This window comes from Leucopleurus acutus, assembly GCF_964270905.1.
Source record: "Leucopleurus acutus genome assembly, chromosome: 2".
Lineage (NCBI taxonomy): Eukaryota > Metazoa > Chordata > Mammalia > Artiodactyla > Delphinidae > Leucopleurus > Leucopleurus acutus.
Genome location: NC_139143.1, coordinates 92,699,562 through 92,987,919, shown reverse-complemented (window position 1 = coordinate 92,987,919; position 288,358 = coordinate 92,699,562). Strand labels below are relative to the sequence as shown.

Here is a 288,358-nt window from a genome sequence, read left to right as displayed (position 1 = left end):
CTGAATGGGACAAAAATTAAGTCTGTGATACATGAATGCTTGGCCTTTAGGAAAAACTTCTGTTATCCTGTTAACAAATCTTGACTCTTAACTCCTTTTTTTGCTGTTGTTATTAAAAATCTGTTCCCAGGCTCTGCTCCACCCAGCAAGGGTAGGCTGTCACTTGTGGGGGGAATCCCAGAGCTTGCGCTTCAATGTCAGCCCCAAATCGTTCACTTCCCCACTTCACTTGCCTATCTACCTGAGAATCCCTTTCCACCTCCCCTCCCAAGTGAGAAGCCAGATGAGGAGAGGGGAAGGTGTCTGTGAGGTCAGGTCTGTGTCAATAGTTCCCACACCAGGAGAGGAACTTTGCCCTCAGTCCCTGTGCTCTTCTGACTGGCTTCCTGATCCCCTAAGCATCTTGTCTCATTTATTTTCTTTTTGTCTTCAAGAATGCTAAGTTCCTATTTGTTGCAGGAATAACTAGTGTGTGTGTGGTTATGATTGTTCTGACTCCTCTCTTCCTTGTTCTCTTAGGCTTGTGTGTCTCCTCCACTCTTTCTGTGACACTTTGTGCTTTTCCTCTTCACTCCCTCAGACCACTTTTGTACAGACTGAGAGGGGATCAGACGACTCTCAGGATTCTGTTGACTCCCATTCTTTCCCCAGTAACAACTCTGACTCACTGAGCTGCACCAGAATCTTCCATTTCTTTCTTTGGCCATCTAATTTTTAAGTTTGTGGCATGAATTTGTAACCACATCATTGCTTATTTGGTATGGGTGAGTTGTTTTGTTATTGTAGTTTTTTCTGGTTTTTCACAGTTTTTGCAGAGGAAGAGTCTGTGCGCTTGCTTTTTTAAAGTTCTCTCCTTCCCTTATTATTATTTTTTTGGAAGATCTTTATGATCATTTGAGCTCCATTTGATCTAACCAAAGTGTTGGCCAAGATTTTGGGGCACAAACTAAAAAATCCCTGAGTCTCCCCCAAGGTGTTGCAAGGCAATGTGGTTAGTGGAAAGGATATAGTCTGGATTTTAATCTCAGGTATTTAAGGTACTTAACTTCATCCAGCCTCATTTCTTCACCTATAAAGTGGCTAACTTGATGCCTGTCAAATAATGAATACTCAGGAAATGTTAGTCCCTCTTTCACTTCCTTCTTTTCTTCTAAACTTTCTCAGTGTCAGGACTGACCAGACACAGAGGTAGTGGAAACCAGCTTTGTTTGTTTGTTTATTCTAGGGATGAAGGATGCAGGGTTTAGTGTAAAGATTGATGTGAAACCAGACTAATCGATGGGGGGGGCGGGGAAAGCCACTTGTTTCCTGTCTGTTAAAGAGCCCTGAGAGTAACACATACCTAGGAGCACTCTGAGATCAAGCAGACTCCATTCTCCTTCCAAGAAAATGAGCCGAGTCAAAGGCATGTGAGAGATAAGACAAAGCCTTTGATTGTGGGGATTCCGAAAGGAGCATTGATGGATCCAGCTGAGGCCAGTCAGCTCTTTGATTTGTTTTAAGTTCTCTAAGCATTTATTCTCTTTCTCTCATGCAAGGCCTTACACACATTCACACAAATATGCATATGTTTTTACATGTATATACACATTCACACACCACTGTGCACACACATACGAGCACTCACACACACAGGCACACAGATAGACATACACATTCAACTCACTTTCACATATGTGCAGACACAGACTCACACATACACATACTCACATGCACACACATGTTCTCCCTCACTCATTCATGCACACATTCCTGTCAAACTCTTTTCCCTATTAAAAGAAAAAATAAATCACTCCTACTCTTAGGCATCAAGAAACAATATCTCCTCAGTCACAGTAATACTCTGAAATGTTATCCTATTTATCACAGTGGCTTGGAAACTAGCCAACTCAATTAAAATGTTGGGACATCCAACTCCAGGGTCTAAAGAAACCAGCCTGGGTGAGAGCAGGAGAGTAACTTATTGCATTCATCCTTCTTACCAAATGACTAAATTTACAGTCTGCTAAATAGATTTGAATCAACACAAAGCCAAACCCCAAATTTTCTATTTGAGTTTTATAAATCTCAGGTATGACCTTTACCACAGGTAATAGAAGCTAAGTTCATTAAAAACACGTGTTAACCTAATTAGGCGACTGAGCTAAGTACCCATTCTATGTCGGAGGATGGGTGAATGTGCAGGCAAATGAGGTGGCTGGTTTAATTTCCCTGGGATCGCTGCTGGTGGTGATTTATTTTAGAAAGCCACAGCTTTAATTGTGAATAGCATATGATTTATCACATGTGCCTCATATGCTTAACCAAAGTATTATTAAGCTCGAAGAGCCCTAAAGTTCCCGTGAGCTAAATCAGCAGTAAGTCTGTGTCACTGGGCAGACAATAGACACCGCCTTCTTACCTTGTCATGTCTTCCACTTCATTTAGATGCTCTTTATGGCAGCACCATCCTTTTTGAGTGCACTCTGGGAATCTCAGGAAGGATGTTGTTAAATCTAATATACACATAAATCTAATAAATACACAGCCGTCCTGGCTGAGCCAACCCAGGTTGCAGAAATGGTGGGCTGGTGACCTCTGTGGCATCTATTTGCATGGGCTGATGGTGGGAGGAGTTTTGAAGGGCCAGAGGTAGTAGGGTAGTAGAGAAAATGAAGGAAAGGGGCACTTTCTGTCCCTGCCACAGTCTCCTTACCTTGGCCAGCTCCTGCCAACACTGCAGGCTAATTGTGCTGGAGATCTGATCGCCTATGGAGAGAGGGGTTAGGACAGAAAGCCAAAGGACCAGCTTTAACGAAAGTTCTGGTGAAATTCTGGGCACAACTGAGACTGTGGCAGCCAAGCACAGCCAAGCTGGGAGAGAGGGGTCATTGCCCCTGTTTCTGTAACCACAACATACCAGAGGGGTCTGGCAGGGGCTGTAAAGCTGCAGGGAGCAGCTACAGTGGTGACCCTCAAGGCAAAAGGCCTGGTCTCACAAGGGTCACCAGCAGCAGCAGAAGCCAGCAACCTCCCTCGAGGGCTTCTGCACCATGGGCTCCCAAGCCCATGAGAAGATCAAGCAAAAGAACTCAAGGACACTCTTTCTGACTACCTGTGAGTTGTCCCTGGAGACTCACAGAAACACCTGGAGGAAACTTCAAATGGCTGTTGGAATGAAATCCTTCATTCTTCTAGAGAAATTCCAATGTCAATGTCAATGTCACTTCTTTTGTTCCATCCACTGAGAGAAACATGAGACACTCAGACATACAATAGACAAATTATCCAAACCTTTATGCTGATACTGTCAGGTGTCTCCCAGTGACCAAGTCCTGGTAAATGGAGTGCAAGTTGGAAAAATACGTGCTACTTTCAGGCCTGGGCCAAAATAATCCCCCACTTGCTATACCCTGTCTCTTTTTCCATCTCTCAGCTGAATGGAGAGGATTCCAAAGACCAAGATAGAGGAGGGCACACAAAGTGGTTCACAAAATGGAAGGAACCCAGCCCCTGAATTTCTCCACAAAGAAAGCTACCAAACCACAAATATTCACACTGGTAGAACACAGGCAAAAAATAAACTTTTACTGTGCTAAGCCACTGAGATTTGGGGATTGTTTATTATAAAAGCTAATGTTGCTTTCCTTACCTACTATACCAGAAAAGTATTATTATCCCTGATCTACAAATGAGGAAATTGAAATTCATAGGGGTTAAGTCAGGGGTTCTCAACCAGCAGTGATTTTTGACTCCCAGGGGAGTCGAGATAGAGCTAGAGCTCTCCTATTGGTTCTGTTTCTCTAGGAAACCCTGACTAACACAGCTAACATTTCTGCATTTTTAACGAAGGTAAGACATATATACGTATATACACACGCAAGAGATTGCTAGAGTAAAATTCATGTTCTTCTCTTCCTCCTGAGAACACATCTGGGATACATTCTCCAGCCTGCCCTGCAGTTAGATGTGGTCATATGACGCAGTCTAGCCAATGGAACATGAGCAGAAGTGATGTGCACTACTTCTAGGCCATGCCATGGAAAACTCCTATACATACATGCTTCTAGCTGGTTGGGATGGAGACAGCCACATGTTGAAGACAATGCAATTTCTTCAGACTGAGCTCTGCATAACTGCTTGGAGGAGAGTCACCCCAAGAATCTGTTCACCTGCTCCGGATTGTTATGTGAACAAGAAATATAATTCTACTGTGTACATTAGGGGCCTATTTGTTATACTAGCTAACATATTGCTCTGCAACTTGTTTTTTTCACTTAAAAATATATCTCAGACATTTTTCCATGTCAGTACATACACTGTAATTTCTTAGAAGCCGTGCTTTATTTCCCACAAAGTTACTTTTTGAAATTGAGAGATAGCTCATATTTGAGAAGTACAGTTCCCAAAAAGTTTCCATTAAATGATCAGGGCATCTTAGAATCAAGGGAATACCACAAATCTTACTTTTTAGGGATTAACAAAATAATACAAATTTATTGTTGCTGTTAAAAATCCAAATAGCACTGCAGGATTTTAAAGAAAAAGGGAAAGACTCTGGTATAGCTGAAATGTTCAGACAGAACAGCTCTTCACTTGAAGTTCAAGTTGAGATAGTTTTGCTAATGAAGGGGCAGAATACCCACAATTGAAAGTGCTAGGGCTTGAAGAAATCTGAGATCCCCAATGCATATAAGTAGGGAAAGCACTGGTTTAAGTAGTCCAGTCATACACAGGTTTAATTCTGGAAACTACTCAGAATATATTCAACAATTGCAATTAAAAATTTAAAAAAATATTTTATCAGGGTGCTATCCAAATAAAATAAACTTGAAAAAATATCATAGAGCATTTCTATGAAGGATTTAAGTGTCAAGGCATGAGACAGAGATATAAAATCAATCAATTTTGTGTACCATCTCCAAAAAGATTGAGAATCCCTATTTTTAAGGCCATATTTCATTCATGTTCAAGAAGAGCTACTAAATTCTTTATCTTCTTATCTCCTGTCAAATTTTCCAAGTTCAATAAACTCTTTTAAATTACAAAGCACATTTAGTAACATATGAGAAATAGAATGCTGGGCCTAGATTCGTGGGTCAGAAGACATTGCTCTCCTTAAAGGCTTTGGAAATATTATGCACATCAAAAGGGATTTTTGCAGGACTAACTCCATAAAACATTAAACATGAAAAATTAAGCAAGATCACTGAAGTAAAACTTGACCTATTAAAATTAATTTTCTTTATAAAATGCATTTGCTGTTTTCTCTCCAAGGCAGGGAGGGGTTTGTGACCACTATACAACTCTGTTTTGCCTCTTTTGATGGTTTCTGAGGTCCCCGGAATCCCTAAATTATTCTCTCTGAAATATGTTCTCTTTGGTAGAGCAGAACTTTTCTCTCACAGAAAGAATTGGTGGTTTAAGAATGCCTTTTTTGGTTACAGAACAAAATATTCATCAAACCTTGCCTCCAGATCTCCCTACATCTATTTATAAAAACTTGCCATCAAAAGTCTTACAATGACAAATAATGTTCCCAGGTGATGGTAAAAAATCTGATTGACATTATAATTTTTATATTCCCAGTCCAGTTCTTCAAATCCCACAAATCTTTATGTTTGTACGAAAATGATCCCTGAAATTTTCTTCCTCCTCAATTACTAGTTATGCCATGAACATATCATATTCAACTAGAATTCACTGTAGAGAGTAGTTTAAAATGTAGCTCACAAGATTTGATAAATTCCAGAAGCTCTACACCTAATGTCAGTTCTGATAAGTGAAGAAAATGTAGGTTCTTTGGAAGAAAATGTGGTTTGTAAAGCTGGTTGAACCAACAGCTTCAAAATAAGAGAGCTGGCCTGCAACTCACTATTAATAGGCAACATTTATACCCTCAAATCATGTGGTTTACTCTGTTGGTGAGTAATGAAAACCATTTGGTTTTTCTGTCCAAGAAATAACAAGTCTTGTTCAAAGAAACTAGTTTTATTTAAAGCTTTGAGATTTGGGGGAGCTTTTTCCTTGGTTGAAAAAGAATAGTCAGCATTAAAACACTCTTACTTCTTTCTTTACTATAAAAAGCAGAAAACTACTTATTCTCTCAGAGTCCTCTGTGGAACTTGTATTTATTGGAGACTAGATAAGAAATTATCATCACTTCACCAATGTCTAACTTGCTTTTTAAATTTTTTACCTCAGTTATTTAACAAACATATATATATATATATATAGTGTTTACTTTATGATAAGCAATGTTCCAAGCAATTTACATATATTAACTCCATTAATCCTCATGTTACTTATATAAGATTTTCCTCATTATTTCTTCTTTCCCCCAAATTTAAGATAACAGAGAGTTATTGCTATAGATAGAACTCATATTTCAATTTAAGTCTTTTTGTCCTTTAGGATTACCCCAAGCAGATAGAAATGAAGAAAAATAGAGAGTTAACCTTTAAAATATGATTTGGGGATCAATATCAGTAGATATATAACAAACAGAAAAGTGTCAAAAAGGTAAATATTAAACTCTGATAGAGCTTATAGTTTGGGAAATTTGTATAAAAACAGGCTAACTTCCAACCATATAAGCTAACCAGCTTATGTTTATTGTATTTAAAAAATCAGGAACTTTTGTCCATAAGCCATAAAATGTAATGCTACAGATCGTATGCTAGAGTTAACAGAGTGTAGTTAATACAATTTTTACAATGCTTACTTAAGCATTTAGAGAAATATCACTGTGTCGTAGAATGTTATCCTACACGATAGAAGACCAAGGTCCCGCATTCAGTTCTCCATATGTGTCTTGAGTTGTATCATTTACAACACCTCCCTTAATGAAAATTGAGTGGCCAAATGAATTCCTGAAGTCCCTCCTGTGTGAGCCAAGATCTTCTTGCTCATTTCATGTCCCAGCTTACCTTCATTCAGCACAGTAGTCCCCAACTATCATTTACAGAACGCCAGATTTACACAAAAATAAAGCCTACTCAGAAAGCATGTTTCAGAAATGCTTCATATTATGTGGCCTTCCCGGAGATACACAACGTACCAAAGACTCTGAGAAGACCTGCAGTAAATGAACTTGTTGGATTTGCTTAACCAAACCCTAGTGTTCTGAGAACATAGCTGGAACCACTGGTTTATCCAGTGAATTCTGGGCAGCCTGCATCAATGTATGAGGACAAGCACATTGCAGAGAACAGAGTTAGAATCGGCATGTGGGGGCAGGCCAGGGTATTGTTTCTTGGGAGGTTCCTTTGGTGGTGGTGTCCCCTTTTGTTTCTTAGGTGCAGATGTTTGGGTTAATTATACTTCTTAGTCCGTGACCTGTGATATTGGGATTTATAATAAGAAATACTTTCTCTCTCTCTCTCTCTCTCTCTCTCTCTCTCTCTCTCTCTCTCCCTCTCACTCTCTGTGTATATGTATATATATATGGTCTTCTCCCCTTTCCTGGCACAGAGCTCCTAAAACCCTTGGAATCTCCTAAGTGACAAGTGATAGAGTTGTCTTTTGTTAATAAGCCTCTTTCTACCACCTGAGTTTATGTTAATAAGGTGACTTTTGGAAAGACCCTAACTTTGGGGCTGGTTGCCAGGGAAACCAACCTTGTGATTAGAAGGTTGGTAGTTTCACCCTGTCCCCCTCTAAGGAAGGTACAGGGACGGGATGTTGTGTTAACCACTAAAGGCCAATGATTTAATCAACCATGCCTATGTAATGAAACCTCCATAAAAATCCAAAAGGACCAGACTCAGAGAGCTTCCCAGTTGATAAACGAGGAGGTACTGGGAGAGTGGAATGCCCAAAGAGCTTCCATCATCCTTTCCCCCACACCTTGCCCTATGCATCTCTTCTGTCTGGCTGTACTTGAATTATATTCTTTTATACTAAATGGGTAATCTAATAAGTAAAATGTTTTCCTGAGTTCTGTGAGCTGCTCTAGCAAATTAATTGAACCTGAGGAGGGGATTGTCGAAACCTCCAATTTATAGCCAGTCAGAAGCACAGATAATAACCTGGACTTACAACTGGCATATGAAGTTGGAGAGGTGGGCAGGGAGGAGCAGTCTTGTAGGACTGAGCCATAATCTGTGGGATCTGACATTACCTCCAGGTAGATAATGTCGTAACTGAACTGAATTGTAGTACACCCAGCTGGTGGCCAGAGAATCTGAGAATGCTTGGTGTGGGAGAAAGCCCCACAAATTTGATGTCCAGAAATGAAGTATTGAGTGTAATGTGAGAATAAAAGAGTACATAGGGGGCTTCCCTGGTGGCGCAGTGGTTGAGAGTCCACCTGCCGATGCAGGGGACACGGGTTTGTGCCCCGGTCCGGGAAGATCCCACATGCCGCGGAGCAGCTGGCCCGTGAGCCATGGCCGCTAAGCCTGCACGTCCGGAGCCTGTGCTCCGCAACGGGAGAGGCCACAACAGTGAGAGGCCCGCGTACCGCAAAAAAAAAAAAGAGTACATAGGAAGAATTTTCTTTTACATGACCCATTTCACAATGGTCAAAGTAAAACCCCTCCCTGCTATTATTAAAAAATTCATCCCTATTTTAAAATTTACCTTAGATTTATTTTAATTGGTCATGGTAAGATACACAGACACAAAAATAACTATCATGAAGCAAGAAGTTTTTGTACTCACAGATCCCTAAAAACAGATCCCTGCATGCCATGCCATGCAGGGCCATACAGGAAGAACCAGAGTAAGTCAGCAGGCAAAGGGAGCAAGAGGACAAGGTGGGCAAGAGCCATTATTGTGGTTTTCATGGGAAGGCGAGGCAAGGTTGGGTGAGCAGGCTTAGGACTGGCTAGTTTGAATAATTTCTGCAGACTCGGGTTTGAGGGCTGTCTCTTGTAGTCTGGTACCTGGCCCTGGGGTGATTAGGGCAGGTAGACAGTGGTCCTGTGTGTAAGAGCCCTATGAGAACCTGAAAAAGGGGGTGGTTTAGAGTTTGGGCTCAAATTGGTTGATTTGCATATGAAAGGTACACTCCCTGCACTGGCTGGTACTTTGTTTGCTCTCTCTAGGAATTAGCTAGTCCTAGGGTCAGCAAGACCCCAGATATCAAAACATCAGAATAAAAATCATGCTTAATACAATCCCTAATTTTCACTTCTCACTCCCTTCCCCCCCATTACAAACTTTTTCTAAAGTATTTGATATATATCCTTGGAATTATAAATATCCTTGTAAAATATGAAGTGAGTTTATGTTCTTCATTCAACACTATGTTTTAAAGAGTCATCTATGTTGCATTATAATCATCTAGTTTTAGTTTGTAGCATTTTAGCTGCAGTATCATATTTCTTAGGCTGCAATTGGCTTACTGATCTCTTAATGGAGGAGTCTTGATTGCTTCCAACTCCCCTCCAGGAACAATGCTTTAATGTTTCCTTACATGAGAATTTCTCTGGAGAGCAATTACTGTGTTGAAGGACAAGTGGAACATTTAATTTCACTAAGTACTGCAACTTTGCTCTTCAGAGTGGCGGTGCCAGCTTATACCGAAGACACATGACCTGGGAATCCTCATTTCCCCATGTGCACTGACATGGCTGTTTCATGTCATCGAAGAGCATCAGTGTGGGGACTTCCCTGGTGGCACAGTGGTTAAGAATCTGCCTGCCAATGCAGGGGACGTGGGTTCGGGCCCTGGTCCGGGAAGATCCCACATGCCGTGGAGCAACTAAGCCCGTGGGTCACAACTACTGAGCCTACATACCACAGCTACTGAAGCCCATGCACCTAGAGCCCGTGCTCCACAACAAGAGAGGCCACTGCAATGAGAAGCCCACGTACCACAACGAAGAGTGGCCCCCACTCGCCACAACTAGACAAAGCCCACGTGCAGCAATGAAGATCCAACACAGCCAAAAAAAAAAAAGATAAAAGGAATTAAACTCTGATAAATGCTAAAAAAAAAAAAAAAAAGAGCATCAGTGTGGTTCCAGTTTTAAATTACTGCACCAGTCATAGACAAGCAAGGACAAGATGAGCTGCCCTGCATTCAGTTCTCCTCTTAGACTGTTTCAATTACTCTCAGTGCCAAGAGATTAGATTGTGAACACCAAATTTAACTTCCTGTAGCATCACCTCAGGCTCAAAAGGCTCAGTGGGGTCTCAAGCTGGCTCTGATTTGTTGACATAAACTCCAACAATGGCTTCACCTATGAGTGACAGAGTTTATTAATGAAGGAACCAAGAAGAATGAGGGACCTTATTTTAAAGACAATATAGCATCTTCTTGGGTTAGACAGAAAAACAGTTCAATGAAATTATTACAAAACCAAAGAATAAGAAGGCAGCATAAGGGACTTCCCTGGTGGTCCAATGGGTAAGACTCTGTGCTCCCAATGCAGGGAGCCCATGTTTGATCCCGGGTCAGGGAACTAGATCCTGCATGCATGTGCAAATGAGTCCACATGCCGCAACTAAGAGTCCACATGCCGCAACTAAGAATCCACATGCCACAACTAAAAAGAAAGATCCCACATGCCATAACTAAAGATCCTGCATGCTGCAACTAAGACCCGGTGCAGAAGGAAGGAAGGGAGGGAGGAAGGGAGGAAGGAAGGAAGGAAGAAATATTAAAAAAAAAAAAGAAGAAGAAGAAGCCAACATAAAAGGCCTATGCATGGAATCTTCTGACTTTAGGAGTCAGATTTTCTCAAGAAGTCAAGGAAGAAGAAGAGTGGTTTAAAAAACATGCCTCGTTCTCACACTCAGGGCAGTGGAAGATTGAAAATGAAAATAAAGGCTAATTAAACTATAGAAAGAGACAGATTTCCTTTTGAAAAAACACATAAAACATTGACCAACTTAAACTGGTTTTGCCTTCTTAAATAGGTTGTTGATTAATCAAACCTGGACTTATTTTACAGAAACAGCACTGGGCATAAGCAAGAGGGAACCCAGGTCTCCAGGATGATCTCTGAACCAAGAATTTTCAATCTAGGGAACTCAAAGAATAGAACTGGAGATCTTTAAGAAGTCCTTCCACAAGGAAAATCTGGCTTCCAGCAGCCTGAGTAGTTCCTAGGGACTAATTCAAGACTAGCCCATTGGCATCCAAGCTTGAAATTCCTCTAACCTCTTAAATTTAACCCCGGGCCTGGATACAGGAGACAGATTCAAGAGCCTTGCCTCCCATCTCCTTGTCAGTCGACCTCGCAATAAAGCTCTTTCTTTTCTCAAACTTTGGCTTCTGTGTGGGTTAGGTAGCATGCCTTTGCTCAGTAATACAATGAAGAAAATCTGGAATCTCAGAAGATCAGATGGACTGACATAAAGAGAATGATGGAAATGGGGCAGGGAGGCGGGGAGCAGGGATTTCTACATGTTACTAGGTCAGAAAGTGTGGCTGGCACTCAGTGAAATCTAACAGAAGAGATAAGATGAGAGAGAAGACTGGAAAGGCTTTGCCAGAAGTAGCTGGGACCTGGGAAACTCTTGAGAAGTGCCCTGTGTAGTGGGCACTCTGTAGTGAGGACAATTGGGGGAACTATCTTGTAGACTGGGACCACTGGACCAAAGAGCTAGGGAAATCTGGACCAATTTAAGGGAGGAATGCCAGGAATTCACATAAAACACTTGAGTTTCAGGATGATGCAGTCACTTGGGGAGGAGATGAGATGGGGCCTGTGTCCTGAGGGAATGCACATATTGACTTACAGAATTATTTATGGGAACTAGAGGAGAGTGAGACACGCTAATGACAGAGATCAGGCCTAGCATTGGATGCTGGCCTGATGGGAGACTCTCCTGGCTGGGATGATCTGACAGAAAGGTGAGGATGGTCATGATTTGTGTAATCAAAGATTACATGATTTGAGCACACTTGGACCACATTAATTTCCTATCTTTCTCTCTAGGAGATTTCAAAGACAAATGAAGATAACTATCTTTTTTAAATGTCTGACAGAAAGCAAAGAAAAAGAAAAAAAGACAGCATTTAACACCAGCAGGCACTGCAAACCCTAGATAGTTAGAGAACAAAATAGAGCACTTAGGATACAGGTTAAACTGTTAGGAACTCACTGAGCCTTCCTGAGAGGAGTAGGAGAATAGTAAAGCAAATGAAATGCCAACAGTAGACCATACCTCTATAAAACTTGTAGCAGAAAGAAATGTTGGAATATCTAAAAGCTGGGAGAGACGGGCCTGAGAGCTAGGCATTAGGGGCTTTCCACCGCCAAGGCAGTGGAAGGCCCCATGTGCCACAGAGCGCAGTGATGAAGCCCTGGGCCAGTCTCAGGTGGTTGGGGGTCTTCAATGGGCCCTGGACCATGGGCTTCAGAAAGTCAACCACAGCTTCAGTTCATTAATCTGCTAAAGGCTGAAACAAATGTGGAGATGAAGGAAAAATCTTTCCTACCACAGTGCCTAGAACTCAAATGTTAATTAACCCCACCAACACGCAGGCCCAAGAGCTCCCCTCAGCACTCAAAGGCTCTCCATCACAGTGTTGTTGAACCCAAGTTCATGTGCCCAAGGCAGAGTGAGGCCAAACAAATGGAAACGTTGGAGTTTGGAGCAGAGAAAGGCTTATTGCAAGGGCCAAGCAAGGGGTATGGGTGGTTCATGCTCAAAAGACCCAAACTCCCTTAATGGGCTTCAGGGAAGACGTTTTTATAGGCAAAATTTGGGGTGAGGGCTGCAGGGTGTGTGACCTTCCTCTGATTGGTTGGTGTTGAGGTAACAGAGTGGTGGTCCAGGAATCTCAATCATCAGCCTTCTGGGTCCAAAGAGCCTTAGGTGCATGTGCTAGTGCTCAGCCTGAAATTACCATCCTCTACCTGGTGGGGGCCTTCATTCCTGTAAAAGAACTCAGAGATATGAAGAAAATTTTTCTGCACATCCCTGAGGAGGAACCAGGACCTTGCCCCATCACTGCACTATTGTTTCTTTCTGTGTTCCTTCACTCTCCTAATTCGTAACTATTTGAATCTGCCCTTTGGAAATAAGGGAAGGTCTAGGGGGCTGAAAGACTTTTTTCCTACAAACAAGAAATGGGGGACATGGAAAGGCTCTTATGCCCAGGAGGGCCCAGAGGGTCCTGCTCAGTCTCAACAGTGCCCAGCAATATTCCAGCAATTCACCATCCCTCTTTGTATTGATCACCATACAAAGCTGACCCCAGCTCACCTGTAAACACCCAGACCCTCATGTTCCTGTGGTTCTTACATTCCCTTCCCTCAGGCTTCCCTAAATCTTCCCCTGTATCCTCTGCCACTCCAGCTGCCTTCAGCCAATAACCCCAGATCCTCTCCCTCTTCTCTGAGCAGCTGGGTCACCCTCCTGCCACGGTGGATACCTGGCTCTCCCTTCAGGATACAGCCTCCCCTGAAACCTTCCCACTGGGCCTAGGGGAGGGGGAGGAGTTCTCCTCATTCATTATGGCTATTTTCTCCACCTCCTCCCAAAAGCCCCCAGCACCTTTTCCTCTCATGCCTGAATAAACTACCCAGGGGCTCCTCATACTCACTCCCTTCATTCCTTGAAGAGTTCAGTACTGGGCTCACTGTCTTTCTCTCCACCACTCCTCCCATCATTATCCTCCCAATACCCTGGCCTCTCAGCTCCTTGACTCCTCTCCTGCAATGACCTTGTCCTGCCAAACCTCAGCCACCCACTCACATGGCTATATTCCTTGTCATTACCAATAACCACACCCCTCCATGCTTGTAATTGCAAGCATTCTCATCCTGTGCTCACCACTTCCTACTTCCTGTTTTTCCACATCATTCACTCTAATCCAACTCCAGAGAGAATTACCAAGATCATGAAAGATCACTACAGATCCCATAGACTTTTAAAAAAATAAGAGAATATTATGAACAACTATGTGCCAATTAATTTGACCACTCAGTTGAAATGGAAAACTTTTAAAGAGATAAGATAAAAATGATGCAAGAAAAATAGGAAAATATCTATATCAAAGAAAAGTAACCCCTAATTAAAATCCTTCCCAAAATGAGAAGTCTAGGTCAAATGGAGAATTCTTTCAAGTATTTAAGGAGGAAATAATGCCAAATCTACACAAACTCTTCCAGAAGAAAAGAGGAAAACTCAATTGCCATCTCATTTTATGAGGCCAAACGTTACCTTGATGTCGAAAAACAGGAAAAGACAAAATTAAACTATAGATTAATATCCCTCATGAATATAAAGGTAAAAATTCTCAACAAAATATTAACAAATCTAATTAAACAATTTTTTGAAAGGATAATACACTGCAACCAAGCGGAACTTATCCCAGGAATGCAAAATTGGTTTCATATTCAAAAAGCAAACAATGTAATTTACCACGTTAGAATTAAAAAACTCATATGATCATCTCAATAGATACGAAGAGTGCATTTGGCAAAATTCAACAACCATCCATGATTTAAAAAAACAAAAAGCACACTCAACAAGCTGGGAATAGAAGAAAACTTCCCCAACCTGATAAAGAACATCTATGAAAAACCTACAGCTAACATCCTACTCAAGGGTGAAAGACTGAATGCTTCCTTTCAAATATCAGGAACAAGACAAAGATCCATTCTTTTCTATTCAACATTGTACTAGAATTCCAAACCAGTGCAATAAAAGAAAAATAATGGAAGTATATAGATTAGAAAGGAAGAAATAAAATTACTTTTACTTACAGATGACATGTTCATGTACATGGAAAATCCTAAGGCATCTACCAAAAAGTTTCCAGAACTAATGAGTTTAGCAGTGTCACAGGATATAATAAATATTTGAAAATCAACTATTTCTATAAATAGCAATGAACAACTGGATATTGGAATCTTAAAATGCCATTTACAACAGTATCAAGAGTATAAGATACAAATGGATAAAATTAACGAAATTTACACTGAAATTTATCTGTACACTGAACTATAAAACATTGCTGGGAGAAATTAAAGATCTAAATAAAGAGAATTACCATGTCTGTGGATCAGAATATTCTTGAGGTGCCACATCTTCTCAAATTGATCTATAGATTCAACACAATCTGAATTTTAAGTAAGCTTTTTGGTAGAAATTGACAAGTTGATTCTAAAATTTATATACAAATGCAAAGAGCCTATAAGAGCCAAAGAAGTTTTGAAAAAGGAACAAAGTTGGAGGACATGAGCTACCCAATTTCAAGACTCACAGTGATCAAGAAAATGTGCTACTGACATTAGGGTAGACACAGAATGATTAGAATATAACAGGATCTAGAAATAGAATTTCAGCCAACTTGGCAAGGTAATTCGATGGGGAAAGGACAGTCTTTTCAACAAGTGGTGCTGGAACTAATGGATATACATATGGAAGGGAAAATGAACATTGACTCTTCATCACACCATACCAAAAAAAAAAAAAAAATTAACTTGAACTGGATCACAGGCCTAAATGTAAACTTTTAAACAATGAAATGTCTAAAGATAACCACAGAAGAAAATTTTTCTCGACCTTAGTGTAAGCAAAGATTTGTTAGGAAACAAAAGGCACTAGTCATAAAAAAATTAATAAATTGGACTTGATCAAATTTAAAACTTCAGCTCCTCAAGACTCCACTAAGAAAACAAAAAGATGAGCACTGTCTAGAGTAAGAGGATTCCAAAGGTAAAGTTTACTAAGGCCATAGGCTTAGGAAGATTTCCCATCCAATGGAAGAAGATTCTATTTGATAGCTTCCTGGTGTGTTTTACGCTGGCTTTGTTAAATTTGGATTTTACTGAAGATTGACCACTACTTCTCTACAAAGGTATAATGGCATTCAGCAGCAATAATCTGATTCTTGCCCACTCCCCAAACTGGATTTTACACAGCTGGGTAATGAAGCTCAGTGAGGATGACCCCTGAGCTCACTTGCTTGTCTCAGAAATCAGAAATGGAGCCCTTGACCTAAGTGTGGGTCGGTAGGTATGTGTGTGTTCACTTTTGTTTTTTCTTTTTTTATAAAAGCAATGTATGTTCATTATTAATCAGAAAATGCAAATTATCCAAAACTTATTGATTGCAAGTGACAGAAACTCAGTTTAAATAGCTTAATCAAAAGATTGTTGGACCACCTAATCAGTTCATCCTGAAGCATAATGACCCTAAGAACAGCTGGATCCAAAGCTCCAGTGACAGGTCCAGGTTCATCTCTCCACCATCAGCTCTACATCCTTCATTTGGTTGAGGAGCTGTATTTGTACCTACTACCCACTGCCTTCTTCAGGAAACCAGTGAGGATAGCCACCCTGAAGTCACACCTTTCCATTTAGCAACTCAAGAGGGAAAAGGCAAGCACCTTTCCAAAACTGTGCACAATCGGGCCAAGAAAAATTAATGATTGATCCTGCCTGATTCAAATACCTTCGCCCCTTTCTGCCAGGGGTATGCAAAAAAGACCAACTACTAATGCAATCTTCATGTTAAGTGAATAGAATGTATATGCCCATTGCCTCTCCCTCCTTATAGAGTACTGTATTGCACTGTCAAGCCTAAACTAGTCTTCATTTGGTCATTTGCTCTTTCATTTGTTCAATAAGCAGCCTGCACTGTGCCATGCCCTGCACTGAGTGCTGAGGATACAAGATTAGACACAGTCCCTGCCATAAGCTGCTGAACTAGAGGACCCTTCTACAGTTAAAGGAACTTCTACCATTAGAGGCACTTCCATGGGACCACCAGTATGGAAATGAATCCTAAAGAAAAAATATGCACATGTACAAATTCTTCCAAGAACCTCAAATTACACTCACCTTTCTCTTGGCTCACAACTATAGATTGGGCTCTAGAGAATCTGAGGGAGAATCACAATCAAATTAACTGATCTCTCCACTTCCACACAGTTATGTGAGTTTGGGTATTTAGTTTTTCTAAGGTATTACTACTCTGGCTTCTAAAGTTATTCAACACATTTGAAAAACTAATTCCAGCAGGAGTTGCTTGTTAACTAGTATGGACATGTGGGGAGGAATGGTTGTTGCAGTCAAGCAGAGCAGGAACTGGGGACACTACAATCATCCCGGAAAATTTCTATTGTATATTTATAAACTTGTCTTTTCTATAATTAGATTGTGTTCAGGAATACAACAAAGACCCCTCGTTCTTCAATTCATAAATACTTTTAACCTCCCTGGGTAGTAAGATATTTAAAAAGCTGTATTTGAAATGCAGCTCCAAGTTGTAATGTATCTATCACAGCATGCTGTACAATTCTGCATTTATGTCTTTTGTGTGGATGAAGTTGTATGGATAACAATGAAGAGAATCTTAGTGCCAACTAATTGTGTCTATAACTCAACCTTTTCTCCAGCCTTGTAAATTAAGTATGGAACTATTAAAGCTAGTATGGAGCCAACGTTTTCTGCATTTTTCAAAAGAGGTATGATCCTCAACATAGGTACACAGAAGATACAAGCACAAATATAAATATATCCACATTTATATACAATTTATACAAAAGACAAATTGAGGGTCATTTATTTACTTTGCAAATGGAATACTCAGCGCAGAATTCCTTAATAACATTAAAGATTGCATTAACTTGGTGCTAAAATTAAATTGAAAATAACAAATTCAATTTTCATGTAGTATCTGAGGCATACATCTGTGTGTAAAGACAGACATACTAGTAAAGATTTGACAATGACATTTTTTTTTCCCTGGGAATGGTCCATTCAGAGGGCCACCTGAGCCCCAATCTCCTTTCCAATTCTGTGATGAGCCCATACATTTGCTGATTGCCCTTCAGGTCTTGGATCCAAATTAACATTTGGTTGGTGGCAGTTGTAGGGGAAAAACGTAGCACAGCAGATTGGAAATTTACGAACCTCCTGGAAAAGCTGTTTGCTAAGCTCGTGTCAAATCTGCCTCAGAAGGCTGTGGCAGCTGCAAAATCAAGGCGCCCCAGGGTACAGATGGTGCTCCTGTCACATGGCCAATGGTTGGCTGGATCCCTCGCATCGCAGAGCCCTTCTACCAAGGGAGCTGGGCCCTGCTTGTAAGGCACCTGCACCCCACTCCAGCCACCACCACTGCCACACAGGGCTGCAGTCTTAACACAGGCACCATGGCAGACTAAGGTAAGGGCTTATTCTGCTCCTACGTTTATCACAGCACACTATGGCATAGGCTTGGAAGGAGCATGCTCTCCCAGAAACATCTAGAATACTTAGAAAACTCTTAGTTACTACCCAAAATAGATAACTCCCTCCAGCAATGCAAATCCTTCCCCATCCCACTCAGAAGGTATCAACACTCTAATGTGGCATCTCTGGCCCCTGCTAATCTGGGTCCATCTGCCTCCATAAGCCTGCACAGAACGTCACCTTTCAACAAGTCCTTCTGGCTTCTCCACACAGCTCTGGTTATCCCTCTGCACTGAGTCTTGTCAGTACTTACAGGCTCCCAATTTATTCACTGTCATTGATTCACTTATTCATTCCATAAATATTCATAGAGCACCTACTACGTGCTGGGTGCTGGGGATGAAATTGTTAGAAAGACCTGAACTGGTAAACAAGACAAACAAGGTCCTACATTTAAGACTTTCCATTTAGTCAGGAGGATCAGCAAATAGGCACATAAGTGATAAGCTAGAGAAGTCAAGATGTTACAGGAAGATTACTAAGTAGACTTGTGAGTCAGAGTCTTCATGGAAGAACTGATGCCTCACTGAAACCTAGTGGGTGTTGGGCAGGTCCAGGGTAGCATGGTGAGGGTGGGCTCAGTAGGAACCCATGCAGAGAGGCCTGAGGGACACCAGGGACCATATCCTAGAGAAATGAAATAAGTGCAGAGAGGAGGTGGGACTATAATCATTTGTGCCTCTTTATTTCACTTTTTTTTTTTTTGCAGTACACGGGCCTCTCACTGCCGTGGCCTCTCCCGTTGCGGAGCACAGGCTCCGGACGCGCAGGCTCAGCGGCCATGGCTCACGGGCCCAGCCGCTCCGCGGCATGTGGGATCTTCCCGGACCGGGGCACGAACCCGTGTCCCCTGCATCGGCAGGCGGACTCTCAACCACTGCACCACCAGGGAAGCCCTATTTCACTTTTTATGTGCTTTTAAGTTCATGTCTGTCTTCTATCTCATGTACTATTGTCTTCTCTGAAATACCCAATTATTAAGACAGAGCTTAGTAAGCACAGGCAGTGCAATGCTCCATAAAGTGTTATCAAATGGATTACAACTCTTCACAAATGTGCTAAGGAAGAGAGATCTTTCTGTAGCTCCCATATGCTGTCTGTCAGGCTTCCTGTCACTAAGAGACTCAGCCTGGGCACTGGGTGCAGAAGGGATTTCTTAGTGCTTAGAGAACAATGACCAAATGGTACCCACATCCTTTTTTTTCTGGAATAAGTACATCTGGTGAATAATAAATGACATCCCATCTCCCAGACTTTGAGAGGTAGCAATAACTCACATCCCAGTGCAACAGAAGGGAGGAAGAGGAAAAGAGCAGATTTGAGACATTTTATAATTGATCGATGGACATTTCTCAGGCTTCAGCTTTCTGGGCCTCTGGGAAGGATTCAATACCTGAAACCATGCCATCCTTTTCAAAGTATGCTTCTCTCTTGGCTTCTGAAACACAACACTCTTATGCTCCCCTTCTTGCTACTCCTTCTCAGTTGTCTTGGTAGGTTCATTTTCCACTCGGCCTTTAGGTTCTGGGAGGACTCAAGGAATATTCCAGGCCCCTTTTCTTGTCTCACTCAATGCTCTCTTCCTTGTGGCACAATATATTAAAATGATGAAAGTGAAAAACTTACAACCAAGAATACTCTACCTGGCAATGCTCTCATTCAGATTTGATGGAGAAATCAAAAGTTCTACAGACAAACAAAAGCTAAAAGAGTTCAGCACCACCAGACCAGCTTTACAAGAAAAGTTAAATGGATTTCTCTAAGCAAAAAAAAGCCACAACTAGAAACATGAAAATTACAAAAGGAAAAAGCTCACTGGTAAAGGCAAATATAAAGTAAAGGTAGTAAGTCATCCAAGCACAAAGCTAGTAGGAAGATTAAAAGACAAAAGTAGTAAAATCATCTATATCCACATATAAGAGATGCACAAAACAATTAGTTGTAAAACATGTCAAAAACTAACATGAGAGTAAAAATGCAGTGTTAAAATGAAAATGTGTTTGAAATTAAGAGATTGGCAACTTAAATCATATATGTATACATATATATAAACTCATGGTAACCACAAACCAAAAATCTATAATAGATAAACACATAAAAGAGAAAGGAATCCAAACATAACATTAAAGATGGTTATCAAATCACAAGAGAACAAAAGAAGAAAGGAACAAAAAGCCTACAAAAACAACCCCAAAACAATTAACAAAATGGCAATAAAAACATACATATCAATAATTACTTTAAATGTAAATGGACTAAATGCTCCAGTCAAAACATATACAGTGGCTGAGTGGATACAAAACCAAGATCTGTATATAAGCTGCCAGCAAGAGACTCTCTTCAGATCTAAAGACACACACAGACTGAAAGTGAGAAGATGGAAAAAGATATTCCATGCAAATGGAAATCAAAGCTGGGGTAGCAATACATATTTCAGACAACAGACTTTAAAATATTGTTACAAGAGACAAGGACACTACATAATGATCAAGGGATCAATCCAGGAAGATAACAATTGTAAATATATATGCATGCACCCAACATAGGGGCACACAAGTACCTAAAGCAAATATTAAAACATAAAGGGGGCTTCCCTGGTGGCTCAGTGGTTGAGAGTCCTCCTGCCGATGCAGGGGTCACGGGTTCATGCCCCGGTCTGGGAGGAACCCACATGCCGCAGAGCAGCTGGGCCCGTGAGCCATGGCCGCTGAGCCTGCGTGTCCAGAGCCTGTGCTCCGCAGCGGGAGAGGCCACAGCAGTGAGAGGCCCGCGTGCCACACACACACAAAAAAAACATAAAGGGGAGGGATTTCCCTGGTGGCACAGTGGTTAAGAATCCACCTGCCAATGCTGGGGACATGGGTTTGAGCCCTGGTCCGGGAAGATCCCACATGCTGCAGAGCAACTAAGCCCCTGCATCACAACTACTGGGTTTGTGCTCTTAGCCTGTGAATCACAACTACTGAGCCTGTGTGCCACAACTACTGAAGCCCATGCAGCTAGACCCCATGGTCCTCAACAAGAGAAGCCTGCAATGAGAAGGCTGTGCACCACAATGAAGAGCAGCCCCCACTCGCTGCAACTAGAGAAAGCCCACATGCAGCAACGAAGATCCAATGCAGCCAAAAATAAATAAATAAATAAATTTATTTTTTTTAAAAAGACATAAAGGGGAGGGACTTCCCTGGTGGTCCAGTGGTTAGGACTTGGTGCTTCCACTGCAGGGGGTGTGGGTCCCTGGTTGGGGAACTAAGATCCCACATGCCATGTGGCATGGCCAAAAGAACAAAAAAGACATAAAGGGGAGAAATTGACAGTAACACAATAATAGTAGGGGGCTTTAACACCCTGTTTACATCAGTGGACAGGTCATCCAGAGAAAATCAATAAGGAAACACAGGTCTTAAATGACACATTAGACTAAATGGACTTAAGAGAAATATAGAGAACATTTCATCCAAAACCAGCAGAATAAACATTGTTTTCAAGTGTATGTGGAACATTCTCCAAGAATTCTACATGCAAGGCCACAGAACAAACATCAGTAAATTTAAGAAAACTGAAATCATATCAAGCATCTTTTCCAACCACAACGCTATGAGACTAAACAACAACTACAAGAGAAACTGCAAAAAAAAAAAAAAAAATCAACACATGAAGCCAAACAATATGCTACTAAACAACAACTGGATCACTGAAGAAATCAAAGAGGAAATCAAAATGTACATGGAGACAAATGAAAGTGAAAACACAATGATCCAAAACCTATGGGATGCAGCAAAAGCAGTCCTAAGAGGGAAGTTTATAGTGATACAACCTTACCTAAGGAAACAAGGAAAATCTCAAACAACCTAACCCTACACCTAAAGGAGCTAGAAAAAGAACAAACAAAACCCAAAGTTAGTAGAAGGAAAGAAATCATAAAGATCAGAGTAGAAATAAATGAAAGAGAGACTAAAAAAATTAAAAAGGTAAATGAAACTAAGAGTTGGTTCTTTGAAAAGAAACAAAATTGAAAAAACTTTAGCCAGACTCATCAAGGAAAAAAGGCCCAAATCAATAAAAGTCAGAAAGGAAAAAGAAGTTACAACTGACTCCACAGACATACAAAGGATCATAAGGAACTACTACAAAGAACTATATGCCAATAAAATGGACAACCTAGAAGAAATGGACAAATTCATAGAAATGTACAATCTTTCAAGAATGAACCAGTAAGAAATAGAAAATATGAACAGACCAAGTACCAGTAATGAAATGAATGAAACTGAATCAGTATTTTATTTAAAACTCCCAACAAACAAGTCCAGGACCAGATGGCTTCATAGGTGAATTCTACAAATACCTAAAGAGTTAACACCTATCCTTCTCAAACTATTCCAAAAACTTGCAGAGGAAGGAATGCTTCCAAACTCATTCAATGAGGCCAGCATCACTCTGATACCAAAACCAGACAAAGACATCACAGAGAAAAGTACAGGCCAATGTCACTAAACATAGATGCAAAAATCCTCAACAAAATACTAGCAAGTCAATTTCAACAATACATTGAAAGGACCATACACTCTGATCAAGTGGGATTTATCCCAGGGATGCAAGTGTGCTTCGATATCTGCAAATCAGTCAATGTGATATACCACACTAACAAACTGAAGAATAAAAACGATATGATCATCTCAATAGTTGCAGAAAAAGCTTTTGACAAAATTCAACAACGATTTATTATAAAAACTCTCCAGAAAGTGGGTATAGATGAAACATACTTCAAATAAAGGCCATATATGATAAGCCCACAGCTAACATCATGCTCAATACTGAAAAACTGAAAGCATTTCCTCTAAGATCAGGAACAAGACGAGACTGCTCATTCTCACCACTTCTATTCAACATATTAATGGAAATTCTAGCCACAGAAATCAGATAAGAAAAAGAAATAAAAGGAATCCAAAATGGAAAAGAAGAAGTAAAACTGTCACTGTTTGCAGATAATATGGTATTATACATAGAAAATCCTAAAAATGCAACCAAAAAATTACTAAAACTCATCAACAAATTTGGTAAAAGTTGCAGGATACAAGACTGATATACAGAAACCTGCATTTCTATACACTAACAACAAACTGTCAGAAAGAGAAATTAAAGAAACAATCACATTTACAATTACATCAAAAAGAATAAAATACCTAGGAATAAACTTACCTAAGGAGGTAAAAGATCTGTACTCAGAAAACTAAGACACTGAGAGAAATTGAAGATGACCCAAACAGATGGAAAGATATACCATGCTCTTGGGCTGGAATAATTGTTATTGTTAAAATAACCATATTACCCAAGGCAATCTACAGAGTGAATGCAATCCCTATCAAAATAACAATGGTATTTTTCACAGAACTAGAATAAATTTTAAATTTTGTATGGAAACACAAAAGACCCCGAATAGTCAAAACAATCTTGAGAAAGAAGAACAGAGCTGGAGGAATCACGCTCCCTGACTTCAGATTATACTACAAAGCTTCAATAATCAAAATGATATGGTACTGGCACAAAAACAGACACATAGATCAATGGAACAGAATAGAGAGCCCAAAACAAACCCATGCACTTATGGTCAATCTGCAACAAAGGAGGCAAGAATATACAATGGAGGAAAGACAGTCTGTTCAATAAGTGGTGCTGGGAAAACTGGACAGCTACGTGTGAAAGAATGAAATTAGAACATTTTCTCACACCATATAAGAAAAAACTCAAAATGGATTAAAGACTTAAATGTAATACCAAAAGCATAAAACTCCTAGAATAAAACATAGGTAGAACACTCTTTGTCATATATTGCAGATATATTTCTTTGGCTCTGTCTCCTAAGGCAAAGGAAACAAAAGCAAAAATATACAAATGGAACCTGATTAAACTTAAACGTTTACAAAGCAATCCATTGACAAAATGAAAATATAACCTACTGAATGGGAGAAAATACTTGCAAATGATATGACCTAGAAGGCATTAATATCCAAAATATATCAAGTCATTCAACTCAATACTGAAAAAAACCCCAACCCAATTTGTCCAAAGAAGACATACAGACGGCCAACAAGTCCATGAAAAGACGCTCAACATCATTAATCATAGAAATGCAAATCAAAACCACAATGAGATCACCTCACACTTGTCAGAATGGCTATCATCAAAAAGACCACAAAAAGCAACTGTTGGTGAGGATATGGAGAAAAGGGAACCCTTGTACACTGGTGGGGATATAAATTGGTACAGCTGCTGTGGGAAAACAGTGTGGAGGTTCCTCACAAAACTAAAAATGGAACTACCATATGATCCAGCAATTCTGCATCTGGATATATATCTGAGGAAAACAAAAACATTAATTCAAAAAGATATATGCACCCCAATGTTCATAAAAACATTATTTAATGATAGCCAAGATAAGGAGGCAACCTAAGTGTCCATCCATAGATGAATGGGTAAACAGTTGGTGTGGGTGTGTGGGTGTGTGTGTATACACAATGGAATACTACTCAGCCATAAAAAAGAAAATTTGCCATTTGCAACAACATGGATTGACTTGGAGGGTATTGTGGTTATGAAATAAGTCAGAAAGACAACTGCTGTATGATATCACTTATATGTGGAATCTAAAAAGTAAAACAAACCAGTGAATATAACAAAAAATTGTACTCAGATACAGAGAACAAATTAGTGGCTACCAGTGAGGAGAGGGGAGGAGAGGCAAGCTAGGGCTAGGGGATTAAGAGGTACAAACTACTATGCATAAAATAAATAAGCTACAAGAACATACTGTACAGCACAGAGAATATAGCCAATATTTTATAAATGGAGTATAATCTTTAAAAATTGTGAATCACTATGTTGACACCTGAAGCTTATATAATATGGTAAATCAACTATACCTCAATTTTTTAAAATGTTCTATTCCTAGGAAATGTCTTTGCCACCGTGTCTTCAATGGTTAACACTTACTGATTACTCCCATTCTCTGACTCCAGCTGAAATAGGCTGTTTGTCACTTTTCAGCTGCTTTGTAGCATCCAAACTCCTTTCTATTCGTGGAGAATTCCCCTTCTTATAAGTCTTGGGAGGAAGCAGAGCGGCAATCTGCCAGAGAAGCTGGAGATGTCAGGTAATAAGTCTTCCCCAGCTTACTGAGTAGCTAGGGCTGAGGCCAGTGACCCAGGCTCAGCCAATCAGAGGTTCATTCAGGGACTCAGTCCAGATCTTTCCAGGCGACAAAAGTGAGGATGACACTGTGGCAGCAGCCTCCCAGGACCAGCTCTGGAGTACCAGGATACAAGATGCAACGTGCTATGTCAATAGCAGCTGCAGTGGCAATAACAATATCTTCCCCTCACCTGCCTGCTGGTGATATGTTGGACCAGGTTCTGGACATTGAGCCTTCTTTTGATTCTTTCTGCCCAATTTACAAGCCTGGCTCTGAAGGCCTCCTGCTGATTCTGTGAGCTACCCAATATCTATTCAGTATATCACTTTTCCACTTAAATAAGCCAGAATTGGTTTCCATTCTGATGGTGGCCTGTCCATCACCCTACTCAGATGAAAGTTTCCAACTGGCTCTGTTCTGTCCCACCTTGGTCAAGGATCAAGGCTTTCTAGTTACCAGATATCAGTGGTTTTGAGGTGTGGTCCCCAGACACCTGAAAGTTGCTGAGACAATTTCAGGAGGTCTTCAAGGTAAAAGTTATTTTCAAAAAATTAGAGATATTATTTGTCTTTTTCATGGTGTTACATTTTCACTGATACATAAGCAATGATTGAAACAGCCAGTGCCTTGGCACAAATCAAGGCAATGGCACCAAACTGCAGTAGAAGCATTGTTTTTACCATCATGCCCTCACAGAAAAAACAAAGCCAGATTCACTTAAGAATATCCTTTTTGAATAAAATACTTAGGAGTAAACTTAACCAAAGAGATGGAAGACCTATATGCTAAAAACTATAAAAAAAAATGGTAAAGGAAATTGAGGATGATTCAAAGACATAGAAAGATATCCCATGCTCTTGGATTGGAAGAATTAATATTGTTAAAATGGCCATACTACCAAAGCAATCTACAGATTTAATGCAATCCCTATCAAATTACCCATGACATTTTTCACAGAACTAGAACAAATAATCCTAAAATTTATATGGAACCATAAAAGACCCAGAATTGCCAAAGCAATCCTGAGGAAAAAGAACAAAGCTGGAGGCATAACCCTTCCAGACTTCAGACCATACTACAAAGCTGCAGTAATCAAAACATCAAGGAATCCAAATTGGAAAAGAAGAAGTAAAGCTGTCACTGTTTGCAGATGACATGATACTATACATAGAGAATCCTAAAGATGCTACCAGACAACTACTAGAGCTAATCAATGAATTTGGTAAAGTAACAGTATACAAAATTACTGCACAGAAATCTCTGGCATTCCTATACACTAATGATGAAAATCTGAAAGTGAAATCAAGAAAACACTCCCATTTACCACTGCAACAAAAAGAATAAAATATCTAGGAATAAACCTACCTAAGGAGACAAAAGACCTGTATGCAGAAAATTATAAAACACTGATGAAAGAAATTAAAGATGATACAAATAGATGGAGAGATATACCATATTCTTGTATTGGAAGAATCAACATTGTGAAAATGACTCTACTACCCAAAGCAATCTACAGATTCAATGCAATCCTTATCAAACTACCACTGGCATTTTTCACAGAACTAGAACAAAAAATTTCACAATTTGTATGGAAACACAAAAGACCCCGAATAGCCAAAATAAGATTAAGAACGAAAAATGGAGCTGGAGGAATCAAGCTCCCTGACTTCAGACTATACTACAAAGCTACAGTAATCAAGACAGTATGGTACTGGCACAAAAAACAGAAATATAGATCAATGGAACAGGATAGAAAGCCCAGAGATAAACCCACGCACATATGGTCACCTTATCTTTGATAAAGGAGGCAAGAATATACAGTGGAGAAAAGACAGCCTCTTCAATAAGTGGTGCTGGGAAAACTGGACAGCTACATGTAAAAGTATGAGATTAGAACACTCCCTAACACCATACACAAAAATAAGCTCAAAATGGATTAAAGACCTAAAGGTAAGGCCAGAAACTATCAAACTCTTAGAGGAAAACATAGGCAGAACACTCTATGACATAAATCACAGCAAGATCCTTTTTGACCCACCTCCTAGAGAAATGGAAATATAAACAAATGGGACCTAGTGAAACTTAAAAGCTTTTGCACAGCAAAGGAAACCATAAAGAAGACCAAAAGACAACCCTCAGAATGGGAGAAAATATTTGCAAATGAAGCAACTGACAAAAGATTAATCTCCAAAATATACAAGCAGCTCATGCTGCTCAATAACAAAAAAGCAAACAACCCAGGCTTCCCTGGTGGCGCAGTGGTTGAGAGTCCACCTGCTGATGCAGGGGACACGGGTTCGTGCCCCGGTCCGGGAAGATCCCACATGCTGTGGAGCAGCTGCGCCCGTGAGCCATGGCCACTGAGCCTGAGTGTCCGGAGCCTGTTCTCCACAGCAGGAGAGGCCACAACAGTGAGAGGCCCGCGTACCACAAAAAAACAAACAAACAAAAACAAACAACCCAATCCAAAAATGGGCAGAAGACCTAAATAGACATTTCTCCAAAGAAGGTATACAGATTGCCAACAAACCCATGAAAGGATGCTCAACATCACTAATCATTAGAGAAATGCAAATCAAAACTACAATGAGGTATCACCTCACACCAGTCAGAATGGCCATCATCAAAAAATCTACAAACAATAAATGCTGGAGAGGGTGTGGAGAAAAGCGGAACCCTCTTTCACTGTTGGTGGGATTGTAAAGTGATACAGCCACTATAGAGAATAGTATGGAGGTTCCTTAAAAAACTAAAAATAGAACTACCATACGACCCAGCAATCCCACTACTGGGCATATACCCTGAGAAAACCATAATTCAAAAAGAGTCATGTACCAAAATGTTCATTGCAGCTCTATTTACAATAGCCAGGACATGGAAGCAACCTAAGTGTCCATCAACAGATGAATGGATATAGAAAATGTGGCACATATATACAATGGAATATTACTCAGCCATAAAAAGAAATGAAATTGAGCTATCTGTAGTGAGGTGGGTGGACCTAGGGTCTGTCATACAGAGTGAAGTAAGTCAGAAAGAGAAAAACAAATACGCTAACACATATATATGGAATCTAAGAGAAAAAAAAAAAGGTTATGAAGAACCTAGGGGTAAGACGGGAGTAAAGACACAGACCCACTAGAGAATGGACTTGAGGATATGGGGAGGGGGAAGGGTAAGTTGTGACAAAGCGAGAGAGTGGCATGGACATGTATACACTACTAAACATAAAATAGATAGCTAGTGGGAAGCAGCTGCATAGCACAGGAAGATCAGCTCGGTGCTTTGTGACCACCTAGAGGGGTGGGATAGGGAGGGTGGGAGGTAGGGAGATGCAAGAGGGAAGAGATATGGGAACATATGTATATGTATAACTGATTCAGTTGGTTATAAAGCAGAAACTAACACACCATTGTAAAGCAATTCTACTCCAATAAAGATGTTAAAAGAAAATCATGGTATTGGCACAAAAAACATATAGATCAATGGAACAGAATACAGAGCACATGAACAAACCCACACACCTGTGGTCAATTAATCTATGAAAAAAGAGGTAAGTATATACAATGGAGAGGGACAGGGATCAAGATGGTGGAGTAAGAAGACAAAGAGCTCACCTCCCCCTACAAACACATCAAAAATACATCTACATGGGGAACAATTTTCACTGAAAACCAACTGGAAACCGACAGAAGATATCCTCTCAAACCAAAGCTGCAAGAAGGATATCCACATAACCAGGTAGGATGGGGGGAAAAGGCATCAGAATGGGACTGGCACCCCTGGGAGGCATCTGTAAAGGAAAGAAGGTTCACATGGGCAGAACTTCACCCTGGGAACCCCCTTGCCTGCTGGGAAATCCACTGGGCCAGATAGAGGGCCTAGACTTTACTCATCAGGAGTGCGCAAGTGCTGGCTTGTTAACAATCAGTGCACTGGTGGCTGCCACCCTGCCATACTTCCCAATCCAAGGGGGTGAATACCTCAGACCACTCCCTCCACACTGCAGCCTAGCACAAGATCAGGGCAGATTCGGTCTAGCTGCTCAGAGACAGACTGGGATGTGCCAGGGTGTGATTCAGTCCAAACCACAGAGACCATAGTCAGTGCACACACAGGGGCAGCAGATCAAACTGGGAAGACACTGTCAACACATGCACCAGGCGGTGCCACATATATGCACAGCAGCCAAGCACTGAATCTTAGGCAAACGGTTCCTGGGAGGGGACTTGATCTAGCTGTGCAGAGACAGCCTGGAGGGCCTGGAGTGTGGTCAAGGGGGACCCACGGAGCCAATTGTCAGTGCTCACGCAGCAGGGGCAGCCATGGAGCCCATTGTCAAAGTGCGCGGGGCAGGGGAATTCCAGCCATAGTGGGCTGCTTTGGTGCATGCACTGGGTGGCACGACAGATCTGCACAGCAGCTGGGCACTGAGGCTCAGGCAGGCAGGCCCTGGGCAGGAGTACTCAGTGGTTCATTTCCCTGGGGGAGTGCTATAGCTCCATCCACTCTACACCACATCTTGGAGCCAAAACTGGTGCATACAGGTTCTGGGCGAGATCTGGCACAGAGGCAGCCCAGGTCCCAGGCAGCAGCACAGCCACTTCAATTCCTGCAACCACAGCACCCTGGCCCCCAGCCCCTGCCTATTCCACACCACAGCCTAGCACAAGGTCTGGGTTGAACACAAGGGAGAAAGGCACACGACTTGGGCTGCTTTGGGACAGAACTGCAGACACCTGCCTGGGCAGCACAGAGGTTTACTATGACCACGTGGGCATCACTTGATCCAGCAGTCACCAGCTTTGGGGCAGGGCACACACTCCAGTGCAACAAAGTCTGATAAAACTCAACCATCAGGACTTCTACTCCAACAACTGAAGATCAGATCCCACCCCTGACAGGGTGGTGATAACCATAGCACAAGGAAAAGGCCCTGCCCGACATCAGGTGCATGCTCTGAACACCCCAACACCAATCACAATCCCTGTCAAGGGGACAATGGCCAGCACACTCTGAGGAAAGACATGGCTAGAATCCATACTGAAACCAGCCTTCACACCAAAGATATTGGACTTATAGTCTACACAGGGACACTCCCCTAAAAACACCCCTTCAAGACCATAGCAGATGTCACTCTCTCCTAAATTCATAGGTGTAGAAAGTTAACTAAAATGAAAAAGCAGAGTAACTATTCCCAATTAAAAATACAAAATAAATCCCCTAAAAGAGCAAATAATGAAACAGACCTCACCAGTCTACCAGAACCTGAGTTCAAAAAGGAGGTAATGGAAATGCTAAAGGAATTAAGAAGACTTTATCGATAGAAATGCAGATCACTGTAATAAGGAACTAGAAATTATAAAGATGAACCAATCTAGAAGCAATGAATAGCAGACTGAATGACACAGAAAAATAAGTGATCTGGAAAGTAGAATAATAGAAATCACCCCACTGGGAGAGCAAACAGAAAGAAAAATAAAAAAAAGAAAGAAAGGAATACACGAGATATATGGGATAATATAAAGCATGTCTACCTATGCATAATAGGGGTTCCAGTAGGAGAATAGAGAAAAAAAGAGACCAAAAATGTATTTGAAGAAATTATGGCTGAAAACTTCCCAAACCTGGGGAAGGAAATAGATATCCACGTACAGGAAGCACAGAGGGTACCAAACAAGATGAACCCAAACAGACCCACACCAAGACATATAATTAAGATGTAAAGAATTAAAGATAAGATTCTAAAGGCAGCAAGGGGAAAACAAAGAGTCATGTACAAGGGAACCACATAAGGCTATCAGATAATTTCTCTGAAGGAACATTGCAGGCCAGAAGGGAGTGGGATGATATATTCAAAGTCCTGAAAGGGAAAAACCTGCAACCTAGGATACTCTGTCAAGCAAGATAATTATTTAGAAGAAGGAGAGAGAGAGAATTTCTCAGACATGCAGAAACCAAAAGAATCAGCAATACTAAACTTACCCTGAAAAATACACTAAAAAAAAAAAACCTGAAAGTTTTTCTCTAAACAGAAAAAAAAGCAAGAATCTATAGGAGAGGGAAAATAAAAATAGGAAAGGGAAACATATATAAGGATTGAAGATCACTAAAATAAGCCAGGACATAGATTAAGAAACAATCAAAAAATTTTTGTAAAAGCGATTATAATTCTAATTAACAGTAAAGTGATAAACATGAAGATGTAAAATAAGACAATAAAATCACAAAATATGGGGGAGGGGAGTAAAAATATGTAGATCTTTTAGAATCTGTCTGAACTTGTATGACTATCAGTCTAAAGCAAGTACATATAGTAGTGAATCAACATACTTGAAAACCAGGGTAACCACGAATCAAAAGCATACAATAGATTCACAAAAACAAAAAAGAAAGGAATCAAGCATACTTCAAAAGAAAACCATCAAACCACAAAAGGAAAAGCAAAAAAGAAATACTGAACACAGAAAAACTACAAAGTCAACTGGAAAACAAGGTTTAAAATGGTAATAAGTACATACCTATCAATAATTACTTTAAATGTCAATGGATGAAATACTCTGGGACTTCCCTTGTGGTTGAGAATCCACCTGCCAATGCAGGGGACACGGGTTCGAGCCCTGGTCTGGGAAGATCCCACATGCCATGGATCAGCTAAGCCTGGGAGCCACAACTACTGAGCCTGCGCTCTAGAACCCACAAACCACAATTACTGAGCCCACATGCTACAGCTACTGAAGCCCGCACACCTAGAGCCCATGCTCTGCAACAAAGACAAGCCACTGCAATGAGAAGCCCGCGTACCACAACGAAGAGTAGCCCCTGCTCGCCACAACTAGAAAAAGCCCGCACGCAGCAATGAAGACCCAACACAGCCCAAAATAAATAAATACATAAATAAATTTATTTAAAAAAAAAAAAGAAATACTCCGATCAAAAGACCATGGAGTGGCAGATTGGGTTAAAAAAACAAGAACCTACAATATGTTGCCTACAATAGACTCACTTTGGGGTGAAAGATGCACACTGAAGATGCCTGACTCTAACGGATCTGTGCCAATGGATCTGCACTGGTGGCTTTGAACACAGCACCTGAGGGACACACAGGTTGACTGTCTGCATCCCATGGTTGAGGTGAGGCTGAGGGCAGTGCCAACAACTGTGTACTTTCAGTCCACCCAACAGGTGACAGGTGACACCAGAGCACACTTCCCAGTGGACAGCTCCTGAGGAGGAATACTCGGTGGCTCCTCTCCCAGTGGAAGTGCTCCAGTCCCACCTACCTCACACTGCAGCTCAGGAACAGATCAGGGGTTTCTACCCCAACAACTAGGGAGCAGACCCTGGCCCTGACAGGGCTGTGACAACCACAGAGCAAAGAGGAGGCCCCACTCAACATCCAGTGTAGGCATTGGTCACCACAGCACCACAGCACCCTATCAACGGGATAATGGCCAGTGCACACTGAGGAAAGACATGGCAGGCATCCATAATAAAAACAGCCTTCACACCAAAAATATTAGACTCATGGAGACTACACAGGGATGCTCCCACATAAAATCAGCCTTTCAAGACCACAGTAGATAATTGTTTCTCCTGAATTCATAGAGCCTGAGAAATACAAGTAAAATGAAGAAGCAGAGGAATCACTCTCAATTAAAAGATCAAGAGGGGCTTCCCTGGTGGCACAGTGGTTGAGAGTCCGCCTGCCGATGCAGGGGACACAGGTTTGTGCCCCGGTCCGGGAGGATCCCACATGCCGCAGAGCGGCTGGGCCCATGAGCCATGGCCTCTGAGCCTGCGTGTCCGGAGCCTGTGCTCCACAACGGGAGAGGCCACAACAGTGAGAGGCCCACGTACCGCCAAAAAAAAAAAAAAAAAAAAAAGATCAAGAGAATTCCCCTGAAAGAACAAACAATGAAACAGACCTCTCCAATCTACTAGACCCCAAGTTCAAAAAGGAGGTAATAAAAATACAGAAGGAATTTTAAAAGGCTATCAATAGAAATGTAGATCACTGTAAAAAGGAACTAGAAACTATAAAGAAGAGCCAATTAAAATTAGAAAACCCATTTGCTGAGACAAAAGCTGAGCTAAAGGCAATAGACAGCAGGGAATTTCCTGGTGGTTCAGTGGTTAGAACTCCATGCTTACACTGTAGGGGGCACAGGTTTGATCCTTGGTCAGGGAACTAAGATCCTACAAGCCATGCAGCCAAAAAAAAAAAAAAAAAGGGCAATGAATAATGCAGAAGAATGAATGAGTGATCTGGAACGTAGAATAATGGAAATCACCCAATCAGAACAGCAGACAGAAAGACAAATAAAAAAAAAAATGAAAGCAACGTATGAGACCTACGGGATACTATAAAGTGTGCCAACCTATGCATAATAGGCATACCAGAAGGAGAAGAAAGAGAAAAGACGATTTGAAAATGTATCTGAAGAAATTATGGGGAGTTCCCTGGTGGTGTAGTGGTAAGGATCCTGGGGTTTCACTGCTGCAGCCTGGGTTCATTCCCTTATTGGGGAACTGAGATCCCACAAGCTGCACAGCGGTATGGCCAAAAAAGAAAGAAAGAAAGCAGAAATTATGGCTGAAAACTTTCCAAACCTAAAGGAGAAAAGAGAGATCCAGGTACAGGAAGCACAGAGGGTCCCAAACAAGTGAACCCAAACTGACCTACACCAAGACATTATAACTAAAATGGCAAAAATTAAAGAGAGGATTCTAAAGGCAGCAAGAGAAAAACAAAGAGTTAATTACAAGGGAACTCCCATAAAGCTATGAGCTGATTTCTCTACAGAAACGTTGCAGGCCAGAAGGGAGTGGCAAAGTATATTCAAAGTCCTGAAAGGAAAAACCTGCAACCTAGGATACTCTACCCAGCAAGATTATCATTTAGAATGGAAGGAGAGATAAAGAATTTCTCAGATACACAAAAACTTTAAAAATACAGCAATACTAAACCTATCCAAAAAGAAATATTGAAAGATCTTCTCTAAATAGAAAAGAAGCAAGAATCTATAGGAAACAGAAATCACATCTGGAAAGTAAATCACTTAACCCAGTACTCAGATTTAAAAAAAAATTTTTTTTTTGTTAAAGTGATAACAAATGAACAACAAAAGGATAAACATGAAGATGTAAAAGAGGACAACAAAATCATAAAATGTTGGGGGGAAGTAAGAAAATGTAGATTTTTCTTTTTAGAATGTGTTTGAGCCTACATGACTACCAGTCTAAAGCAAGTACATATAGTAATGGGTTAACATATTTGAAAAACAGGGTAACCACAAGTCAAAAGCACAAAATAGATTCACAAAAAGAAAGAAAACACAAGCATAATACAAAAGAAAACCATCAAACCACAAAAGGAAAAATGAAAAGAAAAGGAACAAAGAAACACAATCAACTGGAAAACAAGGTTTAAAATGGCAATAAATACATATCTATCAATAATTACCTTAAATGTCAATGGACTAAATGCTCCAGTCAAAAGACAGGGTGGCAGATTGGGTAACAAAACAAGAGCCTACAATATGCTGCCTACAAGAGACCAACTTGTAGGCAAAGGATACTCATAGATTGAAAGTGAGGGGATGGAAAAAGATATTTCGTGCAAATGGAAATGACAAGAAAGCAGGGTTAGTAATACTTGTATCAGACAAAATAGACTTTAAAACAAAGGCCATAAAGAAAGATAAAGGACACTATATAATGATAAAAGGATCAACACAAGAAGAGGCTATTATACTCATTAACATATATGTACACAATACAGGAGCACCTAAGTATATAAGAAAATATTAATAGAAATAAAGGGAGAAATTGGGAATACAATAATAGTAGGAGACTCCAACACCTCACTGACATCAGTGAACAGATCTTCCAGACAGAAGATAAGGCAACAGAGATCCTAAATGATACAATATAACAGTTAGAATTAATTGATATATTTTCCAAAGAAGAAAACAGAATACACATTCTTTTCAAGTTCACATGGAACATTCTCTAGGATAGACCACAAAATAGGACACAAAACAAGCATCAACAAATTTAAGAGGATAGAAGTTATTTCAAGCATCTTTTCTGACCACAACAGTGTGAAACTAGAAATCAACCACAAAAAGAGAAATGAGAAAAAAACAATTACATGGAGACTAAACAACATGCTACTAAAAACCCAATGGATCAACGATTAAATCAAAGAGGAAATTTAAAAATACTTTGAGACAAATGACAATGAAAACATAACCATACAAAATCTATGAAATGCAGCAGAAGCAGTCCTTAGAGGGAATTGCACAGCTATACAGGCTTTCCTCAAAAAAACAAGAAAAATCTCAAACAACCTAACTTACCACCTAAAAGAATTAGAAAAAGAAGAAACAAAACCTAAAGTCAGCAGAAGGAAAGAAATAATAAAGATCAGAGAGGAAATAGAGATTAAAAAACAATAAAATCAATAAAACCAAGAGCTGGTCTTTGAAAGGGAAAAAAAATTGACAAACCTCTGGCCAGGCTCACCAAGAAGAAAAGAGGGAGGACCCATATAAACAAAATAAGAAGTAAAAGAGGAGAAACAACTGATACCGCAGACATTCAAAAAATCATGAGAGAATATTATAAACAATTATATGTCAACAAACTGAACAATTTAGAAATGGACAAGTTTCTAGAAACATACAGCCTGCCAAAACTGAATCAAGAACAAATAACTCAAACAAACCAATCACTAGAAGTGAAATAGAATCTGTAATTTAAAACAAAACAAAACAACAACAACAAAGACCTCTGCAAACAAAAGTCCAGGACCAGAGGGATTCATTGGGGAATTCTACCAAACTTACAAAGAAAAACTTATACCTATCCTTCTCAAACTCTTCCAAGCTTTTCCAAAAGATTGAAGAGGAGGAAACATTCTCAAAGTCATTCTATGAAGTCACCATCACCCTGACACCAAAACCAGACAAGACATTACCAAAAAAGAAAATTAAAGGCCAATATCTTTGAATATAGAAGCAAAAATCCTCAACAAAATATTAGCAAACCAAATCTAACAACACATAAAAAAGATCATACACCATGATCAAGTTGGATTCATCCCAGGGTCACAAGGATGGTTCAGCATACACAAATTAATCAATGTGATACACCACATTAACAAAAGAAAAGACAAAAAACACATGATCATCTCAATAGGTACAGAAAAAGCTTCTGACAAAATTCAACATCCATTCATAATAACTCTTACCACAGTGGGCATAAAGGGAACATATATCAACATAATAAACCATTCACGACAAACCCACAGTCAACATAATACTCAATGGTGAAAAGCTGAAAGCCTTCCCACTAAAATCTGGAACAAGACAAGGACTCCCACTCTCATCACTTCTATTAAACATAGTATTGGAAGTCCTAGCCACAAAAGACAAGAAATAAAAGGTATCTAAATTGGAAGGGAAGAGGTAAAACTGTCACTATTTGCAAATGACATGATACTCTAATAGAAAGAAACCTAAAGATTCCACACAAAAACTATTAGAAATAATAAATTCATCAAGGTATCAGGATACAAGATTAATACACAGAAATCTGTTGCATTTCCTTACAGTAACGATGAAGTATCAGAAAGAGAAAGTAAAAAACAAAAACAAAATGCTGTTTAAAATCAGTCCAAAAAAAATTAGGACTAAACTTAATTAAGGAGGTGAAAGACCTATACTGAAAACTACAAAAACCTGATAAAGGAAAATGAACATGATTCAAAGACAAGGAAAGATATGCCATCCTCTTGGATTGGAAGAATTAATATTGTTAAAATAGCCATACTACCCAAAGTAATCTATAGATTTAATGGCATCCCTGTCAAAATACCTGTGACATGTTTCACAGAACTGGAACAAATAATCCTAAAATTTGTTTGTAATCACAAGACCCAAAACTACTAAAGCAATCCTAAGGAAAAAGAAGAAAGCTGGAAGCATAGCAATCCCAGACCTCAGACAATAATACAAAGCTACAGTAATCAAAACAGAGTGGTATTGGCACAAAAACAGAGAAATAGATCAATGGAACAGAACAGAGAGCCTAGAAATAAACTCATACACCTATGGTCAATTAATCTTTGACAAAGAAGGCAAGAATATATAGTAGATATATAGTAGAGAAAAGACAATCTCTTCAAGTGCTGTTGGGAAAGCTGGACAGCTACATGTAAAGAAATGAAATTAGAACACTCCTCACACCACATACAAAACTAAACTCAAAATGGTTTAAAGAGCTAAATATAAGATGTGACACAATTAAACTCCTAGAAGGGAACATAAGCAAAACATAGGCAAAACATTCAGACATAAATTGTAACAATATTTTCTTAGATCAGTCTCCCAAGGCAAAAGAAATAAAAGCAAAAATAAACAACTGGAGGGAATTCTCTGGTGGTCCAGTGGTTAGGACTCTGTGCTCTCACTGCTGAGGACCTGGGTTTCATCCCTGGCTGGGGAACTAAAATCCCACAAGCTGCACAGTGTGGCCAAAAATAAATAAATAAAATTGACCCACTTTAAAAAAAAATGGGGACCTAATCAAACTTAGAAACTTTTGCACAGCAAAGGAAACCATCAACAAAATGAAAAGACAACCTACAGACTGAGAGGAAATATTTGCAAATGATGCAAATGACAAGGGATTAATTTCCAAAATATACAAACAGTTCATACAACTCAATAACAACAACAAAATCAAATCAACCCAATCAAAAAATGGGCAGAAGACCTAAATATACACTTCTCCAAAGAAGACATACAGATGGCCAACAGGCACATGAAAAGATGCTCAACATCTCTATTAGAGAAATGCAAATCAAATCTACAGCAAGGTATTACCTCACACTAATCAGAATGGCTATCATTAGTAAGTCTACAAGTAAAAAACGCTGGAGAGGTTATGGAGAAAAGGAAACCTTCCTACACTGTTGGGGGCAGTGTAAATTGATGCAGCCACTATGGAAAACAGTATTGAGTTTTCTTAAACTAAAAATAGAGCTACCACATGATCCAGCAATCCCACTCTTGGACATGTATCCAGAAAAGAAACCCTAATTCCAAAAGATACATGCACGCCAATGTTTATAGCGGCACTATTTACAATAACCAAGACATGGAAACAACCCAAATGCCCATCAACAGAAAATTGGTTCAAGAAGATGTGGTATATATACAATGGAATATTACTCTACCATAAAAAAGAATGAAATGCTGCCATTTGCAGCAACATGGATGGACCTAGAGAATATCATACTAAGTGGAGTAAGTCATAGAAAGACAAATATATGATATTACTTATATGTGGAATCTAAAAAAATAATACAAATGAATCTACATACAAAACAAACTCACAGATAGAAAACAAACTTATGGTTACCAAAGGGGGAAAGGGAGGAGGAGGAGAGATAAATTAGGAGTATGGAGTTAACAGGTACATACTACTATACATAAAATAGAAAAGCAACAAGGATTTACTGTGTAACACAGGGAACTATAGTTACTATCTTGTAATAATAACCTGTAATGGAAAATCTGAAAATATATGTAACTGAATCACTTTGCTGTACACCTGAAACTAACAATATTGTAAGTTACCTATACTTCAATTAAAAAATCAAATTAGGGCTTCCCTAGTGGCGCAGTGGTTGAGAGTCCGCCTGCCGATGCAGGGGACATGGGTTCATGCCCCGGTCCGGGAGGATCCCACATGTCGTGGAGCGGCTGGGCCCGTGAGCCATGGCCGCTGAGCCTGCGCGTCCGGAGCCTGTGCTCCGCAACGGGAGAGACCACAGCAGTGAGAGGCCCGAGTACCGCAAAAAAAAAAAAATCAAAAAAAAAATAAAATTAAAGGAATGTCTTGTTTGAAAGAGTAAGAAGTAATTAAATCTTGACCCTGAAATACACACTTCTTAAAATTCTATTTGTCAAAATGGGAAGTATCCAAAAAGCACTTCTGCTGCTTCCTGAAGTGAGAAGGTTGTCTCCAGGCAAAGCACTTGTGTGGTTATTGAGTTGCAAGCTGAACTAGCCACTTTTTCATGGAATCATTTTTATTTGAAAGACTGACTGATTGACAAGCCATAATTATTCAGAATTGAGTAGACGGAAGACAAATTTTTGAAAATGAACAAGTGAAACTGTCCTTTCAATGAAAACAGAATTTGTAGTCTGACAAAATTTTCACTCTCAAGCAAATTAGAATTTTGGCAAACTTGTTTCCTCAACCTTGTGTTAGAAAAGTCTTAAGTATCAGGTCTTAAGCTATCAAATGAAATTGGTTGTAATGGAATGAACATGATTTTTTGATACTGTAAAATGAAATGTACCAACATTTAGAAAATCTGCACAATTCACAAAACCAATATTTTCCAAGTGGCCAATTCATGCTGCTAAAAAGTCATTCATGAGTAAAAGATCTACTCAACGTGCAAGATAATAGATTTTCATGTAACTGAGTATGAAAGTTCATTGACATAGATTCAGATTCCACGTGACAACTAAACCTGTGCTTGTCAAAGTCCTTTCAATGAACCTTCTTGAAGATAAGCATTTTTGCAAAGTATCAGCTTAACTGTCTATGAATGACAAAAGACTTAAAAAGGCAAGGTTAAAAATCTGCTTACAACGTTTTTGACAAGAAGCTCGACCAACTTGCTGTGACATATATTTTAAGATAACAACTAGAATTATGACTGACAACATAGCAGGACATATCCAAATTTCAGAAACTTTAAATAATTTCTAGAATGTCTATATTAAAAACGTTTACCCATACAGTATAATCTGAGGAGGCTTATCACTCACTTCACAATGCTTCCTGTGTAATTTAACATGCCAAGTAATCCTTGTTTACTATTTCTCTCTGAAATGCCTTAGGGACCCTCTGAAGCGTCCCAAAGTTAGCTCGAGGTCAAAAGAACTTTAATTAGAATTTGATAGGATGTGTGTCAATTATCTGAGTTTCAAAATACTTGGTCAAATAGGATCATAGGTCATTGTGAATATTTATTCACTTTACCAAAGTGACAAAAGACTTCAAAAGCAAATACAGATTACTTAAAAGCAAGGAAATTCGCACAATGTTATAAAAAGCAGCATTCCAAGAAACCTTTGTTCTTTTAACAGAAAGAAACCAAATCTAGTCCTGCAGCTGCCTAGTTTTGATTTTTTTTAAAATCCATTTACTTGATTTATTTAATCTGATCCCAGCTTGACCACGCATAAAACTCATTTTTCAGGGCTCGCTCTCTTTTTTTCAAAACTTCCATAATTTTCTGTATCCATATTAGTTTTTCCCTTATCTTTCCATCCAGAAACAGCAAGCTCTAGGATACAAATTATCCTTTTTTTCCTTTGACAAAAATGTAACTTCATTTTTCACACTTTCTTTTACTAAAAACACACATCTTACCTTCCTGGCATACTGAAATGTTTCCCTTATTTTTAGTAGCTTTAAGTACATTTATTATAATTTTTAACCCATAAAAGCCTTAATCTCTAGCAAACACCAAGAAGCAAGAAATTGTGAACTTTCTGTCATACTAGCATTTCCTGACTAGAACTTATGAACATATTCCATAACCTCTATTTGAAAAGACCTAGATATTCAATGAAGTCCCATCATTTAACTTAGCAAAACTCAAGTTACCAAATGTCTGGAGAAAGTATTTTAGATAGACATACCCAAAACATAATTATTCCTAAAAGAGTTCACCTGAAAACTCTTATCTCATTTACTTTTATAACTTATGAAAAGCATACCAAGTTAATTTTTTTCTGACAAACTCTAACAGAAGTAACTTACCGGCCTTCAGGAAACCTAGGTACAATAAAAGTAAGACATGTCTGTATTGATTAAACCAACAAGTTTAAGCTAGCTTTAATATCAGATATTAATTTAATATTGAATATTTCCTAGATCACGTGAACTTAATTGGTTCTAGCCAGTTGCTTTTATATTTAGAAGTATTTAACTTGTAAGTACTTACTTCTAGGCCAGTTACACAGAGTTCATTTACAAGTTAATTTTTAAATAAAGACAGAACCAGAGATCTCAGTTTTTCCACTGGAGGTTTTTTTTTTGTTTTTTTTTTTTTTTTTGCGGTAAGCGGGCCTCTCACTTGTGGCCTCTCTCGTTGCGGAGCACAGGCTCCGGACGCGCAGGCTCAGCGGCCATGGCCCACGGGCCCAGCCGCTCCGCGGCATGTGGGTTTTAAAAGGACTCCTTTCTTTCTCAGTCTCAGGGGCTATGGAAGATCAGATCAGTTCCTGAGAGCCCAGGCAGAACATTTTAAAGGCATGGGGAAGGAAATGCAAGTTCCTCCCAGAAAACAAGCTTCCTCTAACTGTATATGCAAAAACCAGCCATCATGGCCATTTTCAGGGATTATTTTTCCCCCAGTTTCCAAAAATCCAATTCAGTTTAAACAAATAACAAATAATACATATCATTTACACATACACCCAAGATAAAAGTCAAACCAATTACAAAAGGCTCACTTTGATACTATAGCAGAGCCATTAGGGCCCATTGTTCTCCAGATCTCAGGGAGTACTGAGGTCAAACAGAGTTACAATTAAAAAATTATTTTTCTTTTATGGGAGCATAGCTGAAGATCTCCCACTTTTGCAAAATACATCCTAGGGGAATTACAAGCTGGAACAGAGCTGTGATTACCCATACTTAATTATTCATAGCCGGTGTTGTCAAATACCAAGAAAACAAACTAATGCAATGCAAAATGGTGTCTCAGGGTCACAGTTCCCTAGCCCCAGAAAGGGAGATTTCCAACCAATGCCCCAACAAAGATGAAGCCAAATAACCAAGCCTTAGTCCAAAAGTGAAAATCCCAACCAATGCTCTGTCACAGGCAAAGCTAACGCAATAGGGAAGAATACCCTGGTGTCATCACACAGGAGCTCCGTTACTTACCAAAGACAACTCAACCAGCCAAATCCAGTGCCTTGTTTCCTTTACCACAAAAATCAAAAGCACCATAGGTCAATGACAGCCAGTTGGCAGCAAGCACTCAGGGCTATCCTTGAGACAAAGTTGCCCAGGTAGCTGCTGGACAGGACCTGGGAACCACCAGCAGCCATGGGCCAATGTGCCACAGGCAAGATGTCCCCTCTGGACTGCGGTCCCATACTGGGTGTCAAAATTGTTACCAAACCAAACTTGGGTTTACTGCTCGCCTGTGCACAGTAAAGCCAATCTACTGACACCAGGTTGTGGTGAAGGAAAGTGTAGTGCTTATTGTAAGGCACCAGACAAGGAGTCTTGGACAGCTAGTGCTCAGAAAGCTTGAACTCCCCAGTGGGTTTCAGCAAAGCATTTTTAAAGGCAAGGCAAGGGAGGGGAGTTGCAGGGTATATGATAAGCTCGTCCACAATTCTCTGATTAGTTGATGGTGAGGTAAATTTAAAAGGTGATAAGTTGTGGCAGATATTTCCTGGTTCCAGCCAGATTCCAGAGGGGATGTGTTCATTTCTTCCATTTGGTGCAGGGTCCTAGTGTCTGCAAAGCAATTCAGGAAATGTGCATCAGATACTATCCTTTACGTACTTCAGAGAAGAGCTAAAGCAGAGGATATGGGGAGAGGGGTCTGTCTCGGGAAGGCCCCAGAGGGTCTCGCTAGGTTACAAGACAAGACAAAATCTTTCTCTCTCTAACAAAGATCTTTGGTCCCTCTACTCCCTCCTCTCCCATCGAAGTTGATTTTTCACCTTCTGATTACCCTTCCTCCAACCCTGGTCCTAACTAGTCTTTCAGGGCAGAAAACCTCACTCTGCATGCACTCACCAGACATTTTTGTCTGGCCCTTAACCCTGCTGCATCTTTGAGTCTTTGCTTGTACGTGGGGTGGGCTAGAGAAGAGAAACCATCCCTTTGGGTACCCGAAGCAGAAGATAGGAAAATGAATGGAAAATAGATTAACATTTCATATAATTCTTACCTACACTTGCAATCCAGAACCCTGACTGTTGAGTTGGTTTATGGACCCTCCTCTGAGCCCCTGAGCAATATATCCGGCTGCCTGTTCCATACACAGCTCCTTCTACCAGGAACATTCCCCTCATTCGAAGCTTGACTATCTCCTGCTTTTTACTCAAGTCCTGCTGAACTTTTTTTTTTGGCCACAACAAAGATCAGCTTTCGGGATCTTACTTCCCCGACCAGGGATTGAACCCTGGCCCACGGCAGTGGAAGCACAGAGTCTTAACAACAGGACCACCAGGGAATTCCCAAGTCCTGCTGAACTTAAATGTTAATTTCTCAAAGAAACTTTCTTTTAAGTTCCAGTCTAATTTAGGTCACCTCCCCGCATAGCCCTCCATTCTTTCCCTTCACAGCATTTATCATAATTTTAATCTTTATCTGTGTTTGCTTATTTATCATTTGTCTGTCTCATAAGACTGTGGTCACCAGGAAGTAAGGAACCATGTCTGTTCTGCTTAGTTCTATATACCCAATTAAGTGCTTGATATTAATTGATTTAATAAATTAATGAGGATAGGACTATACCTATAACTCTTTTTAGACCTTCTTTCTATTGTAATCATATAAACCTATAAATTTCCCTCTAAGCCCTGCTTTAGCTGCATGCCACAAATTTTGATATGTTACATTTCTGTTACTTCAGTTAAAGTATTTTCTAACTTCACTCAGTTTCTTTAGTGATATGTAGTTTAGAAGCATGTAGCTTACCTCATATCTTGAGTTTTCCTAAATATCGTATTATTGATTTCTAATATAATTACATGGTGGTCAGAGAACATACTCTATATGATTTCAATTATTTTTCACTTACTGAGACTTGTGTTTTGGCCTCATATTTTCTATCTTGGTGAACATTCTGTGCTCATCTGAAAAGAATGTGCATTCCGCAATTGTAAGGTGTAGTGTTGTAATATCAGTTAAGTCCAAGTGGTTGATAGTATTCAGATCATTTGTATCTTTACTGATTTTTTTATTGTTTTCTAGTGGTTTTATCAATTGTTGAGGTTTATGCTTCATGTATTTTGTTATTAGGCACAGAAGCATCTACAGCAATTATGTTTTTAGTGAGTTGATCTTATTATGAAATGTCCCTCCTGTCTCTGCTAATACTTTTCCTCTTGAAGTCTGTATCTGATATGTTCTAATTTCTTAAACTGAAGTAAAATAGCTCATTTAAACTCCAACTTTCTTATTCCTTGTTCACATTTTTATCTCTTATTCTCCAATCTCAGTGCAAAGCTGAAAAAAATTAGAAAAGAGGCATGAACTAAAAAGACTCTTCCTTCTAATGCAGGAAGGAGAAGTGTAACTAAAAGGTTGGCCCATTCCCCACTTACATCCCTGATGCAGCAGTGCAGCCTCTCCTAGCTCTCCATGCTTTGCTCTCAAACTTCCTCCCTTGAATCATGAAAAGCAGCCCTACCCATTTCTAACATTTTTATGCTTTTGACTTTATTAAACTTAGGGCTTTCAATAATGTATGAAAAGAAAATCATTTCATGGCTAAAAAAGCAGGATTGGCAGACAAACTTTTCTGACCAGAGCCTCTGACCGTGAACACAATTGATGCAACTTTAACAAGTGTTTCAGTCCAGTGTAGATTCAGAGGAGAATTTTGTGGCACTCTGAGGAAATCAAGTGCAAGGTTAACTGTGATTTTTCTTCATGTGAACTTTTCAGAACATCTCTATTCCTGTTATAGGAACAGCTGGCAATATAGATCTTTAGACTGTAACCCAGAGGGTTCACAGGGGTTTCCCTGAACATAAATGTTACTAAATTTAGGGGATTTTATTTTTTCAGTAAATTGCTATGATCTGATTGCAGGAAGAACCTATTGCTAGTCTTAGGTTGTTTTCAGTCTTCTTAGAGGTCTCCAATGGATGTCTAAGATCATTAAAAATAAATCAAAACCAATTTCCACATGGCATGGACTTTAGACATCATATCCTATTCTTGTAGGAGCCTCCACGAATGTTTGACTGGCAGCTACCTAGGTGATGGAATTTGAGAGGGCCACAGAAACCCTATCCCAGGAGCAGATGGTCCACCATCAGTTACTCTTTTGAGACATTTTCTTCAGAAGGTTCGTGTTACAGTTCACCTGCCACGTTTGCACGGGTAACATTAAGATTTACTAACACATTGGAACATACTTGTTCATCTGATCAATTGGTGGTTCACTAGGCTTCAGTTCCCATCACACTGTTTAAAAAAAAAAGGGGACAAGCTTAAATCTCTAAACTGTCAATCCAAAGACTGTCTACTACTGTGGTGTCTTGTCATCTGCACTCCTTTAAGGCTAACATAGCTGAAAACCAAGCACAGACCAGCACTGACAAACTTCAGCGTCTATTGAATTGACTAACCCCCTATAGGCATGTTATGGAAAGACTAGGGCATTTTTCAGGAAAGATTGTGACCCCCCAAAATTATAATAAAGATATTTGGGGAAATCTGTTGGATTCGTAGAACACTGAGCATTGAACCTCTACCAGGTTTCCCTTGCTGACGTTCCCTCCCTGACTGATGCCTAGTTTGAAGATGCTGTAACTCCCTTCACACATTTCCTCGCAGAAGGAAGCCAATTCTACTCATGCCCTTCCCCGCTCCATCGCTCATTGTTTATCGGTCTATGACTAGCGTCAGACTCTAGCATGGCCTGGAAGTAGGGGGCAGAGGGATGGGGCGTAATTACAGTTGACCCTTGAATAACAGGGATTTGAACTGCATGGGTCCACTTACATGCAGATTTTTTTCAACAGTAAATACCACAGTGCTATAAGTTAGTGGTGGGTTGAATCCACAGTTTATAAGAAGGAACTGTCTATATGGAGGGCCAACAATAAATTCTACTGGGATTTTCAACTATGCAGGGGGTCAGGCCCCTTACCCCTGGGCTGTTCAAGGCTCAACTGTACTTAAAGTTAAATCTTCATCATCCAAAGAATTTCGGAGAAGCAGAATCAGATGGAGATGAGCATGTAGAGCTTTTATTGGGAAGTGCTCCGGGGACCATGCCTGTGGAATAGAAGGGACAGAAGCAAAGCTGGGCAGAGAGGTTGAGCTGGGTGCACTGCCAGCCAAGGCTTTAGCCAGCCCCGTTGCAAGCTTGGGAGCTGGGATGGCCATTTGGAATTGTTCAAGCTGGGGCCGAGGGTCCAACTTTGACCTTGGCTGTGGCCGCTCCAGGAAGGAGGCGTGACCCAGGGCAGTGCTGTTTTGTTCAGCCTTAAGTGGGCTGCCAGCTGAGGGCCCACTGCCGGCAACACTCCCAGCAGCTGAGGAAGTAAGTCCTTCATTCCTAAGAGGGGAGCGGGTGCTGCATTCCAGTGTTTGCCACGAGTGCATCATTTTACATCATTATTTAATCAGGAGTACGCTCACCAGAAATCAGGAACCAGCGTTCCAGCTCCAGCCACTGTGAGTGGTCCTATGGCCACGTCAATTGTTGATTTGAAACCTGGATTCAACACTGCCTTGTGCAAAATGAAACTCCATGGAATAATGGAGGAAAGAATGCAAAAGCTTAGGGATATAGAAATGCTATAGAAGATGTATCATGTGTGACCTGCCCATACATCTATTCTATCCTCAGGAGGGCCCAGAAGACAAAAAGACATTGGTGAGTAGAGCACCAGCATCTCCCAAAAGCAATTTCATGACTGATTTCCATAAATCAATGATGCAATTGGATGCAGTTGAAATGGGATCCTTGATGTTAATGGAAAAGGAAAGATACCAGAGTAGAAGGAGTTGATTTCAAGCACTTAACTACCAAAAGCAGGATAATCATGGTAGTTACAATAGACTGCAGGGCTGGAGTGGTAATCAAGGGTCTGACCTGATTTGGTGGGGACTAATTGATTACGTTGCCTACCGACATCAACTCTCTCTGTTCTCTCTAATGAAGACTGCATTTTCATCCTCCTTTCGGCTCTGTGTGGTTATATGACTAGCTCGTGGACAGTGAGATGTATGAAGAAAGAAGAGAGGTAAGCCATCTCCAGGGTGTGTCTTTTATCTATTTATTTATTTTTAAATAAATTTATTTATTTTTGGCTGCGTTGGGTCTTCATTGCTGCATGCAGGCTTTCTCTAGTTGCAGTGAGCTGAGGCTACTCTTTGTTGCAGTGCATGGGCTTCTCATTATGGTGGCTTCTCTTTGTTGCAGAGCACGGGCTCTAGGCGCGCAGGCTCAGTAGTTGTGGCATGCGGGCTTTGTTGCTCTGTGGCATGTGGGATCTTCCCGGGCCAGGGATCGAACCCATGTCTCCTTCACTGGCAGGCAATTCTTAACCACTGCGCCACCAGGGAAGCCCAAGGGTGTGTCTTTTCAAAGGGGCAGGGAGGCTGCCATGTTCACTCCCTCCACCCTATGGCATGAAAAATGGACTGGGGAGCAGCACCCGAGGCAGGGTGGAGCAACAAGATAGAGTTTAGGTCTCTGGACAACCTCTTAAAGCAGAGCTGCCGAACCAGCCCTAGACTGCCTGCCTTCAGACAGTGACATGAGAAATGGATCACTTCTATCTTAGTCACTGTTGTTTGGGGTCTCTCTTACACCCAGAAAAATCGGTATCCTATGTTGTCTAGATGTGGGTACCTAAAAGCATGGCACTGATTTAGCAGATGGCAGGAAAGGATCATTGCATGCTGGAAAACCGGGGATGTTTGTTATGCCACGGCAAGACGTTTGGTCAAATTGTCACCTACAACACGTTGGGAGGTGTGAACCCAGCCTGTGGTTCAGAAGAAATCGTTGAGGGAAAAAATCAGAATATTGGCATATTTGGGGTACTCTTTGTCCCTTTTAGAATAATCTAGGGGAAACCTAGGCAGTTTGCAGTGACGGGTGGAAGGCAGTACAACTCTGCCTGCAGCCTGTGCTTGAAGTTGCCTGAGAGTCTGAGAATGTGGGGCTTTTGTGAGTCAAAAACAAAGCTCACTGATTCGAGTCACTGAAGTGAAGCATTTCTAAATTAAGAGATAGCCTTGTAGCAGGAAACAGGTCTGGGACATGGCCCTAACTTTTCTCAAGCATCTCCCTTCAAGATCTCTCTCCAAGACAAGAGAACCACCCAATGGCCCAGAATGTAGGGGCATTGATTTCCCCTACAAACCAGGTGTTTCCAATGGCCTCAAGATAACTGCCATTAAACAGGGCATGGGCTTAGGAATGAATTGAGCATGAAGGTCAGTAGGCAAATGGCCAGAGCTTTCCGACTTAAAAATCGATGTCTAGACAAGAGAGGTGGACGTTGGTACTTGTACCTGCAACTAACCAGAAGCAAATAGACAGAAGGCCAAAGACAACACAAGCCTGACCTGAAAATTCTCGTGACCGGTCCAACTTCAGGTCTGTGACTGTTCAACCTCTAAAGCAGAGGTCCGCACACCTTTTTTTTTTTTTTTTTAAATATTTATGTATTTATTTATGGCTGCATTGGGCCTTCATTGCGGCATGCGGGCTTCCCTCTAGTCCACACACCTTTTATGTAAAGGACCAGCTGGTAACTACTTTTAGGCTTTGTGGGCTCTGTGGCCCTGATTCCACTTCCTATGTTTGCAGAATCTGCCGCAGCACGGATCGTGGTGAGAGGCAGGGCACCTCCCCCCAACAAACCAGATGCCAATTCCCCCCTCACCCTGGTAGCCAGAGTGTGGGCAGGTCGCCTAAGTGTAGCCCAACTCTGGGAAAGTGACACAAAGAGGCAGGGCAGTTAGAACCCCCTCAGGTAACTCAGTGGTGCTCCCCACATCCAGGGGCAGTAGTGCCAGCAGCCTGAGAGGACAGCAGGTCCTAAACTGACCACCCTAGTGTTGTGACCCTGGTGGGGTCAGAGGTTCTGACCTCTGATTCCTGCTCATTTTCTAAGCCTAATCTCCTCAGCTTTCTGGTCAATTCTTGAGAAATTTAGTATCTTTCCAGTAAATTGCCTTTTTCTGCTCAAGCTAATCAGTCTTTTTGTTGTTTAAAGCTAAGAAGCCTGACTGTTACAGTTAAGGATGTCAATTCTGCAGTCATCAGCACAAAGTAGCAGTAAATATATGAGATGGTTTGAAATTGCCTAGGGAGAGCACATAGAAGAGAAGTGAGCTAGAGATGGGCCCACGGGAACGGAAGCACGTAGGGAGGGAAAGTGATCTGTACAAGGGGAGTGATATAGTGAGTGGAGCAGCGGCAAATTAAGAGATTGTGTGCAAAGAGGTGGAGTTCCAGGTTCAATACTTGGAACTGGAGTTCTACATGTAAATAAGGCCAAAGAGGGTCGGTGACATTCACAGAGGCCACCAGGGCCTGTGAGCCAGGAAGTCACTGACCCGGCCACAGAGGTCACAGAAGATGGAAATGTTGATGCATTTTCACTGAGCAAGCATTTTTCAGAGCAAACTCCTTTAATCCAATTTAATTAATGCATTTTCCCTATTGTGCAGTTAAATGGTTTCCAAGTTTTTCCATTTTTCATTTTTACAGTCTTGAAATTCATTGGCAGCAATTCTTTCCCACTTACATTTTACATCAAAGTTGATTCGTCAGGCTTCCCTCGTGACGCAGTGGTTAAGAATCCACCTGCCAATGCAGGGGACATAGGTTCGAGCCCTGGTCCAGGAAGATCCCACATGCCGCGGAGCCACTAAGCCCGTGCGCGACAACTACTGAGCCTGCGCTCTAGAGCCCGCGAGCCACAACTACTGAGCCCGTGTGCCACAACTACTCAAGCCCGCATGCCTAGAGCCTGTGCTCCACAGCAAGAGAAGCCACCACAATGAGAAGCCCACGCACCCGCTCGCCACAACTAGAGAAAGCCCATGCGCAGCAACAAAGACACAATGCAGCCAAAAATAAACAAATAAAATAAATAAATAAATTTTTTTTAAAAAAGTTGATTCATCATCAACTTCTGATCCATATATTCTACCCATTAGAGCATCTGCAATTGTGAATTTTCTTTTGTGACCATTTTTTCTAATCAAATTCTATAAACTTGGCCAAGTAGACTTGTTGTCCTGTGAATTTTCAGTCAGTGACAAATTCTATCAAGTGTACCATTGTCAGTTGTATTTAATGACTTTTGGAATAAATTGTGTACACCCTGAGAACTTGTTTTTATTTCTTGGCTAACCCACGAGAAAATTATGAGCAGTGTTATGATGCAGAGAGAAGCAGAGGGACAGGAGAAGGAAGGCGGGGAGACAGAGAGACAGAGTGAGCCCCAGAGGGGAAAGGAGGCATAGGCAGGGACGGCTCCCTGTCTCTAAGGCTGCTGCCCAGCAGTTCAGGCCTCTGACTCCTGAGCACATGTAGACTGCAATTGGGGGGGGCTGAGTCACTTGTTGGGCCAGGGAGCTGTGCCCTGCATGCCAGCAGGGACCCTCCAGAGCCCTCTAGCCTCTGACACAGCACCCAGCGATGCCCCGAGGCTAGCAGCTCCACCAGTCTGGACCTCAGAGCCAGGACAGTGCAGAGGAGAGCGATGGACTTGAAGTCTGTGAGAAATAAACCACTACCGGCTTAACATAAGCCACTGGAATGTGGGGGTTATTTATTACCGAAGCATAACCTGCCTAGCTTGATTATCTATAGCTGTGTGGCTTGTGGCACGGCATTTAACCTCCCTGATTCTCAATTTTCTCACGTAGAAAATAGAGAAAATAAAACTTACTTGCTGGGTTGTTGTAAGGATTAAAAATATTGAATTTGAAGTGCCCAGTGTATAGTAGACACTCAATAAATAAAACCTTTTTTAAAAATTTAATTTATTTTTGGCTGCGTCGGGTCTTCGTTGCTGCGCGCGGGCTTTCTCTAGATGCGCCGAGTGGGAACTACTCTTCGTTGCGGTGTGCGGGCTTCTCATTGCAGTGGCTTCTCTTGTTGCGGAGCACGGGCTGTAGGCGCACAGGCTTCAGTAGTTGTGGCTCACAGGCTCTAGAGCGCAGGCTCAGTAGTTGTGGCGCGCGGGCTTAGTTGCTCTGTGGCATGTGGGATCCTCCTGGACCAGGGCTTGAACCCGTGACTCCTGCATTGGCAGGCGGACTCCTAACCACTGCACCACCAGGGAGGCCCAATAAAAGCTTTTTAAAATTATTAATAGTATAGCTTAGTATGAATTTCACTCTGGTTTAATTTGGAAATCAGCTGCCTTGTTTTCACTTCTTTTCCTGAATGCCTGAGGATTCAGCCCACTCTAGCGGCAGGAAGGAATGATCCAGCTCTTTCTTCACCCGAGGAAAAGGGAACAAATTTTTGGATGCCACAGCCTTGAGCTCTGGTTTTCTGGACCATCAAGGCCTACTGTGCAGGAAGGGGGGTCAGAGCTCTTAGTGGGTGGCTCAGGTGAAAGGATAAAGGGCTGGAGGCAGAGGATGGGTTACTGGGTGAGGCGCTTGTACAAGACAGGATTCCTGGATTCCGACCCTCAGAGACCTCCTCGGCATCTCCTTTCTTGCTGGAGGAGCCAGGGGAGCAGATCAAGAGAAAGATTCTGTGAGTGCCAGGAGCCTCCTTACGTCAGAGACAGGCCAGTGCTTCCCCCAAAGAGACCCTTCCCCTGGCTGCACCCAGGGGATTCGGCCTGCAGTAGGGACCACAGCTCTGCCTGAAGCTCATAAGTCACCTGTCCTGCAGGAGGGACATGATGCCTGATCCTCCCTGTGATGGCCTCCAGGCCCCCGCCTCCTATCAGTGCCCAGAGCCCACCCTGGACATCCAGTGAGCGATGGTAGGAGGTGAGGGGCTCCCTGTCCTCCATGCCCTTCCTTCCCTCTCCACTTGCTTCTTCCAAACTCCCTCTCAAGGCATTCAGGGACTTTAAGAGCAGAAAGACAGCTGGGTGTGAAGGAATTATAGGTTTAATTTGTTTAGCAAATGCTTTTGCTACTCCTGGAACAAACAGGAGCTTGTGCCTTGATAATTAATCAGAGATTATTGCATGTTTTAAATGATCAGGACCGAACCTGTAAGCTTTTCCTGTATTGATAAACCTGTAGACCCCATTCTAAGCACATTAACAGACAGAAAAACCTAACCGCCTGTCGCTAACATCTGTCCAAATGTCTGGTCGCCCCTCCCTGGGCTCCAGCAGTGCGGCCTATCTGCAGCGCCCCTAGCGGCCTCCGAGCCATTGAGCCTCTGCGGCGCTGCGGTAGTTCTCTCAGCAGTGTCCACTAGAGGGCGCCAGTGCTCTTCAGAAGAAGGAAGCCGACTCCAGGCTTCGCTGAGGAGGCCCGGAGTTGTCATGAGGATACAGCCGGCTCCCACGGCCACACAGCCACATTGCTTCAAAAATCTTACGTTTACCCAGGTATTTTTTAGACTGAAACCATTTTACATCCCCTGTGGCAGTCCCTCACAGATAATAGTTAAAATAATAATCATGATGTTGATGATGTTTTGTGATGGTCCCTTGCCCAGAGAGTTTTCTGGCCCAGAAGAATCATGCTTTTTGGCTGTTCCTGATAAGATAATCCCTTATATATATATATATATATATATATATATATATATATATATATATATATATATAGTGGTATGCGGGCCTCTCACTGTTGTGGCCTCTCCCGTTGCGGAGCACAGGCTCCGGACGCGCAGGCTCAGCGGCCATGGCTCACGGGCCCAGCCGCTCCGCGGCATGTGGGATCTTCCCGGACCAGGGCACGAACCCGCGTCCCCTGCATCCGCAGGCGGACTCTCAACCACTGCGCCACCAGAGAAGCCCTCTTTATATCTTGTATTTGCATACCTGTCTAACTTTTAAAGTGCTCTTCAGAAATATCTCATTTACCAAGTTCTTTTTTTCTTCTTTTTTTTCTTTTTTTGGCCAGGCCATAAGGTTTGTGGGATCTTAGTTCCCCAAACATTGAACCAGCGCCCTTGGCAGTGAAAGCGCAGAGTCCTAACCACTAGACTGCCAGGGAATTCCCCAGAACACCTCATTTAGACTTCACAAATCTTTTGTTTCCCTCTTAAAAAATTCGCAGATTTGCAGAGATCATTATTACTGTTGTTGGAAAGACACCCCTGGCTAGTAAACAGCACCTGAACTTGGGCTCTCCATCTCCAATCCCTGACCTTTGCCTCCCCCAATCCTTTGCTTACCCACTTGCTGTGCCTAACGCACACCTTCTCTTTGACATTTTCTGTCAGATAGACATTTACACCTGGGTGAGCACGGACGAGAGTACCGGACCCTTTCCCCACAGCAAGGGGGCGAGAGCGGGTGTAGAAATGGAGCAGTGCGGTGTCACGCTCTTCAGACTGGCATCTGGAGGTGCGGGTTCTGGTCCTCATCCTGCCTGCACCTGGGCGACCCTGGGCACCACATTAACCCCGGTTCCTGAACTGTAAACTGAGGAGGTAGCCTTGGAACCGGGCAGGGGGAGCTGTGGGCTCCTGCGCATGGAAGCCTCTTTTTGTCCCCCCTTTCTTGTAGGCAAGACTCTCTAGCCTCCGCGACCTTCCCTCAGTTCCAAAGGGCGGATTCAAACAGTTGCTAGTCAAGAGAGGAGCATCCAGGAAACCACCTGAGGCAAGATTAAAGGGACCAGAGAAGCTCATCAAGGTTAGGAGACCAAACCACCTGAGACCCTGCACACACCCTCGTCTTGTCAGCAACCCCACCCTTGAAGTATTGCTATAAAACTCCTCATCAAATCCTCCTGAGTTGGCACACATAGTTTTTCGAAGCATGAGCCCGCTGTGTCCCCTTTGCCTGTCAAAGCAATAAACCTATCCTCTTCTACTTCATCCAAAACTCTGTTTCCAAGATTCAATTCTGCACCCGGTGCAGAGAGGCCAAGCTTTCAGCACCAGCCTGGCTGTAATCTCTGAGGAGGCAGCATGAAGCTCTGTCATTCTGGATAGTGGTTGTCAGGAAGGCAAAAGCCCACCGCTGGGGAGAAAGTGCTCTGGGCTGTGTTGGGGTAAACAGAGTGTGTTTCTGTTACCAATGTTGCAGGAGAGGGAAATGTCACATACTAGGACCTGCAGGAGTCCTTAGGACAGACCACCAAGGGAAGGTCCTTGGCTTCCCGAAGGAAACAATTCAAGAACAAAAGCTAGAGTAAAGGGAAAGCGAGTTTATTTAGAGAAAACACGTTCCATATTGGTAGAATGTGGTCATCTCAGAAAGTGAGAGCAGGCCCCGTGTGGTGGGGTGGAAGGTTTTTATGGGTTTAATGATTTCATAAGCTAAGGAGTGGGAGGGATATTCTTGCTACTTCGGGGTAGGGTGGGGATTTCCCAGGAAATGGGCCACTGCCCACTTTTTGGCCTTTTAATGTTCCTCCTTGGAACTGTCATGGCATAAGGGGGAGTGATTTTGGGTATTACAATGAAGGTATAATGAGCTAAAAGTCAATGCAGGCTATTGTCGAAGCCACCTTGGTTCCAGCCAGTCTTTATTGCATCCCAACAACTATACCCCTTCTTCATTATATAGCGTGTGTGTCCTGTCCCTTTCCCTCCTATCTCACCAAGGCTATTGCCCTGAATCATTCCCCTACCCCACCCTCAAATGGAAACTATTACTCTTATCTAAGTTTCAGAAGGAAGATGCAAAGAGAAACAAGAACCAGTTAGAACCAGCTAGGCCCCAAATGGCGGAAGATTTGACTTTCAGTAGACCTTGAGCCTCATTATATGCTCACTGTAATCCATTAACGTGCTACATGACACACCCACCAGCGCCAAGAGTGTTGACAGTTGCCATGACAACCAGAAACGCCCATACAAGGACTGAAAAGGAGAGCTGCATCAAACTGGGGTCCGAACCACACCCGTTCTCAGATTAGTCATGAATATTCACCCCTCTTTCTAATTCCCTCCCTTTTACCTCGACCATCCTATATACTTGATGTCTCTGCCCAAATTGGGTTGAGAAGTCAATTTGTGAACTAGTTTCCCACTTCTCCATTCTTTGGCCCTTGAATAAAGCTTGTGCTATCACAGTCTCAGCATTGGTTTTGTTATTGGCTGGGCAAATCTAACTGGAAAAAGGACCTCCCTGGCTGAGACAGGGGGTCTTGGCCTGGGCTAGGGCCCCGGTGTGGGTCCAGTCAACCAATTCGGTAACATTTCCACTTATTGGTAAAGCCAGAGCACAGAGCTTCTCACCAAAGCCACTTCTGAGCTCTGCCCCGTCCGTCTCCTCATCATGGCCCATAAACCCCTTCTTGGGAGCCAGATTTTCCATGCCCAGCACTGGGTGGTTTGATCTGATGGTTACTTATGAGAACTAGTATCTGAAAGGTCAGACCCACAGGAGGTGTCCCTGTGCAGCACAAGTGGCAGGCGACCACTGGTGGCTGTGGACATATTCCAGGTGCTGCCTGCATGTCTGCCATTTACTCTTTTATAAATTTATTTTATTGGAACATAGTTGATTTACAATGTTGTGTTAGTTTCAGGTGTACAGAACAGTGATTCGGTTATACATATATATGCATTCTTTTTCATATTCTTTTCCATTATGGTTTATCATAGGATACAGTAGAACCTTATTGTTTATCCATCCTATATATAATAGTTTGCTGCCATTTACTCTTTCTATTAATCCCCACCCCCATCTCTCAATCCTCAATTCCTCTGGGGGAGCTCTGAGCTTCTTTCATTTCTCCCAGATGCCACACCTGAGGGTAATCCATTGTCGTCAGATTAATTACAAAAGTTGTCTTTTTACTAAAGGAAGTGGGCAGACTCTGGAAGCCTTTCATAATAATAGTCTCACAAGGAAAGGAAAGGACACAGATTCCAAGAACCAATGGCATTTGCATTTTGCTGGCGCATATGAGTATGATTCAAAGACTTAAATCAGGTGGCTTTCAAAAACATTTTGCTCGTTTGTGTTTTTCTGACAAGGATAATCACTCCAATGTGCGGCACTTACATAGTGCCTTTCATCAAGCACCAGCTCAATGTTTCCCTAACGGCTTCCAAAGTCCTCTTTGTCCAAGTTGCTTTGGTTCTTTTTGTTCTCAAGAGAGTGTTTTCCGGCACCTGTACCTGACTTGTGTCTCTTAAACTCAGGAGGGAGGTGGGCTTTTGAGGAGGAAGCTGGGAGCCTTGGGGCCACTGGCCAATCCCCAGGGTGTCAGGCCCTAGGCAAGGTTCCCAGGAGCTCCTAAGGGGCACGTTCTGCATCCCCCAGGCCATGCCTGACTGCCCTAAGGGGGTGGCCCCCCTCGTGGGCTGGGCACTGAGTGTTCCCTCCAGGCTGAGCAGGGATTTGTGGGGCTGCATTCCGGAGGTGCTGCAGACCACAGTCGCGTTCCTGATCTCAGCGCCTGGGGCCCAGCTCTCCTGAAGCAGCCAGCTGCTAACTTGTCTCAACAACTTCCAGCCTCACACCTCTGGCCTCCCCTGGGGGCAGGGGCGTCTTTCTCTGTGGGGCAGACACCTTAGCTCCCAGGCTCATTCCACATTCTCCAGGAAGCTTGCCCTGGGCAAGGCCAGAAGCCTCCCAGACCTTGGGTGTCACTGGTCTGCAGGAGCCCAGAACATCCTCCCACCTCCCGCTTTGCACGTCAGAGCCCCGGCTCACAGCCCAATCTCTCTTGGGAGCAGCCAGGGAAGCCAGCGGGGTTGAAAGGCCACAGCTGAGATTACACCATGCTGAACTTTTAATTTCTGGTCTCAGAATCTTCATATAGCTTCCTCTCTCTTTGTCCTCAGGACCATCCTATGAACTAGGTAAGACTCTGCCCACTGTGTTCCTTACACATAAGGGATCTCTGGCTTGTGAGGTGACCCAGGTCTGAGGTTACACAGCCAGGAGCCTTCAGACTTGCTTCCTCACTCGAAGGCCAGGAAGCTGATGGATGCTGCCCGTCTTCTCCTCTTGTAACCCAGCAGAACCCTACAGGGCCTTCCCGGGACAGACTCCTCCCCCATATCCTCTGCTTTAGCTCCTCTCTGAAGTACCTAGATAATATCTGACACACATTTCCTGCGTTGTTTTACAGATGCAAAAACCCCCACCAAATGAAAGAAATTAACCACTTGGTGACCATGAACACTGTAGACCCCAGACCGACAGGAGTCTGAGGATTGATCATGTTAACCCCTGCCCTGTTACCTCACCATCAACCAATCAGAAGTGTGCACAAGCTGATCACATACCCTGGGACACCCCTCCTTCACCTGGCCTTTAAAAATGCTTTCCTGAAACCCATCAGGGAGGGTATTTTGATTTCTCTGTCAAATCTGAATAAGATCCTTGCTGGGTAGAGTTTTTCTCCTTCATCACTTTAACTATGTCCTGCCACTCCCTTCTGGCTTGCAGAGTTTCTGCTGAAAGATCAGCTGTTAACCTTATGGGGATTCCCTTGTATGTTATTTGTTGTTTTTCCCTTGCTGCTTTTAATATGTTTTCTTTGTATTTAATTTTTGATAGTTTGATTAATATGTGTCTTGGTGCATTTCTCCTTGGATTTATCCTGTATGGGACTCTCTGTGCTTCCTGGACTTGATTAACTATTTCCTTTCCCATATTAGGGAAGTTTTCAACTATAATCTCTTCAAATATTTTCTCAGTCCCTTTCTTTTTCTCTTCTTCTTCTGGAACCCCTATAATTCGAATGTTGGTGCATTTAATGTTGTCCCAGAGGTCTCTGAGACAGTCCTCAGTTCTTTTCATTCTTTTTTCTTTATTCTGCTCTGCAGTAGTTATTTCCACTATTTTATCTTCCAGGTCACTTATCCATTCTTCCACCTCAGTTATTCTGCTATTGATCCCTTCTAGAGAATTTTTTTTTTTTTTGCATTGCGTGGGCCTCTCACTGTTGTGGCCTCTCCCATCTCGGAGCACAGCCTCCAGACGCGAAGGCTCAGTGGCCATGGCTCACGGGCCCAGCCGCTCCGCGGCATGTGGGATCTTTCTGGACCAGGGCATGAACCCGTGTCCCCTGCATCAGCAGGCGGACTCTCAACCACTGCGCCACCAGGGAAGCCCCGAGAATTTTTAATTTCATTGATTGTGTTGTTCATCATTGCTTGTTTCCTCTTTAGTTCTTCTAGGTCCTTGTTAAACGTTTCTTGCATTTTCTCTATTCTATTTCCAATATTTTGGATCATCTTTACTATCATTATTCTGAATTCTTTTTCAGGTAGACTGCCTATTTCCTCTTCATTTGTTAGGTCTGGTGGGTTTTTACTTTGCTCCTTCATCTGCTGTGTGTTTTTCTGTCTTCTCATTTTGCTTATCTTACTGTGTTTGGGGTCTCCTTTTTGCAGGCTGCAGGTTCATAGTTGCCGTTGTTTTTGGTGTCTGTCCCCAGTGGCTAAGGTTGGTTTAGTGGGTTGTGTAGGCTTCCTGGTGGAGGGGACTAGTGCCTGTGTTCCGGTGGATGAGGCTGGATCTTGTCTTTCTGGTGGGCAGGTCCATGTCTGGTGGTGTGTTTTGGGGTGTCTGTGGACTTATTATGATTTTAGGCAGCCTCTCTGCTAATGGGTGGGGTTGTGTTCCTATCTTGCTAGTTGTTTGGCATAGGATGTCCAGCACTGTAGCTTGCTGGTCGTTGAGTGAAGCTGGGTGCTAGTGTTGAGATGGAGATCTCTAGGAGATTTTCACCATTTGATATTACGTGGAGCTGGGAGGTCTCTTGTGGACCAGTGTCCTGAAGTTGGCTCTCCCACCTCAGAGGCACAACACTGACTCCTGGCTGGAGCCCCAAGAGCCTTTCATCCACACGGCTCAGAATAAAAGGGAGAAAAAGTAGAAAGAAAGAAAGAAAGAAAGAAAGAAAGAAAGAAAGAAAGGAAGAAAGAAAGAAAGAAAGAAAGAAAGAAAGAAAGAAAGAAAGAAAGAAAGAAAGAAAGAAAGAAAGAAAGGAAGGAAGGAGGAAGGAAGGAAGGAAGGAAGGAAAGAAAGAAAGAGGATAAAGTAAAATAAAGTACGATAAAATAAAATTATTAAAATAAAAAATAATTATTAAGAAAAAAATTTTTTTTAAAAGTAAACAAAACAAAACAGATGGACAGAACCCTAGGACAAATGGTGAAAGCAAAGCTATACAGACAAAATCTCATACAGAAGCATACACATACACACTCACAAAAAGAGGAAAAGGGGAAAAAATAATATATCTTGCTGTCAAAGTCCACCTCCTCAATTTGGGATGATTCGTTGTCTATTCAGGTATTCCACAGATGCAGGGTACATCAAGTTGATTGTGGAGATTTAATCCGCTGCTCCTGAGGCTGCTGGGAGAGATTTCCCTTTCCCTTCTTTGTTCGCACAGCTCCCAGGGTTCACCTTTGGTTGGCCCCGCCTCTGCGTGTAGGTCTCCTGAGGGCGTCTGTTCTTTGCTCAGACAGGAAGGGGTTAAAGGAGCAGGTGATTTGGGGGCTCTGGCTCACTCAGGCTGGTGGGGAGGGAGGGTTACGGATGCAGGGCGAGCCTGTGGCGGCAGAGGCCAGCTTGACATTGCACCAGCCTGAGGCTCGCCATGTGTTCTCCGGGGGAAGTTGTCCCTGGATCACGAGACCCTGGCAGTGGCGGGCTGCACAGGCTCCCAGGAGGGGAGGTGTGGATAGTGACCTGTGCTCGCACACAGGCTTCTTGGTGGCAGCAGCAGCAGCCTTAGCGTCTCATGCCCGTCTCTGGGGTCCGTGCTGATAGCCGTGGCTCGTGCCCGTCTCTGGAGCTCCTTTAAGCAGCGCTCTGAATCCCCTCTCCTCGCGCACCAGGAAACAAAGAGGGAAGAAAAAGTCTCTTGCCTCTTCGGCAGGTTCAGACTTTTTCCCGGACTCCCTCCCACCTAGCCGTGGTGCACTAACCCCCTGCAGGCTGTGCTCATGCCGCCAACCCCAGTCCTCTCCCTGCGCTCCGACCGAAGCCCAAGCCTCAGCTCCCAGCCCCGCCCGCCCCGGCGGGTGAGCAGACAAGCCTCTCGGGCTATTGAGTGCCGGTCGGCCCTGATCCTCTGTGCGGGAATCTCTCTGCTTTGCCCTCCGCACCCGTGTTGCTGCGCTCTCCTCTGTGGCTCCGAAGCTTCCCCCCTCCGCCACCCACAGTCTCCACCCGTGAAGGGGCTTCCGAGTGTGTGGAAACCTTTCCTCCTTCACAGCTCCCTCCCACTGGTGCAGGTCCCGTCCCTATCCTTTTGTCTCCGTTTATTCTTTTTTCTTTTGCCCTACCCAGGTACGTGGGGAGTCTCTTGCCTTTGGGGAGGTCTGAGGTCTTCTGCCAGCATTCAGTGGGTGATCTATAGGAGCAGTTCCACGTGTCGATGTATTTCTCATGTATCTGTGGGGAGCAAGGTGATCTCTGTGTCTTACTCTTCCACCATCTTCCTCAACTCCTCCAGGGAGGGTATTTTGAGCACTAAGTGCCCAGGACTCCTTGATTGGTGCCCTGCAATAAATGCAGCACTTTCCTTGACCAAAATCCAGTGTCAGTATGTTACTGAATCCAAGCTCGGTCTGCTCACCACAGGACAGACCAATAATAGGGAGATGGGGTGTTGAGGCAAGGAAGAGCAACTTTATTCAGAAAGCCGGGTGACCAAGAAGATGGCAGACTAATTTCCGAGTACCATCTTATCGGGGTCTGGATGCCAGTTTCTTTTACAGAACAGAGAGGGGGAGGAGGTGAGGAAGTAAAGGACAAAGGTTATAAGGGTCAAGATGGCAGACTAGGAGGATGTGAAATTCATGTCTCCGCACAACTAGGGCAACTAACAGGCACCGGTGGGGGACCACGGACACCTAAGATGACAGGAGGAACCCCCAGCAACTGGCTTGCAGGGCCTTGGTTCCCAGGCCAGAGGTCAGACCCGAGCTCCTGTGGTGGGAGCTCTGAGTCCAACCACTGGACTAACAGAGAACTTCAGACACCAGGAAATATTAATCAGAGTGAGACCTCCCGGAGGTCCTCATCTCAGCACCAAGACCCGACTCTATCCAACTGCCTGCAAACTCCAGTGCTGGACGTCTCAGGTCAAACAACCAGTAAGACAGGAATACAGCACCACCCATTAAAACAACAACAACAAAAATATGTTACAGAGGAAGTAGCAAGGTAAAAACCTACAAGACCAAATAAATGAAGACAAAATACACAACCTACCTGAAAAGATTTCAGAATGATAGTAAAGATGATTCAAAATCTCAGAAACAGAATGGAGAAAATACAAGAAACATTTAACAAGGATCTAGAAGAACTAAAGAGCAAACAAACAGTGTGAACAACACAATAACTGGAATTAAAAATACTCTAGAAGGAATCAATGGCAGACTGAGGCAGAAGAACGGATAAGTTAGCTGGAAGATAAAATGGTGGAAATAAGTGCCAGGGAGCAGAATAAACAAAAAAGAATGAAAAGAATGGAGGACAGTCTCAGAGACCTCTGGGACATTAAATGCACCAACATTTGAATTAAAGGGGTCCTAGAAGAAAAAAAGTGTCTGAGAAAATATATGAAGAGTTATAGTTGAAAACTTCCCTAACATGGGGAAAGAAATAGTCAATCAACTCCAGGAAGCACAGAGAGTCCCATACAGGATAAATCCAAGGAGAAACACACCTAGACACATATTAATCAAACTATCAAAAATTAAATACAAAGAAAAAATATTAAAAGCAGCAAGGGAAAAGCAAAAACTAACATACAAGGGAATGCCAATAAGATTAACAGCTGATCTTTCAGCAGAAACTCTGCAAGTGAGAAGAGAGTGGCAGGACATATTTAAAGTGATGAAAGGGGAAAACCTACAAACAAAATTACCCTACTCAGCAAGGATCTCATTCAGATTCGAAGGAGAAATTAAAATCTTTACAGACAAGCAAAAGCTAAGAGAATTCAACCCACCAAATAAGTTTTACAACAAATGTTGAAGGAACTTCTCTATGCAGGAAACACAAGAGAAGGAAAAGACCTACAATAACAAACCGAGAACAATTAAGAAAATGGTAATAGGAACATACATATTGATAATTACCTTAAATGTAAATGGATTAAATGCTCCAGCCAAAAGAGATAGACTGGCTAAATGGATACAAAAACAAGACCTAGGGACACTTACAGGCTAAAAATGAGTGGATGGAAAAAGATATTCCATGCAAACAGAAATCAAAAGAAAGCTGGAGTAGCAATGCTCATACCAGACAAAACAGACTTTAAAATAAAGACTATTACAAGAGACAAAGACGGAGACTACATAATGATGAAGGGATCAATCCAAGAAGAAGATATAACAATCATAAATATTTATGAACCCAACATAGGAGTAGCTCAATACATAAGGCAAATGCTAACAGCCATAAAAGGGGAAATCGACAGTAATACAATCATAGTAGGGGACTTTAACACCCCACTTTCACCAATGGACAGATCATCCAAAATGAAAATAGATAAGGAAACACAAGCTTTAAATGACACTTTAGACAAGATGGACTTAAATGATATTTATAGGACATTCCATCCAAAAACAACAGAATACACTTTCTTCTCAAGTGCTCATGGAACATTCTCCAGGATAGACCATATCTTGGGTCACAAATCAAGCCTTGGTAAATTTAAGAAAATTGAAATCATATCAAATATCTTTTCTGATCACAAGGCTATGAGACTCAGTATCAATTACAGGAAAAAAACTGAAAAAATACATACAAACACATGAAGGCTAAACAATATGCTACTAAATAACCAAGAGATCACGGAAGAAATCAAAGAGGAAATCAAAAAATACCTAGAAACAAATGACAATGAAAACACGATGACCAAATACCTATGGGGTGCAGCAAAAGCAGTTCTAAGAGGGAAGTTTATAGCAATACAATCCTACCTCAAGAAACAGAAACAACTCAAATCAACCACCTAACCTTACACCTAAAGCGATTAGAGAAGGAAGAACAAAAAAACCCCCCAATGTTAGTAGAATAAAAGAAATCATAAAGATCAGATCAGAAATAAATGAAAAAGAAATGAAGGAAACAATAGCAAAGATCAATAAAACTAAAAGCTGGTTCTTTGAGAAGATAAACAAAATTGATAAACCATTAGTCAGACTCATCAAGAAAAAAAGGGAGAAGACTAAAATCAACAGAATTAGAAAAGGAAAAGTAACAACTGACACTGCAGAAATCCAAAGGATCATGAGAGATTACTACAAGCAACTATATGCCAATAAAATGGACAACCTGGAAGAAATGGACAAATTCTTAGAAAAGTACAACCTTCCAAGATTGAACCAGGAAGAAATAGAAAATATAAACAGACCAATAACAAGTAATGAAATTGAAACTGTGATTAAAAATCTTCCAACAAACAAAGCCCAGGACAGGTGAGTGGACCCAAGTTTGGTTTGGTAACACTCTTCCAGGCCCACCCCTCAGAGGGACCCTGAGTGCCACCCTTGGTCAAGAGGGCCTGGGTGAACTCCCACCCCCACCCCGTGGGGCTGGCTGAGCCAGTTCAATCTGGAGGGCGGCCGCAGCCCCAGGGCAGGCCGGGCATACGCAGTGCTGAGAAACTCCCATCCACACAAGACCCTTAACCCCTGGTTATTGTAATATGTACTTTATTTGAAAAGAAATAGCCTTTAGGGACATCTCTACAACTGAGAGTACAAAATGAGTACAATTTATCTAAGAATGGCATGAAACAGTTTCTGAGTGATTCCTATGTGCCAGCACTGTCTTTACTCATGAAATTCTCATACGGACCCTGTGAGGCAGGTACTCTTACCATTATTCCTATTTTACAGATGAGGAGGCTGAGGCATGAAATGAGCAGGAGCCTGCAGGGCCCTCCTGGGTACAAAAGCCCCTCTGTGTCCCCTGTTTCTTCTTCTTCTTTTTTTTTTTTTTTTAATATTTATTTATTTAGGATGCGCCAGGTCTTAGTTGTCGCATGTGGAATCTTCATCACGGCATGTTTTAGTTATGGCATGTGGCCTTCTTAGTTGCAGCATGCAGACTCTTAGTTGCAGCATGCATGTGGGATCTAGTTCCCCAACCAGGGATAGAACAAGGCCCCCTGCTTTGGGAGTGCGGAGTCTTAGCCACTGGACCACCAGGGAAATCCCCCCCATTTCTTGTTTGTAGAAAAAGGCTTTAGTCTCCTAAGCCTGAGTTCCAAAGAGTAGATTCAAGCAGGTGCTAATTAGGGAAGTAAGGGGATACAGAAACAAAGGAAAAGCAGTCAAACAAATAGTTCAGCGATAAAACAGAGTCCTAGGGATATACATTAACAATCTGATACATATATTTTGAATTGTTCTGCAGGAACTAAGACCCCCACCCAGGTGGAGGTCAGGCTGAGCACAAACGTGTAGACCCCAGACTGGCTGGAACCAGAAGGTTGATTGAGATTCCTGCACTACCACCCTGTTACCTCACCACCAACCAATGAAAAGAAAGTCATACCCCCTGAAGCCCTCACCCAAAAACCCTTCCCTGAAAGCCATCAGGGAGTTTGGGTCTTTTGAGCATGAGCCCACCTGTTCTCCTTGCTGGGCCCTGCAGTAGATATTTCTATTCTCCAAACTCCAACGTTTTGGTTTGCTTGGCCTCAGTGTGCATCAGGCACACAGACTTGGGTTCGGCAACAGGCAGAGAAATAAGTAACTTGCCACAGAACTAGGGTTCAACCCTAGCTGTAATCTGGCTCTGAACCCACACTCTTAAGTATTAGATTACACTTCTGAAGATGTCTCACCAAAAGGGAAAATAGTTGAGAGTTAGAACTGAAACCACACAACTCAGATGGGATTCAAAACCGGTCAGAACTCAGATTGGGACTTGAACCCCTAGGCTGGAACTCGAACTCACTGTCTTTTAATTGAGACTGCACACCTGGTCTCAGGACTTAATGAAGCTCAGGTTCTTTATGTCCCAGCACAGAAGGAGTTTAGCAAGAGGCAAAGTGATAGGTAAGAAGTGAATTTATTGAGAGAGATAACACATTCTGTACACAGAATGTGGTCCATCTCAAAAGGCAAGAGTGGCCTTGAAATATGGGGTGGTTAGTTTTTACGGGCTGCATAATTTCATAGGCTAAGAAGTGGGAGGATTATTTCAACTATTTTGGAGAAGGAGCAGGGATTTCCACGAATTGGGCCACAGCCCACTCTTTGGCCTTTTATGGTCAGCCTGGGAACTGTCAGGGTGCCCGTAGGTGAGTCATTTAGATGCTAATGTATTAGAATAAGGGTGTAACGAGGCCCAAGGTCCACTGGAAGTCAAATCTTCTGCCATCTTGGGCCTAATCTGTTCTAACCAGTTTATGTCACGTCCTATGGCTATGTCATTTTTTACTTTATTTATTTATTTTTAAACAAATTTACTCATTTATTTTTGGCTGTGTTGTGTCTTCGTTGCTGCACACGGGCTTTCTCTAGTTGCAGCGAGTGGGGGCTACTCTTCATTGTGGTGTGCAGGCTTCTAATTGCAGTGGCTTCTCTTGTGGAGCACAGGCTCTAGGCATGCGGGCTTCAGTAGTTGTGACACGTGGGCTCAGTAGTTGTGGCTCACGGGCTCTAGAGCACAGGCTCAGTAGTTGTGGCACACGGGCTTAGTTGCTCCATGGCATGTGGGATCTGGGCCCTCGGCAGTGAAAGCGCTGAGTCCTAACCACTGGACCGCTTAAAACAGTGCCTAGCACAAAGCATTCAGTAAATGTTGGCTATTGTTACCTTCTAGAGGCCTTTGGATTTTAATAACGGATAATGACAATATGTGGCCCTGTGGAGACACTCCAGGGTGGACTCTCACACACCAAGTTCCATGCAGGACTGAAACCCTGGCACTTTCTTCCTCTCCAACCCCGTTCTTGCCACCATAGCCTTGGAGGACTTCACTGTCCAGGAGGATGTGCCATCCAATCACTGGCTTCTTGCCACCTGACCTCTTCTCCTCTCTTTCTACCTCTCCTATGTTCAGAGTGGGGATATTATCATTCCAATTTTCTTCACCTTGAAAAATCACTAACTCAAGGGTCCTATTATCTGACCACAATCTTCCATCCTCCCAGCTTGTCTATTCAGCTACCCCAGCTATAACAGATCTTCAACATCGTTAAAATATCCTGCCCATCCAGGTAGTGTTCTCCTTATCCATCACCTCTTCCTCTCATTACCTCTTTCTAAAAAATAATTTTTATTGGAGTATTTACAATTTACAATGTTGTGTTAGTTTCAGGTGTACAGCAAAGTGAATCAGTTATACATATACATGTATCTATTCTTTTTTAGATTCTTTTCCCATATAGGCCATTACAGAATATTGAGTTCCCTGCGCTATACAGTGGGTCCTTATCAGCTATTTTATATACAGTGGTGTGTATATATTAATCCCAATCTCCCAATTTATCCCTCCCCCCTTTGTCCTCCCTGGTAACCATAACTTTGTTTTCTACTTCTGTGACTCTCTTTGTCATTACCTCTCTCTTGATCTATGGTTCATCTTAATCTGTGGTTCATCGCATCATTAATTTCAGTCAACATGCTAAACTCCTTTGCCTTCTGTCCTTTTATGCACCAGTCAGGCAAAATCCTAACCCTGGATAATTCTGCTGTCCCTCTGCTGCCCTCAGCCAGTTGAGCAATGTTAGAGAAAATAAAGACCTGACACTAACATCTGTTAACGACTTACTGTATATCAGGCACTTTCCTAAGTGCTTCTCACATAATAACTCATTTACTTCTTCCAACGATCCTATGAGAAAAGGATTGTAGAGATGAGGCTCAGAGACATTAAGTAACCCATAAATATCACACAGTCCAGGTTTCTCTGGCTCAAAAGCCTAAACTCTAATCATTAAATTGCGTCTTACATAAAGTCTCACAAAAAAATCAGATTGCTACCAACTTATAAGTTCATGGTCACCAACCTCAAGTAGTACCTCATCAATGCCTGAGCTATAGCTATTTCACTCTCCACTACAGCTATTTCAAACTTTCTTTCTTCTCAAATCTCTGATTTCCTGCCTTACCAGTCCCTTCAAGGTTTTATGCCAGAATAATTCCAAATTTTCAAGCCCCTGAAAGGATCACAAACTCTGCAGCATTGGCAGTAGCTTGTTTAACCAAATGTGAGGGCTATTCTTGACAGGCAACCAGGTATTATCACTAAAGGCTTTCCCAGTTGAACCAAGGATGATGTCTTCACCTCTTAGATTTGGAGGAGGATGAAGAGGAGGGCACCAATTTTTTAGGTTCAGCAGCCTCTTCAAGTGAAACAAATCTTCAATATCAAAGCAGTAGCAGAGGTCCTGCTACTATCCATACTTTAGCATGTGGGCTGGCTACTGTTGCAGCCCCAGACCCAGGAAGGCGTCTGTCATCCTCAAACTGAATATTCACCCTCACTACCTATAGGATATTTCATCTCTCTGAAATCACTCAGGAGCTCAGGTTCCCTTTATGATTTCAGGAGAAGAGATGACAGCAGTTCTCTGAGCACTACTATGAATTCTCCTACCAGGTACTATAGATTCATCATTGGAATATCCATCACCAACCAACCAGATTCTACTATAACCTTCAGTAGCATCATAGGGGTGGCCAAACTCCTACAAGAATGAGGAATCTCTCATAAAGTATATCACAGCCTGGTTTTGGAGGACCCTCTCCTCTTGCCTCTACCAAATCCCTGGCTATTATTTCTATTCCACGAAATCCACCCTCTCACTTACCTTGCCTTCTCCTTTACCCTTCAAGCTTCAAGCACATCTCTGAAAACATTTTGGCCTCCTGATCAACGGAAACATTCCTCCAGGAAATTTATGGCTTAAGACCTCTATGAAAAGCTCCTGATGGGGGCCAGTTGAAGAGAAGTTTAGTGGACAGGCTGAAGAGATTAGATAGCCAGAGTAATAAAGACTACAGATGTCCAGGAATAGAAAATGTCAAGAGGCGGAAATTCATCTTCAAAGACCAGACTCTGCTGTTTACTTAAATGCAGGTAGCAGTAGATAGGGTGGAATGAAAAAGAATTAAGAGTCTTCCAGGCATGACAGGCAGTTTTGGTACTCCAGTCTGTACATCCTTACCCAAAACAGATATGTAGGACACTTGAGGCTCACCAATTAGCTGATCTCTTATACAAATTAGCACAGGAATAGTCACATACTGACTCAGTCTGGTCTGACTTGAGAGAAAGGAAAGATACATATGAAAAGTAGAGGAATGGGAATGGAACTGTATTGAGGCACTGGATGATGAGGTCAGCTAAATGGATAATATGAAAAGTCTATGAATATATGGAGACAACAAAAAGTGTGTGTTGAAAGAAATGGGTTATGCAACACACTCCTTCAGTCAGGTTTTCTTATCTTGGAAGAAGAAAGTGAATAGAAAATAAATTGGTGAGTAATCCGTTTCTTACTGTTCTTTGGAAGGAATTGGATAAAATAAATTATTTCTTCTTCATATGATTAGAATTAGTTTACAAAGTAACTTGCCTTTGGAATTTTCTTTAATGAAAGATTTTAAATTATAGAACCACTTTCTTTAAAAGTTGTAAGAATCTGTATCAGTTTTTATGTCTAGAAATTTTATCTAAAATTTATAACTTATTGGCAGAATGTTGTCTGTAATAACCAGTTTTAAAATTAATTTTAACTTTCTAATTGTAAAATAAAACCGAAATAGAAAAATCACACAAAGGTATACTTCTAGTGAATTTTTATTTTTATTTTTATTTAGTTTAGCAAATTTTGATAAGGTCAGCAACACCCTTGTAACTACTAATTGGAACAATAAATAGCCACCCCAAAAGTCCCTCCATATGCCGTCTCACTATCACTGCCCACGGCTAGCTAAATAAATAAATAAATAGATAAATAAATAAACCACCATCCTAAGTTATAAGAATCAAGTTTTTAATGGCCCAAGAATGCATCTTAAAACAATGTAATTTAGCCTTCCCAATTTTTTTTAACTGGCAGGTCTTTTAAACCCCCCCTTTTTTTTTTTCGTTGGTACGTGGGCCTCTCACTGTTGTGGCCTCTCCCGTTGCGGAGCACAGGCTCCGGACGCGCAGGCTCAGCGGCCATGGCTCACGGACCCAGCTGCTCCGCGGCATGTAGGATCTTCCTGGACCGGGGCACGAACCCGTGTCCCCTGCATCGGCAGGCGGACTCTCAACCACTGCGCCACCAGGGAAGCCCTTTAAACCCCTTTTAATGCACAAATTTCAGTTTCCATCCCTTTTCCTCACAATATATCTGCTGAAGAACAAGGGCATTTTACCCAGAGTTCCACACATTCTGGATTTTGCTGACTGCATAGTCATGGTGCAATTCACCATATTCTTCTGTGCTCTGTAATTTCTACAAATTGGCAGCTGGATCCAGAGGCCTCGTCAGATTCAGGTTTGATTCCTTTGGCAAGAACTGTAGGTTGGGTTGTTCGTGTTCTTTCATCAGAAAGCATATAATGCTTTTCTCCCCCCCCCCCCCACCATGGCTTGCTCATTGCACAGATCCACTAATTCACTGAGGGATGAAAAATATTTTGATTCTGTAATTTGATTTCCATTCATTAGCTGAAATAATTTTATAAAGGAATGCTTCCGTCATCTATTACTTGGTTACTCAGAGACACAGTCCATAGAGGAAAGACAAGATATAGTATTTGATTCTCTCCACATATTTACCATTTTTCAAGGTAATAAATTGGTTTCCATCATCTTCTAAAGGTGACCGATTTTTATATTGTTATGAATTCACAAATATAAATGTATTTATGGGCTTCAAGCAATTGCAATTATTCTTTTTGAAATTCAAGTTTTTATCATTTCTAGAAAGTGGAAATCTTTCATATTGGCTCCTGAGTCCTTTTGATATGACAATAGTAGTGGTTAGCTTCCTTCGTTCTCTTGCGTGATAAGATGCTCCAGGCTTATACATTTCTCACACCAAAATTAGAATCAGTCATCTAACAGAAGGTCTGATTAATTTTAGTGGGAACAGTATTTCAAGACCATGAGCTAGCTTGGATATAATGACTTCTTTAGTGGAACAGTTAGGAAAGCAAAATAAACTAAAAAGTATTCTTTTAAAATGAGATAATTTACATAAAATAAAATGCATCCACTTAAAGTATATAGTTAGATGAATTTTTACAAATTTATACATTTTTGTAACCACCACCCCAACCAAGATATAAAACATTTTCATTACCAAAAATGTTATGACCTTTATCACTAAATCTACTCCGCCCACCAGAAGAAATCACTGATATAATTTCCATTACCATACATTAGTTTAACCCATTCAAAAGAAATGTATACTTTCCCATTATTAGATACTGTGTTCTATAAATCCTCATTGAAATTTATATTTCTGTATGCTTGTTTCAGGTATATCCCTTGTAAACATTAAGTGTATTATTTTTTAAGGTAAGAAATGTATTTATTTAGAGAGAAACACTCCACAGAGTGTGGGCCATCTTAGAAGGCAAGAGCGGTAAGTATATAAATTTTTAAATGTAGTTTGACAAAGCTCCATTTTACTAGGCAGTTTGGCTTGTTTATATTTACTGATTATTAATATTTGGATTTACTTCTATAATATTTTGTGCTTTCTATTCATCCTGTTTATTTCCCCCCCTCCCTCCTTACCTGATTTTAGATCTTCCCTCTTTCCCTTTTCCTTGTATGTATATTACACACTCTATTTTTATTATTTTTAAAAGGTTATTATATTATATATATATAAATATATTATATTTAACTTAAGGTCTAACAGTGACCAGCATCTTGACTATACTGTCAAACAATTCAAAGCTCTTAAAATGCTCTCGTTTTCAGTTTCTCTTTCCTGCTTATATACTACTTTTAAAAATAATTATTTATTTTTGGCTGCATTTGGGTCTTTGTTGCTGCACGCGGGCCTTCTCTAATTGTGGTGAGCGGGAGCTACTCTTCATTGCAGTGCACAGGGTTCTCATTGTGGTGGCTCCTCTTGTTGTGGAGCATGGGCTCTAGGTGCATGTGCTTCAGTAGTCGTGGCACGTGGGTTCAGTAGTTGTGGCTCGTGGGCTCTAGAGCGCAGGCTCAGTAGTTGTGGCCTCACGGGCTTAGTTGCTCTGCGGCGTGTGGGATCTTACCGGACCAGGGCTCGAACCCGTGCCCCCTACACTGGCAGGTGGATTCTTAACAACTGCACCACCAGGGAAATCCCTTATATGCTACTTTTGTTCAGTATTTTATTTCTTATTTCTTATGAGGGGGCTTCATTTTTTCAATATTTATTAAGATATTTCAAATACGACACTATTCACCCATTTAAAGTATACAATTCAATGGTTTTTACTATTTTCACAGATAGGAACAATCATTACTACAATCAATTTTAGAACATTATCATCACCTCCAAAAGAAACTCCATACACTTTAGCTATCAATCCCTACCCCTAAGCAACCACTAATCTATTTTCTGTCTCTATAGGTTTCCCTGTATAAACATACCACTTATTGTTTATACATTAGTCATTGATGGATAGTTGGATATTTCCACCTTTTGGCTATCAGGAATAATGCTGCTATAAACATCCGTGTACAAGTGTTTGTGTGAAAATGTTTTCACTTCTGTTATACACTAGGAGTGGAATTGCTTGATCATAGGGTAAAGCTATGCTTAATAGTTTGAATAAGTGCTAGATTGTTTTCAAAAGCAGCTGCACCACTTTATGGTCTTATTAGCGGTGTGTGAGGGCTCTGATTTCTCCACATGCTCACTCACACTTCTTATCATCTGACGTTTTAACTTCTAGCCATCCTAGGGGTTTTGCTTTGCATTTCCCTGAGGACTGATGATGTTGAGCCTCTTTTCGTGTGCTTACTGGCCATTGTATACCTTCTTTGGAGAAATATCTGTTCAGATCCTTTACCCATTTCTTAATTGGGTTATTTGCCTTTTTATTACTGAATTTTAAGAGATCTTTATGAATTCTGGATACAAGTCCCTTTTCAGATATATGATTGCAAATATTTTCGCCCATTCTGTGGGTTTTTACTTTCTTGATGGTTGGTATCCAATGACCAAAATTTTTTTTATTTTTAAATTAAAATTAAATTGGATTAAGTCAAATTTATCCATTTGCTGTTGCTGTGCTTTTGGTGTCATGTCTAAAAATTCTTTGCCAAACACAAGGTAATGAAGATTTTCCCCTATGTTGTCTTCTAAAACTTTTATAGTTTAGTTCTTTTGTTTACCTCTTTGATACATTTTAATTTTTGTTTGTTACGAGGTAAGGGTCCAATTACATTCTTTTGCACGTGGCTATCCGGCTGAACCACTGACATTTGTTGAAAAGGCTATTCTTTCCCCATTGAATTGTCTTGGCACTCTTGTTAACAAATCAGTTGACAAGAGATTTACAGGTTTATTTCTGGACTTACAGTTCTATTCCAATGATCTATTTCTGTCTTTGTGCCCATACTATAATGTCTTGTCATCACTTTGTAATAAGTTTTTGTTCTGTTTTGTTAATTTTTTGGCCATGCTGCATGGCATGTGGGATCTGAGTTCCCCGATCAGGGGCTGAACCCGCACCCCCTGCGTTGGAAGTGTGGATTCTTAACCACTGGACCGCCTGGTAAGTCCGTGGAATAAGTGTTGAAATGGGAAGTGTGAAACCTCTTTCATTCTTCTTCAAGATTGTTTTAGCTATTCTGGTCCCTTGCAATTCCGTATGAACTTCAGAATTACCTTGTCAATTTCTACAGAGAACTCATCTTGGATTTTGATAGGGATTACACCACATCTGTGTATCAGTTTAAGTATTGCCATATTAACAATGTTAAGTCTTCCGATTCATGAATGAGATGTTTTTCTAAGTACTTAGATCTTTGATGTTTTATACTTTTCAGAATAAAAGTTTTGCACTTATTTGGTTAAATTTAATTCCTTAGTATTTTATTCTTTTTTGATGCTATTGTAAATGAAACTTTTATTTTCAGATCATTTATTGAAAACGTGTAGAAACACAATGGATTTTTATATACTGATCTTTTATCCTGTGACCTTGTTGAACATAATCTTTAGTTCTAGTAGATTTTTAGTGGATTCCCTAGGATTTTCCATATATAAAATCATGTCACCTCTGAATGGAGATACTTTTACTTCATCTTTTCCAATTTGCATGCCTTTTATTTCTTTTTCTTGCCTAACTGCCCTGGCTAGAGACTCTAGTACAATGCTGAATAGTAGTAAGAGCAGATATCCATGTCTTTTTCCTAATGTTTGAGAGAAAGCACTCAGTCTTTTACCACTAAGCATATTATGAGCTGTGGATTTTTCACAGATACTCTTAATCAGGCTGAGAAAGCTCCTTTCTATTCCCAGTTTGTTGAACATTTTTTGTAGCATGAAAGTGTGTTGGATTCTGTCAAGTGCTTTTCTTCCATCTACGAAGATGGAAGAAAAAAAGATGTAATTTGTTTTTATTGTATTTATATGATTGATAATATGTTGACTTTCAGATGTTTAACTAACTTTGCATCCCTCAGATAAATCCTACTTGGTCATGGTGTATAATTCTTTATGTTGCTTCATTCAGTTAGCTAGTATTTTGTTGATCTGTACATCCCTCACAGGAGATATTGGTCTGTAGTCTTAGGATGTCTGGTTTTGGTATCAGGGTAATGTCTCATAAAATTGGTTGGGAAGTGTTCCCTTATCTTCTATTTTTGGGACTATTTTGTGAAAATTTGATATAAATTCTTCTTTAAATTCAGCAGTGAAGCCAACTGAGCTGGGCTTTCCTTTGTGGGTAGTTTTTTTGTGTTTAAAATTACTACTTCAAACTGTTCACTTGTTAGAAGTCTATTCCGCTTGTCTATTCTTTTCTTTAGTCAGTTTCAGTAGTTTTTCTACTAATTTATCCTTTTCATCTAGGTTATCTAATTTGTGGTCATACAATCATTCACTGTATTCTTATAATCCTTTTTTTTGTGTGGGGGGAACTAAGATCCCACACAATATGCGGGATCTTAGTTCCCTGACCAGGGATTAAACTCGTGTCCCCTGCAGTAGAAGTGTGGAGTCTTAACAGCTAGAGTGCCAGGGAAGTCCCACAATCCTTTTGTTTCTAATAAGATCAGTGGTAGGAGGGAAACATATACATACTACATATAAAATAGATAACCAACAAGGACCTACTGTATAGCACAGGGAACTATACTCAGTATTTTGTAATAACCTATAAGAGAATCTGAAGAATACACACACACACACACACACACACACACACACACACATACACACACACGAAATATATCTGAAACTGAATAGCTATGCTGTACACCTGAAACTAACACAATATTGTAAATCAACTATACTTCAATAAAAAAAGACAAAAAAAAATCAGTGGTAATGTCCCATCTTTCATTGGATTCTAGTAATTGGAATCTTTTTTTTTCTTGGTTAATCTAGCTAAAAGTTTGTCAATTCTGTTGATCTTTCCAAAGAATTAGCTTTTGGTTTTATTGATTTTTCTCTATTGTTTTTATATTGTGTATTTCATTAATTTCAGCTCTGGTCTTTATTTCCTTCCTTCTGCTTGCTTTAGGTTTAGTTTGCTCTTTTTTCAGTGTCTTAAGGTGGAAGGTTAGGCTATTGATTCAAATTCTTTTTCTTAACACAGGCATTTATAGCTATAAATTTCCCTCTAAGCAATGTTAGGTGAATTTCATAAGTTGTTATATTTTATTGTCATTTTTATTCATCTCAAAGTATTTCCTGATTTCCCCTGATCTACTTTGATCCACTGGTTGTTTAGGAGTGTTGTGTTTAATAACCCAATTAAACACAACATATTTGTAATTTTTCTCAGATTTTTTCTATTGATTTCTGATTTCATTCCATTGTTGATGAAAAACATTTTGCATTACTTCTATCCTCTTAAACTTATTGAGGTTTGGTTTATAGCTTAGCACATGATCTCTCCTGCAGAACATTCAGGTGCACTTGAGAAGAATGTATATTCTGTTGTCTGTAAAGAGTAGTATTTTACAGATATCTGTTAGATCAGTTGGTTTACAGTGTTGTTGGTCTTGTTTCATTGTTGGTCTTGTCTAGTTGTTCCACCCATTATTGAAAGTGGGATATTGAAATCTTCAACCATTACTGTTGTATTGTCTATTTCTCCCTTCATGTGTCAGTTTTTTGCTTTCTTGTATTTTCGTGCTGTTAATAGGTATATATAGAATTGCTAAACCTCCCTGGTGTGGTCTGACACTTATTACTTTATAAAATGTCCCTCATACCATTTTTTGTTCTAAAGTCTATTATCTCTCAAAGTATAGCCACTGCAGCTTTCTTATGGTTGCTGTTTGCAGGACACTTATTATTCCCTTCTATTATTTCAATCTATCTTTGAATCTAAAGTGTATCTCCTGTAGACAGTATATAATTATTTTATCCAGTCTGACAATCTCAGTCATTTGACTGGATTGCTTAATCCAGTCACATTTACTGTTATTAATATCATTGGATTAATGCCTAAAATTTTACTTTTTGCTTTCTATGTCTGTCTTTTTTTGTTCTTCTATTCCTCCTTTAATGCTTTCTTCTGCTTTAAATGAATATTTTCCAAAGTAGTATTTTAATGTCTTTAATGAATTTTCACTGTACTTTTTGAGGGTTTGAGGGTTTTTAAAAGATTTTCTGGGCTTTACCATATACATCTTATGATCAGCTACAGATTTCATAAGCTAATTCCATATAGGAACATTACTCTTATATAGCTCTATTCCTGTTTCCTCCTTTTTGTAATATTATACATAAAATTCCATTAATGTTACAAACCCAACAATACTATTATAATTATTTAACCTACTTAAATGTTAACAACATGGGTTTGAACTGCATTCCATTTACACATGGAATTTTTTCAATAAACACATACTATAGTACTACACAACCCACAGTTGGTTGAATCCACGGATGCAGAGCTGCAGATATGGAGGGCCAACTATAATGTTATACATGGATTTTCAAATGCACGAAGGGTCAGTGCCCCTAACCCCATGTCGTTCAACTGTATAGTAATTTCCTTATGCTAATACAATTCCTACCCACCTCCTTTATCTTGTTACTAGCAAGTACAATACACATGCCTTACATTTCAGTATGGGCCCAATGACATATACATATTCTTTTATACAGCTGCTTTTTATAACAATTAAGAGAAGGAAAATATACATTTATGCTGTCTTCTATAATTAGAGAATCATACCTTATATAATTATCTTTACTGATATGGATTCAAATTACCACATGGTGTCATTTGCTTTCAACCTTTACTCCTTTTTAAGTATTTCTTGTAAGGCAAGTCTGCTAGCAACAAATTCTCTCAAATCTTGTTTTATCTGAGAAAGTCGTTATTTCACCTTTATTTATGAAAGACACTTTTGCTGGATATAGCATTCTTGGTTGACATTTTTTTCCTTTGAGCATTTTGAATATGTTACCCATGGCCTTCTGGCCTCCACTGTTACTGTTGAAGTCAATTGTTAACCTTGCTCCCTTGAAAATAGTTGTTTTTCTCTTGCTGCTTTCAAAATATTGTCTTTAACTTTCAGGGTTTTTTTTGTTTTGTTTTTTTTCGCTTTTGCAGTATGTGGGCCTCTCACTGTTGTGGCCTCTCCCCGTTGTGGAGCACAGGCTCTGGACACGCAGGCTCAGAACACGCAGGCTCAGCGGCCATGGCTCACGGGCCCAGCCGCTCCGCGGCATGTGGGATCTTCCCGGACACAAACCCGTGTCCCATGCATCGGCAGGCAGACTCTCAACCACTGCGCCACCAGGGAAGCCCTAACTTTCAGCACTTTTAAATTTGATGTGTCTGAGGATTTCTTTGTTTATCATACTTGGGGTTCACTAAAGTTATTGTTTTGCAGTACTTGGAGAACTTTCTTTGAATATTTTTACTTCTTTCTCTCCTCTCCTTCTGGTATTCCCATTCTGCATATGCTGGTGTGCTTTTATGGTATTCCACATTTCTCTAAAGCTGTATTCATTTTTCTTCATTCTTTTTATCTCTATTGATCCATCTTCAAGTTCATCTATTCTTTCTTCTTGCAGTTCAAGTATACTGTGGAGCCTCTCTAGTGAATTTTTAAAATTGTACTTTGCAACTCCAGAATTTCCATTTGGTTCTTTTTAATATATGTCTCCTTATTTATATTCTCCATTCGATGTGACATGGTCGTCATATTTTCGTTTACTTTTTAACCATGGTTTCCTTTAGTTCTACTTTCAAGTGTCTCTTATAAATCCAACACCTTGTCACTCTCACAGGCAGTTTCTGTTGCCTGCTTTATTTCCAGTGTATGAGTTATACTTTCCTATTTCTTTGCATAATTATTATTTGTCAGGGACAGAAGATTTTAGATAATATATTGTAGCAATGGGTCCTTCCCCTCCCTCATCCCCAGGGATTGTTATTTGTTTAGTGACTGGCTGCATTTTTAGTGAAATGTACTCCCTCCCCTCTCCCAGCATTAAGCTTTTGATGTATCTCCTCAAGAAGGCACAGATTTGGATATAATCACATTTTCCTTGGGGTTTGGTAGGGCTCCCCTTGTTTCTTTGACCATGCCCAGCTGTTAAACTCCCATAACTGCCAGCTGCTGTATTGTTCTCAACAATGTTGTGGGGCATAAAATGCTCTATAAACAAATCCAATCATATTGTCTCCTTTAAAGGCATAGAGATGTTTGAAACTTATCTCACGATGGCTCCTTCAAGCTGCCTAATTCCATGGTTTTCTCCTGCAAACTAGTTTACCTACAGTTTAGACTGTATTTTGAATTTATTCTCAGTTGCTTTTTGCTACAACCTCTAGTGTTGTGCTCTCACGTTTGAAGTTATTGATGCTCTGTTGCAAATCAAGTCTTCTTTCAGCAGAGATTAGGAGATACTGGTTTCATAAACTGCTTCTCCAAGGTAAAATCTCTAAGCCAAGCACAGTCCAATCTCTAGTCCACGCATAGCTTGAACAATGTCAAACTTCTGACTGACACCCCTACTCCAGAAGCTCAGTGGTGGAAGTGGGAATGCAGTCTGAGGCCTCAGCTTGTCTCTCCTGGCATGGAACCACCACTTCAGGAGCCAGGGCAGAGGTGATCAGTGTCCCAGTATTCTAAGCATGCCACACTCAAGGTGGAGCCTCCATTCTCTGAGTGCAGACTGAATAGAAGAAGGGAGCTCCCACTTCTCAGCCACACTCAAGACTTAACCTCAGCAACAGGTAGCTGGGGGCAGGATGAGAAAGACTGATATCCTGCTTTTCCCAGGTAGAGAGCCTTCCAATTGGGAGCTGAGGGAGAGGAAGCCTGTGTTTTTCGCTGCAGCAAAGACCTGATATGTCACAGAGTTGACAAAGGGGTGGGGGTCTTGGTTCAACTATTATAGATTCTAAACATTCCAACAGAATTGTCATAGGTTTTCTTGAAGAGATGTTTCTTCACCTGCTGTTCACACATAGGACCATCTTCAGAGGCTTTATGTGTTTTATTTTGTTAATAATTTTTGGGGACTTGCCTGGTCCAGTGGTTAAGAATCTGTCTTCCAATGCAGGGGATGTGGGTTTGATCCCTGGTCGGGAACTAAGATCCCACATGCTGCAGGGCAACTAAGCCCACAGGCCACAGCTACTGAGCTAGAGAGCCTGCATGCTGCAACTACAGAGCCCATACGTCATGAAGCCCACACACCACTACAGAACCCTCGTGCTCTGGAGCCTGTGCACCACAATGAAAGATCCTGTGTGCCACAACTAAGACCAGACACAGCCAGAAATGAAATAAATATTTTAAAAACAGGGTTTTTTTTTTGCCAGTTTCCAGGGAGCGAGGAAGTAGAGTTCCTCATGCTGTCAATCATTCAGTTCTTCTTTTAACTTGCAAAAATTGACATCAATATTGTTTTATAAAGTTTACTTTACCCTCATTAACCATTTTCTTTGCTCACTATTCCTTCTTGCGTCTTAGATCTTCTTTCTGCTTTTCTTGGAGTAAACACTTAAGACGTTCATTTAATGAAGATATATTGGTAGTAAGCTCTTTTTAGCTAAAACGTCCTTCCCTTTTTTCTTGATAGTTTTGTTGGGTACGGAATTCTAGGCTAACAGCTTCCTCTCAGTATCTAAAATATTATTCCACTGTCTTCTGGTTTTTACTGTTGTTCTTAAGCACCTGTAAGGACTAATTGCTGTTACTTCTAGGTAAGGTCTTCTCTTGCTCTTTTAAGACCCTCTATTTTGGTGGTTTGCTTCATAAGGGTATTGCTCTGACTTCTCACTTTTGTAGGTTCTAGACTTTATCTTCCAGAACTTAGCTCAGTAGATCTAGCTATTGACTTATTTCCCAGACTCCACAAATTTGAGCATGTTTGACTTTAATCAAATTTTTAAATTCTCAGCCAAAATACCTTCAAATATTATCCATAACCATTCTATCACCTCCTTCTCATACACTATTAGATGTTCACTGACGTTCTCCACATGTTCTTGATGTCCTTTAACCTCTCCTTCACACCCTCTGTCTCTGTAATGCACTGCATTCTGTATAATTGCATCTTGGTCTTTTATCTGTTGTTTTTTGTGTCCAAATGTTTTACTGTTTCAGTCTTACTGGTCATTTTCCTTCTCATGCGCTCTTGTTATCCCCCACCTCCACCATTTTTAATACTCTTGTTCCTTCTCAATTTGTTGATGTTCTCTTCTTTTCCCTGTATTGTATTTCAATGAATCTAAGCCATTAGGTATTGAAGGATACACCATTTTTTTGTACCACTAACATAATCAAAATATACTACAATGCCATCCAACTTTTAGATATGTTTTTTAAAATGTCTTTGAACACACTCATCCAATAATTTCAATATCTGCCATCATTAGAGGTCAAAACCTACTGTTTCTCCTGATTTTTAAAAAATAATTTCTCATTTTTGTGACTCTGAATATGAGTCCAAGACTATTAGAACACTACCTATGAAAATTATTTGAGATTGGGTCTAAAGTGCTTTCTGTAAGACAGTATTAACATTAAATCTGTTAAGTGTCTGAAACCACTTCTAACCTGAAACAACTTTAATTTTTCTGACTCCATAAAAGTACGAGTCTGGGGCTTCCCTGGTGGCGCAGTGGTTGAGAGTCCGCCTGCCGATGCAGGAGACACAGGTTCGTGCCCCGGTCCAAGGAGATTCCACATGCCGCGAAGCGGTTAGGCCCGTGAGCCATGGCCGCTGAGCCTGCGCATCCGAAGCCTGTGCTCCACAATGGGAGAGGCCACAACAGTGAGAGGCCCGTGTACCGCAAAAAAAAAAAAGAAAAGTATGAGTCTGTGTTGGCTTGTGGGTTCAAATTCTCAGGGAAGATTTTTTGTCTTCCCTCCACCCAGTTTTCTCTCTGAGGTAGGCTATCCTGCTTCATTCCTTCACTGAGTATATCATATTTTGAGGTCCCAGGTTTTGGAAGAGTATCTCACTCAGACTTCACACTTATGTAGGCCCTATGCTTTGTCACCATTTTAAAGTTTGGCTCATTCCAAAGTCCTCAGGACACCTGGAGCAGTTGTCTTCTTTAATGCTTACTTCTCTAGATTCATGCTTTTTGTCCCCCCCCCACCCCAAATTAATTTATTTTGAAAAATTTCAAGTCTCCAGAAGTTTGAAACAATACAATATGCATCCATCTACCCTTAACTGATTTCAGCAGTTGTTATTCCACCACATTTGCATTATCATACACACACACATTTTGCCTAACCATTTACAATAATAAAGTACTTCATCCCTACATATTACAGCATGCCATCTCCTAAGAAGATTTCCAATATAAGCACAAATCCATGATCACACCTAAGGAAATTAAACATTCCATATCATTTAAGAGTTCATATACAAATTTCCACAGCTGTGCCTAAAATGTCTTTAATGGCGGGGATTATTTAATTCAAGATCAAATCACAGTTCATGCATTTCATGTCACTGTTTGATCTAGAATAGTCTCCATACCTGTTTTACACAGCAGTTACTTTAATAATTCACATCAGGCATCTCTGTAAATGTCCTATATTCCACTTTTGTCTATTTCACATGATTAGATTCAGGTCAAATACTTTTGGCAAAAATGCTACAGGTTATAGGGTGGAGCTTTGAGCATCTTTCTTCTTTCCCGACTCAGCAATGCTTTTAAAGAAGGTTTTTGTTTGTTTTTAAGTTAATCTTACCCAGCATTTCAGATGTTTGAACCATCAGAGTTCCTCAGGGCATGCAGTCTGCCATACTCTCAGAAACTGATGTCCCTATGTATTGCCTTTCCAAATCAACAACAGTAACATATTTGTAAATGAAAGAACAGTGATATATTTACCACCACCTGAGCCCAAGTAATATGAAACGGGGAAGCTTGAGACAAAACCTGGCATTAGGTACTGTATCCTACCAATTCATTTTTTGCATTTTTTATTTCCTAAAAATCTAGAGCAAAACATGGGTATATGCTGAGATCTAGAAGTCTAAGGACCAATCAAATTAGTGAAGGACAAGTTTAACTACTTAAGAGTTGAGGATAGATTTAAAAGCCTTGGGGTCCTGTACTGAAGTCTCTTCTTGTTTCATCAGTAAAAAGGGAGAAATTACATTTCTAACCTTCCCCCTTTTCATCCCAATAGCAGGAAGAAGAAACAGGAAGCTATATGCTTGTTGAGAGCTTACTATGTGTCAACCCTGTGGCTACAAAGGATCTTGTGTCCCTAGTAATGCCATGAGCTGCATATGACTATCTCCATTTCACAACACAAATAAAGTAAAACTCTGGGTTCACACAGATCAGTAAATCTATCACTTCAAAAGGTTTAAACCAAAGTCTCCCCAATGGCCAAAATCCATGCTTTTTCCACTACACGAAATGCATCTAGAAAGATGATAATTTGGAAGTTTCATTCTGATATTTTACTTGATTATTCATGGCCATAAGCTCTGTATAACCTAAAGAAAAACCAAAGTCATATTTTTTGAAAGAACAGTCTACACTCAGTCATTAATCTAACCCACTGAACTCTTGTTGCTGCTCAAACTGGAGCAGGTCTTACCAAGGTCATCTATGGCTTCTGCATTCCTAAATTCAATAGCCACTTTAGCATTACTTCATCTCTTGCTCCAACATTTTATCACTGATACTTCATACCCCTTCTTGCCACCTTTTTCTTTTGTCTTCCATTATAGCTCTCCTGGCTTTCTTCCATGACTAATCCATAGTGTACTTGTGGAGTCTTTTTTCCTAATCCTTAAATGTTGTTGCCTCTGCTATCATTAAGTATTCTACCCTTATTGTATAAATTTCCTAGGCAATACCATACGCTTACATTGTTTCAGTTACCAACTATTATACAAGTGACTCAACTCTGACATTTGTTTACTGAATGCCTACGGTGTGCTAGCATGCCTACCGTGTGCTAGGCATTCAGTGATGAATAAAACAGACATGATTCCTGATGTATCTTACAGGTTCTATCTGCAGCCCAAGGATTTTTTGTCAGCACCAGAACTATGGACACCTACCTGCACCTTAATTTTCCAGAGGTACCTTAAACTCAACAAACCCCCTTTTCTTTTCTCCCCCTTTAATATTTTAATAGGTACCACATAAAATACGCCATAGGCAACTGCGTGGCCTCAGTTATTGGTCTATTTCACTTTTTAAATCTCTAAAATTTGACTATTTTCCATCTCCACTGCCAAACAGCTAGTTTACTGCTCACCTAGATTACTCAGAGCCTACAATTGTCTCTCCACTACCAATCTCCTCATAACTCATTCTTCATAATTAAAATGATCTTTCAAAAAGTTGATTATATCAACTCACCAAGTCCCATCGTGCTTAATCTTCTTCAGGGGCTCCTTGTTGCCCTCAGTGAAAGCCCCAAACCCTTTAACATGACTTTCAAACCCCTCTGCTTGAAAAGGACCCTGCTCATTTCTCCAGCTTAGTATTTTACTACTCCAACTTACATTCTATTCCAGACTCTATTCCAGCCAAACTGAACTTTTCAGGTCCTGGAATACATAGATGTTCTCTTTCATTTTTAGGCTTCTGTGTATTTATTCTTTTTTCCTTTTCTCTTTTACCTGGTCCTATCTTTTATGAGTGAGAGAGATTGCTTCCCTGACCAACAAAATTTGGGGTTAGATCCTTTCCTATGTGTTAATCCCTACCATAGCACTCATCATTCTCCAACAGAGTCTAAACACGTGAGGGAAGGGACTGTATTTTATCTTGTTCATGACAATATCTCCAGTGCCCTGCACAGAGTATAAATTTTAAAAATAAATTTAAATGATTAAGTCTCAACTCAAAGAGGAAGAAAAAAAAAGAAATTCATTTGAAAAATTTTTCAATTTTCTAATTTAATAGAAATAACCAAAACAATGTGGCTTTCAAACAAAGCTTTAAACTAATCTAATACAACTTCTACAACACATTCCAGAGCATTATAACAAGAAATATTTACAGGTAGCTAATGTATTAAATAACCATGAAAAGAAAATCTTGCTTTTATTACACACCAGCAAAAAACACAGGAACGGAACAATTAGAAACTGCAACCTTGTTTAAAAAAATTAAATATGATGATTTAGAGAATACAATACCACAGAAACAGCACTTTTTCTTTCAGAATCATATTGACGGGTAGTTAACTATGTGCAAAAATAATAGTAATTGTAATATTAGTAATAATAATAATGAGGGGAGAAGAGTTGAAATACTGGAAGCAAGGAACTAGTAAGGATGTGAATTTAACCCTTTCGTGTGTAGGTATGTCTACATAGAAAATCAACAGGCTTTCAGATTGCACAAATCTTTTTGTTATAGGCTTATATACATGGTTCACTGTGATTTAAAACATAGTTAATACCTACATTTTTCAGAGCAGGAGCAGACATGCATTTCGTTCTTAAGATTGAAATTTAGGCCACACTTGAAAGGGAGTACTGCAGTGGCACTTACAAAATCATTTCAGTGCCTTCCCACATACAAATTTGGTGAATTTAAAAGAACAGTATTTTTAATTTTAAAGATCACTTGCTTTCTAGAAAAGGGCTAAACTTAATTTTGTACATTTTGTAGTTTGATCATAACAAATATATCCAAATTGACTTATTTTCAAAGATAATTTTGTTTCTCAGATACAATAAAAAATATATAAAAGACCACGAAGGCAAACACAAGGAACTAAATGGAAGAAATGCTATACATGCATTTTGACCAAATAAAACAAACCATTATATCCAAGAGTACATGTTGAAATCTGAAAGGTCTATGTAAACTGTGGCATATAAATTTTTTTCTTAAAAAAGTACCTTCAATTCTTTTACTCAAATGCCTACTTTTAAAAAAATATGCAACTTTCCCCAATTTTTAAAATAAAATGCCACAATATATTGTCATTAGCTCCAGCATACATTTAATTCCTTAATTTTTAAAAGATAGACTGGGTGATATGCATACAAACTTTCCTATAAAATCACCATCCAGGAGAGGATTATGACAGCTATTAGGCAACAGACTTAAAGCAGTGTTATTGCTTTATCAAGGAGGAGATAACTGTGAGAGAAATAAAACATCCAGGTCTGGTATATGATCAAGCTGCAATACACTAAACCTTGGATCACCTCCAGCAGATTATTAATATAGATGGTATAAGAATTCATGGTATGAATTAAGAACTTGATTGTTTTAATTAGGGAAGTTGGGGAGGTTGGATTTTATAAAACTACTCACTGATCCAAAGTTAAGTATGCAAATAAGCAGTGCTGACCTCAAGAAATGAGATTTTTATACTTCATGTGTTGTATGTGAGTGAGCATGGGTAAAGGACTTTAAAAGGCCAAGAGAGAGGGGGCCACAGCATTTACTCCCATTTTGACTACTAAGAGACTGTTTAATAATGTATGGTAGGCCACAACCCAGGAGCATAGTCAGAAAACCTAAGTCTACTGGCTTATTAAAACTAATCACTAATAGTTACATGGCAGGATACCTGCTGAGGTAATTGGTAAATCTATAATTTGCACACCATAAACCTTTTGCTTCTATTTAAAAGCATTATTTCTTTGGATTAACTAAAAATCTCAAAGTGTTATAACAAAAAATTAGAATTAACTAACTTTAAAATTTATTTAAAATTCCCTTATATAAGAATAGAAGTCAGAAAGTACCTTGTTGATTCCAAAAAGAATAATTTCAACAGTGGATTCAATGCCTTAACCTTTCTCTGTGGTAATGATTTGATGTTTCAATATAGCGCATGACCTACAATTTAACCATACTTTGGAACACATACATACTTCACCTTGCAAAGCAATTCCTTCACTCAGTGCTACAAAAAGACAAATTTAAGCCAGAGGAACAGACTGAGGAACACTTTGTTCTTAGTGAAAATGAAAAATGAAGTGTGGTGAAAGTTTGCAAGCTTTTAAGGAAACATTTAACATCTACAAATCAAAAATACTGCCTTTTAACAAAGAATACAAATGTAAGGGAGTATCAAAACAAACACCTTCAGGGATCAGTATCTGTCTTTTTAAAACATAAATGAGTAGGAAAACATGTAAGATATCTGAATACCAATTTAAATTTTTATATTTTTTTACAGTCATATTAGTGCTGAACAAATCAGCTTAGAAACACAATGATAAATGTGCAAGAAAAAAGCTTTAATGAAATCTAAAGTGAATACCTTCACTTAAACGTGGTTTGTTGCTAGCTATATAATTTAATAGTAATTCCTCAGCCGTATGAACTACCTTCTGTTAAGAGAAATGAAACCTGTTAAATGCTGGCAATAAGTAGCTTTTTAAGAACTAATCTTAAATTAAAAGAAAACAAAAACGCCATCTAACATGGAAATGTTTTGAATGAAACACATTACCTTTTAAGGCCCCAAATATCAAGAAATAAATATTTACTTAAAATTTTTGTTTCTGCCCCCGTTGGTAGAACCTATTATCTAAGACTCGTGAAAAGTATTCATATGAAGAGCAAGCATAAAATATTAGAACTCAGTGGCTTGGCAAAATGAAGTTATACTGTTACTCATCACTTTCCAAAAATGTGCCCTTCAGTAAGTCTCCTGATAAACTGAAATCATGAATGTTGTGGGAAAGAGGAAAATGCACACATAAAGGCATTTTAAAACAATTTTCTCCTTTTTATAAGAAACCTGTTCTTAAAGAACTTAAAATTTGAGTAAAATGATAAAAGTTTGGTATATGTTTTGAAGTTTAATTTATAAAGAAACTGAAAAAGAAGCTAAAAGAAAGCAACAGAATGAAGTCAGTAGCAATAATAAAACCAATATACCATCAGAAGGCTTGAATCATATTCATTTTTACCCCCACCACTTGTTAAGAAAAGAAAAACAACCCAAAGAAATTTGTATAATAACTTCTTTAGAGCACTTTATTTGATTCAATACGCACTAAAAAATATTTACCTCTTAGACAATTATGTCAAATAATTTTTTCTGAGTAGTCTACTGTCTGAACTGTTCAAGCTGAATTTTTAAAAAGGCAAATGATTTGCCACAAATCTGCTGATGTCTGAAAAATATCTAATGGAAAGTCTTCTATTTTGGTCACTTTACATTCTAACATGTCCATACAAAAGTAGGACTAAAATTTTTAACTCAACAAAAGAGAAGCCTGTACACAGTCTAGAACACGCATCTTGGATCTGAGCATCACAAATGAAGAGAAGAAAAATGAAACAGAGCCAAGGTGGTTTATCTGCCTCGGGTGCTAAAATCAGAGTAGTAAAGGTGGGTTTACTCCAGTAACCATTCAAGTGGGGATTGATTGGCTCATTTTCAGGATATACTTACAGGTCTCTTCTACGTCCTTTAAGCCCCCAGTCCATGCAAATGTCCCACTTGGTGGACGGATGAGTACTCTAACCCCACCGGGTTTATTTCAATATTTTGATATTTTAATAATAAGCTGCTTCTGAAGATTTTCTGAGAAGTCTGTTCTCTATTAAAATAAGATAGAACCTCAAAATATGAATGTGAACATTAGAAATAGACAGCATATATTACAAATCCATTCTTGATAGGAACATTAGTAAGAATACATATTAGCTTAAAAAACAGGCTCAGCAAATGTTGCTGATCTGCCAGAAGTTTTAGTTCACTATTTACAAATAAGACAAAGTGAAATACAGAAAATTTTACACATTTGGTAGTTGACAGATTACTGTTTGCCAATAGTGGTCTATCAGAAAACTGATATGAAGGAAGACTGGATAAGAGCCAGCTGTCACCTTCGCAATCAAATTTTAAATGTACAGAAAACTAGATTAATTTTCAAACAAACATTCTACCTTTCACGGGAATAACTATGATCAGATGATTTGATTTGGAAGTGCAATTCTGTGGAAGTGTCTTCTGGAAATGACTACTGTAAATGATCTGCTACTGAAAGGTTACCATATTTATTTCAGTAGAACATTAAAGTTGATTAAATGATGATCAATGGTCATGTTTCCTAGGCTCTTAAGTATGAACAGAAAATAAACTATTGTTGAGTTCTTTAAACCAATATAAAACTAAGGCCCAACAGCATCAAAATGAGAGAAAATATAACAGCATGATGCAATGCACATCTGCACTGACATCAAAGTGGAATCTGAGCAACTTTGATTTTTAACTAGAAAATAAGCCAGTATGTATATGTGTGGAGGGGGAGGCATAAAAGTGGGTTTAATAATTGTGCACTCTACTCCAAAGAGACAATTTAACCAGTGACATGACCCTTAAGTACTTGAACACTCAGTATCTGCACCAATCAATACCAAGTGATCATCAACATCTGCCCATTCTAAAAATCAGAACCATTCTCTGTGGTAACAGAAATCTTCAAATCATTTTACTTTCGCTTTTGTTTTTACTTTTAAAGTTGCAAATAGAGTCCTTCCCCCCTTTCTTGACAAGAATGTGTTTTCTGTCCATTATTTCAATCTAATACTGTGTAAAAGCTATCAGCTTCTTCAAGGAGGTGCCCACTGTAGGCAGGATATTCCAGCAACACTTAAATAAAAGTTTTTCATTCTTTACTTTTTTTAAACAATTGATTTAAGTTCATGTCATTTTACTTTATATGTACTGGTCTCTCATCTGACTTTAGGCGTTTTCTGCGGGGCTGTATAAAGTCTTCATCAGAGTCCTCAGTTACCTCACCATCATCCTCTTCCTGCTCAAACTCTGGCAAAGGTGCGAAGGTCCTGTCTGAGTAGATCTCTGTGAGTTTATCTTCAAAGTACAATGCAACTGCTTTCCCTGCCTGAGCTACTTCTGAATCAGCCTGCAAGCAAAAGATAGGAATATTCACCTATTGGTAATGCATATTCCTTCACCAAGTTTGCATGGTCTGAAAAGCTTACCTTCAAATTAATCTCTTGTGTTTCTGCATAAACTTGAACAACTTTCATCATCTAAAAAGGATACCAGAGTCAAAAAAAAAAAAGGGAAATTATAATCCTTTCTAAAGTTATAAGACTGCATAGGATTGGCGACGAAAGTCAGCCATACTAGGAGGAACAAATTGCTATGACCAGATCAAGTGCTTTCTAAAATTATACAGAACATGGACCCCCTTTCTTAACAAAGCTATTACTAAAGCTACCGCAAAATTGTCTCAAATTCTGAATTAGTGAGGTCAACCTGAGTAGGAGTTGGTTTGAATACATCAATATATTTAAGAGAAAAATATTTGTGAAAAAAATGATATAAGAAATATTTTTTAAAAAACTGCCAAACTTTCAACAACCACTAAGTCAGAATTCTATCTGTATGGCAATTTGTTAATCATAATTTAGTTAACTATTATTAAAGCAGATAAAATGAGTCTTCTTCCTGGCAAATGTTAGCTATGGTTCATGAAAGTATACTTATTTGAAAATAATCTAACTGAATTAGAAAATAACACAAGAAACTTGGGACTGTATTAATTTACCTTCAAGTGAGTGAGGTTTTACTATATTCTCTGTGGCACATTGCTATAAAGGTGACCAGAACTTGTCACCTAATAAGAAAAAATTTTTTATTTTAAAAAGTCACCTAGATGCTTCCAGGGGAAACTATGAGTACACTTTAAATGATTCAATTTGATTTTTTAATAACATTCATATGGCACCCAAATTTTATCAGCAATAAAGATTTTAGCAGTAATCTTTTTGAAGATTTTGTGGAGTCTCATCCATTTTCTTCTCTTACAATAATGAAAATATTCCTGAACAATAAGAGACTTGAGCTTCCCAAAGATAACAAAAATTTCCTTGAAGGAGGTAAATATCTATCAGATTTCTTCTAAAGGTATGGATAGCTCATCTTTATTCTCAAAAAAATACATAACCAAAGTTAATGAAAGTCACACTGAGATCAGATAACTCAAAATTATACACTCTGGGCTATTCAAGTTGAGCCACGTGAGTTTATAGTTTTAAGGTTCTATATTTATATGGTCAATAACAAAATCTAAGGACACTGGTACAAATGCCTTTCCTAAATGTACCCCAAATGTAGGCTTGTCTGTAATCATTTCCCACAAAATATACTTAACTACAGACTATCTTCTATACTTATCTCAACTCTCAACATGTACAGAAAGGGATATCCAATAATATTCTTCATTTAATACATTATATTTAACTATATACTTCAAATTATACACAGTAAACTTTCTTCTTTGGAGCTGTGGATGCAATCAAATTTTACTTTTGACAGAACTGAAGCAGAATAAATTTTAGAAATCAACTCAGAAAAATCTCTTGGCAGGAAAAACAAAATCCAATAACCAAGTAAGCAAACAAACAAAAACTACTAATCCAAGACTCTATAGTTTGGAAGCTAACATACTTCATTAAACCTTTCACAGTTCTTGAAGATCAAACGAACATCAGCCACAAAGTCATCTGGGATTTGGTAGTGTTGGGAATGTTTTTTCTGAAGCTTCTTTTTCACGGTGGATAAATCCATAGGTTTCTTTATAATTTTATAGTAGTTTGGTATCTAAAGAAACAAATAAGGATAGATAAGGATTCTCAAAAAATGCCGAAGTATTTAATTTGAAAATGCAAAGCATATTAATTTTAGAGAAAAGCATGTGTTGATCGAGCCAGCTGCATGCAAATTTTGAGTATAATGAATTGTACTTTAAATCTTCTGTCACATGCACATCATGAAAATCAAATCATATTCAGAATATGTGGCAGTGTCCATGGTTAGTGAAGGACCCAAAGTTCTATCTTTAATAAGAAAATTTGGAAAAAAAGCAATCAGCAAGGGTAGCCAACCACTAGTGTTAAGGACAAATCTAGCCCATCAGAATTGTATGACTCCTGTTTTTTTTAAAAAAGGGAAAAAGATTACAAAATGTATTGCTATTATTAGAATAGGGTATCTTTTAGAGGATAAAACCTTGTATCACAGAGAACTCTGGACATAGCAATAGAGGGGAAAAGACTGTAGTAACACAAGATAAATTTTTATTAATCATTTAGGATTATACTTGGGAGTTCTGGCTGCAACTCTTGGCCAAAAATTTGTATCCTTGCAAAATAACTGAACATGGAGAAACTATTTAAATAGTTCATGAAAAGAAAACACTGGAAAGTAATCTTCTACTGTAAAGTCCCTAAACTTGAAGAACAGACAGACTTCCTGGTATCAGATGATTACTATCTGAACAAAACATCTTCCTTGTATCTAGACCTTTTGTACTTTAAAATCCATTCCTGAGCCTACCCAGTAAACAAATTACTATTCAATGCTCTGTAACAGGCCTGGTATCCAATATTATCTTAATTCAACAACTGACGGCAAGTAAATATATGTTGTATATTCTTATACCATTTATAAGGCACTGAGCATCCCTGATATTCCTTTTACTATGGAATTTTAGAGCCTTTACTCCTTACAAAAATCTCCTGTAAGATAAACAAAGGGCATTGGCTTGCAAATTTTCCCACAGTCTTCTCTTAATCTTGAATGTTCATAAAAGAGGGCTTATGAAGCAGAACCAGTGTGCAAGGTTCAACTTTACACTTTTGTTCAAATTAATACTTTATATATAGAGTTATTTTCTCCCTAAGATATAGATAGATCCTAGAATCAATCATAGAACTGGAACCTTAGAAATAATTTAGTTCAATATTCCCACTGTACAGTTAAAAAAGTAGAGGCAGGGCTTCCCTGGTGGCGCAGTGGTTGAGAGTCCGCCTGCCGATGCAGGGGACACGGATTCGTGCCCCAGTCCGGGAAGATCCCACATGCCGCAGAGCGACTGGGCCCGTGAGCCATGGCCGCTAAGCTTGCGCGTCCAGAGCCTGTGCTCCGCAACGGGAGAGGCCACAACAGTGAGGGGCCCGCGTACCGCAAAAAAAAAAAAAAAAAAAAAAAGTAGAGGCAGAAAATTATGTAATTTCCCCAGTTATAAGGCTGGTTAACGGCAGAACTAGGAAAAGTTAAGTCTTCTGATTCCTAGTTCAAGACTCTTTCCATTATACCTGTACCTGTATCCTTTATGTCCATTTTAAAAGTAAGAGCTTATGGAAAAACCCAAACGAACTTTTTGGCCAACCCAATAAAAGAAGTGGAAATTAAATTCATTAAGTTTTTATCACAGCAACGGCCTTTAAAAACAAACTGCAATTTTAACAAGTGAATCTCATAGCCATTTAGCCCTAATAACATCACAAGTACTTCTTATTACTCAGAAATTTTATCAGGTACTATGCTAACATATTTTACACAGGTTATTGTACAGAAGAATCCTTGAAATAACCCAATGAGGGAAGAAACAGTATTAGAAAAGAGAATTTGAGCACCTTGGTTGAGGAGATTATTCAAGCCTGAGTTTTACCATTAGCAGTCTAAGGCCAGAGCCCATACCCTTAAGTATTATACTAAAACTTCTTCAACAGGAAGGTACTAAGGTAAACAACTCACCGAAGCAGGAACTGGCTCCTGGAATTCAATACTTAATTCATGGCAATAGAGGTAAAGCAGAAGACGTTCACACTTCTGGCCCAAGAAAAGAAAGGAAAACCCATGAAATGTTTTCCCTCTAAAAAGATATTCTTAAAGAATAAGAACTTTATCAGTACAAAGCATTATTACAACAAACTGAAGATAAGCCTCCTACATACTAGCTATCCAAATAAATATACACCCAAAGAAAACTACCTTGTTTTCTATTTAGGTTTGAGACTATGACTATCTTCTGTCCTACTTTAAATGAACTTATCAAAGACAGAGTGCCTTTGTTCTCATCTGATAACTCAGGTAATTTACCTACTATTACCTCTTAACTATTTATACAAATAGAAGGGAGTCATTAAAGCAACATACAGCATTTTGTACAACAATTTATGATTGTTGCTACTCATTTTAATTCTCTGAGGCAGGCAAGACACATGCTATTCCCTTTCTTGAAAGGATTCTGCTCAGGCTCAAAATTAAATAAAAACTGTCTGTGTCTTCTCAGTCCAATTCTAGAATTTCATTATACAATCAGAAGTAAATTGATATGCATTTTACATTTATAGTGTTTATATGCTTAAACTTTTTAATATCCGTTTGTATACTCTAAACACATACCTTCTCCTCAAAGATAGTGGAAGATGGATTTTGCAAGTTTATACATTAGATCAAAGCCAAACGTAACTGTAATGACCACAGAAGTACGTGAAAGATATTTTGTCTTTGGAGATCAGACTACAGACCAGATCAAAAGAAATCTGAGTGAAATGATGAGAGGATTTTGGATTTCATTCTTAATATGATGGGATGCTATTAGAAGATTTTAAGCAAGGAAGTGATAGACTTGTTTACATATTAAAAAAAGAACACTATGTACTGCATAGAAAATGGACTGTAAGGGGGCAAGAGTAGAATCAGGGAGTTCAGCAAAGAGATATTACAATAGTGCAGATGAAAAACTATGATGGCTGTCTCAGAAGGTAATGGTTGTGGGAAGTGAGAAAATGGTAGTATAGTCATTCCTGATTCTTCTAACAGATTCCTGGCTTGAGCAACAGAGATGACCGGTGGTACCATTTGATGATGGGAATTACTGAGAGAAGGATGCAGTTTTTTATGTCGTTATTTTCTTGCTTTTTAAAAATAAATAAATAAATAAATTTATTTATTTATTTATTTATTTTTGTCCGCATTGGGTTTTTATTACTGTGCGGGGGCTTTCTCTAGTTGTGGCGAGCAGGGACTACTCTTTGCTGCGGTGCACAGGCTTCTCATTGGGGTGGCATGTCTTTGTTGCAGAGCAAGGGCCCTAGGCACGTGGACTTCAGTAGTTGTCGCTCTCAGGCTCTAGAGTGCAGGTTCAGTAGTTGTGGCACACAGGCTTAGTTGCTCCACAGCATGTGGGATCTTCCCGGACCAGGGCTTCAACCCGTGTCCCCTGCACTGGCAGGTGGATTCTTAACCACTGCACCACCAGGGAAGTCCCCTGCTTTTGCTTTTTGAAGGAGAGGATTAGAAATCAAGATTTTCGCTGGGAAATGTTAAGTATGAGGAAGCTAGATCTAAGAGCCTAGAGCTGAGGGCTACAGACAAAGATTTCAGAAATTATGAACATACTATCAGATAATGAGATTAAAAAATGAAAATTTATCAGGTTATATGTATATTACACTGAAGAAAAAAACAAAGATGTATAGCCACACAACTACAGAATCCCTAATAATAAATCAATTTATCTGACACTTACCCTTTGGTCCACGGGGCTTAACCCCTGTGCAGTTTTCCCCTTCTTACTATGTTGCAAATTATCACAATCATATTCAACTTCTGGTTTCCCAATATCTCTGCAAAATGTGCATATCCAGTCCCCACTAAAGAAGGAAATAGGCAATTAGTCCATGTAATTATAACAAAACCCACTCTAAGGAAGCTAGTTCCCTAGAGGAAGTCTCCAGTTTCTTTGTTTTCTTTCCTTTACAGTTTTTGTGGAAAAGAGAGGTACTATTTTTGCCACATCTCATAAAGTGAAGTTATGTGATAAAAGCTTCCCCAAATGTTTCCATTCTCCAACTGATTACCTTCTGGAAAGCAATATAACCCCACTATCTCTATTCAAAAGGGGTCTGTCTCTTCATAGCACAAAGCTGATGATCAGCACTTGCAGCATAAGACCAATTCTCAATACCCCAGTATGACCATGACAGTGACCTCATATGCATGAAGAAGAAAGGAGTACACGATACAGTCCCTCGGGTATCTCGTACTGTTTTGGCATGTATTAAAGATGCCAAAAATATAACAATTACTTTTTCATGGCCAGTCTTTTAAATCTGCTCAGTCAATAGTTTTTTGTATCAGGATTTCTATCAAACCATAAACTCCAATTTGATTACTTCAAATGCATTCTCCCCTTTCTCTTCCTCATCATATATATATTCTAAGTCTAGGGATTATACTAAAACTGTGTCAACAGTTTCAATTCCTTCCAAAGCATCTGCCTTTGAGAGAAAGCTTTCAGTGGCAAAATTCTAACGCTCCAGCAGATGTTACTATCCAACGGAAACAAAAATATGAAAAGCCTTAATTTTAAGACCAAAATGCCAATGTTTTTTTCTAAAAGAGTAAAGAAAAAGAAGGTCCTTAATACATCTGTGGCAAAGGACTACACCTTCTAAGATTTAGGTAAGAATTACAATGCTTCAGAAAAATATTCTGGCACTGTTCATATATCCACTACTTTTCTAATACTAAAGGCTGAATTTTTCAGAAAGGGTAGCATTAATCAACTAAAATCATTACTTCTCAGGAATCTGAGAAAAAATGTGAATCTTTCAACTATAGCCAGAAAGAAGCTGGGTTTTCCCAAGGACACTGGTTTACTTTCACTTAAAAAACCAGGGGGTTAGGGTAGGGGAAGAAGGAAGGCTTAAAGAAATAAGTATGATTCTACTATTTTAAGGTCTCTGAAATCAACTGGAGACGAAATACCACGAACATAATAAATATGTTAAATGGAAGGGAACAAAAATAGCTCTTCTAATCCAAACTCTACTACTCGTAGATGCAGAAACTAATCCCTGAAAATCAGTGAACCGTCCAAGCTAATTAAGTTAGTTCACTACAGAATTACGACCAGACTACACGTATCGTAACCCAGCCCAGCGCATTTGTTCTGCTGTATTGGCTGGAATCATCAGCTTGCACTGGATGCTCATCAATGAATGTTTTAATGCTTGAAATCAGACTTAGCCGCCAAGGGGGTCATATAGTCTGAGGACAATGCTCATATGTTGCCCCAATCTTTATCTTTACCGTACCATCTTCTCTTCTAAATAACGAATTTAGTAACTGTCCGTTCCAAAGTTAATGACTAAAAGACATTCCAAATAGGAAAAGTTGAGAAAGCTGAGAAATCTGCACACTGTGCTTCAGGTAGGCACTACCAACTAACAGCTTCCAGTGGTCAAGATGAAGCTATTCCTCAAAAAATTCAAGACATTAAAGGTATTTTTATAAAGTACTTGTTTTTTTTTTCTTTAAAGTGCCTTTCAAGAGCTTTCAAACATTAGAAAAGTAAGTTTTTGGTAAGATCCAATAGAGTTGCCTCAAACTGAATACTATTCATAAATAAAGCCATTATTATAGACCCTATTAAAATTGATGGCAATAGATTAAAAAATTATCTTCAAGAGGAAATCAACTAAGTTTCTCAATACCCTAGTCTCTTGCACCTCATAATTTACAGGTTTATCTAATTTGCTTATATTAAGTATAAATTGAAGGCCAAGAAATAGTCTATTTTTTTTCTAACATTAATGCACAACTTAGATCTTGGACATTTCTTCATTCAGCTGTTAATTTCTCTAGAAGGTAATGGAGTAATAGGCAGTCATTAAGAAGGCTATCTGCCCTGAATAATTTTGTTACTTCTTTAGCTTATAAAAATAAACAACAAAAAATCAGTTATTTCACTTGTACCTTGGAAAGCTAAGAAGTGTTGGAACATGACAAGTTAGATGAAAGACCTTTGGACATTTTTCACAGCACAAGAGATCCCCTCCATTTTGGCAGACGGCACACCAATCTTCATTTGGGTCATCATCTTTGCTGCTGCCATCTCCTCCAATCCTTGCCGACCTGTGCATGAGACTTCGGACTGGGGACTTTCCATTAACAAGGCTGTTGAGCCCTGACTGTTTGCAGCTTTCATTCACATCTGTAGGTTCAGTTTTCACGTGGTTTTCCAGGCCTGCTAATGCGTCCAACTCACTCTCTAGATGCAGGCTAGTTGAAAGAGGTGGTGTCAGGCTACTCTCAGGACTGCTCAACTAAAACAAAGCAAGCACAAATTCTTGAAGAAACATTTAATCCATACTGTTCGTAGTGTGTGCGTGCATGCATGTGTGTCTCTGTGTGTTTAAAGTTTTGTCAACATGTATATACAACATGATATACTGACATAACTTAAAATTATTTTGGAATTTACTATTATTTATTATAAAATTATTTGAAATCATATTAGTAACATAAAAGAATGAAAATAACCCCGAAGTTATTCAGGCATGTTAATGTATGATTTTAGGGAACAGTCTCTGTAATATTGGTTCACTTGGATAATAAAGGAATTAATTAAACTGTTAAGCACATTGATTGGGAAGTGAGCATAGGGTTATACTTTTCCTGTAGAGAGCTGACTATGATACACTATTTTTCACTCAACAATCTGTCTCATAGCTTTTTCTTCCACTTTATATTGGCTTTTTTAACCATTTCTTTTAATTGAAGTATAGTTAATTCACAATGTTGTTAGTTACAGGGGTACAGCAAATTGATTCAGTTATATATATATGTGTGTATATATACGTGTGTATATATATACACACACACACACTTTTTTTTCAGATTCTTTTCCATTATAGCTTATTACAAGATATTGAATATAGTTCATTGTACTACACAGTAGGTCCTTATTGTCACATAGCTTTTGAAAAGCATTTTGAAATATTCTTCTGCCCACTTATCATTCTACTAATATAGGAAGATTGTGACAATGTAAAATCTTTCACCACCATTTTGCACTGTTTTTTGGGGGTACTTTCCAAACCAAGTTCTGAGTGAAGAGATAACAGTACTCTCTAAATCTACATAGTTGAAATTTCTATGTGCCAACCATGTAGAAAATGAGACATAAGTGTAGGTAGGAAGAAAAAACCAAGATCAAAATTTCTAAATAAGGAGGGACTTGGGCCTTCCTTCATTCTATACTATAAATTTTATAAAATGTTCTAGCTGAGGAATTCTAAAATGGTTAATAATTCATAAGCCAAAGGCAATCTTCTCATCACAAAACTCTGTGAGCATTAAACTTCTTTCATGTCAGCGGTCGTAATCCTGAGCTCACCGGTCCAGGGAAAATAGCCAAGGATTTTTGCAGCTTGAGACTGAATGTGACTATTGAAATTATTAATAAATTTAGAACAAGCTAGAATCCAATTTAGAATCATGGCAAAAATAATGACCGATTACAAACTAAAAGTTGAAATGAGTCCTTAATACAAGTAAGTCTTTTCTCATCAATTACAGTTGACACTTAGATGAAAAAATTAATTAGAAAAAGAGATATCTGGGTTATACCACGTATAAAAATTCAAAAATGAATACAGGTCCACAGGACCACTAACCAGACTAATACATGCAGAGATGGAAGAATCAGTGAAGTGACCTCCTTAAATTCCTGACAGATTCCACTGGGAACTTACCATGCAGGCACTCCTCCTGCCATCCTCTGTCTTTTCCTGTTTCACAGCTCCTGAAAAGCTACATATTTCATCTTCAGTGCCAGGTTCTTGCTTGACCTTCACTTGATCAGACTTGAAACTAAGACTTGTCTTCTCAGCAGTTCTTCCTGACGACCCACAGCTAACAAAAACAACAAATAAAGGTCACATATGTTTGACTGTATGGTGTACATAAAAACAATTATATGAAAAGCTTGTTAAGTTATATGAAATGTTCATTAAACTGAAAACAATTTATTAACTTTATAGCAGATAAGGATACTTCATAATGCAATTAAAAGGAGTGTATTATAAACTTGGCTTCAAATTTTTAAAAAACGTAGGTCAAACTTTCAGAAGACCTGAAAAATACATTTTATGGTCTGAGGCACTTATACTACATCATTTAAGGAATCTAGTAAACAATCATTTGTCTAGGCTATTAGTATAGTGATTGCTTCTCTCTCTATATATAATATAAGACGTTTAAATTCTTCTCTACCCCCAAACATCTGAAGGAAACCTCAATAACAGTGGTTCATGAAGTGTCCTCAAAGGAATCACTGTTTCAGCTTTTGAGTCCTTATCTGAATTAATGGGATAATAGCCTAAGAGGACAGGTACGTGACTAATTGGTTCTATCTAGTCCACAAAGCAAAACCACTGGCAAGAGAAGTGAATAACTAAGACTGTATTACTGTCGAAAATGAAAACCTTTTTCACTCAATTTGTACTTTTCTTTAAAACTACTGATTATTGAAAGTATAATTTAAAAGCCAAGCAAGTATATAATATAGAACCAAATGCATACACACATATATATACAAATATAGAACATTCATATATCTGAAATAAAATCTTTCTTACATTGCACTAAATTATTCAAACTAAAGAATAAAAATCAGTCGACATTTATTACATTTACCTTTAACACACACACACACTCTTTCCACACTACCATTTCATTTTCTTAACTCTTTTTTTTTTAAATCATTTATTTATTTATTATTTATTTAATTTATTTTTGGCTTCCTTGAGTGTTAGCTGCGGTACACGGGATCTTTCGTTGTGGCGAGCAGGCTCTTCGTTGCAGTGCACGGGCTTCTCCCTAGTTGGGGCGCACAGGCTTCAGGACACGTGGGCTCTGTAGTTTGCAGCACACAGGCTCTCTAGTTGAAGCACACGAACTCAGTAGTTGCGGCACGCAGGCTTAGTTGCCCCACGGCATGTGGGATCTTAGTTCCCTGACCAGGGATCAAACCCGCGTCCCCTGCATTGTAAGGCAGATTCTTTACCACTGGACCACCAGGGAAGTCCCCCACACTACCATTTCTTAGCTCTCTGTCCACCAAAAAGGCATAAGAAACCATGAACAATTCAGTAGCAGTGAGTGCCCCTAGTACCCAGAAGATTGTCTTGAAGCACCATTTCCCCACTAACATGACCAGGATTTCCTAGAGAAATTTCTGAGTTCAGGCCTGAGGCAAGAAATGTACAAGATGAACCAGGAACATCAGGACAGGAAACAAGAATGCTTTCAACAACTACTGGGGTTATAGCAAAAGAACTATGAAGCCAACTTGGAAAAGTTCTGATAGGACAAATATGGAACAATTTAAGCATAATAAAAATAACAATTATAATTTTAGAACATATAAAATATGTTTAAATATATAAGCCCATAAAGTTAATAACATTCATTGGTCACTGTTGGAGGGAGCTGGGAATCAACTCATTATTATAAAAATAGGTAAATAAAGAGAAAGAATCAATTTATTCTGCCATTCCCATAATCAAATAGCTGATGGCAGAAAATTTCTCTTTACAGAAGTATTCTAAACTAATATACAAAGAAGGTATGATACAATAATTAAAATATTTTTAAACTAGTAAAAAAAACAAAAGAGCTAAGGCAATGATCATTAATGGGTGCTATCACAAAAGAATCAACAAAAGCGACCAGACATTTTGTGACCCTGAAAGAAGTACACATCACCACAATGAAGTATTCTCCCTACCTCTTTCCCTCAAATCAAACCTGAATCTAATCAAACCTCCTGATCTAAATACCAATATAGAGAAAAAAACAGAAGGTAGTGTATTTAAATGACAAGATGGGGAAATGAGGAAAACTCTGTAAGACAAACAATACATTTCTTCAACAAATACACTGAGTTTGACCTTGACATATGGATTGATGGCAATGTATAGCGCCTATCTGAATCTGAGTCAAAGAAACAATTAAAAAAAAAAGCATTTATGAGAAAAACTGGGAAATCTGAACATTAACTAGAGCTCTACTGATGTCAGAGAGTTAGCTAGTAAATTTTTTTTTTAGGTGTGATAATGGTTCCATAGTTATAAAACTTTTAAATCCTTAAAGTGATACATACTTAAAAGTGTATATATATATACACTGAAGTGATACATATAGTGATATATACTGAAACAACCACAAGTAAAATGATAAAATGTCTGAGATTTATCTCAAAATAATTTAGAACGGGGGGAATGGGTAGGAGTATAGAAGAAATAAGACTGGTCATAACTTGATCATTGTTGAAGATGGGTGAAAAGTTTACGGGAGTTCATTATAATAGTCTACTTTTTAGAATACGTATTTGAAATTTTTCTTGATAAAAAGAAAAAATAAAGCTATTAATAATGTAAATACTCACCTGCCTCGACTACCAGTACTAGAAGTACTAGGGGGTCTCACAGGTGTGTGAGAATTGGATAAACCTGAAAAATAATAAGTCAAAATGAATAACTATGCAGGTAAGAAAATTCAGAATTCTACCTACTAATTACAGAATTCAAGTATCATTATAAGGCAATTCAGCAATTCCTGGAAATCAGCCCTTGTCTAGTCTCAAAGTCAAGGATTTCATGTGTTATTGTTGGCAGCTATCAATCAGTTTCTCTCAGCTGAGCCCAGATACCATTCTCAGAATCCTCTCAGAGCACCACTATTCAATCAATGGAAACTACCGTATCAAGAGAAAGCTATTTGCCGTCCCACGCATTTGGTAAATATCCTATCTAGATTCCTATTAATTATTCTTCCTTTTAAAAGTCCTGGAATACTTATATTAAACCTCAAAAATAATATGATGCAAAAAATGTATTAATGATACATCTCATGAAAAACCCACATTTAGAGCTGAACTACTCTTACTGTAGAAATAATGAGGTGGTATGTTTCAGTAAGAAACCATGAATATATCCCATAACCACTTCTGCACTGTCAATCTATTTGGAGATGCTTTAATCACTCATTCATGTAATAGCGTTAATAAAACTGGGATTTTGGAAGAGATCTATAGCTCAGGACCTGATTAGTCACATTTTAATAGTTTCCAGTAAATTTTAAGTTTTTAACTGCAAATTGAAAGTTCACTTGCCCTTCCTCAATTCTTGCTTTTTAAACAAATTTTCAATTTTTTCATTATTTAACAAAGTGTTTTAAACTTGGATTTAAACCAAAGAATTCTTCAAATGACAACATGTATTGTAAAATAGAAGACACAGAAATTAAATTCATCTACAAATCCAGCAAAAAACATGAATATAACTGGGGGTTGAGGGAGGGGTACATTAGAGTTCTGAACAGTGTACACTACAGATATATATTATTATTTCAGTTCGCTAAAGCTTGTCCACAGTATTGAAAGAAAAATAATTAGATCAGGAAAAAAAAATGTTACTGCAATGGTTAAGTTTATGTCTCAACTTGGCTAGAATATGGTACTCAGTTGTTTGGCCAAACACCAATCCAGATGCTGCTACAATGGTATTTTTTAGATGTCACTGACACTTTAATCAGTAGACTCTGAGTAAAACATAATGAGGGTGGGCCTCTAATTAGTTGAAGACCTTAAGAGAAAAGACTGAGGTCCCCAGAGCAAGAAGGAATTTTGCCTCGATTCAAGACTAGCACCAATTCTTCCCTTTGTCTCCATCCTGCTAACTGCCCTGCAGGTTTCAGACTTGCCAGCCCTAACAATCAAGTGGACCAATTAATTCCTTAACCTCTGTCACCTCTCTCTCTCTCTCTCTCTCTCTCTCTCCCCACACACACCCCTCTCCTATTGGTGCTATTTCTCTGGAGAACCCTAATACATATACCGAGAGATACTTTTTTAAGGTATTAAAGAAATGAGACGGTACCTCAGTTGACTTTACCTGATGATCCTGGAGATAGGGCAGAGGGTCCTGGGGAGGGATTCATGGTGCTTGTGGGCTGTGGGGGTAGGTGACTGCCTGAGATGTATCTACTTAGTAGATTATCTAAACTACTTGAACCAGCATCTTCCAACTAAAGAAAAAGAACAAAAAGATAAATTTGCTTTGATTAAAGCAGAGGAGAAGTTATTAATTTCATTAGTATAATCATTTATGCTCACAGTTTACTAATAAGCAGATTACCTTATATCAAACTTGGATTAATTGTTCCTTCCTTATGCTTCCTCGAGGACCCAAATAGTATATAGTTTATGTGAATATAGCTATAATTAATATGCTTCAATAAATGATTGGGAGCTCAAGACAAAACCCAATAACCCACTAAATCCTTTGTGTTTTACTATGAAAATACCTCTGACACAGTCTTACATTTTTGCCTTTTTTCAAGGTTGATGCAGGATCCTGTTTTCAGCATCCTGCCCCTAGTATCAATATCCATGGTCCTGCCAGAATCATTCAACTAAACAGGTATCGAATAATGTCAGTACCTAACTTCAGTGCTTTGAAAAGTCTGTATACTCAACAGAAAGCCTTTAGCCTGGGATATAAGTTCCCTTATTACACACAAAAAAGCTGGCAGTCAACAGGAAAACTGAGCCCTTTTCACACTTTATATGCAGAAGGTTAAAGCCAGAGGAGCTCGCACTGTGACTGCGAGCTGGTTCCTAATTTGAATATCAGTCCCCTGTTTTTAAACATCCCACCCACAATGAAGAACTGTGATGATGAAATGAGAAAATATTTATGTAAGAAATAGTAACAAACACTACTTAATTATGAAGATTACCTTAAGAAAAATATTACACTATTCCATATCAGAGACAGTTAAACTATTCTTACTTAACTGCTAATCTTCTTGCTTACTGATCTACTTTTACCCACACCTGCCTCTTTTAATCTTCTACTAGAAGCAAGATTACTTTTTAGGGAAATCTACTTCTCATTCAAAACAGAAAACTGCGGGACTTCCCGAGTGGTCCAATGGTTAAGAATCCGTCTTGCAATACAGAGGATGCCAGTTCGATACCTGGTTGGGGAACTAAGATCCCACATGGCGTGTGGCAACTAAGCCTGCTCACCGTGACTACAGAGCCCATGAGCTCTGGAGCCTGCATGCCACAACTAGAGAGCCTGCATGCCGCAACTACTGAGCCAGTGCACTCTGGAGCCCAAGCACCACAACTAGAGAGAAGTCCGCGAACCACAACGGAAGATCCCACATGCCCCAACTAAGACCCAATGCAGCCAAAAATTAAATAAATAAATATATATATTTTTAAAAAACAGAAAACTGAACATATACATTTACTTCTCACTCTCCTCTCAAAATCACACTGATTTTCAAGGCTATAAAACAGGAAAGAATGGCATCAAAGCAGAAACTTTGAAGAAAACTATAGATACAAACCAAGGTAGGACTGGATTGATATAAAAATGATCAGAATAAAGCAGCTCACAACACATTACAGGCAAGGGAGGACTCTCCTAAAGTAAACAGTTTTCATCAATATAAGTTGACCCTATCAGCAAAGTGGGTATAGAGGGAATGTACCTCAATATAATAAGGGCCATTTATGATAAGCCCACAGCTAACATGACACCTAACAGTGAAAAGCTGAAGAAGTGAAAGCTTCTCCTGTAAGATCAGGAACAAGACAAGGATGCCCACTCTCACCACTTTTATTCAACATAGTATTGGAAGTCCTAGCCAGAGAATTAGACAAGAAAAAGAAATAAAAGGAATCCAAATTGGAAAGAAAGAAATCAAACTGTCACTATTTGCAGATGACATGATATTATATATAGAAAATCCTAAAGACTCCACCAAAAAACTGTAAGAATAAATGAATTCAGTAAAGTTGAAAGACACAAAATCAATATATGAAAATCTACTGCATTTCTATATATTAATAATGAACTATCAGAAAGAGAAATTAAGAAAACAATCCCAGGAGAGTTCCCTGGTGGTCTAGTGGTTAGGATGCCAGGCTTTCACTACCAGGCCCAGGTTCAACCCCTGGTCAGGGAAATGAGATTCTGCAAGCCATGCGGTGTGGCCAAATAAAGTGCATCATACATACACACACACACACACACACACACACACACACACACACACACACACACACACAGAAAAAGAGAAAGAAAAAAAGAAAACAATTCCATTTAAAATCATATGAAAAAGCATAAACCAGAAATAAATTTAACCAAGGAGGTCAAAGATATCTACACTGAAAACTGTAAAACACTGATAAAAGAAACTGAAGAAGATACATGTAAGGATACTCTGGGCTCATGGATTAGAAAAATTAATATTGTTAAAATGTCCACAATACCCAAAGCAATCTACAAATTCAATGCAATCCCTATCAAAATTCCAATGGCATTTTTCACAGAAATAGAACAATCCTACAATTTCTGTGGAACCACAAAAAAACCCAAATAGCCAAAGAAATCTTGAGAAAGAAGAAAGCTGGAAGCATCACAGGCCAGGATATCAAACTATATTACAAAGCTACAGTAATCAAAACAGTATGGTGTCGGCATAAAACCAGACATACAGATCAATGGAACAAAATAAAAAGGCCAGAAATAAACCTACACCTATATGGTCAGTTAATTTAAGACAAAGAAGCCAAGAATATACAAAGGGGAAAGGACAGTCTCTTCAATAAACAATGTTGGACAGTTGGAAAACTGGACAGCCACATGCAAAAGAATGGAATCAGACTACTATCTTGCACATACACAGAAATCAACTCAAAATGGATTAAAGAACTGAAATGTAAGACGTGAAACCATAAAACTTCTAGAAGAAAACATAGGCAGTAAGCTCCTGGACACTGATCTTGGCAATCATCTTTTGGATCTGATTCCAAAAGCAAAAATAAACAAGTGGAACTACATCAAACTAAAGAGCTTCTGCACAGCAAAGGAAACCATCAACAAAATGAAACTTACTGAATGAGAGAAAATATTCACAAATCATATATCTGATAAAGGGTTAATATCCAAAATACATAAAGAACTCATACAACTCAATAGCAAAAAATCAAACAATTCAGGGACTTCCCTGGAGTCCAGTGGTTAAGACTCCGTGCTTCCACTGCAGAGGGTGGGGATTCAACCCCTGGCTGGGGAACTAAGATCCTGCATGCTGCAAGGCACAGCCAAAAAAACAAAACAAAAAACCCGCAAACAACCCAATTAAAAATTGGGCAGAGGGACTTCCCTGGTGGTCCAGTGGTAGAGAAACCACCTTCCACTGCAGGGGACGCAGGTCCGATCCCTGGTCGGGGAACTAAGATCCCACATGTCGCGGAGCAACTAAGCCCGTGCAACACAACCACTGAGCTCATGCACCTCAACGAGAGACCGGGCAAGCTGCAAACTACAGAGCCCTCGCACTCTGGACCCTGTGCATCACAAGCACAGAGCCCACGTGCCCTGGAGCCTGCAGGCCACAACTAGAGAGAGAAAACCCACAAGCCACAACTAGAGAGAAGCCCACACACCACAACAAAGAACCTGTGCCACAACGAAAGATCCCGTGTGCCACAACTAAGACCCAACACAGCCAAAAAAAAAAAGGGCAGAGAATCTGAGTAGACATTTTTCCAAAGAAGACATAGAGATGACCAGCAGTTACATGCAAAGGTGCACAACATCACTAATCATCAGGGAAATGAAAATCAAAACCACGACAAGCTATCACCTCACCCCAGTTAGAATGGCTATTAAAAAGACAAGAGATAACAAGTGTTGGGAAGGATGTAGAGAAAAAGGAACCTTGTGCACTGTAGTGGTAATGTAAATTGGTACATCCACTATGGAAAACAGTATAGAAATTTCTTAAAAACTTAAAAATAGAACTGTCATATGATCCAGCAATTCCACTCCTGGGTATTTATATGAAGGAAAAAAAAAAAGAAACAAAAACACTAATTTAAAAAAAATTTTTATTTATGTTTTTGGCTGCACTGCATGGCATGCAAGATCTTAGTTCCCAGACCAAAGATCAAACCCATGCCCCCTGCAGTGGAAGTACAGAGTCTTAACCACTGGACCGCCAAGGAAGTCCCCCAAAACACAAATTTGAAACATATATGCACCCCCATGTTCACTGCAACATTATTTATAATAACAAAGTTATGGAAGCAACCTAAGTGTCCATCAACAGATGAACAGATAAAGCTACAGCTGAATGAATAAAGAATATGTGCTATATCTATATACACAATGGAATATTAGCCATAAAAAAAAGGAAATCTTGTCATTTGTGACAATATGGATGGACCTGAAGGCATTAAGCTAAGTGAGATAAGTCAGACAGAGAAAGACAAATACCACATGATCTCAGTTATATGTGGAATTTAAAAACAAACAAACAAACATAGAATCAAGCTTGTAAATACAGAGATAGATCTGTGGTTGCCAGAGTTGGTAGGTGGGTGAAATGGGTGAAAGGAATCGAAAGGTACAAACTTCTAGTTATAAAATAAATCATAAGGAGGTAATGTACAGCATGGTGACTATAATTAATACTCTACTGTATATCTGAAAGTTGTTAAGAGAGAAAAATCTTCAAAGCCCTCATCTCATACACACAAAATTTTTACACTATGTGTGGTGACTGATGTTAACTAGAATTATTGTGATAATCATTTTGCAATGTATGCAAATATCAAATTACTATGTTGAACAACTGAAATTAATATATGTTACATGTCAATTATACCTCAATTTAAAAAAAGGTAAATAGGCCTTCCGCAGAAAAGTCCTTTAAAAACCTCATCTCAAAGACATAAAAGGCTAAAGGTGAGAGTTTGCCGTGCGCTAGCTAGAGGGACGATTAAGAGATATTAGGAGTTGCGCCTGCTCAGTGGTCAGAGCTACTGGCCAAGGATCCGCTTGTAAGCTGTAACTACAGGAAAATCCCTAGCTGCAACTAGGGTTAACTAGAGGATTTGTGAAGAGGGGCAGTTCCTAACATGGGCCACAGATAAAATGTGCGCTATATCTCACCTAAACATAAAGGAGGAGAGGATGATTCAAAACAGACATGAAAGTCGCAAGTTACCTACTTCTACTCCCACTCCCACTCCTTTTATACTCTCCCACCTGCGATTTATATCTCTTGCCAGAGAGACAACACTAAGGCTACAAGAGTGGAAAGATTAGGAAGAAGCAAACCGCCAAGTACATAAAAGGGCTTCCCTGATGCCACTACAGCACCAACATGGAAATGCTAGCTGATTTACCTCGATATTTCACCAGACATGGATGAAGAGTCACTATATATAAAGTTACAAGTCTAACGGGAAAAATATTAATTCACATATTCATTAAACCAATGTTTTTTAAGCATCCTTAAATAATTGCATGGAATAGGTAAGTGTTATATAAATAACTTCTATGAATTCAAAGGAAAAAGACAATCCACAAAAAAATTCAAATAATCAATGAACCTGAGAAAAGATAACAAACCACATGAAAAAAAGAAATGTAAATGAAATAACCAAACATGATTTTTACCTATCATATTGGTAAAGATGGAAGACAGCCAGTACTGGGAACACAGTACAGAAATGGGTATTCTATAACATTTAAATTTACATGTGAATATCTGAAAGACACACATGGTTTTCCCAAGACTTCATATTATCCAGTATAGTATACAGATATAAGTACATATTTTCCAAATACGGAAAATTGTTTACAAAGAATTTAATATATCATTAGAATACTACATCTATTAATTATAATCTAATCTGAACAGATTCTAATATTCATTTAGCCACTGAAAAAGTATTTAGGTTCATCATGTATCCCCTAAAGGTCAAAATTACTACCACATATTATAACTCCACTGGAGATGGATAGTAGAGTGAAATAAAAAATAATTCAAGTTGAGAGAATTCTCTTTAAATCAACTTCTACTCTATACTGGATAGCTGTAATGATCAGTATTAAGATATATCAACAAATACCTGAAATTGCTTTGTATTTACTTCCTGTCTGCGTTGCACAGTTAATGCTACTTTGTCTGCTTCCTGTGTAACCTCCCCCAGGATTCTTTTCTTTTCACTATACCACGGAAACTACAGGATAGGAAAAAAAGTAGATGAATCTTCAAGAGATGATAGGTTTGCTTCCCTTTCTATTTTTGATTAATATGGTTAACTACTTCTTACTGTGGTTGTACTTTTGTGGTACCCACCTCTAATTGCTCTTAAAAGCAGGTGACAATAACGAGCGTTGGCAAGGATGTGGAAAAATTGAAATCCTCATACACTGACACTGTTGGTGGGAATGTAACATGGTGCACCCACTGTGGAAAAGAGTTTGGCAGTTCCTCAAAAACTTAAACATACAATATGACCCTGAAATTCCACTCCTAGAAATTTGCATAGAGAACTGGTAACCTACAAGTTCACAAAAACTTACACACAAAAGTTCATAGCATTATTCCTAATAGCCAAGAAGTGGAAACCCAAATGTCCATCAACTGATGGATGGAGGAACAAATGTGGTATATTCACAGAATGGAATATTCAGCCATAAGAAGGAATTAAGTACTGATACATGCTTCAACGTGTTTAGACCTGATAAACATTATGCTAAGATAAAGAAGCCAGACACAAAAGACCACATATTCCATCATTCCGTTCATACAAAATGTCCAGAATAGGCAAATCCATAAAAACAAAGTAAATTTGTGATTTCCAAGGGCTGGGAAAGAGGGGAATGGAGAGTGGACCACAAATGGGTAGTTTCTTTCGGGGTGATGAAAATGTTCTGGAATTAGTCAGTGGTGATAGTTGCACCATGTTGTGAATATACTAAGAACCACTGACTGAATTGTATGTACATTTTTTAAAGTTGGATTTTATGGTATGTGAATTATATCTCAGTTTTTTAAAGCAGTCAATACTTTAATAAATCAGTAAATAAAAATAAGGTTAGGCATTATGTCTGCAAGGAAGAGAAGGTTCACAAGAGAAGGTATGGATTCTGCTCCTTCTACCCCACTTTAACTAAAGATGGGAGGGGATATATTCTGGATCCTCTTGTTTTGATTTCAAAGTTCTTCTGGGAAAAGATGACAAGGAAGATCTAATAATGACCCATTTCCCTTATGATGCCCAGCTTTTCAAAGATGTGGAGCATCCATCCTTCCTCTATCTGCTCTCTGTGACAGTGGCCCTAGCAGATTATGTTAAGTTTGACATGAGCAACCTTTCTTTTCCCTTTGAAAGTTTCCTAAAAATTGGAACAAAGTCTTGTTTCTTTTTATCTTCAATGCCCAGGCACTTTAGCATGGAGTGCTTAGTAAAACTTAAATGACTCCTTTAATACTGTACCTACCTCTCTCTGGTTGCCCAAAGGCCCTTAATACTCTACCTTTCCAGGCCTATGATCTCAAACCACCTCCTTGTTATCTCTATGGACAGAAGTGGGGAGAGAACTGGACTTTCTCAGTTCAGTAATCAGGAGCTGGGCTTCGAATTCCAACTTACCCATTTACTGGGTGACACTGAGAAAGTCACTAACCATTCTTACTCTCTTCCATGAAATAGGGATATTATATATCATATGAGATGATTTCAAGCATTAAACTGAAAGTTTATAAATTATAAGCTTACAACTTATAAATTTTACTTCTTATTGATATATTCCAAAATTTTCCATTCTATATAGTAGTCTAGTACTCTCAGCACCACTACAGGGGCTTCCCTGGTGGTACAGTGGTTAAGAATCCGCCTGCCAATGCAGGGGACACGTGTTCAATCCCTGGTCCGGGAAGATCCCACATACCACAGAGCAAGTAAGCCCGTGTGCCACGACTACTGAAGCCCACGCACGCCACCAACTACTGAAGCCCGCAAACCTAGAGCCCATGCTCCGCAACAAGAGAAGCCACCGCAGTGAGAAGCCTGCGCACTGCAACGAAGAGTAGAGAGTCACGGGTCCTAGTGTCTTAGTAATTTCACTGCTCCTTGCTCCCATGGTGACCCCTGACTCTGAATAACTCATACAATGCTTGAAATGACCCAGTACAACCTTCAAGTTTTATATTTACATTTAAAAATAAAATGCTTCAATTCAAACGAATTTATGAAATTTCAGAGGGCACTGAATGATATTTTTCTTCAGGAAAACATTACAGGTGAAAGGGACAAGACAGCTCAGAGGCCCTTCCCATTCATCTTCTACTCCTCATTATTACTTCCTCTCTCAGTATACACGCCCCCTCCCCACCCCCCCGCCACATGCCTAATATCTAGACCTTCCAATCTCTTCCTTTCTCAGTCCAACCTGTTTGCACCGGCGGTTGACTATCCCTTTTGTACCTAACAGAAGACTGACAAAAATTTAACTGTATTTTGGTACTGGGTCTCCTCTCTGGATCTAAACCTTCATCAGAAGTGCTTCATTTAACACAAAGTTTGCCTGCTGGCAGATAGATCAGCAAAGCTGACACTCTGTAGCTTTAAAATACTGAGGAGTGTTAGTTTTAGCACACATAACTTTTTAAAATTCAAATTATTTATACTCTACTTTTTGGAAATTGCAAAAAAAATATTGCTCCTGAATTAAAAAAAAACAAAAACAACCAGAAATATATACTCTAAGTCCCTAATTAATACAAGGTTTTAAATCTCTCACTCAAATACAAACCTGTATGGGTGGAATATCTGGCAGCGACGGAAGGTTTTCTGGATTGGTAACTGAAGGAATTAGTTCTATTGCTGTAACAGATGGGCTGGTGGGACCTCGATTTGCATTTGCCATAGTAGCTGTAGTAGGGCTGGTTGGATTGACTGGGTTGTTGTGCACCGACACAACAGGAAAGGGTCCAGCATGCCCTGGGTTTGAGTGCTGTTAGGAAAAAAGATGTTATCATTACTTGATCTGCCAGGATATCCAAATATGAACAATACCTTGACAACAAGTTTCAGTTTAGGAAGGATACACAAGTTCAGAGTTTGATACCTGTGGCTGAGAGACAAAGAAGTAGGCCCTCTCAAACTTAATGCAGGAAAAACAAAATTCAAACTTATCATTTTTCTACTCATTTTTGTGTAGTATTTAGAAAAAAAATAGACTTGCCAATAATTGTACCCTGTCAGACTGGTGATATGATTTTACTTCATAACAAAGATATATATAAATAGATGATCTGGAAGCCCACAGTTTTCAAACATCAGACCAGGAAAGCCACTGTTGTGCCTATATTTCACTTTGACACTTCCGTCTTTTTTAAAATAAAAATAATTAATTGTATAATTGTGTATTATGTAACTGATATGGTAGAAAGAACAATGAATTTACAAATGGAAACGTGGTATCAATTCCTGACTCTTAATACTATGTGACTTTAGGCCAAATCACAATCTTGGTAATTTAGAAATGTGGATAATGATGAATGAAAATGGATACCTGTCTTTATGAGGAGTGTTATGAGGATCATTTAAGACAGTACACAGATTAAAATCTTTGGGAAATAAATTACTATACACATACAAATCATTTGAAGTATTTAAAAACTTAAAATTCTAACATTCAGTGATTTCTGTAGGAGCCCGAAAGTCTAAGGACAATGTTCTGAGATGGTTGGTTAATCCAATTATGTAGCTTCTGCACCTTTCCAAACGGTGTACCTCCCCCCTGGTAATACTTGAAGGCTTTCCAAGTACACTAAGGGGTACATGGGTATGTGAATACTTTTAAGGAAATTAAAGTCTAGATAGTCGACCTTCATATATACTTTTTTCCTGAAGAAAACCAAATTTACCTAAGAATGTGCCATGGTCTGTGAGTTCTTTTTTCCAACTACTTCTTTCACAACTGCCCTTCTCCTCCAAAAACAAAATACAAAACAACACATCTTTAACTCATGCCCAATCTTATCTAGCATATTGCCCCAGGGTGAAAAACAAAACAAACAAAAAATCTCCTGAAGAGACAGACAAAGGTACAGTTGAAAATAAAGGTGTCAAGTTGCTGACAAAGTGCCTGGCTCTGAAACCTGGGTAATCGTTGAGTGGGTTCTGATACTTGGTGATCAACAAAAACAAAGAAAGACCTGAAGAAGTTGTCAACTGATAAAAAAAAGATTTTAAAAATCGTTTTGAATTCCCAGATACCAATTTTTGTGAACAAGTTTCCTGAGCATCACATGAAAACAATAACAAAAAAAAACTAGTAATAAAAATCGGCGTTGAATTCTGACTTACTCTAACAGTACAAGGTAACAGACATACAAACAGGCAAACATGAAGGAAGGGGAAAGGCTCCATGTATCTAATAAGAAATGTATATCTAAAAGAATTTTATTTTTGTTTCCTAATAATCTTAAACCATGTAAATATATTTAAACAACTGTATAGGAATAATTGTAATGAAAATTTGGTCTAAAGAAAAAGTTTTAAAGTTTAATAACTGCATTATAAACTGGAAATTTAAGAATTTTCAAATTGCAACAGACATCTTTCCAGCAGAAAATTGCAACAAACTGATTCACAAGTCTATCAAACTTGTGAATATCTTAAATATGTATCTTAAATATATTAAGATAAAATTCTGTAAAAGTAGGCAAGTCCATGGGGAAAAGGGAGTATATAATTTTGACTTTCAAAAAAGAACTTGCCTCTGTATTTGGGACTCCAGTGGATCCACTTAGAAGAATAATGTAAGGGTTTTACTTTACAATGTCAATATTTATACAATACAATATGCTAAACAGTATGTCCTTTGCAACTATTTAAACTTAAACTTGTAATGGAAGTTTTAAATGTCAACCTTCAAATGTGAGGGAGTGTGTATTTTTCAAAAGTCTTTCTGGAGGTAATTGGGCCAAAAAGTTGAAGGATCGCTAATCTAGGACTTCAGTATGCAGATCGATCTGAGTCAGTAAAAGTTCACACATTTATGAGTACTCCCCTCCTGGAAATTTTGATTCAGTGGATATGGTTCAGAATCTATTTCAGACATGGTGCCCCAGTCATTCTGATGGTCTTTAAATCATGCTTTGAGAAACGTCACTCTGACAATTATAAAATGACCATTATTTTTTATATAACTAGAAATCCTATGCAAAAGTAGCCTCATATTTATAATCATACCTCCTATACAAATATAATCTACTATTCAAGCAAAGATCAGAAAACATGCCTCTAAACACACTTATTTTTAAGAGTAGGTATATCCATCCTAAAAGGAACAATACTGAGTGAAGAGAAAAAAAAAAAGTCAAAATGTCACATTAAAAGAGCAGAGGAACAATTTTAGGAAATTAAAGTTTTAATCTTAATTCTACCATTGTCTCTTATGATTGTGGGTACATAACAAGCTCCTTTGTTTTGCACTTCTCTAAAATGAATTGGTTGGACTAGGTCAGAGATTCTCAACCCAAAGTATACAATGGGTTTAATGACATCAAAGAAACTCTTAAAATTTAATAAAAAATTAGACATTTCTCCAAAGAAGACATACGGATTTCCAACAAACACATGAAAAGATGCTCAACATCACTAATCATTAGAGAAATGCATATCAAAACCACAATGAGGTATCACCTCACACTGGTCAGAATGGCCATCATCAAAAAATCTACAGGGCTTCCCTGGTGGCGCAGTGGTTGAGAGTCCGCCTGCCAATGCAGGGGACACGGGTTCGTGCCCCAGTCTGGGAAGATCCCACATGCCGCGGAGCGGCTGGGCCCATGAGCCATGGCCGCTAAGCCTGCGCGTCCAGAGCCTGTGCTCTGCAACGGGAGAGGCCACAACAGTGAGAGGCCCGCGTACTGCAAAAAAAAAAAAAAAAAAAAAAATCTACAAACAATAAATGCTGGAGAGGATGTGGAGAAAAGGGAACCCTCCTGTACTGCTGACGGGAATGTAAATAGATATAGCCACTATGGAGAAGAGTATGGAGGTTCCTTAAAAAATGAAAAATAGGGCTTCCCTGGTGGCACAGTGGTTGAGAGTCTGCCTGCTAGTGCAGGGCACATGGGTTCGAACCCTGGTCTGGGGGGATCCCGTGTGCCGCGGAGTGGCTGGGCCCGTGAGCCACAACTACTGAGCCTGCGCGTCTGGAGCCTGTGCTCTGCAATGGGAGAGGCCGCGATGGTGAGAGGCCCGCGCACGGCGATGAAGAGTGGCCCCCGCTTGCCGCAACTAGAGAAAGCCCTCGCACAGAAACGAAGACCCAACACAACAAAAATAAATTAATTAAAAAAACAAACAAACAAAAAAACCCCGAAAAATAGAACTACCATATGACCCAGCAATCCAACTACTGGGCATATACCCTGAGAAAACCATAATTGAAAAAGAGTCATGTACCACAATGTTCACTGCAGCACTATTTACAACAGCAAGGACATGGAAGCAACCTAAATGTCCATCGACAGATGAATAGATAAAGAAGATGTGGCACACACATACAATGGAATATTACTCAGCCATAAAAAGGAACAAAATTGAGTTATTTGTAGTGAGGTGGAGTCTGTATGAGTCTGTTGTACAGAGTGAAGTAAGTCAGAAAGAGAAAAACAAATAGCATATGCTAACGCATACACATGGAATCTAAAAAAACAGTACTGACGAACCTAGTGGCAGGGCAGGAATAAAGATGCAGATATAGAGAATGGACTTGAGGACACGGCAGGGTTGGTGGGGGAAGCTGGGATGAAGTGAGAGAGTAGCACTGACATATATACACTACCAAATGCAAAATGAATGGCTAGTGGGAAGCAGCCGCATAGCACAGGGAGATCAGCTCAGTGCTTTGTGACCACTTAGGGAACCACTTTGTGACCACTGTGGGATAGGGAGGGTGGGAGGGAGGCTCAAGAGGACAGGATATGGAGATATATGTATACATATAGCTGATTCACTGTGTTGTACAGCAGAAACTAACACAACATTGTAAAGCAATGATCTAATGAAGATGTGAAAAAAGAATTTAATAAAAATTGTACGTGTATTTTTCTGGGACAAGAAGATACACAGCATTAATCAAATTCTCAAACGTATCAATGACCACCCCTCCCTCCACCCCACAACTGATTAAGAAAACTGTTGTCTTTTAGTTTTAAAATTATATGATTCTTACAAATGGAACTCTAGGCATACTTGTCTTTGGAGGTGTGGCTGCATCATGGAATACTGAGGGCCACTGTGCCTGGGTATCCCTGGTATTCGGGCAGCATTCTGAGCCAATCTCATCTGATGGGCTTGGAAAGCTCCACAGTTCATGTTGCCTCTTTGCATTGCTTGCACACTGATCAATCTTGGAGGCTGCAAAAGGCAGAAATTGCCATTTATGTAATAACATTTATAAATTTATCTTTCAATTATAAAACGTTATGATAAGAATACTTTTGTCAGGATAGAAGGGCATAAAGTAAAAAGTGTAAGTCATTTTCCTCATCTCTTACCCCAATCTCCTTCTCTCAGTATATGTGTGTTTTAAAGCCTATCAGCATTAACTTAATCAACCACAGATTAATAGTTTTGATTTGGATGGGAGACAGCAGGAAAGATACAGGGATGGGAATGATTTGAACAAAAGCCTAAAGAACGTGTCAGATCTTAGGAAGAAACAACATGGCTCTTTGGTCCAAAACCACATGTTTAAACAAAAAAGATCTGGTATAGAGGGATAAAAACGTGTATACCTCCACAGTACTAGTTAGTTAATTTTGTTTCCCATCATAAGTATTTACTTCTTGTCCTTCCTCACACCTCCCCCACATCCCTGCCATACCCAAGGCAAATGTTTAAACTGATCTTTGACCTCTGTCCCCATCAGTAACTTTGAAATGTGTAACTCATCTATATAGGACAGAGCGTAGCCTCAAGGTCTTCATAATTTATATCAATAGTGCAGTGATATAATAATACTCGCCTGTTGTTGTAACATCTGAGGGGCTGCTTGTCTAGGGTGCTGCTGTGTTGTTGCTGTTGTTGTTGGTACAGGTGCAGGTGGCTGCTGCATCCTCATCTGTTGCAACTGCTGATGTTTCTGTGCATACACTTGTTGTTGCATGTGCTGGAGTCGAAGCTGTGCTAAGTTAATCTGTCCAGGGGTTTTACTAATGTGGTTTGTCCCTGGCGGAACTTGCCCAACTACAACATTAGGAGTATAACCAGGAGCTGGTTTACTCTCTATTACTAGATTACCTGAAGGATTTAAAAAATGAGAATAATTTGCATGTAATCAACTAACATCTACTTTGTGGGTTAATCATTATATTTTCCTCTTTCCTCTGACAACTATCACCACTCAAAGTTTCCAACAGCACAGAAGGGATGGGAGCTACGTTTAAAGATGATGAAGATCAGAAACCTAATATAGTCCAAAGCCAATTAATTGACTTTTGATTACTCAGAATAATATATTATCTGCCCTTATTTTTGACACAGATGTTCAGAAAATTAAAGAGCTGAAAGAGACAGTATTAGAGGAGGCCCATCTAGGCAGTCTAAATCATCTCTAGCCTGAGAAGATTCAAGGATACTCAAGATCGCTAATACTGATTCCACCTGCCTTTGGATTGTCAAAATGTGCAGGGCAGAGTACTATATTGCTACAAAACTGTCTTCTGTGGAAATGTTGAATGTTTTAAACTACTTATACCCTTGGAGATGACAAATTCTCCTTCCTTTTTACAGAGCCAGGTACTTTCTAGGGATAGAGGCAAATTTTAGTAAGGTTTGATCTAAGGTAGAGTTGGCAAACCTTTTTCCTGTAATAAGCCAGATACTTTAGGCTTTGCAGGCCACATAAAATCCGTCGTATACTCTTTGTTTCTTACTTGTTTGCTTTTACAACCCTTTAAAATGTAAAAACCAAACTTAGGTACCACGTCACACAAAAATAGTCTGCCGATGCCTGATCTAAAGGTATAGCCAAACGAATATACACAAAGATTACATTTTTTTACAAAAGGCTACCCACCTCTGCTTTTACAGCTTCCAATGGTGAGGACTTGACTATTTTGAAAATGAGTTTAATCAATCTGTAGACAGCTCTAATTGTTGGTTAGTTTTGGGGGGTTTTGTTTTACTTTAAATTGAGCTGGTTTTGTATGTCTATCTGTAACTTTCACCTAAGGCCCTTAGGTCCACACTGTGGAGTAACAAAAGCAAAGTCCATTTGTCTTCCATGTGAAAAGAGCTACTCTTATCTTTCAAACATTCCTCAGAACATGGCATTCGGACACATCAGCATACTGGATGGAGGTCCTCCTCAAGTGGGCAATTTTGTACAATTAATACATAAGCTACTAAGCATGTAAGAAATTCTTCCAAGGACTAAAGACCCATTTGGTAAGTTTCTGATATGTAACACTCAATACCAATTTTAAAAGATGTGGGGAAAAAGTTAGAAATGATACATAATTTTAAAAACTATACAGAGGAGACCCTCAACATTCTTAAAGTAATTTATAATTATATATACTTAAAGATGTAATGAACATAGCTGAAGTAAGTTTCCAATGAAGAACATATTTTCCAAAAAGTTTACATGTTAGAATGAAGTTTAAAAACTTTAAGTATCTAAAACTTGCTGTAGATGCTTTCTCCTCCTAATTCAGTGTTCCAAGTTATAGCCATAAAACGAATTATTTCTCACCTAAATTGACTACGTTCTTTGCCCAGAAGGTGGGATCACAATGGAAACGTATTGCTCCATTAGCAGCAGGGACAGGATCACACCGTGCTTTCAAAATATGGCGCAATTGAAAAGTAATCTAAAAGGGAAAAAATTCATATTAGTCTTAAAATTAAATATCACTTGAGAAAACATACAAGATAAAGACATGAAAGCTCATGTAGCCCCACAGTGTCCATCTCAGACGAGATAGTATCAGTGTTTAAAAAACGATATTAGCAATCGAAGGCACATGCTTGAATTTCTGCCATTTCTGGTGATAAACTACATTATACTACTAGGTATCTCCAAAACCTATGATTGACTCAAGACTTACTGTATGATTCCATTTATATGAAATTCTAGAAAATGAGAGAAATGAGACTAATGGTTGCCTAAGGCCAGGGATAGAGAAAAATAAGAAAACTTTTGTGGGTGACGGAAATTTTCTGTATTTTGAGGTGATGGTGATAACTTTTACTAAAATTCAAAATCTATACTTTAAACAGATGCAGTTCACTGAATGTAAATAATATCTTAATAAAGTCAATTTAAAGAAAAATAAGATACTATGTGTCTCACCAGTCGCTTGCTGTACAGTAGTGCCGTGCTGCTACCACTAGCAATTGCCCAGTTTGTAAAGTTCATAACATGCTTCACCTGCCGGGAAAGGCCTGTGATGTCATTCTGTTGCTGTAGTAACTTCATCTGTCTTTCTTTTGTAACATTCTGAAACAGAACAAGAGGTTCACTTTAGAATTCTGTATAAAAAAATCAACTCATAATTTCTATTGCCAGTGAACACAATACCTGTATTTCTTTTTTAAAATGGGATAACTTAATAAGCTCCTCATTATTTAATGAGTCTATGATCAAGGAAAAAGTCACTAACAAAAGTGGGACCAAAACTTAGTTCTACAGTCCAAAATAGACATTCCACATACAGAAATTAATGTTAGTGATATCTCCCCTTTCCTTCAGAAGATGAAGAGCCTTTGTTAAAAACAGTGTTTATTAGGCTAATCTAATATATAGAGCCTATGACATATGAGCTGACCTTTAGAAATAATTTTATGTAATCTTAACACACTTCTCAGGCTAAAGAAAATTTTGTGGTGCATGGCATGAGGCTGAAGTTAAAATCTCTTATTTTCAACATGTAAGGCAAAAGGAGAAAGATGAATTCCAGAGCTCTAAGAGTAGAACTAGGGAAGCTTCTTATATGACAAAAGTTCATAAAGAACAAGGGAGTAAGTGAGGGTGGAAGGAAAGACCAATTTGAGGAAAGTGCTGCAAAGGAAAAATAAACTGCTTTCTGGGAACAAAAATTCCCAGAAGGGACAGGTGATGTCCTATGTCCTTTGACATTCAGCATACTGTACAACTTGCCTCTTCGTTCTTAACCACTTTCTTACAAAAATGACTCAACTGGGTTTACTGAGCAATTTTTTCCCTAAGGAAATAAGTTCCTCATTTTATAATGTAAATCAATGGATAAAAAGATTCAAATGACAGAAGTTTCGTTTACAACTTCCCTGGAAATCATCCCTTTTATAAAGCTTATAGGAAAACCTCTATCTTACAAAGTTTAGAAACACAGTGCGCTAGAAAACATCTACTGCTTAAATCATTAGTATGTTAGAAATATGTGGCAGATTTATCAGTAGGTATTTGTGTATATTTTAGCATTAAGAGGTATCTTTTTAATTCAAAAGTTCTTGAAATGGTTTCAGAACATTACTTTAGACTTATAATTAAAATGTATTTACTGTAAGTTAAAAGGTATCAAAAATAATTGCTTGCTCACGCTCTCCATTTACAAGGTCCTTCTGAAAACAAAAATCTATTAGGGTTAACTGCAACTCAGCTGGATATACAACAGTCGCAAGAGACCTCAAAATTTAACAATATGTGTGAGAGTATTTTTAATTTCACAATTGTGTCTCAACGGCAAGATGTATTTCAAAAGACAGAAATTCAGAAATAATTCTCTGTTGACATTTATTTTATTTATATGTAACTGTGTCTAGTATTTCAACAATTTTCTATGAAGGAAGGGAACAGAAAAAAATCTACTATGAAAAATTTGAGGTTAATAGTAATTAAAAGTTAAATAATCAAATATTCATGTAATTTAAATTGTTACTATTCAATGGTGCTTTAAACATAACCCGGTATCATCTAAGCCAACTTAAAAGCACAAAATTTTGAGAACCAGCCAACTATGATCAGTAGAGTCTTTGACTAGAACTTAATTTAGATTTCACAAATTGACTAGATTCTCATCTAGAAATTTACATTCACATATTACTCTCAATATACAACACAAAGACCTAATATAACAAAATTATGAGTAAATTTAAAGTTTAAGTTTCAAAATGAGCAGCATTTTTAGCACAACTATGGAACATTTAAAAAATAAAGTGAAGAACACACATGAGTCAGTAAGACTCCCAATATACATTCATATGTAAAAGTTAAATTGAGGACCTATCTTGTGGGGAGGAGAAGAGGGAATGTGGCAGGTCAGCTTTGTCTTCATTTATATCACATTTTAGTAATAATTCTTTCATTCCTAAGAGAACAACACTATCTCCTAACCGATACATCTAAAGTGTTAAATTGGGCTGCGAAGTAACTAACTTGAAAAAGGCCTATTTTCCAACAAAAAACACACAAAAAAATTTTTTTAATTGACTTTACTTTCATACCCACCCCCAACCAATCTAAAAGAGCTTTCAATAAACATTAAAAAACAGCTAAAGAGCAAGAGAAGCAGTTTTTGTTTTATTTTGGCTTTGAACCATACCTCTAGCTGCTGTAACAGAGATTTTCCTTTCTTATTAATTTCATTGATAAGGGTGAAAATGGCCACTTTAATTTCCTGTTCTACTCGTTTGTTAGTCTCATTTACTTCTTTTATCCTGAATAAGAGAAATGCATCATTAGGTTATAGACTTATCCTATGTCTCTGAATTACCAACTGTTACAGAAATTCATCCAACTGGGCACTTAACCGAGTAACTAAAATTAAACCTTTGTCAAATGTACAACTTATGTTTTGGCAAACCTGACCACTCAATTTGGTCCAAACAAGTTATGTATGTAGACAAAGAATGGATTAAATATTTATTAATTTTAAATTAAGTTCATAAAGGACAGTTTATTAATCTAGATGGCAATCTCCTTTAGTTTCTATGACGTGAATGTGATAAACAACTGACATCAGTGATTGCTGGTTAGTGTCAAATATGGCACATTGTTCTTGAGAAGCATTAAGATTAAACAGAACCAATGTGCAAAAAAAAATGTTGCAACCAATACTACTATTATCTTTTGAAACAAGAGGAAGCTTAGACGCATTTAGTTTCACTAAAACTACTTCAAATGTGAATTCAGATATACCCCTTCCATAGGTTCTTCTCAAAATGGTTTCTACTGTATACGGTTAAGGGAATAAAACATTTTCATTCCTTTTTAAAAAACAGTTGTTAGATGTTTTAGAAACAGGTATAAGCTCCCATGTAGTTATGAAAGTTTAGGTTGTAAATATGAAATAGCCAATACCTTGCTATTTATAAAATAGGAAGAGAAGAATTCTACTAATATAAATACATAAAATGCTAACAAACAATCATAAGATGGTAACTTTAAACTTTTATATATTCTACTTCTGTACAAACTATAACTGACACTTTCAACTGCTAAAACTGCCTTTCATTTACCAAATTCAAATTTGAATAACTTGAATACACCGGGTCAAAAATGTAGTTTTCTCTCCTTTGTACTTCAGGCACTGATTTAAAAATTTTATTCAATTATGTCCTTATCTTATTAAAATGAGTGGAAGACATTTTTAAAAATGAGAATGCTGATCACTAGTGGTAAGAACACATGACCTTAAAACGATTCAGCCAAAGGTTGAAACCATTAAGCATGCTGAAAGCAAACTCCCCTGAATTTAAGCATGCTTAAATATATGCTCAATTGTGAAGGCAGCAAAAAAAATGAATGTACATTAAAAAATGGAGAAAGGTCATCGAAGAATCTAACAGGAGAAGTATAGACATTTTATTACTTTAATACTTTTTTTTTTTTTAAGCTTTCTGGAGATGAAATAATCTCCCCAACCCTACGCAATCTTGTAAACTTCACTTCTCTACACAGATTCAGGAACATATATACAAAATATACGTATAAAAATATGGGATTGCCATATGAATTATCTCACTATCCTTTCTCTGGAAAGGACATCCATCTGTAATTTATGAGAAGACAGTTATCCTCTCCAATATCATCTATATCAGCAATATAAAAAACATCCTGACATATCCACGAGAACTAACCATGACTACTGAATATCTATATATTTATATTATCTACAACCTCTGAGGAGCCTTTATTTTCCTTTGGTATCACTTTTTAAGATGAAAGTTATAAATTCTTACTAATATCTAATGTACTATTTTATAATGTATCAATAATATACAATGTACTATTCATTCATCTTCAATACTTTTTGAGTATTTATTATGTGTCATTTTAAATCATCATAAATTAATTTTAGTATTCTAAAAGTCTCAATATTTGTGAATCTGAAGAATAAACACATATCAACCCTATTCATACCTCTAGGAACATATGGGTTTTAATTATGCCAGCTCCAAGTGTTTGTCTTTAAGGACTCCTTTAAGAGTCCTAATCTTCTTAACCTACTCACTATGGAACTTAGTCCCACTTTGTGGCATGAAGGATCTTAGTTCCCCAACCAGGGATTGAACCCGTGCCCCCTGAAGTGGAAGCATGCAGTCTTAAACCACTGGACAGCCAGGGAAGTCCCAGTCCCCCTTGCTTTATCAATAAATTTAGTTTATTGAGAAATGAACGAAAATAGGATTTTTAAAAACTGACAGTGTTACTGATAAAAATAACAACAGCTACAATTTGAGCGTTTACTATATGCCAGAAACTGTGTTCTCATAATAATGCCACTAAGATAACTACTGTTTTTAATGCTTGTTTTACAGATGGAAAATTAATTTGTCCACCACCGTTCATACTCTCTCCTGTCTTCCACACAGTCTCCAGTTAAAATTTTATAATTCAACTCTCTACACATTAATTGGTTTTTCTACATTTAACTAAGGCTGACGAAGACTAGAGCCATATTAATTATAAAATAGTCAAAGATGTATCCTAAAAGAGTATTCAAAATTTGAAGCAATTAAATTCTCTTTAATTAACAATTATCATAATCCAAACTCAAACATACCATTTACCCCTCCAAAACAATGTTTTCTATATATGCTTAATATAATATAGAAGGAAAACAATTTAAACTGGACCCATCGTGCTTAATAATCCTTAAACTGAAATTATAGTTTTAAGGAAACATACTTACCTATTCTGCACCTGAGTAGCTGCAAAATGAACATAATTCTTCTTCTCAAGAAGCTTAGCCAGTAGATTCTCAATTGCACCTTTCTGGTTTTGAAAAGCTTCTTCTAAAAATTGATACCTTTAAAACAAAAACAAAAATTACATTTAAAAGGGAAAATTTACGATTTGCAAATGAAAAACTGCTGCATGAGTCAATCTTGAAACCTTACTTAAATGATCAACACTCTATGCTGGCCACACACCCTCTATGCTACCAGCAACTTTTAACTACCAATCCCCTTTCCCTCTTAACCTGACACTGTGAAGGCACTATTAAGACAAAAAAAATTACTCAAAACTGTTCAAGTGCTCTTAAATTAGAGTTTTGATTCAGGATTGCATTTTTATAAAAACCTAAATACTGGTGTAAGCTGTATACATTTTAAATCATAAAATACAACCACATTATACAAAATACTTTCAAAGGTGGGAAAACCACCCACAGTTCCAACAACATAAAATCACTGCTACTATTGTAATATCTAGTTCCTTAGTCTTTTCAGTCACAATGTATGTGCAACTCTGCATTTGACTTTATTCTTTATCTTGTTGTTGCAATCACCCTTGAAATAATTTTTCAGTTCTAGACTGTAAATATTGTCAAACTTTTCCAAAAGGGTTATATCAATTAAAAATATGACCAACACCAGAGTTTTATTTTAACTTTGTCAACAGAGTGGTATATGTTAAGATTTGCTAATATTATAATAGTGAAAATCAGACAGTACAAGACTACAGTTCTTTGTTTGCTAGGAAGGCAGAATGGTTTTCTTTGCTAGTTTTGTTACCTCTGTGTAAATTGCTCATTAAGTCAACAAGTATTTTAGGGTTTCTTCTATACGCTAGGGATACATGGGTAAAATAAAATCCATTATTGTTTATATTTTCATAATAAATAGGCACAAATATGAAATGATACTACACTGTGAAATGAGCTATACTGGAGGCGTACATAGTCTGCAATAAGAACACAGTGTCTATGATGAAAGAAATCAAAGACAATACAAAGAGATGGAGAGATATACCATGACTATACACCCAAAACAACCTACAGATTCAATGTGATCCCTATCAAATTAGCAATGGCATTTTTCACAGAACTAGAACAAAAATTTTTTACAATTTGTATAAAAACACAAAAGACCCCGAAGAGCAAAAGCAATCTTGAGAAAGAAAAACAGAGCTGGAGAAATCAGGCTCCCTGACTGGAACAGGATAGAAAGCCCAGAGATAAACCCATGCACATATGGACACCTTACTTTTGATAAAGGAGGCAGGAGTATACAATGGAGAAAAGACAGTCTCTTCAATAAGTGGTGCTGGGAAAACTGGACAGCTACATGTAAAAGAATGAAATTAGAACATTCCCTAACACCATACACAAAAATAAACCCAAAATGGATTAAAGACCTAAATTTAAGACCAGACATTATAAAACTCTTAAAGGAAAACATAGGCAGAACACTCTATGACATAAATCACAGCAAGCTCCTTTTTGACCCACCTCCTAGAGAAATGGACATAAAAACAAAAATAAACAAATGGGACCTAATGAAACTTCAGAGCTTTTGCACAGCAAAGGAAACCATAAACAAGATGAAAAAACAACGCTCAGAATAGAATAAAATATTTTCAAAAGAAGCAACTGACAAAGGATTAATCTCCAGAATATATAAGCAGCTCATGCATCTCAGTATCAAAAAAACAAACAACCCAATCCAAAAATGGGCAGAAGACCTAAATAGACATTTCTCCAAGGAAGACATACAGATTGCCAACAAACACATGAAAAGATGCTTAACATCACTAATCATTAGAGAAATGCAAATTAACACCACAATGAGGTATCACCTCACACAGGTCAGAATGGCCATCACCAAAAAATCTACAAATGATAAATGCTGGAGAGGGTGTGGAGAAAAGGGAACCCTCCTGCACCGTTGGTGGGAATGTAAATGGATACAGCCACTATGGAGAACAGTATGGAGATTCCTTAAACAACTAAAAACAGAACTACCATATGACCCAGCAATCCCACTACTGGGCATACACCCTGAGAAAACCATAATTCAAAAAGAGTCATGTACCACAATGTTCATTACAGCCCTATTTACAATAGCCAGGACATGGAAGTAACCTAAGTGTCCATCAACAGATGAATGGATAAAGAAGATGTGGCACATATATACAATGGAATATTACTCAGCCATAAAAAGGAATGAAATTGAGTTATTTGTAGTGAGGTGGATGGATGCAGAGTCTGTCATACAGAGTGAAGTAAGTCAGAAAGAGAAAAACAAATACCGTATGCTAACGCATATATATGGAATCTAGAAAAACGATACTGATGATCTTAGGGGCAGGAGAGGAATAAAGATGCAAACGTAGAGAAGGGACTTGAGGACACAGAGACGGGGAAGGGTAAGCTGGAACGAAGTGAGAGAGTGGCATGGACATATATACACTACCAAATGTAAAAACAGATAGCTAGTGGGAAGCAGCCACATAACACAGGGAGATCAGCTTGGCGCTTTGTGACAACCTAGAGGGGTGGGATAGGGAGGTTGGGAGGGAGGCTCAAGAGGCAGGGGATATGGAGATATACGTATACATATAGCTGATTCACTTTGTTGTACAGCAGAAACTAACACAACACTGTAAAGCAATTATACGCCAATAAAGATGTATTAAAAAAAAAGAACACAGTGTCTAAATCTGCCTCAACACCAAGGAATGCTTCACAGAGAAGTCAGAACAGAATTAATCCTATGCTAACTGCAGAGGCATATTTGGAGAACAACAAATACTTCAACATACCTAGAGAAAGCCATGCAAAGATCAGAATGTGAGACAATAATAAAATCCAGAACCAGATTGTGAAGAGCTGGGTATACCATGCTAATTTCTGGATTTTTGTTTTTCAGTAATAGGAAACCCTTGAAGAATGCCAACCAAGATGTAATAATCAGACTTACATTCCAGGAAAATCATCAGACAGAAATATAAAAGATCTGAAGAAGAGAGATGGGGAAGACTAGCTAGAACTCTAAGACAGTAGCTCAGATGAGCTATCAGGCTATGGTACTAATTGGTATAGCTGAATAAACAAACTTGAACAATGGACTCTGTCACAGAGATCAGCATCTTTGGTGATTTGAAAGTTTAACTGGAGCCATATAAAGTAACATCCATGGTATAACCTAAAAACTGAATGCCTAGCTAAGGCAGAGTCAAGAAAAGATCACCGGAAATGAGAAGTTCAAGGTACTGACAAAGTTATAATTGTCTATGTGGACACAAATCATTAAAGTAAAAGCAGAAATTGAGATGAAGAGGAAGGCTATAAGCATCTAGATGTTTGGGCCTTCAGTGAAGGTCTCAGTTAAGGTAAATATAGGAGGAAAGGCTATGAAGTTGTTAACAAAAGGAAAGTCTGCTAAATGGAGGGGATCAAGAAGTAAAAGAAAAGTTGAGAGAATTAGAAGGCAAAGTTTAGAGCAACAGGGGGATTGCTGTTATAGAGAACAGCTGGCTAATGAGGATTTTATTTTGTGTACTAAGAACTTTTTATTGTAGTAAAATACACATAACAAAACAAATCATTTTACGTTTTTAAGAATATTTTTAAAGCAAAAAAAAACTGTCTACAATGTAAAGTCTAGCACATTATAACTTGTATGATATATTAATTAAACAGCACAAAAGCATGTGAGTATTTTAATTTAAAAGGCTTTTAAAAGAGGTTCTGCTGTTACATAGGTGAGCAAAGACTATTCCTTCATTGAAGAAACACTGAAGGAACAACATTTTATTTATTTCCTATACCATAATTTCTCTGTGTCCAAAATGAAATACTTTGTTTAAATCTGTACAGATGAAGCAGGAATATGAGATTACCATGCTAACCCTTTTGACATAAGCTTTACATTGTGAGGAAGAAAAGATCTTCTGACCCAGAGTTTAATTATGTCTGCAAATAAGAAGGCATTTGGCAGAAAGTTCAACTAGTATCATAACTCACAAAATTTTAATTCACAAAATTTAACCCTGCACAATTTTATTTCTTTTCTCAACTCAAAATAAATGTTTCAGAATCCTGTTTCTAGAAATGTCTTGTTGTATTCATATGAACAAGTAGCAAGCAAACACACCATGATACACCTAGGTGAAATTATGTGTCTGTCCTTTCCTCCCCTCATACAGGAGTTGACATCTGCACTGGATGTTAAAGGATGAGTAAGAGCTTTCTAGGTAAACAAACTTGGGAGGAAGGTAAGAGCTTTCACTGGGGGAAAAAATCTGAATGTACAAAAGTACACAGTTCTGAGGCCACCTGTCATTTTCAGGGCTAAGGAAAAGAAGACAAAGCTGGAAGAGACGGGGAGGTACAAATGTTAAAGAGCACTGTACATTTTGCTGAAGTTGGACTCAGATAATAAATAATAGTGAACCATCAAGAGATTGATAAAACAGTGACAATCAGGCTTGTTTCTTTTCACTTGAATAAACTTCAACTGTATTATTAGAAGAAAGATACTAACTAGAGCTTAAAAAACAAAAGAACAATATGGAAGTAGTTTTGGCTACAAGCTACTTCTGATTCTCTTAGCTAAAAGAATAAACTAACACTGAATTTTCTTTTTTGAACTGATCAAAGTAATAGTTGAAATACTTCAGAAATGGGGGGAAAGAATAACCAATAAATGGATTAAGCATAAATTTGTTAAGATGTAAATATATCAAGGAATTTCTTAGATTTTAATCCTGCATATGAAGCAGTGATTCTTAACATGGAAGTCTTAGCCACACTGAGCTATTTTCAGTATTTCAAAATGTCTAGGTAAAAATTATGCACGCCCATGATTTACTTATGATGGGCCTTATAAGTAAGACTTTCTGTGCTTCTGGCTAGAATTATAGAAACCCAGGATAATATACATACCACTGATTATCATGTTTTGGAGAGAATCATGCTTATATATATGTGTGTGTGTGTGTGTATAATTTATTGAGAAATAAATTATTATTTAATGCAGTTTGCTAAGAAGTTTTTGAAGAGAGGGCTCTCATAAGTATGGGAAATGAATAAAAGGATTTCTTTTTTCAGGTTGAAAATCACTTAGCTATTAACTGCAAACTGTAACTTTTAAATGCACATTTAGAGTCTTATTAGGTTCTGAGTTGTACAAGGATGCTACTCTATTTGCCAAGTAATTACAGTATTATTCTTAGTAACTGTCAGAGTGTTTAACAATTAAGATTTTACTCTGGCACTTCTAGGGAAATATATTATCTTAGTTTGTATCCAAATTGACTATCTAGGGAAACATTTTTTAAAGCTGATCTGTAGTAATTCTGACTCAGTTTCTTTCTTAATTCAGTTATTCCATAAAATTTCATAAATACGAATTACATAAAATTTCAAGCATATAATAAACTACAGATTCAACCCCACTGAACCTATCATCCACTTGCAAAGAGCATCCATTTATAGCCAATTTGTCAATATACCCACCTACTCTATCGTCAAGATTACTCTTAAAAAATTCCGAACATCATATTTTATCTCAGTATTTATCAATCTAGAAATGACAACAATTAGCCTGTTTTGAGAACTTACTCTGTTTTCAGGCACTTTGTGAAGTATCTGACATGGATTCTCTCATTAAATCTTTAGAAAGGCTTAATGACTAGGTACTATTATTGTCTGCACAGTAATAGATGACTTGGACAACTTTCTGTGTCTCAGTTCTTCAGAAAAATGTATAATATTCATCGCATTTATCTTACAGGACTACTCCAAAAATTAAATTGATCAAAACAACACAAAGCACTTAATCAACATAGTACTTTGCTCACTAAAGCACAGTAAGAGCTTAAAGCCAGTTATCACTATTTTTGGCAATAATTTTAAATGATTTGCACTGTTAAAATAAAAAACTTCAATCCTTCAACAACAAAAAGCCTACAATGTATATAAAGACCTCATAAGAGTGTTTTTGAGAATTTTTAAATGAGGCTATCTATGTTCCTCATTCAAGACAATATATGAAAGGGAGATGATTATGCCATAAAAGTTCAGCAAGAGCTGCAGAGAGCACACACTCTGAGCAACCATGATGAGAACCAAAAGGGTAGAAATCTCAAGAAAGCTTCAGGAAGATATCAGGATTCTCACATAAATAGAACAAGAAACAAAAGCCAACTTTAATTAAATCTCAAAAGGAACACAGTGACATCAACTGATGTTTCAGTTACTTAAGACTTCATTAGTAGAACAGGCTGCTACTTTATATTGCTGCCTTTCTTCAAATTCACTAATCTTTTCTTCTGTAACATCTAATCTGCTATTAATCCCATCTGAAATCAAACAGAGAAAAAAACTGGGGGAGGGGACAAAAGAGGAACAGTGAGTTTTAGGACAACTGTAATAACACTAATATATGTATGAGTGGCATCCCCAAATGGGAAGGGAGAGGGAACAGGGAAAAAATATTGGAAGAAATTATAACAATGGAGTAAAATTTCCCAAATTTGATGAAAACTATAAAACCTATATAGATCTAAGAAGCTCAACATCCTCCAAGCACAGGAAACATTAAAATAATTACACAATGGTATATTATTTCCAAACTGCTTAAAGCCAATAATAAAGAAAAAAAAATTTTTAAGTTCCTAGAGGGAAAAAGATACATTAGAACAGAGGAATAAAGACAGAACAGTAGACTTCTCAATGGAAACAATGCAAGCCACGATAGGGTAGAGCAACATCTTTAAAGTACTGAAAGAAAACTGTCAGCCTAGAATTGGTTACACAGCAAAAACAGCTTTCATATATGAAGGTGAAACTTTTGGGGATGATAAATATGTTCATTATTTTGATTATGATGATGGTTTCACATAACTATGCCACCGTAAGGCAGAGATCTAAAGGAGCTATAAGCTTAATGTAAGGATGTAATAAGAGTAACCTGCTCCTCTACCAATTCTACAGGACTAAAAGAAAGTTACAATAATGCTGTGGAAGAGGAGAGGGAAGAACCCTTAGAAGTAGCCGTCATAAAGCACCCGATGTGGATTTTTAGACAAAGTGCACATCATCTGGTTGTCTGAAACAACTTCATTCTGGATATTTAATGGTCCCAACCTGGCAGTGCTTGTATGCACTGGCAAAAGGAAATTCAAATCTTTACTGAAGAAAGCATCATAATTCTAGACAAAGTATGTGCATAAATAATTTTCAAGGAAAATGAGAAGTTCATAGTTTAAAATAGCCATATATATATAAAGAAACAAAGCACCTTGAGCAACAGAAAAACAAAGAGAAAGAAAAGACCCACTAACAAAAGCAAAATATCTCTACTTACTATATTTAAGGAGTGAAACACAAGCTACAACTATTTTTAAATGGGGGTAAAGAATACAGAGGACTTCTAACTTTTTTGGGCAACTCCCTGTGAATCTCAAAACAAAACAAAAAAATCTCATATCTCAAAATACAATTTTTTTAAAGGGGGAGTAACAGATTTAAATTTTTTTAAGTGTAATGAATGGATTTTAATGGAAGCTTAACATAACTAAAGAGAATATTCATAAACTGAGACTGTTCAAAAGAAAACGCCTGTTTTACATTTAGAGCTAAAAAAAAAAAAGGGAAATACGTAAGTTAAGAGACATGAATGGTATAAGGGAGTCTAACATACAGATGTTAGCGTTCCAGAAGGAAAGACAAGAACACAACAGATGCATTACTTGGTGAGATTATTGATTGAAAGACACAGTCCAAAGATTGAGAAAACCAAATCAAAAGAGGTAATCCTAAAAAGCAGTCAGAAAATGAAGACAGGTTACCTTCAAAAGAATAACAGGTAGAATGTTTGCTGAACTCTTAAGGGCAAAAAGGCAATGTACTTGTACAACCAATGTGCTAATAACAACAAAAAATAATTGACAACCTATACATAAAATGCTATAAAAAGCAAAAATGTATTTCAAAAAATGAAAGCAAAATGGAGATGTTTTTAGACAAACTAAAACAAAATTCACTGCCAGGGGACGTTTAGTGAAGATTCTAAAAATAATAAACTTCAGGCAAGGAAGATGAATCAAGGTAGAAGTCTGAGAAGGTGGAAGGAAAAAAACAGAAAGTGGGGAAAAAAGTGAAATAAATCTGTGAAACACTATATTGTACACCTTTTAACTTACACAATATTGTACATCAACTATACTTCAATTAAAAAACAATTTTAAAGAGTAAAAAAAAAGTGAAGTAAATCTAAAACACTATATAAAATCAGTAATAGTGTATTCAACAGGGGTAAGAAAACAGAAAATTAAAATACATTATAATTACAAGGAGAGTAAAGGAGAGAGAGGAATAAAGTTTTAAAAAATTTTTTAACTGAGGTACAGTTGATGTACAATATTTTGTTTCAGGTGTACAACACAGTGATTCACAATTTTCAAAGGTTATATTCCATTTAGTTATTATAAAATATTGGTTATACTCCCTGTGTTGTACAACATATCCTTGTAGCTTATTTCTTATATATCTAGTAGTTTGTACCTCTTAATCCCCTATGCCTAATTATCTCTCCCCACTTCCCTCTTCTCACTGATAACCACTAGTTTGTTCTCTATACCTGTGAGTCTGTTTCTTTTTCGTTATATTCACTGGTCTGTTTTAATTTTTAGATTCCACATATAAGTGATATCATACAGTATTTTGTCTTTCTCTGTTTGACCTACTTCACTTAGCATAATACCCTCCAAGTCTATCCATGTTGTTGAAAATCACAAAATTTCATTCTTTTTTATGGCTGAGTAATACTCCTCTGTGTGTGTGTGTGTACACACACACACACACACACACACACACACACACACACATTATATCCTCTTTTTCCATTCATCTGTTGATGGACACTTAGGTTGCTTCCATATCTCTAGCAATTGTAAATAATGCTGCTATGAATGCTGGGGTGCATGTATCTTTCCAAATTAGTGTTTCCATTTTCTTCAGATATATTCCCAGAAGTAGAACTGCTGTATCATATGGTAGTTCTATTTTTAGTTTTTTTGAGGAATCTCCATACTGTTTTCCAAAGTGGCTGCAGCAATTTACATGTCCACTAACAGTGTTAAGAGGGCTCCCTTTTCTCCACATGCTCACCAACATTTATTATTTGTGGTCTTTTTGATAATAGCCATTCTGACAGGTGCGAGGTGATACCTTATTATGGTCTTGATTTGCATTTCTCTAATGATTAACGATGTTGAGCATCTTTTCATGTGCCCGTTGGTCATCTGTATGTCCTCTTTGGAAAAATGTCTATTCAGGTCTTCTGCCCATTTTTTAATCAGGCTGCTTTTTCTTTTTTTTTTTTTTTGATGTTGAGTGGTATGAGCTGTTTATATATTTTGGACATTAACCCCTTATTGGTCATATCACTTGCAAATATTTTCTTCCATTCAAGAGGTTGTCCTTTTGTTTTGTTGATGGTTTCCTTCGCTGTGTAAAAGCTTTTAAATTTAATTAGGTCCCATTTGTTTATTTTTGCTTTTGTTTCCTCTGCCTTAGGAGACAGACCCAAAGAAATACTGCTACAGTTTACAACAGAGAGTGTTCTGCCTATGTTTTGTTCTAGGAGTTCTATGGTTTTTGGTCTTACATTTAGGTCTTTAATCCATTTTGAGTTTATTTTTGTACATGGTGTTACAGAATGTTCTAATTTCATTCCTTTACATGTAGCTGTCCAGTTTTCCCAGCACCACTTACTAAAGAGACTGTCTTTTCTCCACTGTATATTCTTGCCTGCTTTGTCGTATTAACTGACCATAAGTGTGTGGGTTGATTTCTGGGCTCGTCATTCTGTTCCATTGATCTGTGTCCGTTTTTGTGCTGCTTTGATTACTATAGCTTTGTAGTACACTCTGCAGTCAGGGAGTGTGATACCTCCAGCTCTGTTCTTTCTCAAGATTGTTTTGGCTATTCAAGGTCTTTTGTGTTTCCCTACAATTTTTAAAATTGTTTGTTCGAGTTAACTCTGTGGAAATTATCTTTGGTATTTTGATAGGGGTCACACTGAATCTCTAGAGTACCTTGGGAAGTATGGTCATTTTAACAATACTGACTCTTCCAATCCATGAACACAGTATACCTTTCCACCTGTTTGTATCCTCTTCAATTTCTTTCACCAGTGCCTTATAGCAGGGGTCAGTCCCCAACTGGGCCGCACAGCAGGAGGTGAGTGGCAGGCAGTGAGCAAAGCTTCATCTGTATTTACATCCGCTCCCCATGGCTCACATTACCACCTGAGCTCCACCTCCTGACAGATCAGCAGCAGCATTAGATTCTCACAGAAGTATGAACCCTACTGTGAACTACACACGTGAGGGATGTAGGCTGCCCGCTCCTTTTGAGAATCTAATGCCTGATGATCAAAGGTGGGGCTGAGGTGGTGATGCTAGCACTCGGGAGTGGCTACAAATACAGATTATCATTAGCAGAGAGGTGTGACTGCACAGAGGCCATAATAAATCAATTGCTTGCAGACTCATATCAAAACCCTATCAGTGAGTGGCAAGTGGCAAGTTGCATCTTAAAGGGTAGACTGGACATAAGCAATACACTTCGGGTGTCACTGTCTCCCATCACCCCCATATGGGACCATCTAGTTGCAGGAAAACAAGCTCAGAGCTCCCACTGATTCTGCATTATGGTGAGTTGTATAATTACTTCATCATATATTACAATGTAATAATAATAGAAATAAAGTGCACAATAAATGTAATGGGCTTGAATCATCCCCAAACCCACCCCCGGCCCAGGTTCGAGGAAAACTGTCTACCACAAAACTGGTCCCTGGTGCCAAAAAGGTTGGGGACTGCTGCCTTATAGCACGAGCCTTTTATCTCCTTAGTAGGCTTATTTCTAAATATTTTATTCTTTTTAATGCGATTATAAATGGGATTGTTTCCATAATTTCCCTTTCTGATAGTTCATCGTTAGTGTAGAGAAATGCAACAGATTTCTGATATTAATTTTGTACCCTGCAACTTTACTGAACTCATTGATGGGCTCTAGTAGTTTTTTGGTGGGGAACGAAGTTTTAAAGTGGTCTGAAATTATTAGGCAGTGGGTTATCATATTAAGTACAGACTTTGATAAGTAACAATTAAGAGAAAAAAACAGTATAAATAACTTTGGAGCCAGTAAAATGGGGGGAATGGAATTATGAAAAATACTTAGCCAATCCAAAAGAAGAAAGAAAAAGGAAAACTAAAGTGGGAAGGAAAATAAGAAATGATGAAATGGTAGATTTAAATGAAACTCTAAGTACAGTTGATCCTTGAACAATGCAGGGGTTAATCTGCATATAACTTACAGTCAGCACTCCCAATTCAGGGTACCTCTGCATGCAGGGATTCAACCAACCAGACTGTGCAGTACTGTAGTATTTACTATTGAAAATATCCACGCATAAGCGGACCTATGCAGTTCAAACCCATGTTGTTCAATGGTCAACTGTACTTACATTACATTTAAGTCACTAAGTCAGCTAAAGGATAAAGATTCTTAGGCTTAATTTTGAAAAATCCAACCATATTTGTTCATAAGCAATCCAGAACATAAGGATAACAGCAAAGCAGAAAGTAAAAATGAAAGGAAAAAGGTATACCATGCAATTCACTAACCAAAAGAAAGCTGGCAAACAAGACAAAATTCAAGGCTAACATAAGAGACAGGTCAACTCAAATGGCTCAATTCACCAGTAAAATCATTTTAAGTATGTTCCTGACAACATAGCTTAAATATATAGAGAGCAAACAGTGATAAAACAAGAAGAATTTAAGAAATTGAGAATCATAACTGGAAATTTTAACACATCTCTCAGTAAAAGAACAAACTTTTGTTCTTTTACTGAGGCTATAGATAGAACACAACATACTTGAGGACTATACTTGAGTGTAGAACACCACCTGAAGTACAATATACATTCTTTTCAAATACACACAGAACCTTCAAAGAAAGCAATTTTATACTAGGCCAGAGGTCAGCAAACTTTTCGTGTAAAGATCCAGACAGTACTTATTTTTAAGTTTACAGACTCTAAGGCCTCTATCACAACTGCTCATCTGTTCCTCTGCCTTCACAGTAAAGAGAGAAGCCATGGTAGCATGATTGTATTTGGTCTATAGGTCATAGTTTACCAATGGGTGGGTGAACTAGCCCATAAAGTGTTAACAAATTTCAAAAGACTGAAATAATACAAGCCACATACTCTAACCACAATGTAAATAAATTAAAACTCAAAGTGGGGGGGGAGATAAGTTTTCCATGTGTTTGGAAGTTAAACAAAAAACTATTCTATAACCAATCCACTGTTCAAAGAAGAAATTATAATGGAAACTAGAAAATATTTTTGAATTAAACTGTCAAAATTCCATGTAACAAACTGTTAAGATAGGACTATGGCAGTACTTAATAGGAAATTAACATTTATTAGGAAAAGGGATGAAATTTAGTAAGCCAAGCATTCATCTCAAGAAGGGAGAAAATAGGGACTTCCCTGGTGGCACAGTGGTTAAGAATCCGCCTGCCAACGCAGGCGACACGGGTTGTATCCCTGGTTTGAGAAGATCCCACATGCCGCGGGGCAACTAAGCCCGTGCACTACTCAGCTTGCACTCTATAGGGCCTGCGAGCCACAACTACTGAGCCCACGTGCTGCAACTACTGAAGCCCGTGGGCCTAGAGCCCATGCTCCACAACAAGAGAAGCCACCGTAATGAGAAGCCCGTGCACCAAAACGAAGATTAGCCCCTGCTTGCCACAACTAGAGAAAGACCACACGCAACAACAAAGACAAAAGGCAGCCAAATATTAATTAATTAATTACAAAAAAAAGAATGGAGAAAATAAACTTAAAACCTGTTTCACAGCAAAGGAAACTGTAAACAAAACAAAAAGACAACCCTCATAATGGGAGAAAATATTTGCAAACAAAGTAACTGACAAGGGATTGATCTCCAAAATATACAAACAACTCATGCAGCTCAGTATCAAAAAAAAACAAACAACCCAATCCAAAAATGTGCAGATGATCTAAACAGACACTGATCCAAAGAAGATATACAGATGCCTAAAAAGCACAATGAAAAGATGCTCAACATCACTATCAGAGAAATGCAGATCAAAACTACAATGAAGTATCACTTCACACCGGTCAGAATGACCATCATCAAAAAATCTACAAACAATAAATGCTGGAGAGGGTGTGGAGAAAAGGGAACCCTCCTACACTATTGGTGGGAATGTATAATAAATTGGTACAGCCACTATGGAGAACAATATGGAGGTTCCGCAAAAAGTTAAAAATAGAGCAACCATGTGATCTAGCAATCCCACTCCTGGGCACATATCTGGACAAAACCATAATTCAAAAAGATACACGCACCCTAATGTTCACTGCAGCACTATTTACAGCAGCCAGGACATGAAAGTAACTTAAATGTCCATCAACAGAAGAATGGATAAAGAAGATGTGGTGTATGTGTATATATATATAGATAGATAGATAGATAGATATAGATATATAGAGATATACATACACAATGGAATATTACTCAGCCATAAAAAATAACAAAATCATGCCATTTGCAGCAATATGGATGGACCTAGAGATTGTCATACTAAGTCAGACAAAGACAAATATCATATGAAATCGCTTATATGTGGAATCTTAAAAAAATGGTGCGAATGAACTTATTTACACAACAGAAATAAAGTCACAGGTGTAGTAAACAAACTTATGATTACCAGGGGGTAAGGGAGAGGAGGGATAAATTGGGAGATTGGGACTGACATATACACACTACTACATATAAAATAGGTAACTAATAAGGACCACAACTACTGAGCCTGCGTGCTGCAACTACTGAAGTCCACACGCCTAGAGCCTGTGCTCCGCAATGAGAAGCCTGCGCACCTCAACGAAGAGTAGCCCCTGCTCGCCACAACTAGAGAAAGCCCTCACGCAGCAACGAAGACCCAACAGAGACAAAAATAAATAAATAAAATAAATTTTAAAAAAAGGTATTAATGAAACCTGGTATCAAGAAATTTGAAATTTTAGACAAAATGGACAAATTTATAGAAAAATAACTTTGCAAAACTGATAGAAGAAACAGAAAACCTGAACCACAGAGAATCTGAATCTATGTTAAAAAATAAATATAACCACAAAATTCCTATCCAAAATACATACCCTAGAGAAACAAACGCACGTGTGTCCCAGGAGACGGGAAGGAATGTTTTTATTTTTTATACTAGCCAAAACTAGAAACAACCCAAATTACCATCAATAAAAAATGAATTAACTATAGTCAAGAGGTTCCCAAACTTTTTCAGATGATGGTGCCATTAGCATCTCAGCAGTTTTTTCTCACAGAAGTAAAAGAAATACCTAACAAAAATCCAGAGTTTTAAAGATATTTTAGTTATTCTTTAAACCGTACTTTTAGATACTTTTCTGTGTGTGTGTATATATATATATATATATATATATACACACACCTTGTGATATTTTTAAGACTTTTTAAAAGTATCCAGTCAATGAATTCTTCTATTTGCCCTAAGCATTCAAAGGGTAGAAACACCACAGTAAACAAGACAAAATAGGGTCCCCTCCTTCATTTCCTTACATTCTAATTAATCAGAAAACCAAAACTTAAATAGACTGATGTGACAGAAAGGATATAGATGGTTAAAAATTCTAGATTGGGTATAGATAAAAAGGTTCATTAAGAGTGACATTTATTTTAAGATCTCAAAGATAAGAACTAGCCATACAGAGATCAGAGATGAACCATAAATGATGAGAGGCAGGTTTGCATTGCTGCAAAGAAAAGTGATCAACCAATACTTTTTTTACTTTTGTAATAATTTTACCAATTAACAACATTTTTACCAACATACATCTCAACCTATCTGCACCTTTGCCAAATGGGTAACTGATGACTCTGAATGTTTCTTTCTCAAATCTTCTCTCCCGATATTCCTCTTTTTCAATCTCTCTTAGCCATACCCAATTCTTTTTCTAGTCATAAGCAATCATTCTGCCAGATGACTGACTCACTGAGCCTATGCATTCCTCAGATAGTTTGATAGATCCACAAACTATGATATTAAAATTAACAAGGTTTTTTTCAGCAAACCCAAAATGAATTAACTATTTTTGGAGGTAACTGCTGAAATGAACTACTATTGAACCATATACTCAGTCTCAAGTCTCATAAAGACTGTAAGACTCCCAAAACAGCAAGGACAGTCTCAGTTTTTGTATTATTGTACAGTCATCACCTAGCATGGTACTTGGTACATGGTGAGCACTCAAATACCTACTGAACAAATGAGCTGAATGAATACTGAACTTAAGTTCAATAAACAAGCTGCTTTTTCTCTGACAATAAATGCATCTCATGAAAACAATATGTTTGGATAGGAAATCTTGATTTGTTGCCATAGCCCTTCCTGAGAAGACTGATAGTAGATATGAATTTGTATGTCATTTCTACTAGCTAGTTGGATCACATCTGAAAGGCTTTTTTGAACTTTAGGAGAATTTACAGCAAAACTAAAAACCCACTTTGGCAAAAGTTCTTCTGAAGTAGTTGTTCTCAATCTCCACTGAATAACAAAAACCACCTGGGATGATTTACCAGTATTACTAATATACTGTAAAAAAATTTTTGATACCCAGGATGTAATTTAAGATTCTTATTTAACCAGTCTAGAGCCAGACTAAGGCATCTGTTTTTTAAAGCTCCATAGGTAGTTCTAATATACATATAGGATTGCGAATATATTCTCTAAACCTAATCTATCCATTCATTTGTCCTCCCATTTTTTTTTTTCCCCCAGTACCAGTAAGTCTTTATTCATTCAATTTTCCCAGGGAAAAGAAGGGGAAGGGGAAAGGATCAGCATGTGTGTTACAAAATGATAGCAAATGGGAAAGGAAGTACCTGGCACAGCAAAATCAACCATCAAATAGAACACTCCCCAGATGGAGTCACCAAAGCTCAAGCGGGCTCAGTCTCCTGCAGTTCAGGAATGTGGAGAAGGGATGAGGGAAAGGACAGACATGTACGCGCTTTTCTACCCTCCTTCCCTCCCCATAAATTCAAGATTTCACACAAAGCTTTGGTTTCTAGCAGTAAACATGGAATTACATTCATCCGTCTCCTATTAAACAATCTTGTGGCCACTTTACATGTTTCTTTCACCTGTATAAAAGTTCCTGAGTGACATGGATATACATTCATCTTTCCTTTTGTGGTCTCCCGACGCCACTTTCTACACGGAAGGCCCCCTCATTGCTTCTCTCTACCCTAGGATTAGAGATTAAAGTAGGTTTTAATCCATCCAAAGACAACAGTCTGTTTGGCATGAATCACATCAAGGAATGGTCATGATTCAAGAGACTGGGAACAAGGGATGGAGAGTTCTTACTTCAGGATTTGTGCACAAATCGTTTAACTGCAGATACTACACAAATTAAATGTATGGTGTATGGGCTGTTTGTGGGGGGAGGAGGGGCATGACGGGGAAATAGAGGAGGGGGTAGGAATCTAGTGTTTAGGACAGAATCTCGTGTTCGAAATAGGAGAAGGGGAACACAAAAGAAAGTGTGGTTCAAGACCCACCCCCCACTTCAAGAAGAGAGGTCCCCAAGCTTATGTTTCAGATCTTTCTGCGTGGTGCAGAACCTTTTGTCAAAGATGCTTTGGCTATTTTTCTCAATATAAAAAGAAGTTTGTAAACAATAAAACCCCAAAAGAACATGGAAAAGATCAACACATTATATTTACACAAACTAGGCCACCTAGCAATCACCAAATCAGCTACTTGTGAAGTCCTATGAAACCCAAATACAATAACTAGAGGGGGGCAGCAACTGGTGGAAACAAGAACCCAGGATCAGATGTACATCACCCAATGAGTTCTACTGCATTTGCCCCGTTACAACAGTGAGGTGGGTTTGCAGTGATCTCACAGCATGTAAACAACACCCACTCTCCTTTAGCTACCATGACACTAATAACTGCTGCAGCAGGGCAGGACACTGGCTCTGGTAACCACAAAGAAGTCATTGCTGATGGTCTCTCTGGAAGCCAAGGAGGAAAGGTCCAGAATTGTTAAAGGTTAAGGATCTTGTCCTTGCTTCATATATCCATACCTGGGCAGCCCAAGATGAGTACAGAGGCATCGTTCTTAAAACCTATCCTTACCAACTCACATTTTTTTTTACAAAAACACACACTTATACCCTGTTGTGCATATAGGCCTAGCCTAATCCAGTGAAGGATGGATCTAGTATGTAAAGCGAGTCCTGTGCCCTGGGATTAGAGGTCTGGAACAGGAGCCCTTTATCACACATACAGACGGGCCTTCGCCTAATCTTGGCTTCCCCTCTCTGCGCCTTTTACCTGGCCCAGCCTCTCCTAACCTCTCTGCACCACCTTTTCCTGTTCAGACCAATTTCCAATCTTTCAGTAGAAGGAGACCAAGTCATGGGGCAACCCAGTTAAAACCCAGTCTCCCATGAAACACTTAAGATGGAGGAGTTTCAAGAGGACACTATGGCAGAAAATCCAGCTCTAATTGGCAAAAATGAGGTAGCTCAATAGGCTATACGCTCCAAACAGTTGTTCTCTCTGGTGATACAGTACTAAAAAGTATTCCTGCTGTGCAGACCCGGAGCTGCTGCCAACTTATCCCTGAGACTGCTCACATACCTCCTAAGAACACAGTGCAGGAATGAGGGCCTTAGATTAAAATACACAAAAATACAAAACTAGAATATTTATATTATGGAAAAAAAAGTTAAATGCACAAGATACGTCATCCGCAAACAGCTAGTGCAGCTGGCATACTGGAGAAAGTGGGACACGAGGTACAGTCATCCGAGGGAGCAAATAAATAAAATTGTATTGGCCCAGAATGGGGTAGGAGTGAGCTTAGAAGCAGCAGGTCTGCAGCTGTTCCTTCAACCACCCCTTTCACCTATCATCACACAACCCACTGCTTGGGACACTTCTCAGCACCCTATCCCAAGAAGGGGTTATGAGAGACAAGATGTGGAAAACCCTGCCTTACCCCTGAGATATTCCCTCCCAAAAAATGTAGTGGCTTGCGGTTTGGGTCCATCAATCTGGTCTCATGCTTAATTTTCACTTTGGCATGGGAAATATTCCATACCCTTCTTTAAGAGTACAACAACTTCTTTATCCAGACCACTTTCAAAAGCTGGAGATTCTGGGGGTGGAGACTCAGATAAAGCATGCATGGAGGGTTATGAGATAAAACATGCAGGGAGGGTTACCCCACAAAGCCCTCACATGCATCTGGATACAGCATGATTGGAGTTCCTTTGCCTCACCCCTTCCCCCCATCAAGAGGGAAGAGGGGGTGATGTTGTGGACCCTACCCACCCTGTCCCCACTTTCTCCACTCTGCCAATTGATGCCTGCTCCTCAAAACTTCCTGATCAGGCTTCCCTGGGGGTGCAGTGGTTGAAAGTCCACCTGCTGACGCAGGGAACACGGGTTCGTGACCCGGTCCGGGAAGATCCCACATGCCGCGGAGCGGCTGGGTCCGTGAGCCATGGCCGCTGGGCCTGCACGTCTGGAGCCTGTGCTCTGCAAGGGGAGAGGCCACAACAGTGAGAGGCCCGCGTATTGCAAAACAAACAAACAAACAAACTTCCTGATCACAAAACGTCCATCCATTTTTTTTTAATTTAAAAGCCTAATTCCAAGAAAAGGTATTTCTTTAGGAAAATATTTTAGAGAAATTTCACTTATATAGTTCCAGTCAAGTTACTGTCACCATAAACTATACTTCTGTTACTCTTTAACAAAAATGTCTGATATTAGATTCTAAGCAACCACACTCTCTTAAACCATATTGATCCTCAAAAACAATCTACAAACACCCTTCTCTAACTATACAGAAAACTGCAATCAGGGATTAAAAAATATTAAGGTGGAACAAAAGTGACTTCCACCATTAACCATGACAGAATAACTGGCACCAGACTAGCCCTGCCACCAAAAACTATAAAATAAGACAGAAATACATGGTACAACTATATTCAATCATTGGACTACATGCAGAAAAATTCTGCAGTTCCTTAGAGAGCACTTGTCTGTCTGTAGACAATTACATGATAACAGCACAGAGGGCTGGAGACCAAGCAGAACACAGAAGTCTCTCTGGGCTGAGGAGGCAGAAATTAGGGCTTGGGACAACCTGAGCCATTGGAATCCATGGAGCAAGGCACTAGAATGGAAGGAGCCATGTGGGGTGAGGTTGGAGAGTGGGGGTGAAGGGAGAAGGAAAAGTGAATTCCTCCTTCCTCCCAAATCCTTAGCAAACATCTGGGCTGTACGTACACAGGATGAGATTATGCAAGGATTAACAGAGAGCAGCTGCTATAAAGCTGACATTGTAAGACAGAAACTAGAGGTCAAGCAGTTCTGGGAGACAGAATTCCAGCTGAGCCAGAGGAGGAATTGACTTTGTTCAACTCCCCAGGCATCTACATGAGAAATCAGAAAGCCTACACATTAAATGAAAGGACTATACTTGGAATAATTTCTATCCTAGGCCTATCCTGTCCTAACAAAGCCTAAAATCAAGCCTTCACAAGATCTTCCAAGAAATAGATTATAGAAGTTGAGAGGGGCTTGGGAAATACCTTGGCTTTCCACAGATCCTTCCTAACAAAGGATAAAACCAAGCTTACACAAGATCAAGGTGATCAGCCAGTAATTTAACTGCCTGCTAGAACAACAATCAACAGTCTGAAGAGGAAGATAAAACAATTCAGAGTTTCTATAATATATCATCTACAATGTCCAAATCTCAATTAAAAATCACTAGGTATTCCAAGAAACAGGAAAGTATGACTCAGAGTAAAGAAAAACATATTCAATAGGCACTGTCACCAAGACAGTCCAAATGCTATATTTAGCAAAGATCTCAAATGGGCTACTGGATATTTATTTAAAATTTAACTGAAAACAGGTTCTTAATGAATGAACTGATAATAAATCCCAACAGAGAAATAGAAAGTATTTTAAAAAATGGAAATTCTAGAAAAGTATAATAATTGAAATGAAATAACTCACTGCATGGGTCTGGTAGCAAATGGGAGATGACTGAAGAAAGGGTGAGTGAAAATGAAGACAAATGAAAAGTTATAAAATCTGAAGAAGGGAGAGAATAGACTGAAGGAAAATGAACAAAGCCTCAGGGACCTGTGTGACAAAATCAAGGGTCTAACATACGTGTAACTGGTGTCCCAGAAGACAGTAAGAATGTGGAGAGAAAAATTTTTTTAAATGGCCAACTTTCCAAATTTGATGAAAACCATAAACTTATAGGTACAAGAAGTTCAGTGAAACACACACAGGATGAACAGAATGAAATACATACCTAAATACATCATGGTTCAAATGGTGAAGACCAAAGAAAATCTTGAAAGCAGCCAGAGAACTGTCAAACAACATTCAGGCAAGAACAGTATGAATGATATAATTAAAAACAAAGATGGCCGGAATACAAAGTAATGACAGCTTTTACATGTTGAAAGAAGAAACTGTCAATCCAGAATTCTATAAATAGTGCAAATATCCCTCCAAACTGAGGATGTTCCAATGAATGGAAGCTAAGAGTATTCATTGCCAACAGACCTACAAAACAAGAAATGCTGAAGAATATTCTTCAGGACAAAGGAACATGATAAAAGACATAGAGAAACAGTAATAGTAATAAATGGGTAAATATAAAAGACTGGGCTTTTATTTTCTCTCCTCATAATTTCCTTAAGAGTCTAAACATTTAAAAAAACACTGGAAGGTAGGGTTTATAATGCATTTATGAATAAATGATACAGTATTAGTACAAAGGATGAGGATTTGATAAACGGAATTATTCTTTTGTAAGGTTATTTGTGAAGTGAGAAATAGTACAATATTTTAAGTAGGCTTTAAGTTAAAGCTGCGTATCATTAGCCCTAGAGCAATCACTGAAAATAATAAAGAGGTACACCTTAAAAAGCCAAAAGTAGATATAAAATGAAATACCAAAGAAGTTTTAACTTAAAAGATGGCAGGAAAGAAACAACAGAACAAAACACAAGAGAAAATAAAAAACAAAAAGTTAAACCTAACCTTATCACTAAATACATTAAATGTAACAGGATTAAACATTCCAATTAAAAGAGCAAGAGCTTCCAATTAAAAGAGAGAGCAAGGAGCCCTCAACTACTTATGCAATAAAAATACACAACATATAATTGATAATTCCTATATCCAGGCAGCACCTCTTTTTTTCCTCTATCTATATTAACAAATATTTATTCAACAGATGAAATGTATAAGTTTGTGTCAAATACTGTTATAGGCTCCTGGGACTTCGTGAATAAAACAAAGACACCTTCCCTCACGAAGCTTACATTCTAATAGGAAGAACACAAAAAATAAAAACAAGCTATAAATTATAGAATATGTTTAGAAGGTGATAAGTGCTCTATATAAAAAAATACAGAGCAGGGTAAGGCAGATTAGGAGTGAAGGGGCAAACTGCAATTTTAAATACAGTGATCAGAGTAGATCTCACTGGCAAAGTTACATTTAAACAGAGACTTGATGGATATATGAAAGTTAGCTACGCAAACAGGTGGAGCAAGAAAGTTCTAGTTAGAGAAAATAGGCAGGTAATAGCATCTCTGGCATGTTTTAGAATCAGCAAGAAAGCCAGTGTAGCTGTAGCAGAGTGAGAGGTAAGAATAGTAACAGATGAAATGCGTGTATATAGGCCTCTATAAGGAATCTGACTTTTACTCTTATTGAACAAGAGAACCACTACTTTTGGGCAGGGAAGTGACACAGTCTGATTTGAGATTCACTCTAGTGAATCTCAAAGTAAATCTCTAGTAAACTGAATCTCTAGTAAACTGATGAGGGATAATATTAGAAGCATGGGGATAATTTAGGAGACTACCATAGTAATCCATACAAGAAATGATGGTGGCTGAGACCAGGCTAGTAGCAATGGAGCTAACAGCAATGAAGTAGTAGAAGTTGTGGGATTTGGGGATATATTTTAAAGGTGGAGCCAAAAAGATGTTCTGATATGTTTGGGTTTGGGTATGAGAAAACAGTGGAGTCAAGGATGATGCCAAGATTTCTGGCCTACGCAACAAAAAAAATGCAATTGCAACAAATTGAGATGGGGCAAGGCTGCCAGTGAAAAAGGTTGGGAGAAGGTATCAGTTCAATTTTGGATAAACAGTTGACCCGTGAACAATGCAGAGGTTAGAGATCCCAACTGACCGTGCAGTCAAAAATCCAAGTATGACTTTTCAGTTGACCTTCTCATCCATGATTCCACATCTGCGGATTCAACCAACCTTGGATTGTGTAGCACTGTAGTATGTATTTAGTGAAAAGAATCCACATGTAAGTGGACCCACACAATTCAAACCCGTGCTGTTAAAGGGTTTACTGTATTATATGAGAAAGCAGACACTCACGTAGAGATATTACAGTCTGTAGAACAGACAAATCTGAAAGTTCAGGAGACAGTACTAAGCCAGAAATAGGAATTTGAACATCACCAGCATATGGATGGTATTTAAAGCCATAAGACTGTAGTTGTATATCATGGAGTAAGGCCTGGCACATTCAAAATTAGGAATCCAGAAAAATGAGCAAATGAGACTGAGAAGAAGTAATCAGCGTGGTAAAAGGAAAACTGAAAGAATGTGGTCTCCTGGTAGCGAAGTAAATGAAACGTATTAAGGGAATGATCAGCCATGTCAAATGTTGCTAATATATAAGATGATGACAGAAATGACCTCTAGGTTTAGTAATGCAATGGTTATTTGTGACCTTGAAAAGAACACTGCTGGGAGAATGATGATAGTCAAATATGTATATTTAAGAGAATGGGACAGGAGAAAATGGAGACCATGATTACAAGCAATACTTTCAAAAAGTTTTGCTGCAAGGAGCAACAGGGGCCGTTGTTAGCAGGGAAAGTAGGTTAAAGAGAAAGTCTTGTGTTTTCCTTCATTTTAAAGATGGAAGAAAAAATAGCAGAATATTGAAATACTGATGGGAGTGACTGCTAGAGACTGAAAAAACTGAAACCGGCAGAGAAAAGGCCAAACTGCTGAAGCAATGTCCCCAGCTACATAAAATGAGATGGAATCTAAGTGTGTATTAATTGGAGCAAATGGCTTTATAGAGGAAGAGAGTTTAATTAAGATAAGACAGAAATGTAGAAATGTGGGTACAAGTGTTTGCAGAAAAGTAAATGTGGTAGAGGGAGTCTGCACAAGTACTCTTTTGATTGTTTCATTTTTCTCAATAAAGTAGGAAGCAATACGAATATTTGGGAGTGAGAATAGAGGGTGAAAGTTGGACATTTAAGACAGAAAAGGTGTGAATGCACAGCACGATTGCCAGGCAACATTAGGGTCTATCTGAGGTTAAGTGGTCATGAACTGAGAGTGAGACCAGCTGGTGTCATTATGTGTTTTTTCTCCTGTGATATTCCACTGCATAAGCGAAGCATGATGGAAGTTGAGTTTAGTCAGGATGGTGGTTTTGCCAAGGGAGTTCAACCAAGTGGGATATGGGAGTCCAGGCTAAAAGCAAGGGAGTGAAAATGACTAGCCATTAAATTAAACTGAAAATGGGTTAAGTGAGAACATAAAGAAATGAGGTAAAGTGAAAGGGTAGTACAATCAATGGATTAAAATAAGTCACTGTATGGTGAATAACTGAAGTCTGGTACTGAGCAGAATGAGCTAGAATGATGGGATATGTGTTTACAAAGAGGAATGCTTAAAACTGAACATAACTATTGGAAATGCCAAGGTCTAGTATATGGTCTCAGGTGTGAGTGGCAATGTAGAGGGCATAAACCTTAGAAAGGAGTTCAAAAAGCAAAGACCAGAGTGTCAGAAGGATCAAATCTAAGTATATTAAAATTGCCAGGAATTAAGACAATAATAGAATACCACAGATTGCCACTGAGTTAGGAACTAAAATCTCTAAGAGATAAAGTGGAATGACCCAAGGGTTTTATGTGACAGTATCAATGAGGGACAAGAATGATAGCACTACATTTAGAGATTTTTCAGGGAGGAAGGAGGAAGAATGGTCTAAAAAATAGCAAAGAGAAGACCTACCTCACATCTCCAGGCCTAGTAATACATGGGATGTCAAAGAAAAAACAGCCATGGGGCTTCCCTGGTGGCACAGTGGTTGAGAGTCCGCCCGCCGATTCAGGGGACACGGGTTCATGCCCCGGTCCGGGAAGATCCCACATGCCGCAGGGCAGCTGGGCCCGTTAGCCATGGCCGCTTAGCCTGCGCGTCCGGAGCCTGTGCTCCGCAACGGGAGAGGCCACAACAGTGAGAGGCCCGCGTACCGCAAAAAAAAAAAAAACAGCCACCAGTTAAAAAGACTGCAGAGGGAGCAATGTCCTAGAGCCCTGTTTCCATTATAGCAAAGGAGGTACAGAAAGGGATCAAAAAGGAGGTTGAGGATATAGAAATCCTGCTGATGACAAACCATGAATCACAGAGAACAAAGTAGCAGAAACTGCCACATGGGAGCCTTATGGGAATTAAAGCATGGCAGATGAGGGGAGACCTGGGAGTGTGGGGCTTTTCTTGGATGACAAACAGGGATAAAGAACATAATAATATTAGTCCTAGCAGATTTAAAGCAGATAATAATGGAGAAATTGCAAATATTGGTGGTAAACAGGGGTGGGGCCTAGGGCTTTCTCTTTTAATCTGTTAATGGAGAAGAAATTCTAGTTCTAGCAAGTCAACCACATCTTCACTCCAGATGAGGATAGAAGAGTCAGAATTGTGTGGTCTTAGAATGCGAAGGTTTAGTCATGACCCTCATTTCGGGAGACGCAAACTCACTCCAAATGTATATGTTACATCTTGCCTCATGATGACAGAGTGAAGGGAACAGAGAAGTTCTGAGAAGGTACACTGAGTGTGAGGACCTTCTCCAATCTGTGATGATGGGGGCAGAAGGTCTATGGGATGCCTTCCAAAATGATAGGCCTTTATTATATAGCTTTATCAATTAAACACAGTTAAGAATTCAACACATACCACCATCCTCCCTACTTCTATCAAGCCCAATCTGATTTTATCATAAAATAGTCAGTGTTTATATTACTACAAGATCTCAAATTTAATATGGCCAAAACTTAACTATCAACTCCCTAAATACACCTAACAAACAATGTCTTCCCACAGTCTTCCATACCTCAGTAAATTCAATCCTAATCTTCCATTATTCTTGGTAAACTGAAAGCCAAAACTCTTGGTGTTATTGGTATCTCATACAATCCATATATCAGCAAATCCACATTATCTTTTTCAGGCATCAAGTTCAAAATATATTTAGAACTGGATTATATCTTTATATCTCTAGTGTTAGTCTAAACCACCATTATTTCTTGCCAAAATTATTAAGAACAACCTCCTAACTTAATCTTGTGATTCTGTCCTTGCTCTTTCTTTAATCTCTCACTAGAGCTAGTGCGATCCTTTTTAAAACAATCAGTCAAATTATTCCACCGCTCAAAAGCTTGAGCATCTGACTCAGAGTAAAAAGCAACATTCTTACCATAACCTACAAATCACTAAATAATTTGGCCCTTCCTGCCCCTGAACTCATCTGATAGCAATCTTCCCCTTGTTAACTGCACTCAGACCATACAGTTACTCAAAGATGTCAAATATGCTACTATCTCTGGCCCTTTGCACTTGCTTTCTCTCTACCTGAAGCATGCTCCTCACTGCCAAATTTAAGCAAGGCCTGCTCCCATTCTTCCTTCAGTCTCTACTCAAATCCCACTTCATCACCGAAGCTTTTTGAAACCACCCTAATTTAAAATAAAAACCTACAAACCTGCATGCTCACATGCTCTGTTCCAAATTCGCAGCTTTATTTTTCTCTATGACAATTACCACCTGATATATTCATTATTTGTTTGACTCTACCATGAAAAATTAAGTCTTTGGGGACAGTGACTTTACTGTGTTCACAGAAATATACCATGCCTGGCACTCAATAAGCATGTAACTATTTGTTGAATTAATAAATGATTGTAAACACTGTTCAACGATGAGCCAAGGAGTATAATAAGAGTAATTTCTTTTCTTGAACTTTTTTTCTTTTGGAATATTGACTTAATTCTCAATGTATTGATTCCTAATGTTTCTCATGTTCCATCAGGTATGTCAAAAACTTGTCAATATTATTTTTCAAATGACCTAATATAACAAATTTAATAGAAGTGGTTCCATTTTTTCCTGGAGACATCCTTAATGGGGTCCTTAGTCCTCATGCTTCAGTCTAAACTAGCTCCTGCACAGCTGTAATCTGGGCATTCCCATTCACTTTCTTGGCTTATTAACATTTCTGTGGATCACATTCTCTAATAGCTCTCCAGAAAGAGGTGTATGGGAGGCAGTTTCTGAATCCTTGCATGCTGAAAAATGTTTACATCTTACTCTCACACTGATTAAGTTTAGATATAGAATTCTAGGTTGAAAATCTTTCCCTCTCACCCCACAACTTTTTATTTTAATTTTATCACCCCCCTCAACTTTTGAAGTTACAGTTCCACCACCTTCTACCTCCTAGTATTGCTATTTTTAAAGATCATATTTAGATTTCCATTTCATTGCAGGTTACCTACTTCGATTCTTTGGAAACTCTGTTGATCTTCATTTTAACCCATAGCATATCGTCATCTTATGATGATGATACACAGCTTTGATAGAAGCCTTTTACTATCAGCATACTGGGCATTAAATGGGTCATTTCAGATTGGCAATTCTAGGTTCGTAGGAGAATTTCTTGTATTATTTATTTGATCATTTCTTTCATTTCTTTTTCTATAATTTGTACTAGCTGGCAGTTGATCTCTTGTAATTTTTAAATCTTTTTAAAATCTTCTTTTTGTTTTATTTTCTAGGAGACTAAATAGAATTTATCTACCAAACCTATTGATTTTTTTCACCTATCATACTTCCAAGAGCTCCTTCTTATTTTAATTTTTTTTTGGGGGGGTGCCACATTGCTCGGCATGTGGGATCTTAGCTCCCTGAACAGGTATCAAACCCGACCAGGGATCAGACCTGCACCCCCTGAAGTAGAAGCAGAAGCATGGAGTCTTAACCACCTGACCTCTGGGGAAGTCCCTTTAATTACTTCTTTTGTGGAGATTCTATCCTTAATTTGTGACCAACAGCTTGCCATTTTTCAGAACATCATAATTTTTATTTCGCACTTCCTTTTGCCCTTGTATTATGTTATGTCCTTTCATGAGGGCAGCTGTGTCAATCAGAAACATGTACAGCTGCAGGGACTAATAGTGGCTCACATAACAAGACCAAATGTAGGCAGTTGATGGTGTTAGTTTAACAACATCAAAGTTAGAATCACTGAGATGATCTTGGCTTTATCCTCATGAGTATATAATGGTGTCAGAATTCCAGGCATCACATCCAAATTCAAGGAAGGAAAAAGGAGGAAGATGGATGACACCAGCAACATCTGTCCCTTTTGTCAGGAAGGTAAAAACTTTCTGAAAATCAACCTCTAAACAGAATTCTGTTTCTATTTTGGGGGCATAAACTGTGGATCAGAGGTACCCTAATGCCAGGAATGCTGAGAAAGGAAATACTTAGATTTTACAGTCTCTATATTTGAAGCCAGACAAGAGAGAGAAGTTGAGAATTCTCGACTATCCCACAATGGATGGCATATGACAGTGGCTCTCATCAAATGTCAGATGATCCTTCCATCCATTCATATCCTTTTATATTTAAATATACTTTAATATGTCAGTATTTACTTATTTATTTGGCTGCAATGGGTCTTAGTTGCGGCACACGGGATCTTCGTTTCGACATGCAAACTCTTAGTTGAGGCATGTGGGATCTAGTTTCCTGAACAGGGATCAAACCCAGGCCCCCTGCACTGGGAATGAGGAGTCTTAGCCACTGGATGACCAAGGAAGTCCCTAAATATACTTTAAAACTGCTCAGAATCATGTGTGAGAGAGAGAGCAGAACTTATGAACTGATGGGGTTCACTGTAAGGCCATCTTTTTCATCAGAAATGAACCCCAAATGGCAACATTAGGAGGCCTCTTCTAATTATTCACTTTCTCCAGAGTGACAAAGCCTCTAATTCCAGACAGCAGAGTAGGGAAGAATAGTGAAATGGAAAAGTTCACTACTGGCAATCTGGAAGCAAGTCGAGGTAAGTGAATGTCTCACAGTTTAGTGTGCAGATTGATCCTTTAATCTCCCCAATTTCAGCCAAGTACCTCATCCCCACCCTCAATCTAGACCTAATATCCCCAAGTCCAGGGCCTCTGATTCTACTTATCCAGAGAATAAGCCCAACTTTTGTGATACCTATCACCTCTAGATCCTGAGCCACCATAGGTTTCTAGGAAATAAATCAAGTAGCTTCCTTTATATCTCATTTGCATGCCCTTGGGCTGTAGTTGGCTCAACTCTACTAGGTAAATCATCAGATCCAACAAATATTCAATCCATTTCCCTGGTTTTGAAAAATTAACTGAAACCTCCATTGGTGTCTCTTCTCTCATTCTTGTCCTTTATAAGTCTATACATTTTTTATTCATGTACTGTGAAGAAAATTACTAGAAGGAGGAGGGATAATGCCTTGGTTTAGCTAGAAATCATGAAGTGCTTTGAGGTACAAAATTTCATAAAGTTCTACAGATGTTTTCCTTTTTGAAAACAATTTATGAGGCCATAAAGAAAACCAAAGATCTCAATAAAGTGTTTTTTTTTAAAACAAAAAAAAATAGGGAATTCCCTGGTGGTCCAGTAGTTAGGACTCAGGGCTTTCACTGCTGAGGGTCCAGGTTCAACCCCTGGTCAGGGAATTCCCACAAGCCCCCCAGCATGGCCATAAATAAATGAAATGTAACAGACTATTATTGAGCCCTTACTGTCTTAAGCACTTTACAGGTACAATTCTCAACTCAATCCTCACAGCCATCTTATAAGGAAGGTACTACATATTATTCATTTGAAGATACACACTCGCACACACACACACCAAAGTTCATTATCTGTATCACTATACTATGCAACAATCACCTTAAAAAGGGTGGCAGGGGACCCAAAATTCTTATATAGAGGAGGTAAGTCAATAATGATTCTGGAATGAGGCTAAATTTTAATCAAAGAAAAATTCACAGGCTTCCCTGGTGGCTCAGTGGTTAAGAATCCTCCTGCCAATGCAGCGGACATAGGTTTGAGCCCTGGTCCGGGAAGATCCCACATGTTGCGGAGCAACTAAGCCCGTGCGCCACAACTACTGAGCCTGTGCTCTAAAGCCTGTGAGCCACAACTACTGAGCCCACGTGCCACAACTACTGAAGCCTGTGCGCCTAGAGCCTGCGCTCTGCAACAAGAGAAGCCACTGCAATAAGAAGCCCACACACCGCAACGAAGAGTAGCCCCCACTCGCCGCAACTAGAGAAAGCCCGCGCGCAGCAATGAGACCCGATGCAGCAATAGATAGATAAATAAATAAATAAATGAAAAATTCACATCTTTTTGATAAAGTCAAGATTCAGCATAAGAACCTAAAAGAAGTACAATGAAATTAAGCTAAGCAAAGAATAAAAATAAAAGAGAGGGCTTCCCTGGTGGCACAGTGGTTGAGAGTCCGCCTGCTAATGCAGGGGACACGGGTTCGTGCCCCGGTCCAGGAGGATCCCACATGCCGCGGAGCCTGTGAGCCATGGCCACTGAGCCTGCGCGTCTGGAGCCTGTGCTCTGCAGCGGGAGAGGCCACAGCAGTGAGAGGCCCACGTACAGCAAAAAATAAATAAATAAAATAAAATAAAAAATAAAAGAGAACTGTGAGAGTTAGAATACTTAAAAAAAGAATAAACAATTTCAAAAACTGGATCACTGAAATGACCAACAGGGACTTCCCTAGGTCCAGTGGTTAAGAATTTACCTTTCAATGTAGGGGGCGCAGGTTTGATCCCTGGTCAGGGAGCTAAGATCCCACATGCCTCGCAGCCAAAAAACCAAAATATAAAACAGAGCAATATTGTAACAAATTCAGTAATGACTTTAAAAATGGTCCACAACAAAAAAATCTTTAAAAAATAAAATAAAATGACCAACAAGAGACTCAAATCTATGGCTAGGCTAATAAAGAATAAGGACATAGGGCTTCCTTGGTGGCGCAGTGGTTGAGAGTCCACCTGCCGATGCAGGGGACACGGGTTCGTGCCCCGGTCCGGGAAGATCCCACATGCCATGGAGCAGCTAAGCCTGTGAGCCATGGCCGCTGAGCCTGTGAGTCCGGAGCCTGTGCTCCGCAACGGGAGAGGCCACAACAGTGAGAGGCCAGTGAGAGGCCCGTGTACTGCAAAAAAAAAAAATAGGGAAATAAACTCAGCTATTCAACATTATAAACAAGAAAGAGATAGAAACACAGATTTTTGTAAAATCTTTATGGTCTATTTCTAAGCAAGTATGTTTTTCTTTTTTTTATTTACTTTTAAACTTTTCTTAATGGCTTTTTAAAAAAATTATTTATTTTATTTATTTATTTTTGGTTGCGTTGGCTCTTCGTTGCTGTGCGTGGGCTTTCTCTAATTGCAGCAAGCAGGGGCTACTCTTTGTTGTGGTGCGTGGGCTTCTCATTGTGGTGGCTTCTCTTGTTGTGGAGCACAGGCTCTAGGCGCATGGGCTTCAGTAGTTGCGGCACGCGGGCTCAGTGGTTATGGCTCGTGGGCCCTAGAGCGCAGGCTCAGTAGTTGTGGCGCGCAGGCTTAGCTGCTCCACAGCATGTGGGATCTTCCCAGACCAGGGTTTGAACCCGTGTCCCCTGCAATAGCAGGTGGATTCTTAACCACTGCACATCAGGGAAGCCCACAAGTATGTTTTTAAAACCTCTACTAACTGGTGGGATTTTCTAAGAAAATACATATTATCATAATTGCATGAGTGACTCAAGAAGAGGTGGGAAACCCGACTTGATCAATAAGCATGTGAGAAGCTAAGTCCCTTAAAGAACTAGCCCTAAAAGGCCTGAAGTCCAGACAGGGAAACGGGGTGGGTAAGATGGAACGAAAGTGTTAGGGAAGACAAGACACAGAAGTAAACTGGCTTTTAGAAATAGTTCTCCTGACAGTGTACTGTTAAGAAATAGCATTTGTAAAGGCAGAGAAGTTTAAAACAGGGGGTTACCTACTGTAAGAGTGCAAATAGGAGATAGCAGATTGTGTACTAAAGAATTTAACCTTGCCCAAAGAGAAGTCTGGCCTTTGCCCTCAGCAGCTGGGAGGGTGTCTCTAAGCCCTTGAAATGTACTGTCTGACAAAAGTATCTTTGTTTACTTGAGGCCTTAGGCCATATGCTAATGATGTGATTTCTGGTAGAGTCTTCAGGTCACACAGTCAGCTCAACCTCAGGAGGGGCTGGAAACCAGTCAATCATGTGGCCAGTGAACTACATCTACATGACAGAGTTCCAAAAAAAATTCTGGACACCAAGGCTCATGCAAGCCTTGATGGTTGGCAATATTCTCTTCATGCTGTCACACATTATTGCTAGGAGGAGTTAACTACATTAAGAATTCCACTGAGGGGGCTTCCCTGGTGGTCCAGTGGGTGGGACTCCCTGCTCCCAGCACTGGAGTCCCGGGTTCGATCCCTGGTCAGGGAACTAGACCCTGCACATATGCCGCAGCTAAGGGTTGGCATGCCACAACTGAAGATCCCATGCACCACAGCTGGGACTCAGCACAGCCAAAATAAATGGATGAATAAATAAAGATTAAACAAAAAAAAAGAATTCCACTGAGAAGACACAAATGGAAGTTCCACATTTAGAACTCTCCTAGACTACTCTGCTCTGTGTCTTTCCATTGGATGATTTTAATCTGTATCCTTTCACTGTAATAAATGTTAACTGTCAGTATACATCTTTCAGTGAGTTCTAAGAAATTACTGAATCTGAGGGTAGTCTTAAGAAATCCTGAACTTGCAACTGGTGTCAGAAGTGAGAATGAATAAGATAAATTAAAAAAAAAAAAAAAGGAAGCGCAAATGGTTTTGGGGACCCCCAAATTCTGCAACTGGGTGTCAGAAGTGAGGGAGGACCTGTGAATTGTTCCCTAACTTCATAGTTGGCCTCAAGGACCTGTGAATTGTTCCCTAACTTCATAGTTGGCCTCAAGGACCTGTGAATTGTTCCCTAACTTCATAGTTGGCCTCAAAAGTGAGATTCACTAGAACCATCCTGACTCATTGAAACTTCTGGTTGGGAAGAGGAAGGAAAAGATGACAAGGGTTATGAACCTTTGATTCCTGGATGACTATCTAGTCACTCATGGTATGCAGTTATTAGAGGTAAAAGTTATCAACAGAAAGAATTTAGAAACTGTAGCTCCAACTCCCTAGGAGTTGACTCCCTGGATAAACAAGGAAATGCAAACTAATAAGAAACAAGGTAATGAAACAATTCCTTGGTTATTGTTATCTGTAAAATAGTGTATTGGGACAGATCCTGACACTGGGCAAAGTTTAGATTTCAGCCAGTCTGAGCTACAGCCACTAGCCTCAGGGCCATTCCAAAGGGGAAAATTATGCTGGGAAAATAGACAGCACCTCTATGACTTCAGTCACAAAGTAGTTCGGGTTGAGGAAAGACAAAATCAAGAAACTAATGAAACGAGAGCTTACAATGCTAAGGAATTATCTCATTTTGTGGATTGACATTGTATGCTTCCTGAAAAAAACCTTTACTAAAATATTGTAAGAGTGACTGATTACTTAGAGGCAGTATTGTTGATTTTGAATGCTGCAGAATAGAACAGCAATGTTTCAGCTGATGGAGGACCCACAGCTCACTATGGAACCACAGATGGCTATACATAACCTAGATACACAGCAGGTGATTCCTGAGGGGACAGCTAGCTTGGTGGACTAGATAAAAGCCCCTGTGAGGTTTTTTTTACCCTCAGACAGGCAATTGTCCTTCTCCTATAAATGCCAAATAGAACTCCCCAGAAGAATTGGCTGATATGCTTCTCACATGCAAGCCACGCCAGATTAGCATTATGCAGAGCAGGATGTTCATCTACTGAGTATGCCTCCTACTAAGATCAAGGTAAATAATGTGACTAAGGGGGACCCTTGTACATGGGCACCCCCATGTAATTTTACTGCTGCAAAACCTAGCAATAATGAGATGCCTTATTAGATTTGTCTCAGCTTTATGGGCCTTACTAGTTAAGAAAACTAGTGATTCATGAGAAAATAGGGAAAGACAAAGGGGAGAGTCAAGGGATTTATCCCAGCAGGATGGAAATCTTCAGGTGGCTGTTAAAAAGGGAAGGGGCGGGGGGCTTCCCTGGTGGCGCTGTGGTTGAGAGGACGCCTGCCGATGCAAGGGACACAGATTCGTGCCCCGGTCTGGGAAGATCCCACATGCCACGGAGCGGCTGGGCCCATGAGCCATGGCCGCTGAGCCTGTGTGTCCAGAGCCTGTGCTCCGCAACGGGAGAGGCCACAACAGTGAGAGGCCCACGTACCATAAACAACAAAAACAAAAATAACAAAAAAAAAAAAAAGGAAGGGGGGGAAGGTAGTGAATAAAGCAGACAATGATGGTGTTGAAACAAAGGTCTTAACGTAGCACTCTTGGGAGGTTGGGTGGACCAATGGGAGCCACTGCTGGTCCCCAACATTAAAGGGCATTAAACAACTGTTGTATTTACCCCAGTATGAAGAAATTTTAAAAGCTGGAGGGCAAAGATGACAATGAGAAACCTGACCTTGTACTGCCTGGAGCAACGATTCCATGGATCAATCAACCTGAAAACTGAAGGAGAGGCCAGGGTTTTCTGGCTCAACCCCAGCTAGAAAATACAAGGCAATATGCACTTGTGTGGGTAAAATAGCCAGGGGGTGGATAAGAGACAGTTCCGGGACTCCCTGACATGGGGGCCCAATGTGCTATGATTCTAAAACCTGCTGAAGACCTAATGGGAGCTAAGGTTAGATTGGGAGGAGAGGGATGGTTGATAGGATTAAGGTGATGAAAGTTGGAATATATGAACAGACTTTATGTGAAGTAGTTACATCTCTCCTTTATGTGACTATGTCACTGGAATGGATATTATGTCTGACTGGTACTGTAAAACAGAAGACATACAGGTTCACATTCAGGCGAGTCTTGATTAGACATGGTACATGGAAACCACTAAAACTGTCCAAGTCCAGGGACTTCCCTGGTGGTCCGGTGGCTAAGACTCCACGCTCCCAATGCAGGGGGCCCGGGTTCGATCCCTGGGTAAGGAACTAGATCCCACATGCCGCAACTAAGAGTTTGCATGCCGCTACTAAAGATCCCGCATGTCGCAACTTGAAGATCCCACGTGCCACAACTAAGACCTGGCACAGCAAAATACACACATACATAAATATTTTTTTAAAAAAACAAAACTGTCCAAGTCCACAGAAGTTGTAGACCTGAGACAGTATAGGATACCTGATGGATAAAATGAGATTACAACTTTAATGACAAATTAGAAGATGGAGTGCTAGTATCAATGAATTCTTTGTACAATAACCATGTGTAGTTTCATCAAGAAAAAAAGTAAATGTTTCATCAAGAGTAACAGCAGACTATTAAAGTTTTAATAAAGTAGTGCCACCATAGCATCAGCAGTCCTTGATAGGGTTTCAACAATACAAAAAATATATACAGCAGACTAAAAAAGAGTGGCACTCAGTGACTGAACATGCAAATTTTTTTTCTAACTCTGAAAAAGAGCCAAACAGCAATTTTCCTTGATGTGGAAGGACCCTAATTTATGTTTACTATACTGCCACAGGGTTATTTCAATTCACCAGCTTACTGGTATGGTTTAGAAGAGATTTAGACTTGATGCAGGTCCTGAGTGTAAAAATATACTATATTAATTTCATGATAATACCAGAAACTAAAGATGAAGGTAAGACTGACTCAGATGCAATGGCGACACACATGACCAAGAGAAGCTGTTGCTAAATATAGCAAAGGTCCAAGGACCTGTCCAAACTGGTGAAATTCTTAGGAATAACCTAGGCAGGAGCCACCCATGACATTCCAAAGGTGAAAAAAAAAAAACTGCTTCTGCCACCTACCCCTAGAACTAAACAAGAAGCCAACATTTGGTTGGTATATTTGAATTTTAAAGAACACACCCTCCATATTTGGGAATATTACCAGCACCAATCTATACAACTACCCAAAAGAAGGTCATATTTGAACGGGGGCCTGAACAAAGGCAGCCATTGTCTGAACTGCAAAAAGCAGTCTTTCTCATGATGCTTTTGGGCCCCTGTGATCCACACTCGGACATGATTTTGGAAGTGTCAGCAACACGTACCTACGCAGATTGAAACTTATGGCAAAAACCTCTCAGTGCCACTCAGCAGAGACCCACCAGGATTTTGGACCAGAGAAGTTCTGGATACCATGGTAAAATTTATGTCATTTAAGAGAAAATTACTAGCTTGCCATTCAGCACTGAGACTGACTCTATGACTGAAGGACACAAAATAACCATGAAACCTGAAATACTCATAATGTCTTGGGTGACAGGGGAACACTCTAATGACGAAGGCAAGGCCCAGAAGCGTTCCACATAAACAGAGATGGTCTGTGCAGGAACATGCGACCAGGAGGATGCAAAGAAGTATTTATTGTATTTATGAAAGAGGTAGCTGGCCTCTTTTCCTCTAAATATAACTTCTGAACCACCAGAGGAGCTGCTGAATGCTATGATCACATAGGTGGTGCTCTATAAAGTCTATTAGCTAACAAAGAGCTGCTTGGCTTATGGATGGTGGTTCCAAGGTGAACAGAAAGCATCCTGTTTACAAGGCCACCACTCTAACTGAAGAAGGTATAAGTAATAACAAATCATATTAATGAGGCGGACTGCATGCTGTTATCCCCTATGTTTGGGTTTTTACTGAACTCTGCAGCTGGTATTAGAAGAGAGGGTGGTCTTGCGGACTGTTTCCTAACTTTTGTACAGATGATAAAGAGAAAGAATCTGGTAAGACTCAATAATGAGCACTTTAAACTTTGACTATGGGGTATCTTTGAAGAGTGTTTGTAAAGGGGGTGGGGTGGGTGAGGCTTAACTACATGTTAGCCAAATGATACTGGCAGCAATGTGGACAGAATGAATTTGACAATATAAAACTCAAAACAGGGAGACTAGTTGTAAATGTGTTGTAGTAACAGGAACCTAGGCTTTTAAGTCCAGTGCCATTGGTTCTGCCATAGTCTATCCAGGAAAATCACAGGGTGAAAAAACGAAAGAAAAGGGAAGAACATTCAAGAGATAATTAGGAGTTGGCTATGAGTAGTAAAGGAAAGTGGTGAAGGAAAGGGAAGAATGGAACATGGTTAAACTTTGAGAGGAGTGGCTGAAGCTGTTTGTTCACAGGATAAAGGATGCCATGTTCCTATTCTTTCTGTTTCTCACCATCAATGTAAAAAGCCGTAAGAAATCTAAATGCTCAAAGATCTGACTGCAGCTGTGAGAAAGTAATTTAATGTCTTACTGAGATTACAAGACAAGGGTAAGATTTGGACCTCAGGTGAAGGCATTCATAAGATTAGTCACCTCAAGCAAAACATTAGCCAATTCATAAGCAAGATGAGACATTTTGTAACAAAGGATACAAAAGTTTAAAGTAGCATTTCTACACAAATGTTCTGTAAAACAGTAGGAGGTGCCTTGGAAAAGAAAAAAGAGCATTACCCCTATGAGGTCAAGTTTGAAAGATTCCATACACTGTATTCTATATTCTGAATACCACATGGGAGAAAATGAGCATATGGGCTAAAATAGATCTGGAGTTCAAATCCTGGCTCTACCACTTATGGGGACACCTTGTACAGATTACTAAAGCTTTCTGTAAGAACTCTCGCTCACCTTTAAAACAGTACCAACACTGCATGGGTGGTTGGTGTGAATTAAACAAACATGCACCATTAGGAAAACTGCCTGGCACAAACTACAGATGCAATACTTGTTAGTGAACAGAATTAATGTATCCCCTTCTTTTAGAGGATTCCAAAAAATTCCAATGGTTCTAATGAACTAAAAGCTCTAAGACATCCTAGAGTTAAAAAACAAATATTTAAGTGTGGTTAATCAAACTTAACACCTGACTAGAAATTTCAGTACTTTCCAGAACAGTTCAGATGTAACAGGCTGGTGATAAGTGAATACTATTGTATCCTGAGGGTAAAAGAAGGTTGAAAGACAAAGCTATGTATTAATGAATTATTAATTATGCTACTTAGATGCTTATAAATCCCTAGTTTTTCTACAAACTGTATATCCAATATGAAAGCAGTATATTTATGCTTTGATGTTAAAATGGGTATCACTTAGCCACACCCATGGAAATATTACCTTTTAAGACAACAGCCCAGAGCCTAAATCCCATAGAACACTTGAAAAAAAGTGTATTTGAACCAGAGGCGTTGCATACAAAGAAATAATATAACTCCATTCTTGCAACCCAAATCCATGTACTGATACATTTTCAACAAATATCCATAAAACAATTAGGTATGAATATGGAAACCATTAAATAATTTATCAAAAATATATCTTGCTCTAAGACATAAAACACAAAACTGATAATTTTAAAATGCTAACAAAATTATAGAATACTTGCTTTAGGAAAAATAATTTTACAAGAACTTTTTATAATATTTCTTGATAAGCAATTATGACTTTTGTACCTATGTTCTTTGTGTTCCAATAGCTGACAGTCTCTACATGTCAGCCTATCACATGTTTCACAGAAAAGTTTCAACTGTTCTTGTTTGTGTACAGGGCAGAAAACAGGGCGCTGACCAGATGCTCCAACAGACTCTGCAGTAAAATAAAACACATATTTTTAAACTAAACAAAATTTTTGTCTAACTTTCTAAATTCTTACTGATATTGGTATCAAAAGCTTATAAAGATAAGTAGAAATGCTATAGAGGCAAAAGAGGGAGATTAATAGTAATCATTAAAACTGCTTCTATCTTACCTGAGACATCTTCTTTCTTCCTGATCAAGTGATCTTTAGTGAATTTTACTCTTTGATGTGCTTCAATACATGTCTTACATAGCCACTCTCCACATTCTACACAAAAGCCAACTGCACTTGCATTGTCTTCACAACTAGTACATACCTAAAGGAGGAAATAAATACTAAGCTACATTAAATTTACAAAATATAGATCCACAAAACAAAAAGGTGAAAACTTTCTAACTTGCTCTCAAATATACTAATTCACTGTACCTAGAATACAATTATTTTGTTATCCATTTCTCTTCAACAAAATCCTTTCCCTTCCAGATCAAACATTCAGGTAGGTAAAAAAAAGTCTCAGAATACAAACTCTATACAAGATTTGAATCTTTAAGTAATGACTTTTAATCTCATTTAACCAGGTCTGAGGGTGTAGAATAAAGATATCCTTCATTTTCAATTTGAAAGATGAAACTAAGGCATAACTACCCTAAATTATGTAACAATTCAAGCATGTTTTCTTATAATTCATATTTTCATATCAAGATAGGAATATAAAGAAAAATTGAGAAGCATACCTGTTCTGATTTCTCATCAGAACTGCTAGGAGCTTCAGATGTATCTTTCACAAAATAATTATCCACAAGGTCTATCTGTCTGCATTCTTGGCGGCATACTGGGCACCGTATTACACCAACTACAACACAAAACAACAACATTAAGAAATATTCTTCAGAAAAAATAAGGAGATTGTACACGATGCCTACATGGGAACTACTCATTCATATATCATAGACAAGAACAAAGAAATGAGCATTAAGAGCTGAGTAAAATAAGTTATTCCACTAAGTTATTACATTGGGGAAAAATGATACCTTATTTAGGAAGAGAAAATAAGCATTAATATGCAAAAAAATTTTAAGGTGCTTCGTTATTACACTATGTGGTTGTAATAACGGCCCCCAAAGATACCTAGGTCGTAATGCTTGGAAAACCTGTGTCACTTTATACAGCAAAGGAGATTCTGCGAGGGGGATTAAATTAAGGATCTTGAGATGGGTATGCTGTCCTGGATTATTTCATAGGCCATAAATGTCATCACAAGTGATCTAACAAGATGGAGGCAGAAGAAGATTAGACTACAGAAGAGGAGAAGGCAATTGACAATGAAAGCAGAGATTAGAATAATGTGCTTTGGAAACAGAGACACAGCCAAGGAATGCAGGTGGCTACTATAAGCTGGAAAAAAAGAAAAAGAAAAAGAAAATGGATTCTCTCCTCAGAGCCTCCAGAAGGAACAAGACCTGCCAACACTTTGACTCTAACACAGTAAAACTGATTTCACACTTCAGCCTTCAAGAACAATAAGAAAATAAAATGTATGTTGTTTTAAGACAAAAGTTTATGGCAATTCTGTTAGAGCAGAAATAGAAATACACAATCTATCAACTTATAAATTCTGACTTTGTTCAGAACTACTTGAATTCATGCTAATGTGGGAAGAGAGATCATCTGTGACGTAACCTGCTAGTGTTCTAGCATCTATCAGAACGAATAAACCTGCTGAGGTTAACATATGGAAGTTAAACTTAACTGTAAAATAGCATCACAGTCAACACAACAAACTGACTACTATATGTCAGCCATAAAATTGAGAACACAGCATGACTCAATCCTTGCTGTTAAGAAAGGGTTCAAGACTAGGATATAATTTTTACAGTTTATACTATACACAATTATAGGAAGCACCATACAAAGACAAGGCTATAAACAGTCCAAAGAGCTGTGCATACAGGAGGTACAGCTAAATGGTAGTGAGACTTAGGTGGTGGGAAGAAGGAACTATATACTCTACTTACACTGTGTGTGTGTGTGTGTGTGTGTGTGTGTGTGTGTGTGTGTGTGTGTGTATGTGTGTGTGTGTGTGTGTGTGTCTGCGCATGTTTGTGTGGGCATTCACATTTGTGTATGTAATCCACTCCATTTTCTTTGAAACGTCTAAAATTAAAATACGGGAGAATTCCTGTATGTGCAATGATAAAATGTTTGAAAATTTAGGAAATCAAAAATTCTCCATGCTCTCCACCTTGATTTATGCTTGAGTTATGTGCTATATTTCCTTTGAAATCTTTGGTTATCAGTAGTTTTACTAAAATTTTGAAGAATCCACTTTCATCTGCTTTCTGGATTTCTTAATATAGGTTCGTAAGACACAGCTTGTTGACAGCATAGTTTTCTAAATGCTGCAGGTTTGCAGCCATTACCACTTCAAAGAGGTTTGAATGAGGGAACTTTTTTTCCTTGTTAAAACAGTTCCTGTTTCTATAGAAACTTCATTTCTAGATAATTCAAGTATATAGTTCTTTTTTTTCTATCAACTACTCATTGTCATCCACTAGTAAAGACATTAAAGATGCAGCAAGCATCCAGAGGGCAGACAGTAGAAGCAAGAAAAACTACAATCCTGCAGCCTGCGGAACAAAAACCACATTCACAGAAAGACAGACAAGATGAAAAGGCAGAGGGCTATGTAACACATGAAGGAACAAGATAAAACCCCAGAAAAACAACTAAACGGAGATAGGCAGCCTTCCAGAAAAAGAATTCAGAATAACGATAGTGAAGATGAACCAGGACTTCAGAAAAAGAATGGAGACAAAGATCAAGAAGATGCAAGAAATGTTTAACAAAGATCTAGAAGAATTAAAGAACAGAAAACAGAGATGAACAATAACTAAAATGAAAAAAACACTAGAAGGAATCAACAGCAGAATAAATGAGGCAGAAGAACAGATAAGTGACCTGGAAGACAGAATGGTGGAATTCACTGCTGAGGAACAGAATAAAGAAAAAAGAATGAAAAGAAATGAAGACATCCTAAGAGACCTTGGGGACAACATTAAATGCAACAACATTCGCATTATAGGGGTCCCAGAAGGAGAAGACAGAGAGAAAGGACCTGAGAAAATATTTCAAGAGATTATAGTCGAAAACTTCCCTAAAATGGGAAAGGAAATAGCCACCCAAGTCCAGGAAGCGCAGAGAGTCCCAGGCAGGATAAACCCAAGGAGAAACATGCTGAGACACATAGTAATCAAATTGATAAAAATTAAAGACAAATTACTGAAAGCAACAAGGGAAAAACGACAAATAACATACAAGGGAACTCCCATGAGGTTAACAGCTGATTTCTCAGCAGAAACTCTACAAGCCAGAAGGGAGTGGCATGACATACTTAAAGTGATGAAAGGGAAGAACCTACAACCAAGATTACTCTACCCGGCAAGGATCTCATTTAGATTCCATGGAGTAATCAAAAGCTTTAGAGACAAGCAAAAGCTAAGAGAATTCAACACCACTAAACCAACTCTACAACAAATGCTAAAGGAACTTCTCTAAGTGGGAAACACAAGAGTAGAAACGGACCTACAAAAGCAAACCCATAACAATTAAAAAAATGGTAATAGGAACATACATATCGATAACTACCTTTAATGTGAATGGATTAAATGCTCCAACCAAAAGACACAGACTTGCTGAATGGACACAAAAACAAGACCCATATATATGCTGTCTACAAGAGACCCACTTCAGACCCAGGGACACATTCAGACCGAAAGTGAGGGGATGGAAAAAGATATTCCATGCAAATGGAAATCAAAGGAAAGCTGAAGTAGCAATACTCATATCAAATAAAAGAGACTTTAAAATAAAGAATGTTACAAGAGACAATGAAAGACACTACATAATTATCAAGGGATCAATCCAAGAAGAAGATATAACAATTATAAATATATACGCTCCCAACATAGGAGCACCTCAATACATAAGGCAACTGCTAACAGCTATAAAAGGAAATCGACAGTAACACAATAATAATGGGGGACTTTAATACCTCACCTACACCAACGGACAGATCATCCAAAATGAAAATAAATAAGGAAACAGAAGCTTTAAATGACCCGACAGACCAGATAGATTTAATTGATATTTATAGGACATTCGAAAACAGCAGATTACAGTTTGTTCTCAAGTGCGCACGGAACATTCTCCAGGATAGATCACATCCTGGGTCACAAATCAAGCCACAATAAACTAAAGAAAATTGAAACCATATCAAGCATCTTTTCTGACCACAATGCTATGAGATGAGAAATCAATTACAGGGAAAAAAACGTAAAAAACACAAACACATGGAGTATAAACAATATGTTACTAAATAACCAAGAGATCACTGAAGAAATCAAAGAGGACATAAAAAAATACCTAGAGACAAATGACAATGAAAACACGACGATCCAAAACCTATGGGATGCAGCAAAAGCACTTCTAAGGGAAGATTATAGCTATACAAGCCTACCTCAAGAAACAAGAAATACCTCAAAACAATCTAACCTTACACCTAAAGGAACTACAGAAAGAAGAACAAACAAAACCCAAAGTTAGCAGAAGGAAAGAAATCATAAAGATCACAGCAGAAATAAATGAAATAGAAACAAAGAAAACAATAGCAAAGATCAATAAAACTAAAAGCTGGTTCTTTGAGAAGGTAAACAAAATCGATAAACCATTAGCCAGGCTCATCTAGAAAAAGAGGGAGAGGACTCAAATAAAATCAATAAAATCAGAAATGAAAAAGGAACAGTTACAACAGACACCACAGAAATAAAAAGCATCCTAAGAGACTACGGCAAGCCACTCTATGCCAGTAAAATGGACAAACTGGAAGAAATGGACTAATTCTTAGAAAGGTATAACCTTCCAAGACTGAACCAGGAAGAAATAGAAACTATGAACAGACCAATCACAAGTAATGAAATTGAAACTGTGATTAGAAATCTTCCAACAAACAAAAGTCCAGACCAGATGGCCTCACAGGTGAATTCTATCAAACATTTAGAGAAGAGCTAACACCCATCCCTTCTCAAACTCTTCCAAAAACTGCAGAGGGAGGAACACTCCCAAACTCATTCTATGAGGTCACCATCATCCTGATACCAAAACCAGACAAAGATACTACAAAAAAGGAAATTACAAACCATATCACTGATGAATATAGATGCAAAAATCCTCAACAAAATACTAGCAAACAGAATCCAACAACACATTAAAAGGATCATACACCATGATCAAGTGAGATTTATACCAGGGATGCAAGAATTCTTCAATATACGCATATCAATGTGATACACCATATTAACAAACTGGAGAATAAAAACCATACGATCATCTCAATAGATGCACAAAAAGCTTTTGACAAAATTCAACACCCATTTATGATAAAAACCCTCCAGAAAGTAGGCAGAGAGGGAACTTACCTCAACATAATAAAGGCCATATATGACAAACACACAGCCAACATCATTCTCAATGGTGAAAAACTGAAGCCATTTCTTCTAAGATCAGGAAAAGACAAGACTGCCCACTCTTGCCACTATTATTCAACATAACTTTGGAAGTTTTAGCCACGGCAATCAGAGAAGAAAAAGAAATAAAAGGAATCCAAATTGGAAAAGAAGTAAAATTGTTACTCTTTGCAGATGACATGATACTATACATAGAGAATCCTAAAGATGCCACCAGAAAACTACTAGAGCTAAATCAATGAATTTGGTAAAGTTGTAGGATACAAAATAAATGCACAGAAAACTCTTGCATTGTTATACACTAATGATGAAAAATCTGAAAGAGAACTTAAGGAAACACTCCCATTTACCACTGCAACAAAAAGAATAAAATACCTAGGCATAAACCTACCTAAGGAGACAAAAGACCTGTATGCAGAAAACTATAAGACACTGATGAAAGAAATTAAAGATCATACAAACAGATGGAGAGATATGCCATGTTCTTGGATTGGAAGAATCAATATTGTGAAAATGACTATACTACCCAAAGCATTCTACAGATTCAATGAAATCCCTATTAAATTACCAATGGCACTTTTTACAGAACTAGAACAAAACATCTTAAAATTTGTATGGAGACACAAAAGACCCCGAATAGACAAAGCAGTCTTGAGGGAATAAAAACGGAGCTGGAGGAATCAGACTCCCTGACTTCAGACTATACTACAAAGCTACAGTAATCAAGAAAGTATGGTACTGGCACAAAAACAGAAATATAGATCAGTGGAACAGGATAGAAAACCCACAGATAAACCCATGCACCTATGGTCAACTAATCTATGACAAAGGAAGCAAGGGTACACAAGAAAAGACAGTCTCTCCAATAAGTGGTGCTGGGAAAACTGGAAAGCTACATGTAAAAGAATGAAATTAGAACACTCCCTAACACCATACACAAAAACAAACTCAAAATGAATTAGAGACCTAAATGTAAGACTGGACACTATAAAACTCTTAGAGGAAAACATAGGAAGAACACTCTTTGACATAAATCAAAACAAGATATTTTTTGATCCACCTCCTAGAGAAATGGAAATAAAAATAAACAAATGGGACCTAATGAAACTTAAAAGCTTTTGCAAAACAAAAGAAATAAAAACAAGACAAAAAGACAACCCTCAGAATGGGAGCAAACATTTGCAAACGAATCAATGGACAAAGGATTAGTCTCCCAAATATATAAACAGCTCATGCAGGTCAATATTAAAAAAACAAACAACCCAATCAAAAAATGGGCAGAGGGGGCTTCCCTGGTGGCACAGTGGTTGAGAGTCTGCCTGCCGATGCAGGGGACCCGGGTTCCTGCCCCGATCTGGGAAGATCCCACATGCCGCGGAGCGGCTAGGCCCATGAGCCATGGCCGCTGAGCCTGTGCGTCTGGAGCCTGTGCTCCGCAATGGGAGAGGTCGCAACAGTGAGAGGCCCACATACCGCAAAAAAAAAAAAAATGGGCAGAAAACCTCAATAGACAACTCTCCAAAGAAGACAGACAGATGGCCAAGAAGCACATGAAAAGCTGCTCAAAATCACTAACTATTAGAGAAATGCAAATCAAAACTACAATGAGGTATCACTTCACGCGTTAGAATGGGCATCGTCAGAAAATCTAAAAACAACAAATGCTGGAGAGGGTGTGGAGAAAAGGGAACCCTCTTGCACTGTTGGTGGGAATGTAAATTGATACAGCCACTATGGAGAACAGTATGGAGGTTCCTTAAAAAACTAAAAATAGAATTACCATATGACCCAGCAATCCCACTACTGGGCATATACCCAGAGAAAACCATAATTCAAAAAGACACATGCACCCCAATATTCACTGCAGCACTATTTACAACAGCCAGGTCATGGAAGCAACCTAAATGCCCATCGACAGACAAATGGATAAAGAAGATGTGGTACATATATACAATACAATATTACTCAGCCATAAAAAGGAACGAAATTTGGTCATTTGTAGGGACGTGGATGTATCTAGAGGTCATACAGAATGAAGTTAACTCAGAAAGAGAAAAACAAATATCGTATATTAAAGCATATATGTGGAACCTAGAAAAAAATGGTATAGATGAACTGGTTTGCAGGGCAGAAATAGAGACACAGATGTAGAGAACAAATATATGGACACCAAGGGGTAAAGTGGTGGGGTGGGGGGTGGGCGGTGATGAATTGGGAGATTGGGATTGACATGTATACACTAACATGTATAAAATGGATAACTAATAAGAACCTTCTGTATAAGAAAATAAACAAAATAAAATTCAAACAAAAAGATGCAGCAAGCTTATTTTCTAAATGAAATAGGCATTTTCATATTTATTATTGCACTCTTGGTTATGCAAACACTTAGATGATATAAATGTTTATGTCCCCCATAAATCTGGTCAGAAATCACTTTTGATTTTGTTCATCAAGTTAAACAATCTACAGTAGGACAGAGTACTGGGTAAAAGTGGTACAAACTAAGATAAAAGACTACAATAAAAATGCTAGATCTTAAAATAGAAACTGGTTTATGCACTAAACGTTTTGTGCTTTGGTCTAATAATAACATGTCAGGACTTCCCTGGTGGTCCAGTGGCTAAGACTCTGGCTTCCACTGCAGGGGGAATAGGTTTGATCCTGGTTGGGGAATTGAGATCAGTTCCCTGCATGCCGTGCTGCATGGCCAAAAATTTAAAAAATAAAAATAAAAATCCTGTCATTAAAAAAACGAACAAACATGATATCTGTGTAAAATGACAAAAAGAACCAGTGTTGAATCACGTTATACTTCTTGTCATTCTGCATTATCCCAGATTGCTAAATGTGTTTGATTGAATTACTGTATACAGTTACTGTCCTATGTGACAGTTCTGTCACTGTTAGAGATTTCAGTAATTAAAATGGGAAACAGAAGCTTAGGCTATTTTCCTTATCAAAACTATCTTCCCTGGAGCCATATTGTTATGATGGTTTTCATGCTCCTGTATACTGGATGTCTTAAGGTGAGTGCAGTTCAGGGGATCCTTTCTAATTACAGGAAGGTACTTCTTTCCTTCAACACTGTGATCTGACCTGTGACAAATCTGTACTATACACTATGTAAATGGCTAACAAGTCAACTGCAAACCAACTGAATGTACAAAATCTTAGTGCTGGTGCTGAAATCTCTTCAGAATAGTCATCATGATCTCAAAGTTTTGAAATCTGCAAGCATCAAGTGTCAATCAAAACTAAAGATGAAACACTAGTGCATATTGTATTCTCATCCTTTAGGTGTACTTCCTTTTTAGATTTTTTGGTTCTCAGCTATTTTTACCATACTGTTTCATTTAAATTTCCTATATACTAACTTCGTTTGTGTGACTGAAATAAAACTGCAGTATATTAAAAAAAAAAAGGGTTCAAGACTAGTATATGATTTTTATAGTTTATACCACGCACAACTATAGGAAGCAGCACACAAAGACAAGGATATAAACAGTCCAAGAGTTGTACATATAGGAGGTATAGCTCAGTGGTAGAGCATTTGACTGCAAAGAGTTGTACATATACAAACTACAGTAACTTATATAGTAATTGTAATGGAAAATGAAAACAAAATGTCATGCTAAAAGCAGGAATATCAGTCCCTCAGCAGACATACATATATTGGTAAAACAAACTCAAATTTACCATTACATATGGAAACAAAATATTGTTTTTATAATACGAAATGCATACAAAGATCCTGCTCAAAGGAAAAGCATAAAAACACTTTTTTGAATCAAAGGAAGAAACAGTATGGTCAGGAGAAAGGGGAAAATGAATATAAATATTTTTACATCTAAGATGGCATGAATTAAAAACCATTGTAGAGTGACTTCCCTCGTGGGCCAGTGGTTAAGAATCTGCCTTCCAATGCAGGGGAAGCAGGTTCAATCCCTAGTTGGGAAACTAAGATCCCACGTGCCATGGGGCAACTAAGCCCGTGTGCCTCAACTACCGAGCCTGCACACCACAACTACAGAGCCCATGCGCCACAACTAGAGAGAAGTCTGCGCACCACAATGAAAGATCCTGCATGCCACAACTAAGACCCGATGCAGCCAATGAATGAATGAATGAATAAATAAATAAATATTTTTTAAAATCCTGGAAACCTACAGCATTAACTACAGAGGAGATGAGGATAAGTAATTTAGGAGCAAAAATACGCGAGCAACTAACTTCTTACAGTGAATAAGGTAAGTTTTCACTGAAGAGGTGACATTTATACATGGTCTTGAAGAATCAACATGCATTCACTAATGTGCAAGAAAGAGTATGCTTGGTTGGCCTGGGTTCATTAAACCCCATACATTCCTAAGGAAGGCCTTCAACACTAGCCCTTGATGGGCATATGGGAGATGGCCTTCGAACTCTTGGAATATATGCCTGATAAAAGCGTTTCTGTTTGCCTGAGGCCTTGGGCCATCTGTATTCAGTTTGACCTGTGGGGTCGGCTGGAGTCCAAGTAGGTGTTATCAGTTCTGTGGATGCTGCATCCCTATATGACTGAGTCTCCAATAAAAACCCCAGACAAGGGCTTCCCTGGTGGCGTAGTGGTTAAGAATCCAACTGCCAATGCAGGGGACACGGGTTCGACCCCTGGTCTGGCACAATCCCACATGCCAGGGAGCAACTAAGACCGTGTGCCACAACTACTGAGCCTGCGCGCCTAGAGCCCGTGCTCCGTAACGAGAGAAGCCACCGCAATGAAAAGCCCGCACACCGCAACGATGAATAGTCGCCACTCGTCACAACTAGAGAAAAGCCCACGCGCAGCAACGAAGACCCAACCAACGCAGCCAAAAATCAAATAAATAAGTAAATTTATTTTTTAAAAAACACAGACACAGAGGTTCATGTGAGCTTCCCTGGTTGGCAATACTCCTCCTGCATATTGTCATACATTGTAACTGGGAGAATTAAGACTCTCCCTGTGCAACTCCACTGAAAGGAGACAGCTGGATGCTTGCATCTGCTTTCTCCTGGATTTTACACCATGCACCTTTTCTCTTTGCTAATTTTAATCTGTATCCTTTCACTGCAATAAAATCAACCATGAGTATAAGCTTTTCTTAATTCTGTGAGTCCTTCCAGCAAATCACTGAACCTGAGGATGGTCTTGGGGACCCCCAACAAAACTAGGAAAGGAAGAAACAGCATGCAAACCAAGAAGAGCAGGTGCGAAGTTCACAAATGGAAAAAAAGGAGTCTATAGATAGACAATTATATGTATATATAACTATATGTATATATAATTATATATATATGTAAAATATTGAGAAAGTTCTTAAGAAATTTGTAACATCTTAATGAAGGAATAACTCTGAAGGAATATCTCTGAAGAGACATTCTGTTCTGAGCAAGAAACATTCAATATATAAAAGTATCCATTATACTTTTATGTATGATTTGATGTAAGTCATACCAGGGTTTTGTTTTTTGAACTCAATAAGCTGATTCTCAGATTCTTACAATTTCTACTTCTACCTGGCAAGCTGACATCACAGTTTACGACTTTTTATCTTTTTCAAAAAATGTAGATGGCAAAAGGATACCTAAACATTGCAGAAGAAAGACAACCCAAAGTACAGGAAGAATAGAGGGATACATTTGAGAAAGACTCTTATTTGCCATAAAGGTTTTCAGAGAAGCTTGGAATTCAGAAATCTAAGGCATGAAAGAACCCCCAATGAGACACAGGAAAATTTAAGTCTGCAGACCATCAGCCAAACCCATTCCTATGCTGACTACTTACTTCTGTCAGATTACCCAGCAGCCAAGGTGTCTTACCACCAAAACAAAGAGTTGAAGCTTCTTTAGGGATCTTTCTGCTATTTACTTCTATATTTATAAATAAATTTTTAAATTATATAAATGTTTGTGTTGAAAATGTGAGTCATTTTCCATTCGAGTTTATGAGTAACAATGCCCTTGTAATTAGTGATCAGATGAGCGTGCTCCTGACTCAATCACTCAGTACTAGTTGTCATGTTGAGTTTTCATTACTATACAAAACTGAAACCCAAACTTCAGAGCCAAAGCTATCGACCAAGTTTTTTTTAACTTTTATTTTTGGCTGTGTTGGGTCTTCGTTTCTGTGCGTGGGCTTTCTCTAGTTGCGGCGAGCGGGGGCCACTCTTCATCACGGTGCGCGGGCCTCTCACTGTCACGGCCTCTCTTGTTGCGGAGCACAGGCTCCAGACGCGCAGGCTCAGTAGCTGTGGCTCACGGGCCTAGTTGCTCCGTGGCATGTGAGATCTTCCCAGACCAGGGCACGAACCCGTGTCCCCTGCATTGGCAGGCAGATTCTCAACCACTGCGCCACCAGGGAAGCCCCTACTGACCAAGTTTTACGCATAACGTCCCTAGAACTGATTTCATTACTTCAATGTTCTGAGAGACCCATTCATACCTATTAGATTAATTTCTTTTAAGTGTCAATTTACTAAAATGTATAATCTTTGGGGGGGGGGGTGCTTAAAGGCTAAAATAGACAAGTCTACAAACTAGTTTATCTCCACAGTGTTGTTAACTGGAATTTAGCTTCATTAAATTGGTGGACTTCCATTCAAGATGGATCACTAAGCAAATCTAAGACCACCTGACCCCCAACTCAAACACAGAAATGGCTAACATATAACAAATTAAAGGTCTAAAAATATATAACTGAGTCTACAACCAAGAAGTCAAAATTGGAAGTGCCAGAAACCAAAAGGGCACTCAAAGCCTAAGTGGTAAGGCAGTGATGCAAGTGGGCCACAGGGGTTATTGTTACCACCGTTGGGAATAGGAAGACAAAGGTTAAAAGTTGAAACTGAACTCCCTCAATAAAGCCACAGGGCAGGCTTTAAGTACTCTAAAACCTAAAATCCTTGCCAGCCGTGGAGTCATCCACAAGAAGTCTGAACACATACAAGCTTCCTGCATAGATACATAACTAACGTGTGTACTATCTGCACAGTACATAGAAAGGCCAAGTCAAGAAACTAATAAGAAGCTTGTTTAGGAGTAGCTTCCAGGTTGGTGAACTTGGGGATATTCAGGAAGACTGACATACTCAGTGAGCATGGAAGCTCCACACCTCTTCCCACATACCTTGCCCTATGCATCTCTTCCATCTGGCTGTTCCTGAGCTATATTCTTTTATAATAACTGGTAATCTATCCAATGCCGGATGACTTAGGGTTCACATAGTGATGCAATCTCCAGCCCTGAACCGTCGTGTCCTGGCACCAGTTTTTCTGAGATTTCAGAAACACTGAATGGAAAATTGGAAGTAAATCTATTATGAACCAGAAGGAACCCAAGGAAACCAGTCCATCATACTAGTCATCTTTCCCAAGGCTGAACTCAATGTTTCTCCTCTGTTCTCTATCCTAAGTTCAAGTTCTTATTTAAAATCTCCTTTTTAATCAACTCAGAACTCCAAACAAAATGTCCACGAAGCAGAAGTCATTATTTTTGCCTAACAGCTACTTGTTTTCCTGGGATTCCTCTTTAGATAAGTAAATTCACATATTCATTCAACAACAACAAAAAGAAGCTTGTCTGGACCCTTACAAACACAAAACCATCTCATTAGAACTCCTCCCAACCCAAGGCACAAGTGGAGCTCCCACTGAAGATAAGCTCATAAATAAGACTACAATGCACATGAAGAAATTTCAGGAGTTCCGGGAAGATGGCGGAAGAGTAAGACGCGGAGATCACCTTCCTCTCCACAGATACACCAGAAATACATCTACGCGTGGAACAACTCCTACGGAGCACCTACTGAACGCTGGCAGAAGACCTCAGACCTCCCAAAAGGCAAGGAACCACCCACGTACCTGGTTAGGGCAAAAGAAAAAACTAAACAGAGACAAAAGAATAGGGACGGGTCCTGCACCAGCGGGAGAGAGCTGTGAAGGAGGAAAAGTGTCCACACACTAGGAGCCCCTTCGCGGGTGGAGACTTCGGGAGGCGGAGTGGGGGAGCTTGGAAGCCGCGGAGGAGAGCACAGCAACAGGGGTGCGGAAGGCAAAGCGGAGAGATTCCAGCGCAGAGGATCGGGCCGACCGGCACTCACCAGCCGAGAGGCTTGTCTGCTCGCCCGCCGGGGCGGGCGGGACTGGGAGCTGAGGCTCCGGCTTTTGTCGGAGCGCCGGGAGAGGACTGAGGTTGGCGGCGTGAACACAGCCTGCAGGGCGTTGGTGCGCCGCGGCTGGCCGGGAGAGAGTCTGGGGAGGGGTCTGGACCTGCCGAAGAGGCAAGAGACTTTTACGTCCCTCTTTGTTTCCTGGTGCACGAGGAGGGGGGATTGGGAACGCTGCTTGGGAGAGCTCCGGAGACGGGCGCGAGCCGCGGCTAAGAGTGCGGAGCCCAGAGACGGACATGGGACGCTAAGGCCGCTGCTGCCGCCGCCAGGAGGCCTGTGTGCGAGCGCAGGTCACTAGCCACACGCCCTTCCGGGGAGCCTGTGCAGCCCGCCGCTGCCGGGGTCCCGGGATCCGGGGACGGCTCCCCCGGGAGAGCGCACGGCGCGCCTCAGGCTGCAGCGTCACGCCGGCCTCTGCCGCTGCAGGCCCGCCCTGCACTCCGTGACCCTCCCTACCCCCCCGGCCTGGGTGAGCCAGAGCCTCCGAATCAGCGGCTCCTTTAACCCCGTCCTGTCTGAGCAAAGAACAGACGCCCTCCGGCGACCTACACGCACAGGCGGGGCCAAATCCAAAGCTGAGCCCCTGGGAGCTGTGAGAACAAAGAAGAGAAAGGGAAATCTCTTCCAGCAGCCTCAGAAGCAGCGGATTAAAGCTCCACAATCAACTTGATATACCCTGCATCTGTGGAATACCTGAATAGACAACGAATCATCCCAAATTAAGGAGCCCTGTGGATGAAAGGCTCTTGGTGCTGCAGCCAGGACTCAGCGCTGTGCCTCTGAGGTGGGAGAGCCAACTTCAGGACACTGGTCCACAAGAGGCCTCCCAGCTGCACATAATATCAAACAGCAAAAATCTCCGAGAGATCTCCATCTCAACGCCAGCATCCAGCTTCACTCAACGACCAGTAAGCTACAGTGCTGGACACCCTATGCCAAACAACTAGCAAGACAGGAACACAACCCCACCCATTAGCAGAGAGGCTGCCCAAAATCATAATAAGTCTACAGACACCCCAAAACACACCACCAGACGTGGACCTGCCCACCAGAAAGACAAGATCCAGCCTCATACACCAGAACACAGGCACTAGTACCCTCCACCAGGAAGCCTACACAACCCACTGAACCAACCTTAGCCACTGGGGACAGACTCAAAAAACAACAGGAACTACGAACCTTCAGCCTGCAAAAAAAAAAAAAAAAAAAAGGAGATCCCAAACACAGTAAGATAAGCAAAATGAGAAGACAGAAAAACACACAGCAGATGAAGGAGCAAGATAAAAACCCACCAGACCTAACAAATGAAGAGGAAATAGGCAGTCTACCTGAAGAAGAATTCAGAATAATGATAGTAAGGTTGATCCGAAATCTTGGAGATAGAATGGACAATAGAATGGACAAATTGCAAGAATCAGTTAACAAGGACCTAGAAGAACTAAAGATGAAACAAGCAACGATGAACAACACAATAAATGAAATTAAAAGTACTCTAGATGGGATCAATAGCAGAATAACTGAGGCAGAAGAACGGATAAGTGACCTGGAAGATAAAATAGTGGAAATAACTACTGCAGAGCAGAATAAAGAAAAAAGAATGAAAAGAACTGAGGACAGTCTCAGAGACCTCTGGGACAACATTAAACGCACCAACATTCGAATTATAGGGGTTCCAGAAGAAGAAGAGAAAAAGAAAGGGACTGAGAAAATATTTGAAGAGATTATAGTTGAAAACTTCCCTAATATGGGAAAGGAAATAGTTAATCAAGTCCAGGAAGCACAGAGAGTCCCATACAGGATAAATCCAAGGAGAAATACGCCAAGACACATATTAATCAAACTGTCAAAACTTAAATACAAAGAAAACATATTAAAAGCAGCAAGGGAAAAACAACAAATAACACACAAGGGAATCCCCATAAGGTTAACAGCCGATCTTTCAGCAGAAACTCTGCAAGCCAGAAGGGAGTGGCAGGACATATTGAAAGTGTTGAAGGAGAAAAACCTGCAACCAAGATTACTCTACCCAGCAAGGATCTCATTCAGATTTGATGGAGAAATTAAAACCTTTACAGACAAGCAAAAGCTGAGAGAGTTCAGCACCACCAAACCAGCTCTACAACAACTGCTAAAGGAACTTCTCTAGGCAAGAAACACAAAAGAAGGAAAGGACCTACAATAACAAACCCAAAACAATGAAGAAAATGGGAATAGGAACACACATATCGATAATTACCTTAAATGTAAATGGACTAAATGCTCCCACCAAAAGACACAGATTGGCTGAATGGATACAAAAACAAGACCCATATATTTGCTGTCTACAAGAGACCCACTTCAGACCTAGAGACACATACAGACTGAAAGTAAGGGGATGGAAAAAGGTATTTCATGCAAGTGGAAACCAAAAGAAAGCTGGAGTAGCAATTCTCATATCAGACAAAATAGACTTTAAAACAAAGACTATTAGAAGAGACAAAGAAGGACACTACATAATGATCAAGGGATCAATCCAAGAGGAAGATATAACAATTGTAAATATTTATGCACCCAACATAGGTGCACCTCAATACATAAGGCAAATACTGACAAGCATAAAAGGGGAAATCGACAGTAACACATTCATAGTAGGGGACTTTAACACCCCACTTTCACCAATGGACAGATCATCCAAAATGAAAATAAATAAGGAAACACAAGCTTTAAATGATACATTAAACGAGATGGAATTAATTGATATTTATAGGACATTCCATCCAAAAACAACAGAATACACATTTTTCTCAAGTGCTCATGGAACATTCTCCAGGATAGATCATATCTTGGGTCACAAATCAAGCCTTGGTAAATTTAAGAAAATTGAAATTGTATCAAGTATCTTTTCTGACCACAACGCCATGAGACTAGATATCAATTACAGGAAAAGATCTGTAAAAAATACAAACACATGGAGGCTAAACAATACACTACTTAATAATGAAGATATCACTGAAGAAATCAAAGAGGAAATCAAAAAATACCTAGAAACAAATGACAATGGAGACACAACGACCCAAAACCTGTGGGATGCAGCAAAAGCAGTTCTAAGGGGGAAGTTTATAGCAATACAAGCCCACCTTAAGAAGCAGGAAGCATCTCGAATAAACAACCTAACCTTGCACCTCAAGCAATTAGAGAAAGAAGAACAAAAAAACCCCAAAGCTAGCAGAAGGAAAGAAATCATAAAAATCAGATCAGAAATAAATGAAAAAGAAATGAAGGAAACAATAGCAAAGATCAATAAAACTAAAAGCTGGTTCTTTGAGAAGATAAACAAAATAGATAAACCACTAGCCAGACTCATCAAGAAAAAAAGGGAGAAGACCCAAATCAATAGAATTAGAAATGAAAAAGGAGAGGTAACAACTGACACTGCAGAAATAAAAGAGATCATGAGAGATTACTACAAGCAACTCTATGCCAATAAAATGGACAATCTGGAAGAAATGGACAAATTCTTAGAGAGGCACAACCTGCCAAGACTGAATCAGGAAGAAATAGAAAATATGAACAGACCAATCACAAGCACTGAAATTGAAACTGTGATTAAAAATCTTCCAACAAAGAAAAGCCCAGGACCAGATGGCTTCACAGGCGAATTCTATCAAACATTTAGAGAAGAGCTAACACCTATCCTTCTCAAACTCTTCCAAAATATAGCAGAGGGAGGAACACTCCCAAACTCCTTCTACGAGGCCACCATCACCTTGATACCAAAACCAGACAAGGATGTCACAAAGAAAGAAAACTACAGGCCAATATCACTGATGAACATAGATGCAAAAATCCTCAACAAAATACTAGCAAACAGAATCCAACAGCACATTAAAAAGATCATACACCATGATCAAGTGGGGTTTATTCCAGGAATGCAAGGATTCTTCAATATACGCAAATCTATCAATGTGATAAACTATATTAACAAACTGAAGGAGAAAAACCATATGATCATCTCAATAGATGCAGAGAAAGCTTTTGACAAAATTCAACACCCATTTATGATAAAAACCCTGCAGAAAGTAGGCATAGAGGGAACTTTCCTCAACATAATAAAGGCCATATATGACAAGCCCACAGCAAACATCATCCTCAATGGTGAAAAACTGAAAGCATTTCCACTAAGATCAGGAACAAGACAAGGTTGCCCACTCTCACCACTCTTATTCAACATAGTTTTGGAAGTTTTAGCCACAGCAATCAGAGAAGAAAAGGAAATAAAAGGAATCCAAATCGGAAAAGAAGAAGTAAAGCTGTCACTGTTTGCAGATGACATGATCCTATACATAGAGAACCCTAAAGATGCTACCAGAAGACTACTAGAGCTAATCAATGAATTTGGTAAAGTGGCAGGATACAAAATTAATGCACAGAAATCTCTGGCATTCCTATATACTAATGATGAAAAATCTGAAAGTGAAATCAAGAAAACACTCCCATTTACCATTGCAACAAAAAGAATAAAATATCTAGGAATAAACCTACCTAAGGAGACAAAAGATCTGTATGCAGAAAATTATAAGACACTGATGAAAGAAATTAAAGATGATACAAATAGATGGAGAGATATACCATGTTCTTGGATTGGAAGAATCAACATTGTGAAAATGACTCTACTACCGAAAGCAATCTATAGATTCAATGCAATCCCTATCAAACTACCACTGGCATTTTTCACAGAACTAGAACAAAAAATTTTGCAATTTGTATGGAAACACAAAAGACCCCGAATAGCCAAAGCAATCTTGAGAACGAAAGAAGGAACTGGAGGAATCAGGCTCCCAGACTTCAGACTATACTACAAAGCTACAGTTATCAAGACGGTATGGTACTGGCACAAAAACAGAAAGATAGATCAATGGAACAGGATAGAAAGCCCAGAGATAAACCCAAGCACATATGGTCACCTTATCTTTGACAAAGGAGGCAGAAATGTACAGTGGAGAAAGGACAGCCTATTCAATAAGTGGTGCTGGGAAAACTGGACAGCTACATGTAAAAGTATGAAATTAGATCACTCCCTAACACCGTACACAAAAATAAGCTCAAAATGGATTCAAGACCTAAATGTAAGGCCAGAAACTATCAAACTCTTAGAGGAAAACATAGGCAGAACACTCTATGACATAAATCACAGCAAGGTCCTTTTTGACCCACCTCCTAGAGAAATGGAAATAAAAAGAAGAGTAAACAAATGGGACCTAATGAAACTTAAAAGCTTTTGCGCAGCAAAGGAAACCATAAAGAAGACCAAAAGACAACCCTCAGAATGGGAGAAAATATTTGCAAATGAAGCAACTGACAAAGGATTGATCTCCAAAATTTATAAGCAGCTCATGCAGCTTAATAACAAAAAAACAAACAACCCAATCCAAAAATGGGCAGAAGACCTAAATAGACATTTCTCCAAAGAAGATATACAGAGTGCCAACAAACACATGAAAGAATGCTCAACATCACTAATCATGAGAGAAATGCAAATCAAAACTACAATGAGATATCATCTCACACCAGTCAGAATGGCCATCATCAAAAAATCTAGAAACAATAAATGCTGGAGAGGGTGTGGAGAAAAGGGAACCCTCTTACACTGTTGGTGGGAATGTAAATTGATACAGCCACTGTGGAGAACAGTATGGAGGTTCCTTAAAAAGCTACAAATAGAACTACCATATGACCCAGCAATCCCACTACTGGGCATATACCCTGAGAAAACCATAATTCAAAAAGAGTCATGTACCAAAATGTTCATTGCAGCTCTATTTACAATAGCCCAGAGATGGAAACAACCTAAGTGTCCATCATCGGATGAATGGATAAAGAAGATGTGGCACATATATACAATGGAATATTACTCAGCCATAAAAAGAGACGAAATTGAGCTATTTGTAATGAGGTGGATAGACCTAGAGTCTGTCATACAGAGTGAAGTAAGTCAGAAAGAGAGAGACAAATACCGTATGCTAACACATATATATGGAATTTAAAAAAAAAAATGTCATGAAAAACCTAGGGGTGAAACAGGAATAAAGACACAGACTTACTAGAGAATGGACTTGAGGCTATGGGGAGGGGGAAGGGTAAACGGTGACAAAGCGATAAAGAGACATGGACATATATACACTACCAAACATAAGGTAGATAGCTAGTGGGAAGCAGCCGCATAGCACAGGGAGATCAGCTCGGTGCTTTGTGACCGCCTGGAGGGGTGGGATAGGGAGGGTGGGAGGGAGGGAGACGCAAGCGGGAAGAGATATGGGAATATATGTATATATATAACTGATTCATTTTGTTGTGAAGCTGAAACTAACATACCATTGTAAAGCAATTATACTCCAATAAAGATGTTAAAAAAAAAAAAAAAAGAAATTTCAGTACTATTACAGTCAACAAATACAATACACCAAGAAGTAGAAACCTAATCCACAGAAGACAAATCAGTCTGATAAAGACTTCAAATATGTGTAAAATTTTCACAAAGTGACAAATGGGATCTATGGAAATGGGGAGATCTGAAAAAGAATCAAGAAAATAAAATTACTGAATAAACTCACAACACAAGCTAAATAATAAGTGATAACTGTAAAAAAATTATCAAGGTAGAAGATAGATATGAAGAAATCACATAGAATTCAACAGAGATAAGGAGAGATAGAAACCACAAAAGATAAAAAGCAAGCTAAAGAACTGAATGAGGCTTTCTGGCTGTGACAACTCCCCACAAGAACAAGCCTCTCACAAAGGATCTCCTTCATCCTCTCCAGAAAAGAAGAAGAAACATAAGAAGAAGCACCTGGTGCAGAGCCCCAATTCCTATTTCATGGATGTGAAATGTTCAAGATGTTATAAAATCACCACTGTCTTTAGCAATGCACAAACACTTTTTGTGTTGGCTGCTCTACTATATTCTGCCAGCCTACAGGAGGAAAAAGCAAGGCTTACAGAAGGATGCTCCTTCAGACAGAAGCAGCATTAAAATCACCCTGAATCAAGATGAATGGGAAACCATCCCAATAAATACATTTTGGATACTGAAAAAAAAAGGGAGGGGGACTGAATGAGAAACTCCAGCATGTGTAAAATAGAAGTTCTAAAAGTTCATGAAGGAACTGAAGTAGAGATGCTAAAGAGATAATAGTTGGAAATTTCAGAACTAAAGAAATGAACACTCAGATTGCAATCCAAGTCCTGAGCAGGGCAAATAAAAATAAATGTGCGCACATAAACATAGCAAAAATGAAGAACTTTGTTTTGTTTTTTTTTTTTGGCCATCCATGTGGCTTGCAGGACCTCAGTTCCCTGACCAGGGATTGAACTCAGGCCATGGCAGTGAAAAGCCTAGAATCCTAACCCCTAGGCTACCAGGGAACTCCCAAAAAAAACTCTTAATAACTACTAGTAATAGAAGAAAATCAGACTTACAGCTAACCTCATCAGTAAAAAAAAAAAAAGTCAAAAGATAACAGGAATGTTTATCTTCAAAGCTGTTAGAGAAAATAACAGTCAACCAGCAATCTGTATCCTGATTAAGCTATTATTCAAGAATATAAGCAAATCAAATTATCAGACATATAACAGTACTTATTCATTGCTGTAAGAATGAAGCATTAGACTGAACCATATAAAACTGCCAGTATTTGACCACTTGTGACCTGCAAATATGGTAATTTTATACAGTTCAACCTGATATTTAAGAACATGGAAAAATACTTAGAAGATGCAAAAATTAATTAGCAAAGGCATCAATAAAACATATTGATATCTAAATGCATAGCCTAAAAGTAAATATATAAAAGAGATTAAAAATTAAATTAAAATAGAAAAATATAATAATCTGTTCTATTATAATTAAACTTCAGCTTTAAAAATCATTCTAATTACAATATGAAGGGAAAATTGAGATATGATTAAAATTATGTCAATTAAAATAAGGTAAAAACCTTGCCTTAACAAAATAAGCAAAGGCCTTGAAATTCAATCACACAAACTGGAGAGTCAAATTTCAGAAATTCCAGGCATCTCTATTAGTTGGCACCTTTTTTTCCAGTCTGATTCACATAAATTGGCTCAGGAGACACTGGGGACACAGGAACTCTCTGCCACCCCACAATCCTTGTCAGATGTTTTCCAGCCCAACTTTGCTCTACCTTGTACTTCTGCCCTTATCCCAGTAAGAATTTTAACCTGCCCGTTTGAAAACAAAGGCTGTGTTGGGGACAAGAAATAATCAAATTATATCTATATTTGCATTAGTACAAGGTTTCACTGTAAGATCAGGTAGTATTTACTGGGAAATGTATATTTATTAGTTCATTCAGTCCTCCTAACAGCTTTGTAAAGTAGGTTCAATTACTATCCTCACTTCAAAGGTGAAAAAATTGAGGTTCAGAGAGATTAGATAATGTTCTCAAGCTATATGACAATGTAAATGGAGGGGAGAGGAGACCAAGGTCTGAAACCTAAATGTCTGAACCTACAGCCAATGCTCTTAAAACCTATGCTAAACTCGCCCTCTAATTAAAAGACTGGTCTATTAGTAACAAAACAAGAGACCAAACTAAGGCAATCATAAGAGAAACGTAATGATAAGTTAGAGGCAGAACTGATTTACTTAATGAATGAATATGTGAAGATGGAGAGGTAACAGTTACAGCAAGGGAAGAAATTTGAAATTCTAGATGATTTGCAAGTTTCTGGCATGGGTAATTCATGGATAATTACACAATTACTCAAAATGAGGGAAAAGTAATTTTAGCCAGAACGTAATGAATAAGTTTCGGACAGACTGTTTAGCATAGTTCTAGAACTGAAGAGTGTGAACCACCAGCATATAAGTATTTCAAATCTGAAGTGCAGTTATGATTAGTGAAGGGAGAACAGGATCAAGGACAATACCCCTTTGTACACCAATATTTATGGGTTAAGCAAAAGAAAAGGAGGTCTCAGATTTAGGAGACAAATTCCAAACATTTTCAACTGCAAATCACAATAAGTACATTTTACATGAAACACATACATGTAGCTGAAATAAAAGAGAATCAAACAAGGGTCAACTACTTTTTCCATTAACCACTCATGATCCTGTCGTGCCTGTAGCAATTTACTTTTAGAATCACAAAATATTCTTAAATATCAGCTGACTCTTGGCATAACCTAACAATCTTTTTATTCAGCCCTAGTTTTCTTTCCCATACCGTGGAGTAGTTAGTTCAAATCTTCAATCATCAATTCCCCTCCTTTCCCTTCGAAAGTAATTATGAATGAAAAAATACAGACATGTTTTTCAGGTGGAGAAGGGAGTGGAAGGGAATTTACACTTATGGCCTCTAATTATCTAAGTGGGAGGCCAAATCAAGTGATGAGGGTGAGTCTTGTGAGTTGACTGTTGAAAGTCTGAATTGAATAATTCAGGGAACAGGAAAAAGAGGCTGGAGCGAATAAGATTAGTGGGTAGTGTCAATAGCCCCAAGTTTGAAAGGTATAACCATTCCCAATGCTAATTCCTCCCTTCACCTTGCACCTATCTCCCGTTCATCTCTATTCCTTTCCTGTGTGCACACAATAGTAGGCACCTAGGAAGAAGTACATATTTGCTAAGGAGGAAGGCAAAAAATAACTAGATTCTGAAGCAACAAGTCACTGATCTTTTCTACAGAAATTTTGTTGTAACAGTGGAGGTAGCAGCACAAAGATTTGTATATGAATACGGGGGAGCTAGAAATATGGAATGTTAAATATGTTGCCCATTCTTACAAAACAAGGTGTCAATAAAGAGAGGGAAAAGAATGGAGAGGCAAAATAAAGTAGTATACTGCTTTATACAGGAAAAAATTGGAGATATAATACAGAAAATAAATTAATTTATAATCAAATTGGCTTAACCCTACAAACTAATACCATACAGAATGTGTATTTAAATTATTAGTAGTACGTATCCAGTAAGTCTGCACAAGTCAGTTTTACCACTGTGGTGATCAGTTTGTAATGTATAAAAATATCGAATCACTGTCGTACACCTGAAATTAATGTAATACTGTAAATCAATTATGCAAAAAACTGAACACCTGTCATGTACAAAAGAATATTTATAACACATATGCAGGCTGAGCACAATAAAACAAAAACTCGAAAAGCCAAAAAAAAAATTGTTTTTACCACTAAATATAGAACTGGCTTAAGCTGAAATCATAGTTATATATGGCCACTTACGTGCACAAATGATCATATAAGACCTAACACTGATTATCAAACAAACAAAATATATTTAGGAAATACAGTAACTTAAGCATGGATGTTATCATAAAGCTTCTTGGTATTCTTTAAGCTTCCTTTTTTTCTTTTTTTGCGGTACACGGGCCTCTCACTGTTGTGGCCTCTCCCGTTACGGAGCACAGGCTCCAGACGTGCAGGCTCAGCAGCCATGGCTCACGGGCCCAGCTGCTCCGTGACATGTGGGATCTTCCCGGACCGGGGCACGAACCCGTGTCCCCTGCATCAGCAGGCGGACTCTCAACCACTGAGCCACCAGGGAAGCCCAAGCTTCCTAATTCTTAAAGATAGATCTTTAAATTAAAATTCAAAAACCTAACATACTCAGAAAATTATGAGTAAATTCATTACCAAATATAGCAATCTAATTCCGGTACTCAGCACTGTTTGAAATAAGGTTGCCGAAGTTTTTTCAATATTAACAGAAACTTGTGTAAAAAATAACATACTTTTAAATTGGTAATGTGGGCAAGTTACAGCCTGCTAGCTACGAAAAAGCACAGTTTAAAAAATAATAAACAGTTCAGCCAATAACTTACTAAGAATGATTTTTGGGTTTCCCTGGTGGCGCAGTGGTTGGGAGTCCGCCTGCCGATGCAGGGGACACAGGTTCGTGCCCCGGTCCAGGAAGATCCCACATGCTGCGGAGCAGCTGGGCCCGTGAGCCATGGCCGCCCGGAGCCTGTGCTCCGCAACGGGAGAGGCCACAACAGTGAGAGGCCCACGTACCACAAAAAAAAAAAAAAAGAAGAATGATTTTTATACTTCTAAAGGAAAAGAAGAAAGAAAGAGAAAGCTATAGAGATAGTATTTGTACTGCAAAGCATAAAATATAAACCACCTGGTCCTTTACAGAAAAAAAAGTACTGAACATCTAGTTTGAATGAATGATTTTTTACTAACTTCTAGACAGTTCTTGAATTCAAGTATTCAAATCCCAAACTACAGGAATTCTGAGTCTTGTTTGTGGATACAGCTCACAGGAGAGAGGGCTTCAATCTGTGTATACATACATGTGCTTACTTGCATGCACCTAGGTTTTCTTTACTCTCTTTTCATGGGGGAAGGAGGCATGGAACTGAAAAGTCCTAGTGGAACCTGGAGCCTTCACTATGAAGAGCCAGGATTCCATGGCTGCCTGGTTCACCGCATCTACTTATTCATTGCCTCCTTTAGGAGGCCATCTGAATTTTGCACGGATAGGCTCAATCAGTCAGTCAGTCCCTGGATCCTCAGTGAGGACTGTTCCAACCCCAGCTGTACAAGCTGAGCAGGGAAACAGTAAGGCTCTGCTACTCTTGGAATACGGTAATTAATTTGAAAATATATTCATTAAAGGGCAGCTGAAACAAAGTTTATCATGTCTTTCATGGTCTACTAGTTCACCACTAACCAATAAAACCATTCCCCACAAAATTGACCCTGTAAAGGGAGCCATACTCATGAACAGGCAAAGAATAAGTATATTCCATTTGAGGAGGTTCAGTAACTTGAGGGAGACCAAGGTGAACAATCAGAACCAGCTGACTGGCTCCTACTGAGGCAGAACTAGTAGAAGAAACAAAAGAGAACTTGACTAGAAAAAAAAAAGCTTACTCAAGAGAAATGCAATTAGAATATACATTGCAAGCACAAAAAAAAAGAGCTCTGCTAAAATTAAATAAACGTGATTTTCATTTATAAAAACAGAAGACCTGAAAGAAAAAAACAAAAGGTAACTTCTAAGAAGCAAATTAATCAAATTAAGAAACATACCTAAAACAAAAGAAAGGTTTAAAGAGAAAAGGATAAACAAATAAATATCAGCAAATGGGGGTGGGTGGAAGAAGGTAGAACCAAAAAAAAGAGGAAAAACAGTATAAGTCTAATTTGACCTCAAAAAGCATTAAATAGAACAAGGAGGAATTTTATTTAACAGTGAAGTATACAATCCATAAACTGTCATAAACTTTTATGCAACAAACAAGATGGCAGCCACAAACAAAAAGTAAAAATATCTGAATATACACAAACCTAATGGTAAAACATAAAATTTAGTGGCTCTCGAACTCATATTTCCTTATCCAAATTCTGAAATCCAGAAAATTTTGATGAAAGTTTAGTTTCAAAACACATTTAGGGAAAAAGACCTGACCTGACTGGCATGAAACTATATCTTTATGTCCCTACTAAGTGTAAATACTGCTGCAAAATATTAAGGTATTTCATTACAAAGATACTACCACAGACCTTGCTGAAAGGTTAAGTACCATCTTTCCTCTCTAAAATATGAAAATTTATGCATCCCAAAAGGTACTTGACACAAAGCTGAATCCATGAATGGAATCTTTTAACATAAAAATAATAAAGTATTTTTGTTTTCCTATGTCCATAAAACTTTAATCATGTGACCTGGCCATGATAAAAAAAAAGTAAAAGGTTTTACTGACTATATATATGGACATAATCCAATAACTCTAAAAATAAATAAATAAATAAAAATATGACCTCCCCACCCCACAAAAGAACTGAAATGATTCCTAAATAAGAAATGATATTCTGGTTCAAACAGGAAATTTTTAAGTGAAAAAAATTTTAAACTACCAAAATGGAAAATATTTTATAACTTTATTTTATAACAAATTATCACTCAGCAAAATACAAAGGGAGGAAAATTATTTGGCCTTTGTGCCTTTTCTTGTAACAATTAATGAACATGAACTTATTTTTTAAAGATACACATAGTTACAGTTAAACTACTGAAGTCAAAGAAATTTTTGAAAGAAGTAAGAAAAAAGTGACTCCTGATGTACAACGGAACGACAATAAGATTAACAGTAGATTTCGCAGAAACAACAGAGGCCAGAAAGCAATGGGATGACATATTTCAAAGTGGTAAAAGAAAAAATTACCAACCAAGAATTCTATATTCATCAAAACTAACCTACAAAAATGAAAATGAAATAAAGAAATCCTCATATAATCATGGGTTGAGAGAATTCATTTCAAGTTGACCTGCCTTAAAAGAAGATCCTCAGGTTGAAAGAAAGTATCCTCAGACAGTAACTCAAATGCCTATAGAAATAAACAGCACAGGTAAGGTTAACTATGCTGGTAAATGTATTAAAGAATATAAATTTATTTGTTCTCTTCCCTTAACTGATTTTTTTAAAGTTGCATAAAACAATAATAGCACAAAAGAGGAGAGAGGAAATGGAGTCACACTGGCTAGCACCAGGACATAACACCAAACCATAACCCAAACCCCCAAAGAAATTAGAGTACCAAAAATGTTAATATATACAGGTTAATAGGAAAGACCATGTATTTTTTTCTTTCTTCTCTTCTTTAAAAACCATAAAAGTGTATAAACTATGACTATAACAGTACTGCTGGGTTTATAGCATATAAATGGAACATATGTAACAACAGTAGCACAAAGGAAGGAAAAGGTAAAGCAGTCATACTGGAGAAAGTTTCTATATTTTACTGAAATCAAGTTAGTAGTAATCTAAAGTAGACAGTGATAAACTAAGAGACATACTGGAATCTCTAGAGCAATCACTAACAAAGGAATTAAAATGGAACACTATGAAGTATCTATATAATATAAAAGAAAGGAAATAAGGGAGAACCAAGGAACAAAAAAATACATTACATAGAAAATAGCAAAACAACTAACACAGATTTGATATAAATAATGATAGTAAATGAGAATGAATTAAGCACTCCAATCAAAAGGTAAGACTGTCACACTAGATACCAAAAAGAAAAAAAGATTAAATATATGCTGCTTACAAGAGACACACTTTAGAGATCAAAGACATAAATAGGATGAAAGAAAAAAAGATGCAAAAAACATGTCATGGAAACTGTTACTATGCAAGAGCTGGAGTAGCTATACTAATATCAGATAAAATATTTTTCAAGAAAAAAGTTACTAGACACAAATTGAACATTTTATAATTATAAAAATGTCAATTTAAGGAAGATATAATTATAACCATATGTGCACCTAACAAGACTGCTTCAAATATGTAAGAAAAACCTAGTAGAACTGAAGGGAGATGGACAAAACAAAGCATGAAGGTGAACAAATGAGCGGGGGAAAAAAACACATAGGCCCACTACCTGTGAAACATTATCAAGTGGTTTAATATATGTGTAACTGGAATTCCAGAGAGGATATAAAAAAAGATCAGAAAATATTTTTTAAGAGAAAATGGCCAAATTTTCTCCAACTTTAACAAAAAGAACCCAAAATTTAATAATCTCTGAGGATTATACCTCTAAATAAAACCATACCAGGAATTCCCCAGCAGTCCAGTGGTTAAGACTCGGCGCTTCCAATGCAGGGGGTGTGGGTTCGAACCCTGTTCAGGGAACTTAGATCCCACATGCAGCATGGTGTGGCCAAAAAAACAAAACAAAACAAACAAAGAACAATCCCCACCAAAGCACATTATAAAATCAATTGCTAAAAACTAATAATAAAGAGTAAACCCTAACAGCAGAGTAGGGGAAAAGACACATTACATACAAAGGAACAAAGATAACGATGACAGCACACCTTTCATTAGAAACTACAGAAGCCAGAAGTTGTTAATGGAATGCCATCTTTAAAGCATTGAAAGCAAAGAAAACAGACACATGAATAAACAAACCACTGAAATTACAAACTACAGGGGGGAAAACAAACAGCAGAGATTACAGACACAGAATTAGTGTATAAATATAAAATGAATGTTTAATGTAATAAAAACAGAATACCATTAATTATGACCAAGGGAAAACGATACAAAAATAGATTGAAAAAAAAAACCCAGAAATTAAGAAACAAAAACAACTAAGTAATAAATTTAAAAGCATTAAAATGAATGGAGACCATGACAAAGATAAAAGTATAATGAAACTTTTCAGTACACTTTTGAATGGGATTTAAAAAAAAAAAAACAAGAGAGTAAATAACACAATACATTCTGGAATAAAAACATACGTTTTTAATATTAGTGTAGAATACTGACAAAATTTAATCTTGTATTTAGTTACCAAAAACAAACAAGAAAATAACTTCCAATTCAGACTGTACTGATTTGTACAGTCCACATCTTGATTATGACCCAATAAAAATGTTTACAAAATAAAAATAAATGAAATGGTCACATACACAAAACCCCCCCCAAAAATGGATTCCAGTTGGAAATACAAACTAAAATTACAAGCTCTCCAGAAAACAGTGTAGCAGAAACAGCTAATACTCAAAGACATTAAATCTATCCTATCTTTCAACCTAAATGTCTATCAACAGATGAATGGATAAAGAAGATGTAGTATATATATACAATGGAATATTATTCAGCCATAAATAATGAAATAATGCCTTTTGCAGCAACAGAGATGGACCTAGAGATTATATTAAGTGAAGTGAGACAAAGACAAATATCATATGATATCACTTATATGTGGAATCTAAAACAATGATACAAACTTATTTACAAAATAGAAATAAGACTCACAGACATAGAAAACAAACTTATGGTTACCAAAGGGGATGGGGGGGTAAATTAGGAGTTTGGGATTAACATATTAACATTACTATATATAAAACAGATAAATAATGGGAATTCCCTGGTGGCCTAGTGGTTAGAATTCTGGGCTTTCACTGCCATGGCCCAGGTTCAATCCCTGATCAGGGAACTGAGATCCTGCAAGCCACACACCATTTTTTAAATTTCCAAATCAAGATCGTTTTACAGAAGAGTAATGTTTAAATAACAGACCAGCATTCCATTATTATTTAAGCTAATCTAGAAAAAGTGAAAAAAGGAAAAATCCCAATTCATTTTATAAAGTCCAACATTACTTTAACATTAAAAGTTGGCAAAAACAATGCAAAAGAAAATGGCAGACTATTCTAACATATTGATTAAAATATTGAATAAAATATAAGTTGATCATAATATTCTTCTGACAGATTACCAGACAGATTACTAAACTTCATATAGGAATTCAAGGATTATTTGACAGCAAAGATATTAACAAAATAATATTAAAACAACTAAAGGAGAAAAACATACGGTTATATAAGTAGATGCTAAAGTGGCATATGATAAAATTCAGATAATAAAAACTCTAAGGAATAGAAGCAAACAATTTACATATGAAAAGAATCATTTCCCCCAAACCATCAAATAGCATTAAAAAATAGCAAAACATTAAAAAACTTTTCAAGTCAGAAACTAACAAGCACGACTCATCAAAAAGGCAATACAACAAAATAATGCCCCAAACTCTGGAACCAGACTAATTAGGATTAAATTCCAAGCCCATCCGCTTCTGCACTGTGTGACTTTGGGTAACCTTGTTAACCTTGGAGTCTAGGTTTCCCATTTGTAAAATAATGATCATAATAGTACTTATCTCAAGGGGTGTTGGAAGAGCACATGGATTAATAAATGTAAACTCCAACACACAGTACTCAGAAAATGGTAGCTATTATTATTAGTTACAATTTGTCTCAAAGATTTTACAGCATCACTGTGTAACAGAACTTTCTATAATAATGGAAATGTGCTATATCTGCACTGTCCAGTGCAGCAGCCAATATAACAAGTGGCCACTGAGCACTTCAAAAGGTGCTCAGCGTAACTAACAAAATAGTTTTAATTTAATTTTAGTTAGCTAAAATTTAAATAACCACAAGTAACTAATGGCAACGGTACTGGACAATTCATGCCTAGAAAATATACCTGAGATATGACTTATTTTTTTTTAAAGAATAAAACTTTTTCAATTTTTGAGAAAATAAAATTTAAAAAAAAATTGACAGCTAGCCAACTTCCACTAATGGAAGAATGAAAAGTGAATCCTCAGGACTTCCCTGGTGGCACAGTGGTTAAGAATCCACCTGCCAATGCAAGGGACACGGGTTCAATCCCTGGTCCAGGATCTCACATGCTGTGGAGCAACTAAGTCTGTGCGCCGTAATTACTGAGCCTGCGCTCTAGAGCCCGTGTGCCACAACTACTGAAACCCGCACGCCTAGAGCCTGTGCTCTGCAACAAGAGAAGCCACCACAATGAAAAGCGCACACACCACAACGAAGAGTACTCCTCTTGCCGTAACTAGAGAAAGCCCGTGCACAGTGACAAAGACCCAACGCAGCCAAAAAAAAAAAAAAAAAAAAAAAGAGCGAGCTTCCCTAGTGGCGCAGTGGTTGAGAGTCCGCCTGCTAATGCAGGGGACGTGGGTTCGTGCCCCAGTCCGGGAAGATCCCACATGCCGCGGAGCGGCTGGGGCCGTGAGCCATGGCCACTGAACCTGCACGACCGGAGCCTGTGCTCCGCAAAGGGAGAGGCCACAACAGTGAGAGACCCGCGTACCGCAAAAAAAAAAAAAGCGAATCCTCGCCTAAAAACTTGACAAAACTGTCACACATGTCACACACAAACAAAGAACCAACCTATTTCAAAGCATGGGGAAACAACGATTATGAGACAAAATGCAGTGCTTATTCTACAAAAAACTGCTAGAGTTTCTGGTAAAAACAGTGTAAGGCACTGGCTTTCTTGCCTGAGGATGATCCTAAAAACAGCAGCTTTGTTCCCATACCATATACAAAAATAAACTCAAAATGCATTAAAGACCTAAGTGTAAGACCAGACACAATAAAACTAAAACAAAACACAGAACACTCTTTAACATAAATGGTAGCAATATTTTTTGGATCTGTCTCCTAAGGCAAAGGAAACAAAACCAAAAATAAACAAATGGGACCTAATTAAACTTAAAAGCTTTTGCCCAACAAAGGAAACCACCAACAAAACAAAAAGACAACCTACTGAATGGGAGAAAATATTTGCAAATGATATGACCGATAAGGGGTTAATATCCAAAATATATACACAGCTCATGTAACTCAATATCAAAGGAAAAAAACTCAATTTAAAAAATTGGCAGAAGACCTGAATAGACATTTTTCCAAACAAGATATACAGATGGCTGACAGGCACATGAAAAGATGCTCAACATCACTAATCATGAGAGAAATGCATATCAAAACCACGATGAGGTATCACCTCACATCTGTCAGAATGGCTATTATCAAAAGGACCACAACAAATGTTGGTGAGAATGTGGAGAAAAGGGAACCCTCCTACACTGTTAGTGGGAATGTAAATTGCTGCAGCCACTTTGGAAAACAGTATGGAAGTTCCTCAAAAAACTAAAAATAGAACTACTATATGATCCAGCAATTCTACTCCTGGGAATATATCTGAAGAAAATGAAAACACTAATTTGAAAAGATACATGCACTCCAATGTTCATGGCAGCATTATTTACAATGGCCAGGATATGGAAGCAACCTAAGTGTCCATCAATGGATAAACAGATAAAGAAGAACTGGAATATATATGTGTATATACACACACACACACACACACACACACACACACACATATACACAATGGAATACTATTCAGCCATTAAAAGAAAAAAGAATGAAATCCTGCCATTTACAACAACATGGATGGACCTGGAATGTATTGTGCTTAGTGAAATAAGTCAAACAGAGAAAGACAAATACTGTATGTTATCACTTAACATGCTGAATCTAAAAAATAAAACAATGAATGCATATAACAAAACAGAAACAGACTCACAGTATGGAAAACATATCAGTAGGGAGAGTGAAGAAGGCAGGGCAAGATAAAGGTAGGTGATTAGGAGGCACAAACTACTATGTATATAATAAATAAGCTACAAGAAGATATTGTACAGCACAGAGAAAACAGCCAATATTTTATAACAACATTTTTGGTTTTTTCTTCTTTGTTTTTCTTTATATAATAACTTTGAATGGAGTGCAATCTATAAAAATATTTATTGACTCTGTTGTACACCTGAAACTAATGTAACACTGTAAATCAACTATACTTCAATTTAAAAAAACAAAGCAAAATAGCAGCTTTGCTGCCACATGAAGCAGGATCAATTAGGTTAGGAGGGCAAATGTGAGCAGAACATTTGCCAGCTAAAAGTGGGTATCCAAGTTAGGAAAGAATAGCTTCCCTATACTGTGGCAGCAGCCCATTCAGAAAATTAATATAAGACACTTAAAATGAGAGAGTCACAGAAGAACTAAGACAAACTCTCCACACATAGCTGGCTAACTAAAAGGGACACCCAAGAAAGCCCAGCAAAAATGAAAGGCCAAGTGAGACTAAAAACTGGCTGCAACTTTTAGTGTCTTTCCTAAACTAAACAGAGATGGATCATCAGTGGTGTGAGGCTGATAGGCTCAAGGTATCTGACCACAACTTCCACCCAAAGCACTGGCTGAACACCAAGCTATGCAGATACAGAAGGGAACCGTAGCAAGCCAGGCTAAACAATTAAAGTAAAACTACTGAAAAGAGACATCAGTGGCTGTAAGCTGTACAGACTCCATACTTTAAGCAAGTTACTAAAAAATACCAACAACCCACAGAAAAATAAGCAGAATTCATAGTTGCTACAATATAATATAATCTAATTGACAAAACATACAAAGAAACAGAAAAGTGTGACTGAACCTGATGGTGGGGGGATTGGGGTGGGGAATCAGTCAACTAATCAACTGAGTCCAGACATTGGAGTTAGAAGACAAAGATTTCAAAGCAGCTAAGCATAAAGGTACTAAGTAAAATACAATGGCAGTACTCAACATACAGGAAGTCTCAAGAGAGAACTAGGAACTATAACAACAATCCATAAGATGAAAAGTACAACATCCAAAATAAAAATTTCATCATACAGCTATGCTCAATAGTAGACCTGAGCGACTTCCCTGGTGGTCTGATGGCTAAGATTCTGCACTCCCAATGCAGGGAGCCCGGGTTCGATCCCTGGTCAAGGAACTAGGTACCACATGCATGCCTCAACTAAGGGTTTGCATGCCGCAACTAAAGATCCTGCACGTGGCAACAAAGATCCCATGTGCCACAACTAAGACCCAGCACAGCGAAATAAATAAATATATTTTTTAAAAACTGTTAGAAAAATTACAGACTTGAGTGAGCCTGTAGATAGATGAAAGTATCCAATCCTTAAAAGAGAGAAAAGACCAAAAAAAAAGGAAACAGCTTCATCAGAGACCAGGGAGACAAGATCAAGAATCCCAACATAAATGTAGTGGAAGTCCCAGGAGATGAAAGTAAGGAGTAGGAAAAACGCTTGAGGAAATAATGGGCCAAAAACATCCCAAACTTGATGAAATACATTAATCTGCAGAGTCAAAAGGTGGAAGAATTCTCAAACATAATAAAACAGAGAATCAAACCTTGATTTATCATACTCAAACTGCTGAAAGGCAAAGATTTTCAAAGAAAATCTTGAAAGCAGCAAGAGAAAAACAATTCATCACACACAGAGAAACAATACTGACATCTGACTTTTCATCAGAAACAATGCAGACCAGAAAACAATGAAATGACATATTTAAAGTAACTGAAAGACTGTAAAACCAAGAATTCTATATAAATCAAAAATATTCTTCAATATGAAAGCAAAATAAAGAAATCCTCAGATAAACAAAAATTAATAGAATGTCGCTAGCATATGTGTACAACAAAAAATACTAAATGAAGCCCATTCAGGCTGAAAAGAACTGAAATCAGACTATAACCTGAATCGACAGGATGGAAATGAGGAGCATTAGAAATGGTAAACATGGAAAACACAAAAGACTATTTTTTCCTCTTAATTTCTGTAAAAAAAAAAAAAAACCGTAAGATTGTTTAAAGCAATAATCAGAACAATGTACTGATAGTTTTTAAACATACAAACGAAATAATATGACAATAGTTACAAAGAAGAGGAATGGATCTATAGCAAAGTTGCTACGTTTTAACAAAATTAATACAGTATTACCTTGAAGTGGCATGTAATAAATTAGACATATAATTGCTAGAGCTAAAACAAAAACAAAGTAGAAACAAAATGAGAGAAAAACTTATAGAACATTGAAAATACTGGTGAACACAAAAGATTTAGTAAAAGGAACCAAAAACTGACATGACAAAGATGGAAAACAAACAACCTAAATCCAACCATATCATTACTTACATTAAATATAAATGGACTAAGCACTCCAATAAAAAGGCAGAGATTAGACTGGGTAAAACACAACTATGTGGCATCTTAAACATTCAAACCCAGAGACACAACAGGATGAAAGGGAAAAAAAGGAAAAAGATATACCATGAAGATAATAACCGTAAGAGAGGTGGAGTGGTTATATTAGCATCAGGAAAAAGACTCTCAGATAAAACGTATTACTCAACTCAAAGATAAACATTTTATATGCTAAAGGACCAATACATCAGAAATATCTAACAATTATACATGTATACGCACCTAAAAAATACATGAAGCAAAACTAATAGAATGCGGGAATTCCCTGGTAGTCCAGTGGTTAGGGCTCTGAGCTTCCAGTGCAGGAAGCACAGGTTTGGTCTCCGGTTGGGGAACTAATATCCCACATGCCGCACAGCTGCAGCTAAAAAAAACCAAACCAAAACAAAACCAAAAAAACCTAACAGAATAAAAGGAGAAATGGACAATTCAACAATGTCAGATGGAGATTGCAATACTCATTTCTCAGAAACTGATAAAAGCAACTATCTTAGTAAAATATAAAAGCCTTGAACAACACTGTAACCAACTTGATGTAACTGATCAACAAACAATCCACACAAAGACAGTACAATACAAATTCTACTAAAGCACAAATCAAACATTCTCAAGGACAGATCATGTATTAGTCCAAAGATGGGCACTAATACTAAGGCCCATGGGCCAAATCAAGCCCAGTCTGTTTCTGTATGGCCCACAAGCTAAGCAGTAGTTTACATTTTTCAAAGAGTTCTGAGAGGTTTTTTACCTCCTGACATCAAATACCTGGTATCTTTTCTAACACCACTTCTCCAACTCTCTGACACCAACTGGGTGTCTAACAATTCAATTCAGTTCCAACCCTAACTACCTGCAGGTAGCATTAAACTCCACAAAAGAAGGGCTGTCTCACAAGACTGCCCCTACTACAGATGCCAGTCACAAGTCCTAGGTTGACACCAGTACTTCTGACCAACCAGTGATAAAATTCAAAGGGTTTCCACAATCCCCTCTTCAGGTTCAATTACATACAAAACAACTCAGAACTCAGCAAAGTGCTTAACTTACTATTACTGGTTTATTATAAAGACAACTCAAAAACAGATAGAAAACATTCATAAGGGCTTCCCTGGTGGCGCGGTGGTTGAGAGTCCACCTGCCGATGCAGGGGACACGGGTTCGTGCCCCGGTCTGGGAAGATGCCACATGCCGCGGAGTGGCAGGGCCCGTGAGCCATGGCCGCTGGGCCTGTGCGTACGGAGACTGTGCTCCACAGCGGGAGAGGCTGCACCAGTGAGAGGCCCACATACGACAAAAAAAAAAAAAAAATCTTCCAACAAACAAAAGCCCAGGACCAGATGGCTTCACACGCAAATTCTATCAAACATTTAGAGAAGAGCTAACCCCTATCCTTCTCAAACTCTTGAAAAATATAGCAAAGGGGGCAACACTCCCAAACTCATTTTATAAAGCCACCATCACCCTGATACCAAAACCAAAGATGTCACAAAAAACGAAAACTACAAGCCAATATCTCTGATGAACACAGATGCAAAAATTCTCAACAAAATACTAGAAAACAGAATCCAACAGCACATTAAAAGGATCATACACCATGATCAAGTGGGGTTTATCCCAGGAATGCAAGGATTCTTCAATATATGCATATCAATGTGATACAGCATATTAACAAATGGAAGGATAAAAACATATGATAATCTCAATAGATGCAAAAAAAGTTTTCAACAAAATTCAACACCCATTTATGATAAAAACTCTCCAGAAAGTAGGCATAGAAAGAGCCTACCTCAACATAATAAAGGCCATATATGAGAAACCCACAGCCAACGTCGTTCTCAATGGTGAAAAACTGAAACCATTTCTTCTAAGATCAGGAACAAGACAACGTGGCCCACTCTTGCCACTATTATTCAACATAGTTTTGGAAGTTCTAGCCACATCAATCAGAGGAAAAAAGAAATAAAAGGAATCCAAATCAGAAAAAAAGATGTAAAATTGTCACTGTTTGCAGATGACATGATACTATACATAGAGAATCCTAAAAATGCTACCAGAAATCTACTACAACTAATCAATGAATTTGGTAAAGTTGTAGGATACAAAATGAATGCACAGAAATCTCTTGCATTGCTATACACTAATGATGAAAAATCTGAAACAGAAATTAAGGAAACACTCCCATTTACAACTGCAACAAAAAGAATAAAATACCTAGGAATAAACCTATCTAAGTAGACAAAAAACCTGTATGCAAAAACTATAAGACACTGATGAAAGAAATTTAAGTTGATACAAACAGATGGAGAGATATACTATGTTCTTGGATTGGAAGAATCAACATTGTGAAAATGACTATATTACCCAAAGCAATCTACAGATACAATGCAATCCAATCAAACTACCAATGGCATTTTTCACAGAACTAGAACAAAAATTTGCACAGTTTGTATGGAAACACAAAACACCCCGAATAGCCAAAACAGTCTTGAGAAAGACACACAGAGCTGGAGGAATCAGGCTCCCTGACATCAAACTACACTACAAAGCTACAGTAATCAAAACAGTATGGTACTGGCACAAAAGAGTAATATAAATCAATGGAACAGGATAGAAAGCCCAGAGATAAACCCATGCACATATGGTCACCTTACTTTTGATAAAGGAGGCAGGAGTATACAATGGAGAAAAGATAGTCTCTTCAATAAGTGGTGCTGGGAAAACTGGACAGTTACATGTAAAAGAATGAAATTAGAACACTCCCTAACACCATACACAAAAGCAAACTCAAAGTGGATTAAAGACCTAAATGTAAGGCCAGACAGTATAAAACTCTTAGACGAAAACGTAAGCAGAACACTCTATGACATAAATCACAGCAAGATCCTTTTTGACCCACCTCCTAGAGAAATGGAAACAAAATCAAAATTAAACAAATGGGACCTAATGAAACTTAAAAGCTTTTACACAGCAAAGGAAACCATGAAAAAGATGAAAATGGGAGAAAATACTTGCAAACCTAGCAACTGAGAAAGGATTAATCTGCAAAATCCTCAAGCAGCTCATGCAGCTCAATATCAAAACAACAAACAACCCAATCCAAAAATGGGCAGAAGACCTAAATAGATATTTCTCCAAAGAAGACATACAGATGGCCAACAAACACATGAAAACATGCTCAACCTCACTAATCATCAGAGAAACGTAAATCAAAACTACAATAAGGTATCACCTCACACTGGTCAGAATGGCCATCATCAAAAAATCTACAAACAATGCTGGAGAGGGTGTGGAGAAAAGGGAACCCTCTTGCACTGCTGGTGGGAATGTAAATTGGTACAGCCACTATGAAGAACAGTATGGAGGTTCCTTAAAAAACTAAAAATAGAACTACCATACAACCCAGCAATTCCACTACTGGGCATATACCCTGAGAAAACCATAATTCAAAAAGAATCATGTACCACAATGTTCACTGCAGCACTATTTACAATAAGCAGTACTTGGAAACAACTTAAGTGTCCATCAGCAGATGAATGGATAAAGAAGATGTGGCACATATATAAAATGGAATATTACTCAGCCATAAAAAGAAACGAAATTGAGTTATTTGTAGTGAGGTGAGAGGACCCAGTAGAGTCTGTCATACACAGTGAAGTAAGTCAGAAAGAGAGAAACAAATACCATATTGTAACACATATATACGGAATCTTAAAAAAAAAAAAAAAAGGTTGTGATGAACCTAGGGGCAGGACAAGAATAAAGACACAGATGTATAGCATGGACTTGAGGACGTGGGGAAGGGGAAGGGGAAGGTGGGATGAAGTAAGAGAGTAACACTGACATATATACACTACCAAATGTAAAACAGATAGCTAGTGGGAAGCACCTGCATTGCACAGGGAGATCAGCTCAGTGCTTTGCGATCATCTAGAGGGGTGGGATAAGGAGGGTGGGAGGGAGATGCAAGAGGGAGGGTATATGGGGATATACATATGTATATAGCTGATTCACTTTGTTATAAAGCAGAAACTAACACAACACTGTAAAGCAATTATACTCCAATGAAGATGTTAAAAATAAAAGAGAAGAAAATTCATAATTCATTTTAAGAGGCCATGTTATCAAAGACATAAGATGAACAAGACATCACAGACACTATATCCCCAGAAAATTAGACTGGAGAACAGAGATGTAATAGAAGAGGAGACAAGGATCATTCCCAAGTTTCTTGCTTAGGAATAAGAAGAATAAGAAAGGGCTTACAAGAGGAGATTCAATAATTTTTGAGACAAGTTCAATTTTAAATATGGTAAATCTGAAATGCATCTGGGTCATTCAAGAAAAAGGCAGTTGTGTTAAAACTGTGCTTGAGTGAGACTGCATGATGATAATATAATGTTTTATTCTGAAGTAATGGCCTGACAAGACTTCCTGTACTCTTATTAGCTTCTTAGCTGATATGTATTTTTACATTTCCTGGTAAAAATGATATAGTAAGTATTTAATATGTTAGTAATTTATGGATTTAAATGAGTTACCATTATATAACCATTTATCTTGTTCAAAATTCTAATCATGTCCACGTTCTAGTATTTCAAAATAATTATAAAAGACAAAATGGTGGAAAAATATTATAGCCAAATACCCTTGACCACGACTTTCTGACCTGTAAATTTTCCCATTTGCAAAAATAAATTATATTGGGAATTCCCTGGTGGGCCAGTGGTTAGGACTCCGAGCTCTCTCACTGCTGAGGGCCCAGGGTTTGATCACTGGTGGGGGAACTAAAATCCCACAAGCCACGTGATGCAGCCAAAAAATAAATAAGAATAAAAATAAGTAAATAAATTATATTGATCATCCCTTCAATTGTTAAAAATTAAGCACTTATTCAAGTCTCCTAAACCCAAATATGATACCCTGAGATCAGAAATCATCTAACACTGCCTTGCACAGAACAGCAATTGAAGCTAGAATTCAATGAGTCATGATTCTATAATTTCACACCTATAAAGTGTAAAATGTCAGGACCTAAAGAAATTCTCAGTATATCCACTTCAACAAATAGTGTTGGGAAAACTGGATTGCCACATGCAAAAGTATGAAACTGGACCCCTGTCTTACACCATACACAAAAATCAACTCAAAGTGAATTAAAGATATAAATTTAAAATCAGAAACTATAAAACTCAAAACATAGGGGGTAATAAGTTCCTTGACATCAGTCTTGGCAGTAGTTTTAATGGCTTTCATCAAAAAGACAGATAAGTGTTGGTGAGGATGTGGAGAAAAGCAAACCCCTGTGCACTGATGGTGGGAATGTAAACTGGCACAGCCATTATGAAAAACAGTATGGAGATTTCTCAAAAAATTAGAAACAGAACTACCATATGATCCAGCAATCCCACTTCCGGGTATATATCCAAAAAAAAAAAAAAAGAAAAAGAAAAAAGAAAACAGGATATCAAAGAGAAACCTGCACTCCCATGTTCACGGAAGCATTATTCACAATAGCCAAGATAGGGAAACCTAAATGTCCATCATCAGATAAATGGCTAAAGAAAATGTGGCATGTGTGTATACATACATACATACATGCATACAAACAGTCTCACTCACACATACACACACACACACACACACAAAATGGAACAGTATTCAGCCATGAGAAAGAAGGAAATGCTGCCATTTGTTACAACATGGATAAACGTAAGTGAAATAAGCCAGACAAAGACAAATACTACATGGTATCACTTATATATGGAAGCTAAAAAAAAAAAAAAAATTGTAAGTCAAACTCAAAGAAACAGTAGAAAAGTGGTTGTCAGAGCCCAGGGTGAAGAATACAGGAAGAGAGAGAGGTTCGTAAAAGGATACAAATTCTCTGCTCTAAGATGAATAAGAACTGAAAATCTAATGTACAACATGGTGACTATAGTTGCTAACACTGTATTATATAATTGAAATTTCCTTAGGGAGTAGAACTTAAATATTCTCACCTATAAATATAAAAACATGAGGTGATGGATGTGTTATTACTGAATAGACGGGGAGGAATCCTTTCATGATATATATGTACATCAAATCATTATGATGTACATTTTAAATATCTTACAATTTTGTCAAATATGCCTCAATAAAGCTGAAAAAAAGGGAAAAAATCCTCATTATCTCTACTGTCATGATCTTAAACAAATGACATTTTAGTTGAAGCAGATTATTTTTTCTTACCTAAGCTACTGAAAATAACTCTTACCCTCCATGTCAGAGGGCAGTAACAGGGAGCTGAACTTCCACCCCCACTTGGCAATAACAAGAAGGAATAAGACAGTGGAAGGTGAGGCAAGTCATCACTCTACTTCCAGTCTCTGCTAGGCTAAAGTCTCAGGGGGGTAGATGAGATTCCACCCCTTACCCTGCAACAAAAAGGTGGTGTGAGTCAGCCCTATGCTTCCTATTTCCCTTGTGTCAGTGGGGCTGAGTGGAACTGAGCAGACATGGCAACAAAGTTGTATGAGTTCATATCTCATTTTTGGGAACTGAAATTTCACCTCATCCATTTGCAACAAGGCAGTGAAAGTCAGCACTCCACTTCTGCTGGAATGGTGACAGTAGGGCTCAGTGAGAAGCTGAACATACACATCCATTTAATCATCATGTCCTTCCACAGGAAGACTACTTGCTTAAAAAGATTAAATATGACCTCAAGTATCAGAACATAATATCCAAAACATCACAGTACACTAAAAAATCAGTCAAACTAACAATGAAAAATATCTAATTTAAATCAGAAAAGACAACTGATGTATCAACAGAATCAGATGTTAGAACTATATGACAAAGCATTTAAAGATATCAACATAAAAGGGCTTCAAAAAGCAATTACAAATTCTCTTGAAACAAATTTTAAAAAAACATACCAAAGAAACAGAAGTTAAAAAGCCAAATGGTAATGATATAACTAAAAAATACAATAACCAAACCTTGATAAACAGCCTCAATAGTAAAGCGAAAATGACAGAGAATAAAATCACTGAACTTCAGACCAAATCAATATAATTTACCCAAAATAGACGAAAAAAAATTCAACAGTCTCAAGGACCTATGGGACAATAAGAAAAAAGCTAACATTCATATCACTGGCATCCCAGGAGAGGAGTGGAACTTAAAAAGTATTTCAACAAATAATGGCTGCAAATATCCCAAATTTGCCAAGACATAAACCTACAGAATGAAAATCCTTAAAAATTCCAAACAGGATAAATCCAAAGAAACCCACACCAAGACCCATCATTAAGTTCTGAAAGCTTACAGGCAAAGAAAAAACCTTGAAAGCAGCCAGTGATTGCATTACAGGGGAACATCAAATTCAAACGGCAGTGGATTTCTCAGTGAAGGACAGAAGGAACTTCTACAGTGTTGTTCAAAGGCTAAAACAAAAGAATGCAACCACAAATCCTGTACGCAATAATAAGTATTCTTCAGGAGTGAAAGAGAATTAAAAACACATTCTCACGAAGCAAACTACAAAAATTTGTCACTGGCAAACCTACCCTTAACATATGATTAAAGGAAGTTTGCTAAACAGAGAAGACTTGTTAACAGAAGGAACTTCGATTTTCAGAAAAGAACACTGGAATGGCTAAGAATGAGGGTAAACATAATACTTCTCATGAGTGCCTTAAATGTTATATGATAGCCGATGTTACAATTATAACATTATCTCACAAGGTGCTATATGTAGAGGAAATATTTAAAGACAATCCTATTTTACAACTAGGAAGGATAAAACGATCTAAATAGAAGTAAAGTTTCTGTACTCAGCTCCAAATGGTAAGTCATCAATATAAATAGACTCTAAGTTAAAAATGAGCATTACAATATTTAGAACAACCACTAAGAAACTACTCAAGCACTATACAAAACTATACGAACACAACACAAAGATGGAATCTTAAAAAAAAAAGTTTAGGTAACCCACTTGAAGGCAAGAAAAAAAACAGGAATCAAACAAAAAAATAAGAGATTTAATCCCTAGCATATCAATAAGTGCCTTAAAACGTAAATGGGATAAATACACATATTAAAAGACAAAGACTGGCTGAATGGGTAAGTTTAAAACATAATCCAACAATATATTCTCTAAAAGAAATCACTTCAAACAAAAGACATAAGCACACTGAAAGCAAAAAGACAGGAAAAGACACACCATGAAGATATTAATTTTCTTAAAAATCAGGACAGGAACAATTTTTGAAAAGGTAGTGGGAAGAGCTCTGCAGATGCCTTCCTGGGGAAATAACCATAATTGGCAAAAATGATTTTTAAAAAAATAACCATTTAGAGCTTCCCTGGTAGCGCAGTGGTTGAGAGTCCACCTGCCGATGCAGGGGACACAGGTTCGTGCCCCGGTCCAGGAGGATCCCACATGCCGTGGAGCGGCTGGGCCCGTGAGCCATGGCCGCTGAGCCTGCGTGTCCAGAGCCTGTGCTCTGCAACAGGTGAGGCCACAACAGTGAGAGGCCCACGTACCGCCAAAAAATAATAATAATAACCATTTAAAATCTCTGGAAATTGTCCTAAGAGCATACAGTTTAAAAAAAGAAAGAAAGATTTACTTAAGAAAAGCTACTAGATCTTGGTAGATAAAACAACAAATCCGTGGCACTGAAGCCACAACCCACTCCCCACCTCCCCACCAACTCAACACGATGAAAGCAACACTCCAGGTAGATACGACCAAAAAGACCTTTCCCACAGGCTCCAAGTCAAGGTCTACAATACCTTCCCCAAAAGGGGCAGGCCATCAGCATTTCTCAACCTGCACAGCTCTGGACTACAAATGCTAAATTCAAGGCAGTACAACCAAGGGTCAGGAGTTCCCTTTCTCCACGCAGCCCCAATATATAAGGCACAATTCTATCCAAGGCACAGTAGGACTAAAATACTCTGGCAACTGGCTCACCTGCTTGTAATGCAGAGGCTCCATGCCTAAGAGAGGCAAGCCAATAAGACAAGAGACAACTGTACTTCACCTAGTATCCTGCTCATACAGTAGGGAAGTCACCCAAAGAAATGAGGCACTGGCCCCACCTACAGCTCCAGAGCAGTGACTCAGAGAATTTACACAGGGGAAGAGGTAGACTATAAGAACAAAAAGCTCTGAAGTTCCTCTGAGAATATTTGCAAATGAAGAACTGACTTTACTTGGAATAGAATATGCAAAAGTTCAAACCTAAGAGCACTTCCTGAAAAAAACTTTTGGTGGCAAGCAACTAAGAGGAAGCTGAACTAATGATGAAAACTCTGAAAGAGAAATTAAGGAAACACTTCCATTTACCACTGCAACGAAAAGAATAAAATACCTAGGAACAAACCTACCTACGGAAACAAGAGACCTGTAGGCAGAAAACTATAAGACACTGATGAAAGAAATCAAAGATGACACAATCAGATGGAGAGATATACCATGTTCTTAGATTGGAAGAATTAACACTGTGAAAATGACTATACTACCCAAACCTATCTACAGATTCAGTGTAATCCTTATCAAACTACCAATGGCATTTTTCACAGAACTAGAACAAAAAGTTGCACAATTTTTATGGAAACACAAAAGACCCTGAATAGCAAAAGCAATCTTGAGAAAGACAAACGGAGCTGAAGGAATCAGGCTCCCAGACTTCAGACTACTACAAAGCTACAGTAATCAAGACAGTATGGTACTGACACAACAACAGAAATACAGATCAATGGAACAGGATAGAAAGCCCAGAGATAAACCCACGCACACATGGTCACCTTACCTTTGAGAAAAGAGGCAAGAATATACAATGGAGAAAAGACAGCCTCTTCAGTAAGTGGTGCTAGTAAAACTGGACAGCTACACGTAAAAGAATGAAATTAGAACACTCCCTAACACCATACACAAAAATAAACTCAAAATTGATTAAAGACCTAAATGTAAGGCCAGACACTATAAAACTCTTAAGAGGATAACATAAGCAGAACACTCTGACATAAATCACAGCAAGATCCTTTTTGACCCACCTCCTAGAGAAATGGAAACAAAATCAAAATTAAACAAATGGGACCTAATGAAACTTAAAAACTTTTGCACAGCAGAAGAATCCATAAAAAAGACGAAAAGACAACCCTCAGAATGAAAGAAAATATTTGCAAATGAAGCAACTGACAAAAGATTAATCTCCAAAGTTTACAAGCAGCTCATGCAGCTCAATACCAAAAAACAAAAAAAACAAAATCCTAATCCAAAAATGGGCAGAAGACCTAAATAGATATTTCTCCAAAGAAGATATAAGGATTGCGAACAAACACGTGAAAGGATGCTCAGCATCACTAATCATTACAGAAATGCAAATCAAAACTACAATGAGGTATCACCTCACACCAGTCAGAATGGCCATCATCAAAAAATCTACAAACAGTAAATAATGCTGGAGAGGGTGTAGAGAAAAGGGAACCCCCTTGCTCTGTTGGTGGGAATATGAATTGGTACAGCCACTATCGAGAACACTATGGAGGTTCCTTAAAAAACAGAACGGAACTACCATACGACCCAGCAATCCCACTACTGGGCATATATTCTGAGAAAACCATAATTCAAAGAGTCATGTACCACAATGTTCACTGCAGCTGTATTTACAATTGCCAGGACATGGAAGCAAGCTAAGTGTCCATCGACAGATGAATGGATAAAGATGATGTGTATAATGGATAAAGATGATGTATATATTTCATATATACAATGAAGTATTACTCAGCCATAAAAAGAAACAAAATTGAGTTATGTGTAGTGAGGTGGATGGACCTAGAGTTTGTCATACAGAGTGAAGTCAGAAAGAGAAAAACAAATGCTGTATGCTAACACATATATATGGAATCTAAAAAACAAAAAAAGGTTCTCAAGAACCTAGGGACAGGACAGGATTAAAGACGCAGATGAAGAGAATGGACTTGAGGACCGGGGAGGGGGCAGGGTAAGCTGGGACGAAGTGAGAGAGTGGCATGGACATATATACACTACCAAATGTAAAACAGACAGCTAGTGGGAAGCAGCCACATAGCACAAGGAGATCAGCTCAGTGCTTTGTGTCCACCTAGAGGGGTGGGATAGGGAGGGTGGGAGGGAGATGCAAGAGGGAGGAGATATGGGGATATATGTATATGTACAGCTGATTCACTATTTTAAATAGCAGAAACTAACACACCATTGTAAAGCAATTATACTCCAATAAAGATGTTAAAAAAATTGATGTAGAAATAAAATATACATTTAAAAGTTGAAAAAAAATAAGAGGAAGTTGATACGTTCATGAGAAAAATAAGCTAAACCACAGGCCAACTGTTTATCAGGGACACAAGGAACCTAATAAGGAGCCCACCTAGGGTCATAACAAACCTCAAAGACAACCTCAAAAACTACCTTGGAAAGGGGTCTGAATTTCATTTTAACAGACTATGGAAAAAGTTATGCCGCAGGACACTGTCAGAAACAACAGAGAAGGACTTCTGTGGTGGTGCAGTGGTTAAGAATCTGCCTGCCAATTCAGGGGAAATGGCCTCAATCCCCGGTCTGGAAAGATCCCACAAGCCATGGAGCAACTAAGCCCATGAGCCACAAATACTGAGCCCACGCGCCACAACTCCTGAAGCCCATGCACCTAGAGCCTATGCTCTGCAACAAGAGAACCCACCACAATGAGAAGCCCACACACCACAATGAAGATTAGCCCCCCCTTGCCGCAACTAGAGAAAGCCTGCGGGCAGCAACAAAACCCAACGCAGCCAAAAATAAATAAACAAATAAATTTATTAAAGGAAAAAAAGAAAGAAACAACAGAGCAACCAGATCACGATTAGCAGAGCCTAACAGCTTGGTATGATATCAAGAGAGGTAGAGAGCTTAACAGATCAAGAAAATAAACAAAGAGCCTACCTAAAATCATGATATCCCAGGGTGACTACACATGCCCAAGATTAAGCTCTCTGACAAGAGATAGCAGAGGCTTCACACTGTAGTGGAAAATAAAGTTGACTTCACTAAAATGATCCCATCCAGTCACTAAACAAATAAACCAACTGGCAGCCCTGGAGGTGGGGGAGATTAGTATCACAAAAGAAGTCAGAAATGGAAAAATGGAAGAAGAAAGGATATGAGAAAAAGCAAAATGGCAGGCATAAATCCAAGTATATCAACAGTAACATTAAGTGTAAATGGATTAAACAATCCAACCAAAAGACAGTGATTGTTAGGCTGGATTAAAAACAAAAATAAGACCCAACTACACACAGTTTCCAAAAGATACAATTTAGATTCAAATACATAAATAGGCTCAAAGTAGAAGGGTAAGAAAAGATACAAACAGCAACCATAAGAAAGATAATGGCTATACTCATTACAGTACTTCCTAATCCCCAGAATCTGCTGAAGAATGAAAGACCAATGTACAAAACTCAATATTTTTATGCAGTGAATGACTAAGGAACATGAAGTAACAGACAATTTTTAAAAAATGAAATTAAGAAGACAATTTCACTTGCAAGAGCATTAGAAGGAACACAGTACAGTTGACCCTGAACTGCATGGGTCTGAACAACACTTATACATGGCTTTTTTAAAAAAATTGTTTTTAAAATAATTTTTGGCTGCATTGGGTCTTTGTTGCTGTACACGAGCTTTTCCTCTAGTTGTGGCGAGCGAGGGCTACTCTTCGTTGCAGTGTGCGGGCTTCTCATTGCAATGGCTTCTCTTGTTGAGGAGCACGGGCTCTAGGCGCGTGGGCTTCTGTAGTTGTGGCTCATGGGCTCTAGAGCACAGGCTCAGTAGTTGTGGAGCACGGGTTTAGTTGCTCTGTGGCATGTGGGATCTTCCTGGACCAGGGATCGAACCCGTGTCCCTGCATTGGCAGGCGGATTCTTAACCACTGCATCACCAGGGAAGCCCATGGATTTTTTTCCAGTAGTAAATACTACAGTACCACACAATTCATGGTTGGTTGAATCTACAGATGCAGAACCATGGATATGGAAGAAACAAACTGCTTATACGGAGGGTCGACTGTAAGTTATACACAGATTTTTGCCTGCTCAGAGGATTGGCAACCCAAACCCCATAATGTTCAAGGGTAAACCGTACTTAGAAATAAATTTCTTAAAGCATAAAACCTGTATTCTGAAAACTGTAACATACTGTTGAAAGAAATTACAGAAGACCTAAATACAGGCATACCTCGAGATATTGTGGGTTTGGTTCCAGACCATCACAATAAAGTGAGTATCACAATAAAGCAAGTCACACAAATTTTTTGGTTTCCAGGTGCATATAAAAGTTATGTTTATGCTATACTGTAGTCTATTAAGTGTGCAACAGCATTACATATTTAAAAAAATGTACATGCACATACCTTAATTTAAAAATACTTTACTGCTGAAAATGCTAACCATCATCTGAGCCTTCAGCAAGTCGTAATCTCTTTGCTGGTGGAGGGTTTGAAATACTGCAAAAATTACCAAAATATGACAGATACATGAAGTGTGCAAATGCTGTTGGAAAAATGGTGCTGACTGACTTGCTTGATGCAGGGTTACCACAAAACTTCAATCTGTAAAAAACGCAGTATCTGCAAAGCACAACAAAGCAAGGTATGCCTGTAAATGTAAAGATGTCCCAGATTCATGAATCAAAAAACTTAATATTAAGATGGCAAAACTCCTCAAAACTGGCTTACAAATTCAACACAATTTCTATCAAAATCCCAGATGACTTTTTTGTAGAAATCAACAGGCCAGTATTTGCCTTTCCAAATTTATATGGAAAGTCAAGGGACCTAGAATAGAAGGGCTAAAATAATCTTGAAAAAGAACAAAGATACAGACTTACTACCAATTTCAAATCTTACTACAAAACTACAATGAACAACACAATTTGGTTCAGGCATAAGGATGCACAAAAACAGTCATCCCCAGTATTCATGGGGGATTGGTTCCAGGACCCTCATGGATACCAAAATCCGCAGATGCTCAAGTTCCTTTTATAAAATGAAATAATATTTGAATATAACCTACACACATCCTTCCATATACTTTAAATCATCTTTCAATTTCTTATAATACCTAATAATGTAAATGCTATGTAACTAGTTGCCAGGATGGTTTTGCTCTTTGCAACTTTCTGAAAATTTTTTTCCAAATATTTTCTACCTGCAGTTGGTTGAATCCATAGATGTGAAAGCTGCAGATATGGGGGGCCAACTGTAGATGAATGCAATGGAATTGAGAGTCCCAAAACAAAAATTCACTTCTATGGGTGCTAAGACAATTCAACAGGGAAAGAATAGCCCTTTCAATAAATGGTACTGGGACAAGTGTTTCCTGATGGCCTAGTGGTTAGAATGCTTGGCTTTCACTGCTGTGGCCCAGGTTCAATCCCTGGTCGGGGAACTGAGATCCCACAAGCCTTGACATGTGGCCAAAAAACTAAACTAATTTAAAAAAAAATGGTACAGGGACAATGAATAAGCACATTAAAAAAAACTGAAGCTGGATCTTTACCTCACACACAAGTTTTTCATACAAAAATTATTCAAATGCATCATGGATCCAAAAGTAAGAGATAAAACTGTAAAGTTCTTTTTAAAAAAAAAAGTACATTTTCATGATCTTGGGTTAGGAAATGGTATTTTAGATACAACATCAAACATAAAAGCAGAGGAAAAAAATATTAAATTGGACTTCAGCACAGAAGTTTTTGTGCTGTCAACACTATGAATGCAATTCATGCCAAAAAGATGTACACTTAATAATGGATAAAGTGGCAAATTTTGTTACATCTTTTTCTACAATAAAAAAATAGCAAGATGTTAAAAAAAATTGTGTGGCAAATGATATCATCGAAAAAATGAAAGACAGAAGATACGTTCAAGTCAGATATAAGGGTTTACTATCCAGAATATATAAAGAACTCTGACAACCTAATAACATCAAATAATCCAATTAAATAATGGGCAAAAGTCGGAACAGACATTTCTTCAAAGAAGATATACTAATACAGTAAATAAGCACTTGAGAAGATGCTCAACATTATTAGCCATCAGGAAAATGCACATCAAAACCACGATGAGACACCACCTCACACCCACTGGGATGCCTCTAATAAAAAAGACAGAATAACAACTGTTAGGAAGATTATGGGGAAAAAAATGGAACCTTCATAAACATTGCTAACGAGATACTGCAAAATATTAGACACGTTGGAAAACAGGCAGTTCCTCAAAAGATTAAGTATAGAGTTACAATATAACCCCAAAATTCCACTCCTAAATATATATACAAGAAAAGTTGAGATTTCCTGGTGGCACAGTGGTTAAGAATCCACCAGCCAATTCAGGGGACAAGTGTTCGATCCCTGGTCCAGGAAGATCCCACATGCCGTGGAGCAACTAAGCCTGTGAGCCACAACTACTGAGCCTGCGCTCTAGAGCCCACAAGCCAAAACTACTGAAGCCTGAGCGCCTAGAGCCCGTGCTCCACAACAAGAGAAGCCACCTCGATGAGAAGCCCGGCCTGCGCACCACAACGAAGAGTAGCCACCCACTCGCCACAACTAGAGAAAGCTCACCCACAGCAACAAAGACCCAATGCGGCCAAAAAAAAAAAAAAAGAAAATCTGTTAACCTTTAAAATAAAAAAAGAAAAGTTAAAACAGGGACTTCCCTGGTAGCACAGTGGACAGGACTCCAAGCTCCCAATGCAGAAGGCCCAGGTTCAATCCCTGATCAGGGAACTAGATCCCACATGCACGCTGCAACTAAGAGTTTGCATGCTACAACGAAGGATCCTGCGAGCCACAACTAAGGAGCCCGCCTGCCGCAACTAACACCTGGGGCTACCAAATAAATAAATTTTTTTTTAAGAAAAAAGGAAAAGTTAAAACATATGTTCATGCAAAAACTTGTACAAAAATGTTCACAGCAACATTATTCATAATAGTCCAAAAAGGGGAAGGAACTCAAATGTCCATCAACCAATAAATAAACAAAACATAGGACAGCCATAAAATGGAGTATTATTCAAGCCTAAAAAGAATAATTTGGGACTTCCCTGGTGGTCCAGTGGCTAAGACGCCACGCTCCCAATGCAGGGGGCCCTGGTCAGGGAACTAGATCCAATACGCCACAACTAGAGATCCCACATGCCGTAACTAAAACTAAAAGATCCAGCTTAGATAGATTAGATAGACAGATAGATTGATATTTTTTTTAAAAAAAGAATAACGTGCTGGGCTTCCCTGGTGGCGCAGTGGTTGAGAGTCTGCCTGCCGATGCAGGGGACGCGGGTTCGTGCCCCGGTCCGGGAAGATCCCACATGCCGGAGTGGCTGGGCCCGTGAGCCATGGCCGCTGGGCCTGCGCGTCCAGAGCCTGTGCTCTGCAGCGGGAGGGGCCGCAACAGTGAGAGGCCCGCGTACCAGAAAAAAAAAATAAATAAATAACGTGCTAACACTGCTACAGCATGTATGAACCTTGAAAGCTTTGTGCCAAATAAAAGAAATTACAGGGATTCCCTGGCAGTCCAGTGGTTAGGACTTGGCACTCTCACTGGCGGGGCCCTGGGTTTGATCCCTGGTTGTGGAACTAAGATCCTGTAAGTCAAGGGACGCAGCCAAATTTAAAAAAAAAAAAAAAAAGCAGCAGCCAGTCACAAAAGACTATATACTCCATGATCACATTTATATGAAATGTGCAGAACAGGCAAATCTATAGACACAAAAAAGTAGAACAGTGGTTGTCTAGATCTGGGAGTGGGTATTATGGGTAAATGGGGAGTGACCATTAATGGGTACAGGGTTTCTTTTTAGGGTGATAAAAATGTTCTAAAATTGAGGTGATGGTTACACAACTCTGAATACACTAAAAACCATTATTGAGCTGTACACTTCAAATGTATGAATTACAATCACCCCTCCGTATCAGCGGGTTCCTCATCTGCAGATTCAACCAACCATGGATAAAAAACGTTCACAAAGAAAAAACTTCCAGAAAATTCCAAAAAGCAAAACTTTAATTTGCCACGTGCTGGCAACTATTTACATAGCATTTACATTGTATTAGATGTTATAAATAAACTAGAGATCATTTAAAGTACATAAAACAACAGGTTACATGCAAATACTATAGATTTCAGAACAAAAAATAAAATATCTCCAAGATACAATTTTAAATGAAAAAATTGGGGACCTCCCTGCTGGTCCCGTGGATTAAGACTCCGCACTCCTGATGCAGTGGGCCTGGGTTCGATCCCTGGTCGGGGAAGTAGATCCCACATGGATACCACAACTAAACATGCTGCAACGAAGATCCCGTGTGCCTCAACTAAGACCCGTCCCAGCCAAAATGAATAAATCTTTTTAAAAAAATAAATAAATGAGGGGCTTCCCTGGTGGCGCAGTGGTTGAGAGCCCGCCTGCCGATGCAGGGGACATGGGTTTGTGCCCCGGTCCGGGAAGATCCCACATGCCGCGGAGCGGCTGGGCCCGTGAGCCATGGCTGTTGAGCCTGCGCGTCCGGAGCCTGTGCTCCACAACGGGAGAGGCCACAACAGTGAGAGTCCTGCGTACCGTAAAAAAAAAAAAAAAAAAAAATTGGTGCATTTTTGTGTAGCCATTTTAATATTGAAGATGTAAGAAAAAAAGCAACATATTTGGCCTATTATGCTTTATTATTTCAAGAAAGGTAAAAACGCAACTGAAATGCAAAAAAAGATTTGTGCAGTGTATAGAGAAGGTGCTGTGACTGACTGAATATGTCAAAAGTGGTTTGCGAAGTTTCATGCTGGAGATTTCTCGCTGGATGATGCTCCACGGTCGGGTAGACCAGTTGAAGTTGATAGCGATCAAATCAAGACACTGAGAAACTCAACACTATACCACACGGGAGACAGCCGACATACTCAAAATATCCAAATCAAGCGTTGAAAATCATTTGCACCAGCTTGGTTATGTTAATCGCTTTGATGTTTGGGTTCCACATAAGTTAAGCGAAAAAAACCTAAATGACTGTATTTCTGCATGCAATTCTCTACTGAAACGTAACAAAAACTTTCCATTTTTAAAACAAATTGTGATGGGCAATGAAAAGTGGATACTGCACAATAATGTGGAATGGAAGAGATCGTGAGGCAAATGAAATGAACCACCACAAACCACACCAAAGGCCGGTCTTCATCCAAAGAAGGTGATGTTGTGTATATGGTGGGATTGGAAGAGGGTCCTCTATTATGAGCTCCTTCCGGAAAACCACACGATTAATTCCAACAAGTACTGCTCCCAATTAAACCAACTGAAAGCAGCACGCGACGAAAAGCATCCGGAATTCGTCAACAGAAAACGCATAATCTACCATCAGGATGACGCAAGACTGCATGTTTCTTTGATGACCAGGCAAAAACTGTTACAGCTTGGCTGGGAAGTTCCGATTCATCTGCCATATTCACCAGACATTGCATCTTTGAACTTCCATTTATTTCAGTCTTTAAAAATTGTCTTAATGGAAAAAATTTCAATTCCCTGGAAGACTGTAAAAGGCATCTGGAACAGTTCTTTGCTCAAAAAGATTAAGAAGTTTTGGGAACACAGAATTATGAAGTTGCCTGAAAAATGGCAGAAGGTAGTGGAACAAAATGATGAATATGTTGTTCAATAAAGTTCTTGATGAAAATGAAAAATGTGCCTTTTAAAAATATATTTATTTATTTATTTGGCTGCGCCGGGTCTTAGTTGCAGCAGGTGGGCTCCTTAGTTGTGGCTCACAGGCTCTTTAGTTGTGGCATGCAAACTCTTAGTTGCAGCATGCATGTGGGATCTAGTTCCCTGACCAGGGATTGAACCCGGCCCCCTGCATTTGGAGCACGGAGTCTTAACTACTGCGCCACCAGGGAAGTCCCAAATGTGTCTTTTATTTTTAGTTTAAAACCAAAGGAACTTTTTGGCCAACCCAATATAATCTTGGTTCATTAACACTGAATTCAAGCCAAAAGCACTATAACTCCAATAATACTATAAATCTCTGAAAAAAGCTTATCTAACATGTATTTTCTCAATAAAGCACACAGTCTTCTTGCACTTAAAAACACTAGACAGGGAATTCCCTGGCAGTCCAGTGGTTAGGACTCTGTGCTTTCACCGTCAGGGCCCAGGTTCAATCCCTGGTCGGGGAACTAAGATCCCACAAGCCGGGGATGTGGAGTGCAGATAAAAAAAAAAAAAATCCTCAAGAGCACTTCCCCTCTATGCTTGGGGGCCATTTTAAGCAGTGAAATCACCAAACAAAAAAGCACAAAAATGAGGAAAGCATGGCACAAAACAGACCACAAGAAGGACCAGAGTTTCCAGCATGAAAGCTGAAAAGAAGGCAGAATATTACCATGTTCTCCCTAAGCTTGGAACACATGCATGGAACAACTGGAATTTTTTGCCACTTTGCACGTGTCACAAATGAGAAAGTGCCACAATTACTGATTTGGGGGTTACAAATAAATTTTAGTGAGTAGATAAATTCTAAAATACAGAATTCATAAATACTGAGAATTGAGTCTATATAGTTTTTAAATCTCTGGAAGGAAAAACAAAGTTTTTTAAAGTACTTTTTTATTGTGGTAAAAATACATATACATAAAATTTGCCATTTTAACCATTTTCAGGTATCCAATTCTACAGCATTGAACTACATTCACAAAGTTATATAACCATCTAACCATCACTGCCAAACTGTCTTCCAAAGTGGCAGCACCACCTTACATTCCCACCAGCAATATACAAGAGTTCTAATTTCTCCATATCCTTGCCAACACTTTGATTTCTTTATTAGACACACCCTAGTAGATGTGAAGTGGTATCTCATGATTTTGATTTACATCTCTAATGACTAATGATCTTGAGCATCTTTTCATGTGTTTATTGGCCACATGTCTTCTTTGGAGAATTGTCTATTCAGATCTTTTGCTCATTATTTAATTGAATTTTGTCTAAATTATGTTGTAAGCATTCTTTATATATTGCAGGTACTAGATTCTTATCTGAGTCTCCTATTCTTGTAGGTTGTTTTTTCATCTTCTTGATAATGTCCTTTGATGTACAAAATTTTAATTTTGATTAAGTCCAGTTTATCAACTTTTTCTTTTGTTGCTCATGCTTTTGGTGTTATATTAAGAATCCACTACCAAATCCAAAGTCATGAAAATTTATCTCTATGTTTTCTTTTGAGAGTTTTATGCATTTAGCTTTTATATTTAGGTTGTTGATCCATTGTGAGTTCATTTTTTTTAATATGGTGGGAGGCAGGGGTCCAACTTTATTCTTTTGCATGTGGAAAATCCAGTTGTTCCAACATCATTTGTTGAAGAAACTATTCTTTCCCCCACTAAATGGATTTGGCACTCCTGTCAAAAATCATCTGGATGTACTGGGAGGACAAATAGATTATTAACACATGTTATATATTGGGGGAGATAGGAACTGGATGAGGACAAGGAGTGGAAAGAAGGCTTCTCACTATTTAGCTCTGTATACTTTTTAAACGTTTGAGCCATGTGAAAGTACTACTTATTCAAAAGCTAAAATAAATTCAAGTTTTAAAAATACAATTAAATAGGCAAGCCACAGAATAGGATGTATATCTGACAAAGGACTCATGCTTGGAATATATAAAGAATTCCACAAAAGCATCTGGGAAAAGGCAGACAACCCATAGGAAAAAAAGTATGGGCACAACTTGAACAAGCATATCACAATAAAAGATATCCAAAGGCTGATAAACATAAAAAAGTGTGCTCGATTTTACAGTTTACCAGGGAAGTGCAAATTAAACTGCCATGCTATCCTACTACACTGCACGCCCATCAGAACAGCTAAAATGTCAAAGACAGATAATGTTATGTCTTAGTAAGAATATAAAGCAATTAATCTCAAACACTACTGGCAGAAGTGTAAATTGATATAACCACTTAAGAAAACTGTTTGGCAATATCTAGTAAAGCTGAACTCATGTGCAACTTATGACTCGGCAAGTCCACGCTAAGATACGTAATCAACAGAATGTGTGCATATGTTCCCCCAAAAGACATGTTAAATGAACACATTCATAATAGTAAAAAACTATAAACTCAAATGATCACCAACATTTGAGTGGATGAATAAATTTTAGTATATTTATACAATGAATGCTGTGAAGGCAATGAACAAACTACCATCATAAGCAATGTGAATAATCTCACAATGTTGAGCAAAAGCAGTCAGTCACAAACTAGTACATACTGTTTAGTTCTATTTAAATAAAATTTTAACACAGGCATATTAACCCATGGTGTTAGAAGTTAGGTTCATAGGTAGTAACAGGAAGGGGACACAAAGAGTACAGGCTTATAGGGTGCTAATAACGTACTTTCTCATTCTGGTTGCTAGACTTACAAATGAGTTTATGCGTATTTACTGAACTATATGCTTTTGATTTTTATACTTCCATTTATGTATATTTCAATAGCATGTTTACTTTAAAAACTCACACATCATTAAAAATAAACCAATATTTTAGTCTCCCATCACAAAACTACTCTGTATGAGCAAATCTGTTTACTACCTTGACCATGCTCTCTACTGAAAAGGCAAAGTTTTCATACAACTTTTCTTTGGCATGAGATTGTCTTTTCCCAAGCTTCTGCAAGGATTAAGCAAGTTGTGTCATGTTTTATGTCACGTTAAACAACACACTGGACTCAACAGATCAAACAGACATCAAATGTGCCACTGTAACAAAAATTAATTTCACACTGTTCAGAATCTGGCAGTACACCTGTGAAGTGCTCAAGTGTAACATGCTGCTATGACACATCAACTGAGAACCATTCACCTAATTCCATTTTGAACATGTAAAAACTTGAGTGTTTTTAGAAGTGGGAAGAACAGGTAGGTAAATTACAGAAGTATATTATAATATGGGTTTGGTACAGAATTAGTAAAATTTTGAAGGCACCTATACCATCAGTTAAACAGACTTTTGTGAACTTGCTAATCACCATTTTTCAGCATTTCAATCACTTTACCAAATTTGACTAGACAATTCTCTTACCTTCTTCCCTTACTAGTAAAAATACTAGTCATTCTAATGATGTTTAATTCTTTTTTTTAATTTATTTTTGAGGCAAGAAATACGACTTTATTTGGGAAGCCAGCAGACCGAGAAGATGGCAGACTAGCGTCTCTGAACAACCATCTTCTAATGATGCTTAATTCTTATTAAAATATTACAATATCACTTACTGAAACACTCTAAAGGAAGAAGTTTACATAAATAGTTAAGCTTTTAAAACTATGACTTCTAACTAATTATAAATTAATTATATCCAACTCAGATAAAAGTAACTAATCAGATCCAAATAAGGGCAAAGGTAGAAAACTGGCAGTCTGGTATCATCTGATCAGGAAGGAGTATTTTTAAAGTTTAAATTTTACTCCTTTTACGTAAGGCAAGCTTTGATACTCCCGTAAGTCTTACTACTAGGTGCCCCGAAGGCATTTATCTGAGGCTGGTCTACTCTCTCCACAAGGGAGAGCCACATTTAGGTAAAATTTTACCTCTCTGCCTCAGTTCATTTGTTTAAAAAACAAAAGAGAATAATATTACCTGAGAAAAATTTTATAAGCAAATTAAAAAAACGTAAAAAAAATTTAAACTGAAGCTGATATTATTCTACAGGTAAGGAACATGAAGTCTAGTCAGATTCAAATAAACCTACTCTTATCTAATTCTCTCCTGCCATTACTAATTCAGATACCCCACCTTGAAACCATACAACAAAGTAGGGAATGGAAAACAGAGAAAGAAAATTGGATCAAAGTTAAAACAGCCTGGATTACAGCCAAAAGCCTAAGAGCCAAAATCAGTCACATTGTATGCACATGAGAAGGGAGACCATCACCTGCCAACCAACATTAAGAGCGAAAGCTGTGAATTTCAGCCATGACTAATGCTACTTCTGAACCATATTTCAAAGTAAAAAACCGTGGTTTCATTTTTTTATTTTTAAGAAATTCTGCCGCGATGAAATATTTCATTGTAAATTTTCTAATTTCTCTGTTCACTGCTTTCCTGTGAATTGGGAATATCATGTCCCATACTTAGTCTGGTATTGCCCACACATGTTATACTTTTTTAGCAAAGCTAATATGGTAAAAGTGCGTAATAAACACTTTGCCATTAAAGGAAAATAACCCACATTCCACTGTGTCTTAAAAGTGTAACATCTGAAATCCACATTTCTCTTTTCTTGTTTGAAAAGGTAAGTATGCACTGGTAACAAATATTTTTGTAAATGTCATGCTATACTTATACATATGCCTATCAAGTTATAACTATTTCACTGCAATTTGTAGTGCACCAAAAGTCATTACAAAGCAATAAATACCACACACAGTCTTTGTCACAACTACTCATTTTGCCACTGTAGCATGAAAGCAGTCATACACAATACATAAACAAACGGGCTTAAATGTGTCCCAAAAATTTAACATGAAAACAAATCTGAATTTCATAAAATTTTCACATCACAAAGTATTCTTCTTTTGATTTTTGTTCAATGATTTAAAAATGTAAAAATCATTCCTAGCCCACGAGTCATATAAAAACCAGGCAGCAGGAAGGTGGTGTAAAACACAAAAGACCCCGAATAGCCAAAGCAATCTTGAGAATGAAAAATGGAGCCAGAGGAATCAGGCTCCCTGACTTCAGACTATACTACAAAGCTACAGTAATCAAGACAGTATGGTACTGGCACAAAAACAGAAATATAGATCAATGGAACAGGATAGAAAGCCCAGAGATAAACCCATGCACATATGGTCACCTTATCTTTGATAAAGGAGGCAAGAGTATACAATTGCGAAAAGACAACCTCTTCAATGGGTGGTGCTGGGAAAACTGGACAGTTACATATAAAGGAATGAAATTAGAACACTACCTAACACCAGACATAAAAATACTGAAAATGGATTAATGACCTAAATGTAAGGTTATAAAACTATAAAACTTAGAGGAAAACATAGGCAGAACACTCTATGACATAAATCAAGCAAAATCCTTTTTGACCCACCTCCTAGAGAAATGGAAATAAAAACAAAAATAAACAAATCGGACCTAATGAAACGTAAAAGCTTTTGCACAGCAAAGGAAACCGTAAAAACAGACGAAAAGGCAACCCTCAGAATGGGAGAAAATATTTGCAAACGAAGCAACTGAGAAAGGATTAATCTCCAAAATATACAAGCACCTCATGCAGCTCAATATCAAAAAAAACAAACAACCCAATCCAAAAATGGGCAGAAGAACTAAATAGCCATTTCTCCAAAGATATACAGATTGCCAACAAACATAAAAAGATGCTCAACATCACTAATCATTAGAGAAATGCAAATCAAAACTACAGTGAGGTATCACCTCACACCGGTCAGAATGGCCATCATCAAAAACTCTACAAACAATAAATGCTGGAGAGGGTGTGGAGAAAAAGGAACCCTCTTTCACTGTTGGTGGGAATGTAAACTGATATAGCCACGATGGAGAACAGTATGGAGGTTCCTTAAAAAACCAAAAATAAGGGCTTCCCTGGTGGCTTAGCAGTTAAGAATCCACCTGCCAATGCAGGGGACACGGTTTCAAGCCCTGGTCTGGGAAGATCCCACATGCCGCGGAGCAACTAAGCCCATGTGCCACAACCACTGAGCCTGTGCCCTAGAGCCTATGAGCCTCAACTACCGAAGCCCACAAGCCTAGAGCCTGTGTTCCTCAACAAGAAGCCACCACAATGAGAAGCCCATGCGCCTCAAAGAAGAGTAGCCCCCGCTGCTGCAACTAGAGAAAGCCCGCACGCAGCAACAAAGACCCAACTCAGCCATAAATAAATAAATAAATAAATAAATTTTTTTAGAAAGTAAAAACAGAACTACCATTATGACCCAACAATCCCACTACTGGGCATATACCGTGAGAAAACCATAATTCAAAAAGAATCATGTAGGGCCTCCCTGGTGGCGCAGTGGTTGAGAATCTGCCTGCCAATGCAGAGGACACGGGTTCGAGCCCTGGTCTGGGAAGATCCCACATGCCGCGGAGCAACCACTGAGCCTGCGCGTCTGGAGCCTGTGCTCCACAACAAGAGAGGCCGTGACAGTGAGAGGCCCACGCACTGCAATGAAGAGTGGCCCCCGCTCGCTGCAACTACAGAAAGCCCTCGCACTGAAACGAAGACCCAACATGGTCAAAAATAAAAAATTTTAAAAAATTTTAAAAAAAGTCGTGTACCACAATGTTCACCGCAGCACTATTTACAATAGCCAGGACACGGAAGCAACTTAAATGTCCTTCGACAGTGGTATAGATAAAAAAGATGTGACACATATATACAATGGAATATTACTCAGCCCTAAAAAGAAACGAAATTGAGTTATCTGTAGTGAGGTGTATGGGCCTAGAGTCTGTCACACAGAATGAAGTATGACAAAGAGCAAAACAAATAGAGTATCCTAACACATATATATGGAATCTAAAAAAAAAATGGTTCTGATGAACCTAGGGGCAGGACAGGAATAAACATGCAGATGCAGAGAACAGACTTGAGGCCACAGGGAGGGGGAAGGGTAAAGCTGGGACAAAGTGAGAGAGTAACGCTGACATACCTACACTACCAAATGTAAAACAGATAGCTAGTGGGAAGCAGCAGCATCACACAGGGAGATCAGCTAGGTGCTTTGCGACCACCTAGAGGGGTGGGAAAGGGAGGGTGGGAGGGAGACGCATGGTGGGGGGATATGGGGATATACGTATGCAAATAACTGATTCACTTTATTACATAGCGGAAACTAACACAACACTGTAAAGCAATTATACCCCAATAAAGATACTGAAAAACGACAACAACAACAACCAGGCAGCAGGCTAGATTTGGCCCATGGGCAGTATTTTGCCAACCCCTGATCTAAAGTAAGGTCCAACAATTAACAAGCACAGAACTTCCAATTAGAATTTTATTGCCTCACTCAAATAGGAAAAGAACCAAAGATTATCCACTGTTTAAGGAAGGCTTTGAGACAAGAAGAGATAAGGATAAAAAGAAAAAAACAAAGTTAGAAAATAAAGTCAAGGACTTCTCTAGTGGCACAGTGGTTAAGACTCCGTGCTCCCAATGCAGGAGGCCTGGGTTCGATCCCTGGTCAGGGAACTAGATCCCACATGCATGCTGCAACTAAGAGTTCACATGCTGCAACTAAGACTCAACACAACCAAATAAATAAACCAATATTTTTTTTAAAAAAAAGAGAAAGGGAAGAAAGAAAATAAAGTCAAGGTGATCTTTCAGAATGTCAGTTGAATAAGAAAGTAAAGAGAAGGGGAATTCCCTCTTGGTCCAGTGGTTAAGACTTGGCACTTTCACTGCCGAGGGCCCCGGTTCCATCCCTGGTCAGGGAACTAAGATTCCACAAGCAGCACGGTGAGGCCAGAAAAAAAAAAGAAAGAAAACAAAGAGAAGGAAAGCATAAGAGAAAATGTAGGAGAGAGTATGAACCCAGTAGCTCCAACATTCAAATAGAAACAGTTCCAAAAAGAGTGAGAGAAAGGGGGGCCTGAAGGGGAAGGGCATGAAGAGAGAGGGTCCTTATGAAAAAAATTTTTAAGTTTAAACTTTTTCTTACTATAAATGAAGAGTAGAAGACTAACAGAAAAAGCACAGTGAACTTTTAAAAACGATAAAGGAAAAAAAATAGAAACAATCACTATATTCCAGAAAAGGATGAAGAAATATTAAAAGTTTCCAAGAAGAGGTAAATAAAACCCAACTGGGGTTGTACAAGGGAGCAAAATCAGACTAGCATGAGCAACACTGACTACTTTAAAACAAGGGAGGAGATACCTTCAAAGTTCTGAAGAAAAACAAATTTGAACCTGGAATTCCATATCCAGTCAAACTACCATTTAAATAGAAGAATAAAATAAAGAACTTCAAAAATGCAAAGGCTCCGAAATTTTACTCTTAACGATTCTTAGTATGTACAAACAAGGGAGTAAACAAAGAATGGGGAAGCCTGTGTAAAATAATTAGAAGCAAGACTCTCCTCATAAGGCAGGCTTGAAAGATTACACCCTCAGTTAGAAGGGTGCATAAGCAAATAATAATAGTAAAACTTAAAAAATAAATAAATCAGACAATTAGCATAGAAAAAAAAAAACTGTCACTCCCTGGTTTCAGAGTGAGGGAAAAAATTTTCTCCTGAGAAGTTTCAAATACAGGTTAGCCTATAAGGTAAACTCTAAATCAACATCTGCCAGTTCTAAGAAACACCAAACTAAAAATTAACATCAGTGACTTTTCACTGGTGGTACCTGACAGAAGCAAGGACAAAATACTCTTTGGAGGCTTGTTGCCAAAAATCAGGTCTGGCAGGGTTCATAGTTAAAGCCCTAGTAAACACACTCAAACTCCAAAACTATAAAACACTGGAGAACACCATCTACAATAATCAGGAATAGGCAGAAGCAAGTAATAGTAAAATAGGACCTCAAGAACTTTAGATAATGGAATTATCAAATATAAATATGAAATAAGTACACTTCAGATATTTAAAAAATAAAAAGTAAAATGAAAAACAAGGAAACAAAGCAAACACAGCTAAATGTAATTTAAGGGAAGCCATTTATAGTAAAAACAAAGTATAAAATATATCAGAATAACTCATAAAAGACATACAAGACTTTTCTAGGAAAAAAGCTATATATAATATTCAAAAATAAAAGATTTAAGCAAATGGAAAGGCATGTAATGTTTCTGAACAGGCAGATACCATATTGTAAAGATAGCATTTTCTCCCAAATTAATCTATATATTCAAAGCAATTCCAACGAAAATGCTGACAAGTTTTTAAAATGAACTTTCACAACATGATTCTAATATGTTTAAGAGCTAAAAGCCAAGATCAGTCAAGATAATCTTTAAGATGAACAAGGTATATGTGGAGGGGGATGAAATTACCTTAACGAATAACAAAGTTTACTATAGCTTTATAATAAGCAATAAAGGCAGAAAAATGGGGGGAAAACTGATTTTTAAAAAACCTCTCATATATCAAAAGACAGCTCTCTAAAGAGAGCTTTACTAAAGAGTAAAGGGAAAAGTCAAGTGTATTAGTTTATTGCTGTGTAACAAATTACCCCAAAACTTAATGGGGTAAAACAATAATTCCTTATCTTTCAGTTTCTTTGAGTCAGGAATCTGGGAGTGATATGGCAAGTGGTTCTCTCTGAGCCTCTAATGAGGCTGCAGTCAGATGTCAGCCAGGACTGCAGTCATCTGAAAGCCTGACCATGCTGGAATATCCACCTCCAAAGTGGCTCATTCCCATGGCTGGGAAGTTGGTGCTGGATGTTAACAGACCCCAGTTCTTTACAGAACTGCAAGAGTGATAGTTGTTTTCGCCTAGAACAAGGAATCCAAAGAGTAAGGAAAAAGCTGTATACCTTTAATGAAGCCTCAGAAGTCACTGTTAATTCTGCTATACTCTCTTGGTCACCCAAACAAGCCCTGAGTCACTGTGAGAAGAGACTAAAGAAGGGTGTGAATACCAGAAGAGAAGAACACTGTGGCCACCTCAGAGGCTGGCTACCACACTAAGCCACAGTAGGCTAAGAACAAATCTTCAATTTACATAACCAACAAAGGATCAGTATGTAGAACTTACCAAGAATTCTTGTAAATCAAAACAAAAAAACGTTAGCAAACTAAAAAAAACAGAAGACATGTGGACAAGTAATTCACAGAAGCAACAACATAAATCGCACGTAACAAGCATTCAAAAAGTATTTTTCCCTAGAACCACGTAATTCATGCTATTTACGTATCATAAAGGCATAGAATTTAAATATTTTTCTAAAAATGATGCATTTGTGTTCATTCATCCTTGTTTTTTCCTACTTTCCCTTGAGACCAATGTCCATTCTGGAAGCTGGCTAAGGATGAAGGTACAATTTGTGGCCACAGAGGAGACACAGATTAATGTATCCAACACCATGATCCCAACCTCAGAACTTGTCCTCTGGAAAATAAAATGATAGAACTCAGTCAACCAGTAATAAATATGAAAAAAAAAATCAGCAGATCTACAGCACGCTATTTACAAAAGGTCAATTTTAGTTATTAAGTACTTTTTTCCTCTTTACATTTACATTTGGGGCAAGCTCTTTATGAACTGTGATGGGTACCCCAAAATGAAGGACTATAAATGCACGAATCTGCCACCTTCTACTATTCCATGGTCTGACACTCTTCCTAATGACTTTACATTATCACTTGGTTATAGTCCCTTTAAAGAAGCAGGTCTCTGGGCTTCCCTGGTGGCGCAGTGGTTGAGAGTCCACCTGCCAATGCAGGGGACAGCGGTTCGTGCCCCGGTCCGGGAAGATCCCACATGCCGCGGAGCAGCTGGGCCCGTGAGCCATGGCCGCTGAGCCTGCGCGTCCAGAGCCTGTGCAACAGGAGAGGCCACAGCAGTGAGAGGCCCGCGTACCGCAGAAGCAGGTCTCAAACATTTTGGTCTCAGAATCCCTCTTACATTCTTAATCATCAAGGACCTAAAAAGCATTTGTTCGGATGGGTTTTATCCATCCATGTGTACAGTATTAGAAATAAAAACTGAAGATTTTAAAATATTTAAAATTGTAATAAATAATTAATAGCAAATTAATAATGTTTCATTAAAATTAAATATTTTATTAATTCATTTAAAAATAAACACATTAAATAATAATAAATAAAAATAAACACATTGCATGTTTAAATAACATTTTTAACAGAAATAACTAATTTCCAAAAAAATTTTTTAGTAAAGAGTGGCACTGATTTCACTTTTAAATCTCTTTAATGTTTAGTTTAATAGAAGATGTCTGTATATACCCTTTTGCATTTAATCTGTTGTGAGAGATTGTTTTGTTTGAAGACTATAAAGAAAACTTGGCCTCATATAACCATGTACTTAAGAAAAGGGAAGAGTATTTTAACAGTCTTTTCAGACAATCTGTGGATATTCTTCTTTGATACATTCAAAAAATTTAAAGTGTTTTTATTTATTTCTTAAACATCAGTTGCAATGTGAAATTTCAAACTATAGTGATGAACTTTTACTACGCCCTTACATGAAAATCTATTGGTCTATTTTGCACTTTGAATCTTTTTCCTACGCCTGATTTTGTAACATGATGCACTGGTCATTTGGCAAATACTGGTTCACTATGTAGATCTTCCAAATGTTGACATTTCATTGCACAATATCAAAAAAAAAAGTGTTAATATCACTACCAATCTCATCAGAAAAGCCTTTAAATATTGAGAAGCTGTCAAGCTCATGGTGGCATATACAAGTTACCCAAAAATCCTAATTTTCATTTAAAAGCTCAATTTTTATCACTGGCAACATATAACAACATCAGTTGTTTCTCTTGAAGTGACAAGGCTCAATTCATTCATTTTAAAGAAAATATCTGCCAAATATCCATTCTTGAAAACCACAGTTTGTTACTCATTCTTTCAAGTAAAAATTATTTTCCAAGAAAAAAAGCAGCTAATTCAACTTGGAATTCAAACAACTGCACAAGTACTTTTCTTACTGCACTTCAGTCTGCAGCAGAAGCACTTTATGCATTACCCCATTTCATCGCACAGAATATTAAGGATAAAGATTTTTAAAATAGGGACGTCCCTGGTGGTCCAGTGGGTAAGACTCCATTCCCAATGCGTGGGGCCCAGGTTCAATCCCTGGTCGGGGAACTAGATCCCGCACGCCACAACTAAGAAGTCCACACGCCACAACTAAGACCCGGTGCAGCCAAAATAAAATAAATATTAAAAAATATATATTTTAAAAACAAGTTTCATTGCTTCATCAAGGACATAAAAGTAAAACTAACATAATTTTTGTTGGTGGCGGTGGTTTTACTCTAAGTATGTGATGGTAAAGTTACAATAACTTTTAGAGTGCTTTGGAGGCACTATCTTAATTCCTGCTAAGGTGCCAAGCAGTCTTACCCATCATTGCTTTTGTATTATTTATACAAATGTCAGAACAGTGAATAAGGCAAATAATGAATCAGTGTTATAATGAAAACAGTTTCAACTCTGCCAACACCTGAAAGGGTATCAGAGACAATCCCCCTATCCCCTAACTCAGAGTTTCATGGACCAACTTTGAGAATCTACTTTAAGGTACTATTCTCATTTAGTGTCTGCTAAGAGGAGTATATATAAGGAAATGAAAAGCAGTTAGATTCCCCTAACTGAAATTTTTGGTGTACAGATATTAAACCTTGTAAAAACTTAGGATTTAGAACATTAGTTTACAAGTTTTTACACTGTAAGTTTTAGGCAGCTGAAGAGAGGTTTGGAATACAAATTACTTTGTCTGGTGTGCTGTACTTCATTAGATGTCAGAAAAACCTAGAAAAACACCAACAATTTGCCTTCCTGCCTTTTCTTTTCTGCTTACTGTGAGATAGAGGTAATCACAAAGGCAACAGCAGTACAATTTATTGGGGGCTTACCAGGCGCCAGGCACTCTATGAAGCAATTTACAATGTATTAACTCATTTAATCCGCACAATTAACACTATGAAATAGGTATTATTATTATTACTCTCAATTTATGGATGTTAAGTAACATATCCACAGTCATTCTAGTAGTAAATAAAGGAGCTCAAAAATGAATGCAGGCAGTCTGACTCCTGAATTGTGTGCATTTCACCAACCACAATGCCGTAAGATATTAAAAAGTGTTTTTCTTTGATACGTCTTTAATGACTGATTGCTGATGACTATGTTATCATTCAAAAACTCAAGCATGTTTATGTCAAACAGAGCATTAGAGAAAGTAGGACCTAAAAAAATCCCGAAACAGATAAGCCACACCCAGAACTAGCAAACTGCTAAATATTACATGTACTCCTGGGACAAGAACTTCCAAGAGCTCAAACAGAAGATTGCCCTGAGTGGCTCACCATGCTCAGTGATAAAACAGGACCACTGTGAGGAGGTGCTCTTCACACTATACCCAGAGTTATTCCCTCCCACTTACCACATGACTGTTGCCATCTCAGACTTTTCACAAAAAGTTGAAGATTCATAAACAGAATCATTTTTCCACGTTGATTATTCCCCACAAAAGATGAGAATATTAAACTTATGTAGATATAAAAAGTTAGCATAAAAGACAGTAACAGAATCACACAGAATTTTACTGGATAGGAACTCAACTTCATATTGCAAACCTGGAGAGGCTGTCTAGGTGACTTGCCCAAGGCTACACAGCATATTAACAGCAGAACCCAATGCAAGTTATTCCCAATCCAGATAATCATCCACATCACCATGCTGTCTATGCCTTACTACAAAAGTCTCACCTCCTTCAAGAGTTCATTTGAGAGGTTGTTCAGATGCATCAATACATATTTGTATTTTTACTGATACATTATAGATTGTACATACCCACTACTGATAGCTATTCTGACTGAACCTGAAATAAACCTAAAAAAATAAAAAATAAAAGTCACAAAAGCACTTTAAAAAGCTCACAATTGAGATTCAACAAATATTAACTAAATTATCTATTTTGATTTTCCTTTTCCAAATATTCCAACAGCACATAAATCAGTCTTTCTCCTCAAAATATTTAAATCCATGTCTCTCAAAGTGTGGCAGGTTCCAGAATCAGAATCACATGATACTTGTTAAAAATTCAAATCCTAGTGTCATCCCCAAGTCAATTGAAACAGTCTATGAAACTCCCAAAATGGTATTTTAAAAAGCTCTCCAGATGATTCTTATTCATCCAAAAGTTATTTATTGAACATTCACTCTACAATATTCTAGTGGGAAACAAGGAACAAATGAGTAAACAAAAACAAGTAAACATTCTGGACTTTAGCTGTCCTATGAAGAAATAAAGATAATATGTCAAAGAGTGACCTGGAGGACTACAATTGTCCCTCAGCAATCTCAGGGGATTGGTTCCAAAACCCCCATCAGATACAGAGAGCCAACTGTACCTTAAAAGGAGCAGCCAGACACAGAATTTTCAGGGCAGTGAAAATACTATGTATAATATTATAATGATGAAAACATGTCATTATACATTTGTTCAAACCCTTAGATTGTGCAACACTAATAGTGAACCCTAACATAAACTGTGGACTCTGGGTGATTATGATGTAGGGCCATCAACTCTAAAAAATGTACCACACTAGTGAGGGATGTTGATAATGGGAGAAGCTATGTAGGTCTGGGGAGAAGGGATATATGGGAAATCTCCATATCTTCCATTTAATTTTGCTGTAAATCTAAACTGCTCTTTAAAAATAAAGCCCTTAAAAAAAAAAAAAAAAACACAGTGATCAAGAGAAGGTCTTTCTGCAGAGGCAACATTTGAAGTGAGGAGCCCTTCACTTAAGAACAGTGGTTCTCTTGGGGTTTCCCTGGTGGCGCAGTGGTTAAGAATCTGCCTGCCAATGCAGGGGACATGGGTTTGAGCCCTGGTCCGGGAAGGTCCCACATGCCACAGAGCAACTAAGCCCCTGTGACACAACTACTGAGTCTGCACTCTAGAGCCCACATGCCAGAACTGAGCCCACGTGCCGCAACTACTGAAGCCCGCATGCCTAGAGCCTGTCCTCTGCAACAAGAGAAGCCACCGTAATGAGAAGCCCGTGCACCGCAACGAAGAGTAGCCCTCGCTCGCCACCACTAGAGAAAGACCGCAGGCAGCCATGAAGACACAACACAGCCATAAATACATAAATAAATAAATAAATTTTATATATATAAAAAAAAGAATAGTGGTTCTCAAACTTAGTGTGCTTCAAAATCACCTGGAGGACTTACTAAAAATGATTTCTGGTTGGAAGGTCTTGAGTGGGGCCCAAGAATTTGCATTCCTAACAAGATTGCAAATGATGCTGATGCTGCTAGTCCAGAAACCACACTTGGAGAATCATCGATCTGAAGGGAACAGCTAAAAGGTTTGAATAACTCTGGTGTGTTAGAGAAACAGAAAAAAAGTCCATTAGAAGGGAGGGTAATGTCATTGTTTCGGGACCACTTAAGATGGTGAACTAAACTACCAACCATGGATACCCAGACCAGAAATGGAATCACAGGCTGTTCAATAACACCTTACATTTGCAAAGCATTTCACAGTTTATAAAAGCATTTTCACTTTCATTATTTAATATGATTTAGTGAGATATAAGTGAAGGACTATTAGCTACATGTAGAGATAAAGAAGCTGAAGGACAGAAACATGAACCTGAGAGAACCAGAAAACAATTAAGGGGCAGAACTATGTCCCCTGACTCCAAATCCAGTGTTACTTCCAGAACAGCGTGTTCCATTTTTTTAAACAGCAAAGCAAAGGATACATACAGGAGTTGATACTAAGTTACTTTCTAGACTCCCTACCTAAAAACATGATGGCTTCCAGACTTAATTTGTTTTAGATACCAGTTAGAAAGCAACACTGCCTTAAGATTGACAGTATTTAGTCCCATCTACTTATTTCTCCTAGTTCAAAAACAAAAGATGGAGAAATGAAGAGGGAATTTACACACTATTATTCTCTCTCCTGCATAAGTAACACAGAGCTAATTTCATAACCTCAGTCCCTCAGCCACATCAATCAAACACAATTTTCATCTTGTGTTTACTCTAAATCTCTCACCTAATCCAGGTTCCCACAAGAACACTGAATCCTACATGTCTTACTACACTCAGTGAGGCCATGAGCAGTTAGTTATACACCCATATCCACCCTCTACATACCCATTATGATTTAGAATCTTCTCCATCAATCAAACCATTACTCTTAACATTCTTACCTGCAGATCTCAATAATACTTCAAACCCAAAACTGAAATAACTATATCCTCCCTCCACCCCACACACACCTGCTTCTGTGCCTGAATTCTTTTATTTGCGTTAATGACACTGCCACCCACCAAACAAGAAACCTGGAACTTGGCCTAGACATGTGTGTCTCTCTCACTCGTCTCAATTGGCCTCTCATATCCATTCCCACAGCTACTTACGATTAGTTACCACTAATAATAAACTAGCTGCCATTTCACTAATAACTAGCATGTACTAGTCACTTAACACACTTCATTCTATCAATAACTGTATGAGGTAGGTAATTTTGTCCTTGTAAAATTAATCTGTCCAAGTAACAAGTAGGAAGTGAGAAAGTAGGCATCCAAACTCAAATGTTTCTCCCGAAGTCCATAACTTTCCCCCATACCAAAACACTTCCTTCTTTAACATCTTATATCAGTCCTTTACTACCTACTCCAAATGCTAACTTCTCCCCTAGATTACTGCCAGGATTCTCCTAACTGGCCCTGCCTTGGATCTTTTCTTCCCTTACCCTTCAATGTGCCCCCAAGTGATCTTTCTAGATCATAAATGTGATCCTTTTATCTTCGTGATACAAAAATCTGTTAGGGACTCCCTTTAATCTATCTACACTGTACAGGATACATTCTACAGGATGAATCCCAAACCCTTTAGTACAAGTCCACAATCCCTTCCGTACCTGAAGTTCCAAAATTCAAAAGCTTTGAAATTTTAAAGTTCTTTCATAATTCTGCAACAAAACCCACTCTGAATTGCAGGAGGTTATTGGTCTATCCCATTAGAATGATATTCACATACTTCACTGCAGAAACATTAATATTTGATAATGAGTTGTTAACCCAGACCCCGCAGTAGTGTTAGAGACCTTACCAGGAAAAAGAAAAATTTCCAACCTATTCTGATGTCTAAAACACACCTGGTCTCAAGGGTTTCAGATAAGGCACTGCAGACCCCCTACCTATTCAGCCCATCAAACCAACCTAATTTCCACCAATCACCTTACACATCGCTTAGCTCCAGGGATGTGTAAGGTGCCCCGTGCCCTGAAAACTCTCCAACCCAGGGAGCTACTCACCCTTCAAGAAACCTACTCAAGGGTTTCCTTTTCAGTGAAGTTTCCTTGACCTTCTCTTGATTGTGCCACAGCCACTGTACCAAGGACCCACCTCCACTGCTGTACCTTATATGTTTGTTTCCCCTATGTTGGACTGTGAATGAGCTCATTGAGTATTTTATCCAATTCTAGCACAGTATCCGAAACACTAAGTGTTCATTAAGGTACAAGGAACTGAAATTCATGCCCAGCTCTCCCTAACCCCCAATTCCCTTCAAAGTTCATTTCTCCTTCACCCCTAAACCTTAAGATTTTTCCCTATCCATGCAGGCCCCTCACAGCTATTTTGCTTCCAGAGTTCCTCCTTCTCAATGTCATCCTAAAATTACTCTCTACTAGACGGCTTCTCGTAGCCCCAAATTCTCTAATGCCCTTTAACCTCCCTAGTCCTTCTTTCCCCTAGCTTTGAACAGATCAAATCCTCTCCCTCTAAGGCAATTCATCCTTACTGCCCTTATCTCTGAACTACTACACCTCAACACCTCTCGCGCCTAGGCCTTTCCTCCAAAATGCTTCTCACAAGCGGATTCCCAGACCCCCTCTTCTCTCACAGTCCGTTCCACCGGCTCCCGAACCTGCGCTCGACCAGAGTCCACCCCTTCCCGGCCCGTATCCGCACATCGCGAACCTCCCCTGCAGCCGGTGTCCCCTCCCCCAGCCTCTCGCAGCCGGCACCCCTCCCCGTATCTCTGGAGATCCAGCTTCTCGGGAAACTGTCCCAGGAGCCGTGTCTTTCACCTCAGACCCCTTAGGATTACGCCGGTCCGAGCAGCCCCGGGCCCGAACACCTCCGTCCCCAGATCCTCCTCGGCACCGCAAATCCCCTTCGGCCCAGACCTCGGGCCGGGCCTCCCGCTCACCTTGCTGGATGTCGCCGTTGCTGCCCCCCGGGATGGGCACGTTGAGTTGGCGCTCGGGCTCCGGCAGACAGCGCAGGCAGAAAGAGTGAAGACAGGGCAGCAGCTTGGGCTCCGCCTCACGCCGGCTCTGCAGGCTCTGCTGACACACGGCGCAGGTGTCCAGGAGCGAGGCTGGCGGACCAGGAGGCGGCCCCGCCGAGGGACCCGGAGCAGGAGCCGAAGCCGGAGCTGGGGCCGGCGTCGATACCGCCCCCCCGGGAATTCCAGGGCCCACTGAGGCTGCAGGGGCTGAGGCAGCCGGGGCCGAGCCCGAGGAGGCCGCGGCCACCCCCCCGTCGTCGGGCCCGGCCGCGCCGCTCTCCGCGCCGGCCCTGCCGCCTTCCTCCTCCTCCTCCTCCACCAACACCGCGGCGAGAGGCGGCTCCGCCTCCTGCGCCGCGGGCCCGGCGGCCCCGGCAGTTACCGGCGCGCTGCTGCTGCCCCCGCCGCCGCTCTCAGCCTCGCCACCGCCTTTGTTTTCCGCCATGTTTTCCTCTTTGAACCCGCCGGACCGCCCCGCGCCGCCCGCCGCCGCCGCAGCCGCCGCCGCCCCCAGCCCCAGCCGCAGCCGCAACGAGAGCGGCCGCCGAGAGCGAGCAGGCAAGCGAACGAAGGAACGAGAACGCGCGCGCACGCGGCGCCCCCACCCTCGCGTCGCGCTGTTGCAAGAGGGCGGGCGCGGCGCGCGCACGTACGCACGGACGTCCTCCTGAGGGAGGCGGGAACTTGGGGCGCGGGCGCGCAGACGTTCTGGCCGCCCTTCCTGACCTCCGTGGCCGGCGCATGGAGTCCGCCCCGTTGCAGTTCGGCTCGCAGTGAGGGTTTAGAGTCAGAGGCTCTTGACGCTGAACTACCTTTGGTCTGGGTGGTTAAGAGCTCGGCCGCGGCGATGGTGCGGGGAAGAGCGGGCAAGGGTGGAAGGCCGGAGTGTCTCTCTGGCGGCGAGGTCCCCAGAGGCGGGCGCGTCTCCGCCGAAACCTCACTCGGCGCGGGGTCAGACGCCTTGGCCTCCTGGCTCCGAGGTGCCGGCCTCCTGGGTCGCTGTGCTTTAACTGGCCGCGTTCCTGTGGATGGTTGTGTCTCAGGGGAGCAGTAAAGTGAGGATTTTTGTTTTTAACTGGTGGCGTACCAGAAATAGGCTGAAAAGACCCAATGAGGAAAAACAGCTATTTTAGCAGCTATTTTTAGCTTCTTAAGGTGATTGATTCTCTGACGTTGCTACGCTTCAGAAAACCAATCAACTGAGAAGCTTTTTCAAAGCAGAGCTGTTCCAGGACCACACCCCAGACCTACATCAGGAAGTGGGGGTGAGCTCATGAATGTTGAAAGCGCTTTGGCTGATTCTGATGTGCGTCAGTTTGGGGAGTCACGATCTAACCAGTATTATGTCCTGAGAGTCTCACTTAGTGCCCTGGCGGGAGTTGGGTTGCAAATGCCTTAACAGTGTCGGTAATAGAAGCTTTCAGGAAGGGTCTTTATTGAGAAACAAGTACTACGGCTGTTTTAATGTTAGGATTGTGAAGTGCTTTCCTCTTCTGACAGTGTTCCCAAGAAACCGTTATTCTTGAGCTGGTAAAAGTCCTTAAACCACCTCGAAACATTTTTCATTTATTCGTTCAAAAATAGTGACCTCTTACTATGAGTCAGGTAGTGTTTTAGAGATGCTAGGATTACAGCAAAGAACAAAGGAGATCCTTACTTTCAAGGAGTTTGCAGTCTGGAGGAAGAGTGACATAAATATGTGCAGGGAGTGATAAATGCTATGAAGAAAAAAAAGCAGAGTAAAAGAGATTAGAGATGATTGGGGAAGGCCTCGGCTGATAGGTGAACAAGCTTGTGGTTCTCTTGCGGAAGAGTGTTCCAGGCAGAGGAACAAACGGTAAGTACAAAGGGCCTGAGGCACAGTCTTGGCTTGTAAGTGGAACAGCAAAGAGTCTGTGTGGCTGGAGTGGCTTGAAGGGGGAAAGAGTAGTAGAATATGACATAATAGTAAAGGAGCCAGGTCATATACAGAAATGGCCTTCAACTTTTTAAACTTCTGTGCCTGGGAAAAGAACTTAGAAAAACTATTTTCTCCCTCGAACATTATAAGTTGATTCTTAACATTTTTCATCAGGAGTGTAAATAGTTGCAAAGAGTGCCATTTCTGACATTTTGCAATACCAACGTTTTTTAATTGTCACATTACTTTTAAATCTATCCAATGGAAAGGTAAACAAGTAGTTTAACAAACATCGTCATCCATTTTAAAAGTACATGATCAAAAATGTTCTATTTCATTAAATAAATATTAAACATGAAAAGTAAAATGTTAATTGGGACTGTCTTTTAATGAGATGACATAGTTTTTTTTTAGTTTGTGTAGGCATGGATGTATATAACATTACTAGGAAGAGATAAAGTCCTGTATCAATTCCATTTTTCATTTTTATTGACATAAGCACTGCATTAAAAAATGCATGTATACATATGTGTATATATATATATGAATTAATATAAAATTAAATCTCTTAAAACTATCCTTGTGTACCCTTTGGAAAAATTTCCTCCACTGTAGTACCCGAATACTTATATTCCAGTTTTAAGATGCTGAGTGAGATAGGAAATCTTGGATGAGTTTTGATCAAAGACCCAAAGTTGTGAAAAGAGTCACTGTGGCTGTTTACTGTAGAAATCACTTGTAGGGGGTCAGAGTGGAAGAAGGAAGACCAGTTAGGTTGCTAATACAATAATATTTCAGCCGAGGAATAATGGTGGATTGAACCAGGGTGGTATCTGTACAGGTGGTGAAAAATAAGGTGTATATATAATAAAGAGCAAATAAAGACTTTTCTCCAAATTCACTTCAAAAAAACAAATTAGTGGACCAAATTTCTCAACCAAAGTCTTTGTTTCCTTGCATTTTTCTTAAGCTTTTGATGCCTGCTACGACTTGCCTTTATTAAAATCTAGTACAAGGGAATTCCCTGATGGTCCGGTGGTTAGGATTTCGTGTTTCCATTACAGGGAGCATGGGTTCGGCACATGCCGCGCAGCACAGCCAAAAAATAAATAAATACTATAAAAATCTAGTATAAAATTGCTTGTTTTTTAAACACTTTTTAAAAATTTTTATTTATTTACTTATTTATTTTTGGCAGCATTGGGTCTTCATTGCTGCACGCAGGCTTTCTCAAGTTGCGGTAAGCAAGGGCTACTCTTCGTTGTGGTGCACGGGCTTCTCATTGCAGTGGCTTCTCTTGTGGAGCATGGGCTCTAGGTGCGTGGGCTTCAGTAGTTGTGGCACATGGGATCAGTAGTTGGGGCTCACATGCTCTAGAGCACAGGCTTAGTAGTTTTGGCGCACAGGCTTAGTTGCTCTGCAGCAAGTGGGGTCTTCCCGGACCAGGGCTCGAACCCGTGTCCTCTGCATTGGCAGGCGGATTCTTAACCACTGCACCACCAGGGAAGCCCAAAAGTGTTGTTTTTGAAAACGATATAATTTTATAGAGAGCAAACTGTCCCCCCACCAATATAATTTACTGTGTGCTCTGAGAATGCAGTGCCTGGAATTAAATTGTCATGGAGTACTTGGGGACATTGAATCAGCTACATTCTCAATTTGCAATGGAAACCCAGAATTCTTGCAGGAGAAATTGTGAAATCATAAGACTGATGTATGATATGGATAAACCTGTCTGATGGAGAGACTGTATTGCATGGAGGTTGAGTCTGTGCTGGAGCCAGAATGCCTAGTTTGAAGCCTCGTTCCACCACCTACTAGCTGTGTGATTTGGGGTAACTCACTTCGCTTGCCTCAGTTTCCTCATTTGTAAAAGGGCTTTTGTTACTAGTATGATCTACTTCAAGGCTGACAATTAAATATTTGTAAAGTGCTAACTGTACCTGGCGCATGGTAAACATGAAATGAATGTAAAAGTAGACAGACCTAAAGGTTCATGAAGGGAGCAGAACTGGAGGGAGAAACAAAGATACCTCAGAGAAAAATCTCAAGACGAGAAACCATTCTGTGGGCTGAACTGAGCAGCAAGTGTAAGGATCCAGCCATTCCCCTAACCTAGGCTATCTTTTACCCCTGACCGGCTTGCCCAAACATTATAAGAAAAACACAGTTCTGAAATAAAGGAGAGCTATCAGTAGATGCCTAGAAGCTCTGCTGTGGAGAAAACTGCCCTGATATTGCTGGTAACCAGAAGTGAAAAGAACTTTACAATTGTCCAGAAAAGAGAAAGAGCACTGGGAATGACATAGCTAGGTGAGCAATGGTGAGAGCACAGCAGGTTGGCAACAGTGAGGCAGAGTAGCCCAAGAATAGGGTGAAGGTTTGCAATGGCTGGTTCTGCCACTCTTGGACAAAGCAACTACGGCCATCAGCGGGAATGGAAGAGGTCATGAGGACCAGCAGAGGAATGCTGAGCTGCGGTTAAGATCTGGGGCATTTCTGGGGAATTCCAGTGGTTAAGACTCCACGCTTTCACTGCCAAAGGCTCAGGTTCAGTCCCTGGTCAGAAAATTAAGATCCTACAAGCCACGTGGCACAGCCAAAAAAAAAAAAAAAAAAAGATTTGGGGAATTTCTGTTAATGTGCCATATTAGCAATCATGAGTGGGTAAGGCCAGGAGATATAAAGGGGACATCTTGTGATTTAAAGTTCACTTCTCTGAACACAGGTACATAAGCACATGTACCTTGGATTAGCATATCCTTGCACTTAGCAGGAAGTCCAGCTTCAGAGCAAGGACCTTCCTAAAGCACATGTCAAAAAACCAAAATTAAAATGGGTGATGTTGAGAAGGGCAAGATTTTTGTCCAGAAATATGCCCAGTGCCACACCATGGAAAAGTAAGGCAAGCATAATAAATGGTCCTGGATGGAAGACAGGTCAGGCCCCTGGGATTCTCTTACACTGATGCCAACAAGAACAAGGGCATCACCTGGGGAGAAATGTATTTGGAGAATCCTAAGAAGTACATCCCTGGAAAAAAATGATCTGCGCTAGCATTAAGAAGAAGACAGAAAGGGCAGACTTGATAGCTTATCTCAAAGCTTCTAATGAGTAATAGTTGGCCCACTGCCTTATTTTCTTACAAAACAGAAATGTCTCAACTTCTTTTATGTGTAACGTATTTAAATTGATCTCATACCAGAATTCAGATCATGAGTGGCTGACAGAATTTTTTTTGGATAGTCCTGATTTAAATAAGATTGGCTGTGGTTAAATTAATATGATGAGCTTTTTGAATTTTGATAGGAATTCCAGTTCAGCAAGTACTGTCACTGTTTCCCTCTTCTAAAGATATAATCAGACTTGATTGGTAATATCGAACTTTTCACAAAGATGGTGAATGCCATCTCAAAACCTATAGGATATTGGTTTTAATTTAGATTTATAAAACTGATTATTTGAGTATAATATTTAAATACTGGGAAAATCGCTTTGTTGTCTCATACATTTGAGCAAGACTCACCTGCATTTCAGTTTGTGTTCATTAGGCTTTAAAGGGCTGAAGACAAGGTAGAAATATCCATTTTATCTTTTTGGTCTTAACTATGCCAATCCCAAATTCCCTGTATCCAAAATGTTGCCTTTTGGGAATTCCCTGGCAGTCCAGTGGTTAGGATTCCACGCTCTTATTGCCGAGGGCCCAGGTTCAGTCCCTGGTCTGGGAACTAAGATTCCACAAGCCACGCAGTGCATCCAAAAAGGAAAGAGAAAAATAAATAAAAATAAATAAGTAAAATGTTGCCTTTTACTTAACGAAAGGCATTTTAGTGTGGTTTATGTAAAATGTCAAAGAATATTTAACACTTCACACATTTTATAGATGATCTATAAGGTCAGAGGCTTTTAAAAGTCAGTGTGACAAGATATAATAGCAAGTTAAACTTTGCTTTTAAATCCTTTACTATCTGAGTGAGACTGAGTTATAATTCAGGATTGTCTTTAAACAGCTATTCAAAATGACATGAAACTATAAAACTCCTGTATATATGTGATTGGTAATGGTGTCTTTGCAAACTCATTAGACAATTAAAGTAGGGGAGATACACCATCAGCACAAATTTGTAGATTTTGTGATCATAAGGCTTAAGATAATTAAAAACAAGATCTTAGAAAAAATAAAGTTCACTCTCAGCATTTCATGATGTTGTGCAAAGCGCCCTTTGACTTCCAGGTGCCAAGTTGTCTGAGTTTGAGAATCACTAGTACGAAGAAAAGAGGGACAAATGGCAGAGTTCTGAGTCTAATTGCTAGCTCTTTGGCTTTTCTATGTTTCTAAGGCCTTCTGGGGGCACATTGTTAATCCCAGTAATAAACAGGACATTTGAACAGCAGTTTACAGTTTACAAAGTGATTTCACACACATTATCTCTAATTCTTGCAACCAGTAAGATACATTCCAATTTAGACAATAAACAGACTTCATAATGTGAGTGTACTGTAATATATTAGCTGTCTGTTCTTACACAATGAGGTTGTTTTCAACTTTTTGCTATTATAAACAATACTGTGATAAGCATTGTGATGAATAATACTTTGCATGTCTATAGTTATTTTTTATGACTATTCCTAAAGATAGAATTGCTGATTCAACAAGTATACCCATTGTAAAAATTTTTAATATATAAATTCAAAGGGTTCTTATTAGGTTATTAAATAACTAGATTATGTTTGATGTATTTTGCTACTATAAATAAAGGTAAATTAACCTGCAATCTTTTTTTTCAAATGTGTTTCTCTGTCTAAAGTTCTCTGTTTCCTCACATCCCACTTATTCCTCAATCTACTCTGGCCTGGCTTCCCATTTCCATCACTCTACTAAAACAGCTCTTGCTAAGGTCATCAAGGACCTCCATGTTTTTTAAATCCAGTAGACATATTTTATTCCTAACCTTACTTGTTTTCTCCATGGGATTTCACACCTTTGACAATTCCCCCTTCTGGAATCACTTACTTCCACGGCTTTCATGACACCATACTCTGGTGGTTTTCTTCCTACTTCTTGGACTGCTGTTTTTCTTTTACATACTGTGTCAGGGTCCCCAAAAACAGACTAGAAGAACTCATAGGACTCAGAAAAGTTGGTATGCTCATGGTTATGGTGTATTACAGTGAAATGATACAGATTAAAATCAGCAAAGGTAAAAGGTCCATGGAGAAAATTCCAGAAGAAAACAGGCACAAGGTTCCAGGTGTCTCCTCCCAGTGGAGTTGCACAGGCACTAATTCTCCCAGCAATGATGTGTGACAACACCTTTGTGCAGTTTTGCCAAACAGGGAAGTTCACCCAAGCCTTGGTTTATAGGGTTTTTATTTTGGGGGAAGGTCTGTCACATAGGCATGGATCACCCACATAACTGACCTCAGCTGCTCAAATTCCAGCCCAGAGAGGTCAAACTGATACATCATGGTCCAAGGCCTCAGGCATACTAAAACAGATGATCAGCATAAATCACATTGATAGCTTAAACTATTCAGTCAGAGTGATACAGTGTGGCCTCAGGCATACAAACCATTCTTACAGGCAGAGTATTCCAAGGGCTTAGAGGTTATCATCTCCCAGGAGTCAATCAAGAACAGTTCTAAAAACAAGCCTTTCTTTGGAATGTGCAGGGTTTGATCAATACAGGCCTACAAAGTTAGCACTTTGCTGTACTCAGACTTATTCAATGTTGGGCTTTCTGAAATATCGGCTCTAGACCCCCTTCTCTTTTCAATCCATTTTCTTCCCCTAGGCAAACTTATCCATGCTTCAGCTTCATTTGCCATCCATATAATAACTGCCAAGTGTATGACTTTAGCTCAGGTCAGTTAATATCTCCATGTGAATGTCTCAAAGGCACTGCAAAGTCAGCACGTCCAAGACTCGTAATCTTTTCCCCAAACCTCCTCATCTTCTTCCACATTCCCTATCTCAATAAATGGTGTTTTAAGCTAGAAAGAAAGATATTTAGAAGATACATTAACTGATTTTATTGACAGATTACATACAGGAGGGGGTCGTCCTTAAAACCTACAACTTCTCACCACTCATATCTAATCTTTTACCCAGTCCTATCAATTTGACTTTCTAAATCTCTCCACATCCCTCCATTTCCACTGTCACCACCCTAAGTCAACTTACCACCCTCAAGATACCACAAGCCTCATCTCCACATGTACTGTGACTCCCCTATAATTCACTGTCTAAACTGGAGTTGAGTAATCTTTTCAAAGAAAACTGATCCCTGCTTCCCCAATCCTTATCTTCATGGCTTTCTCTTACTCTTAGGATGAAAAACAAAATCCCTAAGGGCCAATAAGTCCCCGTTTCATCTGGCCTAGACTACCTCTCTAGCCATATAATGTCCCACTTTTCCCTTGCTTTCTACATTCTGGCTACATTGGCCTTTCAATTTCTTCACTGTGCCATGCTCCCTCTTGCCTCAGGGCCTTTGCACATTCTGCCCTCTAGGTGAAATGATTGCTTCTCCTACTGCCACCACCACCCACTTTGCAGAGTTAATGCCTCCTCAAACTTGAGGTCTGAGCTCAAGCAGTACTTCCTCAGAAAGCTCCTGTCTAGATCAGTTTTCTTTGTTGGATATCCTCATTGATCCCTCTTTCTGGGACTTCCCTGGTGGCACAGTGGTTAAGAATCTGCCTGCCAATGCAGGGGACACGGGTTTGAGCCCTGGTCTGGGAAGATCCCACATGCTGCGGAGCAACTAAGCCCATGTGCCACAACTACTGAGCCTGTGCTCTAGAGCCCGTGCTCTGCAACAAGAGAAGCCACCACAAACTACTGAGCCCACGTGCCACAACTACGGAAGCCCGCGTGCCTAGAGCCCGTGCTCTGCAACGAGAAGCCACCACAACGAGAAGCCCGCGCACTGCAACGAAGAGTAGCCCCTGCTCGCCGCAACTAGAGAAAGCCCGTGCACAGCGACAAAGACCCAATGCAGCCAGAAACAATAAATAAATAATTTTTTTTAAATAAAAAAAAAAAAAAGATCCCTCTTCATAGCTACTTGTAAGGACCAGTATAGCATAATGGTTAAGAGCAGGGGCCAGACAATTTGGGTTTCAATTCCAGCTCTATCACTTATTGGCTGTATGACCTTGGACAAGTTACTTAACCTCTCTCTGACTCAGTTTCATTTCTGCAAGTGGGCATAATAGTGGTGGGCATAATAAAACTATATACATATTATAGTACGTATAATACATTATTTATGATTAAATTAATGCATGGAAAGAGTGGAATAGGGGCCAACAAATATGAGTACATAATATTTCATTTTATCATTAAGGTCTCAATTTGCAATAATGCATTCATTAGTGTGATTATCTGATTGATATTTGTCTCATTAAGCTCCATGAAATCAGGGATGATATCTGTTTCTGCTTATCATTTTATTCATGGTACCTGGCACATGGGTGCTCATAAATATTCAATAAATTAATAAGTGATTTTTTAATGAATTTATTTATTTTGGCTCTGCAGGCTTCTCTAGTTGCGACACACAGGCTTAGTTGCAGTATGTGGGATCTTAGTTCCCCAACCAGGGATCTGACCTAGGCCCCCTGCATTGGGAGTGTGGAGTCTTAACCACTGGACCACCAGGGAAGTCCCAATAAGTGATTTTTAGAAGCAGAATTATATTGGATCAAAAAAAATGTACATATTAAATGTTTTCTGATCAGAGGAAGGTTTATCTTTGTTTATAAGAAGGAAGAGACTTGGCCATTTTTCTGCTTAAAGAAAAGAACTAATAATAATCCAGAATTTGAAAATAAGGAAATAAAGGAAACTTTTACCAAAGCAGACTCCCTAAGAATCTGGGAGAAAATATAGAAACATGATGGGTAAATTAGCCTTGGAATAAGAGAAAGAATATCACTGCCTGGAAATTATGGGAAAGAAGATAGAGTACTGTGGAGATGTAGGTAGTGTTGTGCCTTAGGGGATGTGGATAGAAGAGTAGGAAAAGCCTGTGTAGCCTCTGAGAAAGAAGCAAGGCTGTATGCTGAGGGAGGGGCATCAGTAAGGTTAGTTGGGCAGTTAGAATTCTTTTGGCTGCAAGTAACAAAAGATGGTGGAAAGAAGAGTTATTGTGAAGGCAATCAGCATTGTCTATTATAACTGATAAATATGAAAAACAGTCACTGAGCTCTTCTTCTTACCCGTTTCTTTTCCCTTCCCCAGCGATCCTGCCCAGAAGCCATTAAGCGGGATCAACAAGGCAGGTATTTGTGCCTGAGAGAGAGAGCAGCTGTGCTCAAGGGCAGAGTCAGAGACTAAGGAGGGTTTCCCTCTGGGGAGAGGGGTCAGCCTCTGCAGGATGAAGAGAGAGGCTTCTACATGGGAGGTTGGGCCATCAGGAGTTTGGTGAACAAGCAGGGTGAAGAGTGTGTCCATGCAGGGGATTATCACCCAGCACAGACAGTCAAAGCCAGAGAAGAGTGGGGACACCCAGCATGGGACATCAGAGCCAGCACAGGGTGAGGAGAGTGGCCAGCACAGGGGGATGGCCTGGCCCTGGCATCAGAGCCCACGATGGATGGGGAAGGCATCTGTGTAGCAGGAAGGCCCAGTGTAGGGTTTTAGACTCTGAGCAGGGTCAGGAAGACATCCAATGGGAGAACAGCTTTGCATGGGCAGGGGTTAGCCCAGCATAGGGTAGCCCAAGAGGGTTAAGAAGGGCATCAGTGCAGGAATGGAACCCATCGTAATGTGTCAGAGCCTTGGTGGGGTGGGGACATCCTCCTCAGTTACAAATATGGAAAGAGAAAACTAGAACAAACTCTGCAATGCTGGGTTGGAATTGTGGTATCTATGTGTCCTCATGGGTGTCAGTATATAGAGATAGTTACAGAAATAAATACATAAATGAGAGAAATGTATAATTGTATATGTATGTATATATAATGGAAGCAAAAATTTTACCTCTACCCTCTTAAGGTCTCTGGCTGGGCCTGAGAATTAAATTGACATAAGACAGATTAAGGGACTTCCCTGGTGGTCTAGTGGGTAAGACTCCACGCTCCCAATTCAGGGGGCCTGGCTTCAATCCCTGGTCGGGGAACTAGATCCCGCATGCATGCCACAACTAAGAGTTTGCATGCCACAACTAAGAGTCCACATGCTGCAACTGAGTCTGCATGCCACAACTAAGAAGTACACATGCCGCAACTGAAGATCCTGCATGCCACAACGAAGACCTGGGGCAGCCTAAATAAATAAGTAAATAAATATTTTTTAAAAAAACATTAAGAGGAGTAAAGCATACAGATTTATGTAATATAAGTTTTACGTGACTTGGGAGCCCTCATAAGGAAATGACCCAAAGCAATGACGAAACCTAAGGGCTTATATATTAAGTTGAACAAAGAGAGGCAATTGTGGAAGAGTAACTTAAATATATGGGGAGACTAAAGGAAGATAAGAGTTATTTTAACAAGGTCTGTTGTATACAATTTTCTCAGCATCGACTCCCTATCTCTGGTGATAAGAATGTGTCTTTCCTCCTGGTATAAGGAATACATCTTTTACATGGGGGTTTCATCTCCTGCTTTCAGGTAGAAAAGGGGAAGTCAGAACACCCTTCCTGCACCTGCTGTTTTTTAAGAACATTTTGTTCAAAATAATCCTTAGGCCATATTAGCACATTTTGGGGTGGCATATTCTGCCACCCTTTACATATTTACGTATATGTGTGTACATAGAACATATATTCCTTAGGTCTCTCCACTGAGAGGCTTGGGAGCAACAATACCCCAATAGCAACAAATACACCTAGCACATATTGTACATCAACAATACTTCAGTAAAAAATTAAATTAAAAAAATAAAATTAAAGTAGATGTTACAGATTCACAGCCCCTCATTTACAATTCTAAAACTTCACAGGTTTTAAAAAGCAGAAATTTTTTGTTTTTGTAATTTTTGGCAGTAAAACCTGAAGTCTGCTAAAAATAATAGTAATAATACACCTAGCACCCAGATCCTAGCTCTTAAATACCCTTCTCTTTTAAAAAGAACTAGAGCCCTTTGGTGAAATGGCTGATTCCAAGCCTACAGCAGAGAAAACAGAAGATGAGCTGGGAATATTTTATTGTTGCAGGTAAGGAAGTCTTCATAAAATGATGGTAACACATTAAAAGGTAAGAAAAGCCAGCTTTAATAAGTTTTGAGTAGCCAAATCTGGAACAATTTGAGTATCAAAATAAGTAATGATAGGAACAGATTATAACCCACTGAATAAAATAGGAAACCATGAATCCAAACTGATGAAAAGAAATAAATAAATCGAAACTTTGTTGAGGAAATTTTATTAACATATCCTCAAAGTTTACATATTTGCATAATTTAGTATCTCATTTATATACTTAACGTAGTGTAAAAATATTACAAAATATTTATTAATTACAAAGAAAAAAGGAGTAACTTTTTAGTGGAGAAGAGTAGCAGACACTGCCTTAGTCACAAATTGAATTTAAGCCACCAGTAATGAGACAAATCAAAACTATATTAGGATGGCATGAGAACACAGAACATAATTCTTTTACATTCCTGCTAAAATTGTATAACCTGCATCTAGTCATGAGGAAACATCAGATAAACACAAACTGAGAGATATTCTACAAAATAGCATGTCTCCAATCTTCAGAATTTCAAGGTCATTTGGAAACCACGTTAAGAAGATGGTAAAGCTGCAATATGGAAGAAGCATGGAATCTTGAATCACTATCTACTGATCAGGACCATTGGTTTCGGAATTTATGGGAGTGATAATTAAACTTCTGCTTGAGCCACTATTCACTTGAAGGGCCAAAAGAAAAACTATCAAGGTCACAAACATCAAGGAGAGACTGAGGAACTATTCCAGATTGAAGGAGATTAAAAAGACTGACAAAATGCAAATCAAAACCACAATGAGATACCACTTCACATACATTAGGATGGCTATTATCAAAAGAAAAGAAGAAAAAAAGAAAACAAGTGTTGGCTTTTATGTAGAGGAATTGGAACCCTTGTGCATTGCTGATGGGAATGTGAAAAGGTGCAGCCACTCTGGAAAACAATATGGCACTTCCTCAAAAACTTAGAATTACCATGTGATCCAGCACTACCACTTCTGGGTATACACCCAAAAGAACTGAAAGCAGGAACTTGAACAGATATTTGTACATCAATGTTCATAGCAGCATTATTCACAATATCTAAAAGTTGGAAACAACTCATGTCCCCTGATAAATGAATGTATAAACAAAATGTGGTATATACATACTATGGAATATTATTTAGCCTTAAGAAGAAAGGAAACTCTGACACATGCAACAACATGGATGGAACTTGAAGACATTATGCTAAGTGAAAAAAGCCAAACACAAAAAGACAAATATTGTATGATTCCACTTATGTGAAGTACCTAGAATAGTCAGATTCACAGAGACAGAAAGCAGAATGGTGGTTGCCGTGGTGTGGGAAGGAAAAAAATGGAGAATTATTGCTTCATGGGTATGAAGTTTCATTTTGGAAAGATGGAAAAGTTCTGGAGACAGATGGTGGCGATGGTTGCACAAAATGTGAATGTATTCATGCCACTGAGCTGTATATTTTTAAATGGTTAAAATGATAAATTTGTTTTGATACAAAGGACATTTCTGGATCGATTGGTAAAACTTAAATGGGTCTGAGGTAGTAGTGATGTATGGTCTTGATAGTTGTGCTGTGGCTACTTAGGAGAATATCCTCATTTGTAGGAAATACTTGAAAATGTTTGAGAATGATGGGGCATCTCTGTTTGCTCTCAAATGAGCCAGGAAAAGAAAAAAACATTTTTCTGCTGTGCTTATAACTCTTTAACATACTTAAGATTATTTCCCCCAAAACTTTAAAGGTAAAATTAAAAGTGGAAATTAGCAGTGGTCTGTTAGATAGTTGAGAAAAATGAATCCTGGGTTAGTTTTAGCATCAGGATTTACGCACAGGTCTCCTAGATTATAGCCTTGGAGCACTTTCGCATAAAGTCAATACAATGTTAACATAATAAAGACTCCATTGTAGTACGTATTTTTGTATATATGGTGTTTTATTTGTTAAAGGTTGGCTTTTTCTAACTACCTAGCACATTATCGTGTTATGAATCACCATTCTCCAGACAATGTATCCTTAGGAAAGATAGCCATAAGTTAATAATAAGGAAAAGAGAATGGAAATAGGAAGCCAAGGCTGATGGACAAAAAATTGTCTGTATTCTAAAACTAACTACAAATGATTTAAAATTTTTTTTGTTATTTTGTATTATACTTGTCATAGAAATGTGTGGGTTTACTAGAGGAAGTTAGTTACAACTAACTTCCCTTAGTTGTAAATATACTATGGTCAAAAGAAAGTGCTGCCTACCTATTTTTAATTACTTTTATATTTTATTTGGCCTTAAAAAGGTTGTCTTTTATTATGTAAATATACAAATTAGTCACTGAAAGGAATGGTCCAGGGATTGGACCATTTTGAATTGGAATAGAATTGCTAAGTAGATTGATGGCTAATGTCACTGAAAAAGCAGGGAAGAATTGGGATCCTGAAATGGCCTTGGTGGATAGGTGGGATGGTCTGGGCAATTTTTCTCAAGTTAATGGACAGAAGGAAGATGTCAAAGGTCAGGGGCCAAATCTGGCCTGCTTTTGCATGGTCCCAGTAGGTAAGAATGATTTTAATGGATGAATATTTGCAACTGATCAGAGCCCCCAATTAATTAATGTTATTCCTAAAAAAAAAAAAAAATCATTCTTCTCGTTAGTAGACCTTTTAATATAAAAACCCATGTAATATCCTTGAGTTTGCCTCTTGGCCTTCAAAGTCTAAAATATTTACTATCTGCCCCTTTACAGAAATGTTTGCTGAGCCTTGTTCTAGAGGTAGAAAATGGTCTATGTTCATATGAAGAATGGAGTTGCAGCAAAAGTTGGAATTCTTGACAGACTCAATTATTTGTGAAGAGTTGTCTGCTGAGAGTGATGGAAAAGTGGCTGATAGGGAATAAAATAGTTGAAAAGTTTTGAAATAATTGCTGTGGGAAGTGCCCACATATGATAAAGGGACAGTTCAAATCATGGAGAAGAGTTAGGTCTTAATAAGTGATGTTTGTGCAACTGGCTGGTCATACACAGCAAAAAGAAAATTAGGTCGTTACCTCACTCCTTTGCCAAATAACTGTGGAGAGATGAAAATTAGAAATGTGAGAGAATGAAAACATTAAAGTACCAAAAGGAAGTTTGGGTAAATGCCTTTTATAAATTTGGTATGAGAAATGTCTTTTGAATCTTGATGAAGATTTAAGAAATAAAAGTTGAGGCTGTACCTTTGACTACATAAAAAATTTAAAACAGGTATAGCCCCCCTCCCTTAAAAAAAAAAAGATATTCAAGGCTAAAAAGCAATTCACAAATGGAAAAATATGTACACAACATATATGATAAAGGGTTAAGATCGTATCTCTTAACAGTACTTTTTATTGTTTATTTTTAAAATTTTAATCAGATGAAGTTGATATTCTTTGTTCTATGAAGGCTGTCTTAGTTATGCAAATGTAATTGGTGAAGGCACCCACTGTCCTGCAAGAAGATTCTAACAAAACTTTTTGGTGTGTTGGACTTCCCTGGTGGCGCAGTGGTTAAGAATCCACCTGCCAGTGCAGGGGAAACGGGTTCGAGCCCTGGTCCGGGAAGATCCCACATGCCGCAGAGCAGCTAAGCCCATGTGCCACAACTACTGAGCCCGGGTGCTGCAACTCCTGAAGCCCACGCACCTGGAGCCTGTGCTCCACAACAAGAGAAGCCACCGCAATTAGAAGCCCGCGCACTGCAACAAAGAGTAGCCCTCACTCGCCGCAACTAGAGAAAGCTTGCGTGCAGCAGCAAAGACCCAACACAGCCATAAATAAATAAATTTAAAAAAAAAAACTTTTTGGTGTGTGTGTGTGTGTTTCTTTCCAATTAGCAGCTGCCTCACCTTAGTTTTACCTAGTGGGTCACTGGGGAGGACATGAATCAGTTTGCCTTAGAAGCCTGGTACCCATAGGGAAGAGGAGACCAAAAACCCTTTATGCTCACAAAGATCTGAAGTTAAGGAGAAGTTATGTGGATGTGCAAAGACTCAGTGGCAAAGGAGGACTGAGTAGACACCAGTTCTAGTTCTCTCTGTATTTGGCTATTAAAAGAGGTGCCCTTTGGGCTGAGTAAGCCCCCCTCAGTATTCTTGGACAATCAGTGGAGATGAGGGAAAACCACAGTGGAGAAAACTAGACTTTCTTCTAATAGGGCATGTGGCAGGCCTTGAAAATTAATGGATGTACCTGACCACATTTGTACCTTGAGTTTGTGGAGCAGATCATACTAGTTACACTAGTATAGAAAGAACTCTTTTAAAAATCAAGAATAAAGGTCCTACTAAGTAGCACAGGGGACTATATTTAATATCCTGTGATAAACCATAATGGAAAAGAATATTATAAAAAAGATGTCTAAAATAAAAAAGAAAGCTACTGAACCACCACCACCCCCCAAAAAATCAAAAAGATAAAAGCATTCAATATAGAATAAAAAAAAAGCATGACCAACCAATCATATGAGAATAAAAATAAATGCATATTAAGTGCATGAAAATGTCAAAGGTGCACTGGTAATCAAAAAAACTATACAAATAAAAAGTGACATTATTTGTCACAGATCAGATGGTTCAAGAAAATATTATTCAGTGTTGTAGATGTGAAAAAATATATATATTCCCATGTACTGTAAGTTAAGTGGTATAACACATTGTCATTCTGTATTAAAAAATAGTATGTATATTTGTTTAATTTTAGAAAATAAATAGAAGAGAGATTTCTAAGGAAATAATTGGGCAAGCACCCAAAGATATGAGAAAATGTTGTAGAGTTGTTAGATAGTATATACAATTCATGAGTACAATAAATTAATTTGTGCCTTGGAGTAGAGTTCAGTAAAAGAGATTGGTGCAATGCCTTCCAAATTTATGGGAGTCCTACAATTTCCCTTTTTTTTATGTCTATATTATTGAAACCTCATTCACTGCCCTCCACTACCAAGTCCTACCCCCAACTATGCCTAAGTTGCTGGAAATTCTGTCAGCTATTCTTAACAAGAACAAAAGAAAGCAGTATCAAAGTTGAATGAGAAGGAAAGAAAAAGAGGGTGAAACCGAGAGTAACCATCAGATCCATTAAACTATAACTTGCTTAAAAATAATAAACTGTAACCTGCTTTCACTGATCAAGCTCGCTTTGTTTTTACAAAAACTTGCATATCCTCCAAGCGTCATGTAGCCTAAACAATGTCACGACTCTTAAGATGTTTGCCCAAGTTGTTTTTCAGGAACTTAGTCAGCTGTTGTTCATTTCGAGCTAGTTAAGACTTGCTGGGACCATGGACCCTTCAACTGGACATGCACAAGTGTCCAATTGATGATGACCTTCTGACATCAGAGGGCCAAAAACTCCACCCTCAGCACATGGCTAATGCCACCATTTTCTTAAAATGTGTCCAGGCTTCCCTGGTGGCGCAGTGGTTAAGAATCCACCTGCCAATGCAGGGGACACGGGTTCAAGCCCTGATCCGGGAAGATCCCACATGCCGCGGAGCAGCTAAGCCCGTGCGCCACAACTACTGAGCCTGTGCACTAGAGCCCATGAGCCACCACTACTGAGCCCATGTGCCACAACTACTGAAGCTCAAATGCCTACAGCCCATGCTCTACAACAAGAGAAGCCACAGCAATGAGAAGCCCGCGCACCACAACAAAGTGTAGCCCCTGCTCGCCACAACTAGAGAAAGCCTGTGCACAGCACCAAAGACCCAAGACAGCCATAAATAAATAAATACAAATAAATTTTTAAAATAAATAAAAATGTGTCCAATGAAGAAGCATGTAGCTTAGTTTCGCCTGTGTGAAACTTTACCTCATCTTTTCCTTATTTCCAATCGCAGTGTTTGGCTTGTTGTGTGTCAGGCAAAGGAACTTGGCCTGGTAACAGGAAGAACTGGGATTTCCCAGTCTACAATAATTTTGACTCTGTCTATGGCTATAAGGAACTGAAGGATGCCTCCTGGTCTTTTGTATTAGCATGAGGGAAATCCTAGTGGGCTTCACATGAAATGTAAATATGATTTAATCATTTCTAGAAAGCAGACTATTTACCGACCCTTTCCAGGTCATTACTAACAGCTCCACTTGGACCAGTTCATGTGCACTTGTTCTTTATGTATAATGGAAACCATATAACTTATCATCTAAACCAAAATGCTTGAGAATGAAAGGGGATGCTGTTGATAATTATGCTGCAATTGTCCTAGGAAAACCAGGGCAAACAGTCACCCTATTTACATACCATATGATTTTGCCATGCTGCAGGGGGAAAACAGATCTAATTGAGTTCAGATATTAGTAGATGTAAATTGAAGTAAATTGAAGCACAGATCAGATAGATAGCTACCTAGCGAGAGAAATAGATGTTGATTTGTGAAAGATGTAGAGACACATAGCACAATAATTTTAATAGATATCCATTTTGTAGTATAATACAGTTCACTAAATTTTCTTTTTACCTGGCTTCTGCTTCACAAATAGGCTGATTTTATTACAACGACTTTAACAATTTTGAAAAATGCTGTTGCTAGTTCTTTAGACTCTTGTCCTTTTGTTACCGAACCAGGTTCACTTGCCCCATAGATGCCAAGGTTTGCAGCAGAGATAGGGTTTATTCATGAGACAGCCAAGCAAGGAGACAAGGAGAGCAAATCTCAAATCCAGCTCTCCCAAAGGCGAGGGGTTTTGAATATTTATGGATAAAGGGCATAGAGTGGTCAGAGGTGCAGGGGAAGGTGACTGGAGGTAAGAAAAGAGGAAGTGAGGTAAGTGTTGCTCTGCACAGGTGCAACTGGGCTTCATGCTCCTTTGTAGGATGTATGTTCAGAAAATGGCGGTGTTAGCATGATCTAAGGGTAGAATTTTTGGCCCTCTGACTCAATAGGTCACCTATGGAACAGTCAAGCAGGCCCGGTTAATGGGTCCATGGTCTCAACCGGCTTGATGTGGACACGAGTTGACTCAGTTCCTGAAAAACAGTTTGAGCACACATCTTAAGACACGTCAGAGATGCTATCTATAAGGGGGTGGTGAAGGGAGTCTTGTGATACATTGTCTAAGCTACGTGAAGCTTGAAGGGCATGCAGTTTTGCAAGCTTGATCAGTGAAGACAGATTACAGTTTACTATTTACTAGACAAGGAAGTTAGTTTAATGGATATAACTAATGACCATCCTCAGTTTCACTTTTACATATTTTAAAATCTAAAAGGTAAGGAGTGGCAGATACAATACATAGACTCATTCAGCCTTCATTTCAAATCCTTTTTTGCTTACCTTAATCTACCGTAGAGGCTTGTGCTCCCAGACCCTCTTGTTGCTAAGTGTGACCATGTGACTCAATTCAGGCTAATGAGAGTTAAGTGGAAGTCTGCTGCTTCTTATTCCTTTTCCTCCTTCCTGTTTGGAATGTATAAAATATTTGAGGCACAGCATCCATTAGCAAGAAAGCAGAACAGGACTGCTAAAGAACTGGTTTCTTCTTACTGTGTGTGTGTGTTGGGTTTTTTTGGAAAAAATGTGTACATATTTGTATTTCTCCTTTTTTATTATAAAAACTCAGCACACCATATATATTATTTTGTGGCTTACAATTTCACTCCTCATTAGTACACAGAGATCTTTTTCTTTTTAATGGGTACATAGTATTCCATTCTGTGAATTTTAAAATCAAACCTCAAATTTGAATAAAAAGAAAAACAAATTTCCAGTCCTTCCCTCCCCAACCCCAGAAGGACTATGAGTTTGGGATTAGCAGATGCAAACTATTACATATAGGATGGATAAACAACAGGTCCTACAGTATAACACAGGGAACTATATTCAGTATCCTGTGATAAACCATAATAGAAAAGGATATGAAAAAGAATATATATATATGTATAACTGAGTCACTTTGCTGTACAGAAGAAATTAAACACAACATTGTAAATCAACTATACTTCAATAAAATTTTAAAAAGAAAAACAAATAAACTTAATTGTATATAAAATGATATAACCTCAGGGACTTCCCTGGTGGCACAGTGGTTAAGAATCCGTGTGCCAACGCAGGGTACACGTGTTTGATCCCTGGTCCGGGAAGATCCCACATGCCGCGGAGCAACTAAGCCCATGTGCCACGACTACTGAAGCCCACGCACCTAGAGCCCGTGCTCCGCAACAAGAGAAGCCACCACAATAAGAAGCATGTGCACCGCAACAAAGAGCAGCCCCTGCTCACCGCAACTAGAGAAAGCCCATGTGCAGCAACAAAGACCTAACGCAGCCACAACTAAATAAATAAATTTTTAAATGCTTAAAAAAATACTTTATAAAATGATATAACCTCAGAGAGAAAAATAATTCAAATAATTTTGAGTACAGGTTTCTCACTGTACACATTTAGTGGAGTATGATTTGAAGACAAACAACTAAAATGAAACCTTAAAATTCTACTTAGAAGATTTGTTGTTGGTAGTGATATTGGTGTTGCAACTCTGAAACTCTTGTGCATAATATAAGGAAGAGCAAATAATTGATACTGAGACCAGGGTTTTCTCTGTGGGGGAAGGAAAATAAAATATGGAATGGGGGAAAGTAAGGAAAAACCTTGTGATGTTTGGTTTTTGTTTTGTTTTATTTTTAAGTGCATTTCCTAGCTTTGTCCACTGAAAAGGGCTAGAAGCAATAACAACCCAGAACAATTTCTAAATATTATTCTCCACTATAAAGAATCAGAACTCCTTAAAGAAATGGCAGAAACCAGCTCTGGGGCAGAGAAAGAACAAGGTAAGCCTGCAGTGTTTGGCTGTGCCAGAAAGCAAGGAACTGTTCAAAGACTATTGGAAACAAAAGGACAAAGGAGCCAATGTGAAGGGTCTCCCACTGTCCAAATTTGAGACAATATGGGAATCAAACAGCATAACGATGGTAAAGGATTATAACATGCTGGGATTTTCTTTTTTAATTCCACAAGTTCACAGTGACATGAGAGAGAGGGAGAGTAGCAGATGCTGTTGATGCCTTTTTCCACATTACCCTCAACCCACTTGAATTCTTTTCTATCCACAGTTCCATCATTCTGACAGATGCCCACCTTTCTGCTCTGCCTGAGGTCTTTCTCAGGAACCACTTAGAGTGTATGGCTGCTGAGGGAGGCAATGGGAAAGTGCAGAGGGTTAGGAATGCGGGGATAGTTAATACATCCAGGGCAGCTCTTAACTAACAGGTGTTGGGATTAGCAGCACAATTCTAAGGAATTCAAACATTGTTTCTCAATGGGACTGAGCACCAATTATCACAGCAGAACTGTTCATTGGTAAACCGTTTACTGGCTTTTCCTCCTTGCTCTGTCTAAATTTCCCCATTTCCTCTGGTATCATCTCCCAAATAAACTACCCACAACCAGGTTTCTGTGTCAGGGTCTGCTTTGGAAGGACAAAAAGTAAGAGTTTAAAGAGACTAGATAAAGGGGGAAAGGGTAAGCTTGTATTATAGAAGAATGCCAGCTAATACATATAAAAGGAATGATAGAATTGGGAAAACCACCATTTTGCAACCTTGAATTAAAATCTGATTCAGGCAAGAACTATTAATTTATGCTAAAATTATTATGAAAGGTTAATGGTAAACAAGATATTCACAGGGTCTCAAAGTATCACCCACCCCTCAGATTACTTAATGATTACAAGGAGATATACATGTTAAGTGGAAAGACTGGTCACCACCTCTACCAAGTTGTATTAGTCAGCTCGGGCTGCTATAACAAAATACCATAGATTGGGTGGCTTAAATAACAGGAATTTATCTTCACAGTTCTGGAGGCTGGGAAGTCAAGATCAAGGTCCTGGCCAATTTGGTTCCTGGTGAGAGCTCTTTTCCTGACTTGCAGATGGTCACCTGCTTGCTGTATCCTCACATGACAGAGAGAGAGAGAGAGGCAAACTCTTTGGTGTTTCTTTTTTTAAGGACACTAATCCCACAATAAGGACTTCATCTTCATGATCTTATCTAAACATAATTAGATACGTAATTTGGGAGCAAAGGCTTCATCTTCAAATACCATCAGTTTGGGGGTTAGGGCTATAACTTATGAATTTTGGTGGGACACAGTTCAGTTCATAACACAAGAGATTACACTTAACATCACAATAATTGGGTAACCTAACATTATGTGCCTTCTGATTTTATGCAAAAAAGGGTACAACATGTATTTTTGCTAAAATATTTGATTTATTGCACTAATGGAGAAACAAAGAAATAAATCCTGGGACTTTCCTGGTGGTCTACTGGTTAAGACTCTGCGCTCCCAATGCAGGGGGACGGGTTCCATCCCTGGTCGGGGAACTAGATCCCACATGCCGCAACTAAGACCCGGCACAGCCAAATAAATTAAAAAAATAAATATTAAAAGAAAGAAATCCTGAATGTGGAACATTCTACCAGAAAACTGCCCCAGACTCTTAAAACAGCCTAATTAAACATTTTTAAAAAGCCAGAACTGTTCTAAAAATTTTAAAGAGTAAAGAGACGTTACACCAAATGTAAATTGTGAACCTTGAAAAAAAAAGCAACTATAAAAAAGACATTTTGCAGACAATTGGGAACATTTAAATATGAACCTAATATTAGATGATTAGACATTATTGTTGATTTTCCTAGATGTGATAAAAGTAATGTAGTGGTAGGAGAATATCCTTCTTCTCAGGACAAGCATGCTTTACCCCATTTACTTAGGGGTAAAGTAATATAATATCCGCAACTTACTTCCAAAAGGTTTAGCAATCATAAATGAAGTAATAAACAGTTTAAAAAATAATAAATAGATTAAAAATTTAAAAATAAGGCAAGTGTGATAGAATGTTAGCAACTGGTGAATCTAGGTGAAAAATGTTCATTGTGCTATTCTTTTAAGTTTTCTATAGGTTTGAAATTTTTTTAAAAACTGAAAAAAGGTAAATATTATATAGAAGCCATATAAATGTTGTTTTTGTTGTCAAAGTGGAAAAATGGATCCTTGTGAATGCCTTTATTCCAAGTCTCCCAGGCAAATGTGTAATCTCTTTCATGCTCTATGATGCTGAATTCTAGGGCTTCAATAAAAAGCTTCTCTGGGACTTCCCTGGTGGCACAGTGGTTAAGAATCCGCCTGCTGATGCAGGAGATAAGGGTTTGAGCCCTGGCCGGGGAAGGTCCTACATGCTGCAGAGCAATTAAGCCCGTGCACCACAACTACTGAGCCTGCACACCTAGAGCCCATGCTCCGCAACGAGAGAAGCCACCGCAATGAGAAATGAGAAGCCCACACTGCAACAAAGAGTAGCCCCCGCTCACTGCAGCTAGAGAAAGCCCGCGTGCAGCAACGAAGATCCAATGTAGCCAAAAATTAATTAATTAATTAATTTTTTAAAAAAAGCTTCTCTAACTCTTGACCACTCCCCTTAAAAGGTACTAGGTCATTTCTAATGTTTCAGTATTATGAATGTATTTTATGTATTATTCCTTTCCTTAAATACTTGCTTAGAATATCTGCCATTAATTCTAAGAATCCTTAATTAAATGATAGTTTCTACTTCAGAAGGCAATCACTAGGTTACCAGTGGTCCATGGTTACCAGTTACAGGTCCATGGTTACCAGTTACATGGTTCCTTTTAGACCTGGTTCTGTGCAGATTCATGTTACCCAACTTCAAGTTCACTTTCCCTGCTATTCAGCAGTTCTCTAGTCAGCTCCTTTTAACTTACTGTAAAGCAAACAGTATGTTTTTTTAAGACATCAGTTTCTTAAGCCCTCATTAAACAACTATGCCTTCTTTTTCCTAAAATTAATATTTATTGACAAGTAATACAAGAACATGTTATCTTTATAAAATGGTTTAACTAACCATTACAACATAACAACAAGCTAGTTTAACTAACTTGTGACCATTTATATCTTCTGCTTATTCTGTGCTAGGCACTGTTCTAGCAATAAATAAAAAAGACAAAAATCCTTGCTCTCGTGGAATTTACATGCTAACATGGGAAGCCAGACCCCAGATTATTTAAAATATATAATTCATAATTGTTCTAAGAGCTATAAAGAAAATAAGGCAGGGAAGAGGAAGAGGGACTGCAGAAGAGATTATTTTGTGCAGTGTTCTGTAGTTTAGCCTTTCACCTCTTTGGTTAAATTTATTCCTAGGAATTTTATCCTTTTGGATGGTATTATAAATGAAATTATTTTCTTATCAGGTTGTTTGTTGCTAATATATAGAAACACAACTGATTTTTGTGTATTGATCTTGTATCCTGCAACTTTACTGAATTCGTTTATTAGCTCTAATAGTTTTTCTGTGGATACTTTAGGATTGTCTATGTATAAGATCATGTCATCTGCAAATACGGATAGTTTTACTTCTTCCTTTCCAATTTGGATGATCTTATTTCTTCTTCTTGCCTAATTTCTTTGTCTGGAACTTCTAGTACAAGGTTGAAGTGACAAAAACAACTATCCTTGACTTGTTCCTGATCTTAGAGGGAAAAGCATTCAGTCTTTACAATTGAGTATGATGCTAGATCTCAGACTTTTATAAATGTCCTTTATTAGGTTGAGGAAATTCCCTTCTATTGGTAATGTATGCTCTTGAGTTGGATTATTTTGTTATAAAGTATATTATTGGGGCAACTGGTAAAACTTGAATGGGGTCTGAGGTGTACATAGTGTTAATTTCCTGATTTTGATGATTGTCATGTAGTTATATAGGAGAACAACCTGTTTGTAGGAATCACACACCAAACTATTCAGGAGAGTCGTGCATCATATGCTCAAATGAAAGTTCTCTGTACTATTCTTGTTATATAACTTGAAATATATTTTTCTGTGAGTTCAAAATTACTTCAAAATAAGTATATTTCTTAAGTAAACATTTTTGTTCAAAGAAACCCACCATAGACAAAGTTTAACAAATGACTGAATGAGATATTTGCAATCTAAATTCAATAAGGGATTAATATCTAGAATACAAGTAAACTCTGGTATATTAACAGGGAAAAAAAATCAGCAACCCCTACAGAAGAATGAACAAAGGATATGAAGAGATAATTTAGAGAAGAAGAAACTCAAAAGGCTACCAAGCATATGAAGAAATGCTCAGATTCATTGATAATCGGACACATTTAATTTGGAACAAAACTGATATGTCATTTTAGTTACTGTATTAACTGGGAACCTTCATGCCCTGCTAGTGGGGAATGCAGCCTGGTGCACCCTTGTGGAAAGCACGTTTGCTCAGATTAGTCAAACTAAAGGTAACTGTCCTCTATGTCCGACAGTTTCCCTCCTGGGTATATATCTCAAATTCTCCCATGGGCCTATGCAAGGAAATATATAAGGATATTCACTGCAATGTTATTTGTGATCATGAATAACTGGAGGCTGTCTGGGTTTCCCTGCCTGGGAGAGGGGGTACTCACCATGGAGATCCATGCAGAAGTTGGTAGCAACAGACTAGTTATATAGCTAGCAACATGGATGGTTCTTAAAAACATGTTTTTAAGTAAAAATCATAAGAAACTGAATGATACTGTACATTTTAAAACGGTGAAGATAGTAAATTTTATGGGTTTATTTTTACCACAATAAAAAAACGAAATGAGAAGTATTACAAAACATGATTTTCCATCTTTGTTAACTAAAAATAACTCATACTAAAAAGCTGTATACATTTTGTAAGAACAAATACAAATAGAAAGATGTACTTTTAATAATTATTATTTAAATTATTTATCATCTGTTCTAATTTCTCTGCTTCCTTAGATAGATGTGATTTCCTCCCCTACTTTTTCTTCCTTTTTGGCTAGTTCTACTCTCTTTATTTTAACCCACGAGTGCATGTTTCCCTGGGTGTGATGGCCAGTCTTTTGGGCACTGCCTATTGGGAAAGGTTGGAAAGCCAGACCATAGTCTTTGTCAACCCAGAGAAATTTAAGTAGAGAGAAGGGGAGGAGTCCTAGGTGCTACAAAACTAGTGAAGCACACCACCTCCCCTTGCTCTAAGCAGCAATTCAGCATTTGGACTTCACTGTCAAACCCTGTGGGAGAAGAACCACTAGGAGGAAGTACTCCCTGGATTGTCATCTACCAACCATGGTGGTTTGGAGAGTAAGAGAGCAGGAGTAGTACCCATGGCTAGCCCACCCCCACTGCTTTCCTAACTCTTCACTCTAGCAGGGTTTTGTACTGCAATAAATTCATCCCTGGACCGGAAATACTGGACAGTAGAGATTTCTGAAATAAAGGTTGTCAATGATTGTTCCAATGCCAAGGGGATGGACAGGCAAGAGGAATGTAAGTTGTTTTTCTCCAAATTACCCTCTTAGAGCCAAGACAACACTCTCTGTTCTAGGATGCACCAGCACTACCACCTAGATCCCCCCAACACACACACACACTATTTCAAAACAACCTTTTAGGGCTTCCCTGGTGGCGCAGTGGTTGAGAATCTGCCTGCCAATGCAGGGGACAGGTGTTCGAGCCTGGGAAGATCCCACATGCTGTGGAGCAACTGGGCCCATGAGCCACAAGTACTGAACCTGCGCATCTGGAGCCTGTGCTCTGCAACAAGAGAAGCCGCGACAGTGAGAGGCCCGCACACCGCGATGAAGAGTAGCCCCGGCTCGCCGCAACTAGAGAAAGCCCTTGCACAGAAACGAAGACCCAACACAGCCAATAAATAAATAAATAAATAAATAAATTTATATATTAAAAAAAAACCCTTTAATCTGCTCAGGGGGTTCTTATGGTTTGCTTGTTATTTACTGGAAACCTCTAGTTTCTCGAAGGTTAATCTCAAGGGGAGGAGCCAGCAGCCTATCTATTTCACCATATTGGTCAAAAGATGCCATTAAACACATTAGAATGGGAAAGAAAGGGAGCTGGGACTGGGCAATGGAGTTAAAAGGGAATGAATGAATGAATAAATAAACAGGAGAGGGGCCCTGAATGGGGCAAAAAGCCACATAGTATTCACGGTTTTAATATAAAATATAATTATTATTATAAAAAATAGTAATTCCTTGCCCCATCACACTCTACTCCGATTTCCACAGCCCCAAACATTCAGCTCTTTCAGATTTTTCTTTTGGTACTTACCTTGTATTTCTAAATAAAGTTTTTAAACTTTCCTTTCTTTTTGTTTTTTTAGAAATTCTTTTTTTTGGGGGGGTGGGGGGCCATGCTGTGAGGCTTGCATTATCTTATTTCCCCAACCCAGCCCCTTGGCAATGAAAGCGTGGAATCCTAACCACTGGACTGCCAAGGAATTCCCTAAACTCTTATTTCTTGATTTTCCAATTTTAGATGCTTTCCATTGACCATAGAGGGAGATTTTTTGTGAAAATAACACTGAACAGCTTGTGTTTCAGAGTCCCTCACTTTCACAGGTCCTTTACAAGACCCCATTCTTAACTTCAAACACATAACTTTGTCTTACTTTTCTTAAAGACCATCCCTCGAATCATATGTTCCTCTGGCCCTACAAAACTCGAATCCATCCCTGATTTACTACCGAATTTGGACAATGAAGACTTAGTTATATCCCACTCCCTTCAACACACACCAAAACACATACATTTCCCTTCCTCGATCTCACACAATTATATTATGTTTTTAAATTTTAGGTCATCTACCATGTTTTAACCCACGGATGCTCTTCCTTGTTATCTTTTCCACATTATCTTGTTTTGTCTTATGGGTGTGAAATCGAGCAGGACCCTGTGGGGTTCCTGGGCACGGAAGCCTTTCCGTGTCCCCATTCCTTGTTTGTAGGAAACAGACTCCAGCCTCCGTGACCTTCCCTGAGTTCCAAAGGGCAGATTCGAACAGTTGCTGATCAGGGAAGGGAGGGGATGCAGAGACAAGGGAGGAGCAGCCAAGAAACAATAGTGCAGCCTTGAGGCAGGGTCCTGGGTCCACCTCAAGGGATACACATAATACCTTTGAGCTCTTTATAGAACTAAATCCCAACAAATGGAAGTTGTCAGCATTCTTCCTACCAGAGAAGACCACCTGAGGCCAGATTAAAGGAACCAGAGAAGCTCATCAAGAGATTATCTGAGACCAGATTAAAGGAGTGCAGGCCTGGTACACACCCTAATCTTGTCAGCAAGCCCACCCCGGTACTATTGCTATACAGCTCCTCACCAAATCCTCCCAGGTTGCGACACAACAGTTTATGGAGACAGGAACCTGCTGTGTCCCCCTTCGTCTGGCAAAGCAATAAAGCTATTCTTTTCTACTTCACCCAAAACTCTGTCTCCGAGGTTTGATTTGGCACCTGTGCACAGAGGCCGAGTTTTTGGCATCAGATGCAATATTTTATCTCTCTAGTAATATTGCAGGGTTTCTTTTATTTTGTTGGTTAGTTGGTTCATTGGTTTTATAGTTTAATTTAGTTTAGTTTAGTGTAATTCCCTAAACTGTCTCTGTTTCCTCTAAGTTCCTTCTTTCTTCATGGTCTGTTTAGCCCTCTCTCTTACACTGTAGACTTTTCTTAAATGGGTGGTAATCCAATCACATTTAAGAGTGAGGTACTTAAAAACTGATCAGGAACTCAGATGGGGGAAGTTCTGTAGATGGTGGGTGTGGTAGGCAGGCTCTAAAATGGCCCCTAGTGACCCTCAGCTCCCAGTAGTCATGCCTTCGCAGTGAAGGATTATTCCAAAGAGAGCCTGGTCTCTGCCCTCAGTTCCTGGGAGGTCAGTTCTAAGCCCTTGGAATATTCTGCCTGATAAGGGTATCTTATTTACCTGGAGGCCTAGGGCCATGTGAGGTAGTCTAAGCTAACAATGTGATTTATGGTGGTGGCTCTGGACCATGCAGTAACAGCTCAACCTCCAGAGGAGCTACAGACTAAGGTTAGTCAGGCAGGCAGTCAATCATGTCTACATGACTGAGGCCCTGTACAAATTCTGGACACCAAGCCTGGGTAAGCTTCCCCAGTTGGCAGTGTTACATGTGTATTGTCACATAGCATTGCTATAAGAAGTAAGCACTGTCTGCACGACTCCTTGGGGAGAGGAAGACTGGATGTTCTGCACTTAAACCCTCCCGGACACTGCCTTATGTTCCTCTTCCCTTGGGTGATTTTGATCTGTATCCTTTCACTATAATAAACCGTAACCAAGAATATGACCACTTTTAGTGACTACTGTGATTCCTAGGAAATTATCAAACCTGAGGGTGGTCTTGAGGACCCCTACATTTGCAATGCCTTTGTGTAATCCTCTCCCTTTGAATGTTCGCTGGACTTCCTGACTCATTTCAAGCCAACAAAATATGACTGAAGTGATGGGATGTCACTTCTGAGATGAGTTTATAAATAGGCTGAGCTTCCGTCTTGGGTATTGTAGACAATAGCATCTTTCTTGTATTGCTTGCCCAGGGAGAAGACAGCTGTCATGTCCTGAGCCAGCTCCATGGAGAGGCCCACTTGGCAAGAGTCCACCAACCACATAAATGTGCTTGGAAGTGGATCTCACTTCAGTTGAATCTTCAGATGATACTGCAGCCCTGGCTGACAGCTTGCCTGCAATCCCACAAGAGACCTTGAGCCAGAGGTACTCAGCTAAGCCGTGATTCTTAACTTAGAAGCTGTGAGATAATAAATGTTTGCTGTTTTAAGCCACTAAGTTTTGGAGCAATTTGTTACACAGTGGGTTACAATGTAAGGTGATTAGGAGGATCCTATGTAGTGAGTATCCAGAATTGTTTTTATCTGTAGGTATTTTTCCTGAGGCCATTCAATTTCTTTGAAGAAGAACTCTCCAATCTCCCAGAGAATATATGCCTGGCTGCCTGAGTTCAGGGGCCAGAGCTGGAAAAGGCACCAAACTTTCACTTATTCCCCCCTTTTTTAGCCCCAAGGCAAACCCCTGCCCTCTAGTGTGTTTGGTGTGCCTAATTCTGAAGACTTTCCCTTGTCATCTGTTGTTGTAGCTACACCCAGGTGGAGAAGGGGCCTGGTGGGGCTAACGGCGCTGTATGTAGACTTTCAAATTTTTTCCTTGTTTTCAGCCCAGATTCTTATTCTCACCTTTAAAAGTAACTAGTGTCATTCACAAAAATCAACCCCACAAGAGTTACAGATCTACCATGAAAAACAAAACTATAAAACTTTTAGGAGATAATATCGAAGAATATAATATTTATGACCTCAGGAAAGAGAAAGATACCTTAACATAGTTTTAAAAATATAACTTATAAAGGAAAAATATTATAAATTGGTCTACATGAAATGTAAGAATTTTGTTCACCCAAAAACACCACAAAAATAGTAGAAAGACAAGACATATATAGTTACAACACATATAATCCACAAGAGGTTTATAACCTAACTATATAAAGGTAACTTAAAAATCAGTAAGAGGGCTTCCCTGGTGGCGCAGTGGTTGAGAGTCCGCCTGCCGATGCAGGGAACACGGGTTCGTGCCCCGGTCCGGGAAGATCCCACATGCCATGGAGCGGTTAGGCCTGTGAGCCATGGCCGCTGAGCCTGTGCATCTGGAGCCTGTGCTCTGCAACGGGAGAGGCCACAATAGTGAGAGGCCTGCGGACCACAAAAAAAAAAAAAAAAAAAAATCAGTAAGAAAATAAAGGCAACACACTGCAAAAATATGGGCAAAAAGCCCCGAACAGGCAATTCACAAATAAGGACATTAACAAACATATGAATAAGTGCTTAATGTGGTTAGTAATCAATGAAATGCAAATAAAAACCTAAGTGAGGTACTACAACACATCCATTGTACACAATGCAAATATCTATGAGCAGAATCATGATTAGTAAGTTGTTGTTATGTTCAGACAATAGAATACTATCCTTCCAAGAAGATGCACAAACTAAAGGTACATGTAACATAATGAATGAATGTTGAAACACATTTTTAAATAAAAGAAGCAAGATAAGAAAGGATAAATATAGTAAGATTCTATTTATATAAAGTACCAAATCAGGCAAAACTAGGAATGTCTACATAGATTGTAAAACTACATATATATTTTATGTATATATAAAATATATATACAGGCACACGTCAGAGATATTGCAGTTTTAGTTCCAGACCACCACAATAAATTAAATATCACAATAAAGCGAGTCACATGAATTTTTTTGGTTTCCCAGTTATATAAAAGTTATGTTTACACTATACTGTAGTCTATTAAGTGTGCAATAGCATTATGTCTAAAAAAATGTACAAACCTTAATTAAAAAATACTTTATTGCTAAAAAATGCTAACTATCATCTGTGCCTTCTGTGAGTCATAGTTGTAACATGAATGATCACTGATCACAGATCACCATAACAAACATAATAATAGTGAAAAAGTTTGAAATATTGTGAGAATTGCCAAAATGTGATACAGAGACACAAAGTGGGCAAATGCTTTTGGAAAAATGGGGCTGAGATATTTGCAACAACATGGACATAGTGGGTATTATGCTAACTGAAATAAGTCAGACAAAGACAAATACCATATGACTCCACTTATATGTGGAATCTAAGAAAACAAAACAAATGAACAAATGTAACAAAACAGAAACATAGATACAGAAAACAAACAAGTGGTTGCCAGAGGGGAAGGGGATGAGGAGAAGAGAGAAATAAGTGAGGGAGATTAAGAAATACAAACTTCCAGTTAAAAAAATAAATGAGTCATGGGTATAAAATGTACAATGGGGGGAATATAGTCAATAATTATGTAATATCTTTGCATGGTGACATATTGTAACAGGTGATCATTTTGAAACATATAGAAATGTCAAATCACTATGTTGTGTTACAGGAACTAACATAGTGTTGTAGGTCAATTATACTTCAGAAACAAGCAAACTCAGAAAAAGAGATCAGATTTGTGGTTACCAGAGGTTGGGGGAGGGGGAATTGGATGAAGGCAGTCAAAAGGTACAAACTTCCAGTTAGAAGATAAACAAGTACTAGGGATGTAATGTATGACATGATAAATTAACACTGCTGTATGTTATATGTAAAAGTTGTTAAGAGAATAAATCTTGAGTTTTCACAAGGAAAAAACATTTTATCTATTTCTTCAATTCTGTATCTATATGAGATGATGAATGTTCACTAAACTCACAGTGGTAATCATTTCATGATGTAGGTAAGTCAACTCATTATGCTGCACACCTTAAATTTATGCAGTGCTGTATATCAATTATATCTCAATAAAGCTGGAAGAAGAAATTTTAAATAAATAAATAAAATGAGGAGGAAAAAAATGGGGCTGATGAACTTGCTCGACACAGAGTTGCCACAAACCTTCACTTTGTAAAAAGCGCAATATCGATGAACCACAATAAAGTGAAGTGCAATAAAATGAGGTATTCCTGTGGAAAAAAGCATGTAATTACCATAAAAGTCAGGATAGTGGTTATCTGTGTGGGAAAGAGATTATGATCAGGAAGGAATGCTAGTAATGTTGCATTTCCCTGACATGGGGAGTGTTTAAGGAGTGTGTGCTTTATAGTGATTGGTTATTCTGTATATTTTATGTATTTTTCTGTAGGTCTGTTATACTCAATAACCAGAAGTTTAATTCTTTTTTTGTCTTCTCTACATTTTTTGTTACTGTAGTTCTGCTATTTAAAATGCTGTTTCATTTTTCTCAAGGTTACCTTTATAATTAGACCTTTATATACTATCTTTTCCCTCTTTTTGTTTAAGCAATATTTATTACTTCCCTGCCATGCACAACGTGAGCCTGTATCTTCTTCCTCCTCTCTCACCTCCTTCTCTTCATCCAATTTCAATCAGTAACATTACATGACTCAGGGCATACTTTTGTGCCATTAAACATGCTTATCCTATTCCTACTTGATTTGTCACCCTTAAATGATACCTTTTGATTCTGAGCTCTTACAGGTGAGTTTTTCAAAACTTATTTTACTTCCAAATTGTTTCTCTGCTCCCATTTTCTGATGGTTCTAGTTTTCCTACACTGTCAGAGCCTGTAACGTCGTGTCACCCTCAATCACACATTTATTTTTCTTATCTGTACCCTTATTTTTGCTTATTTGTTTTATATCTTAATTGACTCTCACTGCCAGCCCTTTAGCTAAAGTTTGCCCACGTTCTCTGCTGCCTGCGGTTAGTTCTTGACCAGTTTCCTCAAGAAAGGTTTGTATAATCAATGTCTTTTGGGTTCTTGCTGACTTAAAACTGTTCATCTGTAACCTTTATGTGTGAAGAACAGTTTGGCTGAATAAAAAATAATCTCTGGCTTTCTTTACTTGAGTATATTGTACGTATCGCTTTTGTGTTTTCTGGCATTCAATTTTGCTGTTTTGGGAAGTCTACGCCAATTTGTTTTTCTTTCCTTTTAAATGACTTTATCATTCTACCTGGCTCAACAAATAATTCTTCCTTGAAATTTGGATAAATTCACTTTTTACTTGAATTTGTTTACTGATCGTTGGTTCTAGTAGTTCTTCTGATAGCTACTGAAATGACTGGACAAAGGTTATACCAAGAACAAGACAGAGGCCAAGTGCTTTCTTAAAGCAGTATTATCACCCTGGTCAAAAGTAATCCTGCCCCTGTTAACTCTATTTTTCTAGACCTTTGATAGGTAGCAGCATGAAAAAAAAAAAAAAAAAGAGGTATAATTCACATGCAAAAAGAGGTATAATTCACATGCAATAAATGCACATATTTAAAGCGGACTATTGATGAGTTTTAACATAGACACTTTTGGAATATGTAGGTACCCTAGGTTTGGCTCCCAAAGTGTGTGAATACACATGATCCTCCTTGACAGCCTGATTTGACCACTAACTCTCTGAGAAGAAAAAGAAATTTCAGCCTTCCTCCAAAGGAAAACTAAACAATACACACAAAAGGATGCTAAAATCCCCCAAATACCAGCCTGAGGTTTTGCCTGAATTTTCTTTAAAGTCTTTTTTTTTTCATTTTTTAAAAATAAATTTATTTATTTTATTTATTTATTTTTGGCTGCATTGGGTCTTCATTGCTGCGTGCGGACTTTCTCTAGTTGCGGCGAGCAGGGGCTACTCTTCATTGCGGCACACGGACATTTTTCATTGCAGTGGCTTCTCTTGTTGCGGAGCACAGGCTCCAGGCATGCGGGCTTCAGTAATTGTGGCACATGGGCTCAGTAGTTGTGGCTCGCTGGCTCTAGAGTATAGGCACAGTAGTTGCGGTGCACAGGCTTAGTTGCTCCACGGCATGTGGGATCTTCTTGGACCAGGGCTCAAACCTGTGTCCCCTGCATTGGCAGGCAGATTCTTAGCCACTGCACCACCAAGGAAGTCCCTCTATTTTGGGGGGGACACTAGTGTCTTTACTTGTATTTCATCCCAAACACCTTTCTTTTGAAATATAATTTATTTAAAGTGTTTGGATAAATAATATATAATTATTATTAACATATGTTAATCATTTATTGTGTGATTACCGGATAGTCCAAATTTTGAAAGGCTCTTTAAGAATTCAGAAAATACAACCCACCACAATGATAAAAGAATCATTACCATCCTTTAAAACTGTGCATATGTATATTTTTTATAAAGGACCTGAACTTCAGTAAGTCCTGAGACTTAACTGTGCGGTTTCAGTGGAAAGATTGTGGGTTCAAGTCCCATCTGCAGTGTGGTTTCGAGATAGGAGGGAAGGGGGCAGGGCACGACCTTTTTTTTTTTTAATAAATTTATTTATTTTATTTATTTATTTTTGGCTGCATTGGGTCTTCACTGCTGCGTGGGCTTTCTCTAGTTGTGGCAAGTGGGGGTCACTCTTTGCTGCGATGCGCGGGCTTCTCATTGCAGTGGCCTCTCCCGTAGCAGAGCATGGGCTCTAGGCATGTGGGCTTCAGTAATTGTAGCACATGGGCTCAGTAGTTGCAGATCGCGGGCTCCAGAGCACAGGCCCAGCAGCTGTAGTGCACGGGCCCAGCTGCTCTGTGGTTTATGGGATTCTCCCAGACCAGGGCTTGAACCCACGTCCAAGGCATTGGCAGGCAGACCCTCAACCACTGCGCCACCAGGGAAACCCTAGACCCATGTTTTTATAATGTTAGTGTCTAGGTTCTGAAAGAACCAGCTCATAAAAGCCACAGCATACAAATTATACTATATCTAAGTTATAATTTTATGTTCACATTACATATAGGTATTCCCCAATATATTCATAAGTGATTCCAAGACATTTTTGGTTCATCACTAAGGTTTTTATCCTCTTATAAAACAAATACTTTATCGTGGAGAATCCTGGCAGATACCAAGTGATCAAGGTTAACGTCACCAGTAATATAGAAACATCATGTTGTACCCTGATATGATGCACTAAGAAGGGTACATCACCTTGTAGTAGCCTTCCCAATAATGTAGAACCTCAATAATTACAGGAAAACATCAGACAATTGTCCCAATTGTGGGGTAGCCTATAAAATAACTGTCCAGTATTCGTCAAAAGAGTCAAGTTTTGGGAATTCCCTGGTGGTCCAGTGGTTAGGACTCTGTGCTTTCACTGCCGAAGGCCTGGGTTCAATCCCTAGTCAGGGAACTAAGATTCCACAAGCCATGCGGCATGGCCGAAAAAAAAAGATGTCCAGTTTTGCGTGTTCATTATTTTTGAGAGTTGTAATATATTTAATAGTATGAATGTTCCATAAATTACTTAATCAGTTCTCCATTAACACACACTTAGGATGGTTTTTCACTACTACAAACAATACTTCTGTGAATACTATTCTACATGTATTTTTGGGTCCTTTTGCAAATAAAACTGTAGAGTTCATTCTTGGATCAAAGAGTATATGCATTCAGAAAAAAATTATAGGTATTATCAAATTTCCTTCTTAAACAGCTATAATGGGACTTCCCTGGTGGTGCAGTGGTTAAGAATCCACCTGCCAGTGCAGGGGACACGGGTGCAAGCCCTGGTCCAGGAAGATCCTACATGCCTCGGAGCAACTAAGCCCGTGTGCCACCACTACTGAGCCTGTGCTCTAGAGCCCTCAAGCCACAGCTACTGAGTCCACATGCCACAACTGCTGAAGCCCAAGTGCCTAGAGCCTGTGCTCTGCAACAAGAGAAGCCACCACAATGAGAAGCCCGTGTACCACATCGAAGAGTAGCCCCTGCTCGCCGCAACTAGATAAAGCCCACAAGCAGCAGCGAAGACCCAATACAGACAAAAAAAAAAAAAAATAGGCGATAACAATTTATAATACGTTTTGTTCCAACCTTGCCCTCAACATTATGAAAGCTCCTTTTCCCCCAAATCATCTGCAACACTGAGTATTATCAATTACTTTTATACTGACCAATTTTTTTTGTTTTTGACTACACCACACGGCTTGTGGGTTCTTAGTTGCCCAACCAGGGATTGAACCTGGGCACTCAGCAGTGAAAATGCAGAGTCCTAACCAATGGACTGCCAGGGAATTCCCTATATTGACCAATTTAATAGGATAAAAAGTGATGCATTGGAAGGAGGATTCTGGGAAGATGGTGAAATACAAAGCACGAGAAATCTGTCTCCCTACCTACACAACAATTGCACTGGCAAAATCTGTCTGGCGTAGCTATTTTGGAACTCTGGCATCTATAGGAAGTCTCACAACTTTCAGGGGAAGGCTTGGACAGTAAATTGTGGTTAATTTTGGTCAATTTAAGCTCTTAGCTCAGTAGCAGCTAGTTATCCCCTATATCCTAGTCCCATAGTAGGCAGCTGTGCAGGTGTTTCAGGAGCAATGTGTGGAGCTTGTGAGCCAAGGCAGGCAATAAGGATCTTGTCCTCTAAATACTGGGGATCTGTGTTCTGACTGATGATTGCTGCTTCTGATCATGGAAGTTCAGACATAGATATGGGCAGCAATTGTTACACCCTGCCCCACATTGTTACAAGCCTCTCCAGCTCTGACTGAAATGACTTCCAAGGTATTTAAAGGACTGATGCTTTTTTTCCTTACTCTTTATTTTTCTCTTGTTTCACTTTTGGGAGCCAGACTAGAACATTTAAGGACTAGGATATTCCAAAGCAACCACATATACCAAGTCATTGTGCATGCTGAGGGGAAGGTGCAGGCTCCAAAAAGACTTGAGAAGACCCTAAGTTTACACTTCAGGTTTATTCCTAGCACAGAGATATCTAAAATAATCAAAAATAAAAACAAAAGCAAAAAACAGCAAACCCTGGGGAAGAAGGAGACTCTGATTTCTAGAGTTCCCATATTACTAGTTTCAAAAGTTCAGTTTTCAACAAAAAATCACAAAACATATAAAGAAACAGTAAAGTATGGCCCACTGAAAAGAAAGAAATCAACAGAAAGTGTCCCTGAGAAGGACAAAATGGCAGACCTATTAGACAAAGACTTTAAAATAACTGTCTGAAAGATGTCCAAGGAGATACAAAGTATAAAATGAAACCAAAAAGAAATTCTGAAGCCAAAAGTTACAATAAATTAAATGAAACATTCACTAGAGGAATTCAATAGCATATTTGACCAGGCAGAGGAAAGAATCAATGAATTTGAAGATAGGATAATGGAAATTGTGATGTCTGAGGAATAGAAAGAAAAAGAAGAAAACTGAACAGAATCTAAGGGACCTAGGTGACAACAGCAAATGGACCAATATAAACATTGTAGGAATCCAAGAAGAGAGAAAAGAAGGCAGAGATATTATTTGAAGAAATAATGGCCCCAAACTTCTCAAATTTGAAAGACATAAATATAAACATCCAAAAAGCTCAATGAATCCAAATACAATGATCTCAAAGAGACCCACACCAAAGTACAATTATAATCAAACCATCAAAAGATAAAGACAAAGAACGAATGTTGAAAGCAGCAAAAAGAAGTGACTTGTCCCAAAGGGTCCTCAATAAGACTATTAGCAGATTTCTCATCAGAAACTTTGGAGATCAGAAGGCAATGGGCCAATATATTCAAAGTGCCAAAAGAAACAAACTGTAAACCAAGAATCACATACCTGGCAAAACTGTCCTTCAAATGTGAGGGAGAAGTTAAAACACTTTCAGATTTAACAAACAAACAAAAAGTACTGAGGGAGTTTGTTATCACTAGACCTACTACAAGAAATGCCAGAGAGGGTCCCGCAGGTTGAAATGAACGGAGAGTAGACAGTAACTTGAAGCTGTATGAGAAAGAAAGTTCTCAGTAAAAGTAAATACATGAGCAATTATAAAAGCTAGTTATCATTGTAACTTTGGTTTGTAACTTCACGTTTTGTTTTCTACATGATTTAAGAGACTTAAAAAAATAAATTTATTTATTTATTTATTTTTGGCTGCATTGGGTCTTTGTTGCTGCGCGCGGGCATTCTCTAGTTGCTGCAAGCGGGGGCTACTCTTCCTTGCAGTGTGCGGGCTTCTCATTGCGGTGCGCAGGCTTCTCTTGTTGAGGAGCACGGGCTCTAGGCACGTGGGCTTCAGTAGTTGTGGCACGTGGCTCAGTAGTTGTGGCTTGTGGGCTCTAGAGCTCAGGCTCAGTAGTCGTGGCGCATGGGCTTAGTTGTTCTGTGGCATATGGGATCTTCCTGGACCAGGGCTTGAACCTGTGTCCCCTGCACTGGTAGGTGGATTCTAAACCACTGTGCCACCAGCGAAGTCCCTTAAGAGACATTTAAAAAAAAACACAATTATTTGCCTAAAAGCTAGTATAAGTGTAACTTTGGTTTGTAACACCCCAAGTTTTTAAGTAGTTTGATTTATTACTATTTACCTTTATGGCTTGTGGGTTTTTAGATGTGCCTTTTAACAAAGCATTCATCACTCCACCTTTTAACAAAGCATTCGTCACTCCAAGAAGTTAAAATAATTCACCCATAGTGGTGATCATTTTGTAAAGTATAGAAATATCAAAACACTGTGTTGTGCAGCTGGAATTAACATAGTGTTGCAGGTCAATTACACTTCAATAATTTCTTAAAAATCACCTATACTTTCTTCTAGTGCTTTTATTCTTTACATTATAATTTTTAATTTATCTAGAATTTATGGTTATACAAAGAATAAAGAAGAAATTTGATATGTATATATTTTTTTCAAAATGGCCTTAAAATTTTGAGTAATCTATCTTTCCCCACTGATTTGAATAAAATATGTTAATGCATACTAAATTTTACATGGATTTCAGTCTATTTTTTCTACTTTCAGTATCTTCCTTTGATCCAATTTAGGTCCCTTTCTGCATCAGTACCAATATGCTTAAATTACTATAGCTTTATAATAGGATTTATTATCTGGTTATTGAGTACAGCTAGCCACCTGTTATTCATCTTTGTCAGATGATACCTGGCTCTTCTCAAACATTTATTCGTCTAGATAAACTTATCATTTCATGAAATCCTAACCAAATAAGCAAATAAACACAAACCAATTAGTATCTGGGTTTGGAGCTACACTGAAATTACAAATTGATTTTGTGAAGAACTGGTATACTTATAATCTATTTTAGTCTTCCTAGACAAAAATATTTAAAAATTTTATTCCATTAAAAATATAGTTCATTTTAATAAATAACTCTTGAATGCCCAATATGCATTAGATGCTCTACTAGGCATCAGGGAAACAAAAATTAAGACATGGTTGGGAGTTCCCTGGTGACCTAGTGATTAGGATTCCAGGTTTTCACTGCTGTGGCTGGGTTCAATCCCTGGTCGGGGAACTGAGATCCTGCAAGCCTCGCGGCGTGGCCAAAAAAAAAAAAAAAAAGACATGGCCTCTAGGGGCTCATATCCTGGCTAGGAGGACTGACAAGTAAACAAGTAGTTCTAACATAATGTGTGATAAGTAAATATAAAAGTATGTCTACAACTTAGAGAACAGACACAGAAGAACATAACTGTCACATGGAGAAGGGTATAAAGGAAGGCTGCCAGGAGGTCATGACCCTTACCTGCTCCTTAAAGCATGAACATAAATTCATCAGCAGCAAATTGGGGAAGGTATTCTAAGGAGAGGACAAAGCATATGAAAAGGGACAAAATAATGAAAGGGTATGTCATGATAGGTTTGGAGAATTATGAAAATTTCACTATGGCTTAAGAATTGCATTCAGATAATGAATTGGCAGATGAGCCATAAAATATAACTTGTCTTAAATTTAGAAACTGTAGCAGAACTTAACATGTGCCATGTAGTGTTCTATGCATTCTATACGCTTTACGTGTGTTAATTCACGTATTCCTTACAACAGCTCTCTCAGACAGGTTCAATTGTGCATATTTTTCACATGGGAAACAGACACAAGGAATAAATAAACTTGCCTGAGGTCACATAGCTATAAGTGACAATCAAAATTTACTCCTGGAAGTCTGACTTAACCACTAGGCTTACTATCTGCCTCTCTCTGAAAAGCTTTGTAATGCCATGGTAAAAAGTTTAGCTTTTAATTATAGGTAACAAAGAGCCAATAAAGAATTTTAAAGAAAGTAATGACTTATTAGTTTAACTTTGGGAGGAAGATTACTTTGGTAGCAGCTTTGAGGGTGAGTAGTAGGAAAAGATGGTTACAAGGAGAACAGGGAAGAAGCTATTCCTATCATTCAGAGATAAGGAGGACCTGAATTCATGACAAGTGGCAGTGAATACGGAAGAGATCAGGATTAGTATGACATGCCCAAAGTAAATGAATGGGATTGGGTGGTCAGTTGGATATAAGGATTAGAGAGGTATCAAACACCTCCCTTGAAAAATATCTAGGTGGAGTTGTCTAAAGACTGCTGGGGAGAGGGAATTCCCTGGTGGTCCAGTGGTTAGGACTCAGCACTTTCACTGCTGGGGAGAGGGAATTCCCTGGTGGTCCAGTGGTTAGGACTCAGCACTTTCACTGCTGGGGCCTGCGTTCAATCCTTGGTCGGGGAACTAAGATCCCACAAGCTGCGCGGCAGGGCCAAAGAAAAAAAACCTGCTGGGGAGAGAGTCAAGCTAACGATACAGATTATTGAGTCATCCAGATTATTGGTGGTAATTGAAGCTTATGGGACTAGAAACCCCAGGTAAAACAACCGAACAGAGCTTTAAGGAATACCAGCATGTAAGCAATGAGCAGAAGAAGAGAAGTAGCCTCTGAAAATAACAGATAAAGACCTGTAAAACAGGTAGGAAGATAATTAACAAAAAACAGAAAGCAACAAATACCATAAAAGAGGTACAAAGTAGTGTGGGAGTTCAGAGGAGGATTACAACTTAATCTTTCTGAGCCTCTGTTAAGTCATCTGTAAAATTAAGCTGGACTAAGTGGTCCCTGAAGTCTCTTTTGTCTCTAAACCTCTGAATCTATTCAGTGTTTATCATACGCCCACTAACACAAGATACGGTATGAGAAAATGCAAGGCAGAAACCCTGCTCTGGAGGAGCTTTCAATCTACTGGGGACCCTGGCCTCCTCCCCTTCCCCACCACATACTAAAACAACACTGGAGATGAAGATCATTTATTTATAATTAAGGGGTGAATTTTGTGGTATAGCCTGTGGGATGCAAATTCGGAGACGAGAGTAAGATAATATGTACATAAATGTTTAATGGAAAAAGAGAGTGGAATTGGGCTGGATTTAGGTAGAGAAGAGGAGAAGCATGGAGAGAAATAAAGATGTGAGTCCACTTGCTTGACTGAACTTGAAGATCTCAGTTGGGAATTCATGGGAAGTAGGGTTTTACTAGGTAGCGCAAGGTCAGATTATGGTGATTCTTACAAACCAGAGAATGGGGTTTAGAATTGACCTGGAGTGAGCAGAGAGCTATTATAGATTCTTGGTCAGGGTTGGGATATATTTAAAGTACAGGACATAGGTAATTTGATCGATCTCAGCTAATTTTACCCCACAAAATGTTTACCGCTATATTATACTTTATCCCACTGCCAATTTCAGTGTTGTGGATGCTGCGGTGTGCTGCCTAAATCACCCTCCTCAGGTCTGAAGCACTCTAGCTTCTGGGAGAGTAGACAGCTGGCAACTCTCAGCTAAGTCCTTCTCTGGAACTTGCCTTGGGCTGAAGACAGCCACTTTGTCCAATGTCATGCTACCTCACCAGGAGCAGCCTACCTTCAACGGTATTTACAAAGGCCCAGCCAAGCCATCCCAGTTCCCAGAGTTCCCAGTAGGGACTGATCCAGGCCTTTCTTGCAACTGTATCACAGTTCAGCTTCCCCTCCGGCCCACTCCTTCTCTCCCTCCTCCACAGGTGTTGATCCCAAGAACACTTCCCTAAGAAACTTTTTGCATGCTAATTTTCGCCTCGGATTTTTTTTCCTGGTGAACCAAATTGCAACACCCAAGACAATAATATTTTCACTCAACTCTTCATCTATTCTACTTAACAACTTAACTGAAGAAAATTTATGAACTCAGATTTTGGTTTGAGCAGTTTTCCTCAATAATGTTGACATTTGTAGTTTAGAACACCAAGATCTACCTTTTATAAAACCTGTAATATCTAAGATCACATAACTTTTTTTGCAATATACATCACTTCAGTTTGTGAAGAGAGTACAGCTACAAACAGCTAAGCATAAATAATGAATACCAATCAAAAGGAAATACTGAGTTGGTGGTAACTGTGGCTTGGCAGGCTAATGGAGCACATTGCTGGGTGTCTTGTATAGTAATATACTTGCAAGTCACAGGTGTTCTGCAGAGGTGGTCCATAGCTGAAGATTTTACAGAGTGCTGTTTCAGGTCACGAAGAATCATGACACCGTCTGATTTTTTTTTTCAGTTGTCCAAAATATCTTACTTTTATATATTTTGCACTTAGCACTACTTAAAAAAAAAATCACCAACAATTATACTACCAGATGGCTCTCAGCTAAGCACATTACTGTCTTGAAAACACCTTGAACAAAGTTCAGAAATTTAAAACTTGGAATAAAAATGGGTAACAAAATATTACCATCCTAAAATTGGTGGTAAAGTGGTTACCATTGTTACAATGGTTGCCTCAAAGTGTCCACAGCATCAAAGTGCCTGTGAAAAATATCTTGCTAAGACAATGACTGGTCTGGCAGCTTTTTTTTTTTTTTTTGGCCACCCCGCACAGCTTGTGGGATCTTAGTTCTCCGACCAGGGATTGAACCCTGGGCCCACAGCAGTGAAAAGAACAGATTCCTAACCACTGGACCACCAGGCAATTCCAGGTCTGACAGCTTTTGAGGGAAGGAAGTGGTATGGAAAAGGGATGGAGAGATTGGCCATCCATATTGCTGATGGGCTACGGCCACTATTTTGTCCTTATGATGCCTTGTTTTTCAAAATGTCCTTTTCTTAACAAGATTAATAGATGTAGTTTAGAAATAAGTAACACTCAGTGCTCACTGAAATTATCAAGTTTTTAACCCTGAAGTAAATAGGCTTACATTGCACTCTTTATAGTACATACAAATTCAGTAAAGGGAAACATCCATTGAAAATGCTGGGTCTGCAATTGACATATTGCCAAAGAATAAATTATATCCTGTGCTGTAATTATGTATTCAGAAATAATGAATACTAGGAGAAAATAGCAAAGTAGTAATTATGCCAATTACAATTGATTAGTTGGTATTAACATTAAAAAATGTGCTCATTTTATTATACTCTCTTATGCCACATGAAGGCTCTGATATATAAAGATATCTCATTCCTCTTTAAAATCCCTTTTTATAATTGATTAAATTCAGTGAACTCAGAATAATACTGGGAATTTGTATTATTACCCATGATGAAATTTTATTTAGTTATGCTACAATTTTCATTGTTTTATGTTAGTCTGTTTTCTAATTTTCTAATCTGTTTCTCCTGTGCTATTGGAATACTATCACTGCATTTTTTAAATCACTGCATTTTTATATAGAACAAAATAATGCAAAAGAGCTGTAATAAGTAGAGTGCCTCAATATCCACTGTTGTTTACTTTTTGCTAGAAATTGAGATTAAATGTGGCAAAGTGATTGCTGTTCTATATATAGTAGAGCTCTGTTTCTCTGCAGATCTACAAAGTATGAATTTGTTTAGCAGGACAAGATGATAATCCAGTGAGTTGGGTGCGCTTCATAGTTTTAACACTGAAAGTGAAGTCTACTTGAAATTAAATTTAACCTCTGAAAAAAACAGAAGGATCCTTCAATATGTGAAACATCAGAGTAAATTAATTATCTCCGTTTTCTCAAGTCATGAAATGGAGAGCAGACAGGTATTACGAATTGCTGCATAGGTAATTTACTTAACTTTTTATGACCTTGTGCCCTCTATGGTCAGACAAGAATACTACAAGAAATAAGCAGTTTCTCTCTTAAAGTAAGAGAGCATAACAGAATGTGAATTGAAGGAAAGACCTTCAAACAGTGAAAAGTAAAAGACAAAATAAGGCAAGGAATATTTACGTGTGACTAGATAGATTTTCTTAGGACCAATTTTAGTGAGTGGTTAAGATTTGATTATAGTGGGACTTCCCTGGTGGCTCAGTGGTTAAGACTCCATGCTCCCAATGCAGGAGACCAGGGTTCGATCCCTGGTCGGGGAACTAGGTCCCACATGCATGCCGCAACTAAGAGTTCGCATGCCACAACTAAGGAGCCCACATGCTGCTACTAAGAAGCCTGCCTGCTGCAACTAAGACCCAGTGCAAGCAAATAAATAAATAAAGATTTAATTACAGCTATAAGCAAAAGCCTAACATATATGGTCATTAACAGAATTCAATTTAAGAAAGTTATTTCCTAAGCTGTACACACTTCTTGCCTTTGAAAGAATTTGATTGCATAGTATGGAGGATAAAAGAAAGACTGAGGGAGAATGAAGCTGAGGTATTTTTTTTCTCTTTTTAATTGAAGTATAGCTGATTCACAATGTTGTGCTAATCTCTGCTGTACAGTGACTCAGTTATACACATACAGACATTCTTTTTTCATATTCTTTTCCATTATCACAGGATATTGAATACAGTTCCCTGTGCTATACTTTAGGACCTTGTTGTTTATCCATTCTAAATGTAATAGTTTGCATCTACCAACCCAAACTCCCAGTCCATCCCTCTCCCTCCCCCCTCCCCCTTGGCAACCACAAGTCTGTTCTCTATGTCTATGAGAGTGTTTCTGTTTTGTAGATAGGTTCATTTGTGCCATATTTTAGATTCCACATATAACGGATATCACATGCTATTTGTCTTTCTCTTTCTGACTTACTTCACTTGGTATGATAATCTCTAGTTGCATCCATGTTGCTGCAAATGGCATTATTTCGTTCTTTTTTATGGCTGAGTAGTATTCCATTGTATATATGCACCACATCTTCTTTATCCACTCATCTGTTGATGGACATTCAGGTTGTTTCCATGTTCTGGCTATTGTTGAGTAGTGCTGCTATTAACATAGGGGTGCATGTATCTTTTTGAATTATAGTTTTGTCCAGGTATATCCCAGGAGTGGGATTGCTGGATCATACGGTAAACCTATTTTTAGTTTTCTGAGGAACCACCATACTGTTTTCCATAGTGACTGTACCAACTTACATTCCCACCAACAGTGTAGGAGAGTTTCCTTTTCTTCACACCCTCTCCAGCATTTGTTATTTGTAGACTTTTTAATGATGGCCATTCTGACTGGTGTGAGGTGGTACTTCATTGTAGTTTTGATTTGCATTTCTCTAATAATTAGTGATGTTGAGCAGCTTTTCATGTGCCTACTGGCCATCTGTAGGTCTTCTTTGGAGAAATGTCTATTAAGGTCTTCTGCCCATTTTGTGATTGGGTTGTTTGTTTTTTTGTTGTTGAGTTATATGAGCTGTTTGTATTTTCTGGAGATTAAGCCCTTGTCTATAGCATCATTTGCAAATGTTTTCTCCCATTCTGTAGGTTGTCTTTTCGTGTTTCTTTTTTTCCTTTTTTTTTTTATGGTTTCCTTTGCTGTGCAAAAGCCTATAAGTTTGATTAGGTCCCATTTTTTTTTTCTTTTCCTATTGCCTTGGGAGACTGACCTAAGAAAACACTGGGGGACTTTCCTGGTGGTCCAGTGGCTAAGACTCCCAATGCAGGGGGCCTGGGTTCGATCCCTGGTCAGGGAAGTAGATCCCACATGCCGCAACTAAGAGTTTGCATGCCGCAACCAAGAGTTCTCATGCTGCAACTAAAGATCCCACATGCCACAACTGAAGATCCCACACACCACAATGAAGATCCCACACATGTCAGCGAAGATCCCGCATGCTGCAATTAAGACCCAGCACGGCCAAATAAATAAATAAATATTAAAAAAAAAATAAGGTCATGTTACAACATACTACATATATTAAAAAAAAGAAAACATTGGTATGATTTATGTCAGAGAATGTTTTGCCTATGCCCTCTTCTAGGAGTTTTATGGTGTCATGTCCTATGTTTAAGTCTTTAAGCCATTTTGAGCTTATTTTTGTGCATGGTGTGAGGGTGTGTTCTAACTTCATTGATTTACATGCAGCTGCCCAACTTTCCCAGCACCACTTGCTGAAGAGACTGTCTTTTCTCCATTTTATATTATTGCCTCCTTTGTCTAAGATTAATTGACTGTAGGTGTGTGGGTTTATTTCTGGGCTCTCCATTCTGTTCCATTGATCCATATGCCTGGTTTTGTACCAATACCACACTGTTTTGATTACTGTAGCTTTGTAGTATTGTCTGAAGTCTGGGAGAGTTATGCCTCCTTCCCCCCCCCCCTTAAGGATTGCTCTGGCAATTCTGGGTCTTTTATGGTTCCATGTAAATTTTTGGATTATTTTTTTCTAGTTCTGTGAAAAATGTCATGGGTAGTTTGATAGGGATCACATTAACTCTGTGAAGCTGAGCTTTTTACTGTCCTGAATTATGTAACCTTAAACTCCATACCCAAATTACTTGACCAAAAATTTTTAAAATCTAGAGAGAGAAAATTTTATGTGAGGGTATTAACACCCCTCCCTCTCCTACTGTATTTCTTTTCACTTACTGAGATATAATGGGACATTTGGAGTACCATCCATTTTATTTCTAGGTTCTGCAGAGTGAGATTATATATTCACATGAAAAAAATTTGGCTGTAACAAAATGCTGATGCCGATTTTAATGGCATTTTTATCTGTAGCAAACTGTATATAAGTTAATATTACTAGCATACTTCTTTCTTTTCTCTTCAATTGGTTTGACATTCTCTTGAAATTAATTTTTTAAATGATGGTGCAAAATCAGCTTTGGGAAAACCAAAGTATAACTGAAGGTAACTCAAAACATTGCAGCTGATGATAGTGGTTTTTACTGTACAGTAAAATCCCATTTTAATGAATATGTATTGCCATGTTGTATCCAAATCTCATTAAAATGGAAATTTCCTGCTACTGTGCACAGACTATTTAACGATTTAAGTAAAATAAGTACTAAGCATATTGTTCACATCATATCAGCACAGAATTCTCCTTTTTCCTCATTTGTATACCACCCTTTCTTCTAATGTAGCTTAACAGTAATTTATGCTATGAAGTTAGATAAGTCATCACTGTCCAGGTGTAAGATTCTTGGTTGGTAAAATGTGAAAATTAAGAGCATGACTTGCACCAGCAAGGGCCTATTGTATAACACAGGGAACTATATTCAACATTTTGTAATAACTTATATGGGAAAAGAATCTGAAAAAGAATATATATATATATATATATATATATATATATATCTCACTGTGCTGTACACCTGAAACTAACATGAGATTGCAAGTCAACTATACTTAAAAAAGAAAGGGCAGGGCTTCCCTGGTGGCGCAGTGGTTGAGACTCCGCCTGCCGATGCAGGGGACATGGGTTCGTGCCCCAGTCTGGGAAGATCCCACATGCCGCAGAGCGGCTGGGCCCGTGAGCCATGGCCGCTGAGCCTGCACGTCCAGAGCCTGTGCTCCACAACGGGAGAGGCCACAACAGTGAGAGGCCCGCGTACTGCAAAAAAAAAAAAAAAAAAAAAAAAAAAAGAAAGAAAGGGCATGACTTGCAAGTTGCAGACATCACTTCAGTTCCTATCTCATTGAACACAACCTAGTCACGTGGCATATGCACATGATTGGATGGGAAATTGGGAAATTAGTTTTTAGTTGAGCAGCCATGTGCCCAGCTAAAACTTCTATTATAGGAGGGGATAACATATACCAGCAGGACAAGTTGTAGTCTCAGCTACAGTAAGTAACTGAGAGAGTAAGCTGAGTTTACCCCCTTCCCTCTCAAAAGACATACAGATCCAATCAAGTCAGATAGATATTATAAGGGAATCTTGAATTTGTATAATATATTTAAAAGACAGTTATTTAAAACTTCAGATACTGACCTACTGTTAATAACAAATTTCTTATCTGTCATCTCTCAACAAATCACTACAGCAAGGTTACGAGCTGTTGACTTTTATGGCTATTTCCCAGCCCAAAGTATATAATAGACCAGTAAAAACATCTCAAATTTTCCACTGCTGGGAGTTCCCTGGTAGCCTAGTGGTTAGGACTCAGCACTTTCACTGCAGAGGCCCAGGTTCAATCCCTGGTGGGGGAAATATCCAGCAGGCCGCTTGGTACAGCCAAAAAAAAAAAAAATTTCTCCACTACTAAAATTATATAATAAATATGTCTATTACATTTTTCTTGATGAAGAAAAACATCGGTACTTCCCTAGTGGTCCAGTGGTAAAGAATCCACCTTCCAATGCAGGGGACGCAGGTTCGATTCCTGATTGGGGAACTAAGATCCCTCATGTGGTGGGTCAACTAAGCCCCTGCACCACAACTACTGAGCTTGCGCACCTCAGCAAGAGAGCCCACAAACTACAGAGCCCACGGGTTCTGGAGCCCACGTGCTCCGGAACCCGCGCGCCACAACGAGAGAAAACCCACACACCACAACCAGAGAGAAGCCCGTGCACCACAACGAAAGATCCTGCATGCCTCAATGAAGATCCCGCGTGCTGCAACTAAGACCCAACACAGCCAAAAAAAGAAAAAAAAAGAAAAAAATGAAAATGAAAAGAAAAACATCATGGGGAGTAGGTGGGTGAAAACTTTATCATAGTGGGCAGCTAAATTAAAGGGGTTATCTTTTTTTTTTTTTTTAAAGAAGATGTTGGGGGTAGGAATTCATTAATTAATTATTTTTGCTGTGTTGGGTCTTTGTTTCTGTGCCAGGGCTTTCTCTAGTTGTGGCAAGCAGGGGCCACTCTTCATCGTGGTGCACGGGCCTCTTACTATCGCGGCCTCTCTTGCTGCGGAGCACAGGCTCCAGAGGCGCAGGCTCAGTAGTTGTGGCTCACGGGCCTAGCTGCTCCGCGGCATGTGGGATCCTCCCAGACCAGGGCTCGAACCTGTGTCCCTTGCATTAGCAGGCAGATTCTCAACCACTGCGCCACCAGGGAAGCCCAAAGGGGTTATCTTTTAACCTAGGGAAGATTCAAAGTATAACAGATTATTTTTGTTTATTCAACTTCTTTCTCTCCTGACGGTGGAAGCACCATCCCCATCTTACTTTGAGGAATTACCACTCCAATCCAATCAACTGCCAACTATAGCACCCTACCCCAAGACCACACGTATATGACCACAGCCTGGCCAATTGTACTACCCCAAATCCCTGGCCATACCTCTGAGTCCAAGGATTGAACATGGAATCCAAACGTGGTCAATTGGAACTCTTCTCTAGAATTATATATACTGATACACTTGCTTTTCTCTGAGCTTGCTGAAGTGGGATGGTGTAAGTCTGTAGCTGCCTTGTACAGAGGAAGCCTATCTGTAGGAGGAGAGAATAAGGCCAGAAAAGGAGAGAGGAAAAAGATGAAAAACAATTAGGATGACATAGAATCCCTGCATTTAGCTGACCCTGAAGTCAGCTCCACCTCTGTCCTCACCAGTTAAATGAGCCAATAAAGACCCTTTTACTGCTTAAGATAGTTTTAGTTAGCTTTCTGTCACTTGCAAATAGAGTTCCAATATACAGAAATACATTCTAAGGATGGAGGAAACAAAGAGGATATAATGTAATAAATGTTAGTCCTTAGGGTAGAAAATAGGGTAAAATATATACATCCATTCATAAATGTTTACAAGGTATCCCATTAGTTTATCTTATTCATTTTTGATTCTATGTATTGTAATTAAATGAAATTTGGGGTTTCTATCTGTGACCATGTGCTCTTCTGGCATTAAATTAAAATAGCACCTTCTAATACATAGAGTGGCTATCTTTGAGTGGTGGGTTTATGAATAATTTTCATTTTCTTCTTTTTTGCCTGCATTTTCTGAATTGCCTATGATAACCATTTTTTTACCATTTTAAGCAAACAGTTATTTTTATTATTTATTACTGTATTAATTTCCTATTGCTGCTGTAGCAAATTACTGCAAACAGTAACTTAAAGCAAAACAAATTTATTATTTTATCATTCTGGAGGTTAGAAGTCTAAAACTGATCTATAAGGCTGTGTTTCTCTGGGAGAACATTCTAGGGGCAGTTTGTTTCCTTTTCTTTTCCAGTTTCAAGAAGCTACGTACATTCCTTAGCTCATAGTCCCTTTCCTTCATCTTCAAATCCAGCAGTTTAGCATCCTCTCTCCTCTCTGATCTCCTACTTCCCTACTATAAGGACGCTTGTGATTACACTGGGCCACCCAGATAATCCAGGATAATCTCCCCATTTCAAGAACCTTAACTTAATCCATTTGCAAAATTCCTTTGCCAAGGAAAGTAACACACTTATAGGTGCCAGGGATTAGGACATCTTTGGGGGCCATTATTCAGCCTACCACAGTTAGCTACATGTAAATAAACGTGAAAGGTAATTAACTTAAAAACTGAGAAGCATAACCTAGCTATGTAAAGAGAAGGTATCTTAGTCCATTTGGGCCGCTATAACAGAAATACCATAGACTGTGTGGATTAAACAACAAACATTGATTTCTCACAGTTCTGAAGGCAGGAAATCCAAGATTAAGGTATTAGCAGATTTGGTGTCTTGTGACAGCCTACTTCCTGGTTCATAGACAGCAATCTTCTCACTGTGTCCTCATATGGCAGAAGGTGGGAGGGAGCTCTTTGGGGTCACTTTTATAAGGTTACTAATACCATTCCTGAGGGCTCCATCCTCATGACCTAATCACACCTCAAAGGCCCCATCCTCAAATACCACCACACTGGAGATTAGGTTTCAACATATGAATTTGGCGGAAGGCACAAATATTCGGTCTAGAGCAGAAGGCAATATTTCAGTGGGTTGGATGAAGACCCCTGGGAGAAAATAAGCTGAACAATCTCTGGGTCATGGTCTGGCTTTAGCTTCCCTAACAGCTACAAGAGCCTCTTCTGGGGAAGTTAGGCAACAAGGCTATACGTGAATCCTGGGAGACAAAAGACTCATCAGCATTTTTGGGCTTTCTGGCAAAGCTGGAATATAGGCTAGGGGCTGCACCTTTGGCAGGAATATGTTCAGGAGATGAACTCCTATGAATTTTCTACTTCTAAGCTCTCCAGAAGTAGGATATAGCAGAACACTTCCAGCAGGTCAAGGAGGGGAGAACAGGAACTTCAACAGGACAGAGAGCAAGCCAAGTGTAGGTCAGAAATGTGGGCCAGCTCACCTGGGCATCCTGCTCCTCAGGGTATAAGGATGGTGCCATTGTAGTGGGCACCCTTGTGATGAGAGCTCTCAAAATGTTAGTCTCTTGAGTCATACTATTCCAACCTGAAATGGCTGCCCTCTATTAAGTGTACAGATATAATCCTGGGATCCTCTTTCACCAACCTCTTTGGAAGAGTCCCTTTACCTTTTCCCTGTGTTGGGTCAGAAGAGCACATCCTCCAGTAGCTCCTTAAGATGCTCAGGAAGTAAATGTTTTCAAGATCTCACTTGACTAAAAATGTCTTTATTGTATCCCCACACTTAACTGTTAACTTGACTATACGCAGTGTCCCAGGTTGGAAATTTTTCATAATTCTGAAGGCACTGCTCCATCGGCTTTTTGTTTTTTTAATTTATTTTGGGCTGTGTTGGGTCTTCATTGCTGCATGCGGGCTTTCTCTAGTTGCAGTGAGCAGGGGCTACTCTTTGTTGCTGTGCACGGGCTTCTCATTGCGGTGGCTTCTCTTGTTGCGGAGCATGGGCTCTAGGGTGTGTGGGCTCAGTAGTTGTGGCTTGCGGGCTGTAGAGCACAGGCTCAGTAGTTGTGGCACATGGGCTTAGTTGCTCCGCGGCATGTGGGATCTTCTCAGACCAGGGCTCGAAACTGTGTCCCCTGCATTGACAGGCTGATTCTTAACCACTGCGCCACCAGGGAAGTCCCTCCATTGTCTTATTTCTAGCTTCCAGAGTTGATGTTGAGGAGCCTGAAGATATTTTGATTGATTTTTTTCTATGTAGCAGGTCTCCTTTCCCCCAGATCTTGCAGAATGGGCTTTGTTGTTGTTATATCACTAATCATAAACTTAACTCCGCAATCCAGCTAGACTTGTGATAAGGAAAACATGGAACCCAAAGAACTGCAGTAAGAGCACAAAGGTTATAGGAGGTTGTGAGTAGATGGGGGTGGAGGGGTGCTCTCCTGAGCTACGGAAGAAATCGGCTGGTAGTTAAGATCAAACACGAGTCAAAAATTTTGCAGGATCTTAGTTCCCCGACCAGGGACTGAACCTGTGTCCTTGCAGTGAAAGCATGGAGTCCTAACCATTGGACTACCAGGGAATTCCCTCAAACTTTTTAGTTGTCCACAGTCAGCAATAGTGATCTTCCTGCCGGTAATGCTATTATTCATGGACCCAAAACACTCCATGGCTTCCACAACATTCATATCCTCTTTTCACCTCGCCAAAGACCACATATTTTCCATCCAACCATTCAGTCTTGGCAGTGCAGATGAAAACTGGAAACGATGGGCTTCTTATTCAAAAAGGATGCAGTTCAGCTGAGGTTGAATCTGGGGAGAAGGGACAGAGGAGGATTGGAACTTGATTTGACAGAACAGTCATGTCTACCCGGGGAGGGATCTTTCTTGCATACATCAAGTTCAACCTGATGCAAATTACACTCTATTAAAATTGCATACACACATATAAAGCGTTACACAGGATGTGAAGCAGTTCACAGAACCCTTGAAGCCATTCATAGATCTTTAGCTACTTAAAAATACTTAGTATATAACCTTTCAGGTATTTGCCCATATGAGAGAAAGTCACTTTTGTATATAAATTCCTAAATAAATTTAGAAAAGTTAGAAAAATGGGGAGGGTGGGAGAAGGATGTTGTTTACAGAAAGCTAAAACATAGAAAAATCCTAAATCACACTAGTGTTTTTCCCCTTGAGTGTGGCTAACTTTGCAAAGTGTATTATCACCTCATCTTAAAATTTTAAAAAATCTGTTAAGAGGAAATTAAAATGTAATTCCTTTTCCCCCAAAGTCGTCATAAAGAAATATGTAGCAAGCATTATCCTCAACAGTTTTAACATGCTACTGAACTTTCCCCAGGGTTTAGGTTTAGACGATTGTGATGCACTTTGTTTTGTTTGGCCGTGCTGTGTGCTGCATGCTGCACAACTTACGGGATCTTAGTTGCCCGACCAGGGGTCGAACCTGGGCCCCCTGCAGTGGAAGTGTGGAGCCCCTCGCTGTGATGTGTTTTGGATACCGATTCTAAACCTTTAAAGATTTTTAAACTTCATCACTATACCTTTTTTGACGTTTCATAAGTACTTCATACGTTTCTCTAATTTATTGTCCTCCGTAATTAAGCAGTCAACAGCTCAAGACCAATGAGCTTCCGACTGAGGCTAAAGATTTGCCAGTTCCAGCATATCTCATATATCCATTTCCATCATTTTTATTTTAAAAAGAGCAACATATGAAAATATTCAATAAATTATATAAATACTGCTATTCAAAAGATGAGTGAAACTGTACTGATAGATGGTATGGACTTATAATAATATGAAATATTTGATAGCTCACATATGAAACTCCATACTTACTGTATAGAGGTATGAGTGCAATACACAGAAATTTTAAGATGATTTTTAAAAAAACCGTAAATGAGGTTACATTATACAAATTATTCTGTAACCTGTTTTTCCTATACATGTACCTTCAAAACCACTGACCCATAATATTGTCAATTATACCTCAAAAAAAAAAAAGGCACTGACCATTACCAACATAATAGGTTTAAAAAGTTCTAGGTTTAATTTGTATTCTTAATGTTAAACATCTTTTAATTTTTTTCTGGTGAGAGGTCACCTCTCAGTGATTTGTAAAAGGTCTCTCTGTACAGTAAGACTATGACTTATTTGATATATTGCAAATATTTTTTTCTGAATTGGGCAGGAATCTTTTTACTTTTTCATTCTTTACAGGTAGAAGGGTAAGAGCATAACCACGGTGCTAGACTACTGGGTTCAAAATTTGGATGATGCTTTCTAGCTAATAAAACTTCGGCAAAT

At 38.9% G+C, this 288,358-nt stretch overlaps 1 protein-coding gene and 2 pseudogenes across 5 annotated transcripts; 2 read left to right on the top strand and 1 right to left on the bottom strand.

Annotated features, from left to right (window-relative positions):
- Window positions 1-87,217: 87,217 nt before the first annotated feature.
- Window positions 87,218-234,276, bottom strand: TRIM33 (tripartite motif containing 33). 3 transcript variants are annotated; one of them, XM_082832347.1, is made up of 20 exons: window positions 233,720-234,276; window positions 162,302-162,420; window positions 161,739-161,883; window positions 161,443-161,575; window positions 123,453-123,569; window positions 120,861-120,975; window positions 118,634-118,780; window positions 118,034-118,151; window positions 116,303-116,577; window positions 115,528-115,692; window positions 111,068-111,268; window positions 102,326-102,458; window positions 100,819-100,882; window positions 98,123-98,282; window positions 96,342-96,691; window positions 94,111-94,234; window positions 92,331-92,405; window positions 90,240-90,392; window positions 88,766-88,816; window positions 87,218-88,686 (listed from the first exon to the last, which is right to left on the bottom strand). In XM_082832347.1, the coding sequence occupies exons 1-20, from the start codon at window positions 234,243-234,245 to the stop codon at window positions 88,474-88,476; spliced, it is 3,384 nt and encodes a 1,127-aa protein (XP_082688473.1). In that variant the 5' UTR covers window positions 234,246-234,276; the 3' UTR covers window positions 87,218-88,473. The 3 variants fall into 3 exon arrangements, with proteins under 3 accessions (XP_082688473.1, XP_082688475.1, XP_082688474.1); XM_082832349.1 differs by having other exon boundaries at window positions 118,712-118,780; XM_082832348.1 differs by lacking the exon at window positions 88,766-88,816.
- LOC309957229 (small ribosomal subunit protein eS27-like) lies at window positions 182,137-182,753 on the top strand (annotated as a pseudogene). The gene has a single exon. The product of its transcript is annotated as a small ribosomal subunit protein eS27-like (transcript).
- Window positions 234,277-238,535: 4,259 nt separating the features above from the next.
- LOC309978069 (cytochrome c-like) lies at window positions 238,536-238,818 on the top strand (annotated as a pseudogene). Its single transcript has one exon. The product of its transcript is annotated as a cytochrome c-like (transcript).
- Window positions 238,819-288,358: the final 49,540 nt, after the last annotated feature.

Bases quoted from the DNA above. Each gene is read 5' to 3' on its own strand.
- TRIM33 (XM_082832347.1), bottom strand. From the start codon at position 234,245: ATGGCGGAAAACAAAGGCGGTGGCGAGGCTGAGAGCGGCGGCGGGGGC. The intron at 161,576-161,738 runs GTAAGATAGAAG...ATTTTACTGCAG, and splicing joins GAAGAAAGAAGATGTCTCAG to AGTCTGTTGGAGCATCTGGT. The intron at 100,883-102,325 runs GTAAAGTCAACT...ATTATTTTTCAG, and splicing joins CCTATCTCCAGGATCATCAG to GTTTATCCAATTCTCACACA.